This window comes from Ranitomeya variabilis, chromosome 1 (genome assembly GCF_051348905.1).
Source record: "Ranitomeya variabilis isolate aRanVar5 chromosome 1, aRanVar5.hap1, whole genome shotgun sequence".
NCBI lineage: Eukaryota > Metazoa > Chordata > Amphibia > Anura > Dendrobatidae > Ranitomeya > Ranitomeya variabilis.
The window spans coordinates 613912574-614200931 of NC_135232.1; the positions used below are offsets into that span (position 1 = coordinate 613912574).

At 45.2% G+C, this 288358-nt stretch overlaps 2 protein-coding genes across 4 annotated transcripts in view; both read left to right on the forward strand.

Annotated features, from left to right (window-relative positions):
- TEDC1 (tubulin epsilon and delta complex 1) overlaps positions 1-2444 on the forward strand; it is a 97470-nt gene extending 95026 nt beyond the window's left edge. The window contains exon 7 of one of the 2 annotated variants that reach the window (XM_077293149.1): positions 1725-2444. In XM_077293149.1, coding sequence (XP_077149264.1) covers positions 1725-2063 — 339 coding nt within the window. In that variant the 3' untranslated portion in view covers positions 2064-2444. The remainder of the gene's footprint in view (positions 1-1724) is intronic. The other variant, XM_077293140.1, reaches the window with a different exon arrangement.
- Positions 2445-7554: 5110 nt separating this feature from the next.
- Positions 7555-139416, forward strand: TMEM121 (transmembrane protein 121). 2 transcript variants are annotated; one of them, XM_077260633.1, is made up of 3 exons: positions 7555-7655; positions 9866-9975; positions 132135-134347. In XM_077260633.1, the coding sequence occupies exon 3, from the start codon at positions 132657-132659 to the stop codon at positions 133593-133595; it is 939 nt and encodes a 312-aa protein (XP_077116748.1). In that variant the 5' UTR covers positions 7555-7655; positions 9866-9975; positions 132135-132656; the 3' UTR covers positions 133596-134347. The 2 variants fall into 2 exon arrangements, 1 of the variants encoding a protein (XP_077116748.1); XR_013215102.1 differs by lacking the exons at positions 7555-7655; positions 9866-9975 and adding exons at positions 27749-28231; positions 138909-139416 and having other exon boundaries at positions 132135-134851.
- Positions 139417-288358: the final 148942 nt, after the last annotated feature.

Consider the following 288358-nt stretch of genomic DNA (forward strand, 5'->3'; position numbering starts at 1 on the left):
GTGCCTGCTAAAAATAACATCTATAAATCATTGGCGAAATTAATCTAATTTATATTAAAATTAACAAATTAATGTTCATGATCCACAAATAGATATTTCCGATACTGAGCATGAACTTGCATAATGAAAAGGTAGAATGAATTGAGAAAAAGACACAAAAAATGTAAAATTCACCTATCAGAATGTTTTGGAAACCTGCGCATCCAAAGAAAAAGCACAGAAACACATGGAGAACATGCAAACTACATGCATATGTTGTCTTTGGCCCGTGTTAGTCTTAGCCTTGGGCTTCTATTGTATCCAATACCCAGACATGTAGCAGAGCACATTTAGATATTTTGCAGTACCTGGTCACTAGTGTTCAATTGTGCAGATCCAAATGCTGAGACTCACACGAATCCCTAAAAGGAAGGGAACTTTTTATTGATCTCTTACACCATTCGTTCATTAAAGACCGGGTTCAGATCCTAGAATGGTGGCAGGTATAGGAGATGCATGAACAATTTATATGCTTCTTCTGCCATATCCACTACTATTATAAAACACATTTACACTGGATATTATTTTAAATAAATGTGATATACGCAATACCCAATCACAAAAATGTGGATGTCTGCTGTCTATTTGAGATTTCTATTTCTTAACCATTGTAGAAATTTGAAGAGTTATGTTTTATGTGTCTGCACTACTCACCACTTTTCTTGTGCCAGCCACCTAACTCACAAGCATCTTGACATGTTTCGCTGCTGGTCTGGCTTCATCAGTAGTATATTAACTTCACACTGTTATCCTTGTACCCCCTGATGAAGCCAGATCAGCTGAGATTCTTGAGCACTTCTACCCTTTGATTTGAGTGATCATTGTGCTCCTCGGGACCTTGAATCCACTGATTAACAGTAGCTACCTACGCTTTAAATTGACTCTGTCAGCACACAATGACCGTTTAATCCTTAGGCGTGGCTAAACACTTAAGTACACCTTCCCCACCTACTTGTTTTCTATCTCTGTCCACCTTTCTTGGCTCTAAGAAGCTAGAGCTTTTAATCTAAGAAGGTTAAGTTGGTGAACATTTTTTCATGACTTTGCCCTAAGCTTGCATGCTTGAGAATGAAAGTCAACATCCTGATCTCTCTACTTTGGAATTTCCCATTCGGGAAGAGGCAGCAGGACCCCATAGAATAAAATTGCTGGCCAACCTTGCCAAAATAGTGGACTTTATCTTGCTTATGGGCAGCTTTTCTGTCACGAAAACAAGGGATCAACCTTTGAGGAAAAGCAGTAGGCATTGGACCTGCCATCCCCCTATTAGCAGGTCACCTCTTAATTAACTAAACATTAGATGTAGATGAGAACATCTAAAAACAATGACTAGAAAAGAGCAGAGGCCATATTAAAGATGCCGTATTTCAATGCAGTCTATATAAAAAGACTTGACATTTCCTGATTTTTTTTCAGTGGGAAATGAACGGAAATGTTTATCGGTACCAGCGCACCTCCAGCCCGAAGTGTAGAGGATTTACATTCAGAAAGTGTAAATGACATTTTGTTTATCTAGCGGATGATCTCTGTTACTAATCATTTCCATTCCATTCGAGTACTTACAATGCTGCCGGCTTAGGCAGGTTTACAATGTTTTCATGGCATAAAGCCCATAGTTTTCATGTTTTATTTTATAATTACTTTTAATTTGCTCTTCTGTATTGTCTCCATGCTGCACTTGACAGATTAAAGAAAACGAAACAGAATTTGATGAAAAGGAACTGGTGAAAGTAAAGCAAGAGGTAAAAATGAAAATGGAAAATATTAAACCTCGGGGTGCCGAAGCCAAAGATATCCACGGCTCGTATCAACTCCTTCTTAAGGCAGCCAAGCTTAAGACATCTACAAATAAGGATTGTTCTACAAATGACGTCCATGTTACGGAGGTGACGAAACGTTTACAAGCCGAAATCTGTAAAATGGAAGCAGAGTATCACAGACTACAAGATCAGTGCAGGAAATGGCTGGATGACCTTACCGAAGAATTTGAGGGTATCATTTGTATTCCTCCAGGGAAAGGTTAATATAATAATATAATAAATTATGTCATATATTGCAAAGTTTGTGATTTCCTACCATGATTTTTTAAATATATATTTTTTTTGTTTTTGGGGAGTGATTTGAGCAGTCCATGAATTCCATTCACTATCGTCCCATCTGAATAGCTGCGTTGTAATCCCATCTGGAGTGAATATAAATAAACTAGCTATTGAACGCGTTCTATGTGAGCCTGGCGAGCAGTTTTATTGATACATTTCCGGCACCAAATTTTTTTAAAGACGTCTGTGCCTTCGCATGTACAGTGTCTTCAATAAAATGGCGCCAGATAGCACGGTATGCGCACACGCTGACTCCAGCACCATTTTAGTGAAGTATTGTACTGCAAAATTAAAGGTAACCTGTCACCAGAAATAATGCTGTTAACCTGCAGATATGAGGTTAATCTGTAGGTTAACAGGGTTATTATGCTGCCTGCATGCAACTGAATGCAGCGGGGAGAAATTGAAATGTATTTTCCCCACTACCATATGGCTTCAGTCATATGGTCAGGGGTAAACAGAGTGGCGGCTGTTACCACAACCCCAACCCTGACTGACAATCCCCGTCAGTCAGGGTCGGGGCGCAGTAACAGCCGCAGTTCTATATTCTCAGACCAATGACTAAACCCAAGGCACCCCCGACCTTAGGACTGAAGCCGAATGCTGGTGAGGAGAATAAAGTTAATTTTCTCCCCGCTGCATTCAGTTGCGTGTAGGTGCCATGAAGCAAAATAAGGCTGTTAACATGGAGATTAACCCTGTATCTGCAGATTAATAGCGTTATTTCTGGTGACAGGTTCCCTTTAAGCACAAAAATGTACCAATAAAATGCTTCCCCCCTTTCCCATCCCCTGGGTGTAGAACAGGCTCAATAGCTAGTCCCGGTGTATGCTTCCCCAGCCTGGTATATTCGCCACTCATCCTGGTATTCCATCCAATTATTTGCTCCCCCATCTTGCCTGCGCTGCTGTTTTTTAATACATACTAACAAGAAAAAAAACAGAACAATAAACAGCACAATGTCTGCATTAAACATTTAAATAAAATGGCGCCGAAGGCAGTGCATGCGCATATCGCGCTATCAGGCGCCATTTTGTTGAACACACTGCAAATTTGTCCAATAAAATGACGCTGGAGATCACACTCTGCACAGATGCTGACATCGGCGCCACACTCCTCCTGCCTCACCCGAGATCGCGGTATGTCCTCATGGCACTGGAGCAGCGTCTACGCATACCGCGATCTCTGGCACCACACACCTCCTCCATCCTCTTCCCTGTCACCTCTATTAATGCTGGATGCATCCTTCTGACTCCGTCCACACTGCGCAGGCACAATCTATACTGGCTTCGGACAGAAGGACGCATTCAGCGTTATAGATAGTACACTACTGATCAAAAGTTTACACACCTGTTCATGTCAGAAAGTGTCCATTGTAGATTCAGTCTGAAGGTAGCAAAGCCACAAAAGAACATATATGGAATCAAGAAGTAAAGAAACACATCTGAAGCAAACCATATGTGTTGTGCCTTAAATTTCTCAAAGTACCCCTCTTTTACTCTGACCTCTTTACACACCTTCTCTCAAGCAATTTAATCAGGTAGTCACCTAGAATGGCTTCCAATGTAGAGGTATCTCCCGATCAGAAAGTGTTTGTGACCATAAGGTGTGTTTTTCACAGGCATGATTGGTACACAGTTCCATACAGTACTGAACCCTATTCCACAAATGTTGTAAGCCAGAATATGACAAGAACCATTAAACTAAGTAAAGAGAATGACAGTCCATCATTACTTTACGATTTATTTATGTTAGTCACTTATACAGTGCAATTATATTTCACAGTGCTTTACAGACATCAGCATCGCTATCCTCATTGGGCCTCACAATCTAAATTCTCTATCAGTACATTTTTGGAGTTAGGGAGATTAAGCCTGAAAATGCTAGAAACTTTAAGGTATACTCAAGTAAAGTCACGAAAACCATCAGTCGATATGCTCAAAATGGCTCTCATGATTATCACCCCAGGAATGGAAGAAGAAGCATTACTTCTGCTGCAGAGGATAAGCTCATCAGAGTTGCCAGACTCAGAAAATGCAAATTGACAGCACCCCCTTGCTGGAGAGAGATTGTAACATTTTAAGTCTTTAGTGTTATTAGCATATCCTCCCACGTGCATATTACACCCATTTTGTTAAAATAGCAAGAGCGGCTAAAAATATCAAAAATTCGCAACTTTTAATCTTTTATTCTTTTTTACACAAGAGAAAAAAATATTTAATCTTCAACATGATTTTAATGTCTGGTTTGATCTAATTTTACTATAAGAATAAAGATATTTTTCTATGTAATTTTATAACGTTGAATTATTTTATCGGTAGGTGTTCGTATTTGTTTTTTGTCATTTGGGCACTGTTCATGGTCTAAAAAAAGATGGCTACTAGAGATGGGCGAACCTGTGGAAGTTCGGGTCTGACGGGTTTGGCCGAACATTTAAAAAAAGTTTGCTTTGGGTATCAGAACGGTACCCAAACTCCATTCAGATGGGGGGCCCGAACATCTTTTGTTTCCCGGATCGTCACAACCGGTCAGTGCGCTGCTGGGACCGGTGGTAAAAAAGTTACCGCTAGTCACAGGCATCGGCTGATGAGAGGTACTACACCTGCTCTCACTGATAGCAGGGAGAGCAGGTTAGGCTGATGAGAGCATTGATCAGCCAGCGCCTGTGCAATAAATAATAATTTTTTTTTTTTTTTAAATGGTGTTAGTTCCCCTCTATTTTTAATATCCAGCGCATGAAAGCTGACAGCTGTGGGCTGCAACCCCCAGCTGTCATTTTTATTTTGGCTGGTTATCAATAATAGAGGGGTCCTCAAGCTGCAAAAACAGCGTGGGGTCGACCCCATTTTTAACAAACAGCGAAGGTAAAGCAGAAAGTTGGGGGTTGGTATTCTCAGACTGGGAAGGGGCCATGGATATTGGTCTTCCCCCAGCCTAAAAATAGCAGCCACCCCAGAAAAGGTGCATCTATAAGGCTGGTTTCACATTTGCGTTTAAAAACGCAGCGTTTTAAAAAAAAAAAAAAACGCATGTGGTGAAAAAACGCATGTAAAGGCGTGCAAACGCTGCGTTTTTTTAGACGCATGCGTTTTTGCATGCAGAAAAAAAACGCGGCGTTTTGCCGCATTTACATGCGTTTTTTCCTGCGTTTGCGTTTTTTAAATGCATGCTGAGAAGTGTGTGACAGCTGCCAATCATCAAAATCAACTAGAAAACCCACTATAAACAGAAATAGGTTAGGATCCCTAGGGTTAGGATCCCTAGGGTTAGGGTTAGGATCCCTAGGGTTAGGGTTAGGATCCCTAGTAACCCTAGGGTTAGGGTTTTCTTGTTTTTTCTTGTGTTTTCTTGTGTTTTTCTATAGAAACGCATGCGTTTACATAGACAGCAATACATTTTTTTGCCGCGAAAAAACGCATGCGTTTTTTTTGCGGCAAAAAAACGCCGCTAGAAATTACAGGTTGCATTTCTGCAACAAAACGCAAGCATAAAAAAACGCATGCGTTGCCAAAAAGCATGCAAAAAAACGCATGCGTTTTTAATGTTAAGTATAGAAAAAAAACGCATGTGTTTTTTAGCGCTAAAACGCAGCGGCAAAAAACGCAAGTGTGAAACCAGCCTTAGATGCACCAATTCTGGCGCTTTGCCCGGTTCTTCCCACTTGTCCTGGTGCGGTGGCAAGTGGAGTTGTGGGGTTGATGTCATCTGTTTTATTGCCGCTGACATTAAAGGAAACCTGTCACCTCGTTTTTAGCTGTTAGTGTGGTGTTAGTGATACAATGTGCATCACTAACATGTTTTTCTCAAAGAAAAGCTCCAAGTATTAAGTTTAAAAAAGACTTTATATCATTAGAGGATTCCCTCACAGACCTTTTCTTTCAGTCATAGGGCTGATGACTTTATCTTTTCAGTCAAGGATCATTCAGTGTACTTCTGAAATTAGGTACGTCCTCAGCATTGCATTTGATTGCGGTGACTGGCCCAAAGTCACGGAAAGCACGTATCCCGCACGTGCGCACTGCCCATCCGTACTCCGGGCATGCGCACTGACTCTGGTTGTACAACCTCAGCTTTGTGTCAGATGCATAGTCAAAGGGGACACAGTGGTGCACATAGTGTGTGCGCTCACGTGTCATGTGGCCACTGACACAGAGCGGCTGCGGCGCATGTGCGCATCTATCATGAAACTGGGACTGTACAGCTTCTAACTTTAGAACCCATGGGTCTGTATTTTTTTGTTGTTGTTTTAGAACTATGGAAGCAACTTCCTCCTCTAGGTGGCATGTTCTAGGTTTACCTGTTATATGATGTCTTTTTACCCTAACAAGATGAGGCTCGTTAAAGGGTCGACATTGACTTGTAAGATTGCTACCTTCCAATAGGCGGCATTAGAGTTCTAGTTCTCTTCCTCCCTGAAGAGACAATTTGCATAATTAGCATATTTCCCAGAGGAGCAGTGCAGCTTTAAGTCTCCTCATCTTGGCATGCTTAGCATGTCAATCTCCGCAAGGAGAAACGATACTTCTTAGAAAATGAATATAATGCTACTACCCAGAAGTGGTAGCAAACTGCTTTTATTTCTCCTCATGCTTACACTAGAGAATCCATGCTGCACAGAGAAATGGAGCCTAATACCTATTGCAAATTTGTACAAATTCTGAGTTACATTTAGAATTTTCCAAACTTTGGAGTATAAAGAATTTTAGCAAAAAGAAAAAAGACTTGTTTTCAAAAACAGCGTCCGGTGGGAACAGCGTTTTCTGACTTTATAAATTGCTGCTGGTCTTCCATAATTTACGATGAATGGCTTTGATCTTACAAAAGAAGTAAAAAAAAAAATAACTGAAAAGACTACAGCAACCCCGCATTGCATAAATATTCAGCTTTGAAATTAGCATGTATGAATAATTAATAAGTATCTGCAACATATATGCAATGTATTTGTTTTTTGCAGAACGTGCCTTGTTTCATGGCGGATCGTGTATTCTTTCTGCCCTCTAGTAACTTGCTTAAGTGTTAATTTTGCAATGTAATTGTGATTTGGATGGAAAAAAAATCCTTTCAATTGGGTACTTACAACGCAGAGCTGTTTTTTTTTATGTATATTAAAATTCAGTGTATGATTACGATGGTCAAAGGCATCAAGATTTCCTTCTGAGAAATGAGCAGACAACAAATTATGAAGAAAGCGGCATGAACATAGCACAGTGCCCAGGGCTTTCTCCCCCCACCACCCCTTGGCAGAAAACGCAATCAAGTACAATCATCCTAATTTACTCTTCCAATTTTCCTTGGTGAGGCAACTTATTGTCATGCATAAAGGTCAGGATGTTAAGATAAAGTATGATTTTTCTCAAAGAAATGGGATTGCCAAGTTAGTGTTTTTGTGTTTTGTCTTTTTTCTTACTTTGGATTGCACCATGCACTTTAAGGGGTATTCTCATATTTGAATAACTTCCAAATGGCCGGGGGTACGAACGCCAGAATGGCCTGCTGGATCCAATGGAGTGAAACCAGGTGATTATGCATGTTTGTTTTGCTTGTTTGTTTGTTTTTTAGTTTATGTTGAGGCTGGAATAAACCTTTTAAGGATTAAATAATAATAACAATTATTATAAAATTATTATTAAATAACACTGTACTTCTGAAAGCTACTCCAATAATATTTGCCCACTGATGAATGAGGGCAAAAATATAATATACACCGAGGTCACATGAAGAACTTTTTTCACGAGAGGCAACAAGCTTGATGGTTACACAATGTTACATTAGCTAATTCTATTGGAAGTTCCAACAGTCTTACATGAAAATTCAGAAGGTCTTGAGTAGAGGGTGTACAATTGACTCTTGCAACAGTTTACAGCCACTTTTGACAATATGCTGACACTAAGGGCCACTTTCTTGCCCTTTCCTCATCAGACTCTCTTCACACTTTAGCATCAGTTGTCAGCCACCTCGCATGTTGCTCTCCTAACCCTATTTGGTGAGTTACTAGGATGCAACAACCAAGATGATGAGGATGCGGAGGTATTCAACCAAAGCTATTTATTTGGCTACCACAGAACGAAAGTCTAACTATAAGAACATGATTATGCAGATATATGGAAACAAGTAAACACAATAAAGTAATGATAATGAAAACTGTATAGTACTTTTTGACACTTAAACCCTTAGTGACTGAGCTAATTTTGACCTTAGTGACAAGGCCAAACTTTTTGAAATCTGACCAGCATCAATTTTTGTGATAACTCTGGAACACTACAACAGATCGCAGTGATTCTGAGAGTTTTTTTTCCTGACATATTGTACTTCATGTTAGTGATATCTTTTTTCCTCTGAGGAAAACATTTCTTGTATATTTAATAAACAAAACTTAGGACTTAGGCCATGTTCAGCCTGCACTTACATTTAAGCAGAGTGCTCATCATTTACCCTTTAGTTGGTGATAAATTTTAGTCAGTCAATATGCTTTACAAATATATTAGAAAATATAAAAAATTTGACAAGTTCAAAAATGTTGCTGTTTTTAAACTTCAAATTTGTATGCCCTTAAATCAGATAGTTATACCGCACAAAACAATTAATAAAAATAAATATTTCCCATATGTCTGCTTTACATCTGCATAATTTTTTAAGCAGATTTTTTTGGGTTAGGACGTTAAGAAGGGTTCAAAGATGACCAACAATTTCAAATTTTTCCTACAAAATTTACAAAGCCATTTTTTTAGGAATCACATCACATTTGAAGTGACTTTGGGGGCTTATATGACAGAAAATACCCAAAAGTGTTACCATTCTAAAAACTGCACCCCTCAAAAACCACATTCAAGCAGTTTACTAACCCTTCAGTTGCTTCAAGGAATTAATGGAATGTGGAAGGAAAAAAAGAACATTTTACTTTTTTTCACAAAAAGTTTACTTTAGCCCCAATTTTTTTACTTTCAGAAGGGTAGCAGGAGAAAATTAACACTAACATTTGTTGTGCAATTTCTTTCGAGTACGTCGATACCCCCCTTATGTGGGAGTAAACTACTATTTGGCCACACGGCTAGGCTCAGAATGGAAGCAACACCATTTGACTTTTTAGACTCAAAAATGGAATCGAGAGCAGACACCATGTCGCTTTTGGAGAGCCCCAGATGTGCCTAAACAGTGGAAACTCCACAAGTGACCCCATTTTGCAATCTAGATCCCTCAAGTAATGTATCTAGATGTGTGGTGAGCACCTTGAACCCACAGATGCTTCACAGAAGTTTATAACGTTGAACTGTAAAGATGAATAAATTCATTTTTTTCCTAAAATGTTGGTTTTGCCCCAAATTTTTTACATTTTTACAAGGGTAACAGAGCAAAATGGATCATACAATTCATTGTGCAATTTCTCCAGAGTACACCGATACTCCATATGTTGTCGAAAAGTACTTTTCATGCACAGTTCAAAGCTCAGAAGGGTAGAAGGGTCATATTGGAGTTCAGATTTTGCTGGAATGATTTGAGGGTGCCATGTCTCATTGGCAGAGCCCCTAAAGTGCCAGGATAGCACAAAGCCCCCGTAAGTGGTGTCATTTTACAAACTACACCTCTCAATGAATTCATCTAGGGGTGCAATGAGCATGTTGACACCATGTGTGCTTCACAGAAATTTATACCATTGGGCGGTAAAGAAAGAATAATTACATTTCTACAGCTAAAATGTTGTTTTAACCTCAAATCTTTTTTTTTGTAAGGCTAATAGGAAAAAATGGACCTCTCAATTTGTTGTGCAATTTCTCCTGAGTGTGCCAATACCATACATGTAATCTACTTTTGAGGCACAGTGCAAGACTCAGAATGGAAGGTATGCCAAAATTTAGTGCAGATTTTACTGTTATGGTTTGCGGACGCCATGATCCACTGAGAAAGTGGACTTTGAGAGGCCTATATACTGGAAATGCCCCAAAAGTGATACTATTTAAAAAAAACAAAAAAAAAACACCTCTCAAATACTTTAAAACTGTTTTCGGCTTATTTTTGTTAACCCTTCAGTTGCAACACAGTAATTAATGCAAAGTAGAATGAAAAAAAATAATTGTACCTCTAAAATCTTGCTTTAACCCCAAGTTTCTCACTTTTGTAAGCGGTAGCACCAAAAAGTGGACCCTGCAGTTTATTACCCAATTTCTTACAAGCGTGGCGATACTCTACAGTTCAAAAGTTCTGTTTGGACAAACAGCAGGGCTCAGAGCAGAAGGAGCAATATTTGAATTTTGGAGCACAAATTGGCTGAAATAGATTGCGGGCGACATGTCACATTTGCTGCAGGGCCCCTAAGGTGCCCAAACAGCAGAAAATTCCCCCCACAACTGGAACCCCTCCATTTGGAAACCACCCCCCTCATGGATTTTATCCAGGGGCATAGTAAGAATTTTGAACCCACGGGTACTATACAGAATTTGATAACATTATGTCATCGTTAGTGTTGAGTGCAAGTGCTCACTACTCGAGTTTGCACCTAGTATCGTGGGTGCTCGAGTCCCCACCACGCATGTTTTGCCGCTGTTGGACAGCCAAGAAACATTCTGGGATTGCCCGTGTATTGCAAACGATACTCGGTGCATATCCGTGCACCCGATGCAAACTCAAGTAGCGAGCACTTGTGCTCAACACTAGTTGTCATCCTTTTTTCTTTTTTACTTTTGGAGAATAAAAAACAACCTTAACCCAATCATAACCCTAAAGGCAAAGAAACTTTTGGAGAGAAAAAACAACTCGTAACATTTAACCCAAAGATAACCCTAAAGGCAAAGAGTGAAAAAAATAAAAATGATAAAATAATAAAAAAAATAATCTAAGAGGATGACACGGGGGGGATGATTTGCTAATTATTGGCTCTTGATCACTGTAATAGACCTTATCACAGTGGTCAAAGGGAACCAATAGGAAAATCCCTGCTGTTGCAGAGTGTCGGCTGGAAGGCGCCCGCAACTTTTTTTTTTTCAGAAAGGAGATGGAGAGTCAGGGGATGGCGGAGTTAACGGGGGACTTGGGGACATAATTTCTCTCTCATCTGACATATATATATCATATCAGAAGAGAGAGAAGTTATTTTTATAGCGGACACACATTTTTTTTCACTTGATCGCTGTTATTCACTGGTAGCCGAGACCCCGGTGATTTTCAGACTCTGGGGGGGTGCTTTACCCTTAGTCCTGATTGCTGTTATAAAATAGTGATGAGGGAATAAGGCCCCTTAGCAGCTGCCATTTTAGGCTACTTTCACACTAGCGTCGTACGACGCACGTCGCAATGCGACATACCGACGCATACTGTGCAAGCGCCGCACAACGGGGGCAGCAGATGCAGTTTTTCAACGCATCCGCTGCCCCATTGTGAGCCGTCGGAAAAGACGGTCACGACGCACCAAAAAACGTTAGGCTACTTTCACACTAGCGTCGTGCACTGCATGTCGCTATGCGTCGTTTTGGAGAAAAAACGCATCCTGCAAAAGTGCTTGCAGGATGCGTTTTTTCTCCATAGACTTTTATTAACGACGCAGTGCGACGCATTGTCACACGTCGCAACCGTCTTGCGTCGGACCGTCACCACCAAAAAACGTTGCTTGTAACGTTTTTTGGTGCGTCGTTCCCGTCTTTTCCGACCGCGCATGCGCGGCCGGAACTCCGCCCCCGCCTCCCCGCACCTCACAATGGGGCAGTGGATGCGTTGAAAAACAGCATCCACTGCCCCCATTGTGCGGCACTTCCACAGCTGGCGTCGGTGCGCCGCAACGTCGCCAACGTTTTTTGGTGGCGACGGACCGACTCAACCGTCGCACGACGGTTGCGACGTGTGTCAATGCGTCGCTAATGCAAGTCTATGGAGAAAAAACGCATCCTGCAAGCACTTTTGCAGGATGCGTTTTTTCTACAAAACGACGCATAGCGACGTGCAGTGCACGACACTAGTGTGAAAGTAGCCTTAATGCGGTCGTTAAGGAGTTGATGTAATATCTTATTCTAGGTTCTATTTGCATTCACTGTCTGGTCATTTAACAGTTTAACAAATATTGTTATTTTGTCTTAGCCCAATGTGCCTCTGGCTCAACAATAGGCCTGTCGCTGACGTATGCTCTTCAAGCACCTTTGATTGTTATACTGGCACTCACGGTAGTTACCGGTACTTTCCGCTAGGCCACAAGTCCCTCATATGTGGGTCACTTAGTACCCAGTGTGTTCATCGTACTGGCCGCCTTCGTTCCCTGAAGCATGGCCACGGCCCACACTTAGTGCTGTAAGTCTACACTGGAAGTAATCTCGTCTGCAGGGCATACGTCCTGTGTCATCCAAAGACCAGAGTCTGACCTTCGGGGCTTGACCTTCAGATTCTGGATGTCAGATCTTGGCTGGTGAAGTCTGGGATTCGGATCTTAACCAGTAAAGTCTGACCCTCAGTGCTTGTCCAGCTACGTCTAGTTTGCATCATTATCAAGCCGCTGTTCTTTTGCTCTGCTTCTGGGTTGGATACTCGTGCGTTACACTGCTCACGTGTACTATCTCTTTTACATGCTGTCACTTACTGAGTTCCCGCCTCACCACTCTGGCCTTTTATATTTGACAACTGCGCCACAGTTATCACCTGACCTGGTTTTCCCTTCAATTTCTACACTCCGGAAATACTTAGCCCATCTTTTAGTTCCTGCCTACTCAGTTCGCTCAGCAGATGGCAACATTCGGTACCGAGTGCCATGGAACGTTAATGAACCATGTCCTCTGTTCTCCACCCCCTTACAAGTGCACTCTGAAAACACAGCAGTAAGTCTTGTGGCTCACCACGGATTTGATTTGGTCTCTATCAACTGATACAAACATCACACCATAGCTTCTCATGCTGGGGCTGTCTTGCTCCTCTATGGCTCTTTCGAAGCCCTAGAGTTGTGCACCTTAATAGTAAGTGCTTATCCCCACTAATGGCTAAGTGCCTGACAGGATGTGTGCACCACTGGCAGGTATCATATGCATGTTATTCTAATGACTATCACGAGCTTTGGTGCCAGAGAATCCCTGTAACTTCTACAACACAGTGTAGTACCCATGAGTACCTCAAATTCTTGACCCTCTACCCAGCAAAACTCTGCATGGGCCATTTGATGACCTGATTCCATGCTAATTCTGGCTATAACAACTTCATCAAGTGCTCACATTTCTTCACGAGGCATGCAATCAACTTGTGCAAGTCTGTTCTATTAGAAAATTTTGATCAGAATATAATGGGTTCATCCATTAAGAACACGGATGTGAAATACTGACTTGTGATTGTAGCATTAGGATGTATTCGGAAACTTACTGGAATAGGATCCTACCCAATAAGACAAAGCCATATTTACTCAGGATACTAATGAGCATTGATGAAGAAATAAAAAAAAATCCACAGGCTTTAAGAACTTTATAACGTTCATTAGATCTTGTGTAGACCATTAAGAAGAATTATGGATAATGCATATTTTAAAAGCTGCCACTTGGACTTTTCTGAACGTGCCATTCTGCTTTGGTTTGATTTTCATTTGGCAAAACAGAGATTTTGATTTGTTGCAGAAGATTCACATTTAGTAATGAGGTCTATTTTAGTATGCAAAACACTTGCTTCAAAGCTTATTTTTTTGTCTCTTTTCTGACTTGTCCTGCACACAGTCACGAGGAGTATAGCCAAATAATACAAGCCTTATATAAATATGGACGGATGCCATCTTCCAAGGAAGCTGCTCTCATAAGAATACACACAAACTGATCCAGGCTCTGTTCACATTGGATTTCAGCCCTTTGGTTGCCGAATTATCCAAGGAAGGTCCCAGCATAAATATGTCAAACATATCCATATGGCTTAACTCGCAAAACGATGGCCAAGATGAACAGCATTTTAGATCTATCAGAAGAAAATGTTGCTGAAGCTAGGATGACGAGAAGCAAATAAAGACCAGGGCTTCATACAGACGACCATCATGGCTGGACTCAAGTGGAGAAGCCCCTACTACTGTGGAGTTCCCAAAAAGTCCTAAGAAAAACACTTCCACCAAATGTAAAAGGAACCTGTAATCAGATTTATGCTGCCCAAACCATGGATGTTGGGAGAAGCTCTCTGGGATCAAATCGGATCAGTTAACCTTGACATATACAGGTCCTTCTCAAAAAATTAGCATATAGTGTTAAATTTCATTATTTACCATAATGTAATGATTACAATTAAACTTTCATATATTATAGATTCATTATCCACCAACTGAAATTTGTCAGGTCTTTTATTGTTTTAATACTGATGATTTTGGCCTACAACTCCTGATAACCCAAAAAACCTGTCTCAATAAATTAGCATATTTCACCCGGCCAATCAAATAAAAGTGTTTTTTAATAACAAACAAAAAAACCATCAAATAATAATGTTCAGTTATGCACTCAATACTTGGTCGGGAATCCTTTGGCAGAAATGACTGCTTCAATGCGGCGTGGCATGGAGGCAATCAGCCTGTGACACTGCTGAGATGTTATGGAGGCCCAGGATGCTTCAATAGCGGCCTTAAGCTCATCCAGAGTGTTGGGTCTTGCGTCTCTCAACTTTCTCTTCACAATATCCCACAGATTCTCTATGGGGTTCAGGTCAGGAGAGTTGGCAGGCCAATTGAGCACAGTAATACCATGGTCAGTAAACCATTTACCAGTGGTTTTGGCACTGTGAGCAGGTGCCAGGTCGTGCTGAAAAATGAAATCTTCATCTCCATAAAGCATTTCAGCCGATGGAAGCATGAAGTGCTCCAAAATCTCCTGATAGCTAGCTGCATTGACCCTGCCCTTGATGAAACACAGTGGACCAACACCAGCAGCTGACATGGCACCCCACACCATCACTGACTGTGGGTACTTGACACTGGACTTCAGGCATTTTGGCATTTCCTTCTCCCCAGTCTTCCTCCAGACTCTGGCACCTTGATTTCCGAATGACATGCAAAATTTGCTTTCATCAGAAAAAAGTACTTGGGACCACTTAGCAACAGTCCAGTGCTGCTTCTCTGTAGCCCAGGTCAGGCGCTTCTGCCGCTGTTTATGGTTCAAAAGTGGCTTTACCTGGGGAATGCGGCACCTGTAGCCCATTTCCTGCACACGCCTGTGCACGGTGGCTCTGGATGTTTCCACACCAGACTCAGTCCACTGCTTCCTCAGGTTCCCCAAGGTCTGGAATCGGTCCTTCTCCACAATCTTCCTCAGGGTCCGGTCACCTCTTCTCGTTGTACAGCGTTTTCTGCCACATTGTTTCCTTCCAACAGACTTACCATTGAGGTGCCTTGATACAGCACTCTGGGAACAGCCTATTTGTTGAGAAATTTCTTTCTGGGTCTTACCCTCTTGCTTGAGGGTGTCAATGATGGCCTTCTTGACATCTGTCAGGTCGCTAGTCTTACCCATGATGGGGGTTTTGAGTAATGAACCAGGCAGGGAGTTTTTAAAAGCCTCAGGTATCTTTTGCATGTGTTTAGAGTTAATTAGTTGATTCAGAAGATTAGGGTAATAGGTCATTTAGAGAACCTTTTCTTGATATGCTAATTTATTGAGACAGGTTTTTTGGGTTATCAGGAGTTGTATGCCAAAATCATCAGTATTAAAACAATAAAAGACCTGACAAATTTCAGTTGGTGGATAATGAATCTATAATATATGAAAGTTTAATTGTAATCATTACATTATGGTAAATAATGAAATTTAACACTATATGCTAATTTTTTGAGAAGGACCTGTAGACCCCTGCCAACTTCTCAATGTGTCCTGGCTGACCAATCCAATGTGGTTCCCAGCCAGCTTCTTCCCACCTATCAGCTGAGGCACACAGTTCTCTTTTTGCAGTATGTTTTCCCTGAAAAGCCATAGCTTTAAACATAAAACAAACCTGTGATCTCACAGCTAGTGTCTGATTTATGGGCAGCATGAATATGATAACTGAACAGTGGTAGGCGCTTCTCCACTGAGAACTTGTACTCTTTAAAATTAAAGTAAAAACACTTTATTCACTCTGGCTCTTCCATGGTTCTCTTGCCCAATGGTGCATGTCAATTTTTGAAGCATTTCTGCTTCAGTCAGAAGCAGACGAAAAAGGCTCAAAAATAGTAAAGAAACAACTTGTGCTTTTAGACATGGATTTTACAACCAGAAAAATGTTTTTTGTTTTTTTTTAAAAAAAAAATTCAAACACTAAGTTTAAGTGAACAAGTTGTTTTTTTTTTCCGCCTGGAACCCGTCTGAAAAAGCTTTGAAAAAAATACAAAGAATAAACAAAATGCACAGCAATGTAAAAACGGCTTTGAAAGCCAGACAGCAGTTGAGATAACACAATTAACCTGTTTATTATTTAGGCAGCTTCTTTTGGAAAACCGCTTCAAAAGCGACTGAAGAGATGCCAGAGAAGATGGTTCAGGAAAAAGATCTGTGAACCAGACACTATGCAGTACCATTGTGTGAACAACGCCCTATGTGGGCCTTTTTTGTGCACTTGTATACTGGGCAGTCACCCCCTCCAGGAGTGGGTATGTGGTGAGTGGCTGTTGATCTGGTATTTTGCACCTGTGTTGCTAACATCTTGCTTTATGGGCTGGCTGCACCCTGCAGTGCATTTGTTCCAAGATCTGGGCAGGTAAGTGTTGCTGCCTTTTTTTCTGCTTTTGAAAATTGAATTTTTGTAGACCTTGAGTCTCTAGTGGCTTTGCTATTTAGTTCATGGGAAATGAACATCCTTTATTTCATAAATCTCCATAGATAACACGTTTGAGTCCCCTTTTTCCAGTAACAAATATATGAACAGAAAAGAAGGAGCTTAAATACTCCCTAAAGCGCGCCAAAGAGAAATACAAAACTGCCTAGAAAATATTGACACAGTATAAAATATATAATGTATACAAAAATCATACAAAACTGACATATACAGTACTGTGAACACGTTTTATGCAGATGTAAAAAAATGCTGCAAAGTAAGAATGCTTAAAAAAAGTCATTTTAATAGTTTATTTTTATCAGTTACCAAAATGCAAAGTGAATGAAAAAAAGAGAAATCTAAATTGCACCAATATTTGGTGTGATGGTCCTTTACCTTCAAAACAGAAACAATTATTTTATGTACAGGTGTACAAAGTCAGGGATTTTGAAGGATTATAGTATGAGTAACCAGTTATACCAAACAGGTGAAAGCGATCATTATTTTCATATGTAGGTTTGAAACTGTCATTACCAGAAACAGCTGTGTAGGAGGATTACAACTGTGAGGAACAGGCAAAATTTAGTACAAAGGAGAAGTTGTGGAGGACCGTTTCATGTCACAGGTCATTCACCATGTCAAGACTGAGCACAACCAGATACAAGGTAGTTATACTGCATCAGCAAGGTCTGTCTCAGGCAAAGATTTTAGGGCAGACAGAGGTTTCAAGATCTGATGTTCAAGCTCTTTCAAAAAAAACATTGAGGACTGTAGACGCAGTAGCCCTACAAGAAACTTAGTGCAGCAGAAGAATAACGAATCGTGTTTACTTCCCTTCAAAATCGGAAGATGTCCAGCAGTGCCATCAGCTCAGAACTGGAAGCACCCAGTGGGACATGGCTACTGTGCAAAGAAGTATGGCTAGAAGAGGTCTTTATGATGAAATTGCACCCAAAAAGCCATACCTTCTACATGGAAACAAAGGCAAGTGACTAAACTATGCACGAAAACATAGGAACTGTGAAAAATGGCAGCAGTCACTCTTTGTTTCATGGCAGCCATTTGGTAAATTCAAAAAAGTTAATTTTTTTTTCTCATTAATGTACATTCTGCACCCCATCTTGACTGAAAAAAAAACAGAAATGTAGAAATTTTTGCAAATGTATTAAACAAGAAAAACTGAAATATCACATGGTCAGAAGTATTCAGACACTTTGCTCAGTATTGATTAGAAGCACCCTTTTGAGCTAGTACAGCGTTAATCATAATTTTATTTATATAGCGCCAACATATTAGGCAGCGCTTTACAATTATAGAGGGGATTTGTACAGACAATAGACATTACAGCATAACAATAATCACAGTTCAAAACAGATACCAAGAGGAGTGAGGGCCCTGCTCGCAAGCTTACACACTATGAGGAACAGGGGAGACACGAGAGGTGGATGGTAGCAAATGCTTTCGTTGTTCGGACCAGTCATAGTGTAAGGATCGGGTGTTCATGTAAAGCTGCATGAACCAGTTAACAGCCTAAATATGTAACCGTACAGACATAGAGGGCTAATTAACTGCATAAAGTGTATGAGAACTTGATGCGAGGAACCTGATTATGGTTTAAGTTTTTTGAATGGGCCACCCAGGGTAGTTTGGTTAATGCGTTGAGGCGGTAGGCCAGTCTGAACAAATGCGTTTTTAGGGCACGCTTAAAACTGTGGGGATTAATCGTATTAACCTGGGTAGTGCATTCCAAAGAATTGGCGCAGCATGTGAGAAATCTTGGAGACGGGAGAAGGAGGTTTTGATTATTGAGGATGCTAACTTCTTCATTAGAAGAACAGAGAGCACGGGTAGGGTGGTAGACTGAGACCCGGGAGGAGATGTAGGGTGGTGCTGAGCCATGGAGTGCTTTGTGGATGAGGATAATGGAGTGGATGGGTAAACCATTTTAATGACTGGCACAAGGTAGAGGCATCGGTATAACGATTGGTGAGGAATATGATCCTGGCTGCAGCATTCAGGACAGATTGGAGAGGGGAGAGTTTGGTAAGAGGGAGGCCGATTAGTGGAGAGTTACAATAGTCCAGACGAGAATGAATAAGTGAAACAGAAAGAGTTTTTGCAGGGTCGAAAGTAAGAAAAGGGCGAATTCTACAAATGTTTTTGAGATGCAGATAAGAAGAGCGAGCCAGTGATTGGATGTGGGGGGTGAATGAAAGCTCGGAATCAAGTATGACCACAAGGCAGCGGGCATGTTGCTTGGGAGTAATGGTGGAACCACACACGGAGATGGCAATGTCAGGCAAAGGTAGGTTAGTAGAGGGAGAGAACACGAGGAGTTCAGTTTTTGATAGGTTCAGTATCAGATAGAGGGAGGACATGATGTTAGAGACAGCGGTAATACAATCACTGGTGTTTTCTAAAAAGGCAGGTGTGATATCAGAAGTGTATAATTGGGTGTCATCAGCATAGAGATGGTACTGAAAACCAAATCTACTGATTGTTTGTCCAATAGGGGCAGTATACAAAGAGAAGAGGAGGGGGCCTAGGACTGATCCTTGAGGAACCCCAACAGTAAGGGGAAGGTGAGAGGAAGAGGAACCAGCAAAAGATACAGTGAAAGGGCGGTCAGAGAGATAAGAGGAGAACCAGGAGAGAACTGTGTCCTTGAGGCCCATGGAGTGTAGCATAGTGAGGAGGAGCTGATGATCCACAGTATCGAATGCTGTGGAGAGATCCAAGAGAATCAGCATGGAGTAGTGACCATTAGATTTAGCTGTTAGTAGATCATTAGAGACTTTAGTGAGGGCAGTTTCAGTAGAGTGTAAAAGCCTTGAGTTTTGGGAATGATGCAACAAGTTTTTCACGAATGGTTACAGAGTTGTTCTGCAGCCACCACTTTGTTATTGTAGCTGTGTGCTTAGGGTCATTGTCTTGTTGGAAGGTGAACCTTCGGCCAAGTCTGAGGTCCAGAGCACTCTAGAAGAGGTTTTCATCCAGGATATCTCTGTATTTGGCCGCATTAATATTTCCTTCAATGGCAACCAGTCGTCCTGTCTCTGCAGCTGAAAAACACCTCCATAGCATGATGCTGCCACCACTATGTTTCACTGTTGGGATTGTACTGGGCAGGTGATGAGCAGTGCCTGGTTATCTCCACACATACCGCTTAGAATTATCACCAAAAAGGTCTATCTTCGTCTCATCAGACCAGAGATTCTTATTTCTCAAAGTCTGGGAGCCCTTCATGTGTTTTTTTGCAAACTTTATGCGGGCTTTCATATGTCTTGCACTGAGGAGGCTTCCATCGGGCCACTCTGCCTTAAAGGCCCAACTGGTGGAGGGCTGCAGAGATAGTTGACTTTGTGGAACTTTCTCCCATCTCCCTACTGCATCTCTGGATCTCAGCCACAGTGATCTCGGGGTTCTTCTTTACCTATCTCACCAAGGCTCTTCTCCCAAGATTGCTCAGTTTCGCTGGACTGCCAGGTCTAGGAAGACTTCTGGTGGTCCCAAACTTCTTCCATTTAAGGATTATGGAGGCCACTGTGCTCTTCGGAACCTTGAGTACTGCAGAAATTCTTTTTTAACCTTGACCAGATCTGGGCCTTGCCACAATTCTGTCTTTGAGCTCCTTGGCCAGTTCCTTTGACCTCTTGATTCTCATTTGGTCTGACATGCGCCGTGAGGGCTTATATAGACAGGTGTGTGCCTTTCCAAATCAAGTCCTGTCAGTTTAATTAAACACAGCTGGACTCCAATGAAGGAGTAGAACCATCTCAAGGAGGATCACAAGGAAATGGACAGCATGTGACTTAAATATGAGTGTCTGAGCAAAGGGTCTGAATACTTATGACCATGTGATATTTCAGTTTTTCTTTTTTAATAAATATGCAAAAAAAATCTACATCGGATTCGGAATCGAGCGCTTTATACACTGCTCAAAAAAATAAAGGGAACACTTAAACAGCAGAATATAACTCCAAGTAAATCAAACTTCTGTGAAATCAAACTGTCCACTTAGGAAGCTATACTGTTTGACAATCAATTTCACATGTTGTTGTGCAAATGGAATAGACAACAGATGGAAATTATTGGCAATTATCAAGACACACTCAATAAAGGAGTGGTTCTGCAGGTGGAGACCACAGACCACATCTCAGTACCAATGCTTTCTGGCTAAAGTTTTGATCACTTTTGAATGTTGGTTGTGTTTTTACACTCGTGGTAGCATGAGACGGACTCTACAACCCACACAAGTGGCTCAGGTAGTGCAGCTTATCCAGGATGGCCCATCAATGCGAGCTGTAGCAAGACGGTTTACTGTGTTTGTCAGCGTAGTGTCCAGAGGCTGGAGGCGCTACAGGAGACAGGCCAGTACACCAGGAGACTTGGAGGGGGCCGTAGGAGGGCAACAACCCAGCAGCAGGACAGCTATCTCAGCCTTTGTACAAGGAAGAACAGGAGGAGCACTGCCAGAGCCCTGCAAAATGACCTCCAGCAGGCCACAAATCTGCACAAACGGTTAGAAACAGACTCCATGAGGATGGTCTCAGTGCCCGACGTCCACAGATGGGGGTTGTGCTCTCAGCCCAACACCGTGCAGGATGCTTGGCATTTGCCACAGAACACCAGGATTGGCAAATTCGCCACTGGTGCCGTGATCTTCACAGATAAAAGCAGGTGCACACTGAGCACATGTGAAAGAGTCTGGGGACGTCGTGGAGAGCTATCTGCTGCCTGCAACATCCTTCAGCATGACCAGTTTGGCAGTGGGTCAGTAATGGTGTGGGGTGGTATTTCTTTGGAGGGCTGCACAGTCATCCATGTGCTCGCCAGAGGTAGCCTGATTGCCATTAGGTGCCGAGATGAGATCCTCAGACCCCTTATGAGACCATATGCTGGTGCGGTTGGCCCTGGGTTCCTCCTAATGCAGGACAATGCCAGACCTCATGTGGCTGGAGTGTGTCAGCAGTTCCTGCAAGATGAAGGTATTGAAGCTATGGACTGGCCCACCCGTTCCCCAGACCTGAATCTGATTGAACAAATCTGGGATATTATGTCTCGCACCATCCACCAACGTCACAGACTGTCCAGGTCTGGGAGGAGATCCCTCAGGAGACCATCTGCCGCCTCATCAGGAACATACCCAGGTGTTGTAGGGAGATCATACAGGCACGTGGAGGCCACACACACTACTGAGCATCATTTCCTTGTCTTGAGGCATTTCCACTGAAGTTGGATCAGCATGCAACTTCATTTTCCACTTTGATTTTGAGCATCATTCCAACTCCAGACCTCCTTGGGATATTAGTTGTGATTTACGTTGATCATTTTTAGGTTTTATTCTCAACACATTCCACTATTTAATGAATAAAGATTTACAACTGGAATATTTCATTCAGTGATATCTAGGATGTAGGATTATAGTGTTCCCTTTATTTTTTTGAGCAGTGTAGTATCAGAAATAGGTGCATAATTCCATAGGAGCAGAAATAGATGCATGTGTATGGAAAAGCTTGCGTATACGCACAGCTAGATAAAGACATTGGCATGAAACCAAGAAACTGCCTGGTAGATGCCGTGACTATTGGCACTAGCCCATTGGAAAATTGGCACATTCATACAAATTTGGCAATAGCCTTGCCTCAGAACCAGGACACTATTGTGCATTGATAGAGTACGCCTACTTCAAAAAGGTGCTCACTTGTAACAAAGATGCTGTACAAAGAACTATGGTTGGAAATGGATAACGCCTGCATGAAATAGCTACTGAGTGTTACCTGGAATGGAGGAGAAATAAGGGAGTGTTATCTAAGCGTAATATTAGATGTATTGGAAAAAATGTTTAGGTAAGAAAGAAATTGTGCTCACCTGACAGAGTTGTGCATTTAGGCTCAACTCTAGAATCATGAAAGCCTAATGGAAAACCTCAATGGTGGGACATCGATAATTCCTTCACAAGGTTCCAGCGTAGGGTAGATACATAGAGAAAAAACAAGATCTAGGCGATTTCTATGTATGATGAGGATTTCAATTATGTAAATATGAAAAAAATTCCAAGGAATCATAGATAAAATAGTGATCTGTTTAACTTCAGCAATACATATGGTTCATTCAGTTAACAATAGTTGATAAAAAATACGCGTTTTCTCTTTCCAGCCTTCAGCAGGTGTACAAGTGAAATACAGCATAGCACCCACTTATACTTTTTCCGGTCTAAAAAATTGACAGGATTTCTAACATGTCAAACTGACCCTTTGGCTCCTCTTTTTTTCTCTTTTTCATATACAAATATATTCATATATTAGCATAGACTAAGTTACATGAGTCTACTAGTTCCAGACTAGCTTAAAGACATAATAAAACGTTCTTAATTAAATGCAATTCCCCTGGACATAACCCACCGTCGCACTCTAGATGTTCCACTGCAACTCACCACCTGCATCCAATCTGATTACCTACCAAAATTCCTATAGCAGATTGTTTATTCGTGACATATTGTGATTCATGTATTTGGTAAAATTTCTTTGATATGACTTGCGTTTATTTATGAAAAATACGGAAAATTGGCAAAAAAAATTAAATTTTGAAATCTTCAAACTTTTTATTTTTTTGCCCTTAAAGTAGTAAGTCATGTCACACAAAATAGTTGATAAATAACATTTCCCACATGTCTATGTTACATCAGCACAATTTTGGAAACATCATTTTTTTTTTGTTAAGACGTTATAAGGGTTAAAAGTTGACCAGCGATTTCCTATTTTTCCAACAAAATTTACAAAACCATTCTTTTAGGGACCACCTCACAATTGAAGTGACTTTGTGGGGTCAATATGGCAGAAAATACCCATAAGTGACACCATTCTAAAAACTAAACCCCTCAAGGTGCACAAAACCACATTCAATAAGTTTACTAACCCATCAGGTGCTTCACAAGAACTAAAGGAAGGAAAAAATTAACATTTAACTTTTTTCACAAAAAATGTACTTTAGACCCAAACTTTTTTTATTTTCACAAGGGTATCAGCAGAAAGTGGACCACAGCATTTGTTGTGCAATTTCTTCTGAGTACGCCGATACCCCATGTGTGTGGGAAAGCCACTGGGCGCATAGCAGGGCTCAGAAGGGAGAGAGCACGATTGACTATTTGAACGCAAAATTGGCTAGAATCGATGGCGGGCACCATGTCGCGTTTGCAGACCTCCTAATGTGCCTAAACAGTGGAAACCACCCAATTCTAACCAACCCTAACACAGCCCTAACCCCAACCCTAACCATAACACAACCATAACCCCAACACCACAGCCCTAGCCCCAACACAATCCTAACCCCAACCCCTAACATAACCCTAACCCTACTACCAACCCTAACTGCAAAGAATGGAAAAAATATTTTCAAAAAATTATTATTTTTATCTAACTAAGGGGGTGACAAGGTGGTTTGATTTACTATTTTTTTTAATTTGGTCACTGTGATAGACCCTATCGCAGTGATCAAAATTAACCAATAGGAAAAATCTACTATTGTTGCCGGGTACCGGCCGGCAGATCTCGGCAGGCGCACTGCGCATGCACCTGCCATTTTCTTCCAGAACGAAGATGCGGAGGGCCAAGGGACGGAGCAGGAGGGTTCTGGGATGGCGGAGGTACAGGGGGGACTCGGGGGACCCCATTTCTCATCTGGTTTGCTAGAGCATATCAAAGGAGAGAGAAATGAATGTAAAATCTGACTTTTTTGTGATCGCTGTTATTCAGTGAATAACGGTGATCACGTGACTGGGGACGGTAACAACCAACCCGAATCATGTTCTCCGGGGTCTCGGCTACCCCCTGTAGACGAGACCCCGAAGATTTTTCAATGCTGGGGGTGCTTTACACACTTATTTCTCATAGCCATTAGAAAGAAATCTAGGATGTCCACTCCATCGTCAGATGATTCCTCAAAGTCAGAGGAGGAGGGCCTGTGTGAGTCTGATCTAAGTTCCACCTCATCAGACAGTGACTTAAAGGGTCATCATTGTTTCCCATTAGATAAGACAGATAGATTGGTGAAGTCCATAAGATCCAGGATGGGGCTGGTAGACCAGAAACCTAAGAAATTAGTCCAGTACATGATGATCGAGGTCCTCGAGCAAAGGAAATGCAGGACTTTCCAGGTGAATGAATGGGTGCAGGATCTCATTAAAAGGGAGTGGGAAAAAACAAAAACAGGCAGTTTCTGACCTCCTTCAAAAGGAAATACCCATTCGAATAGGAGGCTATTACTTCTTGGGATAAGGCTCCTAAGTTGAATGTAGCAATCTCTCGGAAGTTCTCCCTGCCTTTTGAAGATCTGGGTTCACTAAAGGACCCGTTGCACAGGAAGACAGATTGCTTCCTTAGAGCAACATGGGAAGTCTCCACAGGGGCCCTGAGACCAGCAATCACGGCAACCTGCACACCAGATCTCTAAGGGTATGTTTCCACGGTCAGGAAACGCTGCTTTTTTGACGCTGCGCAGAGCTGCAGCGTCAAAAAAGCAGCGTCCAGATGTTCCAGCATAGTGGAGGGGATTGTATGAAATCCCGTCTCCACTCTGCGTGGAAACCCGCACGCGGCGGCCCTGCGACTCCGGACATGCTGCGCGTCTTTTCAGATCGCAGCATGTCCGTACACCTTGCGGGGACGCAGCGTCCCCGCAAGGCATATCACAGGGCCCTGTGGGACAGAGCGATCATCCCGGATGTGAAGAGTTAACACATCCGGCATGATCGCGTCCCAGGAAGGGGGCGGGGCTTAGCGCCGAGCGGCTTCGCCGCTGCGGCGATACCGCCGCCCCTCCGGACCGTGAAGCCATACCCTAAGGGTCTGGTTAGATACGCTGGAGGATCAACTGGAGCAGAGGGTCCCTAGGGATACCATCCTGGCCTCAATCCAAACCATTAAAGGGGCAGCAGCATTTCTGTCAGACGCATCAGCAGACTCAAATTCAACTTAAATTAGCAGCCAGATCAGCCGCGCTATCTAATGTGGGTCATAGGATGTTTTGGCTAAAGACTTGGCAGGCGAGAAGCAAACTACGTTCCCTCCCCACATCAAAATATATACCGTAATTGCCTAGTAAAGTGGCAGCTTCTTGAAAACGATACATCCAAACCAGAAAAAAGGAAGCTATATGCCATAAAATGTACATTTTAATTGATATATAAAGTTTAAAATCATTTCTTAAAAGTCAAGAAAAAAGAGATATAAACATGGGAACAATATATGCAAAAAATATATGCCACATCTTGAAGGTAAGGTGCTGAAGATTAAAAGAGTGAAAAATGTCAACATTAGATGATATAATATATGTATGGAAGTTACTTCCACACAAAACAATATATATGAGGCCCAATAGAAAATTATATATATATATATATATATATATATATATATATATATATATAAGAGATTGTAACCACAATACGGGGCAAAAATAATAATGATAATAATAATAGTAATATATTATAATGCCCCAGTGATAACAATAAACGTGAGTGGAAACCACTCCTACCATGAAGAAAACCAACCACCTAGGGCAAGGATGACAGTCCCAGAAAAAAGGAAAACAGAGCAGGGTATATATATTAATATATATAAATCTTTATTAGTGGTAATGATCCATAAAAATAAAAAGTGCACATGTTGGATAAAATAATTAAAATAAAATTTCAGACAGATATATATAATAGCCAGATAGGTCTACGGTGTACCAAAAGAGATTAAGCAATTATATAGTAGTTATATGTATATGTCCACCAGATATATAAATAATTAAAAGCAATGAATGAAAACGTGAACCTTAAAAATGAAAAAAGTAACCCATAATAGGGTTAAAAAGGAAAGTGCCGATTGTGCAAAAGTGCAAACATGCAGTATAAGTTAGTGTAAATCACTCAAAAAATCTATCAGGTGCATCGCACACAAAAAACAATAAAGTGGGCAGTATGAAATAAGGAGGACATATACCTTATGGCGTCACCGTATCCAACAAAACGCACACCCGACGCGCGTTTCGGATACACGATCCTTCGTCAGGGGGTCCTATCTGGCTATTATATATATCTGTCTGAAATTTTATTTTAATTATTTTATCCAACATGTGCACTTTTTATTTTTATGGATCATTACCACTAATAAAGATTTATATATATTAATATATATACCCTGCTCTGTTTTCCTTTTTTCTGGGACTGTCATCCTTGCCCTAGGTGGTTGGTTTTCTTCATATATATATATATATATATATATATATATATATATATATATATATATATATATATATATATATATATATATATATATATATACACGCAATACAGACCAAAAGTTTGGACTGACCTCATTTAAAGAATGACTAGTAGAGCTGCAGCTTGACTGGCAGAATACATTGGGGCACATGCAGGAAATTTTGTCCATTTTTTCTATTTTCCTAGATTATAATGCGCCATTAAGTCCACAGCGCTTTACAGACATCATCACCTCTGTCCCCATTGGGGCTCACAATTTACATTCCCTATCACTATGTCTTTAGAGTTTGGTAGGGAACCCACGCAAACACGGAGAGAACATACAAACTAAAGATGTTGTCCTTGGTGGGAAATGAACCCAGGGCCCCAGCGCTGCACAACTACAGTGCTAACCACTGAGCCACCGTGCTCCTCCATTATATTTAGTGATAAAGGAGGAGTTTGGCTATTTCCATTATAATAAGGGATTGTTATTTATGCAATTCCCTTGTATACAGCTCTGAAATTGGTGCTTTCTTTCTTTTCTTTCTTTTTTTCTTAGAATTTCTTGATTTATCCAGATACATCCTGTACCAAGGACTAGTATCCCCCCCCCCTCCCAATACACCTCCCCAAAAATAGCATCCTGATCAGTGTGCATAGCACTGGATGCTGATGCTGTGCAGATGCAGCAGTTTGCAGGAGACATTGACATGTAATGGGTGGGAACCCTCCTCTGTATTTCTGCTTGGTACAAGTCTGTAGGAGAAGGAGAGAGGCATCAGTGCTCCTTGCCTTCATCCCCCTCCCCCTACACAACAGTATCTCCACTGTTACTGGCATTCATCCTACAAATGACTGCTTGAATGCAGTGCTGTGCTGCTGGCTCCATCCACTGAGTGCAGCCTACTGGAGGGGGGACACAGGAGCAAGCAGCAGCTTTTAAAGACAAGAGCAAAACGGTGGGCGATTTACAGGGCATTGCCAAAGACCATCAGGGCCATCAAGGATACTGCTGGATTGCACAGGCATAATGGTCTTGCTGGAGATCACTGCAAACCTGATTGGATTTAATATTGGTACCCAGCTGTTGCAAATGTCTTAGATGCAAGAAGGAGTGATTGGCTGTTTGCTAAAGGTAAGGCTACAAAATAACAGACGTGTATCTACATTTATAAATATTTAACATTGGGATATTCCATACATACAATTTATTATTGATATTTATAAATAAAATGCAGAATAGAGACTTCAATACATCTGCTCAATTTTCTAGACCATTTGTGTATATATTTCTTTTTTGGGGGAATAAAGAAAAATCTGCCCGACCCTGTGGCATTTATATATCTATAGGGTCGGACAGGTTTTTTTCTTTTATTTGGGAATCATGCAAGTTGAGTGGAGCCTGAATTGGCCTCAGTTTTTGTGAGCCTTTTAGTTTTTATGTGGCTTTTTTTCCTCCTATAAAGCCTGTAGAGGTGACCTGTTTAATAGCGGAGATCCAAGAATTACATAAGAGGCTTAGTGTATATACATATATATATATATATACTTATATGTAATCATCCAGATCCTATTGGATATAGATATGTAGACACGTCTGATTAGCACAGGCTGCCAATTATTTACAGATAACTGTAAGACCACCGAAGATGTGATGATTAATTACGGATAGGATAAAATTAAGGATTTCAACTCAGAATTTGAAGTGGGACTGAAAAAAAAATTCAGGTGAAGGTTGGCAAGTGTTTTATGTCTCCGATTTTGCCCTGGTCTTATAGAGGGGGGAAATGTACAGTCACATATAGCCAGAAGGCCTTATCAGTGATGAAATGCTTTGCCACAATCTCACATGACTAATACCAGATGTATCAAATTTTCTTTAAAAAAAAAAAAAAGTGTGCCACTCATCCGTTCCGAGAGGGCAGTGTTTGGTTTCTTTCTTTTTTTTTTTTTTTTCTTTTTAAACATCTGCACCCACGTGTCCCCCCCAAAAAAGGGAAAATGCTTCTGTTTTTCCAAAATATCAAATTGCATAGATGAAACTTTCATCTATCTGTGCAGATGTTACAAAGTGATTTCCAGGCCCTGCTGCTGCTTGTGAGGGGGCGCTCGGTAATGCATCCAAACCCATTGACTTCTTATCAGACATTTTCATAACTTTGACTCTCCATCGCATCCATCAGAATTATTTTGGGGGTGTATTGATGACGGCACGTTACCAAGCAACATGGCCTCCTTATATCCTAGATATCCAGCTTTTTACGTTCCCAAGACATCTTCGTAAAAGTCGAGATATATTTGCAAAAATTTGTATGGAGCCCCTTAACTTAAGTTCTGCTTTCTCTAGTGCAATTTTAGACAAGCAGATTGTGAATCGCTGCTCACAGTGGGGGGTCTTCTTGGTTGGTGCCCCCTTACTTACAGCAGCTGTTTGTAGTGTGTGGGTGGGTGGATGGATTGAGGCTGCTTTGAAGATAAAGAGGAAAGTAAGCTTGACATGATACCCACTTAAGTCAGTAAGTGTCAAAGCAGTCCATTACTTGCAAGATCCCTGGTTTCAGCCATTAAAAGAAGGCAATTTAGGAGTTTCTTAAAGGGATTGTCTGTAAGTAGGGTCACTAGTGATGAGATGAATGCTGACGGTTTAAAACAACTGTTCTGGGGCATACTGTTTTTCTTTATGGAGACCACCAGCTGGTATAGGGCAACCTAAAGCCCAGACAGTGCTCCCTGGGGAAGTAGTATGCCAGAAGAAGAAAGTAGGCTATCTAGCCTCACCTATTGGTGGAATATCCGACTCTGTAACAAGCCTTTCCACATTCGCCAAACATGGCCTAAAATCCAATTTCCGAAAGTTGACAACCAATGTAAAGTGAAGCAAGTTACCTCTCCCCACAATGAGGAGGAATAAATGAGGCATAATATTTATTTAGGGTTTCAGCAACTGAAAATCACTTCCATAAATCAGAACTGGGCCGCTTCTGGTGCATGTGCTTGGACTTACACAAACCCCGATATGTCAGAATGTTAGGAGTTCTAGAAAATGAGACAACCACACTGTCTAGAAAAATGGGACCTGCAAAGATTTTTTATTTTATTTTTTTTTGGGGGGGGGGTGTCACTCATTGTAGTTCGGCACAATTTTAGGAATGTGTAGAAGCTTTTGGTTACTGACAATGATTAGTTACTGGTCCAGTATAGGCCAGAATATGGGACAGTCTCATTTTTTGGAATTAATGGTGCCTGGCATCAAATTTATTTCCTTGATTTGTCTGTCTATCATGTTATTGGAGGGAAACTGCCAGCAGGTTTTAGTATACCCAACTGATATAATCTGCGTCAGGTCCCTCTAATGCAGGTTAAATTCATACCTTTTGTTTGTTTTCTGAATCCTTTTTTCCGTTCCAAAGTAATCGCATTCACAATTTTAATGTAAATGAGCCACAACTGCAGCTCTGGGGCCTCTCTCTTTATTTTTCCCCACCCACTGTCATCCTCTGGTCTGAATTACATATCACTTGTCTGAGTGATCCTTCTCCCCCCACCAGAGATCCCGTTCAATCGCAGTCATTCCCTGGGGCGGCGTATGCAAAGAACTATAGTCTGGCCCTCAAAACGTCATCACAACTTGACTATGCATGTTTCAGCAAATTGGTAATAATACGTATATATATATTTTTTTCTTTAATACCTTTCAAGGTATTCTTAAAGGTATTGTCCACTAATCAGACATCCCCTTTTGAATCCCTGTGTCCCCCCAATAAATTACTAACACTTATATTGGCGCTGTTCTAGCGGTGTCGGCACTGACTCTCCCAGGGACTGCGTGACATTATGTCATGCGATCCCTGCTGCCAATCAGCTCTGGCTTCACTCTCCCCTCTTTCAGACAAAGCAAGAAATCCAGAGGAAGTGAGAGAACAGCCGCAGCTGTAAGTTCCACCGGTTGTCAATTATGTCCTTGAAAAAGCAGAGTGAAGCCAGCTCTGATTGGCTGCAGTGATCACGTGACATATCAATGTGACGTGAGCCCCAGAAGAGCCAGTGCCAATGCCACTGGAACAGCGCCGACACCGCTGGAACAGCGCCAACACCGGAGGTGAATATAAAAGTGTTATTATTTTACTGGGGGGGGAGGGAGCTTAGGGATCCAAAAGATGTCCGATTAGTGGACAACCCCCTTTAAGTTACGATCGTTTTTTTCCCAAACTCCCAAAAAAAAGTCCAAATTTTTTTAGAAAAAACAAGAAAGAAACAAGCTAAAAAAGACCCATTTGTTGAAAACATTTTACATTTCTGATCATATTTGTCTCCATAATACCGCCAAATAGTGCCATGCTGCAGTATATTTATCAATAAAATACCACCACTTATTAGCCAAATATAATTCAGAATGCAAGTAATAATCTGTTACAGTCACCACATAGCAAGGCCATGTTGTTCATAATACTTAAGTCATAATGCCGCAACTCTGTTCTCAAATAATACAACCGTACACTCCTAAACATTACTGGATGGAATGCCCCGGGAACTGGCAGCCCTGTGCAGTTGTCCTGTTTTCCTTTCCATAAAACCTGCCCTGTTATAGATTGGGACTGCCTATGGTGTGTTGGTGTCCTGACTCTCACCGAGTAGCAGAAGTGAGAGGATAGAAGGATTAAGCATGTTGGATCTCAATATGGCTGATCCCTATGTCTGGCACTGCTTTACTTCACTCTTCCAGTTGACAACAGAAATGAGTGCATGGTGGTAGCATGGGAGGTATGGATATATATTCTGTAACATAAAATAATAAATCCAGAAAATACTCACCCTCCTCTTTGGGTCCAGCGCTGCTTCGGTTTCATCTTTTTGGCTACCATGATGACGTCAATCATTGAGCTCAGCAACTCTTGCTGTCTAGAAAGGCTGAGCAGCTGATCTCAGTGATTGGCTGCAGTGGTGATGTTACTGATGAGTCGGCGTGAAGAAAACTCTAAGGCCAAAAAAAGGTATCGGAGCAGTGGTGGAGAGCTAGCGCTGGACTTGACATAGGGTGAGTATTGTCTGATATTGTTATTTTACAATTACAGAAAATGTTTGAGGTCCACTTTTATTTTTTTTTTAAATGGAAAACTCCTTTAAGGCGACTACATCATCTGCATAGAGATTGTGTGTTCCTCCTGTGTTTTCCTCAGTTTTCTCTGGTTAATCCGGTTTCTCAAAAACACATACTGATAGATTGTGCGCCCTAAGTGATGACAATGTATGTAAAGCGCTGCAGAATAAGGTGGAGCTATATAAGCAAGATTGAAAACACTGAGATTATGTCACTGTTACTGATATAACCACCTGTAGTTTTTACCTCTTTTAATAACTGTCTCACCACATGGTCTTTCTCTCCATGTCTTCCCTTATTTCTCCTCTACATACATCTGTCTTTACATTACAATACCATATCAACTCTCAAACATTTATATCTTTGTTCAGAAGATGGTGTTTAAAGAAGACCCGAGGCTGTTCTCCTGAATCCGTCGTTGCTTTTCTTGTCATCCTGCGCCTTTCCATTCCTGAGATATCGCTTCCTCATCTCTGTATATAAATCTAATCTTGTTAGCCAACTAGGCGTGGTACCCATAGATTGACCACACCCACCTGGCTAAAGCAACTAGACTTACATACTGGGAAGATGGGGCCATATCTCAGGAACGGAGAGGTGCAGGAAAAAAAGAAAAACAACACTGGATTCAGGAGAAAAACGGCTTTTACGGCAGGTAAAAAAAAATATCACAGAGACAAGCACATTTTAAGTTAATATAATGACACCATCTGACACACCACGTCATATGCCCAATTTAATCAGTCTGGCAATTCATATTATTAGTTATTTTTGGGTTGGAGGATATTTGGCAGGTGCTACTGGCTGCATGGCAGGGTTGCTGGGTGTTTGTAAGGGCTAGTGTATACTGACAGTGACATTGCATACTGATTATCTATCAGGGATCTTGTTATTATGCACTTGCCGTGCTTCAGAAGCATCAGAACAGCACTGAGCCGCCGCCATGTGAGATATCTCCAACATTAACACCCTGTTAAATTGATGGAGACAAAACGGTAGCAGGTTCCTTTTTGGGGCGCTACTTTGCAGGAGACCATTTAAGCACTTCATTTTCAGGTGTCCTTCGCTTTCATAATATCCTTTATATATATTCATTCATTCATTTTCTTTCCACTTAAACATTACTGAATATTGCTTTAGGCAGTGCAAAAATATATTTACAGTAAAATTCAGTGACTTAGAAGATATCCTACACGAGGAAGCCACATACAGGATCAGTGAAATGCGTGGGCTTTACAATACACCTGATCCGAGAGGATACCCTGTTTGGTTGGTGACCTACAGTTTTTCATATGTTCTCTGCTCACAATCTTTTTCTGGGGCGTTAGATATTACATTATAGTTTGTATATACATATCTTTTTCATATTCACATCAGTTTCTCATAATCTTCTTCTGGGCGTCTACACATGTCGATATTTTATTTGTATATTTATTTATTTTTTGGGCATCGACCACACTGGTATTCAACTTCCGCACGAAACCATATATATTGTATTGCATATATTATTGTAATGGTAACGTCTGTAGGTCATGTAAATGGCACTAAGGGCCAGTTTCCAAAAGGCAAGGAGAGTTAACGTTCACCCACGATATTCACAAAACCATATATACTGCTTTTTGCTGCAACAGGACTAAGTTGTGGGATTCTGTGATTGGGTTATTCCCAATAATTCAATTTTCCGTTTTATATTTTTGCAGCAGAGCCTCTAGCTATCATGGATCTTTAAAAGTCTTTTCATACATGCCAAAGGAAACTTTTGGGCCCTTTAGGCTCCGGGTCCGTATGCGAATGCAACACCTGTACCCGCTATAGTTATGCCCTTGCATACAGCAGACAACACTATTGTAATGGCAAAAAGCACTTCTTACTGGAGTTGTTGTGAATGGGTTCACACGGCTTGGTCCATCGGCTATGACTATAATCTGTAGCTGAGAACCTCCTCCTGTCTGACGGCATCCACTGCTCTTTTTTTGATTAGCTGGTCTGGCGCGACATGACATGTGCAATACCCTGAAATGATGTCAATTCATACCATCTAAACAAAGAGGTGGTTCCTTGGGCTCTGTCCAGTGGCCAGATATTATTGAGGTGGGCCGAGTCTGGCAAATCAACTCTACTTCTTATTCTTGCCAGTTTACATGAAAGATAGGCGATGTTTTGGCTCCCCAAACACTCAGAATGGGCATTTTTTGTGGCTCTATGTATCTTTTTGGGATTTAATCTTCCCATTTGTAATGACCTTGTCTCAATCTGTATGGCGGATGCTGTTACTTATTGTGCTCTAAGTAGCTCTAAGGGCCAGCTTACAAAAGGCAAGGAGAGTTAACGTTCACCCACGATATTTAACGGAGAATGAATGACAGTGACTAGTATGTGACAAAAAGTTGCTCCATAAGTCTCAGAAAATGATGGCTTGAGGAAGAACACAATGAGTTGGATAATACATATTGGGGATGATGAAGCTGGAGGCCATAACGACAGATACTTTCAGGTAAAACAGAGTTTGTGCCTGGAACTGATAAGCCTTAAATACCATGAGTCACAAAATTTTAGAGCTAGTTGGATTTTTTGCAACTTGCATGTCATTGTTATGGTACCATAAAGGGTCAGAATGCAACCCCCATTCATCTGCATTATGCTAGGATGTAACAGCGGAACCTAGCAATCTTTAGACATGCGACCTGTATTTCAAACTTTGTCACAATCTAGCAACAGCCTAAAAAGAGATGATAATATTGCGGATGCTATCCTGTCAGGGGGCAACATGTAAAGCAGGAGGAGCTGAGAAGATTGATATATTGTTTTATGGTTAAATATTCATCATAACTTGCATTTTATACTTTAAATTCCTCCTATTCTGTTCTTTGAAGTCAAGTGGGCGGTCCCACTAACAGAAGTAATTTAATATGACCGCCCACTGGACTCGTTACGTATAGAAAGAACAAGGATTTAAATAAATGAAATAAAAGTTATGCTTTTAAATAGTTATCTTTTCCCATTCAACTATATATCAATCTGCCCAGAGTCTCCTGCTCTATATCATGCTGCCCAGTTATAACACCGCTCTTACAACGTGACGGTTTCATTTTGAGTTCCACGGCCTCCTGCGCCTTAGATGTGGGTCTGCAATTTCCAAAAACTTGCCCCTTGGTAGTTTAATAATTAAGTCCTATTTTTATTGTTTTTAGATCTTAATCTAATTTGTTTTTGTTTATTAAGACGATTTTTTAATTTTATTTTACCTAACGATATCTTGGCCTATTCAGTTTCTGTTTGCCATTCAAGCAAATAAAAAATTCTGTTAAAATGCCGTAGTTGGTGGCGTAAGAAAGAATAGTGACATTTTTAGAAGTGAAGTTTAATAATTCTTATTACTTTATTCTTAAGTTCTGGGCCACAGGCCAACCAGCGGCACTAAACGAGCGTCGATAAGTAAATATTTTGGACCATGGTGTATTTTATATGCCTCCAATTTCAATTTCATATCAAGACTTGCAGAGGGCCTTTTGCTCACAAATTTGGTAATACTCAAGGAAACAAAAATATGGCATACTCTAACCCAGGGGTGGGTAATTAACTTTACAGTTGAGCAACATAATAGACTGTGACTGTTGTGGAGGGCTGAACCAATAAACTGAAATTAATTCTGCTCAAAATTAACAAACATATTAATCACAATTAGTATTTTATGTTAATATTAATTATATCACTTAATATTGAGCAGAATTAAATACTCTGACATCCCCCCCTATATACCATATGAACCTACCATCTATATTATTATTATTATTATTTATTTATATAGCACCATTAATTCCATGGTGCTGTACATGAGACGGGGTTACATCAAAATACAAATATCACTTACAGTAAACAAAACTAACAACGACAAACTGGTACAGAGGGAAGAGGACCCTGCCCTTGTGGGCTTACATTCTACAAGATTATGGGGAAGGAGACAGTAGGTCGGGGGTTGCAGTAGCTCCGATGGTGTTGAGGTGGCCGTGTGGTCTTTACAGGCTGTAAGCTTCTTTGAAGAGATGGGTTTTCAGGTTTCTTTTGAAGGATTCAAATGTGGTGGATAACCGGATGTGTTGGGGCACTGAATTCCAGAGGATGGGTGATATTCGGGAGAAGTCTTGGATGCGATTGGGTGAGGAGCGAATAAGCGTGGAGGAGAGGAGGAGGTCTTGGGAGGACCGGAGATTACGTGATTACTATATACAGTATGAGCCCCCACCCAGTCTCCCTATAGACACCATGAAACACCACACAGCCCCCTATGTACAGTATGAGCTTACATACAGTTCTCCTATATAGAGACTGAGCCCCACATAGCCTGACTATATACAGTATGTGTCCCTGCATACAATATGAGCCACCATATAACTCCTACATGCGGTATGAGCCACAGAAAGCCTCTATATATAGTTTGAACCCCTACATAGCTCTATATACAGTATGAGCCATCAAATAGCCTCTATATACAATGAGCCCCCTTATAGCCTCCTATATACAGTGTGAGCCCCCACATAGCCTCACTGTATACAGTATGAGTCCTCACATAGCCTCTTATATACAGTTTGAGCCTACACATAGCCACTTATATTCAAGCACACATCCCATACACATACTGTATGGAAAAAACCTCGCTCCCATTCCCCCAGTGCACTGAGTCTCCTTACAGCAGATGTGATGTAGTAATGGGAATATGTCGGCTGTCTCAGTCGTCAACACTGGTGAAAGAAGGAGCCAGCGGTTCCGTCCTCCCCCAATGTGTTCACCGTTATCTGCACAGATAGCGGAGATATCAGGACGCTGAGGGCAGCAGGTGAGGGCATGATGCGGCCCGTGGGTCACCGTTTTCAGCCCTTTAGCTGTCTCAGTGCGTAGACCTAACCGGAACAGCCAGAGGGCCGGATGTGGCCCGCAGACCACACTTTGCCCTAGATTGCTCTAACCCAATACAGATATACCATTCCATACAATCATCGCTTTTAGGGGATAATTTGAATCCTCATGGAGGCACCATATGGATCTGTATTAACATGAAGTGTACAATTTCCATATTTGCAATTTTTAAACTAGCCATCAGACTTAGTAGTAAACTCCAGCTTCCTTGTGGGCACAAGAATTTAAGGTTTAATAGACTGAGCCCATCACTGTTTGTACAGAAGCTTTATCTGAGCATGCTGTCATCTGAGTATGCAGGAGGAGAAAGTGAGCTGTGACATCCCATATTGTGAATGGAGGATTCTGTGATATCAGCTGTATAGAGAAATTTAATCAGTCATTGTGCAGTAGGAGGTGAGATTTTACATCACCTATTGTGAATGGTGACTGCTGTGTTATCTACTGTATATAGAGGTGTTATCAGTCATTGTACAGGAGGAGGAGGTGAGCTGTGCCATCACCTATTGTGAATGGGGGATCCTATGTTATCTACTGTATATAGAGGTGTTATCAGTCATTGTACAGGAGGAGGAGGTGAGCTGTGCCTTCACCTATTGTGAATGGGGGATCCTATGTTATCTACTGTATATAGAGGTGTTATCAGTCATTGTACAGGAGGAGGAGGTGAGCTGTGACACCACCTATTGTGAATGGTGGATCCTGTGTTATCTACTGTATATAGAGGTGTTATCAGTCATTATGCAGGAGGGGGAGGTGAGCTGTGCCATCGCCTATTGTGAATGGGGGATCCTATGTTATCTACTGTATATAGAGGTGTTATCAGTCATTGTACAGGAGGGGGAGGTGAGCTGTGACATCATCTATTGTGAATGGTGGATCCTGTGTTATCTATTGTATATAGAGGTGTTATCAGTCATTGTACAGGAGGGGGAGGTGAGCTGTGACATCACCTATTGTGAGTGGTGAATCCTGTGTTATCTACTGTATATAGAGGTGTTATCAGTCATTGTACAGGAGGAGGAGGTGAGCTGTGACATCATCTATTGTGAATGGTGGATCCTGTGTTATCTATTGTATATAGAGGTGTTATCAGTCATTGTACAGGAGGGGGAGGTGAGCTGTGACATCACCTATTGTGAATGGTGAATCCTGTGTTATCTACTGTATATAGAGGTGTTATCAGTCATTGTACAGGAGGAGGAGGTGAGCTGTGACATCATCTATTGTGAATGGTGGATCCTGTGTTATCTATTGTATATAGAGGTGTTATCAGTCATTGTACAGGAGGGGGAGGTGAGCTGTGACATCACCTATTGTGAGTGGTGAATCCTGTGTTATCTACTGTATATAGAGGTGTTATCAGTCATTGTGCAGGAGGGGGAGGTGAGCTATGACATCACCTACAGTGGCATGTAAAAGTTTTGGAACCCATGGTCAAAATTACTGTTATTGTGAACAGTTAAGCAACTTGAAGATTAAATGATCTCTTGAAGGGCTGAAGTGAAAGATGACACATTTCCTTTGTATTTTAGGCAAAAAAAAATTATACGGTCATTTTTTACATTTTAAAAATTACAAAAAAGGAAAATGGGCCAATGCAAAAGTTTGTGTGCTCAGATAACTTTGACCAAGGTTTCAGACATTAATTAGTCTGTTAGAGTTACAGCTTGTGCACTATCATCATTAGTAAAGGCCAGGTGATGCAAATTTCCCAGCTTTATAAAAACCCAGTCTACTCTAACCTTGTGCCAAAAAACAGCAGCCATAGGTTCTTCTAAGCAGCTGCCTAGCACTGTGAACATGAAAATGGTGGAGCCCCACAAGGCAGGGGAAGGCTATAAAAAGATAGCAAAGCGTTTTCAAGTTGCCCTTTCGTCAGGTCAAAATGTAATTAAGGCAGTTAACAGGAACAGTGGAAGTCAAGATAAGGTCTGAAAGACCAAGCAAAATTTCAGTGAGTGCTGCTCGTGAGATTGCTAGAGAGACGAATCAGAAAAAGACTTTCAGAAAGATTTAGCAGACTCTGGAGTTGTGGTACAGTGTTCTACTGTTCAGACACCTGCACAAATATGGCCTTCATAGAAGAGTCAACAGTAGAAAACCTCTCCTGCCTCTTCACCATAAAATTCAGGGTCAGAAGTATGTAAAAGCACAAGTAACCAAGCCTGATGCATTTTGGAAGCAAGTCCTGTTGACCGATGAGGTTAAGATAGAACTCCTTGGCCACAGTGATCAAAGGAATGTGTGGAGGAAAAAGGGCACAGAATTTTAGGAAAAGAACATCTCACCAACTATTAAGCATGGGGGAGGATCAATCATCCTTTAGGATGGTATAGCAGCCAATGGCATGGGGAACATTTCACGGGCAGAGGATTCAAGAGAATGGATTCAATGAAATTTCAACAAATTCTTGATGCAAACATAGCATCATAAAAAAAGCTGAAGTTGAAATGAGGATGTCTTCTACAAATGGGTAATGATCCTAAACACAAGTCAGAATCCACAATAGATTACTTCAAAAGGCGCAAGCTGAAGGTTTTACAATGGCCCTCACAGTCCCCTGATGTGAACATCTGTGGCTAGACCTCAAAATAGCAGAGGATGCAAGACGACCCAAGAATCTCACAGAATTGGGTGAGTTTCCCAAGGAAGAATGGATGAAAATCCCTCAAACAAGAATTGAAAGACTCATGTCTGGCTACAAAAAGCACATTCAAGTTGTGATACTTTCAAAACGGGGTGCTACTAAGTACTAACCATGTAGGGTGCCCAAACTTTTACATCAGACCATTTTCCTTTTTGTCATTTTTTAAAATGTAAAAGATGACTTTTTTGCCTAAAATGCAAAGGAAATGTATCATCTTTAACTTTAGGCCTTTTGGTGATCATTTCATCTTCAACTTGCCCAACTGTTCACAATAAGGCTGCTTTCACACATCCGTTTTTTCGTTTCAGGCACAATCCGGCAGTTTTAGAAAAAAACGGATCCGTTTTTTTTTTTACGCCGGATCCGTTTTTTCCCCATAGAGTTGTATTAGCGCCGGATTGTGCCTGAAGGACATGCGTTTCATCCGTTTTGTGCCGGATCCGTCCCTTCAGGCTTTTTTGCCGGACACAAAAAACGTCTACTGCAACGTTTTTTCTGTCCGGCGAAAAAGCCTGAAAGGACGTTTGCGGCAATAAACGCATGGAATGGATGTGTGAACGAACGGTTCCGGCTGCCGAATCCTTTTTTGTACACTGAGCATGCCCAGAAGCTTTGTTATGCATGCTGGTCTCTCTCTCTCTCTCGCGCTCTCTCTCTCTCTCTCTCTCTCTCTCTCCTCGTCCCGGTATCAACATGTCTAAAATACATGCGCAGTAAAGAAAACCGGATGCGCCGGATCCAGCTAAAAAACTGATCCGGTGCATCAGTTTTTCACAATTTAAACTGGATCTGTTTTTTTGTAAAACTGCCGGATTGTGCCTGAAACAAAAAAACGGATGTGTGAAAGCAGCCTAAGGCCATGTGCACACGTTGCGGATTTCTTGCAGAAATTTCCTGAAGAAAACCGGAAATTTTCTGCAAGAAATCCGCATTTTTTTTTTTGCGTTTTTTTTCTGTTTTTTTCGCGTTTTTTTCGCATTCTGCAAGCGTAATTAGCTTGCAGAATGCTAAAGTTTTCCAAGCGATCTGTAGCATCGCTTGGAAAACTGACTGACAGGTTGGTCACACTTGTCAAACATAGCGTTTGACAAGTGTGACCAACTTTTTACTATAGATGCAGCTTATGCAGCATCTATAGTAAAAGATAGAATGTTTAAAAATAATAAAAAAAATAAAAAAATGCTTATACTCACCCAGACATCTCATCAGCGGCGTCCGTTCGTCTTCCTATAGCTGGTGTGTGCGCACAGGGCCTTCCGTGACGTCACGGTCACGTGAGCGGTCACATGACCGCTCACGACCAATCACAGGACAGTGACGTCATCGGCAAGGTCCTTCGCCGCACATCAGCTACAGGAACCGAACGGCAGCGTGCAGCGGTGAGGCGGGAACACTGCGCGGGACATCGAGGGTGAGTATAGGACTATTTTTTATTTTATTTCTTATTTTTTGACCACTTATATGGTGCCCAGTGCGTGGAGGAGAGTCTCCTCTCCTCCACCCTGGGTACCAACCGCACATAATCTGCTTACTTCCCGCATGGTGTGCACAGCCCCGTGCGGGAAGTAAGCAGATCAATGGACTCCTAGGTGTGCGGAATCCCTGCAATTCCGCATTTTTAATGAACATGTTGCTTTTTTTCCGCTATGCGATTTTTTCGCGGAAAAAATCGCAACATTTGCACAAAAAATGCGGAATACCTTGTAAATAATAGGAGGCATATGTTAGCGTTTTTTTCGCGTTTTTATAGCGAAAAAACGCGAAAAAAACGCTAAAAATCCTGAACGTGTGCACATGGCCTTACAGTAATTTTAACCAGGGCTGCCCAAACTTTTACATGCCACTGTATTGTGAATGGAGGATCCTGTGTTTTCAGCTGTGTATGGAGTTTAGTCATTGTTCAGGATAAGGAGGAGGTGAGCTGTGACATCATACATTGTAAATAGATAAGTATACACTATGTTCCAAATTATTATGCAAATTACATTTTTATCAGATTTTCCTAAATGGTCGGTGCAACTGACAGTCAGTCTAATAAAAGTCATCACCCGTTAGATTATACATCGAATTTTATTGAAGAAACCTCCCAATGATAACAGATAATCTCCAAAATGAATAAAAACTCAAAATGCACTGTTCCAAATTATTATGCACAGTAGAATTTTTATACATTTGATATGTTTTAAAGAACTGAAAATGCTCATTTGTGGAATTTGCAGCATTAGGAGGTCACATTCACTGAACAGAAAAGCTATTTAACTCCAAAACATCCCAACAGGCCAAGTTACATGTTAACATAGGACCCTTCTTTGATGTTACCTTCACAATTCTTGCATCCATTGAATTTGTGAGTTTTTGGAGAGTTTCTGCTTGTATTTCTTTGCATGAAGTTGGAATAGCCTCCCAGAGCTGCTGTTTGGATGTGAACTGCCTCCCACCCTCATAGATCTTTTGCTTGATGATACTCCAAAGGTTCTCTATAGGGTTGAGGTCAGGGGAAGGTGGTGTCCACACCATGAGTTTATCTCCTTTTATGCCCATAGCAGCCAATGACTCAGAGGTATTCTTTGCAGCATGAGATGGGGCATTGTCAGCATGAAGATGATTTTGCTCCTGAAGGCACGTTTCTGCTTTTTAGACCATAGAAGAAAGTTGTCAGTCAGAAACTCTATATACTTTGCAGAGGTCATTTTCACACCTTCAGGAACCTTAAAGGGCCTTACCAGCTGTTTCCCATGATTCTGGCCCAAAACATGACTCCTCCACCTTCTCGCTGACGTTGCAGCCTTGTTGGGACTTGGTGGCCATCCACCAACCATCCACTACTCCATCCATGTGGACCATCCAGGGTTGCTCAACACTTATCAGTAAACAAGACTGTTTGGAAATTAGTCTTCATGTATGTGTGGGCCCAATACAACCATTTCTGCTTGTGAACACTGTTTAAGGGTGGCCGAATAGTAGGTTTATGCACCACAGCAAGCCTTTGAAGGAGCCTACACCTTGAGGTTCGAGGGACTCCAGAGGCACCAGCAGCTTCAAATATCTGTTTGCTGCTTTGTAATGGCCTTTTAGCAGCTGCTGTCTTAATCCGATCAACTTGCCTGGCAAAAATCTTCCTCATTATGCCTTTTTCAGCACAAACACATTTGTGCTCAGATACAGCCACAAATCTCTTAACAGTACGATGATCACGCTTATGTTTTTGGAAAATTTCTAATGTTTTCATCCCTTCACCAAGGCATTGCACTATTTGATGCTTTTCAGCAGCAGAGAGATAATTTTTCTTTCCCATGTTACTTGAAAACTGTGACCTGCTTAATAATGTGGAACATCATTTTTAAGTAGTTTTCCTTTAATTAGAATCACCTGGAAAACCAATTATCACATGTGTTTAAGATTGATTTCAGTGATCCATTGAGCCCTGAGACACAGTACCATCCACGAGTTTATTTGAAAAACAAAACAATTAAATCTTTGACACTTAAATCCAATTTGCATAATAATTTGGAACACAGTGTATAATGGCCCCGTCTCACATAGCGAGATCGCTAGCGAGATCGCTGCTGAGTCACAAGTTTTGTGACGCAACAGCGACCTCAGTAGCGATCTCGCTATGTGTGACACGTACCAGCGATCAGGCCCCTGCTGTGAGATCGCTGGTCGTGTCGGAATGGCCTGGACCTTTTTTTGGTTGTTGAGGTCCCGCTGACATCGCTGAATCGGTGTGTGTGACACCGATCCAGCGATGTCTTCACTGGTAACCAGGGTAAACATCGGGTTACTAAGCGCAGGGCCGCGCTTAGTAACCCGATGTTTACCCTGGTTACCAAAAAAAACAAACAGTACATACTCGCCTTTCGGTGTCCCTTGCCGTCTGCTTCCTGCTCTGACTGCCGGCCGGAAAGTGAGAGCAGATCACAGCAGTGACGTCACCGCTGCGCTCTGCTCTCACTGTACGGCGGCTCAGTCAGAGCAGGAAGCAGACGGCAAGGGACACCGAAAGGCGAGTATGTACTGTTTGTTTTTTTTGGTAACCAGGGTAAACATCGGGTTACTAAGCGCGGCCCTGCGCTTAGTAACCCGATGTTTACCCTGGTTACCCGGGTGCTGCAGGGGGACTTCGGCATCGTTGAAGACAGTTTCAACGATGCCGAAGTCGTTCCCCTGATCGTTGGTCGCTGGAGAGAGCTGTCTGTGTGACAGCTCCCCAGCGACCACACAGCGACTTACCAACGATCACGGCCAGGTCGTATCGCTGGTCGTGATCGTTGGTAAATCGCTATGTGAGACGGGGCCTTAAGTGTTGCATTTCATTCTTATCATATGTGTGATGATAATGAGAATGCTGAAAAGTCTTCTGTGCAGAACATGAAGTGTAAGTCTAATATAAATTCAAGTGGCTAGTGTAAACATTGCAACATTTCTGATTTTATTTTTTTTTATTTAATCTAAAAATTAATATTGATATGGAAAACTGAAAAAATATGAAGATTAAAAGAATAATAACGTTAACACAAAAATCAGATTTAAACAATAGATAATTTTCTGATAAATTCTCTTTAAAACTTTCATACTCCTGAAATAACTGAACGCCTGCACTTTTTTGTCCATAAATCTCATGTATATAGGTTGACGTGGAGAACCAACCATGGAAAATCATTTATGATCAGATCAGTTTCAGTCATTTTGAATTTTATCAGAAAATATGTTACCATAGAAGTTGCCTAATGGGAGCCTTGATTCATTGGGGAGAATGTCCATAGGTTCCCAGGACATACGGTATGTATAAAAGTCGGTAGTCAGGCTGTACTACATAAATCACATACTGTAACTGGAGCAGATCTTTGATCAGGGCTGATGAAGTTCAAGAAATAAAAGGAAACTGTCAGAAGATGAGTATCTAGAACATTCAGTCATTTTCTAATATTCCGTCTTGAGCAAGGCATTAAGAGGTCGCCAACCGGTCAGTCGTGATCTACCAGTAGAGCATTGACTGATGCTGAATGAATCCCAGTCTGGTGTGTTTTCTTACATTAACCAGTTCACGACTGGCCCATTTTGCCCCTATTCCTGTCCTTGCACACATTTCAGTTTTCATACATGCACTTTTAACGGCTGTAAACAAAAAAAAAATTCTCCTTCGGATATTCACATAATTTTTCACTTTTTTATTTAAAACTTAATTTTGATGTCAATTTTATATTCTTTATTTTTTTGCTGATCTTGAGCGAAAATGTAAATAAAAATAGGAAATTTCACATTTTTTTTATTTTTTATTTAAAATCAAAAGATCTGATAAAACATTTTTTAAATTGTGCTCTCCTTTCCTTATACATTTTTTTTTTTATAATTTTTTTCAATAGAAGGGTAGTTAGAAAAAAATGATTCAGTATCTTTTTTCTTTTAGTTTTCTTTGTTTTTATCTGTTTTCTTTTTTTATTTGGGAACATTTTCACACATGAATACATTATTTTTTTATAGTGGATTCTCTTTGTAACTGGGACTGGTATAGTAACCTCAGTTATAGAATAATGCATAATAAAGCTGAGTAGGTGTCCAAGTGTCCAGCAGCTCACTTTCTCTTCTTACTCCTGGTGATCACATAATCACTGGGTCCTGGGGAGGAAGCACTGTTAGTGCTATCCAATCTGTATACTCAAGCGCTGGTTCAGCATTGTGTATACAGCAATCAAGAAAGTAAGTGCAGCGCCCCAGAGTCCTGGTCGTTGCAGTAACATCGCTCTGCCACTAAGGGGAGTGATGGTACGTCTGATTGCACTGAAGGAGTTCACCTGACCAGGTATCACAGGCACCAATACACTTCACAGTCTGGCCTCCAGGGGGAGCAAAGGGCACTATGTATTAGGCCACTCCTCACAATCTGGTAAAACTGGGGGTTGGATAGGAAGTTAGGGAGAAGCTGACTGGGTTGGAACCAGGCAACATCCTGTGGCAGAAGGTGTTGCGGGGGAAGATTCAGGGGGGTCCCTGTCAGGGGTGGGATCCTGACAGAGACCTAGCGAACAAGACAGAACGTTAAGGAACCGCGCCTGCACGACATTGTGGCGGTATCCCAAGAAAGGACAAGAAGCGAGGTTTATTGTGGAGAAGTGAGAAACGAGATCACAGCAAAAAGGAGATAATACCAGTAGGAGTCGTGCTGTAAGATCGAGGCAACATCCTACTGAGGCGCGTAGCCGGTGGCCGGAACGCCGAGGAAGTATTAGGCTCCAAGTATTACTTCAAACCAACGGCAGGACAGTTAATTATAGGTTGGCTGTCTCACCTAAATCACCTAAGCAGACATAGGAGGCAATTGTGGGAGAGGGGCGACACTAGGGTCCCGGAAGAACTCCAGGCCTACCCGTCATACGGGTGCGTCCTAGCCAAATCATCTGGGGGACGGAGAGAACGAACATCAGAATAGAAACGAGAGTTGTGGGAAAGAACATCAGAAACAGACACAACAGTTGTAAGGACTATCCCTTGGTGCTCAGCAGGGAAGGACTACAACACACAGGCGCTAGAAGGTAGGCACTGATTTCCACCTGCAAAGGGAACTCTGGATGTGCCTTTGGACCGGCCGGTCTCAGCCAGCCCTGTTAGCAGTGCTCCGGATTGCGGATCCTGAAGCCTACAGTAAAGAGGTAAAGAGACTGCAACCCTGTGTCTTCGTTATTTCCTCGCACCACCACCTTTTAATTGGACGCCCCTTAGCAGGGTCACGGACCGGGTCAGGCCACCGTGACAACCCCAAGACCGAGACAGAGAGGCCCGGTACTGAGTGCCCCGCGGCCCTGCGTCTGGGGGCGCTCCATAAACATGGTAACAAACCGTGTTTATCTTCTCCGTGGGAAGTCTGGCTGTGTCTAATAGCCACCTCCCATCCCCAACAGCTTCACGATCTTGTGCAAGCAGCTTACACTGCATTGACACTTTAGACTGTCAATGCAGAGTAAAGTGTGGATTGCCTAGATGTTTATAGGCTGTTCAATGGTAGTTAAGGAGATACCATCGTTTTTATTTAATAAATCAACAGTACATATAAAAATGATCAACTTTGTAATATATCTTATCAGAGAAATCTGCTTTTTTCACCTCTTGGATTGATCTTTCACTCTCATTTCATGAGTAAAATCTGTACTCGGTGAAGACAGATTTTCTCAATACTGAAATAGGATATGACAATTGGTGCTTTTAAAATTCTATGGAGAGGGAAGGAGCTAGAGGCCGACACAGACATTCTGCTGCAAGTTCTGAAACCACAGTTACTGTCCTCCATAGAACTTTATGAGCACCAACTGTCATCTATCTCAGTAATGTAATAATCTGTATTCACTGAAGACAGATTTTACCCTAGAATTGAGTATTTTGAGAGTGAAAGATCAGTAAAGGAGGAGAAAGAAGTAGATTTCTCGTATAAGCTATATTACAAAGTTTTTTATTTTCAAATGTACTATTGATTTATGGGGAACATTTACGATTACTATACGAGGCTGCATTCACACAACCGTATGTTTCCATCTGAGAGAGACAGTTTTTTGTTGTTTTTTTCAGGTGTCATCCTATTTACATCCATTTTTTCCCATTGAAGCAGGTGGACTGAACTTTTTTTTTTGTCCATGAACTCTTAGCAATGAGTCCGTTATAACAGATGGATCTCTAAAGTACAAAGTTTGTCTTCTCAGTTTCAACAGTTTTACTTGGATGCCTGTAGGGCAAAATCAGAGTAGGACTACTTTGATCGTCACGGAACTCACTCGAATCCAGGACTTTAACGAATGTATGAATACATCCATTCCACCCTGAGTCCGAGTGCTGTCTGATCAAGCCCCCTCTGCCCTCCATTCACCGCCCCCGCAAAGTCATCGCGAGGACTCGACCATGTCCACAGTGAACCAATGTCGTCATGACGACAACCAGGTCACCATGCTCTAGCAAACTTGTTAGATCATGCACAGTGCAACAAGTTTGTGTGAGATAAGGCTAACTGTCCTAATTCACTGCAATGCTGGTGCATTAGAACTGCGAACAGACTTCTGAAAGAGAAAGTCCCATATGGGGACTAAGTAAAAAAGTAAGACAAAAATTTTACAGCTATGGTATATATATTTTTTAAAATCACAAGATTATATATATATATAATATATTTATTTATTTTAGATATAAATACCGTAAATATTTTTATGGAAAAAAAAAGTAAATAATAAAAGTACACATTTTTGGTATCACCGCGTCCATAACAACCCGACCTGTAAAACTACCCTACTAGTTAACCCCTTCAGTGAACACCGTAAAAAAAGAGGCAAAAACCGTTGCTTTTTCATCATACTGCCGAACAAAAAGTGGAGTAAAACGAGATAAAGATGAATGTAAATAAAAATGGTATATCTGAAAACATCATCTTGTCCCGCAAAAAACAATCCGTCATACAGCTCTTTCAGCAGAAAAATAAAGTTATAGCTCTTAAATAAAGCAATGCAAAAATAATTATTTTTTCTATAAAATAGCTTTTATTGCAAAAAGCGCCAAAACACAAAAAAAAGATAAATGTGGTATTGCTGTAATCGTACTGACCCAAAGAATAAAGCTGCTTTATCAGTTTTACCACACGCGGAATGGTATTAAAAAAAAAAAAACAATTCCTGAATTGCTGGCTTTTGTTCATTCTGTGTCCCAAAAGTCAGAATAGAAAGTGATCAAAAAATGTCATGTGACTTAGAATGGAACCAATAAAAACGTCAACTCGTCATGTAAAAAAGAAGCCTTCGAATGATTCTGTCAGCAGAAGTATGGAGAAATTATACCTCTCAAAATATGGCGATGCTGCAATAAAAAGATTCCTCTAGTGTGTGACAGCAGCCAAACATAAAAACCTGATATATATCTGGTATAGCTGTAATCTCACCAATCTGAAAAATAAAGTCGTCTAATCACTTATACCGCACAAGGAACGGAGTAAAAAATAAATAAAACCAATTTTTCACATGCTGTTGATTTGTTCATTCTGCTTCCCAAAGATTGCAGTGAGGCTCTGCTCACATTTTTCTTGTGCTGTACGCCTAGTGCTTACACCGTGGTTTCCGTGTAAATCTCTGAAATACGTGATTCAGACGGAATCCCAACAGAAGATTCCCTATAATGAGGCAGATGGAGGCACTGTGGATGCCATCTAGCCTATCATCTGACAGTGTTTGTCTTTTTAGGCGTGCAAAAAAGGTATCCTCCACAGTTTTGTGCACTTCTGAAAAAAAGGACACTGCTGAACAGAGGCCAGACGGAGTCCAGAGTAACTCTGCTGCCTCATTATAGTGAATGGATTTTTCGGGGGTTTCATCTGAATCATGTCACTCAGATCTAGATGGAAACCCCCATATAAGTGCTAAATGCAGCACGCCGGATAAATTTGATTCCAAACGTTATGTAAAATGTTCCAAAAAAAAACTTTAAATCAATCCACAAAAGAAAGTAAATCCCCACTCAGGACTGTCATCTGTTAACAGAAATATAGGCGGCTTCAACACTACTAGTAGTACAAATGCTATGAAAAAGCGAAATGACCCTTGCCCCCCAAAAGAAATTCAGCAAATTCTGAACTCCAAAATCCAAATACCTCTCTACCTTCTGGGCCTCAGTGTGCCTAAACCACATTTAGTGTCCACTTGTTTGGCATATCTGTAGCTATGAGATCCCGCCTAGTTTACTGGTGCGTATCTGCAGAAGCATGAGCTGGGCATAATGTACTGGTCACTACAATGTCTGGTCACTACAGCATACTGGTCACTGCAGCATACTGGTTACTGCAGCATACTGGTCACTACAATGTACTGGGCACTACAACAGCAGTTGGCAATTTTCACTCACCGACATCCACTGCTGCTTGTTTCTGAAAAACACCCATGGAGTCAAAATCGTTCATACACCTGTAGATAAATTCCCAAAGGGGCACAATTCCCAAAATGGGGTCACTTGAAAGGGATTATTTTCTTCTAGCACTTAGGGGCTCTGTATATGGAAACCGCAAACTATTCTAGGAAAATTTGCGCTGCAGGATGCAAATAGCACACCGCCCCTCCCGGGTCTCGCTGTGTGGCTAAGCAGTACTGTAAGTCATATATGGGTTATTTCAACATTCAGCAAATATTGTGGGACAAGGTTTCGTGCCATATTTACTCATTTTCCAGTGTGAAAATGTCAAATCTGGGTCTAAAACAAAACTTTGGTGGTAAAAATGTAATTATTTTTTTCTTCACTGCCCAATAAAATGATGTGCCCCACCTGTGGTGTCAACATGATGACTACACCACTAGATTAATTCTTTGAGAGGTGTAGTTTGTAAGCTGGGGTCTCTTATGGGGGGGGGATCTGCTGTTCTGGCACTTCAGGACATGGCTCCCTCAAACCAGTCCAGCAAAATCTGAACTCCAATGTGCCTCTTCTTTTCTTCTGAGTTTTGCACTGTGCCTCAAAAGTATTTGTTGACCACATATGGGGTATCGGTGTACTCAGAGGAAATTGCACAAAAAATGTTGGGGTCCTTTTTCTCCTGATATCATTTTAAAAAAGAAAAAAATTGGGGCTATAACAAAATTTTTGTGGGAAAAATATATATTTTTTCCATTTTCACAGATCAATGTTGTAAAATTATGTGAAGCACTTGTGGGTTCAAGGTGCTCACCACAAATCTAGATAAATTTCTTGAGGGCTCTAGTTTCCAAAATGGAGTAACATGTAGGGGTTTTCCACTGTTTAGGAGCATCAGGTGTTCTCCAAACGCGTTATGACACCCGCAGACCATTCCATCAAAGTCTGCTTTCCAAAATGTTACTCCTTCCTTTCTAAACCCTGCCGTGCACCCAAAGAGTAGTTTACTCTCACATATGGGGTATCTGCATATTCATGAAAATTTGCACAATTTTTGGTTCCATTTTCTCCTGTTACCCTTCTGAAAATAAAAAAAAAATTGGGGCTAAAAGAACATTTTTGTGGGAAAAATTTGATTTATTTTTTTGTATTTTCAATGCTCTGTGTTATAAAATTCTGTGAATCACCTGCGGGATCAAGGTGCTTGCTACACATCTAGATACATTCCTTGAGGGGTCTAGTTTTCAAAATGGGGTAATTTGTGGGGAGTTTCCATTGTCTAGGCACATCAGAGGCTCTCCAATTGCAATGTGGCATCCGCTAATTTTGCATTCAAAAAGTCAAATGGAGCTCCGTTCCTTCCAAGCCCTGCAGTGCATCCAAACTGTGATTTTCCTTGGCGTACTCAGGAGAAATTGCATAACTAATTGTACAGTGCAATTTCTCTTGCTATCCTTATGAAAATTCGAAATTTGGGGCTAAAAAACATTTTAATGGGAAAAATTTGATTTTTTACATTTTCATGTCTCAACATTATAAACTTCAGTGAGGCACCTGGGGGTTCAAGGTGCTCAGCACGCATCTAGTTTCCAAAATGGAGTCACTTGTGGAGGTTTCCGCTGTTTAAAGCACATCAGGGGCCCTCCAAACACGACATGGCATCTACTAATTTTTCCATCAAATTTTACTTTCAAAAAGTCAAATGGCGCTCCTTCCCTTCCAAGCCCTGCCTTGTGCCCAAACAATAGTTTTCCCCAACATTTGGGGTTTCAGCATGCTGAGGTGAAATGGCACAACAAATTTTGGAGTACATTTTTTCCTGTTACCCTTGTGAAAATAAAAAACTGTAGGGTCTAAAGTAAAATTTTTCTGAAAAAGTTAAATGTTCATTTTTTCCTTCCACATTCTTTTAATTCCTGTGAAACACCTAAAGAGTTAACAAACTTCTTGAATGTGGTTTTGATCATCTTGAGGGGTGCAGTTTTTAAAATGGTGTCACTTTTGGGTATTGTTTGTGATATAGACTCCTCTCAGTCACTTTGAATGTGATGCGGTCCCTAACAAAAATGGTTTTGTAAATTTTGCTGGAAAAATGAGAAATCGCTGGTCAACTTTGAACCCTTCTTAATGTCCTAAAAAAAAAAAATCTTAAAAAAATGATGCAGATGTAAAGTAGACATATGGGAATTATATTATAACCATTATAGCTTCATAACTTTCTAATAAAAAAATATTTTTCAAAAATTATACTCATGTAAAGTAGACATGTGGTAAATGTTATTTATTAACTATTTTGTGTGACATAACTCTTTGGTTTAAGAGCATAAAAATTAAAAGTTTGATAATTGCAAAATTTTCAAACTTTTCTCAGAATTTCAGGTTTTTTCCACAAATAAATGCAAGTCATATCGAACAAATTTTACCACTATCATGAAGTACAGTATGTCACAAAAAAACACAGTCTAGGAATAGGTGGGTTCTGCTGAATCGTTCCAGAGTTATTACCACATAAAGTGACACTGGTCAGAATTGTAAAATTTGGCCTGGTTATGAAGGGGAAAACAAACTTGAGAGCTTAAGGGATTAATAATGCTAATTTCTCTTCTTTGCACCCGCGCAAGTTCAGCTATGTTTTTCTTACACACCGGAGATGAAAATTGTACACAATATTCTATTTGTGGCCACAATAGTGACATGTATATAGTGTAGTGCAGCGGGGTTGGTGCAGTGCGACAGATAGACAGGGACCACAGAAAGTTCAACATAAACAGTGTCTTTATTTCCAGACTGACATGCAGGAGTGATATCCTCCAGATTGCAGCCAGGTTTCCACAAATGCAGTCCGTATTCAAAACCCATTTCCTTGGACTTAGGCACCGCCGTGTCTCTTGGGTGCGTCAGACACTTGAAGTCCCTGACTTTGCGTTAGCTCCACACAGACCTGGGTTGCACAGAACCTCCTGCTCTGCAGCTTGCAAACTCCAAACTTACACACCCAAGGCAAAACTGACAGATTTAAATGGAATTGTGGCCGTAGAACCACTTCCAAAACCCGGAGTGTAAAGAGGGATTCGCCCCACTGCCAAACCTGCAAATCCCTCTAAAAATATAAGCCCTTGACGGGTTTTCCTAAAAAAAACCTTACTGGGTTAACTACTTGCACCCAATCCACTTTTTAATAAGACTCTGTCCGCATCCAGGGGAACACATATCAACTCTCACATATGATCCCCCTCACTGCCTCACAATAGGCATAAGTATGAGCATCTCAGCCTCTTTTAATGCATCCCATGATCAGGGCCGGCGTCAGTACCCGGGCAAGTGCCGGGGCCCTGGCGAGACGGGGGGGCCCATTTATGGTAGTAGCGTTGGTTCACAACAAGTACTGTACACTCACACAGACACACTTATGCCGCTATGCGCTCCTGGGGGGCCCCGCTGACGCTGTGCTGTTGCGTGACACAGCGTGACAGTCTCCCAGCCAGGACCGGAGCACATCTATCATCACCGCCCGCCCCACTGCGCAGCTGTAGGAATACTCACCTCCGGCTCCAGGACCGTCACCGTGGATACAGAGTCACTTCCGGGCCGTCTGCCTGTCACTTCCGGTTGGGTGAGAGCTCATCATCCTAAGCGCTCAGAGAAGAGATCCGGCTGCTGCTGTCATCCACATCCTCCACCGTCCAGGGCCAGGCGTCCAGGGGCAGCGCAGCGCCAAGCAGACAGATGAGCAGGAGGCAGGAGCAGTCAGGTGCACGGATGGTGCACCCGGTCCCTGTCCCCTGCCTGTGTCCACAACTGAAGCAACGGCGAAGTGCAGCACTGAGTGATGAAGAGTGAGTGAGTCTTCCTTCCAAGTTCCTGGTGGTCCCAACGCATTGCAGGGGCGGGGGGATGCAGCCTGCTGTGAGCCTGGGAGTGGATCATCATGCCTGATTGCCTGGTCTCTGCTCTGTGCAAGTTGCAAGACAGACAGTACTGTCTCACTCTCTGTCTGGGACTTGTGCAACAATATGGTATGTTAGCGATGCTGGGACTTGTAGTCCTAGACTGGCTGTATATACTAAATGGATGGCTGAGTTATATACTACGTACGTGGGCTGTGTTATATACTACGTCACGGCCCGGGTCTGTGCTATATACTACGTGGGTGGCTGTGTTATATACTACGTGGCCTGTGCTATATACTACGTGGCTGTGTTATATACTACGTGGCTGTGCTATATACTACGTGGCTGTGCTATATACTACGTGGCTGTGCTATATACTACGTGGGCTGTGCTATATACTACGTGGGCTGTGCTATATACTACGTGGGCTGTGCTATATACTACGTGACTGTTATATACTACGTGGGCTGTTATATACTACGTGGGCTGTGTTATATGCTGCTTGGCTGTGCTATATTTCTCTGCTGTATCTGTGCATCATGAATCGTGGTATGTGTTAAAGAGGGGGGCCCACTGAGACTTTTTCGCCCTGGGCCCTCAAAAACCTGGAGCCGGCCCTGCCCATGAATATTATTTGCCTTGGCAGCACCTGCCTGGCACTGGTCACTCATGGTTAGTTTGATGTCACCCATACTTAACAATCTTTTTCAGTGACCATTTTATCCAGTGTTTTACTATTTAGTAGATAACTGTGCAGTTTGTTCCTTGACTCAAGTTCATGACCTTGTATTTATCTGCATTAAATTTCACATGAAATTCATCAGTCTAAGCCTCCAGCTTACCTAAATCTCCCTGTAAAATTAAATTATCCTCTTTTGTGTTAATTATGTTTCAAAGCTTATAATCATCTGCAAATGTTGAAATTCTGCTCTGTATGCCCTCAACAAGGTCATTGATAAATATATTAAAATGAAGAGGGCCCAGTACTGACCCCTGTGGTACCCCACTGTTAATTGTAACCCAAATAGTGTGTGTTCCATAAATAACCACCTTCTATTTCCTATCACTGAGCCAGTTGTTAACCGAATTACACCTATTTTCCCCTAGTCCCATTTTTCTTATTTTATGTACCACCACCAATGTATGCCATCTGGGTCTGGTGATTTGTCTACATTAGTGTTTTTGAATTGGATTGCACATCTTGCTGAATTTACTGTTAAAGCAATGCAGGTCAGTTTACGCAGTGTATTTTCTCTACAGTTCGTGGATCATATTTAGGAAAATCTGATCAATATTGATTGTACTTTAATACAAAACAAATTTTTAATCTGAAAAATCTAGAGAGAAAATTTTCTGAATATCTCACCTTTAAATAGTACAAACAAATACGAGAAGCGTCATATATTTTATCAAAGAAATATGCTTTTTACTTAGCTTATTAGCCACTTCTCTGACCATTGCTTTCTCAAACTAATCATTCACTCTAAAAACAGCTTGCAGCTGTCTGTTGAAATCCATGGAAAGGGGAGGAAAAAGCAGAGTGAGAGAGGCATAGGCACATATGCATATAAATATACAGAGATGCTGCTTGTCACAATGTCATCACTGACTGTGTCATAGGGATTCAGTGAGTGATACCTCAGCTGTCCTATGGATTGCAGAGGCGTTCTCGGCTGTAAGCATTGTGAGTGACAGCTCTGTTTTCCTGTAGTATACAGAGGCTTGCTAGGCTGTCAGTTTTGTGTGTGAGATTTACTTACAACTCAATTAGGCTGGCCTGCTGTAAATCCTTCAGGTATTGCCCTTACAGGGTATTTGCTTGGTCATTTAGCTGGCTTGCTATACTGGGACTATTGCCAGTTGTAGGTTTCAGCTAAGTGGTGTTATTGTCTGTGCTCTGTACTGTGATATTCTATTCTTCATTGCCGGACCCTGGATTTGCCTTTTGAGTACCCGTTTGCATTACCCCTTTTGCCTTGGCGCACTCTGACCTTGGAATTCTGACCCCGGACTGGGACCTGACTCCGCCTTTCTTTCCCCTTTGTTTATGTCGTACCCTCCTGGCTCTTGACTCAGTGTCACACTGCTGCTTTTTAGTAAATGTTTATGGAGCTGGATTCACATCTACACTGTTCAATCTACTATATCTCTGCAATGCCATCCATACTGCTGTTTTTTTTTAACATGTGCTACATATATGCAAGAGAGCAAGATTATTTTGTGTCTCTGTGTACTGTGTATGTGTAATGCAGGTGCCTGCATGCAATACACAGAGAACATGAGGCAGGAACAGTCAGGGATTGATATAATTCTATTTATATACAGCAGTAACTTTACAGTGATTTAAAGTAATTCTAAACAATCAGTGTTAGTAACTATGCAAATGAACACTAAAACGAATAACAATAAGTTTGAAATAACAAAGAAAGCATTTCACTATATAATGTTAACTAGCTGTTTCCAGCCAGCTAACGCTCGGCATGCTCATTGCTATCTAATTAACGCTGCTAGTGATTAAACTAAAGTAAATAATGACAACATTCAATAGCGCTTACACAGGTGGTAAATTAACTTAAAATGAAGTTAATAACAATAATAATTAAAAATCAGAATAATACTAATACATTTAATTCACAGTGTAAAATCAAAAGCAAACTGGATTCGTGTGGTAATGGGGGGGACAGAGCCTCCTGTGGTAATGTGTGGGGACGCAGCCTCATGTGGTAATGTGTGTGGACGGAGCCTCGTGTGGCAATGAGTGGGTATGGAGCCTCGTGTGGTAATGTGGGGGGACGGAGCCTCGTGTGGTAATGTGTGGGGATGGAGCCTCGTGTGGTAATGTGGGGGGCGGGATAATTTGTGGTAATATGGTGGGGGGCGGGATTATGTGTGGTAATGTGGTGGGGGGTGGGATTATGTGTGGTAATGTGGGGGGGCGGGATTATGTGTGGTAATGTGGGGGGGCGGGATTGTGTGTGATAATGTGGGGGCGGGATTATGTGTGGTAATGTGGTGGGGGGCGGGATTGTGTGTGGTAGTGTGGTGAGGGTGGGATTGTGTGTGGTAATGTGGTGGGGGGGGCGGGATTGTGTTTGGTAATGTGAGGGTGGGATTGTGTGTGGTAATATGGTGAGGGTGGGATTGTGTGTGGTAATGTGGTGGGGGGGCGGGATTGTGTGTGGTAATGTGGTGGGGGGCGGGATTGTGTGTGGTAATGTGGTGGGGGGGCGGGATTGTGTGTGGTAATATGGTGAGGGTGGGATTGTGTGTGGTAATGTGGTGGGGGGGCGGGATTGTGTGTGGTAATGTGGTGGGGGGCGGGATTGTGTGTGGTAATGTGGTGGGGGGGCGGGATTGTGTGTGGTAATGTGGTGGGGGGCGGGATTGTGTGTGGTAATGTGGGGGCGGGATTGTGTGTGGTAATGTGGTGGGGGGGCGGGATTGTGTGTGGTAATGTGGTGGGGGTGAGATTGTGTGTGGTAATGTGGTGGGGGGCGGGATTGTGTGTGGTAATGTGGTGGGGGAGTGGGATTGCGTGTGGTAATGTGGGGGCGGGGATTGCGTGTGGTAATGTGGTGGGGGTGGGATTATGTGTGGTAATGTGGGGGGGCGGGATTGTGTGTGGTAATGTGGTGGGGGCGGGATTGTGTGTGGTAATGTGGTGGGGGCGGGATTGTGTGGTAATGTGGGGGGCGGGATTGCGTGTGGTAATGTGGTGGGGGTCGGGATTTGTGGGGGGCGTGATTGTGGTGATGTAGTGCGGATTGTGTGTGGTAATGTGGTGGGGGAGGGATTGTGTGTAATAATGGGGTGGGGGGCGGGATGATGTGTAGGGGGCCGGATTAGCGAGTAATCACGATGCCTCTTATATATATGGATGTTCTTTTCACAAAAGTGATGCGCGTCGTGGGAGTCACCACTTAAGTTCTCTCTGCAGCTCTGGCCCTAGCGGGGGTCACCAGGTTTTCCCGCTAGGCCTCAAGCCTCTCTTTTACGTAGTTTATTAATGCACATTAGGCCTCCAGCACACCAACTGGCCCCCTGCCAACCTGTTGTTCTTATCCCAGCCAACCTCGGTTCCCTAAATTATAGCTGGAAGTGACGGGCCTGCTCACTCGCATTGTTCCTCTGCAATCGCAGGTATGTCTTTCCTGTCACAGTCTCCTCGCGAATCTTCTTGGCTTGATCGTCGTCAGAAGTCTCTTAGGCTCGGGGCAAAGAGGACTAGGCCTTGGCTCTTGACAGGCGACGCAGGGTCTCGGAGTCTTGACCAGTGCAGGGTGCGGATCCTGGTCCTGACCAGCGTAGGCAGAACTTGGAGTTCCCCCTGAGGGAAATCCGGACCTTGCCAGGAGGTGACCGACACTTTGGTGGTCTTGACTTTCCCCTGAGGCCTGTCAAGCTGGTCTCAGAGGCGTCTATGGAGCACATCTGCTCCTCTCTCTTCTCTGGCGCCAAATCTGCCTGCGGTTCGAAGTGCAGGACTTTTATATCAAGGAAGTCCTTCCTGTGGGTCACCTGATCAGGTCCAGCACACAAAGTCGCTCCCCTGCAAATCTTCCAGCACAATTTGGTTCTGCTTGATTGTGCCTGGCCACAGATGGCAGTCTCTCCTCCTTAATGGCACATCCTACAAGAGTTCTTCTGGGGTATCACTGCTGCTTATTACATATGTGAGACATAACAGCTTTTCTCCTGACACTAGCTCAGAAACAACTGAAAATAGTGTTATTCCTGTTGTATAAGCACATGACATCTTGTTTTAAAAGCTATACACTGTGTTCCAAATTATTATGCAAATTAGATTTAAGTGTCATAAAGATTTAATTGTTTTGTTTTTCAAATAAACTCGTGGATGGTATTGTGTCTCAGGGCTCAATGAATCACTGAAATCAATCTTAAACACATGTGATAATTAGTTTTCCAGGTGATTCTAATTAAAGGAAAACTACTTAAAAATGATGTTCCACATTATTATGCAGGTCACAGGTTTCAAGCAATATGGGAAATAAAAAGGATCTCTCAGCTGGTGAAAAGCATTAAATAGTGCAATGCCTTGGACAAGGTATGAAAAAATTAGATATTTCACGAAAACTTAAGAGTGATCATCATACTCTGATGAGATTTGTGACTAAAACAGAGCACAGACAGAGTTCATGCAAATAAAGGCATAATGAGGAAGTTTTCTGGCAGACAAATTAATTGGATTAAGAGAGCAGCTGCCAAAATACCATTACAAAGCAGCAAACAGTTATTTGAAGCTGCTGGTGCGTCTGGAGTCCCTCGAACCTCAATGTGTAGGATCCTTCAAAGGCTTGCTGTGGTGCATAAACCTACTATTCGGCCACTCCTAAACAGTGTTCACAAGCAGAAACGGTTGCAGTGGGCCCAGACACACATGAAGACTAATCTTCAAACAGTCTTGTTTACTGATGAGTGTCGAGCAACTCTGGACGGTCCAGATGGATGGAGTAGTGGATGGTTGGTGGATGGCCACCATGTCCCAACAAGGCTGCGACATCAGCAAGGAGGTGGAGGAGTCATGTTTTGGGCTGGAATCATGGGGAACCAGCTGGTAGGGCCCTTTAAGGATCCTGAAGGTGTGAAAATGACCTCAGCAAAGTAAATAGAGTTTCTGACTGACAACTTTCTTCCATGGTCTAAAAAGCAGAAACGTGCCTTCAGGAACAAAATCATCTTCATGCATGACAATGAATACCTCTGAGTAATTGGCTGCTATGGGCATAAAAGGAGATAAACTCATGGTGTGGCCACCATCTTCCCCTGACCTCAACCCTATAGAGAACCTTTGGAGTATCATCAAGCAAAAGATCTATGAGGGTGGGAGGCCATTCACATCAAAACAGCAGCTCTGGGAGGCAATTCTGACTTCATGCAAAGAAATACAAGCAGAAACTCTCCATAAACTCACAAGTTCAATGGATGCAAGAATTGTGAAGGTGATATCAAAGAAGGGTTCCTATGTTAACATGTAACTTAGCCTGTTAGGATGTTTTGGAGTTAAATAGCTTTTTTGTTCAGTGAATGTGACCTCCTAATGCTGCAAATTCCACAAATGAGCATTTTCAGTTCTTTAAAACATATCAAATCTTTAGAAATACTACTGTGCCTAATAATTTGGAACACTGCATTTTGAGTTATTATTCATTTTGGAGATTATACTGTTATCATTGGGAGGTTTCTTCAATAAAATTCGATGTATACTCTAACGGGTGATGACTTTTATTAGACTGACTGTCATTTGCACTGACCATTTAGGAAAATCCAAGAAAAATGTCATTTGCATAATAATTTGGAACATAGTGTAAAGGTATTCTTTATACTGGGAATCCTGTGGCTGTCTCTGATTATAGAAGCTGCAGGCTATAAGAGCAACTCCTTCTACAGCAGACCCCAGCTGTCTGTGTAACACATGTACCACCTTTGATCTAAATGGCCACATTTTCCCTGAAGAGGCTGCTGAAATTTTTAGCTGGCTGTGACATCGACTGGCAAAATTAGACCAGATCCAGTGGTTAAAGGGAACCTGTCACCAGGTTTCGAGGATCTAAACTGCTGCCACCACCTTCTGAGTTATTTAATTTGGCTCTTTGATCTGTTCCTTACAGCTCTGCAGCCCGACATAACTGGTGAAATGAAATTTATGCATCACTCTTCCTTTATGATAATCATCGCCAAGCAGTGGATGGGTATGGATCAAGATTGACGTCTGCTGTAAGCCTTCTAACCCAGCCTCTGCCATAATTTACTCCACTCTTGTCACTAGAACAACGCCTCCTGCTATGCTCCAACTTTTTAAAAAGTTGTTGGGGCTGGTGTGAAAACTCCAAAAGTGGCAACATTTTCATACATCTACATATATATAAATACATGTGTGATGAATACAAAGGACTGGCATGAATTATTCCTTCCAAGAACCTTAAAAAGGACCAGTGGACTTTTATTACTTGTGGAGGAAAGGCAATTTCCGCAGCTAAATAGGAAAGGGATCTTTACAGTTTGATCAGTCAGTCTGTGTAATGTCCTACCACAACGAGTAGACATGGCACAAAGTATACAGGCAGTCCACGACTTACGTACAACCCATAGTTAAGAACAATGGATGTTAAAAAAAATAAAATTATAGTCGTCTCACCTCTGACAATCATCAGGGAGGTCGAAGGGATTAGAGGCAATGTGAATATAAGTGGGGGGTTTCACGGCCCTATTATAACTTACATTTTTGGATTATGAACAAACCTACAGTTTATATTGGATTCTGTAGCAGATGGGTAACCAGTGCAAAGACTGGCACAGAGTAGAGGCATTGGTGTAGCGGTTTGACTTAAATATGATCTTGGCTGTTGCATGCTTGTTATGGCATTTAAAAAAGGCCTAGATTCTTTACATACAAGAAATGGAATTGTGAGACATAAAAGAGCTAGTGATATAGAATGTGTAACTGGTCAAGGAAGGGTAAACTCGATGGGCCTAGATTTTTTTTCAGTCTATGTGACTATCTTGTGCAAAAATTATGTGAGATTTGCAACAATTTTACACCAGAAAACTGTCCCATAGCTTTTTAAAAATACATTCTTATTGCAGTATATGTTACATATTATTCCAATAGATTTCACAATCAATACAGTTGCCTAATTCCTTAATTACAGGGCATCTAAAAAAACTAGATTGCTTGGTATCACCCCCGATTCCCTCTGGTATTTCCTCATGTAGAACTCATTCTGTTTCTCTTTACTTTTGCATATTTCACATTTGGCTTAGCAGTATAGGATTGAAAATCCTTTTATAGCTTGGGACTTGCCAGCAATTGTGTGAAAGTGATTTAAAATGGCATGACAGTCAAAGACTCAGCACTAATGTGACAGGGAACGTACGGCAGTGCATTTATAGCTCAACAAACACCCTCGGAAAGGGCTCACTGACAGGGTTCTTCTTGGGAAAATTACCGTTTAAGACTTGCGAATCTCCTGAGATGTATTCTTCTTAAATGGTTACAATCAATTATGAACACTACAGGGTGTGTGTACAACAATGATGGCCGACTCAATTGTATCCGTGCATAATGACTACAAGTCTAATATGTTTCCTGTGTAACGATCTTAAATTATTTATAAAAAAAAGACTGCTGCTGCGTACAAACATCTTCAAGGTCAACAGAACTCAATAGACTCGTGAACATCTCAGTCTTAGGAAGATTGATAAATTATTCGTCACCCTTTACAAAAAAAAGACTCAAACACAAGAAGCTTAATCTAAGGACTCGTTCACACATCAGTTTTTCACTTCCAAGTGCTATGCGTTTTTTTTCACCATTAGCACTCATACCTATAACAGTCTATAGGACTGTTCACATGACATATTTTTTTCTCAGACCGAGTGATCCATGCAAAATCGCCGAAACATGTCTGATATTGATCCGATTGCTGGGTCAAACTTAGCAATTAAAGTCCATAAGTTTGTGAAAAAAATCGGACAGCATATGAATGACATGCATGTGCTGTCAGTTATTAACTGACTGTAAAAAAAAACTGATGAAACTGTGACCAAACTCTTCTGAAAATCATGATGAAACTCGGTCTGTTTTTCTCATACGCCAAAAAAAAGTGTTGTCTGAATGAGGCTGCTTTTTAAGTCCTGTGAACGTAGGTTGGATCCGATCTTCGGAACATCCCACAGATCCTCAATTAGATTTAGACGTTGGAATTTGGAGCCCAAGTCAGCTCCTTGAACTTTTTGTGATGTTCATCACTCCATTCCTAAACAATTATTGCTGTGTAGAAGAGGATGAAAGGCCACTACTCTTAAGGCAAACTGTTGCCATGAAAGGTTGTTCTTGGTCTTCAGCAATCTTTAGGTAGGTGGTTCATTTCAAATACCATCCACATGAATGCTAACCAAAATTTCCTAGTAGAACATCGTCCAATGTATGACACTGAGTCCACCTGTTTGTCTTCCAATAGTATCCTAGTGCCTGGTGATAAACAAGGCATCAACCCAGTCACACGATGTGATAGAAAACATTATTCGTCAATTATTATACTCTACATATCAGGAATTCCTTAAAAGATCTGCCATTTTGGAGATGCTCTGACCAAGTCGTCTGGTAATTACAATTTGGCCCTTGTTGTGCTTGCCAATTTTTCCTGCCTCCAAGACATTAACTTCAAGAACTGCTGCTTTGTCTATCACTTGAGAGAAGTCATTGTCATAAAATAATCCATGTTATACTATTCACTAGAGAGTTCAACTTTACCAGAGTGAATGTCTCGGTGAACTGCGGTGAACTCGCCTCACCAAGGTAATCGCAGGTAATTGGCCCGGCTGGGAATGCAGTCTCAGTGACCGGCAGTAAACTCGATGATGTCACCGCTAGTCACTGAGGCTGCACTCACAGCAGCTCATTCACCAGTGGTTCTCAGCCTGGACGGTCGCATCTTAGCACCGTCCAGATTGAAAACTGTTTATCCCCCACACATGGATTACGGCGGGATATTGTCGTTTTTTAATTTTGTTTTATTACACGACGAGGGATTCAGTGGAATTAGGCATTAGGTGAGTATAACTGTGTTTGTTATTTTTAAATAAAAATGGAAAAAAGTGTTTTGTTTTATTCTAAAGAAAGGATTTCATTCTGGCTGTGTATTTACAATACAACTATAGGATTAGTAATGGATAGGTGTCTTATAGAGGCCTCTCCATTACTAAGCCATAGGCTTGATGTCACCGGACAATACAAAGGTGACATCAACCACACAAATATTACCACACTTGCCACCTCTACAGGGCAAATGGGAAGAGACGGGCAAAGCACCAGAATTGGCGTATATTATAGATGTGCCTTTTCTGGGTGGCTGTGGGCAGCTGTTTTTAGGTTGGGGATGGCAATGTCCATGGCCCTTTACCAGCCTAAGAATACCAGCCCCCAACTGTCTGCTTTAGATTGGCTGGTTGTCAAAAATGGGGGGGACCCCATGCCATTTTTTTAATTTATTTAAATAATTAAAAAAAATATTGCATGGTGACTTCTCCATTCTTGATAACCAGCCTTGCTGAAGCTAACTGTTGAGGGTTGCAGTTCCCAGCTGTGTGCTTTGCCTGGCTGGTTATCAAAAATATGGGGGAACCAACACCGTTTTTTTTTTTTTTTTAATTATTTATTTACAGCGCCGGCTAATGAATGCTCCCATCAGTCACCGGTGCCACATGCTCTTGCTGTTATTAGCGGCAGCAGGCTTCAGCTGATGGGAGCAGTAGTCCCATCAACTTACACTAGTGACCGGAGGTGAACTTTATATCTTCAATCACAGCTACGCGCTCACTCTATCTTTTAACAGTGTGTTAACTGTGGCTGTCTGCATGGCGGTGACTATTTTACCGCTTATCATAGGCAGTATTTGTCACACTGTCATGTACATGACAGTGTGGCAAACACTGGATGTTTGGGCCCCCCATTTAAGTGAATGGGGTCTGGGTTCTGGTCCAAGTACTGTTATGGTACCCGAATTTTTCGTAACTTTTCAGCCGAACCTGCCGAAACCGTCCATCCAGGTGTCCGCCCATCTCTACTCTTCACTTTTCACTGATTTTAATGTTCTGGCAGGTTGGTGTATATATAATAGGATTCTTTGCTTCCACTATTCAGGACAGCTCAACGCCATCTGTCATATTCAAAAGAGTCTCGTACCCTTCAAAAGGTTAATCTCTTTGCCTAAATGCCAGCTATGGTTTACCCAGGGGGTTTATTTCCTATCGAAGGGCAGGAGACTCAAATAATTCTGAACAGACGGTACAAAAATGAAAGGTTACATGACATAATACATACTGTACGTGGGTTTTAGGTTTCTTTTTTTTGTTGTTTTTTTTTACCTCTGTCTTTACTTTTTGTAATGATATCATGGAGGAGCAGGTGCTGAGTTGCTTTCTGTTTTTTGCAACTTGTGCCTGTTGTTTCAATTATTTTTTTTTCTAAATTGAATGTCCACCTTTAATGGATTTTCCACATTTAGGAAATTGGACCCCAAACACTGTAAAATTCTTAAACTAACAAACAGAGTGAGTACTCATCCTCTCTGTGTCCCCATCGCCACTCGATTCTTGATGCTTTGGTATCTGAATTGGCGCCGTATTGACAGCCCCCATCACTTGTGCTCAGCCAACCATTTAGCTGATTGCCTGCAGCTATGATGTGACCTGTCGACATGACTTCACCACTGCAGCCAAGACCCAAGCAGCAACAGGGAGCCTGTGCTGGACCCAAGACATATTCACTAATGAGGGTGAATATTTGCTGTGTTTTAATTTAGGCATTTTTCAGTGTTTTGAGTCCGATTTCCTAAAAGTGGAGAACCCCTTTAACTAAATGAAAAAATATCTATTGATAGCACTTGATGGGTTTTATACCCGTTACTGCTTTTGTCTATTCTGTCCACTGAGCCATAGTCTACTCTAGAATCTAGCGCTCATGCATATGAATATATCGTCGGCTGAATGTATTTTTAACAAGCCAGAATCTGCTGATTACATATTAATGCAGTAGCGTACCTCACCTTCGTGTCTGTGCAATAGCAGATAAGGGAAAATGAGAAATAGAGGATCATAACGGAGATCATTTGCCTGGTCTATATCACATAGCAGCCAATTTTGCATTTCGTTATTATCGGGCATTAAATGTGAACGCTTTCTACCCTTCTGAGACATTAAATTCCAAAATTCAGAAAAATTTAAAGGGCTTTTTAGCTATGATTTATTAGTCTAATTTTTATCTACGATGAATGAGGGTCCAACATCTGGTGCCCTTATAGTTTTCTGCACCCCTTGTTGGTTTGAAGGTTGTGGGAGTCTTTGAGCCCACTGATCAGACTTTTTTTTTTAGTCTGGTGGACATCTCATTAAAGTGTAACATAATAAATTAAATTGGGCATTAAAGTGAACCTGACAGCAGATTCATGATTCCCAAACCGTGGGCAGCTTGAATCAAGCCCTGACTGTTCTAGTAACAGTGTATGTTTTCTGCAGCGTTTGGGGCCAAATATACTTTGAAAAGCCATCCGGATATCATGAATCTCAGATGACTGGTTGGAGGCAGGTTCCCTACCCCATTTCCTTAGACTCACAGGCCTCTCTCTATAAACATATATAGAAAAACATACAAGCAAAACATACATGAGTGCAGTAATGCAACCAGTGTTTGATTTCATGCTGACTGTCGTTCGGCCATCATTTATCTACTATTTGGTTCCCTTTGAAAGAGTATGCAAGAAGCAAGTATTTATCACCTATTCACTGAATAGGTGATCAATACTTAGGACTGTCCATTTTGGACCAAGTTGATAGTACCTTGTTCCCCCTAGCCACAAGATCGCAGCTGGGAGAAGTTGAATGGAGCAGCATTCGAGCCTGTGCCACTCTATTTGGAATCTTCGTGCCCACATATCCACAACTGCTGAAAGTGGGGTCAACACTGGTGGCCAATTAAAGCCGTAAAGGTTGGATTCCCCAAAAATCATGTTTGGCACCTATGCCCTTTTTATGACCTTTCTCTCTGTAAGCTTTTCTATAGATGCTACAGTTTATGGAATATGTCTGTCAAGCTCTTCCACACCAGACTATTTTTTTATGGGCCTTGTGTTGACTGCAAGAGCCAGTTCGCAACTTATTAGCAAAAATAAATGAATAATCTAATTCTCCAGATTGTTATTAAAATATCTACTGAAAGTAAAGAGTCCAAAAAACTGTGGATGGACTCAAACTACTATTCCACATTCAGGCATATTGGTCCCTCATACTTACCAGATTCGGATGCTTGACTTTTCACTACAAGGGGCATACCTCCAATGATGGTGAGCTTCATACCACTCTGGGCAACATATGACATCATGCATGATGTGGCTGATTGGGTATCGAATACTTTGTAGCATTGTATCTAGACACAACACAACTTGATTTTTACTGCTTCCTAAATTTAAATTAAAAGTGTTATAATACAAACAAATGAAACTTTTTGTAAACTACTTTTTTTTAGAATGGTGGCCAATATCGAATACATTTTACATAATAGCGCACGTTAACGAGTTCCAAAACCAACCCAAATTAGCCAAACCAGGTCCCCTTTATTTAGAGTCCAAAAAGCTTGAAAGGAATTGCATAGTAGTCTTTTACTTTGCATGCTAACCAGATTCTTTTCCGTTTACCGCCTTTTTCAGGGTTACCAACAGTCTGTACATTATGTGAGACTCCATTAAATTCCCTAGATTGTGCTGGCTTTAATCCATGCATTCAGAGGATGACATCTGTGGTCAATTTCATTTCCACAATTGTACTTTTATGAAAACCTCGACGTAGAACTAATTATTTTATAACTTTGATTTATTTTAAATTGTAGTCATCATGATTGTAATTGATGAAAACCGGCCTGCTCTCAGCATCAGTGAGGATTCCTGTTGTTTCTAACCCCCTTAAAGAGGTCCTGTCACTAGGTCAAAAGTGGCCATTTGCTGCTGTTATTTTATTTCCGCTGCTTTGTTTGTTTGTTTTTTAAATCTGCCATCTGGTTCCAGAGATATGGAGGGTTTTTTTATGTAATGCTAATTTTTATGGTTTATGATTCCTCAGGGGTGTGTCTTTTGGCTGGTCTGCATAATTACCCTGTCAGCAACACCCATAAGAAGTATCACTAATTAAAAAGGTCCATATATCTGGAGCCATGTGTCAGATTTAAAAAGAAAAACAAATCAAAAACTCAGGGGAGCAGCAGGGAAAAAGAGGAGCAAAAGCTACATACCACTGAGCTGATGAAAGGTCATCTTTAAGTATGCACGGAACAGTAAAAGTTAAATTAAATACTAGCATAGTATGCCCAAATGGTTAAGGTAACAAGATTCACGTCTCTCAAGGAGAACACCACGGGGGGGGGGGGGGGATGGGGGGGCACAGATCTCACAGCTGCCACCAGTTTGTCACGGATAATAGCAGGGGGAAATCACACAGATCCCATCGCTGTCACCAGTTTGTCAGGGGTCGCAACTCTGTTACCTCCAATCATCAGCACAATTACACAATTGACTGAAAATTGATGGACGCGGCTGCTTTCACTGCTGGGCCTCTTATTGGGGAACTCACAGTGAGCTTATGGTATATACCCCATCGATTCCATGAGCTTATGGTACAGACCTCTGTATGATTACTGCCAACTCCACAATAACAAAAGAACTACTACAGTAACTGCCACCACCCATCTTTATACTGGCCGATTGGACACCGTTACAGGTACCATATGGCTTCAGGGGTGCAATTTACAGAGCAGTGTTTATAAAAAATATACAAAGTGGGAACAAAACAACATGGTATATACAATTACATAACATATAAAGGAATAACGAAAAAAAATTACTAAACCTGATGTTGCAGGAATGGCTCTTATCTTCATGGAGTGAAGCATTCCGATTAGGAAAATGGTACACGCTCACAGCGAGCTATGCCTTCCAGAAACCAACCATGCCAGAAACCCACACTCTGACTTTTATTAGCTCATGGTTACACCCTCATACCTCCTCTTGATGAGCTTATATGGGGACTGGTTGTGGCATGTGCTAGGTCTGTTAGAAATTAGAATTTTTTGAGATCCCTAACTTTGAGTATATCTTCGGTCCCAGGTGGAAGATATTTTCCTCATGTTTCCATAATGACTTTAACTTTCTATAGAGATAAAACATGGCATGGATAACATCATCCATCAGACCAATATTAAGTTGGAGGGGTTAAAATAGCCTTACAGTAATATTAGTGAATGTGTTGTGTTATATATCTCCTTCAAATGTAGGATCGATGCAAGCGCCAATATTCTTCACTGACCACTGGCTCCAAAAAGTCTGCGATCAGTGATTTGAACAGAGGAAGCTCTTGCCTTGGAAGTGTACTTCTTCGCCTCTGAGTAAACAAATCCAGTTCTTGGTGGTTGGTTCTCAGTGAAAATCTCTGCTGTAATTACCTGATCACTACAGGAGGTCCCTCTAATTGAGGTTGAAGTGTCAGCTCTCTCTCACTTCCCCAGTTATAATTAGTTTCTCATATGTTCAGTGTCAGAGTGATATGTCCCCTGTTCGGAGATGTCTTTACAGATTTAAATTTTTACTCTTTGACAAAGTCTGTTTCACAGTTGTCTCTACCCATAATTTTGTCCCAATGTTTCAGCAACCCACCATAATAATAATAATTTTTATTTATATAGCACCAACATATTCCACAGCACTTTACATTATAGAAGGGACTTGTACAGACAATAGACATTACAGCATAACAAACACTGATCAAAACAGATACCAAGAGGAGTGAGAGCCCTGCTTGCAAGCTTTCAAACTATGAGGAAAAGAGGAGACACGAGAGGTGGATGTAACAATTGCTTTCGTTGTTCGGACCAACCATAGTGTAAGAATCGGATGTTCATGTAATGCTGCATGGAGCGGTTATCAGCCTAAGCATTTAACAGTACAGACACAGAGGGCTATTAAATGCATAAAGCATATGAGAACATGATGTGAGGAACCCGATTATGGTTTAAGTTTTTTGAGTGGGCAACACAGGGATAGTTAGGTTAATGCATTGAGACGGTAGGCCAGTCTAAACAAATGCGTTTTTAGGGCACGCTTAAAACTGTGGGGATTTAGGGATTAATCGTATTAACCTGGGTAGGGCGTTCCAAAGAATTGGCGCAGCACGTGAAAAGTCTTGGAGATGGGAGTGGGAGGTTCTGATTATTGAGGATGTTAACCTCAGGTTATTAGCACAATGGAGGGCACGGGTAGGGTGGTAGACTGAGACCAGGGAGGAGATGTAGTGTGGTGCTGAGCCATGGAGTGCTTTGTGGATGAGGGTAATAAGTTTGTACTGGATTCTGGAGTGGATGGGTAACCAGTGTAATGACTGGCACAAGGTAGAGGCATCGGTATAATGATTGGTGAGGAATATGATCCTGGCTGCAGCATTCAGGACAGATTGGAGAGAGGAGAGTTTGGTAAGAGGTAGGCTGATTAGTAGAGAGTTACAAAAGTCCAGACAAGAATGAATAAGAGAAACAGTAAGAAAGTAAGAAAAGGTCGAATTCTAGAAATGTTTTTGAGGTGCAGATAACAAGAGCGAGCCAATGATCTGATGTGGGGGGTGAATGAAATCTCGGAAATAAGTAGGACCCCAAGGCAGCGGGCATTTTGCGTGGGAGTAATGGTGGAACCACACACGGAGATGGCAATGTCGGGCAAAGGTAGGTTAGTAGAGGGAGTAAACACGAGGAGTTCAGTTTTTGACAGGTTCAGTTTCAGATAGAGGGAGGATATGATGTTAGAGACAGCGGTAAGACAATCACTGGTGTTTTCTAAAAAGGCAGGCGTGATATCAGGAGAAGTGTATAATTGGGTGTCATCAGCATAGAGATGGTACTAGAACCCAAATCTACTGATTGTTTGTCCAATAGGGGCGGTATACAAAGAGAAAAGGAGGAGGCCTAGGACTAATCCTTGAGGAACCCCAACAGTAAAGGCCCCGTCTCACATAGCGAGATCGCTAGCGAGATCGCTGCTGAGTCACAAGTTTTGTGACGCAACAGCGACTTCAGTAGCGATCTCGCTATGTGTGACACGTACCAGCGATCAGGCCCCTGCTGTGAGATCGCTGGTCGTGTCGGAATGGCCTGGACCTTTTTTTGGTCGTTGAGGCCCCGCTGACATCGCTGAATCGGTGTGTGTGACACCGATCCAGCGATGTCTTCACTGGTAACCAGGGTAAACATTGGGTTACTAAGCGCAGGGCCGCGCTTAGTAACCCGATGTTTACCCTGGTTACCAGCGTAAATGTAAAAAAAAAAAAACAGTACATACTCGCCTTTCGGTGTCCAGGTCCCTTGCCGTCTGCTTCCTGCTCTCACTGACTGCCGGCCATACAGTGAGAAGTGAGAGCACAGCAGTGACGTCACCGCTGCACTCTGCTCTCACTGTACGGCCGGATCTCAGTCAGAGCAGGAAGCAGACGGCAAGGGACCTGGACACCGAAAGGCGAGTATGTACTGTTTGTTTTTTTTGGTAACCAGGGTAAACATCGGGTTACTAAGCGCGGCCCTGCGCTTAGTAACCCGATGTTTACCCTGGTTACCCGGGTGCTGCAGGGGGACTTCGGCATCGTTGAAGACAGTTTCAACGATGCCGAAGTCGTTCCCCTGATCGTTGGTCGCTGGAGAGAGCGGTCTGTGTGACAGCTCCCCAGCGACCACACAGCGACTTACCAACGATCACGGCCAGGTCGTATCGCTGGTCGTGATCGTTGGTAAATCGCTTAGTGAGACGGGGCCTTAAGGGGAAGATGAGAGGAGGAGGAACCAGCAAAATATACAGTGAAAGAGCGATCAGAGAGATAGGAGGAGAACCAGGAGAGAACGGTGTCTTTAAGGCCAATGGAGCGGAGCATAGTGAGAAGGAGCTGATGATCCACAGTGTCGAATGCTGTGGAGAGATCCAAGAGAATTAACATGGAGCAGTGACCATTAGATTTAGCTGTTAGTAGATCATTAGGAACTTTAGTGAGGGCAGTTTCAGTAGAGTGTGAAGAGCGGAAGCCAGATTGAAGAGGGGCGAGAAGAGAGTTATCTGAGAGATAGCGGAGATAGAATAGAGTTCTTTGGAAAATGTTGGATTGTTCCCTTAAGTTAGGAATGAAGACTTTCATATTGGCAACCAGCTCAAGAAAATATAATGACGTCTAGACATGAAAGGGAACTGCATTTGGTATTTGAACACTAAACTGCTGTGCAACCAGGCATTCGATGATGTTATATCCATAGTTCATGCTTTTATCTTATAGAATTGTTATTATTTTTGAAAACCTTTTCTAGGTCTTTCATTCTTCTTCTGTCAAGTGTTAGTCTACATCATTTTTATTTCTTTCTTGACTGCTGGATTCTTTGTTGTTAATAATTGATCCAGGAAAGCAATCGCTGTCTACTACTTCTATGTCTTCACCCTCAGCTATACATTTAGCTGCATTTCCTGCTGTTACTCTCCTAAATGGCTAGAATGGAATCTTATGCATTAATATTTTTCACAGTAAATAGAAATACATTTATAGTTTTGTAACATTTATCTTTATTTATTGAATTTTATTTAAAAAAAGAAAAGATAATACAATCACAGGGAATAGAAAAATGTGTACATTAAGAAACAGGATGTAAAATTCCATAACCAAAACCCGCATACACTGAATGGAATAAAACAGTCATAGGAATAAACAAAGAAGAAAGAAAAGCAGAAAAAGCATGAAGAAAAGAGGAAGTGGGAGAAGAAGAGAGAAAAAGAGATGGGTTCAAAGGTGGGGCCCAAAGATTATAGGTTCAGTTTTCCCCAATAGGAATCAGATAGTCAGCAGAGGATCGAAATTCCAGCTAATAAAACCAGATTTTGCAAAAATGTTCACAGGAATTATTGATCGTAGAGATTCGTTCCTCCGTTAACATCACCTCATTCATTTTTGCAAACTATCATTTTTGCAAACCATAGGGAGATTGTCACAGCAGCTTTTTTTAAATGTCTAAATATCGAATGCCTGTATATTTTTAAGGATATGTGCAGTGATGGAAAAGAACAAGAGCTGGATTTAGGTCAGAAATTAGATCTGTGATTTTATGCATCACTAGTTGTACTTTTTTCCAAAAAGGAAAGCCTGCAAGGGCCGAAAAATATGTAGCAGGTGATCCTCCTCTACCCCACATCTCCAACACATGGGAGTGGCTTCTGGGAAATTAGAATGAAGGTGAGTTGGGATCCTCTGCCACTGGAAAGCAATTTATAGCCAACCCCATGAAAACGAGAGTAGATGGATGATTTATGCATTAAGGTGAAGATACTTCTCCACTGATCCTTCAACAAAGAGAGACTCAAAGACTATTCTATTGGTTTTGAAAATTGGTGTTTGGGTAGTCTTGAGGTTCGATCAGCAAGGGGTATGAGAAAGATAAAGTGTGCCTCAAAGGTGCTGTGCCCCCAGCACGCAACTTCGAAAGTCGTCTTGTCATTATTCTAAAAGTGGTAAAGTTGACCAACTCTCCAGATTCCCAGGGGAAAGGAACTTGAGAGGCCAAGAAGGTGTTCTTTGAGGGCCAAATATGTTCAACTCCAAAATGAGACATTCTAAAACTACCCCTATTTAGCCAGATCCAGAAAACTTCATCTTCTAATCTTGGGGTGAAAGTGGATTACCCAAAATGGGGTACATGAAAGAGGATTGCAGTAAAATTTGAGGATGAATCGTGCAATAGGCAAGGGTAGCCCCGATTATAGGATGTGTTTTAAGAGATTTCACCAGAGACAAATGCAACCAAGGAGTAAGAGTCAGAGGGATATTTGTGAAGCTTTGCTCAATCACGACCCAACCCTTCCTACACTGGTCCAAGAGCAATATATTTATATATAAAAAAATCTGTCATTGTATACAAAGTTCCCTTCTTGCTGGTAATGGCCAATAATAATAGGACTGCAGTACCAGTCCAATTACTATTGGAGACCATGTGACCACTGTACAGAAATGTCCTCCATATATTCAGTTTGGAAGATGGGGGCGTCAGTGTGGCTGCAACCAAAGGAGAACTTTATTATATCATAAAGAATGAAGAGTTAGATTGCAGCTGTGGCTGGTCACCTAGGCAAAGAGTGCAGCACTTCCAAGCTATATGTTAAAGAGCTTGTCATGCAGCGCTCGCCCCCGGCTTCTGCAGCTCGCCGGGTGCGCGCGCGCGGCGCATTCAGCTCTGCGCGTGCGCACATCTGATTCCTCTGTTGGCACTCCTTCCTGTCCTCTCCGTCATCCTGGAGGACTGTAACCCGGAAGTAGCTCTCACGCTGGTATATAAGCTGCTTCCTGCTGCTCCTCTGTGCCTGATGATCATTTGTGTTTACAAGTGCTTCTGGTCAACTGTGGTCTCTGTGCGTTCCTAGCTTTCTGACCTTGGGACTCCTCCTTCCTCTGCAGTACCTGCCTGATTTTCCTGTGTTCCTGCTTTGTTCCTTCAGTTCCTGTTTCTCTGCGGTACCTGCCCGGCTCCTTTACCACACCTTGCTCCCGTCAGCCTCTGTGTCTCCATATTGTCTCGTCAGCCTCCGTGTCTCTGTAGTATTCCCATCTTCTCCCTCGTCTCAGTAGTTCCTTGCCATTCCCTCTGTTTCCTCCGCTGTTTCCTTCGGTCCCTGTGTTCCTGTAGTGTACCCTTCTTATCTCAGTCGACCCTCCAGCTTCCGTGGCGATAGTCCCTCACGGGCCTGCCCCTAACGCTCCCTGTATAGGGGGCGGTCCACCTGGTCAGCTCGTCCGAGAGGGGTTCGTCGTCACGGTCCAGTGGGTCCACTCTCCGTTGTCCCTGTTAGAATCTACTCTCTCAAATGGGACTGCACTCGGATGACATCTGAGTGCAGCCTGATTCTTACAGCATCACAGAGCTTGCAAGCCCTGCTCTAAAGCTGGCCAGTTTCACTGTTTCCACGCTGCTCTGTTGCTTCAGAGACAAAGCTGCCTCTGCTTATAGTATTTGAGAATACACAGGCCAGCATCGTGACAATTATGGTGGTCCAAGTTGCCAATGAAAAAGAAGCACTACATCACCAAGCAAGCAGGATGCCAGGATGCAGGACAAGTCAGGTTGAGAAAAGGTCAATTCTTAAAAAATAATGTAATCCCAGACAACCCTTTAAGGAGGTCCCTCAGTTAATTTCAGCATTAGATGTGCCAAAAAGTTTTTAATATTGGGTCTTTAATGTTACATTTAGTAAGCAGCAGCTTTGTCCCAATAGGTTCTCTTGGAGTAGTTTACTGCAGTACTATGTCTTATATTATTTTAGTACATTATGAACTTTCAGTAACCTTTGTTCATACTACCGTAATGAGCGTGGACTGGGAAATAACAGCAGAGCTGAGATATGAGCAAGGGTCACCAAGATTGAGGGTAACCAGCCCAACATGGTCTCATAGGAGTAATAGCAATGTCAAGCGAAGGTATTGCACAAGATTTCGAACACAGTTCAACAATTGCAAGAAAGCAGGTCAAATGTGCACAATAATTGATAATTATTTTTTTTTACAAACTTTAAAACTTATGGTAGTAACTTTGTTTTTTTTCTCTCAACTGGAGAAACAAACATGGTTGGACTCCGTAAACTGTTTTCTCTTTCTCAGTTTAGTGTATACCAATTATTACTAGATCAGAACTTGTATTTTTGGCCACTCAGATTCACCAGACTTTCTTTCTTACTTTCTCACCCGGGGCATACTTCCCAACCATCCCAGATCCACTGGTTGGTCGGAGGTATGTCCCTTAGTGACAACATTCTCTGTGTGTGAGAGTGTACTGTGGGGACATCATTCTGTGTTTGGGGAAATATCCTATGGGGATATCATACTGTATGTAAGAGAATATCTTATTGGGATATCATATTGAGTTTGGGGGAATGTCCTATGAATATATCATACTCTGGGTGGGGGAACGTACTCTGTGGACATCATACTGTGTGTGGGAGTAATATACTGTGGGGTATTACACTGTGTGTGGCAAGGTATTCTGGGAACATCCTACTGTGTGGGGAAATGTACTGTTGGGACATCACACTGTGTTTGTTGAATGTACTGTGGGGGCATGATTCTGTATGTAGGGTAATGTACTGTGGAGACATCATACTGTGTGTGGGGGAATGTACTGTGGGGACATAATTCTGTATGTAGGGTAATGTACTGTGGAGACATCATACTGTGTGTGGGGGAATGTACTCTGGGGACATCATACTGTGTGTGAGGCAATGTACTGTGGGGACATGATTCTGTATGTGGGGTAATGTACTGTAGAGACATCGTACTGTTTGTGGGGAATGTACTGTGGGGACATCGCACTGTGGGGGAATGTAATGTGGTGATATACTGTGTGTGGGGGAATGTACTGTGGGGACAACATACTGTGTGTGAGGGAATGTACTGTGGGGACATGATTCTGTATGTGGGGTAATGTACTGTTGGGACATCATACTGTGTGGGGGGAATGTACTGTGGGGACATCATATTGTGTGTGGTGGACTGTGCTGTGGGGCCCTCATACTGTGTGTGGAGGAATGTACTGTGGGGACAACATACTGTGTGTGAGGGAATGTACTGTGGGGACATGATTCTGTATGTGGGGTAATGTACTGTTGGGACATCATACTGTGTGGGGGGAATGTACTGTGGGGACATTATATTGTGTGTGGTGGACTGTGCTGTTGGGCCATCATAATGTGCATGTGGCAATGTACTGCGGGGACATCATTCTGTGTGTGGGGGAATGTACTGTGGGGATATCATTCTTTGTGTGTGGGAATATAATGTGGAAACCCCATACTGTGTGTGGTAAATGTACTGTGGGGATGTCATATTGTATATGGGGGAATGTACTGTGGGGTCATCATACTGTAAGTGGGATAATGTACTGTGGGGTCATCATACTGTGTGTGGAGGAATGTACTGTGGAAACACCATACTGTGTGTGGTAAATGTACTGTGGGGATGTCATATTGTGTGTGAGAGAATGTACTGTGGGGATATTATATTGTATGTGGGAGAATGTACTGTGGAGACATCATACTGTGCGTGCAGAAATCTACTGCAAGGACATAATTCTGTGTATGGGAGAATGTATTGTGGGGGCTTCACACTGTGTGTGGAGGAATGTACTGTGGGGCATTATACTGTGTGAGGGAATGTAGTGTAAGGACATCATACTGTGTGGGGGGAATGTACTGTGGTGACATCATACTGTGTGGGGGAATGTACTGTGTAGACATCATACTGTGTGTGGGGGAATGTACTGTGGGGACATCATACTGTGTGGGGGAATGTACTGTGGTGACATACTGTGTGGGGGAATGTACTGTGTAGATATCATACTGTGTGGGAGGAATGTACTGTGTGAGGACATCATACTGTGTGGGGGAATGTACTGTGTACACATCACACTGTGTGGAGGGGAATGTACTGTGTACACATCATACTGTGTGTGGGAATGTACTGTGGGGAAATCATACTGTGTGTGGGGGAATGTACTGTGTAGACATCATACTGTGTGGGAGGAATGTTCTGTGAGGACATCATACTGTGTGTGGGGGAATGTACTGTGTAGACATCATACTGTGTAGAGGGGAATGTACTGTGTAGACATCATACTGTGTGTGGGGGAATGTACTGTGTAGACATCATACTGTGTGTGGGGGAATGTACTGTGGGGACATCATACTGTGTGGGGGAATGTACTGTGGTGACATACTGTGTGGGGGAATGTACTGTGTAGATATCATACTGTGTGGGAGGAATGTACTGTGTGAGGACATCATACTGTGTGGGGGAATGTACTGTGTAGACATCATACTGTGTAGAGGGGAATGTACTGTGTAGACATCATACTGTGTGTGGGGGAATGTACTGTGGGGACATGATTCTGTATGTGGGGTAATGTACTGTTGGGACATCATACTGTGTGGGGGGAATGTACTGTGGGGACATTATATTGTGTGTGGTGGACTGTGCTGTTGGGCCATCATAATGTGCATGTGGCAATGTACTGCGGGGACATCATTCTGTGTGTGGGGGAATGTACTGTGGGGATATCATTCTTTGTGTGTGGGAATATAATGTGGAAATACCATACTGTGTGTGGTAAATGTACTGTGGGGATGTCATATTGTATATGGGGGAATGTACTGTGGGGTCATCATACTGTATGTGGGGTAATGTACTGTGGGGTCATCATACTATGTGTGGAGGAATGTACTGTGGGGACATCATTCTGTGTGTGTAGGAATATACTGTAGAAACACCATACTGTGTGTGGTAAATGTACTGTGCGGATGTCATATTGTTTGTGAGAGAATGTACTGTGGGGATATTATATTGTATGTGGGAGAATGTACTGTGGAGACATCATACTGTGCGTGCAGCAATCTAGTGCAAGGACATAATTCTGTGTATGGGAGAATGTATTGTGGGGGCTTCACACTGTGTGTGGAGGAATGTACTGTGGGGCATTATACTGTGTGAGGGAATGTAGTGTAAGGACATCATGCTGTGTGGGGGGAATGTACTGTGGTGACATACTGTGTGGGGGAATGTACTGTGTAGACATCATACTGTGTGTGGGGGAATGTACTGTGGGGACATCATACTGTGTGGGGGAATGTACTGTGGTGACATACTGTGTGGGGGAATGTACTGTGTAGACATCATACTGTGTGGGAGGAATGTACTGTGTGAGGACATCATACTGTGTGGGGGAATGTACTGTGTACACATCACACTGTGTGGAGGGGAATGTACTGTGTAGACATCATACTGTGTGTGGGAATGTACTGTGGGGAAATCATACTATTTGGGCGAATGTACTGTGTAGACATCATACTGTGTGGGAGGAATGTACTGTGAGGACATCATACTGTGTGTGGGGGAGTGTACTGTGTAGGCATCATACTGTGTAGAGGGGAATGTACTGTGTAGACATCATACTGTGTGGGAGGAATGTACTGTGTAGACATCATACAGTGTGGGAGGAATGTACTGTGAGGACATCATACTGTGTGTGGGGGAGTGTACTGTGTAGGCATCATACTGTGTAGAGGGGAATGTACTGTGGGGAAATCATACTGTGTGGGGGAATGTACTGTGTAGACATCATACTGTGTGGGAGGAATGTACTGTGAGGACATCATACTGTGTGTGGGGGAGTGTACTGTGTAGGCATCATACTGTGTAGAGGGGAATGTACTGTGTAGACATCATACTGTGTTGGGAAATGTACTGTGGGGACATTATAGTGTGTGTGTGGGAATGTATTGTCGGGATATCATACTGTGTGGGTGGAATGCACTGTGGAGACATCATACTGTGTGTGGGGAATGTACTGTGGGGATATCATGCTGTGTGTGGGGGCACTGTGAGATGCCTTTAAAAGCAATACTGTACTGTGTGGGAATTTTAATGGACTTCACAAGGAGCAATATTTCTGTGTGGGCGTATATGAAGAACTGAACAAAGTTAGGGTATTGGGTTGGCAAAAATAAAAATTGCTGCAGAGTACTACACAGTACGTGTCCCCTTTTTTATCTCTCAAAGTTGGGAAGAATGCCCCTAGGCATCACTCATTCCATATGCCTTTGGGATGTGGGGAGACTTCCACTCTGCAGGAAGATTTTACCTCCCACGCCTTTGACACTGACAATTGCAATGCTTGGCAACCTTTCTGTTTGGCTTTGGAGGAATACACAGGAACCACTTCTACAGCTAAGTCTTGTCACCTTTACTCGTGCTTTACACTTCTAAAGCACCGTACGTGACCCTCTTAAAAAAAAGAAAGGCTAAAGGCCCCGTCTCACTAAACGATTTACCAACGATCACGACCAGCGATACGACCTGGCCGTGATCGTTGGTAAGTCGCTGTGTGGTCGCTGGGGAGCTGTCACACAGACCGCTCTCTCCAGCGACCAACGATCAGGGGAACGACTTCGGCATCGTTGAAACTGTCTTCAACGATGCCGAAGTCCCCCTGCAGCACCCGGGTAACCAGGGTAAACATCGGGTTACTAAGCGCAGGGCCGCGCTTAGTAACCCGATGTTTACCCTGGTTACCAAAAAAAACAAACAGTACATACTCGCCTTTCGGTGTCCAGGTCCCTTGCCGTCTGCTTCCTGCTCTCACTGACTCCCGGCCGTACACTGAGAGCAGAGCGCAGCGGTGACGTCACTGCTGTGCTCTCACTTCTCACTGTACGGCGGCAGTCAGTGAGAGCAGGAAGCAGACGGCAAGGGACCTGGACTCCGAAAGGCGAGTATGTACTGTTTGTTTTTTTTGGTAACCAGGGTAAACATCGGGTTACTAAGCGCGGCCCTGCGCTTAGTAACCCGATGTTTACCCTGGTTACCAGTGAAGACATCGCTGGATCGGTGTCACACACACCGATTCAGCGATGTCAGCGGGGCCTCAACGACCAAAAAAAGGTCCAGGCCATTCCGACACGACCAGCGATCTCGCAGCAGGGGCCTGATCGCTGGTACGTGTCACACATAGCGAGATCGCTATGGAGGTCGCTGTTGCGTCACAAAACTTGTGACTCAGCAGCGATCTCGCTAGCGATCTCGCTATGTGAGACGGGGCCTTAACACACCTGATGCAATGACATATGAGCCCTTAATGGACAAAGGACCCTGTGACCGTAGCTGTTACTAACATGGCCTCTGTGTTCATGTCCCTGGCACTATAGTACCTAACTAGTAGAAGACTATTGTAGCTCTAATATTAATAAGTAAGCACCACAGAGGTTGCATAAAACATATACAGTTATGTGCAAAATAATAGTAGTCTAACATTACCAATATGTTTAATTAGTGTTTTTTGCAGAAAAGATCATTCAACATGGTTAAAAGCTCATGATTATGTGTAGGTGAGTAATGGGCAACCAATCAACAGTCATGACATGCACGCTGCCAATTTGGTGTAATTTAATGAAAGTGGGGTGTTGTAATTAATAGCATTGTGGAGTTCAAATAGTGAGGTCATTCATTCTGTAAAGAAACAGCTGTCAATTATGGCTCTTATTTAAAGAAGGACGGCAGCAAATGTTGTACCTGCTGGTTTAAGCCATCAATCAGTGAGTAAAATGGGTCGTTCCAGACATTGTACTGAAGGAGAAAGAACCTTGACCAAGACGTTGATTGGGAAGGGGAAAACATATAAAGAAGTGCAGAAAATAATTGGCTGCTCAGCTAAAAAGATTTCCAATGGCAAACAAAACCCGAAATATGGGGTAGGAAAATAAATACTACAATCCGCATAGAATATAGAATCATAAGAATGGCAAAGAAGCATCCAATGATCAGCTCCAGGGAGATCAAAGAAGATCTTCAGTTACCTGTGTGTCCTGCAACCAGCCGAAGACACCTACGTGAAGCCAAACTATTTGCAAGAAACCCTCGTGAAGTACCATTGCTGTAAAAAAGATGTGTTGAAAGGTTACAGTTTGCCAAAGAACACATTCACCGGCCAAAAGAGAAATGGCGCAACATTCTATGGACGGATGACAGCAATATGGTTCTTATAGACTCTTAAGGTCACAGACAGTTTATGAGATGACCCATAAACACTGAATTCAGGCCACAATATACGGTACTGTGAAGACTGTAAAACATGGAGTTGCAACCTTAATGGTTTGGGGATGGTTCTCATACTATGGAGTTGGACCCATTTGTCGCATACCAGGCACCATGGACCAGTTTGAATATATCAAAATACTGGAAGAGATGATGTTGCCTTATGCTGATGAAGAAATGCCTCTGAAATTAGTGTTTCAGCAGGACAAGGACCCCAAACACATCAGCAAACGGGCAACATCTTTGTTTCAGACCAACAAGATTGATGTTATGAGGTGGCCAGACCAATGCCCAGACCTCAACCCGATTGAGAATTTGAGGAGCGACATAAAAAATGCTGTCTTTGATACAAAACCTAAGAATGAAAAATAACTGTGGGATGTAGTGTAGTCAACTCTGGCTGGAATATCTGTCCGCTGGTGTCAGATGTTAGTTGACTCCATGTCACACAGATGTAAAGCAGTAATTAAGGTTATACACATGTGGTCAAAATTGATGGCACCCCTCGTTTAATGACAGAAAAACCCTCAATACAGTAGTCACAGAAATAACTTGAATCTGACAAAAATAATAATAAATAAATAAATCTATGAAAATGAATTGAATGAAGAAGAAGAAATGAAGGTTGAAATTGCTTTTCAACCATGCTTCCACAGAATTAAAAAAAAATAAAACTCATGAAATAGGCCTGGACAGAAATTATGGTGCCCTTCACTTAATATTTTGTTGCACAACCTTTTGAGGCAATCACTGCAATCAAACAATTCCTGTAACTGTCAATGAGACTTCTGCACCTCTCGACAGGTATTTTGGCCCACTCCTCAAGAGCAAACTGCTCCAGTTGTCTCGTGTTTGAAGGTTGCCTTTTCCAGATGGCATGTTTCAGCTCTTTCCAAAGATACTCAATAGGATTTAGGTTCAGTGCTCATAGAAGGCCTCTTCAGAATAGTTCAATGTTTTCCTCTTAGCCATTCTTGGGTGTTTTTAGCTGTGTGTTTTGGGTCATTATCTTGTTGCAAGACCCATGACCTGCGCCTGAGACCAAGCTTTCTGACACTGGGCAGCCCTTTTCTTTCTAGAATCCCTTGATAGTCTTGAGATTTCATTGTACCCTGCACAGATTCTAGACACCTTGTGCCAGATGCAGCAAAGCAGCCCCAGAACATAACAGAGCATCCTCCATGTTTCACAGTAGGGACAGTGTTCTTTTCTTGATATGCTTCATTTTTCCATCTGTGAACATAGAGCTGATGTGCCTTGCCAAAAAGTACCATTTTTGTCTCATCTGTCCATAGGACATTCTCCCAGAAGCTTTGTGGCTTGTGAACATGTAGTTTGGCAAATTCCAGTCTGGCTTTTTTATTATTTTTTTTCAACAATGGTGTCCTCCTTGGTCGTCTCCCATGAAGTCCGCTTTGGCTCATACAATGACTGATGGTGCGATCTGACACTGATCTTCCTTGAGCTTAAAGTTCACCTTCAATCTGTTTAGAAGTTTTCCTGGGCTTTTTTATTACCATTTGTATTATCCGTCTCTTTGATTTGTCATCAATTTTCCTCCTTCGGCCACGTCCAGGGAGGTTGGCTACAGTCCCATTGATCTTAAATTTCTGAATAATGTATGCAACTGTAGTCACAGGAACATCAAGCTGCTTGGAGATGGTCTTATAACTTTTACCTTTAACATGTTTGTCTATAATTTTCTTTCTAATCTCCTGAGACAACTCTTTCCTTCGCTTCCTCTGGTCCATGTTGAGTGTGATGCACACCTTGTCATCAAACAGCACAGTGAGTATCTGTAGCCCTATATACAGACCCACTCACTGATTCCAAGATTGTAGACACCTGTGATACTAGTTAGTGGACACACTGTGATTTAACATGTCCCTTTTGTCACATTATTTTCAGGGGTACCATCATTTCTGTCCAGGCCTATTTCATGAGTTTTATTTTATTTTTTTAATTCTGTGGAAGCATTGATGAAAAGCAATGTCTGACTTTCATTTGTTCATTTTCATAGATCTTTTATTTATTATTATTTTTGTCAAATTCAAGTTATTTCTGTGACCATTGTGTTTTTTTTTGTCATTAAACGAGGGGTACCAACAGTTTTGACCACGTGTGTATAATTACATATTAGTTCAGTGATTAACAGAAAAGCGAAGTCTTAAAATAAATTTCAGTTAATACTGGAAATATTAGTGTTTTTACATGAAAATGGAGACACTGCCATTTTGTGAGCAGCCGATTATTCCTTTTTCTTCATTTTCAGTTTAGGAATTTATATTTTGTTCATGTTTTCAGTTGGAAATGAATGTGCAGCTCCCAGTGCCATTGTGATATGGAAATAAATGCTATTATGAGGATTGAGCTTTTTCTCAGTTGTTTTAAACAACTGCTATTAGTTTGCATATAACTGTACAGTACTAAAAATGTCTGATTAATGCTGGTCCCACCATTGAGACCCCCATCTTTTTTAAAAATGGGATCCAGCATGCTCTGTTGGAAATGGAAAAGTGGCCTAGGATGTGCGTCCTTGCCCATTAATTAATGTGAGCATCTCCATTCCTTTCTATGAATGCATCCATCAGACATTTATGCCCTGTATATATTCTGTACTCGCTCAGCAATTTTTGGATCTAACATAGAAGCAAATGGAGAGAGCTGCATATGCGCGACCACTTCCCCATTCTTGACACAGTGGGACAAGGACCCTTTCCCAATACAGGTACACCCATCATTGGGACCCACGCCTATCTGCGTTCCCTGTTGATATGTCAGAAATGTACAAGCTGGGACAACCCCTTTAAAAGATTTAGTTGACTTAAAAAGGAATTCATCAAAGCCCTTGGCAGAACATAGAGAAAACAGCACATGAGCAAACAGCCTTAGGCTTAATGCACACACTGGACTACAGAGACATATTGAGCTGTAGGCTTTGCATGTGTCACCGTATTGTACCCTCAAACAAAAAAGCATTGTAATACCAAAACATTCTCCCCTACTCTAGCATAATCGGATGGAACATTGGACAAGAAAATCCCTGTGTATGTGCTCTTTTTAACCACCATGCTCAGTATACATTTTTGAACGGCGCTATCCTCCAAATATGCAAAAGGATTCTTTACAGTATAAGTGATCAGACCTTGGAATTCCCTAACGTAAGCGATAGTATTGGCAGACACTATATCAGCATTTAAAATAGGGCTTTTCTCACAATTGGTTAAGGAAGGTTCTACTTGATGGATCTGTTTTTTTGTCAACCTAAGTAACTAGGTAATATTCAACTGTATGTACAGTGGTGTGTAAAAGTGTTTGCCCCCTTCCTGATTTCCTATTGTTTTGCATGTTTGGCACACATAAATGATACGACCACCAAGCAAATTGAAATATTATACAAAGATAACCGAAAATACAGTTTTTAAATCAAGGTCTATATTATTAAGGGAAAAAGAAATCATAACCTACAAGGACTCGTTTGAAAAAATGATTGCCTTCTCTCCCCTCCTAAAACATAAATTATCTGGTTTATCACATTTTTGGGAAACTGAGTTCAAGTTCCCTAGCCACACCCAGGCCTGATTACTGCCACACCTGTGCTAAATCAAGAAATCACTTAAATAGGACCTGCCTGACAAAGTATAGTAGACCAAAAGTTCTTCAAAAGCCAGACATCATGCCGCGATCCAAAGAAATTCTGGAAGAAATGAAAAATAAAGTAATTGAGATCTATCAGTCTGAAAAGGGTTATAAAGCCATTTCTGAAGCTTTAGGACTCCTGCGAACCACAGTGAGAGCCATTATCCACAAATGGAAAAAACATGGAACAGTGGTGAACCTTCGCAGGAGTGGCTAGCCAACCAAAATTACCCCAAGAGCACAGCGACAACTCATCCAATGGGTCACAAAGGACCCCACAGCAAATTCTATAGAATTGCAGGCCTCGCTTCCCTCGGTTAAGGTCAGTGTTTATGACTCCACCATAAGAAAGAGACTGGGCAAAAATGACCTGAATAGCAGAGTTCTAAGATGAAAATCACTGCTGAGCAATAAGAACATAAAGGCTCTTTTCAGTTTTGTCAGAAAATATCTTGATGATCCCCAAGACTTTTGGGAGAATACTCTGTGGACTGACAAGACAAAAGTTGAACTTTTTGGAAGGTGTATGTCCTATTACATCTGGCATAGAAGTGACACAGCATTTCAGAAAAGGAACATCATACCAACAGTAAAATATGGTGGTGGTAGTGTGATCGTCTGGGGATGTTTTGCTGCTTCAGGACCTGGAGGACTTGCTGTGGTAAAAGGTAACATGAATTCTGCTGACTACCAACAAATCCTGAAGGAGAATATCCGGCCATGTGTTCATCACCTCAAGCTGCCACGCACTCTGGGTATGCAGTAGAATAATGATCCAAAACACACCAGCAAGTCCACCTCTGAATGGTTTAAGAAAATCAAAACTAAGACTTTAGAGCATCCTAGTCAAAGTCCTGACCTTAATCCTATTGAGATGACGTGACCTGAACTTAAAAAAGGTGGTTCATGCTCTGAAACCCTCCATTGTGGCTGAATTACAAAAATTCTGCAAAGATGAGTGGGTAAAATTCCTCCAGAGTATTGTAAAAGACTCATTGCTAGTTATCGCAAACGCTTGATTGCAGTTGTTGCTGATAAGGGAGGCCCCACCAGTTATGAGGTTTAAGAGGCAATCACTTTTTCACACAGGACCCTGTAGGTTTGGATTTCTTTTTCCCTTAATAATATAGACCTTCATTTATAAACTGCATTTTGTGATCACTTGTGTTATCTTTGTCTAATATTGAAATTTGTTCTGTGATCTGCAACATTTAAGTGTGACAAACATGCAAAAGAGCAAGAAATCAGGAAGTGAGCAAACACTTTTTCACGTCACTGTATAAATCTGCCATATACTTCATTTGCTGTGGGATCTGTCTGGGTTTCGTTTTTTTTTTTTAGATCAGAAGAGAAATATGTGCGTGCAGGATTTTTTTTACGTTCTAAAAAATGTATGCCAAAATGAACCCATGGCAATTAATGGAGCCCCTCCGCTTTCATTTCCATAACTGTTGCAGATCACTTATTAACCCTAAAACAGAACACACAAACGCAATGACCGAAACAGATGTGTGAACAAAGCGTTGCACAGGGGTTAAGCTCTCCAAGCGCAGAGCACAAATGAAGTCACGTGTCACAGCTTTATGGCATTTGTCCTAAGTGGATCTAATAATGGACGATAAAATTAAACTGCTAGGAACAGCACGACCATTAGCTCGCTGGCCCTGCCACTCTGTGTGGATAAATCCATCAATGCAAACAAGCCGCTTTATGAACATGTCATGCATTTATGAAAGAGAAAAAAAATACCCATGAACTCACTATGCTTCTCATATAAGTGTATTAAAGCACTGGCACAAAAGCAATTACGTGCCCACATCTGCTTGCCAGATGACAAATGCTGAAATGAATTGAGTGGAAATAATGAAAAGACCAGAGAATAACTACCCTGTCATGATCTCTGCAGGCAGAGATCATAGCAAGCCTATAGAGGGACAAGCTCTCGGAAGATGGAACTATACTGACCATGAACTAAGCCTGCCGCGCAACTAGAAATAGCCAGGTAGCATTTCCTATTTATCGCTAGATGCCCAGCTCTGGCCTAAGACCTAAATAGCTAGCAGAGGGAAATATAAGACCTGGCTCACCTCTAGAGAAATATTCCAAAGAAGACAGTAGCCCCCCACAAATAATGACGGTGAGTTCAGATGAAACAACAAACGCAGCAGGAAAATAGTCTTAGCAAATTTGAGGTCCGCTTACTAGATAGCAGAAGACAGATAGTATACTTTCATGGTCAGCAGAAAAACACTAACAAAACACCATCCAGAGATTACCTTAAACTCTGGCATTAACTCATAACGCCAGAGTAGCAATCCCTGATCCACGAGAGCTTTCCAGACACAGTAACAAAACTTCAGCTGTGAACTGGAACAAATAGGCAAAACAAAACATGGACAAAAGTCCAACTTATCTAGTAGTTGTCAGAAGCAGGAACAAGCACTGAGAGGCATCAGATAACATTGTTGACCGGCAAGAAACCACCAGAGAAATGAGCTTAAATAGCGACACCCACTACTGATGGAATCAGGTGAAACAGGAAAGAGGATGACAAGTCCAATTCCACAAGCGGCCACCGGGGGAGCCCAGAATCCAAATTCACAACAGTACCCCCCCCTCAAGGAGGGGGCACCGAACCCTCACCAGATCCACCAGGGCGACCAGGATGAGCCCTATGGAAGGCACGAACAAGATCAGAAGCATGAACATCAGATGCATTGACCCAAGAATTATCCTCCTGGCCGTAACCCTTCCAGTTGACCAGATACTGGAGTCTCCGTCTGGAAACACGAGAGTCCAAAATTTTCTCCACAACGTACTCCAACTCACCCTCAACCAACACCGGAGCAGGAGGCTCAACTGAAGGTACAACAGGTACCTCATACCTGCGCAATAACGACCGATGAAAAACGTTATGAATGGAAAAGGACGCAGGGAGGTCCAAACGGAAAGAAACAGGATTAAGAATCTCCAATATTCTATAAGGGCCGATGAACCGAGGTTTAAACTTAGGAGAAGAGACCCTCATAGGGACAAAACGAGAAGACAACCACACTAAATCTCCAACACAAAGCCGAGAACCAACACGACGATGACGGTTGGCAAAACGCTGAGTCTTCTCCTGGGACAACTTCAAATTGTCCATAACCTGCCCCCAGATGTGATGCAATCTCTCCACCACCGCATCCACTCCAGGACAATCCGAGGATTCCACCTGACCGGAGGAAAATCGAGGGTGAAACCCCGAATTACAGAAAAACGGGGACACCAAGGTGGAAGAACTGGCCCGATTATTGAGGGCGAACTCTGCCAATGGCAAAAAAGCAACCCAATCATCCTGGTCAGCAGAGACAAAACACCTCAGATATGTCTCAAGGGTCTGATTAGTCCGCTCGGTCTGGCCATTAGTCTGAGGGTGAAAAGCAGATGAAAAAGACAAATCTATGCCCATCCTAGCACAGAATGCCCGCCAAAATCTAGACACAAATTGGGTACCTCTGTCAGAAACAATATTCTCAGGAATACCGTGCAATCGGACAACATTCTGAAAAAACAGAGGAACCAACTCAGAAGAAGAAGGCAACTTGGGCAGAGGAACCAAATGGACCATTTTAGAGAAACGGTCACAGACCACCCAGATGACAGACATCTTCTGGGAAACAGGCAGATCTGAAATAAAATCCATCGAGATGTGTGTCCAAGGCCTCTTAGGAATAGGCAAGGGCAACAGCAGTCCGCTAGCCCGAGAACTACAAGACTTGGCCCGAGCACAAACGTCACATGACTGCACAAAGACTCGCACATCTCGTGACAGAGAAGGCCACCAGAAGGATCTTGCCACCAAATCCCTGGTACCAAAAATTCCGGGATGACCTGCCAATGCAGAAGAATGTACCTCAGAGATGACTCTGCTGGTCCAATCATCCGGAACAAACAGTCTATCAGGCGGACAACGATCCGGTCTATCCGCCTGAAACTCTTGCAAGGACCGCCGCAGATCAGGAGAAACGGCCGACAAAATTACTCCCTCCCTAAGGATACCTGTGGGTTCAGAATTACCAGGAGAGTCCGGGTCAAAACTCCTAGAAAGGGCATCTGCCTTAACATTCTTAGAACCCGGTAGGTATGACACCACAAAATTAAAGCGAGAAAAAAATAAAGACCAGCGCGCCTGTCTAGGATTCAGGCGTCTGGCAGTCTCAAGATAAATCAAATTTTTGTGGTCAGTCAATACCACCACCTGATGCCTAGCCCCCTCGAGCCAATGGCGCCACTCCTCAAACGCCCACTTCATGGCCAAAAGCTCCCGATTCCCAACATCATAATTCCGCTCTGCGGGCGAAAATTTGCGAGAAAAGAAAGCACAAGGCCTAATGACGGAGCAGTCGGAACCTTTCTGCGACAACACTGCCCCAGCTCCGATCTCCGAAGCGTCAACCTCAACCTGAAAAGGCAGATTCACATCAGGCTGACGCAACACAGGGGCAGAGGCAAAACGGCGCTTAAGCTCCTGAAAGGCCTCTACAGCATGAGGGGACCAATTAGCAACATCAGCGCCTTGTCTGGTCAAATCAGTCAGTGGTTTAACGACATCCGAAAAACCAGCAATAAATCGGCGGTAAAAGTTGGCAAAGCCCAAAAATCTCTGAAGACCCTTAAGAGAGGAGGGCTGAGTCCAGTCACAAATAGCTTGCACCTTGACGGGATCCATCTCAATGGAAGAGGGAGAAAAAATATACCCCAAAAAGGAAATTTTCTGGACCCCAAAAACGCACTTAGACCCCTTCACACATAAAGAATTAGACCGCAGAACCTGAAAAACTCTCCTGACCTGCTGGACATGAGAGTCCCAGTCATCAGAAAAAATCAGAATATCATCCAGATATATTATCATAAATTTATCCAGAAAATCGCGGAAAATATCATGCATAAAAGACTGGAAAACTGAAGGGGCATTAGAAAGACCAAAAGGCATGACCAAATACTCAAAGTGGCCCTCGGGCGTATTAAATGCGGTCTTCCACTCATCCCCCTGCCTGATCCGCACCAAATTATACGCCCCACGAAGATCAATTTTAGAGAACCACTTAGCACCCTCTATACGAGCAAACAAATCAGTAAGCAATGGCAATGGGTATTGATACTTAACAGTGATCTTATTCAGAAGCCGATAATCAATACATGGTCTCAAAGAGCCGTCTTTTTTTGAGACAAAGAAAAACCCAGCTCCCAAGGGAGAAGAAGATGGACGAATATGTCCCTTTTCTGTCATGATCTCTGCAGGCAGAGATCATAGCAAGCCTATAGAGGGACAAGCTCTCGGAAGATGGAACTATACTGACCATGAACTAAGCCTGCCGCGCAACTAGAAATAGCCAGGTAGCATTTCCTATTTATCGCTAGATGCCCAGCTCTGGCCTAAGACCTAAATAGCTAGCAGAGGGAAATATAAGACCTGGCTCACCTCTAGAGAAATATTCCAAAGAAGACAGTAGCCCCCCACAAATAATGACGGTGAGTTCAGATGAAACAACAAACGCAGCAGGAAAATAGTCTTAGCAAATTTGAGGTCCGCTTACTAGATAGCAGAAGACAGATAGTATACTTTCATGGTCAGCAGAAAAACACTAACAAAACACCATCCAGAGATTACCTTAAACTCTGGCATTAACTCATAACGCCAGAGTAGCAATCCCTGATCCACGAGAGCTTTCCAGACACAGTAACAAAACTTCAGCTGTGAACTGGAACAAATAGGCAAAACAAAACATGGACAAAAGTCCAACTTATCTAGTAGTTGTCAGAAGCAGGAACAAGCACTGAGAGGCATCAGATAACATTGTTGACCGGCAAGAAACCACCAGAGAAATGAGCTTAAATAGCGACACCCACTACTGATGGAATCAGGTGAAACAGGAAAGAGGATGACAAGTCCAATTCCACAAGCGGCCACCGGGGGAGCCCAGAATCCAAATTCACAACACTACCCGCAAGGATGCACATTTTGTAGAGCAATGTGCTAACGAATCATCGGGAGGCGCTGTTCTATCAATGTATCAGGGGCTACCTTTTGCCTGCTGTTTCTCCTGTGGTGTCAATGGAACTAAGGCTACTTTCACACTAGCGTCAGTACGGGGCCGTCGCCATGCGTCGGCCCGGCGTACCGATGCATGCTGTACAATAAAAGCACAACGGGGGCAGCGGAAGCAGTTTTACAACGCATCCGCTGCCCCATTGTAATGTCCGGGGAGGAGGGGGCAGAGTTCCGGCCACCCATGCGCGGTTGGAAATGGCGGACACGACGCAGAAAAAAGTCACATGGAACTTTTTTTGTGCCGACGGTCCGCCAAAACACGACGCATCCGTCGCACGACGGATGCGACGTGTGGCCATACATCGCAATGCATTGCTAATGTAAGTATATGGGGAAAAACCGCATCCTGCGGGCAACTTTGACGGATGTGTTTTTTCTTCTAAACGACGCATTGCAACGTATTCAAAACGACGCTAGTGTGAAAGTAGCCTTAGTGTCCTATGTCGCTATCCCCATGATGGAGATATAGTTGTCTACTGCAGGGTGCATTGCTGTGTAAGCTGATGACAGCATGCTGCAGGGGTTAAAACACAGATTTCAGCAATGTGTCTCATCAAGCTCTGTGGTTTTCTTTGCTTGCTATGATTGTTTTAGCTCCAGGAGCTTATCATTGCTGGGACACAGCAGAGCGTGCATGCTAGTCCGACACCCCCCCCGCCTGTGATCAGCACCTCACTGTCTATGGACATTGTATATACAGGGCCTAGTGTGGGCGGAGTTAGCTTCCTCAGCTCTGCTTCATACAAAAAATATGTAAAAACACTGATTGTGTCAAAACGGCTGCACCCAGTGAACTAAGTGATACATCGTTGGATTCAGCTTCTCTTTGCCTACATCAGGCTGCTCTAAGAGGAGGACAAACTAAGTGCAACTAAGTCTCATGAAATATACATCTTTATTAATAAACCTTATGGTCCAACATAGCCATGTACATTTAAGACTCACATAATAATAATACCTAAAACTGTAATCTTTATTAATAATATAGAAAAAGACAATTACACACACAAAGGCCCTAAGCCTGCAAACAAAGTGATTGGATGCTGTGTAATATAAAATACCCCTATATGGCCCTAATGGACCTTATTAAACCCTTCCTACCAGTGGAGGTTGGCACCCTAGCTTGTACACAAAATGGTGCCCCCGCTCACCGACGGCTAACCCTAGATGCACCCTAATAATCCCTAAATAGGTATAGGGTGCAACTGGTACCAACCAAATGACCTAAAGCCAAAACATAATGCCATGGTGATAAGAAATGAAGGGGTAACGAGAGTGAACTCGATAAAACGATGTCCTCAAAACCATCACCCTGCTAATATTACAGAGCTCGGTAATCCAGCATCTACTTACTTTGTTTGCAGGCTTAGGGCCTTTGTGTGTGTTATTGTCTTTTTCTATATTATTAATAAAGATTACAGTTTTAGGTATTATTATTATTATGTGAGTCTGTCTAAGCTAATACCGGTATATCCTTTTTATAGTTTACAAAACCATGTACATTTAAGACTCTAATCCTGATTGGCTGTAACCATAAAACACATGATATAAGGTCTGTCATTATTTTTTTCTTTTATGAGGTTTAATTGGCCTACACTTATTTCCTCTTCCTATAAATACCCACACATAGTTCACATTCAGACAAGCCCCCAATGTAGCTGCGATTGAAACACGCGTAGGGGTTTCTGGACCAAGTCACACATACTCCCGTCTATTGTCCCAACGTCTGTTCTCTCTGTTACTGCCATGCTACTACTACTGATCCAATGTCTGTTCTGTGTCTTACTGCCATGCTACTACTACTGGCCTAACGCCTGTTCTGTGTTACTACCATGCTACTACTACTACTGACCCAATGCCTGTTCTGTGTTACTTCCATGCTACTACTACTACTGACCCGATGCCTGTTGTGTGTTATTACCATGCTACTACTACTGACCCAACACCTGTTCTGTGTTACTGCCATGCTACTACTGCTATTGACCAACGACTGTTCTGTGTGACTACCATGCTACTACTAATGATCCAACGCCTGCTTTATATGCTACTGCCATGCTCCTACTACTGACCCAATGCCTGTTCTGTTTGTTACTAACATGCTGGTACTAATGATCCAATACTTATGTGTGTTACTACCATACTACTACTAATGACCGAACGCTTGTTCTGTGTGTTACTACCATGCTACTACTAATGACCCAACACCTGTTCTTTGTGTTACTACTATACTGGTACTATTGACCCAATGCCTGTTCTGTGTGTTACTACCATGCTACTACTACTGACCCAATACCTGTTCTGTGTGCTACTACCATGCTCCTACTACTGACCCAATGCCTGTTTTGTGTGTTACTCCCATGCTGCTACCAATGACCCTTTGCCAGTTCTGTGTTTTAGTACCATGCTGCTACAACTGACCCAGTGCCTGTTCTGTGTGTCACTATCATGGTCCTACTACTGACCCAGTGCCTGTTCTGTGTGCTACTACTATGCTACTACTACTGACCCAGTGCCTGTTCTGTGTGTCACTATCATGGTCCTACTACTGACCCAGTGCCTGTTCTGTGTGCTACTACTATGCTACTACTACTGACCCAGTGCCTGTTCTGTGTGCTGCTACTACTATGCTACTACTACTGACCCAGTGCCTGTTCTGTGTTTCACTATCATGGTCCTACTACTGACCCAGTGCCTGTTCTGTGTGCTACTACTATGCTACTACTACTGACCCAGTGCCTGTTCTGTGTGCTACTACTATGCTACTACTACTGACCCAGTGCCTGTTCTGTGTGTTACTACCATGCTCCTACTACTGACCCAGTGCCTGTTCTGTGTGTTACTACCATGCTCCTACTACTGACCCAATGCCTGTTCTGTGTGCTACTACTATGCTACTACTACTGACCCAGTGCCTGTTCTGTGTGCTACTACTATGCTACTACTACTGACCCAGTGCCTGTTCTGTGTGCTACTACTATGCTACTACTACTGACCCAGTGCCTGTTCTGTGTGTTACTACCATGCTCCTACTACTGACCCAATGCCTGTTCTGTGTGTTACTACTATGCTCCTACTACTGACCCAATGTCTGTTCTGTGTATTACTAGCTTGCTGGTACTAATGACCCAACGCCTGTAATGTGTGTTACTACCATGCTACTACTAATGACCCAACACCTGTTCCAGGGTTGGACTGGGGTGTCTGGGGCCCACAAGGGGAATTGAATCTTGGGGCCCACCCTACAGCTTACAGCTATATGCAATTACCTGTAAGCCTTTATCCCTGTTATAGTGGAGCATTGACTGAAAAACACCGGCGTCTCCTGCACATCTACTGTACCCACCATAACTGGGATGTACAATTATGGTAGTTTACATTAAAGGGATTATTTTGTTAAAAAATGTGTCACCGATCCATGGACTCTACAGGACAGGTGATCGCTTAGACCAGACCTGTGCAAAGGGTGGTCCGTGGGCCACATCCGGCCCTCTGGCTGTCTGTCTGGCCCTTGAACCGAGACAGCCGTGGGGCTGGAAATCAGAGGTCCGTGGGCCGCACGGTGCCCGCCTGCTCGCTGTTTCCATCTGTGGCTCTGCGCTGAAGCTGATGACTCTTTTGGTGGAGGAGGAGCCTCTACCAATTCCTCCACCAATCAGCGTGTGAAACAGCTGAGCGCGATGATGTCATTTTATCACGTCAGCTGTGTACTCCAGAGAGTCCGCGCATCGGAGGCAGGGAAAGAAGCAGAGCACCAGGGAATGGGACAGAGGTATGTGGTGTTTTTTTATTTTTCTCATGTGTATGGGCTGTTTGGGTGGGCATCTGGAGGCTAAGGGGGTGACATGATGCTGCACATAGGGGGTGAATGGTGCTGCATATGGGGGCGACATGGTGCACATGGTGCTGCATATGGGGCGACATGGTGCTGCATATGGGGGTGACATGCTACACATGGTGCTGTGTAAGGGGGCGACATGCTGCACATGGGGGTGACATGCTGCACATGGGGAGGCTATGGGGCGACATGCTGCACATGGGAGAGGCTGTGTGGGGCTCATGCAGTGTATATAGGGAGGCTGTGTGGGGCTCATGCAGTGTATATAGGGAGGCTGTGGGGGGCTCATGCTGTGTATGGGGGAGGCTGTGTGGGGCTCATGCAGTATATGGGGAGGCTGTGTGGGGCTCATGCAGTGTATATAGGGAGGCTGTGTGGAGCTCATGCAGTATATGGGGGAGGCTGTGTGTGGCTCATGATGCATATGGGGAGGCTGTGTGGGGCTCATGACGCATATGGGGGAGGCTCATGCTGCATATAAGGGACTCATATGATATGATATAAGGGGCTCATATGATATACAGAAGGGGCTGTATTCGGATTCAAACAATATATAGGGGGCGTCAGCATATTTAATTCTGCTCAATATTAAGTGATACAATTAATATTAATAAAATTATCAATAGTATGATAATTATAATATATCGATATTAATATTGAGCAGAATTTATTTCGGCTTATTGGTTCGGCCCTCCACAACAGTCACGGTCTCTCATGTGGCCCCTTGGGAAAATTAATTGCCCACCCCTGCCTTAGACCATTAGAAACTGCACCGATCGGAAGAATGAGAAAGTTTTATCCCTGATAGGACATTTTAAAATGGAGCGGCAGATGGGATGTCTGACTGCAGCTCCATTCATTCTCTTTGGGGCTTCCAGAAAAAAACTAGTGCAGTGCTTGCAGCCGCAGAGTGAATGAATGGATCAGTGGTCAAGTCGAACATGGCGCTCCAGTCTAATGGGGATAAAAGTTTAACATTCTGCCTATTGGTTCCAAGCAGTCAGACCCCCACAAATCAATACGTTATCAGTTATCCCGTGGAGAGGAGATTACTTTTCTTCATAAGAGAATCCCTGTAAGTGCATGACCGCCGCTGGGTACCAAGTATTTAATCAATAATGAAAATAAAGTATCTTCCCCTAATTAATAACAGAGATAACAAATGACCGCCATACACAACACAATCCACTATGCCAAGACCAATAATTCCACATAAAGGGAAGAAATACCACCACACCATGACCAGACCACATAGTGACCAAATAATACCACATGCAAGGGACAAACATGCCATTCCATGACCAGACCACATAGTGACTGATTAATACCATATACAAGGGACAAATACACCACACCATGACCAGATCACATAGTGACCAAATAATACCACATACAAGGAGAAATACCGCCACACCGTAACTAGATTATATATTCCACAACATAGTGACCAAATAATACCACATACAGGGGATAAATTTCACCTCATTGTGACCAGACCACAAATTACCACCACGCAGTGATTAAATAATACCACATACAGGGGATAAATACCACCAGTCTGTTATCAGGCCGCATATTACCACTACATAGTTACCGAATACTATAATACTGATCATAAATACAAACCACAATACTAACAACACTGTTATTACCACCAGTGAGATTATGCACGGGAGCTCTGTGTATAGTGTTAGTGTACAGGTAATACAGTGATCATCAGTGACATTATACACAGGAGTTCTGTATATAGAGGCAGTGTACAGGTACTACAGTAATCACCGGTGACATACACAGGAGCTCTGTATATTGTGTCAGTGTACAGGTAATACAGTGATCACAAGTGACATTATATACAGGAGCTCTGTATATAGTATCCATGTACAGGTAATGCAGTGATCACCAGTGACATTATACACAGGAGCTCTGTATATAGTGTCAGTGTACAGATAATGCAGTGATCACCAGTGACATTATACACAGGAGCTCAGTGTATAGTGTACAGGTAATACAGAGATCACCAGTGACATTATACTGTACACAGGACCTTTGTATATAGTGTCAATGTACAGGTAATACAGTAATCACCAGTGACATTATACACAGGAGCTCTGTATATAGTGTCAGTGTACAGATAATGCAGTGATCACCAGTGACATTATACACAGGAGCTCAGTGTATAGTGTACAGGTAATACAGAGATCACCAGTGACATTATACTGTACACAGGACCTTTGTATATAGTGTCAATGTACAGGTAATACAGTGATCACCAGTGACATTATACACAGGAGCTCTGTATATAGTGTCAGTGTACAGATAATGCAGTGATCACCAGTGACATTATACACAGGAGTTCTGTATATAGCATATAGTGTATAGTATCAGTGTACAGGTAATACAGAGATCATTGGTGAGTTTATACACAGGAGCTCTGTATATAGTGTCAGTGTACAGATAATACAGTGATCACCAGTGACATTGTACACAGGATCTCTGTGTATAGTGTCAGTGTACAGGTAATACAGTGATCACCAATGACATTATACAGGAGCTCTGTATATAGTGTACAGGTAATACAGAGATCATCAACGACTTTATACACAGGAGCTCTGTATATAGTGTCAATGTTCAGGTAATACAGTGATCACCAGTGACATTATACACAGGAGCTCTGAATATAGTGCATATTGTACAGATAATACAGTGATCACCAGTGACATTATACACAGGAGCTCTGTGTATAGTTTCAGTGTACAGATAATACAGAGATCACCGGTGACATTATACAAAGGAGCTCTGTATAAAGTGTCAGTGTACAGGTAATACAGTGATCACCCGTGACATAATACACAGGAGCTCTGTATACAGTGTTCGTGTACAGGTAATATAGTGATCACCGGTGACTTTATGCACAGGAACTCTGTACACAGTATATAGTGTATAGTGTGCGTGTACATATAATACACTGACTCACCAGTGACATCTGCAGTTGAAGTCCTTTGTCTTTGCTTTTCTTCATCCAGCACAGAGCACCATCACTTCTTCCAGCCAGGACTCATCTCTGCCAAAAATAAGTCATCAATAGCTGATCGCTTCCAGAGCACGTTATCCACTTTTTTCCCCGACGTCTACACCACGTCAGATGAAGAAAAAAAGTGATGTAGTGCCGCACTGCACTGTAACAGGACCCCCCCTTTTGTTTCCTCCATGGTAAACAGTTTCCTATAAAATAAATTATATTACAGTAATAATAATATCCCTAATTGGACTCTACAGAAATTATGTTCCCCACTTGTCACCAGAAACTAATACAACATGTTCCTCATTCTGGATCCCAAACAGTATCCAAGTCCCTCATCCTTGACCCCCTTTAATAATCTCACCCAGCCTAGCACCCTTTATTTTAAAATATGCCACAGCCTGTCCCCCTATGTCCCATGTTTAGCCTGGCCCCAATATCTGCAGCCTGGGCTCCAGATATCCATCCTGTCCCCCTATCTATACTGGCCCCTAAATGTCCCTTGTCCTGCTCCCCATATATCTATCCTGGCCCCCTATATATCCATCCTGGATCCCCCATATATCCAACCTGGTCCCTTGTCCTGTCTTACATATACCCATTCTGCCCTCCATATATCCATCATGGTTCCCATATGTTCTTTGTCCTGCCCCTCATATGGCCATCCTGCCCCCTCCATATGTCCATCCTGGCCCCTTGCGCTGCTTCCCTTCATATATCCATCTTGGCACCTTGTACTGTGCCCCCCATCATATATCCATCCTTATCTCTTGTGCTGCTCCCCCCCATATATCCATTCTGGCCTCTTGTGCTGCTCCCTACCCCAATAAGAAGTATTAAAGTTTAAATTTTATCCTTCATTATTCATAATTTTGGGTTTTTTCTTAGCTTACTACTACTAATCCAACACCTTTCTGTGTGTTACTACTACTGAGCCAACCGCTGTTCTTTATGTTACTACTGCTGAGCCAAAAGCTGTTCTGTGTGTCACTACTACTACTGAGACAACGCCTGTTTTGTGTGTTACTACTACTGAGACAATGCCTGTTCTGTGTTACTACTACTGAGCCAACGTTGGCCTGTTCTGTGTTACTACTACTGAGCCAACGCCTGTTCTCTGTGTTACTACTACTGAGCAAACACCTGTTCTGTGTGTTACTACTACTGAGCCAACCCCTGATCTGTGTGTTACTACTACTGAGCCAACACCTGTTCTGTGTGTTACTACTACTGAGACAACTCTTGTTCTGTGGTACTACCACTGAGCCAACGCCTGTTCTGTGTGTTACTACTACTGAGTCATTGCATGTTCTGTGTGTTACTACAACTGAGCCAATGCCTGTTCTGTGTGTTATTACTACTGACACAACGCCTGTTCTATGTGTTACTACTACTAGTACTGAGTCATCGCCTTTTCTGTGTTACTACAACTGAGCCAACAGATGTTCAGAAAGGCCATACTGGGCCCCCCGGCTATAAGGGGAGGCCGACATGACAGGGTGACGTGGGAAGATAGGGAGCTGACAGGGCTATGGGGTTTTTAGATTTTTCCTCAATGGGGTTAATATTACATGCTGGAAGGGGTAATGGGAGGGGTTGGAGGCAGAGTTACAGGGGGGGACATTGTAAGAGGGGGCAGACATCTTAGTAGAGCAACCATTTTGAGTACCCACCTTTGTGACAAGAAGCTGTGAGGTACTTCTGGGATGGAGGTGGGGCCCTGCTGCAGCATTTGCGGGACGTAGCGGGTACACAAGGCGCAGGATGGCTGCAGGCTTCACTCAACAGCTTGCTACAGGGGCCGGAGCATCCCAGGCTCCTCTGGAGAGGCGCCGGCTGCGGAGGTCTAGGCCTCCGGCATGCTTAAGCCCTGATGTCCGGTGCCAAACTAGGAGCCCCTCTGGAGACCCTCCAGTTGGAAATGCAGGCACTGGTCCAGTGGCCTCACATCACACTGCCGGGAGGAATCCTGCTGAGCGGCGGGGCCTGCAGCAGGGAGAGGAGTCGGCTTCCCACTCATCTTCAGCGAGACAGCATAGGAGGCTGGGAACCGGAGCGGCGGGCTCCGGCACAGGAACTGGGCCCACTTAGCAAAGGAGATCACAGGAATCTAGGAGACGGGGGCTGTATGTAGCGGCTCCTCAGTGTCGGGAGTGTCGCGGGCGGCAGAGTGTCGCGGGTGGTGCCAGTTGCATCGCAAGGTGTCACCGCTCAGCGCGGTGAGATGCCGGGGATGAGAACAACGCAGGTCCCTTTGGAGGGACACGGGCAGCAGCCAGTTGCCTCGGTCGCCAGGACAGATGAGAGGCATCAGGAAATGGCTGGAGCTGCCTTACACGGGCGTCTACAGGATGGCTCAGCTCCCCGTGCATCAACAGCGTCGGCTGCATGGGTCCCTGCACAGATGGCTGCCTCGGCATTAAACGTGGGCTTGAGGTCTGTCGGACAGGGAGACCCAGGGGCTCTGGATTCATGGACTTCTAGGTCCAGGAGGGACACTGAACAACTTCAACAGGATGCCGGATCTTTGGCTGCTGGGTTCACAGCGCCCAGGCAGCTAGGTGAGATTGATCATAATTTTCTTTTTAACCCTTGCTTAGCTTCTCCAGAGTTTAGAACTCAGGATACGATATCTGGGGGGATTAGCGGGGTATGGGGTTAATTTTGAACGGCCTGCGGGATTTAGCTATGTTATGGGGGTCGGGGATGCAAAGGGGGGTGTCGCCGTCATCTGCCTGGTTAGGGAATTCTAACATGGCATTGGGGTCTGGGAGTGCATTCGTAATATCTGGGACTTATGGCAGTGCAGGGGTTGGGATCGGTGTTACAGCTTCTTCAGTGGATAGTGGCATGGCATCTAGGGCTACCACGCCAGCCGACGAACCAGGGAGTACAGGGCAAGGGGAGGTTGCAACTGGTGATAAAGAAAAAGAAGATATGGTTCATCTAGTGCTGAACCCAACACCTGTTTATGTCAGTAACATGTTACTACTTACTAAAATGTTGCTGCAATTACTACAAACCCTACAACTGTTGAACTGCAACACATTCTGTCGTATAAAGTGGTGGTCAAAATTGATTAATCAAATTTGAAGGGGAACTAACAATTGCACAAATGATTATTGATTTACCAATTAACTTTCTATATTGTGGATCGACACACACTGCTGTCTGCCCGTGTAAAACGACGAAGCTCATCTAAAAAGCTTTTCGCAGTCCTACACAATCTTTTTATCGCCTATCTGTGCTCTTCAATCAGCCAGTGAGCTATGGCTATACTCCTCCTTTATTACAAATTTCCAAGACTTCTTCTGTGGTGCAGACAAAACAGATTATTGAAAGTGGAAAGCATGCAAAGAAGAAATATGGACCTGACCCCCTAGGAGAAATGTAAACCGGACCCCTGCAACTTTACATCCACTATGTATTTTTCAGGGGGCATTGGTTGGAGAACCCCCCAGGGTAATTAGATGTGAAATTACTGTACCTTTTGATTTGATACTTGAAGGGTGCCTTTCATTTTTGAAGTGGTTTTGGGGTGATGCCATCCTATACCAATTAGTCTGCTCCTTTTATTAAATGTGTATATTGTACTGTACATGGAGCGGCCCCCAGACGCAGGACAGCGGGGTACTCGGTACCGGGTCTATCGGTTCTGAGGATGTCACGGTGGCCCGACCCGGTCCGTGGTCCTGCTAAGGGGCACCCAATAAAAGGTGTAGGTGGTGGTGTAGGTCGCAGCAAATAACAAGGACACAGGGTTGCAGTCTCTTTACCTCTTTACTGAAGGCTTCGGCACCCGCAATCCAGAGCACTGTTAACAGGGCTGGCTGAGACCGGCCGGTCCGAAGACACATCCAGAGTTCCCTTGGCAGGTGGAAATCAGTGCCTACCTACTAGCGCCTGGGTGTTGTAGTACTTCCCTGCTGAGCACCACAGGATAGTCCTCACAACTGTCGTGTATGTTTCTGTTCTTTCTCTCCGTCCCCCAGATGATATGGCTAGGACGCACCCGTATGACGGGGTAGGCCTGGAGTTATTTTATAGGGACCCTAGAGACGCCCCTCTCCCACAATTGCCTCCGTTGTCTTCGTTAGGTGTAAAGGTGAGGCAGCCAACCTAAAGTTAACTGCCCTGTCGTAGTTCAAAGTAATGCGTAGAGTCTATTACCTCCTCGGTGCTCCGGCCACCAGCCACGCGCCTCAGAAGGATGTTGCTGATCTTGAGGCACGACTCCTTCTGGTTCTATCTCCTTTGTGCTGTGATCCCGTTTCTCACTTCTCCACAATATGCTTCGCTTCGTGTCCTTTCTTAGGAGTCTGCTGCTATAAGGCACAAGCACGGCTCCGTAACGTTCTGTCTGTCCTAGGCCACTGTCAGGATCCCACCCCTGACAGGTCCTCTCTCGAGCTCTCCCCAGCTACTTTCTGCCTCACTTCCTATCCAACCCCCAGTTTTACCCAAGTGTGAGGCGTGGCCTAGTGGATAGGACCTTTTGCTTCCCCTGGTGGCCGGAGTGTGAAGTGTACTGTGTGTCTGTGATACCTGCAAGGTGAACTCTTTTAGTGCAATCAGACGTACCATCACTCCCCCTGGTGGAAGAGCGACGTTACTGCAACGACCAGACTCTGGGGCGCTGCATACATAATGGTACAATAAAACTGTATTGTATAATACATTTGGAACATTTGGGCTTTGGTTTTGTGTATGGCAGCAGTGTTTGGAGCCTGAGTCTGTGCAGGTTATACATAGTTTTGAAATCACAATGTGTTATTTAGGCACCTCCAGGGTCCACTGGTGGTGGCTTTACACCACTCCATCTGAGACTCAGCATTGTGCTTGGTGATGTAAGGCTTCATGCTGCTGCTCACCCATAAAGATCCTGGTGGGGGTGCAGTGTTTGTTCTGATGTGAATACTAGAGGAGGTCTGGACTCTGCAATTATGGTGTCAGCAGGTCGTTGGTGACTTTTCTGCCCTCATCACATGGTGACCACTCTCTGTAACGTTACGGGGTCTCCACTTTGAGTTGCTCTGGTTCCTTCCACTTCTCAATAATATCACTCACAGGTGATAGGGGAAGATTTAGGAGGCATTTTACTGAACTTAGGAAACTTCACTATATATATATATATATGTATATATATATATATATATATATATATATATATATATATATATATATAGGTAAAACATAGTGAGGCGGTGACATGTGGGTCTGACCGTAGGGCAGGTCGCTCTATCACTTGGTATTCATGCATATATTAGGGATTCCTCCATCAGAAGACTTATTGTCCTGTCAGCTTGCAGTACAAGCAAATTCACTGACCCCAGAAGCCATTAACCGAGGTGAATAATTGTCTTTAATTACATTAAAAGGCATTGGTCAGAATTAGCCTTCCGGCACAATCCAATATCTACTGATCCCCTTGGTGTCTAGAGCTGCTCTCCCAAAATGAGGAAAAATCATCCATGCAGACATCATTTTGATGGTTAGACAAATAACTAATTAGGACTTTTTTATAAGAACGCAATGACTTCTATCCTCGGGACCCAGTAAGGTAATGTCTTCTGGGTAAGAAGCAGGGACTCCATCTATTCAGAAGAAGCCTCCAAGGTCAATGATAAAAACAGAATTATTCTACTTTTCGTGTCAGCATAGCTGTTCTCTTCTGGAAGGGAACATAGCCCCTTTTCCGAGCTTAAAAAGCTTTACGTAAAATGCTTCCCCTAGCAACATCACTTAGCAACCAGCAAGACTACCGCGACTCCGCATCTGGAAGTGGAAATTATTGGGTATTTTTAGCCGTCGTTACATCCCAGGGTTGTTACTGAGGATTTTGTGGCAAATCAGGAGATTGCGGATTTGTTTCTCTCTGTAAAGTTTTGCCTGCATTTTTCTTCATTTTACTTTTGTTATTGAGGCCTGACCTATAATTTGTTCTTACATATATTTAAAAACTAATAATAAAAAAACAAATCAGTATTCTTCCAATTTTCACACTGGCCACTGGAGCTTTTTTAGACTTGTGCTTCATGGAAGAGTTTGCAGCAGGTTCATTATCATCAGAGGCAGGATTACAAGACACAAGCAGCACCTCTATAAACAGCTCACGACATATTCCCAATAGGTGATATCTCTGCTCCTCCTCCCTTTGCACGTGCCCATTAGATGCTTCAATGGAAAAGGTAGGGTAATCGCTGCTAATCTACATGTGTTGTTTCCTGATGCTGAGAAACTATCAGAAGATGACCTATTTTTTTTTTGTTTAATGTATTTAAAGAAATAACAATATTAAAAAAAAAATTATTAGTAATCTTCAATTTTCACACTGGCTACTTGATTTGTTACACTTGTGCTTCATATAATTTGCAGCAGGTTCATTATCATCAGAGGCAGGTGTTATGATCCTTAGGGGCTGAGGATCACAGAACTGACTAGCTAAGTTACTGAACATAGAACGAGCTCTAGGGAGGTGGTAACTGGACTGACCGCAATCCTGATCCTAACCGAACACACTAAAGGTAGCCGGTGAACGTGCCTGAATTCCTAGACGTCTCGACGCAGCCTGAGAAACTAGCTACCCCTAGAGAGAAAGAAAGTAAGACCTCACTTGCCTCAGAGAAATAACCCCAAAGATATAGAAAGCCCCTAACAAATAATAACGGTGAGGTAAGGGGAAAATACAAACGTAGAAATGAAACAGATTCAGCAAATGAGGCCCGCTAATACTAGATAGCAGAAGACAGATAGGAAACTGTGCGGTCAGTAGAAAACCCTATACAAAATATCCACGCTGAGAATTCAAGAACCCCCACACCAACTAACGGTGTGAGGGGAGAAACTCAGCCCCCTAGAGCTACCAGCAAGCGAGGAAATCACATATTAGCAAGCTGGACAAGGACAGATAATAAACCAAGAAACATATTGAACACTGATGATCAAAAAATGAACAAACAGAAACTTAGCTTCTCTTGGAGAGACTGATAACGAAGGTAGTCAGGAGAGATCAAAATAGCACTGAGTACATTGACAGCAGGCAACAACTGAAAGTCCAGGTGAGCTAAATAGGAAACCAACCAGCAGATAACGAGACAGCTGATCCTAGCCACAGACCTGCAGAATGACAAAAAGAGCCACCAGAGGGAGCCCAAAGATAGCACTCACACAGTACCACTTGTGACCACAAGAGGGAGCCCAAAAACAGAGTTCACAACAGGCAGGATTGCAAAGACAGGTAGCACCTCTATAAACAGCTCATAATACATTCACAATAAGTTATGTCACTACTGCTCCTCCGCCCTCATTAGATGCTTCAATGCAATAGATAAGGTCTGAGCCTGTTTATTGCTGCTAATGTACATGGGTAATTTCCTGAAACTACAGAAAGTTAAAGGGGTTGTCCAGTCCAAATTAATAAGTTTACAGGTACTCTGTGTGACTGCAGACTTATGATTCCCCCTGAGCACGCACTGTACACTGCTGGGATTCACTGGTTTCTGACCGCGGAAGCAGCATTGGGTGCAAAATGGCCGTCTTCATTCTCTTGCACCTACATTCTCTGGCTTCTATTTTTTAACGATTCTGCAATGAGACATTATTATGGGACAGAGAGTGCCGCCTTTCCTCTATTTGAAGTTTCACAAAAATCTTGCATTTGGTGAAGTACCCTGAGTTTTCGAATAATCGCAAGATGTGTGTCGTTATCCTTTCAAGTCGTGTGAGTTATGAATAGTCCCTTTTTTTTCTCTATTTTTGCACTATGTATACGTTATATATACTCCTAGCCAGTGGGCTGGGCCTCGCTTCCATACACTAGTCAGCCACGCCACTGGACAGCCGTGCCACTAGACGGGGAGGAGCCTAGCTCTTAACAAGTGTATGGAAGCGAAGCCGTGCCCACTACACAGCTTCTGTCCAGGAGTATGTATAATTCATATCACTCTACTGTCCCGGCTCAGAAACCGGTGAACAGTGCATGCACCACACATGGACCGGACAACCCCTTTAAAGACTAAAAAAAGACCAAGTGGCTGGTCAGAAACTGCAAGATGTCCCATTTTATTTATTAATACAAACTTTGGTATGAAAAAACCCCGTAGAAAAATAATAAAACTAATAATATAGTAATAATAAAAATATATTTGACATAGAAATTTGATTTTAAAAATAGGTAATATCTTGAATGATGACCCATTTCCTTTAAAATGGTTAGAAGCCTCGATTAACCCCTTTTCGACGTTGGGCGTAATAATACGCCCATGTCGGAATCCCTACCTTTGATGTGGGCTCCGGCGCTGAGCCCACATCCTTCCTGGCAGATGTCAGCTGTTTTGAACAGCTGACATGTGCCTCTAACAGCCGTGGGTGGAATCGTGATACACCCGTGGCTGTTAACCTGTTAAATGCACAGCGGGATCGCGGGTCACCAATGGGTTGGCATGACAACCAGAGGTCTCCAGCAGATCTCTATGGTTGTCATAGCCAGATTGCTAGCATGTGAGCATTTCTGCTCCATACAGGCGATGTGATCATCATCTGTATGTAGCAGAGCCGATTGGGTTATGGCAGCTTTGGGTAAGAAGCAGGAAATCCATCTATTCAGAAGAAGCCTCCAAGGTCAATGTTAAAAACAGAATTATTCTACTATGCGTGTGAGCATTGTGCGGCATCAATAGTTAAAAGATCTAATGTTAAAAATAATAAAAAAAATAAAAAATCGTTATATACTCACCGTCTGTCGGACCCTCGGATCCAGAACCGGCCTTTCCCGCTCCTCGCGACGCTCTGGTGACCGCTCCATGCATTGCGGTCTCGCGAGATGATGACGTAGCGGTCTCGCGAGACCGCAATGCACTCTTGGGACCAGAGCACACGAGGAGCGTCGGTAACCGCTTTGCTTGGATCCAGGGCCAACGGAAGGTGAGTATATAACTATTTTTTATTTTAATTCTTTTTTTTAACAGGGATATGATGCCCACATTGCTATATACTGCGTGGGCTGTGCAATATACTATGTGGGCTGTGCAATATACTACGTGGCTGTGCAATATACTACGTGGCTGTGCAATATACTACGTGGGCTGTGCTATATACTACGTGGGCTGTGCTATATACTACGTGGGCTGTGCAATATACTACGTGGGCTGTGCAATATACTACGTGGGCTGTGCAATATACTGCGTGGGCTGTGCTATATACTACGTGGGCTGTGCAATATACTACATGGGCTGTGCAATATACTACGTGGCGTTACAATATACTACGTGGCATTGCAATATACTACGTGGCTGTGCTATTTATTACGTGGGCTGTTATATACTACATGGCCGGCCACAAACAATCAGCGACAGGGCAGTCCGGCCTGTGTATTCAATGTATTATTCTAAATTCTTCATAAATATACTACATACATATTCTAGAATACCCGATGCTTTAGAATCGGACTACCATCTAGTACTGTAATAAACATGTAATCTATCTGTAAGTTATAAGAACATTATAAGCTGCTGAGTTCTTAGATCAAAAACCTAAAGAGATGAACTGGCATATAAGTTGGTATCCACGCAGCGTGTAGGCGCATGTTCACACTGGCCACTAAACCGACAAAGCCTAAGGCAAAAGCAAAGTGGGCAAATACCCTGCTGTAAATAAATAGCAATTGTGCATGAAAATAATATTAGTTGCTTAGTTAACATAATTTTCATCAATAAAACATAACAGCCATCCCATCACCCACGTAATAGTGACCATATTTGGGACGGTCCTAACCTCTAGTATAAAACCTTAACATTTGTCAAATGACATAAATGTGGGTAAAGGCTGAGAAGTACTGAGACCCTGACTAATCGACACCCAGCAATGGGGAGCTATATAAACGTAATATCCAGCTCAAAGAAAAAGGAGGTCATGCCCCTACCTGCACTAAGTGTAGAAACCTGAAACAAAAACCTAAATAGGTGAACTGGCATTGGCATAAAAGTTGGTATCCATGCAGCGTGTAGGCGCATGTTCACACTGGCCACTAAACAGACAAAACCCAAGATAAAACAAAATGAACAAATGCCCTGCAGTAAGTAATAGCAATAGTGTAAGTTCTTAGATCAGTGTAAAATCACAGACCAGATACCTCTTAATTTAATATATTGCACATTTACCTTTAAATTTTATTCCTTATAATATGCTCAGCTGCTGCAGAACCTCATGTTCATGACAAATCAGGAGTGTTATGTCAATGACTAAGCTTAATTAATGTCCATCCTTAATCACTAACACTAGAGTACTAGAGGTCAGAACATTGTTTTTTAAGTACAGACTCCAAGACTTTTCATAGACAAAGATTTCGAAGATAACTGTCATGGCACAGTAGCAAGATATCCTGTGCCAGGGGCTCCTTCCCCATCACGAATGCTAGGGGTGCCCCAGCTATCCCTGCTCCTCGGATTTCTCCTGATGGTAAAGACACCGGGGCCATGTCCCTTACTGAGCTCCTGAATAGGCCCTTATCTGTCCCCTCCCTCACTCAGGGAAGTGAGGAGTTATAGTGTATGTATACACAAACCAGACTAACAAGGGAAGCATTCCGGGATAAATTAAAATACATATCATACAAATATGAACTCACAAACAACAGAGTGGAACACCGGGAAGTAAAGGAAGGAAAAACCAAATAGGAGAGGATGAGGGTATCATCAAGCAACCGTCTTCTGAAAAACACTCCAAAACACCTTCTCAAATAACCAACACCTCCAACTCAACACCAAGCAGTATAGTACTAACTCTACAATGAGTGCTTGCCCAGAGGCTTATATAGCAGAGGGGAGTGGCCAACACTGAACAGCTCCAGCTCTGTTCTAAAGCTGAATGCGAAGCCAAAGCAATGGGACCCACTTCTATAAGAAATTTATGGCATATCCCATGGATATGCCATAAATTTCTCAGATGGGACAACCCCTTTAAGAAATCTTCTATGCTCTTTTTTGTTATAAAGATACATTAAAAAATTGATCAACACCTAAAAGCAATAAGGTGATAAACCAGAGACTTACTTTAAGTGCTGCAATGCCATCCAAGTGTTCCCCATGCGATGAAGATCACAGTGTGACCTGCAATACCCCACACTCTGCCCCTAGCTCCAACCAGTATGCCACTCGCAGTACCCAGCAATTACGTTTCCCCCGATGTTGTGATTTGCTGCTCTATCACAGCCCGACACATAGAACTTCCAGCCTTCCAGAAGCAGCTGCACCATATGACATCTGCCAGGAGAGAGACGAGGGGTGCCAATAAGGCTCTGTATAATTAGCATATTCTGCATATTATTTACAGTCATTTCCACCCACATGTTTTAGGTAATTATAACATTACTCACTGCTAGTATTATTGCTGGCTACATAATTTACACTCACAGATATATTGCAAACATACTCCAGTCTGGAGAACGCATTGTTATTGGAAATAGAGAGCCCCTATAGCTGAGCCTCCATATAAAGAGGACCTCCCACCAGGTGAAAAATGGTCAGTCTTTGCTCTTCTTTAATTCCTGCCTTTGGGGTTTTTAATCTGTCACATGATCTTAGAGATGTGGACATTTTTATTTAATGCTAATTTTTCTGGTCTTTACCAGAGGAGTGTGGATTACATAATAATTACACAGAGTAGTCTAAGTACACGCCCCAGAGGATCCTATGAGCAATGTAAAAAAGAAAATGCAACACTAAGTAAAATGGACCACATCTGGAACCGTTTGGCAGATTTAATATTTAAAAAATGCATACTCAGGAGCATTGGAAAAAAAAAAGCAAACACTCTACTTTTATACTGGTGACAAGTTCTCTTTAAAGAAGTTTTTAGTTTTTATATTTCTAAGTTATTTGAAGCCCACTGATTCTCGCTGATCTCACTTTGATGATCAATTTGATGTAAGTAGATCAGCGGAAACCTCTTTTCAACCAAAGGAAAAAAAGTGAAAATTGGAAATGAACTGTTATGTAAGTACAAAACCTTCTTTTCACAATCATTTACTGCTTTCCTTTATATTTTAAAAGCATAATTGAGAATTAATATTAGGATTATACTTCACAATAATATAATTTTATTTTAATATTTGTGTGCATTTTATTTTTAGATTTTTATGTATTTTAATTTTGTATTACCGTATGTATTTATTTAGATTTTTATGCATTTGAATAATTTATAGTATGTATATTTTAATGTGTACTTTTTATTTATTTTCAGGAATTTTAATATTTTCACATTTTAATGTATTTTAATTCCTTATATATAGTTTTTTCAGTATGTTAATTTTTTTTACATTTTTTAATATACATTTTTCATCATGTTACTTTTTGTTACGTGTTTTAACTCTTTGAAATATGATGCAATTTTTGTGTCATTCTTTATGTATTTATTTTTTTATTTTAATGCATTTTAATTATTTAGATTATATATTTTAATGTGTACCTTTTTATGCATTTTAATATTATGTATTTTAATTTCTTATATGTTTTATTATATTTGTATTTTCTATGTCTCTAAGTATTTTAAGTACCGTATTCTTCAAACTATAAGACACATGGGAACATAAGATGCACCTAGGTTTAGGGGAGGAAATTCGAAAAAATATTGAAGGAAAAAATGTGGTAAATTCTGTACTTAACCCCTTCATGACCGTGGGGTTTTCCGTTTTTCCGTATTCGTTTTTCACTCCCCTCCTTCCCAGAGCCATAACTTTTTTATTTTTCCGTCAATTTGGCCATGTGAGGGCTTATTTTTTGCGGGACGAGTTGTACTTTTGAACGACATCATTGGTTTTACCATGTCGTGTACTAGAAAACGGGAAAAAAATTCCAAGTGCGGTGAAATTGAAAAAAAAGTGCAATCCCACACTTGTTTTTTGCTTGGCTTTTTTGCTAGGTTCACTAAATGCTACAACTGACCTGCCATTATGATTCTCCAGGTCATTACAAGTTCATAGACACCTAACATGACTAGGTTATTTTTTACCTAAGTGGTGAAAAAAAATTCCAAACTTTGCTTAAAAAAAAAAAAAAAAAAATTGCGCCATTTTCCGATACTCGTAGCGTCTCCATTTTTCATGATCTGGGGTCGGTTGAGGGCTTATTTTTTGCGTGCCGAGCTGGCGTTTTTAATGATACCATTTTGGTGCAGATACGTTCTTTTGATCGCCCGTTATTGCATTTTAATGCAATGTCACGGCGACCAAAAAAACGTAATTCTGGCGTTTCGGATTTTTTTCTCATTACGCCGTTTAGCGATCAGGTTAATGCTTTTCTTTATTGATAGATCAGGCGATTCTGAACGCGGCGATACCAAATATGTGTAGGTTTGATTTTTTTTTATTGATTTATTTTGATTGGGGCGAAAGGGGGGTGATTTAAACTTTTATGTTTTTTTTTATTTTTTTCACATTTTTTTAAACTTTTTTTTTTACTTTTGCCATGGTTCAATAGCCTCCATGGGAGGCTAGAAGCAGGCACAACTCGATCGCCTCTGCTACATAACAGCGATCATCAGATCGCTGCTATGCAGCAGAAAATCAGGTGTGCTGTGAGCGCCGACCACAGGGTGGCGCTCACAGCTACCGGCGATCAGTAACCATAGAGGTCTCAAGGACCTCTATGGTTACAATACTGAAGCGTCGCCGACCCCCGATCATGCGGTAGTTAAATGCCGCTGTCTGCATTTGACAGCGGCATTTAACTAGTTAATAGCGGCGGGTGAATCGCGATTTCACCCGCCGCTATTGCGGACACATGTCAGCTGTTCAAAACAGCTGACATGTCCCGACTTTGATGCGGGCTCACCGCGGAGCCCTGCATCAAAGCAGGGGACCTGACGTCGGACGTACTATCCCGTCCGACGTCAGGAAGGGGTTAATATCCCCTATCCTGGTGTTTATGGCCCCCTCATCCCCATTCTGGTATGCATGGCCCCCTCATCCCTATCCTGGTATACATGGCCCCTTCATCCGTATCTCGATATGCATGGCCTCATCCTTATCCTGGAATGCATGGCCTCCTCATCCCTATCCTGGTATGATTGACCCCCTCATCCTTATCCTGGTATGCATGGCCCCTCTCATCCCTATCCTGGCATGCATGGCCCCCTCATCCCCATCCTGATGTGCATGGCTACCTCATCCATATCCTGGTATGCATGACCCCCTCATCCCTATCCTGGTATGCGTTGCCCCCTCATCCCCATCCTAGTATGCATGGCCCACTCATCCATATCCTGGCATGCATAGCCCCCTCATCCATATCCTAGTATGCATGGCCCCCTCATCCCCATCCTGGAATGCATGGCCCCTGTCACGCTCACGCCCTGACTGATGGGCGTGAGCCAAGGAGGTTTGTGGCCCCACTGTACCATGAACCAGACTACCCTGGAAGGGGTGTGGCTATGACAGCTGCCTTGGTCTTCTCTGGAGCCTCTGATGGTGAGGTCAGACTTATGCGGCAGGCAGCTGCCAGGTGCTACTCCAGGGTGGTATCTGGCTGTGGCTGCTGATCCTACTTGGAGAACAGGAACACTAGGACAGGTGCGGGCATCAGGCAGGACTAGCAGATGAGCATGGATGAAACTCAGACGAGTAGGCTAGCACGGCAGAGACACGGGGCTGGCAGGAACAGCAGAGACACGGGGCTGGCAGGAACGGCAGAGACACTGGGCTGGCAGGAACAGCCGAGACACGGGGCTGGCAGGAAGGGCAGGGACACGGGGCTGGCAGGAACAGCAGAGACACGGGGCTGGCAGGAACGGCAGAGACACGGGGCTGGCAGGAACGGCAGAGACACGGGGCTGGCAGGAACGGCAGAGACACGGGGCTGGCAGGAACGGCAGAGACACGGGGCTGGCAGGAACGGCAGAGACACGGGGCTGGCAGGAACGGCAGAGACACGGGGCTGGCAGGAACGGCAGAGACACGGGGCTGGCAGGAACGGCAGAGACACGGGGCTGGCAGGAACGGCAGAGACACGGGGCTGGCAGGAACGGCAGAGACACGGGGCTGGCAGGAACGGCAGAGACACGGGGCTGGCAGGAACGGCAGAGACACGGGGCTGGCAGGAACGGCAGAGACACGGGGCTGGCAGGAACGGCAGAGACACGGGGCTGGCAGGAACGGCAGAGACACGGGGCTGGCAGGAACGGCAGAGACACGGGGCTGGCAGGAACGGCAGAGACACTGGGCTGGCAGGAACGGCAGAGACGCAGGGCAGGCAGGCACGGCTGAGACACAGGGCAGGTTGGTGTGGTGTGTGAAGGAACAGGTAAGGACCTGTTCACACATGAGGTGCAGGTACGGATATGAAGTATGAAGAAACAGGTTGGGACCTGTTCACACAGGAGATGCAGGTACGGAAACAAGCCAGAAGGAAAGGAGTATGAAGGAACAGGTTGGGACCTGTTCACACAGGAAGAGAACCGCAAAGCTGCGGATAGGAGTGGTAGTGCAGCAAGAGATAGCGCAGCAGCAAAAGCTAAGCAGAGCGGAACCGCAAGGAATGCGGAGAGGAGCTGCAGCAAGAGATTACTGCAGCAACAGGAGTGGATCAGAGAAGAATGAAGCAGAACCGCAGGAGTGTTGAGCTTAGGTAAAGCTGCAAGAGAGCGGAGCACAGGCAAAGTCACAAAGGTACAGAACAGGCAGAGCCTCAAGAGTGCGGAGCATAAGCCAACAGAGAGGACACAAGGAAAGACACAGCAGGGAAAGAAGCCACAGACAAGGAGACAGAGGTAGGACAAAGTTCAGACAAGACAAGGTACAAGAACAAAGACACAGGGACCAGATACACTGCCTCCTGGAGGGCAGACAACAAGATCAAGGCAAGGCTAGAACAGAAACACTGAGACCAGGATATACAACCTCCTGGAGGGCAGACAGACAAGATCAAGGCAAAGCAAGGAGAACAGCCTTCAGAGAAGGAGAAACACAGAGCAAGGCCTGGCAGCTCAGAAGCAAACCACTAACTGAGTTAACACATTGCACAGGCCCAGTCCACAGAGTGGAGCTGCCCTAAATACTGGAGGCCTCTTGGTAATTAAAAAAAAACATCGGATGTTTAGCATCCCCTGATGAACCCCCGTCACTCCCACGGGGGGAAACACGTTGGGCATTGCTAGGGATGACATTCCCATACGAGGCTTCACTGATGGCTCTGCTGAACGGTGTCCCCTGCGCTAAAGATGGTGCATTTTGGCTCAGATGAGTGTAGCGCTATTTACATTGCTTATGTGGAATTAAATAATCATTTATAGGGTGGTGTGAAATCCTATTATAGAAATTTGATGTCTAAGGATCGTTAATGGGACACTCACATCTAAATAATTATATGCAGGAAGCCTGATTGGTGGCCTCTCTGGGTTTTTTTCTTTTTTCTCCGCTTTGATTATTACCCATTTTTGAGGGGTCATTGGGCCATGCTGGTTGTAAACTAAAGGACATGGTCATCATGAATATAGATATAGCTTTGTGATGGGTATCATTGACCTTTGATTTATCTGGAGCGGAGTTTTTGTATTTCAACATTTGGACAAATGAGACAGTTAAACATTTTCTCGTCCAGATTGTAGGTATTTATATATATATACTAGATGGCAGCCCGATTCTAAAGAATCGGGAGTCTAGAATCCATATATACTTTATTTATTCAAATGTAAGAATAATTTGGTGGGCGGGGACCCTCGGCCTCCGATTTGGTTGGCGGGGCCCCACGGCCTCCGATTTGGTGGGCGGGGTCCCTCTGCCTCCGCTTTGGTGGGCGGGGCCGCTCAGCCTTCGATTTGGTGGGCGGGGCTCCTCGGCCTCCGATTTGTTTGGTGGGGCCCCTCGGCCTCCGATTTGGTGGGCGGGGCCCCTTATCCTCCGATTTGGTGGGCGGGGACCCTCGGCCTCTGATTTGGTGGGCGGGGCCCCTCGGCCTCTGATTTGGTGGGCGGGGCCCCTCGGCCTCCGATTTGGTGGGCGGGGCCCCTCGGCCTCCGATTTGGTGGGCGGGGACCCTCGGCCTCCAATTTGGTGGGCGGGGACCCTCGGCCTCCGATTTGGTGGGCGGGGACCCTCGGCCTCCGATTTGGTGGGCGGGGACCCTCGGCCTCCGATTTGGTGGGCGGGGCCCCTCGGCCTCCGATGTGGTGGGCGGGGCCCCTCGGCCTCCGCTTTGGTGGACGGGGCCAGGCCCCTCGGCCTCCGCTTTGGTGGGCGGGGCCGCTCGGCCTTCGATTTGGTGGGCGGGGCTCCTCGGCCTCCGATTTGGTTGGCGAAGCCCCTCGGCCTCCGATTTGGTTGGCAGGGCCCCTCGGCCTCCGATTTGGTGGGCGGGGACTCTCGGCCTCTGATTTGGTGGGCGGGGACCCTCGGCCTCCGATTTGGTGGGCGGGGACCCTCGGCCTCCGATTTGGTGGGCGGGGACCCTCGGCCTCCGATTTGGTGGTCGGGGACCCTCGGCCTCCGCTTTGGTGGGCGGGGCCCCTCGGCCTCCGATTTGGTGTGCGGGGACCCTCGGCCTCCGCTTTCGTGGGCGGGGCCCCTCGACCTTCGATTTGGTGGGCGGGGCTCCTCGGCCTCCGATTTGGTGGGCGGGGACCCTCGGCCTCCGATTTGGTGGGTGGGGCCCCTCGGCCTCTGATGTAGTGGGCGGGGCCCCTCGGCCTCCGATTTGGAGGGCGGGGACCCCCGGCCTCCGATTTGGTGGGAGGGGACCCTCGGCCTCCGATTTGGTGGGCGGGGACCCTCGGCCTCCGATTTGGTGGGCGGGGCCCCTCGGCCTCCGATTTGGTGGGCGGGGCCCCTCGGCCTCCGATTTGGTGGGCGGGGACCCTCGGCCTCCGATTTGGTAGGCGGGGACCCTCGGCCTCCGATTTGGTGGGCGGGGACCCTCGGCCTCCGATTTGGTGGGCGGGGCCCCTCGGCCTCCGATGTGGTGGTCGGGGCCCCTCGGCCTCCGATGTGGTGGTCGGGGCCCCTCGGCCTCCGCTTTGGTGGGCGGGGCCGGGCCCCTCGGCCTCCGCTTTGGTGGGCGGGGCCGCTCGGCCTTTGATTTGGTGGGCGGGGCTCCTCGGCCTCCGATTTGGTTGGCGGGGCCCCTCGGCCTCCGATTTGGTGTGTGCTCTGCCTGGGGCCACTGTGCTCTGCCTGGGGCTCCATATGCTGCCTGGGGCCCCTGTGCTCTGCCTGGGGCCCCATATGCTGCCTGGGGCCCCTGTGCTCTGCCTGGGGCCCCTGTGCTCTGCCTGGGGCCCCATGTTCTGCCTGGGGCCCCTGTGCTCTGCCTGGGGCCCCTGTGCTCTGCCTGGGTGTAGGACACTGATGACGTCACTTATCTCCGGACATTAGCTCCGGACATTAGCTACGGACATTAGCTCCGGACAATAGCTCCGGACAATAGCTCCGGACAAAGCCACGGAAGTTGGCACAAATTGCAGGAAGTAGTATTCTAGGCAATTATATATTAGATATATATATATATATATATATATCTAATATATAATTGCCTAGAATACTACTTCCTGCAATTTGTGCCAACTTCCGTGGCTTTGTCCGGAGCTAATGTCCGGAGATAATGTCCGGAGCTAATGTCCGGAGCTAATGTCCGGAGATAAGTGACGTCACCAGTGTCCTACACCCAGGCAGAGCACAGGGGCCCCAGGCAGCATATGGGACCCCAGGCAGAGCACACTGGCCCCAGGCAGAGCACAGGGGCCCCAGGCAGCATATGGGGCCCCAGGCAGAGCACAGTGGTCCCAGGCAGAGCACAGGGGCCCCAGGCAGCCTATGGGGCCCCAGGCTGAGCACAGTGGCCCCAGGCAGAGCACAGGGGCCCCAGGCAGCATATGGGGCCCCAGGCAGAGCACAGGGGCCCCAGGCAGCATATGGGGCCCCAGGCAGAGCACAGTGGCCCCAGGCAGAGCACAGGGGCCCCAGGCAGAACATGGGGCCCCAGGCAGAGCACAGGGGCCCCAGGCAGCATATGGGGCCCCAGGCAGAGCACAGGGGCCCCAGGCAGAGCACAGGGGCCCCAGGCAGCATATGGGGCCCCAGGCAGAGCACAGGGGCCCCAGGCAGCATATGGGGCCCCAGGCAGAGCACAGTGGCCCCAGGCAGAGCACAGGGGCCCCAGGCAGAACATGGGGCCCCAGGCAGAGCACAGGGGCCCCAGGCAGAGCACAGGGGCCCCAGGCAGCATATGGGGCCCCAGGCAGAGCACAGGGGCCCCAGGCAGAGCACAGTGGCCCCAGGCAGCATATGGGGCCCCAGGCAGAGCACAGTGGCCCCAGGCAGAGCACAGGGGCCCCAGGCAGCATATGGGGCCCCAGGCAGAGCACAGTGGTCCCAGGCAGAGCACAGGGGCCCCAGGCAGAGCACAGTGGCCCCAGGCAGAACATGGGGCCCCAGGCAGAGCACAGTGGCCCCAGGCAGAGCACAGGGGCCCCAGGCAGAACATGGGGCCCCAGGCAGAGCACAGGGGCCCCAGGCAGAGCACAGGGGCCCCAGGCAGAGCACAGGGGCCCCAGGCAGCATATGGGGCCCCAGGCAGAGCACAGTGGCCCCAGGCAGAGCACAGGGGCCCCAGGCAGCATATGGGGCCCCAGGCAGAGCACAGTGGTCCCAGGCAGAGCACAGGGGCCCCAGGCAGCCTATGGGGCCCCAGGCAGAGCACAGTGGCCCCAGGCAGAACATGGGGCCCCAGGCAGAGCACAGGGGCCCCAGGCAGAGCACAGGGGCCCCAGGCAGCATATGGGGCCCCAGGCAGAGCACAGTGGTCCCAGGTAGAGCACAGGGGCCCCAGGCAGAGCACAGGGGCCCCAGGCAGCATATGGGGCCCCAGGCAGAGCACAGGGGCCCCAGGCAGCATATGGGGCCCCAGGCAGAGCACAGTGGCCCCAGGCAGAGCACAGGGGCCCCAGGCAGAACATGGGGCCCCAGGCAGAGCACAGGGGCCCCAGGCAGCATATGGGGCCCCAGGCAGAGCACAGGGGCCCCAGGCAGCATATGGGGCCCCAGGCAGAGCACAGCGATTTTTTGGACCACTGTGCGGTGTTTCAGACCCCCTGTGTGATGTCTGGGGCCCTGTTCTTAAGTATATTAAAGATTAAAGTAACGTATATTAAAGTATATTATAGATCAAATTTGACACGTTTATGAGCACCATTGAGTGATATACTCAAGAATGACATAATTTTTCAACATTTTATGGTTTCAAACTGTAAACACTCAGAGTTTTTTTTTACTTCAACCAGAAAACCTTAACGGTTCATAAAAAACTTGACTGTTCAGGATATGATAAAAGTCATAGTATTCTGAATCTTTAACTTATAAAGATACCTTTACATGGGGTGATTATTGGTTCCAGAGAGGCTTTCGGCCGATAATCATACACATGGCTGGTGACAGGACAATACAATATTATTATTATTATTATTTATTGTTATAGCGCCATTTATTACATGGCGCTTTACAAGTGAGGAGGGGTATACATAATAAAAACAAGTACAATAATCTTGAACAATACAAGTCATAACTGGTACAGGAGGAGAGAGGACCCTGCCCGCGAGGGCTCACAATCTACAAGGGATGGGTGAGAATACAGTAGGTGAGGATAGAGCTGATCGTGCAGCGGTTGGTTGATCGGTGGTTACTGCAGGTTGTAGGCTTGTCGGAAGAGGTGGGTCTTCAGATTCTTTTTGAAGGTTTCGACAGTGGGCGAGAGTCTGATGTGTTGTGGTAGAGGGTTCCAGAGTAGGGGTGATACGCGAGAGAAATCTTGTATACGATTGTGGGAAGAGGAGATAAGAGGGGAGTAGAGAAGGAGATCTTGTGAGGATCGGAGGTTGCGTGTAGGAAAGTACCGGGAGATGAGGTCACAGATGTAAGGAGGAGACAGGTTGTGGATGGCTTTGTACGTCATGGTTAGGGTTTTGTACTGGAGTCTCTGGGCAATGGGGAGCCAGTGAAGGGATTGACAGAGGGGAGAGGCCGGAGAATAGCGGGGGGACAGGTGGATTAGTCGGGCAGCAGAGTTTAGAATAGATTGGAGGGGTGCGAGAGTGTTTGAGGGGAGGCCACAGAGCAGGAGGTTGCAGTAGTCAAGACGAGAGATGATGAGGGCATGGACTAGGGTTTTTGCAGATTCTTGGTTGAGGAATGAACGGATTCGTGCAATATTTTTGAGTTGAAGTCGGCAGGAAGTGGAAAGGGCTTGGATATGTGGTTTGAAGGAGAGATCAGCGTCAAGGATAACCCCGAGGCAGCGAGCTTGTGGGACTGGGGAGAGTGGGCAGCCATTTACTGTAATGGATAGGTTCGTTGGGGGGGTCACGTGAGATGGGGGAAAGATGATGAATTCTGTTTTGTGCATGTTAAGTTTCAGAAATTTAGCGGAGAAGAAGGATGAAATAGTGGACAGACATTGAGGGATTCTGGTTAGTAGGGAGGTGATATCTGGTCCAGAGATGTAGATCTGTGTGTCATCAGCATAGAGGTGATACTGAAAGCCATGAGATTCTATGAGCTGTCCCAGGCCAAAGGTGTAAATGGAGAAGAGCAGGGGCCCAAGGACTGAACCTTGTGGGACTCCGACAGAGAGGGGGCGAGGTGAGGAGGTGGTGTGTGAGTGGGAGACGCTGAATGTCCGGTCTGTTAGGTATGATGAGATCCAGGATAGGGCCAAGTCTGTGATGCCAAGGGATGAGAGGGTCTGTAATAATAGGGAATGGTCCACTGTGTCAAAGGCAGCCGACAGGTCGAGGAGGAGGAGAACAGAGTAGTGTCGCTTGCTCTTGGCGGTTAAAAGGTCAGTGGTGACCTTAGTTAGGGCAGTTTCAGTGGAATGGTGTGACCGGAAGCCAGATTGTAAGCGGTCAAAGAGGGAGCAAGAAGAGAGATGGGAGGACAGTTCAAGGTAGACGTGTTGTTCCAGTAGTTTTGAGGCATAGGGGAGAAGTGATATAGGGCGATAGCTAGATATAGAGGATGGGTCAAGAGAGGGCTTTTTGAGGATAGGTGTGATGGAGGCATGTTTAAAGCTTGAGGGGAAAACACCATTTGTTAGTGATAGGTTGAAGAGATGGGTTAGGGTTGGGATGAAGATTGTGGTGAGGTTTGGGATGAGGTGGGTTGGGAGCGGGTCAAGTGCACAGGTGGTGAGATGCGATCTTGAGAGTAGAGTGGCGAGTTGATATAAACGTTCAAAGGTAAACACTGATAACATTAAAATCTAATATATAATTGCCTAGAATACTACTTCCGGCAATTTGTGCCAACTTCCGTGGCTTTGTCCGGAGATAATGTCCGGAGATAAGTGACGTCACCAGCGTCCTACACCCGCTCAGGGTGGACAAAGATATATGCCTTCGTGGTGCGCGGCACTTTTCTGATTGGTTGCCGCCTGCCGCGAGCGACCAATCAGAAATGTGCCGTACTGTCAAGAATTGTCAAGAGCTGGTGAGTGCAGCCATTTTTTGTTCTTTCTTACTATTATTTATTAATTGTATTATTCTTACATTTGAATAAATAAAGTATATATGGATTCTAGACTCCCGCTTCTTTAGAATCGGGCTGCCATCTAGTATATATATATATATATATATATATATATATATATATATATATATATATATATATATATATATATATACCCTATTAGGGGTTTTTAAGGGCAGAAAAACAAATTTTGTGTTTTTTTGTTTTGTTGGTTTTCCTAATTTTTTTCTTCAATTTTGCTTGTTTGTTTTTTTTACCTTTTTGGGCAATGGGTGTATTGGGACATGAGTTTTTATGACCATAGGGATTGACTAGGGCTAGTAGGGCGCCTACCGCTGAAACTTAGGGTGCCAACCTCCACAGCCAGGCAGGGACCAGTATTAGGGGACTGACAGGGCCTGATAGTCCACATCTAAGTGCTTTCCCTATGGTAACCCATGTGTAGTAATGTCTTCAAATCTGGAATAATTGTTTTTAACTTTATGGATTAAAAGTTATATTTTAGGGATCCTTGTTTCTTTGGTTCTTGTTGCCTCTTGGTAATTTGTCAGGAACACATTAGACAGGTGCGCCCTGATTCTATAAGAACCAGAGAGTTTTGGCGCCGCCCCCCTATGCACACAGCCAGGAAGCATGCAGAGAGCAGAGGCACAGAATATGGAGCCGGCAACAGACAGAACACAACATGACATGGAGCAGTGAGTAAGATGGTGTGTGAGGGATGGGAGGCCATGTAGTGATGCCAGCAGAGTTGTTACAGCCCCTTCATCCCCATCCTAGTATGCATGGCCTCCTCATCCTCATCCTGGTATGCATGGCCCCTTAATCCCCATCCTTGTATGCACGGCCCCTTCATTCCCCTTCTGGTATGCACGGCCATCTCATCCTTATCCTGATATGCATGGCCTCCTCATCCCCATCCTGGTATGCATTGCCCTTTCATTCCCATCCTGGTATGCATGGCCCCTCATTTCCCTCCTGGTATGCATGTCCTCCTCATCCCTCTCCTGGTATGCATGGCCTCCTCATCCCTATCCTGGTATGCATGACCCTCTCATCCCTAGCCTGGTAAGCATGTCCCCATCTTCATCCTGGTATGATTGGCCAGTATCCTGGTATGCATGGTGCCCTCATCCCTATCTTGGTATGCAGGGCCCCCATCTCTGTCCTGGTATGCATGGTCCACTCTTCTCTATCCTAGTATGCATGGCCCCCTCATCTCTATCCTGGTATGCATGGCTCCCTCATCTCTATCCTGGTATGCATGACCCCCTCATCGCCTTCCTGGTATGCATGATCCCCTCATCGCCTTCCTGGCATGCATGGGCCCCTTCATCCCTATCCTGTTATGCATGGCCCCCTCATCCCTATCCTGTTATGCATGGCCCCTCATCCCTATCCTGGTATTCATGACCCCCTCATCCCTAGCCTGGTAGGCATGTCCCTCTTATCCCCAGCCTGGTATGCATGGCCCCCTCATCCTTATCCTGGTAGGCATGGTCCCCATCATCCCTATCCTGGTATGCAGGGCCCCCATCTCCATCCTGGTATGCATGGTCCCATCTTTATCCTAGTATGCATGGAGCCCTCATCCCTATCCTGGTATGCAGTGCCCCCATCTCCATCCTGGTATGCATGGCCCCATCCTTATCCTAGCATGGAGGGACCCCATCTCCATCCTGGTATGCATGGCCCCATCCTTATCCTGGTATACAAGGGCCCCATTTCCGTCCAGGTATGCATGGCCACCTTTTTATGCTGGTATGATTGGCCCCCACCCCCCATCCCTACCTGTGCTCCCTCGCAGCGTCTTGTTACGATGCCAGCAGTTGCTTTATGCTTGTAAGCAGCGCATGGCAGTGACATCATGCGATGCTTACAAGCCGAGGACAGCTTCCGGAATACTCACGGCTCTCCACGCCGAGACCATGGACCATGTGCATGGAGAGCAGTGAATATTCATTGCCCTTTAATATTGCGCACAGTGTTAGCCGCAGCTGCAGGCTTTCTGCAGTGGCCGGGCTTTCACGTGTCCCCGCTACTAAAGAGAATGAATATTCACTACATTCCACGCCTATTGGAGTGGAGAGCAGTCAACATTTAATGCCTTAAGTAGCGGGCACACACGAACGCCCTGCAGCTGCAGGAGGCCGGCTGCTGCGGCTAACAACGTGTCTGCTATTAAAGAGAAATAGATATTCACTACTTTCCAAGCCCATAGTCCATCCCACCTCTCGGCGCCTGCTTAAGTGCATAGAGGTGGGCAGGACTATGAGCGTGGAATACAGTGAATATTCATTTCTCTATAGCAGCGGGCACAGGAGTAAGCCGCAGCCTCCTATGACCTGCTGCTCCGCCGCTGCCTCTCCCCCACCTCCCCACCACAGCGAGAGCAGGTACATGGGAATATAAGACACATCCCCCATTTGCCTCCACATTTTTGGAGGAAAAAAGGCGTCTTATAGTCCGGAAAATACAGTAGTTAGAATTTTTTGCAGTTATTAATACACTTCCATTTTTGTATTTAATTTTTTTTAGATGTCTATGTATTTTGGTTTTAAAATGTTTTTGTCTTTTTTATGCATTTGCAAGTATTTTAACTATTTAGAATTTTATGTATTTTTAATATGTGTACTTTTTTTATGTACCGTATTTTATGATTTTTTCTAGTTTTACCTATTTTGGCAATTTTTATCTTCCAGTGTTTTTAACACGTGTACTTTTTTACATATTTAATTTTTTTTATCCAGAAATATATTCAGGAATCCAACTTGCTAATATTTCCCTGGTGTTACTTGACCTATTTAAGCAAATGCAATTGATATGATGTAGCTGACGCTGCCCCATTACTGCTCCTCTGGGAATCCCAGGCAAGTATCGGATTATTGATCCCAATGCATGAATGCCTTTGCTGATCTGCCGGACAGCGGAGCCATTTCCATACTATCACAAATGTTTTAGGGGGCTTTCATGTGTGTAATTTTAAAGGGGCAAGCGCTGAAGCTCTCATGTGCAGCTACCTTTCCTCTGACAGTGGTATGGGCCACGTTTTAGCGAAAGGATCCACATATCTACATGCCATAAATCTAAAAGATGGGTGTTACTAATTAGTGCAGATTGGACTGCATTACATCCACTCCTGACGCTGATGTCAGAATCGGCATGTGTGAATGCGCCCCTACCTTATGCAAGCAGCACAAGCGCTGTCTTAATCAGCTACTAATTAGGAATGTATTCATAATGATTAAGATGCAGCTGCTTCAGGCACAAGGAGGATGAGTGGCGCGGCTCAGAACACAATGCAGAGGAAATAGAGGGGTTGGATGGACACCTGCGCGGTCTGCAAAACACCATACGTTAGATGTGTGCCAAATGTAGGGATTAGAGATAATGTGAACAAAGCCCAATATATTGCTGACTGCTATATTCATAGATGCCATAAAAAAAGGTAGTTATTAAAGGGGTCCTCCAATGATAGGTGATAACTTAGATTGGTGGGGGTTCGACCGATGGGCAGAATAGGGCACTTTTATCCGCTTTATAGAATGGAGCTGCAGTTTGCATGCGTAACCGCCATTCCGATCATGTCCTCTGCTGCTACTGCTTTTTCCAGCAGACTTATAGGGAATAAATGGAGGGACAGTGTGGCGTCCGACCTTCTGCACTATTTTGAAGCGGTGATAAGTGCCCTATTCTGCCAATCAGTGAACATCCCAGCAGTTGGACCCCCACTAATCAATAATATTGAAGCGCCGGAGTCTCTGCACTCCATTCCCCAGCAGAGACGCCAACTCACCGCCACGGACCTGTCCTCCCTCATCCTGTTGCTGATGCTGCCCGACTACTGCGCACGGGTCACAAATTCCCGGGAACTATGCTTAGGGTGTGCGTGTGCGATCCCACCCTCTTAAAGGAACTGCTCAAGCTGTCCTAAGGTGTCCCCAACCAATGACTGGGAGACACTTATTATTCAAGGCACGTCCACCAGGTGGGAAGTGCCTGTGCAATGTTGTATACTGTGCCTAACATGCTTGCTAGTTCTTTGGTCCCAGTGCTCGTATTCCTGTATACCTGCCTGTCTATCAGCCGTGACTGCCTGCCCCTTTCAGCTGTGCCCGCCTGCCTGTCTACCATTCTGCTACGTTCCTGCTTCCTGTCCCTTGTGAGTGCTGCCATCCACCTGAGGTCAGTCCGGTTGTAGCACCTGGTTTCGCCTCCCTCAGATTGCGGTATCATCAGCCACCATCAATCCTGAGTCGAATTTGGTAAGGTACCTAGTCACACCCCTCCAGGTACTCTTTGGATCACGACACAGTGGTTCCACCACCCAGTCCGTTACAGATATCATCACAGGACAAAGCCATTAATTCATTTTTAGGTCTAGCATTGAGTGGTTAGAGGTCTGTTTTTCTGATGCAGATCTCCTGTACAGATGTTAGTGACATGTGACAAAGTCACTGGTAAGGTAATAGAGGGGAGATATGTGTAACTGCGCTAAATGGCGTCAGTGATATGAAACCAGAGTATGTTCTTCCAGCACACTACTTGTTGTGAGGGTTAAGTTAAAGTTGCCTAATTGGCTGGTTTTAGTGGACCTTCATAGATCGGGTGGGAGAATGTCCACTTTATCTCCACCTGCAGAGCTGACAGGACCTGTGTGATGTCATAATCATGTGGTCAGTCACCTGGTCTGGGGTTTAAATAGCTGGGCTCTAGAGGCAGTCTGGGTTCACTTAGGCTATGTGCACACGTTGCGGATTAGCCTTAGGAATTTCTGGTGCGGATTCTGCCTCTCCTGGCAAAAAATGCACCTGCGGATTTGTCGCGTTTTTGTGCGGATCCGCAGCGGTTTTTGAGCGTTTTTTCTGCGGTTTTTTTGCAGATTTGCTGCATTTTTTACCCCTGCGGATTTCTATAATGGAATGGGTACAAAAACGCAAAAAAGAAGTGACATGCTACATCTTTTAAACCGCAGCGTTTCCGCAGCGGATTTTCCGCAACATGTGCACAGCATTTTTTTTCTCATTGATTTACATTGTACTGTAAATCAATTGCAGATCTGCAGCGTTTCTGCAGCACAAAAAACGCTGCGGATCCGCACAGAATCCACAACGTGTGCACATACCCTTAGACTGGAGAGAGGATTCTTTGTTTTCTGTTTTAGCCGGAAAGGTTGTGTTTATTTTCCCTTCTTGTTGGTTTATGCTGCATAATAATAAACCAATCGAAAATTTAAAAAGACGGTGTTCCTATTTTCTACCACTGTATCTCGGCACCTGACTTGAACTACCACATGTGATAAATATGTTTTGTAGCCACTAGGGGGAGCTCAAGAGTTAATTCTACACCGTGTTACAATTTAATGTGTTGCATAGGCTACTTTCACATTTCCGTCAGTACGGGCCCGTCGCAATGCATCGGGCCGATGTACCGACAGATGTTGTGAAATTACTGCACGACGTGGGCAGCGGATGCAGTTTTTCAACGCATCTGCTGCCCATTCTGCAGTCCGGGGAGGAGGAGGCGGAGTTTCGGCCGCGCATGCGCGGTCGAAAAAGGTGGACATGACGCACAAAAAAAGTTCCATGTAATCCGCCAAAACACGACGGATTAATCGCACGACGGACGTGACGTGTGGCGATCCGTCGCGATACGTCGCTAATACAAGTCTATGGGCAAAAAATGCATCCTGCAGGCACATTTGCAGGATCCGTTTTTTGCCCAAACCCACGGATTGCGACGGAGGACAAAAGACGGAAGTGTGAAAGTAGCCATACACTGTATGCAGTAAGCTCTTATACACCCCCTAGTGGTGGCCGCAGGCAGTATGTTACCATGTAATTATATGTCTATGATGTAAAAAATACAAAGCATCACCTCTAATATAAAGATGCATGAAGAAATTCATATTCATGGAATAATAAACTTCTATAGATTAAAAGAACTAAAATGGTTTTCAGTGGATGGGCATTCAACTAAAGCGTCGTCGTCGTTTTTCCACAAAATATACTGACCTGATGGGGCTGGTGTACTTACTTTAACTAGTTGTGAACTGGAACATTTAAGGGCTCTAAAAATGTTTCTCGTAAAGCCTTTCAAATAATTTTGTTTCTTTTTTTTGGAATACATGGGGCTTGATTTTTATATTCTTTTTCTAGCCTATTTGTGGGAATAATGTATTTTTCATCTTTTTCACTTTTCTTTTATTTTTATTTATAAACACAAAGGACTACTAAAATGCATGGAGATCATGTTAGTGTTTCTTAGGCCTCTTTCACACGTCTGTGTCTCCATTACGGGTGGTGACAGTTTTCACACATACCAGAGACACGTACACACGTAGACCCATTCAAGTGAATGGGTCTGTGCAGATGTCAGTTTCCACAGACATGTGTCCGTGGGCAAAACACGCTGACATGTCCGTTTTTTACCATCAGCACGGATGGCAAAATGTCCCGCACACGTGCACACGGAGAACACACATTGATGTACTACATGTGACACGCATCGGCATTGGGGAAGACGCGCTACAGTAAGCGGCAGGTGCTGAAGCCGGCTCTCATCATTCTCCCCTGCTCTGCCGGCAAGCAGAGGAGAATGATGAGCGTTATATTAAAGTCCGAACAACAGCAGGTGGGGGCTCTTGAGACTGTTACCCCCATCATCTGACACCTGCTGCCGCTAATAACAGTGAAAGTATGTGCGGATGATCAGGGTATTCCACAGCTGCCAACTGCGATCTAAGGAAATAAAGAATGAAAAACCCGACGTGGGTTCCCCTCTATTTTCTTGAACGAACCAGGCAAAACTCACAGCTGGGGGCTGCAACCCTCAGCTGTCAGCTTCTGCAAGGTTGGTTATCAAGAATAGAGGGGTGCCCACACTATTTTTTTATTATTTAAATAAATAATTTAAAAAAACGATGTGTGGTCCCCCCCATTTTTGACAACCAGCCTTGCTAAAGCTCACAGCAGGGGGCTGCTATTCTCAAACTGGTAAGGGGCCATTGATATAGGTCCCCCCAGCCTAAAAATAGCAGCCCGCAGCTGCCTAGAAAAGGTGCATCTATTAAATGCGCCTTTTCTGGCGCTTGCCCGACTCTTCCCACTTACCCTGTAGCGGTGGCAAGTCATGTAATATTTGTGGGGTTGATGTCAACTGAAAGGTTAATGTCACTTATTCATTATTAATCCTATAGTTGTATTGTTTGTAAATAAAGACACAGCAAGTATAAAATCCTTTATTTGAAAAAATTACACAGACACCTTTAATATTCTAAATTAAACCATACATACGGCAACACCTCGATCTCCTGTAATAAAAGTAAAATAATAAACCAACAATATACCATACCTGTCCTTTGTTGTGTCCCACTCTGTAATCCATGTCTGGGGGCAAAATGGTTTTCAACCAGGACGTTGCCAAGATGCAACTGTTCTGGCTGAAAACCACTGGTGAATGAGCTGCTGAGAGTGAAGCATCATTCACCAGTGGGGACATCATCGAGGTTGGGCTGAACTGCGGTGACCTCAGGATCGCGGGAAAAAGCCTAGTTTATATACTATGCCCACACTCCCCTTCCTTAGCTTACTATGCCTTCCTGGCTGAGACCTTGCACTGTTTCCCCATGCCACCTCCCCCCAACCCCACTACTCAGTCTTTATTCTGTGCCCACTCACACTTTTCTCCTCCCATACTGTCTCCTCGTACTATTCCCCTCAATACTCCCCTCACACATTTACCCCCTCACTCTCCATACTGCCTCCTCACACATCCCCCCGACTCCTCGTACTGTGTCCACACCCATCCCATCACCCTCACTCCCCATAATGTGTCTGAATTAATTTTCCCCTTGCTTCTCATACTGTGTTTTCACCCATCCCGCCATACCGTTTTCTCATGCATGGCTCCATCTCGCCCCTTGCTCCTCATATTGTGTCTTCAAATTTCTCTCGCTCCCTATATCGAGTCTGCACCTGTCTCTTCCTTGGTCCCCAAACTTGTGTCCTGAAATCATCCCCTGTTATAATAAATTTCACACACACACATTCACCCCCACACGCAGTTAATACCCCCACACAGTAAATACCCATATACACATTAAATCCCCCCCACACAGTAAATCTCCCCAGCCCTGTTACACTAAATCTTCCATACACAGTAGTCTCCCCAACAAAGTAAATATCCCCACACACAGTAAATACCCCCATGCTGAAAGACGAGAGTACAGTTGATCACTGTGAGTCGGCGAGAGGCGGTCCAGGGTGCGGCAAAACACAGTAGCCGGGGGAAACGCTTCAGACCGCCGCGTTAAGCAGGGCCCCCCTGCACATGGCCTGGCTGATTCCCCCTCCCCCCAGATAACCCTCTTGTCAAACCTAATGAACACAATTATAAAAGGTGGAACTACAGTATAAGTGCCCCAATGCATTTATGCTCAGTGTAGAACCTCTTTAGGTGATTGTAGAAATGTTTTCCCCATGCAAAGTCTTAACGCTCTTGTTACTTATTTTTAATTGAATTTTATGGAGTAAATCAAAGCTGGAGAAATCTCCTGCATGGAAATGATCCCTGTGTAAATAACTGTGACAAAATATCACCCAGTTGCTAATATCGTCCCTTGGATATTTTTATTGTCCATTGGTGTGAATGATCTGGGTCTCGAATATTCACTTGTTTGGATGCTGCCATATTGGTTGCACTTGTGACTTCTGATCCTGGAAAGTGTCTACAAAGTTATGTGCATATACATCAGGATTAACACTATTTCTGGCAATATGACCTGTATACTGCATTTTCACCAGTTTTCTTCCTGGCAGTATTTATCTGTATTTCCCAGGTGTCTATGAACTAGTGAGTGAACAGTAGCTGCTATGATATCTCTGTACATAGACATGAGGGGTTTCTGCTTCTCAGTCTGCATTTAAAAGGTATTCAGAAGCAGCAGCACCAGCATGGAAGCCATTGTACAGCAGTACTGAGCAGTGTAGCAGTGATTTCAAGCACTGTATGTTATAGGCTCAACTGGTTAGGTGGATTCACTAAATAGTCAGTCAGGGTGAGCAACACGATGCAGCGAAGCAGCACAACTGGACGGTATATGAAACAGCAAGGACCAGTAAAGCTGTATGGAAGGTGGGTCATCAGAGCTGGAAGTAATAAATACAGCAAAGCCAAATGTACAGACAGCACACAAAAACAGCAGAGTTGAGTAGGCAATCAGACACCTTTTTTTCTGGAATAAGTAGCACACAGGAATAGCAGAGACGAGAAAGCTGGTAGGTTACTTGTGACAGGAGAGTTGAGGTTGTGGATAGCATCAGGAATAGCAGAGACAAGTAGGCAGGAAGATACCATGAATCAGCAGTATTGAGAATGTGGACACCAGGAATAGCAGAGATGGGTAGATAGGCAGGTATTGAGAATGTGGACACCAGGAATAGCAGAGATGAGTAGATAGGCAGGTACCTGGCTTCTGCAGCATTGAGAATGTGGACAGCACTAGCAACAGCAGGGCTGAGTTAGTAGCAGAGACAGATGTCGTGGCTCGACTCCTGGAAAGCACGTGGTAGCAGTGTATACAACTACCTGAATACTCAGGTGGTACACAGTCACCTAAGCTGGTCTTACAAAGCCTTTGATGAAGATATCAGAGGTGCATACCATAACAAAGATATTAAAAATCCAACTACAGAGTTAAAAGGTCCTTGTTATATTGAAAATGCTGTGCATTCTTCTGGCTGCATGTTATAGAGCAGGAGGATCTGACTAGCTTGATATATAGGATTGTGGGAGAATATTTTGTATAACATATTTTACACAATTATCCGCTCATTCTGGTCTTAGGAGCCCAGTGGGCAGTCTTGATCAATGATTGACAGCCTTGCTCGTATATATATACATACTGGACCTATATCTCCATATATTCTGCTGTTTCTGTGGAATATACTACATTTTAATGTAACAGGATTTATTGTAAAATGGGATGGGATACTGGGAGCTTATGTAGCGGTTTGATGTAATGATGACTTTAGATGGTCTATCGTCACGCCAGTGTCCATGTGATGATGTCTAAACTATATTTGATCTACAGTATGCCAATCTTTTTCCATTATGCACTTTTCATGTTTTCTTGTTGCAAGTTCCCCACTTCCATTACCAAATATCTGTAAATAGATTTTTATTAGCTTGCCCTTTTTTATTCTTCAAGCAAAAGCCCCTGATGCTTAGGTTGGGAAGGCATTAATGAATACTGTACGCACATAATTCTTCAAAAACCCAGCAGTGCGGTGAGGCGGGAGCAAGTTCATTTGTCATTGTGGTATACTGTAGACTCTCCAGGAAATATTACCCAAAATTCTAAATATCCGTAGGAAAATTTCACCCATAATGATCATAATGTAGTGCCGGGAGACCTGATGGTGTCAGATATATTACCTTTGTAAAATCTACTCCAGTATTTCAAAATTACGAAGTATCAAGATCAGTGGAATGGGTGATATTAATATCAGATACTTGTGTCCATTTATTTTACGTCCACAACTTCTCAGTCATCCATCTACTAAATGTGACTGCCCATATTATGGGATATTGAGAGTGCCGGATGTTCCTAATTGCATGGATAGGTCAGAATAATTCTACCATTCTTTAGCTACGAACATAGTGTAGGGAATCAGCTCTTTGGCAGTCAGCAGCATTCACACAGGCACGCAGTTTCTTTTGCAAACAGAAAGGTTCATTGAGTCCATAAAAGTCCAACTGAAAGTAAAATAGTCTTTTCTTCAGCAAAAAGGTATAACAATGAAAAGTCACATAGAGGGTACAGGCTCACCCGTTTAAATCTCAGTCCTTCTCTTCCCGCCTCTGGCAGAGACTGAGTAACATATACCTGGTCTTGTCACCTTCACTCTCAGACACAGGTATCAGAGAAGTTTCCACCTCTTCTCCCAGGAACTTATGAGGAGCTTTGCTGCCTATACAAGCTGCCTCTGCTGGATTGAAAGGTGTGAACGACTAGACCCGCCCATCTCTTCTAGTCATTCCTAAAAACCTGAACACATACTGGTCCTATTAATCGTCTCAGCACCTATTAGTGCTGAATCCTGCTTAAGAGGTTTCATATCCCCAAGGCTTGTCACCTCGTTGATACACACCTCCTATCCAGGATTCTGCCAGCTGCTTGCCTACAATGGACAGATATACTTTGAGTTCCCCATGTACATGATGAAAGTAGCAGTCAATGTATTTTCCAATTTATATTCTATTTATGCCCCGCTGGCACCCTTTGCTGACCACCAAAATGGAGGCAGCGGTCTCAGTACTGCTCTTTTTAAAGTTTCAAGGTCTGTGAGCCTAATAGAGATAGCCTAGCCCCATAGACTTTAGAGGGAATATGTCAGCAGTTTTTGGTATGTAATACAAAAGCATCATGTTGTAGGGTCTGAGACCCTGATTCAAGGAAGGCATCATGTAACAGAACGCCTGGTCTAGTATTGATAAAATTCCTGTTTTCTCTGCTGTAGATGTAGCAGTGCTCAGAATGTTGAGCTGTACATAACCCCAGCCACACTACTGATTTGCAATGTCCTGTGTACACTGTGCATTATCAGAATATCCGCCCCTACATGACCCTGCTGTCAGATTAAATAGCAAAAACCTGCTGACAGATTCCCCTTAAATGAAATAGCAAAAATAAATAGAAATAGATATGCAGTAATTTGGGACACCTGATAAGAAGCAAAAAATACGTTTTTAATATCACTATATATATATATATATATATATATATATATATATATATATATATATATATATACACACACAGTATATACACAGTGTGTGTGTGTGTGTATATATATATATATATATATATATATATATATATACTAGCCTCTGATCACACACCTGCCTTACTTTATTCCATCAGGCTTGACAGGCAGAATAAAGTAGTATGCTCTCTATGAGGCAATGGACCCATTTTAGATCAATGGTGAAAAAACTGAAAGTTTCGTATTGACTCTTAACACGGCATGATGATCCATCAAACAGATCACAGTAGATGAGTATTGATCATAAGGGAGTCATGATAGCTGGTTGCTGGATAACATTCAGGTGCACTGAGTAGATAAATGGACATCTGGCTGGAGTGGAAAACACGTGGCAGGTGTGTACTACTACCTGAATACTCTGGCAGTGCGCTGCCACCTGAACCATATAAATTAAAACCATTGCCCCAATGTAAACAGAATCTTAACATAATTTTTTGCATTTCAGAGGAAAGTCATAAATTAATTATGTATATATATATATATATTTTTTGTATTTCAGAATTGGGATTTATCGAGAATATGAGCAGCGTGATTCAATCAAAGTTACAATTCCCAGCGAACAAGACCGAACTTTGATTCCACAATCTCTGTTCTCAACTTTTCGTCAAGAATTCCATTCCCTTTTTTTTTTTTTTAGCAATTTCTAACCTTAAAAGCAATGTTTTTTGTCACAAGCAGAGGACTTTAAAAAGATCTGCACCTTACTAGATGACTATGTGTAGACCTGGAACACCCACTCAGGAAAATAAAGCTATCTGAATATTAACATTCTATGTGGATTTGTTACCTTTTATACTGTAACCATTAAACCGAAGCCTCAAAAGAAGAGGACACGTTAGGGATTGCATCATGAAGCATCTGTAAACGGAAAGTTAAAGATGAAAGGCGCCAACATCTTGAAACAACCGGAGTTTTACTAAAAAAAAAAAGTTATTCTGACATGTCCTTTTTCTTGATGATGCATTACTAATGCATGAGATCTGTACTTTCTTCATGAAAACCCAGAATATATTGGCAAAAAATGGTTCTTCCACCTCCAGACAAGCGTCATGTGTGTCTTACAACAATCGTTATTATGACCAGCATGGCCTTCATGGATGCGTATCTCGTGGAACAAAACCAAGGCCCAAGGAAGATTGGAGTATGTATCATCGTGCTGGTTGGAGACATTTGCTTCTTAATTGTTCTGCGCTATGTGGCCGTCTGGGTCGGAGCAGAAGTAAAAACGGCCAAGCGAGGATATGCAATGATTTTGTGGTTTCTATACATATTCGTTTTGGAAATTAAATTATATTTTATATTTCAAAATTACAAAGCTGATAAGAAAAATGTAGATACTGTCACGCGAAAAGCATTGACGTTGCTCTTATCTATCTCAGTCCCGGGGCTGTACTTGGTTCTGGTGTCACTGGACAGCATGGAGTATGTAAGGACATTCAGGAAAAAGGAAGATCTGAGAGGTCGTCTCTTTTGGGTTGCTCTTGATTTACTTGACATTTTGGATATTCAAGCTAATTTGTGGGAACCCCATAAAACAGGACTCCCCATATGGGCGGAAGGACTGATGTTTTTTTACTGCTACATCTTACTTTTGATTTTACCATGTGTCTCTTTGAGCGAAATAAGCATGCAAGGGGAGCACATTGCTCCTCAGAAGATGATGCTGTACCCCGTCCTAAGTCTGGTGACCATCAACATCGTTACCATTTTTATCCGAGTGGTAAACATGATTTTATTTCAGGACAGCAGGGTTTCGACCATATTCATCGGCAAGAATATCATCGCAATATCCACCAAGGTCTGCACTTTCTTGGAATACAAAAAGCAAGTGAAGGAATTTCCGCAAAATACAATCGCATTAGAACTGCAGCAGAATTCAATTTCACACAATCAGACACTTCACAATACACAAGGAGTCAACCACGAGCAGTCTCCTTCCAGAGAAATTATGGATACATGACAGCTTTGCCATATAATGGGTTTTGGTTTTGTTTGTTTGTTTTTCAATTTTATTTTATGGACCTGCTTCAGAAATTGGAATATATGGAAATATTGGTGGCTAATAAAAGTGATGGGCAAATTACTACTTCACAATGTCATTTCTTTAAAAAGTCACCCTATAAGAACATTTCTGAAAGAGATGCTTATGTCGATTAAGGCCTGAAATGTGTCTTGTCCGAATGTGAAATCTTCAGATTGCACTAAACGCTCACAGATCCTCATTGTACTGTATAATAATAATTTGCCCATCTCTGTTTAACAGATTGTTCTATAATAAAATTGGTATTCAAGGCACAAAATTTATTTTAATAAAACTTTTGTCCCTTCATCTCATTTTCATCAGGTATGGTCCATGTTATATACATGTAGCATCCACATATTGATGGACTGCAAGGCCTACAATAACATAATAAAGGGAATCTGTCAGTGGGATCACGCTCCTAAGTCATCTATATGGGCATGCAGGTCAAAGGAAGCTGAATAAAATGATACCTTGATATCTGTGATCTGATGTCTTATCCCAGAGAAATTCACTTTTTTTCTTCATATGTAAATGAGCTGTTAAGATCTATGGGTGGGACATAGATCTCCCTGAGACTCCGCCTCCAGAGCATATTATAAATGAAAGACAGTGTTACCAGTGTGAGACATGAAATAACTGACAGTCTCCTCCTCCTCCTTTCATTTATAATAAGCTCTTTAGGGACAAATGTGTTCCACCCATAGATCTTAACAGCTCATTTGTATATTAAGAAAAATGTGGCACCAGATCACAGATAAGGCACTGGAACGCAGATATGAAGGTATCATTTTATTCAGCTTCCTACATGTTTATATGGACGGCTTGTGGTAAGATGATTCTACTGACAGATTCCATTAAAATTGCTGGAAAACCAATGCAGAAGCCAAAATAAATGTTACTAAAATAACATCAACTGTTTTACTCCGTCCTAAGGTTGATTGAAATGCAAAATAGAGAAGTCCATCTTAAATACTGTCAAATCCATAATTACACCACTATACCAAAAATTATTAAAGGGGTTTTCCGCTACTGCCACCACCTTAGGGAGGTGAAACATTTTAAAAAAAGCTCTCTCTTGGACCAGCGCTGCTCTTTCGTATTCAGTACTGCATTCTCCAACAGTGCCTTGGCATCAAGAGCCGATGGTGGTGTCACTGGCCGCTGTTTCAACCAACACAGATTAAAAGTGACCAGTGCACCACTAAATCAAGGGGCGTGGCCATTCTACTGGGGACTTCATTATCTTACACGCTGCTAGAGGAACACTCTGACGCAGAGGGAAGATTTCTATATCTCCTGCTCCAGATTGGAGACACTGTTTATACACTGCTCAATATCTATGCTCCAAACAGCCCTAACAGCACTTTTTTCTCTAATCTATATCAGTTTTTATTATCTAAACGTATAGACAACCTTATTCTGGGCGGAGATTTTAATGCTGCTCTTTCCCCACATCTAGACAGGTCTTCCAACTCACCCCATGATAATCAGACTGCTCAAATTATTGTAAAAATAATGCAGCACACTGGTTTGTGCGATCCTTGGCGCGTGCTCCACACCACGGAGAAAGACTATACGTTCTATTCGCGGGTGCATGATGTGCATTCAAGAATAGATTATTTTCTACTTACTGATACCTTGTTTGAAAAGGTGGAAAACACAACAATAGAAACCATTGAGGTGTCGGATCATGCGCCAATTACATTACGGCTCTTTCTGAACCCGCCAAGATATCCCTTGAGGCATTGGAGATTTCCATCATATTTGTTTAATTCAGAGGATTTTAGGAGATTTCTTCAGACACACTGGAACAACTTCCTAGACGATAACATGTCATCTTCCTCAGACACGTCCTTATTGTGGCGCACCTCTAAGGCAGTGATGAGAGGCCATATTACTTCCTACCTGATACATCAAAAGAGGGAAAAAAGGGCAAAATACCAACTTTTGCATACGGACTTATTGACTACCCACCAGACCTATCTGACTGATCCCACAGACATACTTAAAAAACAAAATTACCTAGAAGCCAAACGACTCATTGATACTTTCACTATTACCCAAGCTACAAGAAGTATAGATTTCACAAAGAACCATTATTATAGGTGGGGCGGAAAGACGGGCAGCTTACTGGCACGCCTGACTAAGCCGTTCCACTCTAGACGCACAGTTGTACAGGTGAGACACCCAGAGAACCATCAAGTGGTCACATCAGAAAAGGACAAACAACAGGCCTTCCTGAGGTACTACACTGAATTATACAGGGAACGACCATATAGCTCACAGGACACGTGGGATCTTATATCCTCGACTGCACTACCAAAAATAACGGGAGACCAAAGGGAACAGTTGTCAGCTCCAATAACTATTGAGGAGGTGCAGTCGACGATCAAGTCCCTACACAATAACAAGTCACCAGGACCTGATGGTCTAACTGCTGAGTATTACAAGATGCTGCAGCCAGATATCACCCCCATGATGGTGGATCTACTCAATACCATATACACACAGGGGGAACAAGTGGAAGGCTTTCATGAAGCCCATACAATTCTTCTACCCAAACCAAATAAAGACCCTCTTGAGGTAGGCTCATATCGCCCGATATCCCTACTAAATGTAGACTACAAAATACTCACTAAAATCCTGGCAGATCGCTTGCAAGAGTTTTTACCAGGTTTACTCATACCCTCACAACTGGGTTTTACAAGAGGCCGCCACTCTGCCCTGGGAGTTAGGACGGCTGTGGCCGCAACAATTCTTGCTAAACAACAAAACTGTCCTCCCTTACTGCTACTCAGCCTTGATGCTGAGAAGGCATTTGACTCAATATCATGGAGCTTTCTGAGCACGGTTTTAAGGCACAGAGGCTTTGGCGATATTTTTCTTAGATTTCTACATACCATACAACATAACGCAACCACTAAACTATCCATAAATAATTTACTATCTCCTCCAATCACTTTGGAAAGGGGAGCAAGACAGGGATGCCCAATCTCACCGATACTTTTTAATCTGGCACTGGACCCTCTATTAAGGTACTTGCAGAAGTGGCCAGGTCTTCAGGGATTACAATTTGGGAATACTGAAATTAAAACGATGGCTTTCGCAGATGACCTTTTAATCTTTATGTCAAGACCTCGGGTCAATCTGGGCCCTTTGCTTTCAATAGTAGAGCAAAAGGGAGCAATAATAGGTTTCTCAATAAATGTGACAAAATCTGAAGCTCTGATGCTCACGGGACCCGCAAAACCTATGTGGACTCAAAATTACCCTATCCAGTGGAAAACCCAATCTATTACATACTTGGGTGTTCAAATTACTAGATCTCCAACAGAACTGCAGCGGACTAACCTGCAGGCATTTATCAAATCATTACAGGACGACTTAAATGCGTGGAGTAAATTCACCCTCTCTTTTATAGGTCGGGCAAACCTAATAAAAATGATCTCCTTCCCGCGGCTGCTATACCTGTTTAATGTCTTGCCGTTCTATCTAAGACCTGTAGATGAACGCAACATCAATCGACTATTCCGCAATTTCATATGGCAGGGAAAGAGACCTAGAATTGGACTGTACATCCTCCAACAGCCTAAGACTAATGGGGGAATCAATTTCCCAGATGTTAAATTATATAATTTGGCAGCCAATATGCGGATCCTTAAGGACTGGCTGAACGGTACATCCACTTATTCTTCCAATGCCGTAGAATCACCTCTGATAGGTAGTGGGTCCCTGGTAAACTTGTTACATTCCCCTTATCCCTCACTAACATCAGACCATAAAAATAACCCCTTATTCATGTCAATGTGGAGGACGTGGGTGATGGTGCGTAGGAGGCTGCATTTATCCAGTGGTGTTTCACTTGCACAATCATTTTCCAATAATCCTAATTTCCATGATGGAAAGGCACACCCCATCTTCTCTAGATGGCAGAGGGAGGGTTTACGGTCCATTGGAGACATAGTTGACATACAGACAAGGACCGTAATTTCATTTGCTCAGGCATGCACTTTGTTTGATTATATACGCGCACACCCTTTCCACTACATGCAGCTGCAAAGCTACGCACATAGTGTCATACACACTTTCAATGACGATGACTGGCAGGACAAATTACTGAACAAGTTGAATACATGCACTCAGAATAGGGGCCTGGTCTCGGAGTACTATACATTCCTTCGTCCTTTGCTACAATATGATACCGTAGGGGTGGGAATTACAAAATGGCAGGTGGATGATGTCTCCTTTACGCCATCTCTTCTCTTGCGGGCATTACAGAAAGCACTTAAATATATACCTTCTGTCTCTTATTGGGAAATGGCATTACAGATCCTACACAAGACCTATGTTTCACCAAAACGTAGTTATCTGATGGGGAATCTGGCGAGCCCGGCCTGTTCTAGATGTGGGGAACCTGAAGCGGACCACTATCATTGCTTCTGGGCTTGTCCACAAATTCAATTGTTCTGGCAGCGTATACATACCTTTGTGTTGACGCACACTTTATATAACATCACACTTACTCCAGCCTGGGCTCTCTTTGGTCATATTACAGATAATGATGTCCATGTACCATACCATGGTAAAAAATTCCTTTTTATTATCTCAGCTGCAGCTCGTAAAACAATTCTACAAAACTGGTTGGCGCCTAAAGTGCCCACATTGCGACTTTTCCTAGAGAAACTTGCTTTTCTGTTTAGAATGGACTGGATAGACGCTTCCCTTCAGAAAGAGAGACGGACTCAGACATTCTTTGACACATGGGAACCATTTATAGCGATTCTTCCGGCTCACACTAAGCAAGGAATCAGAGATTGTTTTGAGATGACTACTTGGTTCTTGGAACAGACAATAGCAGGTCGTCCGCCTTTGTGAGGATGATTCGCGGATTGGGGCATGCAAACCTGAGGATGTAGAGGTGGAAGCCGTGTGCTCTCCCCCCTTCCCCCTCCACCCCTCCCCCCACTCCCTTTTTCCCCAGATGTTCTCCTCCCCCCCCTCCCCTCCCCCCCAAGAACAGACCTTTCAAAATTAGTCATTTTGCTTATTTGTTATGTTTATGCAAATTATTTTATTTACTCACACCGTATTGCTCGAGATGTGACGTAGCATTGACTGATATGAGAATGTGCAAGTTATATCTTGTTTCAGTTTTTCCTTGACCCCCCCCCCCCCTTTTTTGTCTACTTTTATATTTGTATTGTTAAAAAAGTTTAATAAAAACATTATTGAAAAAAAAAAAGTGACCAGTGCAGCCACCAATCAGCAGCCTCTGATTCGCTGCAGCACTCACGTGACACCCCGTGTCCCTCCACCAGATGTTGAGGCCGGGGGATCGATGGAGGACCCAGCGCTGAGTACAGGAGAGCGGATCCTTCATCACGGTGGCAAACAAACAATATCCTTACTTAACATCCCAAAGTAGGACCATTAGATAAAAACCTGAGCAAGGTTTCACCTGGAACTAAAAAATATGCTCAATATGCATCCCCTTGGAGAAGCTTCTTAACGTTACTAGGTGATCAATGCAAAAATTACAGGACATCCAAAGAAAAGAAGAAAAAAATTTGCAGGTGCACACTAACTAAACACAGAGTCATAAAAGATGCCAAATACTCTGTGGATGCAAAGAAATATGTAAATATTGGATCTATGGATGGCATTACTGCTACATTTCCTATAAGGTGTAAGGTGATTAGCACACATTTTGCTCAAATTGTGTGAGCCTATAAGCAGGTCAATTTTTTACCCAATACACAGTATCTCCCCTTTAGGAAATTGAACGTAACGTGCACAATCACGTCAGGTTCAACAGGAACAAGTCGAAAGCTTCCATAAACATCAGGATTATGTTGGCTGAACCCACCGAAAGCGATGAGTTCACTCTAATTTGTATGGGGGCTCCGGCCAACTGATTGTCAGGAGAGATGTTGATCGGGCATGGCTGATTTTAGACTATCGATCTGTTTGTTCTCCTGAAGATAAGTTTTCTCAGAGAACACAGGAGAGCTCGGCCGAATGAGCGCTCCTGTGTATGGGGTAGTCGGCTAAGATGGCTGTCAGCCAATATATTTGAAAGTAGGCAAACAGCAACTCCCTAGGCACTCGGAAAGGAATGAACACAAGGCCACTCACTGGTGCATGCCGCGGGAAAATTCAATGGTTCAGGTCCAAGTTGCAATAACTGTTGCAAGCTACGGTATGTGGTCGCAGCGCGACAGACTAGTGGAGTCTACACTTGCAGGTCACTTCAGAACTTATCTAGTTGTACTAGTCCAAAGGCATACAAATGTGTCTGGGTGTTCATCCTTGTACTACCCCAGAAGACAGTGACTCTCTTTCTTCACCAGAGCACTCACTAACTAGCTTACTCTGACCAAAATCACAGAAGCTACAGTAAAGATGACCTATCATTTGCTAAAAAAAATGTTAAATATCTTGTAAAAGTCCTGAGCTCCCTTGATTCTGTTGCTTTTTTCCATATTGCACTATTTTTCATTTCCGTTCACATTTGTTTCTTCTTTAGTGCAATACGTGAAATCTCCGCTTGAAGCCCAACTGAGGGTTTCTTCAAAGTCTTCTCTATGGGAGTGCGTTTTCAGCCCTCCGTCCCACCCTGATGCTACCAATCCAAGCTCGGCAGCTCATACAGCAGTCCATCATTCTCAGATCTTGCTGAGCTTTGATTGGCAGCTTCTGGGAGGGAGGGGAAAAAGCACACCACCCAGAGAAGAGTCTGAAGAAATGCCTAGTTGGACTGCAAGAAGAGATTTCACATACTGCGCTCCAAAATAAGAATAAACAAATGTGAATATCTTTGCAAGGTAGCGCAAAATGAAAAAGAGCAGCAGAATCAGGGGGGCTCAGGGCATTTTTCTTATCAGGTATTAAATTTCAATTTTTGAGCAAGTGACAGGTTGTCTTAAAATACTCCACCCCTACCTTGAAGAAAGGCTGTACAGATCAATACTGCCAGTCATTTGACCTCAGCCATCCCAAGTACCTACTGCTCACAAAGAGCTTCGAACTAAAGTCATAATACCTGCTTAGTATATGGTTACACATGAAATGCAATACCTGCAAGAAAATGGATGAAAAGGCTTATATGGTATATTGTTTGTCATACATGTAACATTTCATGGGAATCTGTCCACCCCATTATAAATTATAGCACACCTGGGCACAGTGCGGTCCATGAATGGAGACAGCCGTAGGGCTTAAAACAGTGGCTCATGGGCCGCACCCTACCCTTCTCCGCTCCATGTCCCTATATTACTGCTATCTGCATCCTCAGGATGCAGTTTACAGTGAATACATTGGTGGAGGCTCCTCCCATCAGCAATTTGCGTGTGCGCCTGAGACAGCAAAGGCAATGATGTCACTACGTCTCATCTGCTGTGCAGAGAGTCAGTGCACCGGAGGCCAAAGCTGAGCGTCAGAGAAAGAGGAGCGAGATGAGTATTTGTATTTCTTTATGTCTGTATAGGATGTGTTCCTGTATATAGTGGCCTATGTGAAGACTCATACTGTAAATAGGGGGTTATATGAAGGCTCCTGCTGTATTTAGACCTATGTGGGGTCACATACTGTATATAGGGGGCTATGTGGGGCTCATACTGTATATAGGGGTTATATGAGTGCTCACTGTATATAGGGGAGCTAAGTGGAATCTCACACTATAGAGGGCTATGTGGAGGTTCATACTGTATATAGGAGGATGTCAACATCCATAATTCTACTCAATATTAAGTGATACAATTAATATTCATATAAAATAATTATAATTAATATTTTAATATAAATATTGAGCAGAATTAATTTTGGCTTATTGGTTCAGCCTCCACAACAGTCACAGATGGCTCTCTTGTGGCCCCTTGGGAAAATGAATTGCCTTTCCCTGACCTATAGGGTAAACAGTAAATTAAATTATAGGCTGCACTACAAAATATTAGATTCTGTAGAATTGAAATAACATATATCGATCCACTGACACCTGTTATTCAGTCATAACCGCCAACTGTGAATTGGTTTTTAATAGTTTTCTTCAAATCATATTAATTGGAAACTGTTTCTGATGGTCGTCTTTGTGCAAGTAGGACATGATAGGGATTATGTTTTACAAGAAACATAGTTATGGATTATAGTGTCTATTTTTATTAATTTAGGAGCAAATTAATGATTTTTGGAAATAGATCAACTGCTTCATCTGGTAAGTACAATGATGGACATAACACAACTTTAGTAATTTTTATAGTTATTTATTTTGTTGTTCTTTTTTATTTTTTTAAGCCAAACCGGCATCTAAATCATATCTCTTTCATGTTGGCAGACAGACCCCTTTCTATAATGTAGACTCTTATCATATTCTATGGAGCTGATTGCATGGATACGAAGTATGAATTCTTTGGATTAATCTGTAGCTCTCTAGATAGACCTTTCCGAGGTTACTGAAGCCTCCACAGAACAAGAAACATTTCACAATACAATGGACTAAGTTAATGGGTTTGCATAGATTACGTTCATAGATAATGGAAGCCTGAAAGGCATTAACAGCATCTGGTAAGTGAATTTGCTCTTATCATCTATCCTATAGTTGTATTCTGCAACAACTGAGCACTTTTGAGATGAAAAACTGAGGAAAACAATGGATTCAGTAATGAGACTTTATACATAATAAGTAGACAAAAGTATGTGACCCCTCCACATTACACCTACAAGAGATTTTATGACCTCCTATTCTGCATTCATAGACATTAATACGGAGTCGGTCCCTTCACAGCTATAACAGTTTCCACTCCTCCGGTAAGGATTTCTACAAGATTTTGGAGGGTAAATAAGACAAAAGAAAAACACGAAAAGGACAGGTATATAAGAGCACAAACATTTACAGTGTATCACAATAGTAATGTGCACATCAACCCCGGACTGATTGCAGGAATGACTCTTGGTGAAATAGGTGAATTTAAGAGAAAGAAAAGAAACCGAGATAACAGTCAATAATAATAGTACAAATAGTTTATTATAACAGTTACAAATATGCAGTGGTTGGGCAATGAGGCTGAAAAGAGGCACGCGTCAAGGAATGAAATAGATCATCTATAAACAGAACGATAGTGAGGAAACAGTTAACATAAATTAATTCAAGTCTCCAGGTCCAGATGAGTTACACCTCACAGTAGCAGAATAAATTTTTTAACCACTCTCCATAATCTTTGAAAATTCTTAGAGAACAGGAGAAGTCCCAGAAGACTGGTGAAGAGCAAATGTTGTTCCTATCTTCAAAAAGGGGAAGAAGGTGGACCCAGGGAACTATAGGCCGGTGAGTCTGACTTCCATACCAGGAAAGATCTTTGAACAAATTATTAAACAACGTGTATGTGCAGCGCCCCAGAGTCCTGGTTGCTGCAGTAATATTATTCTTCCACCAGGGGGAGTGATATTACGTCTGAAGGTAATAAAGGAGTTCATCCTTCCAGGTATCACCAAACATACACCACACTTCACACTCCAATCCACCAGGGGGAGCTATGCTCCTATCTAGTAGGGCAGTCCTCACAGAAGGGTAAATCTGGTGGTTTGGATAGAAAGTTAGACGCTGGCTGGGCTTTGCCCAGGCAACACCTTTCAGGCAGACAGGGGGAAAGGAGGAACATCTGAGCTGCAGACCGAGGGTCCCTGTCAGGGGTGGGATCCTGGCAGAGGCCTAGCACGAGACAGAAAGACACGGAGCTGCGCCTGCCCCACGTGCGAGAGCATCCTAAGAAAGGACACGAAGAGAATTGTGTGTAGAGAGTGAGAAATGAAGTCACAGCACAAGGAGAAAACACCGGGAGGAGTTCTGCCCTGTAAAGGATGCCTCCTCCTGAGGCGCGTAGCCGGAACTCCGAGGGAGTAATTGACTCTACGTATTACTTCAGAGACCGGCAGGACAGTCAATTCCAAGTTGGCTGCCTAACCTAAATACCTATGAAGACACAGTGGCAAATTGTGGGGGTTGGGGCGTCACTAGGGTCCCTATAAACAAGCCTCAGGCCATCAGTCAAACGGGTTTGTCCTATCCATACCATCTGGGGGACAGAGAGGAAGAAATAACATCTAGAATATCTACAAAGGTTGTAAGGACTATCCCGTGGTGCTCAGCAGGGAAGTACTACAACACACAGGCGCTAGTAGGAAGGCTACTGATTTCCACCTGGATAAGAGAACTCTGGATTTGCCTTCAGCCCGGCCGGACTCTGCCTGCCTTGTGATCGGTACTCTGGGCTGTGGATGCTGAAGTCTTCAGTAAAAGGTAAAGAGACTAAGCTTGTGTCCTCGTTATTCACTGCGCCTTACGTCATCCACCATCACCACCTACACATCTGGGAAGCCCTGGGGACATACTTCACCTGTGGGAAGGTATACCATCTAGCTGCCACTCCATCACCCCAACGGACCCCTAGCAGCGTCGGTCACCCTGACCGAATACCACAGGTGGCGTCACGAACACTAGACAAACTTCACCTTTAATTGGACACCCCTCAAAAGGGCCACGGACTGGGTCAGGCCACCGTGACATCCCCCGAACTGAAGGACCCGGTACCGAGTACCCTATTGCCCTTAACGCGGGGGCGCTCCAACTTTGGCGTCACGAACAGGATCTACTTAAGCCTGAAGAATTGGGTCATGTGTGCCTAAGAACTGTGCCAGAACTGTATGTGAACTGTGATTTATTGCAAAGACTGTGTATTGTCATTTGCTGCCAAAATTCCCACCAAAACCGCCGCCATTACAGCGCCACGAGGAGCGCAGGAGAAGAAGAAGGGCGTGTCATGGGAGGAGACTACCAAAGTGGTGCCAGAAGTGACGACCGCCCCCTCCTACTACTGCTGCGAGATGACGACGTGCCCAGAAGTCAAGAAGGAGCTCCACCCCCAGAAAATGGAGGAGCAGTGTGCATGTGCGGCCGCCGACCTCAAGGCAGTGAGGGCGACTAACGAGTACCTGAATGACGACGGAGTGACCCAGGACTGTCTCAGCCGACCGGAGGCGGACCCGAACCTGCCGCAGTTGGAGGATCCGGACTCTTTGGATCCGCCGGTGGAGGAGCTGAGTCCCCCACTCCATGACGCGGAGCCGACAGCAGCGAGGAAATGGAAGTCGGAACTGCAGGAAGACCGAAAAGCCATGGTCCGAGCAGCAGCAGATTCCAGTGTCCTCATCAGCGGAGCAGATCGACATCGGTGGAACCACATCAGACGCAGGTACGGGAAACACCCCTGCCCCACTGACCGATCCTGCTCCGGTGACCGCTCCCCGCCCCGACTGTGACCAACCACCTGCTGCCAAACTAGTCGTGACAGCTCTCGGCACGATGGAAGGGTTACTGCCCCCGTTACCGACATCTATGGGCGAACCATTAGATGTGAGCTCTTAGGGGGTAATCTTCAAATGGGATGCCCCAAAGACCAAACCGGACGGGTCCAAACAGGAGGGGTCCTATATTGCCGTGCTCACCTGGGAGCAGTATAAACAATGCCTAGCATCAAAAGGAAACCGAACAAAATGACCAACCTAAAGTACAGAAGCCAAAGACCAAACGCGGTAATAAGAACTCGGCGAAGCAAGGAACAGTATTAGCCTTTCACCCGAAAAGGGGTTGGGGCTTTATACAAGAGCCGGGACTACCGACCGAAGTCTTTGTTACCAGCTACAACGTGGAAGCCCAGTTCCGCGACGGACACCATAACCGAAACCTGAACAGAGGAGATCATGTAGCTTACACCCGCCATTGGAGTGAGCAAGGTTGGTGCGCTGAAAGTGTTAAGCGATGTGAACTTACAGTAGCGTCACCTGCTGCCCTGACTGAGACTAACTCTGAACTGACAAATCCTAACGCCACCACTACGGTGTGCATCATTTCTACAACTGGATCTACAACTAAAACTGACATTCGAACCCAGACTCCTAGTGACTTGACTGCACCGGAGAGACAAACCAACGACATTGACACCGCATCAGCTGAGGATACGGAACCGAAGCTTCCCCGGTCAAGAAGTGTTCATTACCAACTGATGTCTTGCAACCTGCTATGAGAATAAACCTCGAAACCACGACAATGTAAATAGTTAACTGTTTGTTTCCTGCTGCTTTAAAACCCATCTAGGGTTAACTCTTAAAGGGATCCCTTTGTTTACCCGGGAACCCTATTGTTTCAAGTTTTGCACACATTTTCTACTTTTTCTAAAGAACTGGGGAATCATGAACAGTCGCATGATCACATGCTTGTACATAGTTTACACCTTCTTAAAGGTGCTCTCTACTGGTTTTACATAGGAGGCTTTTACAGAGACTGCCTCTTAACAGAAACTGCTGTTAATTATGCTGTAAAAATAACTGCTTTGCTTCACAGACCTGAAGAAAAACCCGTTGGTGTGGCAGAATTCTGGGTCAGGAACAACCGTGTTGCTTCCTAAGTGGACAATATGATTTCACAGAAGTTTGATTTACTTGGAGTTATATTCTGTTGTTGTTTTTGAGCTATATATATATATATATATATATATATATATATATATATATATATACAGTACAGGCCAAAAGTTTGGACACACCTTCTCATTTAAAGATTTTTCTTTATTTTCATGACTATGAAAATTGTACATTCACACTGAAGGCATCAAAACTATGAATTAACACATGTGGAATTATATACTTAACAAAAAAGTGTGAAACAACTGAAAATATGTCTTATATTCTAGGTTCTTCAAAGTAGCGACCTTTTGCTTTGATGACTGCTTTGCACACTCTTGGCATTCTCTTGATGAGCTTTAAGAGGTAGTCACTGGGAATGGTTTTCACTTCACAGGTGTGCCCTGTCAGGTTTAATAAGTTGGATTTCTTGCCTTATAAATGGGGTTGGGACCATCAGTTCTGTTGTGCAGAAGTCTGGTGGATACACAGCTAATAGTCCTACTGAATAGACTGTTAGCTGCTTTTTTTATTGTCATAATACAAATTCTAAGTAAAGAAAAACGAGTGGCCATCATTACTTTAAGAAATGAAGGTCAGTCAGTCCAAAAAATTGGGAAAACTTTGAAAGTGTCCCCAAGTGCAGTGGCAAAAACCATCAAGCGCTACAAAGAAACTGGCTTACATGAGGACCGCCCCAGGAAAGGAAGAGCAAGAGTCACCTCTGCTTCTGAGGATAAGTTTATTTGAGTCACCAGCCTCAAAAATCGCAGGTTAACAGCAGCTCAGATTAGAGACCAGGTCAATGCCACACAGAGTTCTAGCAGCAGACACATCTCTACAACTGTTAAGAGGAGACTTTGTGCAGCAGGCCTTCATGGTAAAATAGCTGCTAGGAAACCACTGCTAAGGACAGGCTGGGCTAAAGAACACAAGGAATGGACATTAGACCAGTGGAAATCTGTGCTTTGGTCTGATGAGTCCAAATTTGAGATCCTTGGTTCCAACCACCGTGTCTTTGTGCGACGCAGAAAAGGTGAACGGATGGACGCTTCATGCCTGGTTCCCACCTTGAAGCATGGAGGAGGAGGTGTGATGGTGCTTTGCTGGTGACACTGTTGGGGATTTATTCAAAATTGAAGCCATACTGAGCCAGCATGGCTAACACAGCATCTTGCAGCGGCATGCTATTCCATCTGGTTTGCGTTTAGTTGGACCATCATATATTTTTCAACAGGACAATGACCCCAAACACACCTCCAGGCTGTGTAAGGGCTATTTGACCAAGAAGGAGAGTGATTGGGTGCTTCGCCAGATGACTTGGCCTCCACAGTCACCAGACCTGAACCCAATCGAGATGGTTTGGGGTGAGCTGGACCGCAGAGATGCTAAGCATATCTGGGAATGCCTTCAAGATTGTTGGAAGACCATTCCCGGTAACTACCTCTTGAAGCTCATGAAGAGAATGCCAAGAGTGTGCAAAGCAGTCATCAAAGCAAAAGGCGGCCACTTTGAAGAACCTAGAATATAAGACATAATTTCAGTTGTTTCACACTTTTTGTTAAGTATATAATTCCACATGTATTAATTCATAGTTTTGATGCCTTCAGTGTGAATGTACAATTTTCATAGTCATGAAAATGCAGAAAAATCTTTAAATGAGAAGGTGTGTCCAAACTTTTGGTCTGTACTGTATGTATATACATGGTCCATCAAATTGTATTAATGTAAATATAAAAATTCAACCCCATACAAAGGTATAGCACATCATAAATGAAAAAAACATGACCAAAAAAGGGAAATAGTAACACTAATCAGTGCTCACAAGGTTTCCAAAACTAAGTAGTATATGCTAAATGGTTAATATTCCAATGTATCCTAGATCACATAAATGGGACACTTATGGGATTACAGTACTGTATTTTGCGGATTATAAAACGCACTGGACTACAAGTGGTAGCTTACTGGGGGGGCTGCTTCTGGAGGCCAGTGGTGACAGGAGTGGGACAATGCTGTGGGTACTGGGCTTTCATAAGATGTAATTTCTCATTATTACACATAATTTACGGACATCTATGGTTTGATTTCTTTGCCTGTGTGGATTGGATGGGTTATTGCCAACATCTGGTGAGAATTTCATGTGAATATCACCTCATATATACTTATTTCACAAATGTCTATAGTGCAGTGTCTCACACTCTCGTATTAGATAGCGTTCACACAGACACCAGATTCTTGGGTCAAAACAATGTGACGTTTATTTCTACTCGTTGCACACCACCGAAAACCAAAACCATAAATACAAAATCCCTTGCCTTGTCCAGGCACACATTAAACAAAATAGACCCTTGCTAACCATACATGGCTGATCTAGTCCCAGCTATTGTCCATAGTTACCACCACTGATATTTGCCTGTGCAGTCTCCTCCCAAAGAGATTATGGCTGATCTCTCTCCAGCTTCAACACAAATCTACTCTGCTCAGCCTCCCCCAGCTGACTGACTAAGGTGAACATATGGCCTGGTTCTAGTCATGGCTATTCAGGTAAACCTAATCAGGACCTGTAGTGCTAGTGGAGCGGCCCCCAAACGCAGGGCAGCGGGGTACTCGGTACCAGGTCTCTCTCTCGGTTCTGGGGATGTCACGGTGGCCTGACCCGGTCCGTGGTCCTGCTAAGGGGCGCCCAATTAAAGGTGTAGATGACGGTGTAGGTCGCAGTAAATAACGAGGACACAGGGTTGCAGTCTCTTTACCTCTTTACTGAAGGCTTCAGCATCCGCAATCCAGAGCACTGATAACTGGGCTGGCTGAGACCGGCCGGTCCAAAGGCACATCCAGAGTTCCCTTTGCAGGTGGAAATCAGTAGCCTACCTACTAGCACCTGGGTGTTGTAGTACTTCCCTGCTGAGCACCACGGGATAGTCCTCACAACTGTCGTGTATGTTTCTGTTCTTTCTCTTCGTCCCACAGATGATATGGATAGGACGCACCCGTATGACGGGGTAGGCCTGGAGTTATTTTATAGGGACCCTAGAGACGCCCCTCTCCCACAATTGCCTCCGTTGTCTTCATTAGGTGTAAAAGGTGAGACAGCCAACCTAAAGTTAACTGCCCTGCCGTTGGTTCAAAGTAATGCGTAGAGTCTATTACTTCCTCGGCATTCCGGCCGCCGGCTACGCGCCTCAGTAGGATGTTTCCGATCTCGGGGCACAACTCCTACTGGTTCTATCGCCTTTTTGCTGTGATCTCGTTTCTCACTTCTCCACAATATCCTTCGCTTCATGTCCTTTCTTAAGATGCCACCGCAATGAGGTGCAGGCACGGCTCCGTAACAATCTGTCCTTTCGCTAGGCCTCTGTCAGGATCCCACCCCTGACAGGGACCCCCCTGAATCTTCCCAAGTAACCTCTTCTCTCACTAGGTGTTACCTGGGCAAAACCCAGTCAGCTTCTCCCTAACTTCTTATCCAACCCCCAGTTTTACCAGAGTGTAAGGAGTGGCCTAATACATAGAACCCTTTGCTCCCGCTGGTGGCCGGAGTGTGAAGTGTAATGTGTGACTGTGATACCTGGTCAGGTGAACTCCTTTAGTGCAATCAGACGTAACATCGCTCCCCTTAGTGGCAGAGCGACATTACTGCAATGACCAGGACTCTGGGGCGCTGCACTCCCCCCCAGTTAAATCCAGTACTCCCGGACTGGGAAAGAAGAACAACAATACATGTTAGCAAAAGACATACAAAATTTTGAAATGCAATAAACAAGTAAATTTAACAGTGCTTCCCTTTATGGAAGGTGAGAACACTTGAACGTTACAACTGGAACATATTTACATAGTGCTTAAGATTTTAAATAACATTTATTAAATAACTGACTATAAATAACCATTATTACCCAGCCGGGCATTCTATCTACTAAGTGCAAATTCTGAACAATAATTTAACTTTCTCCTTTAAGGGCGTAAGGCATTTACCCACTAAAGGCATACTACAAGACTAAAAGTGCAAATCAACATTTTCCTGAGCTCTCTTTCTCCTATGCAGGACTCTCTCGTCTACCCCCACGGGCCTACTGCATCTTTCCTTGGCTCTCTATCATTAGTTCCGATAATCACTTTAAAGGGAACCTGTCACCATGTTTTTGGAAGATGGGATAAAAATAGCGTTAAATAGGGGCAGAGGTGGGCGTTACATTAGTGTGTTTGTTATGCGTTTATTACCCACCTAAGTTGCCGAAATACCTTTGCAAAGTCTCCGTTTTCGCCTGTCAATCAGGCTGGTCTGGTCAAAAGGGCGTGTTGTCTTCCCCCAGATTTTGCGTAGTTTTCCGTTGGTGGCGTAGTGGTGTGCGCATGCCCAAGGTCCCGAATCCTCTGCCAGGGGATTTAAAAGAGCGCGCTGTTCGTTATTTCATTGGTGATCGGTGGGCGCGGCCATCTTCCTTTGGCCGCGCGTGCGCAGAAGCGGCGCTCTGCTGGCCGCGGCTTCAGGAAAATGGCCGCGGGATGCCGCGCGTGCGCAGATGGATATCGCGGCGGCCATTTTCCTGAAGCCGCGGCCAGCAGAGCGCCGCTTCTGCGCACGCGCGGCCAAAGGAAGATGGCCGCGCCCACCGATCACCAATGAAATAACGAACAGCGCGCTCTTTTAAATCCCCTGGCAGAGGATTCGGGACCTTGGGCATGCGCACACCCACTACGCCACCAACGGAAAACTACGCAAAATCTGGGGGAAGACAACACGCCCTTTTGACCAGACCAGCCTGATTGACAGGCGAAAACGGAGATTTTGCAAAGGTATTTCGGCAACTTAGGTGGGTAATAAACGCATAACAAACACACTAATGTAATGCCCACCTCTGCCCCTATTTAACGCTATTTTTATCCCATCTTCCAAAAACGTGGTGACAGGTTCCCTTTAACTTCAATTTTATTCACATATCATTATCAACATTTCTATTCCTTATCACTATCTTTCTATCTACATACTACTGCTAGGTAAAACATTATTACTATTCAACTTTCTTAAAGCAACATTATATTTTGGCTTATTGCAACAATGAACATTCCTTTTAAGAGGGACATCTCAAGTCTCTTTGAGGTAGTGCAAACTATCAATTTGCAAGTCTGCGGTAAACAAGAACTTCAACGCTGTATCCAGGAACAGTCTTTTCAAAAAGCTCTTCTTTTTGTAAAACCAGTAGGGGGCACCTTTAAGAAGGTGCAACTATATACAGCAACAGTTTGTGAATCATTCACCGTCCATGATTCGGCAGTCTTTGATAAACGGAGACAACTTGTGCAAAAACAAACATAAAACAATAGGGATCCCAGGTAAACGAAGGGATCCCTTTAAGGACTAACCCTAGTCGGGTTTTAGCAGCAAAAACAGGAAAAACAGTTTTAAAGAACTATTTACAGTTTCGTTGCTCCATGGCTTACTCTGGTAAATCAGGAGGTGGCCTCCACCAGGGCCTTACATGACAGGTGGCCCTCAGCGGTTTAGGAAGGCTTGATTCCAAGTCCACTCCCGGCGCCAGGCACACTCCATGAGTTTGTCCTTTCTGCACGACCAGGTCGTGCGCTGCAATGTGGGTCTGAGTGGGCCGGTGGATAATGCCGGCGGCGGCGGCTGCTGCAGCCGCTTCAGCGGCGAGCTCTTCTCCTTCGGCTCTAGATACCGCCAGGACGGCCGTACATCTCTGCATATCTCGGGCCCACCAGCGACTCCCCTTGAGATATCGGCGATAAGTCACCACGTCTCCAGGCTTCAGGATAGATCCGGCACCGTCTCCGCACAGGCAAGGCTCTACTTCATCCCGGGTAATGCGAACCCTTATTGTCGTCCCAATCTCCTAAACAAAGCCTTTTCCTTCCTGGGGTTGGTAGATTATTACAACACCTTATTTTGGCAGGGAGCCGTCCCGCAGCTCGCCTCGTGCTTCCCGCTCCACTTCCCGCCGGAACTCCGCAATCAGGTGATTCCGGTACTCTCCCCAAGAAAAAGGGCCCAAGGTCAGGCCCCTCCGGTGGTCTGGGGTCGGGTGACGGGAACGCCGGGGCTCCAGCAGTCGCGGCGATAACTGGATCAGGTGCGGAGGAGGTATGGTCCTCCGAATAGCCGCGGCACCGGGTACTTGCGCTTAAGGCGGCTCCTTCTGTAGCGCCCCCACTGCCGCAGGGCCGAGGGGTACCCGGTACCGGGCCTCCAAGTCTCTGCTCTGGGGTTGTCACGGTGGCTAGACCCGGTCTGTGACCCTGCTGAGGGGCGTACAGTAATAGATGTGGGTAGATGATGGTGGTGGTGATACTGTAGTGGTGCAGTGCAGTAAATAACGAGGACACCAGGTTGCAGTCTCTTTACCTCTTTACTGAAGATCTCTGGGTCCTCAGTCCGGAATCCGGTTAACCAGGCTGCGCAAGTCCGGCCGGTCCAATGGCACCTCCAGAGTTCTCTTAACAGGTGGAAATCTGTGCCTTCCTGCTAGCGCTATGTGTTGTGGTCCTTCCCTGCTGTGCTTACGGAAAGTCCCCACAACTGTTGTGTCCATTTCTTAAGTTCCCTCACAACTCGATTAGATGATGTTCTGCTAATCCTCCGTCCCTCCCTGATGTTACGGTTAGGACGGCACCCGTATGACGGGTAGGCTCGGAGCTCTTCCGGGACCCTAGAGTCGCCCCTCTCCACAAGGTGCCCCCCAAGACTGCATAGGTGATTTAGGTGAGACAGCCCGCCTTAGACTGACTGTCCTGCCGTTGGTTTAGAGTATTGCTTGAAGCTGAATATTGTAATACTCCCTCGGCGTTCCGGCCACCGGTTGTGCGCCTCAGTAGGATGTTGCCTCGGTCTTACAGAGTGACTCCTACTGGTATTCTCCTTGTTGCTTTGATCTCGTTTCTCACTCAGCACAATCTATCTCGCTTCCAATCCCTCCCTGGGTACCGCCGCTATACTGAGCAGGCACGGTCCCGTTACGTTCGCTCAAGTTGCCAAGCCTCTGTCAGGATCCCACCCCTGACAGGGACCCTACCGAATCTTCTCCCGCAACACCCTCTGCCACAAGGTGTTGCCTGGTTCCAACCCAGTCAGCTTTCTGATCTAACTTCCTGCCTGACCCCCAGTTTACCCACAATGGTGGGCAGTGGCCTAGTGAATAGAACCCTTAGCTCCCCCTGGAGGCCCGGCTGTGAAATGTATTGGTGTCTGTGATACCTGTCCAGATGAACTCCTTCAGTGCCATCAGACGTACTATAGCTCCCCTTAGTGGCGGAACCACAGTACTGCAACGACCAGGACTCTGGGGCGCTGCACTCCCCCCCGGTTAAATCCAGTACTCCGGGACTGGGAAGAAAACAACAATACAGGTTAGCAAAAAGACATACAATTTTGTTGAGTGCAATAACAATAAGTATACTTGAACAGAGCTTCCCTTTATGGGAGGTGAGGACACTTGAACGTTACAAACATGGTTAGATATCATAGCAACATGCTATAAGTAACTTTTCTTACCCAACCGGGTATTCTACTTAGTACAAATGCTTGAACAATAATTTAACATTGCCTTTAAGGACGTACACTCTGAATCCACTAAAGACCTTCTTATAATCACATCATAAGGCAATTTAACTTTTTCATTCTCCTTCTTTAAATCTGCAGGACCGCCTGTCCTAACGGCACCAGACCTTCTGCCTCTCCTTTCTGTTACAGGACCGCCCCGTTCAGCCCGGGCCTACTGCCTTTTCAACTACTATACACAGTATAGAACATAACATTCCTTTCAGTTTTGGATCAATGAGCCATCTCTATACGGCTCCTAAGAGGACTCACTAACTAACCCCGTACGGGTTCACTGCCTGTCCCCATGTTTCTATCAACATTATTAAACATTTTCCACAATTAACTCGTTAAATACACATAACTTCTTCATATAAACATCATCATCATTTCCTTCTGTTAAGACATTATTACTATCTGTCTTAAAGCAATATCACCCTTTAAGTGCAACAGGTGAACGTCCCCTTTAAAAGGTGACCAAGTCTCCATGAGGTAGCATATCTTCTCAAGCTACCAGTCCGTACTCAGCAAAGGCTCCGGTGCGGTATCTTCGCAAAGAGTCTCTTGTTAAGTAAAACCAGTAGGGAGCACCTTTAAGAAGGTGCAAACTATTTACAAGCAGTTTGTATCATGCACTGTTCATGATTGCGGCAGTTCTGGAAACTTGTGCAAAACTTAGAAAAAGTAAACAAAACAATAGGGATCCCGGGTCAACAAAGGGATCCCCTTAAGAGTTAACCCTGGACGGGTCTAGCAGCAAAAATCAGGAAACAAACAAACAGTTAAGGAACTATTTACATGTTCAGGATACTGAGACATTTATTCGAACCAATCAGGAGGCAGCACCGGCGGAGGCAACCCCTTTGGGTATTGCGAACCGCCCGGTACTGCATAAGGGGGTCTGTCGTCCCATCTGGGGGTCTGTGTACCCACAGTCTTCAGCTCTGCAGCAGCACGGGCACCACCCACCGGGAGAGGTGCCTCCTTAGCCACGAGGGTGGTGGAGGTGACAATGCTGCATGTCGTGGTCTTGACCATAGTGCACGTGGGGGTGTCTTCGGTGGTCCTGGCAACGACCACGGGCTGACCGCAAGGGGACACCTTTGCTACAGGGGTCAGCTTCACTGGCACCCTAATCGGAGGTATCGCAGGGTTTGGCCCCTTGCGGACATTCAGGGCAAACCACCCCTTTTCCCCAAAGTGCCTGGTGTATGAGACTTCATCCCCCGGATAGAGATCCCGGCCTGGGTGGCCCTCCCTGAGGTGCGACTCAACATTCCTCCGGTTCACAAACACCTCCGCATACAGACCCGGCTCCTTTATGAAGCCCCAGCCTCCACGGAGCCTGAAGGTGGTGATGATGCCCTGCCTGCGCAGGGCCTGGTGAGCGGTGGGGTCTTTGCGGGCCCGGTCTTTGACCGCCAAGTCTTTCCGATGGTAGGCCTCCAGCCCGGCCTGGTACTCCTTTTCCTTCTCCTTCCACTGCTGCTCTAGCTGGACCTGATATTCTTCCCAGCTTAGGGCCTGCACCATCTCTCCCTCCTGGGTCTTCACCCCGGGGAACCCCATAAGATTGGATCCGGGGTTCTCCCAGCGGCACACTGTTCGCTCCGCGTGGACCTCACACAGCAGGGGAGTGGGGGCGATTGGGGCTCGCATACGGTGCTCCATGACCGTGGCTTCCTCCCATGGTAGTAGGCGTTGGAGTTTATGGGTTCCCGGGAGAGGGGGTGCTGCTACTGGACCCACTAGCAAACCCTCGGCCGGCGGGACGGGGTCGGCGGACTCACCAGCCGATGCAGGTCCCTCCTCCGTGGCGGGTTCCTCCGGTGGTGTCGGCGAGGATCTCAGCGGTTGCTCCGGTAACGGTGCAGGATCCGACGCCTGAGGACCTTCTTCCGGCGCTGCCTGGTGCGGAGCCTGGGCCTTCATGTTCAGCTGGAAGAGCTGGTCGAGCAAGCCCTCCATCTCGACCCGCAGGAGTTCGGTGCTGTCCACGGAGAACGGGCTGCTGTGCTCATCCGGGTAGTTGGGGGAGACTTCCACTTCAACCCCACTGTCGGGTTCGGAGCTGCTGGTCATGGCATCCTCCACGTGGGTCACTTCCTGGTCTTTTTCCCGCTCTCTCCTTCGTGGGCGGTGTCGTTTTCTCGATCTCCGCCCTCCATTGAGGATCAGGAGGCGGATCTCCGCTGCTGACGGACACGTCCTCACAGTGCAGAAATACTTAGACTGGGCGGCCATTGTCTTTCGCGCTCTTCAGCTTGTTTACGCCCACTTCCATGCCCTTCTTCTTCTCCTGCGCTCTTCTTAGCGCTATAATGGCGGCGGATTTTGGCGGCAAGTGGCACAGCACAGTCTTTGCAATAAAGTACAGTCCCAAGCACAATAAATCACAGTTCCAAGGCACACATGACCTGATTCTTCAGGCTTAAGTAGATCCTGTTCGTGACGCCAAGTTGTAGCGCCCCCACTGCCGCAGGGCCGAGGGGTACCCGGTACCGGGCCTCCTAGTCTCTGCTCTGGGGTTGTCACGGTGGCTAGACCCGGTCCGTGACCCTGCTGAGGGGCGTACAGTAATAGATGTGGGTAGATGATGGTGGTGGTGATACTGTAGTGGTGCGGTGCAGTAAATAACGAGGACACCAGGTTGCAGTCTCTTTACCTCTTTACTGAAGATCTCTGGGTCTTCAGTCCGGAATCCGGTTAACCAGGCTGCGCAAGTCCGGCCAGTCTAATGGCACCTCCAGAGTTCTCTTAACAGGTGGAAATCTGTGCCTTCCTGCTAGCGCTATGTGTTGTGGTCCTTCCCTGCTGTGCTTACGGAAAGTCCCCACAACTGTTGTGTCCGTTTCTTAAGTTCCCTCACAACTCGATTAGATGATGTTCTGCTAATCCTCCGTCCCTCCCTGATGTTACGGTTAGGACGGCACCCATATGACGGGTAGGCTCGGAGCTCTTCCGGGACCCTAGAGTCGCCCCTCTCCACAAGGTGCCCCCCAAGACTGCATAGGTGATTTAGGTGAGACAGCCCGCCTTAGACTGACTGTCCTGCCGTTGGTTTAGAGTATTGCTTGAAGCTGAATATTGTAATACTCCCTCGGCGTTCCGGCCGCTGGTTGTGCGCCTCAGTAGGATGTTGCCTCGGTCTTACAGCACGACTCCTACTGGTATTCTCCTTGTTGCTTTGATCTCGTTTCTCACTCAGCACAATCTATCTCGCTTCCAATCCCTCCTTGGGTACCGCCGCTATACTGAGCAGGCACGGTCCCGTTACGTTCGCTCAAGTTGCCAAGCCTCTGTCAGGATCCCACCCCTGACAGGGACCCTACCGAATCTTCTCCCGCAACACCCTCTGCCACAAGGTGTTGCCTGGTTCCAACCCAGTCAGCTTTCTGATCTAACTTCTTGCCTGACCCCCAGTTTACCCACAATGGTGGGGAGTGGCCTAGTGAATAGAACCCTTAGCTCCCCCTGGAGGCCTGGCTGTGAAATGTATTGGTGTCTGTGATACCTGTCCAGATGAACTCCTTCAGTGCCATCAGACGTACTATAGCTCCCCTTAGTGGCGGAACCACAGTACTGCAACGACCAGGACTCTGGGGCGCTGCACTTCCATGCCACTCCACTCCTCTGAGGAAGGAGCCAGGACTGGTGTCGACACAGGCAGCGGACCCTCCATCGGCAGCTCCCAGGGGCCCAGGCTCTCCAGCGGTGGCATGTCGGAGTAGTCCTCCGGTGACGGAGGTCTGTGCGGGGCCATTCTTTGTCACAGGTTCCCTCTGGTTGCTGGCTCCGTTCCTTTTGAGTCATAGTTTCGTTTCTTCGGACTCCACCCGCCATAGAATATTAGGAGGCCGACCTCGGCTGCTGACGGATACGTCCTCAGGATACAGAAATATTTAGACTGGGCGTCCATGGTTCTTCGCACTCTTCAGTCTGTCCATGCCCACAAATCCACACCCTTCTTCTCCTGCGCTCCTCGTGGCGCTGTAGTGGCGGCGGTTTTGGCGGGAATTTTTGGCGGCAAATAGCAATACACAGTCTTTGCAATAAATCACGATTGAAGCACAATTCAGTCACAGTTCTAAGGCACACATGACCTGATTCCTCAGGCTTAAGTAGATCCGGTTCGTGACGCCAAGTTGGAGCGGCCCCCAAACGCAGGGCAGCGGGGTACTCGGTACCAGGTCTCTCTCTCGGTTCTGGGGATGTCACGGTGGCCTGACCCGGTCCGTGGTCCTGCTAAGGGACGCCCAATTAAAGATGTAGATGACGGTGTAGGTCGCAGTAAATAACGAGGACACAGGGTTGCAGTCTCTTTACCTCTTTACTGAAGGCTTCAGCATCTGCAATCCAGAGCACTGTTAACTGGGCTGGCTGAGACCGGCCGGTCCGAAGGCACATCCAGAGTTCCCTTTGCAGGTGGAAATCAGTAGCCTACCTACTAGCACCTGGGTGTTGTAGTACTTCCCTGCTGAGCACCACGGGATAGTCCTCACAACTGTCGTGTATGTTTCTGTTCTTTCTCTTCGTCCCACAGATGATATGGATAGGACGCACCCGTATGACGGGGTAGGCCTGGAGTTATTTTATAGGGACCCTAGAGACGCCCCTCTCCCACAATTGCCTCCGTTGTCTTCATTAGGTGTAAAAGGTGAGACAGCCAACCTAAAGTTAACTGCCCTGCCGTTGGTTTAAAGTAATGCGTAGAGTCTATTACTTCCTCGGCATTCCGGCCGCCGGCTACGCGCCTCAGTAGGATGTTGCCGATATCGGGGCATGACTCCTACTGGTTCTATCGCCTTTTTGCTGTGATCTCATTTCTCAATTCTCCACAATATCCTTCGCTTCGTGTCCTTTCTTAAGATGCCGCCGCAATAAGGTGCAGGCACGGCTCCGTAACAATCTGTCTTTTCGCTAGGCCTCTGTCAGGATCCCACCCCTGACAGGGACCCCCCTGAATCTTCCCAAGTAACCTCTTCTCTCACTAGGTGTTACCTGGGCAAAACCCAGTCAGCTTCTCCCTAACTTCCTATCCAACCCCCAGTTTTACCAGAGTGTGAGGAGTGGCCTAATACATAGAACCCTTTGCTCCCCCTGGTGGCCGGAGTGTGAAGTGTAATGTGTGACTGTGATACCTGGTCAGGTGAACTCCTTTAGTGCAATCAGACATAACATCACTCCCCTTAGTGGCAGAGCGACATTACTGCAACGACCAGGACTCTGGGGCGCTGCACTAGCATTTAACCCTAGCCTACTTGTCTTTCCTACAACATGTATATGATGTAAATATACTTTAGGAATCTGGTTTGATAACTTGGAATTTGTAAGTAACATTTCTAGCCACAAACAATATTTTTCACATTCAGGGACATGAGTGTTAGAATAACCTATGTGCATCTGTAGTGCCCGCATCTCTGACTGCAGTCCCTCTCTCCCTGCAGAAACACCAACGTAGTCACCATTGAGTCTCCCGTTCTGCTCCTTCCTGATTTGCTGCTGCCCAGGGTGCATGCACACCTAGCAGGTCTACAGGCACTGTGCTTAGGGCGCGCTTGTGCACACTTCATCTTTCTTAAAGGGGCCACACACTTTCCTTTAAAGTGTCCTCAGCCAATAGCTGGAGGTCACTTACTATTTATACCTCCCCCTCCAACACGGAGGTGCCTGTGCAATGTTATGAGTTTGTTCCTAACACATTTGTCAGTTCTCAGGTACCAGTACTTGAATCCTAGCCTGCTGCACCCGCCTGTGCTTTCCTCAATGGCAGTCGAGCCAGTTGCACCCACCAGTGCTTTCCTCAAAGGCAGCTGAGCCAGCTGCACCACCAGTGCTGTCCTCAATGGCAGCTGAGCCCACTGCACCCGCCTCTGCTCACCTCAACGGCGGCCGAGTCACCTGCACCCGCCAGTGCTCACCTCAACGGCAGCTGAGCTAGCTGCACCCACCAGTGCTCACCTCAATGGCAGCTGTGCCAGCTGCATCCGCCAATGCTCACCTCAACAGCAGCAGAGCCTGCTGCCCGCGCCAGTGCTCACTTCAATGCAGAAAAATAGACCGTATGCACTACTCCGTGAAGGTGCCAGGGTAGGGTCCCACACCCTGGACACCGCGTCTCTGGAGTCACACGGACCCTGACAGTAGACTATCTTCCTTACAGGCTACCACTGACACATCTGGTCTCGTATGAGACGGACCCCTGGAGCCTGCACTAAATCTCCTATTGGTTACTGAAGAAGGCCAAGAAAGGCCGAAACGTTTTCTTTGTCTCTTTTGCAATTAAACAAAAGAGAACTGCCTTAAGTTGAGTGCCGGGTTTATTCTATATTATCACATAGTGCTCACTTCAATGGCAGCCAAGCCAGCTGTACCTGCCAGTGCTCATCTCTTTGTCAGAATGTCCTGTATGCACCTGCGGTTCCTGTCATGTTCTCTGCCTGCCTACATCTGTTGGACATTTCCCCGGTCCATCCCAGCTACCCATTTCTAGGGGTCAGCAGCTATCTACCCAAGGTCAGTCCTGGAGTAGCAACTGGATCACCTCCCTTGTCTCTCCATGGACCGTGGTGTTCATTAACCAGTGCACGCTGCACTTCGAACTCCTGGCTCATCAGCTCACCTCAGACCGAACAAAGTGGCCTTCATCATGTCACATCTATCTGGTGAGGCCCTAGAACGGCCCAATCCTCTGTGGAAAAGAGGGGATCCATTAATGTCGAATCTACAGTACTTCTTGGGGGCCTTTTTTAATGTCTTGGATGAGCCCAGTCGCGTTTCTTCTGCAGCCTTTTCTCTGCTCCGGTTACGCCAAGGTAATCTCTCCGTGGGCCAGTCCGTTTTCATACCTTATCTTCGGATCTTGTTTGGAACAATGAGGCTCTGGTGGCAACTTTCTGGCCGGGAGATACCCACCTCTCTGGATGACCTGGTGTCTCTCGCAACCTGAATTGACATTAGGTTCCAGGAACAGACCAAAGAGGTGAACCACAAGAGAAGATCGGTACGCCTGGCTCCCACCTTTCAACGACCGATCATTAAGCAAGTTCCTGCCACGACTTCTTCACTTGAACCTATGCAGATTGACCAGGTGAAGCTATCCAAGTGCCGCCAAGAGGATTGTCGGGCCGAAGGGACATGCTTCTACTGCGGCAGCTTCGAACACCTTATTCATTCCTGCCCCGAGAGATGGGGAAACACCAATGCCTAGGGTCGGTAGGATAGGTTACCCTGGGCAAGACTTCTACCTCTCCATCATTGACCCTGACTGTATCTGCGCCTGCGGCAAAGGGTATTTTGTTGAATTGGCCCATGTGGACTCCGGGTCCGCGGGTAACCTTGTTCAACAGGCTGTGATAGAGTGGTATAAGATTCCGGTCCAACGTCTTCCGGATCCGTGATTTCTTCAGTGGATGGAAAGCCTCTTCCCAAAAGCATCTGTCGCGCCTGTCGCTTCTCCTCCTGACCGCTGACATACTTACCCAGCCTTTCGTGCTCCTGCTGCTGCTGCCGCATATTCCGGGCCTTCCTCCGGCTCCTGGCGTTCCTCCCTACGCACGCCCGGCATGTGTGTGCGCCGCCCGTCCTCCTCTCTTCCGGTCTCTTTGCCGTCTCCTGACTGCCGTCATGTGCGCATGCGTACTTTGCCTACTGGCTTCTGTGGCGCATGCGCACCTCCAGTGGCTGGTTCTCGGACGCTCCGTTCCTCCTTTCCTTGACCCTGGTGGTTCCTGACCCGGAAGTCCTGTGGTACTCCTCCTATTTCAGGTAGCCTCTCCCCCTGTTCCTTGCCTGATTGTCAATTGTGTTTTTCGCTTGATTCAGGTCCCTCGCTTTCCTGCGTTTCTCTGTCTACCTGCTATCTAGCTTCTCCCCACGCTGATCCCTGCCTTTTTTGCCTCTCTCCCCCGGCTGCAGCACTTTTGATCTTGGCTGCGTTATATGTGGGCTCTGCACGATATCGCTTTCACAGGGCTGCGGTATAATATCCTGGTATAGTGCTCATTTAGGCCTCTTTGTACCATCTGTGTGGCCATGGTTTTTGGCTCAATGCTTATTTAAGCTTCCTTTTATGCCATTCTTTTTACACTACAGGCACATTAGTATTGCTTTGGCATACAGGTATATACCATACGTATCCCTTGTGTCTTCAGGTATCGCTGTCTGTGTATTTCATGAGTATTCAGACACCTGATTGGTTGTGTTTTTCACTCTCAGTACAAATAGTGATTGCCCACTTTTCCAGCCCCCCGGGGTGGGTTTGATTGGCAATTCATGCATTAATGTGTGAGGTCATTGTTATATTATTATTATGTATACTCTGTTGATTGTATAGATATTTATGATGGACATACATGGTGGCCTCTATCACTTTGGTGGGATCACTTTGGGAATCTTGGTTTATATATATATATTTTTTAAGTGTTTTTATATTGTTGGATCAATAAAGTTTGCCTTTTATACATATTTATACAGCGGTGTGCATTGTTCTGGAGTGGTTCTTTCTTTCCTTTTGTTTGCTGACTCCCGTCGGGTGCGCATGCGCACTTCGCCTTCTGGCTTCTGTGGCGCACGTGCAGCGACCCAGAGTCCTGGTCGTTGCAGTATAGTCGCTCTTCCACCAGGGGGAGTGATGGTACGTCTGATGGTACTAAAGGAGTTCACATGACCAGGTATCACAGTCACACACTACACTTCACACTACGGCCACGAGGGGGAGCAAAAGGTTCTATCTATTAGGCCACTCCTCACACTCGGGTAAAACTGGGGGTTGGATAGGAAGTTAGAAAGCTACCTGGGTTTGACCCAGAGAAGACCTGTGAGGCAGACAGCGAGAGAAAAGGAGGAACATCTGAGCTGCAGACAGAGGTCCCTGTCAGGGGTGGGATCCTGACAGAGACATAGCAAGAGATAGAACGTTACGGAGCTGCGCCTGCACCTCATTGTGACAGCATCCTAAGAAAGGACAAGAAGCGAAGTATATTGTGGAGAAGTGAGAAACGAGATCACAGCACAAGGAGATAATACCAGGAGGAGTCCTGCCTTAAGATCGGCAACATCCTTCTGAGGCGCGTAGCCGGAGGCCGGAGCACCGAGGGAGTAATTGGCTCCACGCATTACTTCGAAACACGGCAGGACAGTTAATTCCAAATTGGCTGCCCGACCTTTAACCTAATGAAGACAACGGAGGCAAATTGTGGGAGAAGGGCGTCTCTAGGGTCCCTATAAAATAGCTCCAGGCCTACCCCGTCATACGGGTCGTCCTAGCCATACCATTATTAGGGTTGAACAATTAATATAATGTTCAATTCTCTAGTTGCCTACTCCTGGCCTAATGGATATTGATCATGTGCACTAAAGAAATACACCAGACACAGTCAGCTGTAACTCTCCTTGATCAATGTGTGGCTCAGCTCCAAGAAGGAAAGTTTATTAGTCAAACACAATGTTATATATCTCCTGTAAGGGGGCTCGATTAGCTCTAAAATGGGAGTGATCGGATGTATTCCATTGGTTAATGGGTTGGGCATGAGCAAGTCCATGGGCGGATCCATGAGGTCATCAGGGTGGGTTGGTCCGTGAGGTCATCAGGGTGGGCGTCACTGTGGGTGGATCCATGAGGTCATCAGGGTGGGCGTCATCTTGGATACCAGACCACACGGCATGCAGATACAGGAAATGGCGGCCATCTTCAGTGTCTTCATTGTTCATCTTGGATACCAGAGCACACGGCTCTGGTAGAGGAGATGGCAGCCATCTTAAGTGTCTTACTTTGTCTGAGGAAAACTTATGTAAGGTTAAACAATACATGTTATGGGTTGCTTCCCTCAATTACCTTATGTGTTGAGGTTAATTAAGTATTTGATCTTATGGCTCTCCTCAACAGTCCCCCCTAAATACTTTATTAACCTTTTCTTTTATCTTGATCCCACCATGGTTCCCTAACCCACCAATGTTAAGTGTTATTGTGACATCAGAAGCTTCATGACAATATGGATGCTATAGACACCAGATAATGTGTGACCAATTATGGGTATACTGCGGAGGTATATTGGTGCGCGCTACCCATGTCCTCGGGACTTCCCTACCTGTTGGATCTATTACTCTCCAATCTCCCATCTCCATGGTTACTTACAGTAAAATACACATGTGACTAACCCTGATGTACACATCCTAGATCTGACCGTTTTGCCCGGGAGGGGGAATTGGAGTTTTCACCAGTTTGAGACAAGTTTTCCCTTGTGGAAAACCTCCCTTTGTAGCTGGATTTTAACAAGCAGGTCAGATCCTACTCTGTCCCTAACTGTCTAACAAGTTTATAATGTGAGAGATGGATCCAGGAGGCGCTCAGCAATCCTGACCGAAGTAGGAGTAGTCAGGAGCACTTGGTAGGGACCCTTAAATCTCGACTCCAGGAATGTCTTTTCTGATGAACTTCTTTACCAGCATGTAGTCACCAGGTTAGAAAGTATGGGTACCGTCACTGGAATCTGGACCTGGAATGGATGATAAAACTTGTACATGTGTTATTGACAGTTCTTTAGTAACAACAATTACATATTTTACCAAAGTATCACTTCCTAAGGCTAGCTGTTGTGGAAAATATTGACCCAACCTTGGAGGCCCCCCAAAAAGAATCTCGTATGGTGTGAGTTTAGTGGGACCCCTTGGAGTGTTTCTGACTGAGTATAAGGCAATGGGCAAAATGTCTGTCCAAGTCTGACCTCCTAACTGGCTTTCAGTATTTTATTTTTGAAGGTGCCATTCAGTCTTTCTACTTTCCCACTGCTCTGAGGGTGATATGGAGTATGTAAACCCAAATCCGCTCCCACCAATGTCCATAGTTCCTTAGTCAGAGCAGCAGTGAATGCGGGTACTTGGTCACTCTCAATTACCTCTGGGACCCCATATCTGCATACTACTTCAGTCATCAGTCTCTTAACAGTCACTCTGGCAGTCATGTTGGTTACTGGATAGGCTTCGGGCCATCCTGAGAACATGTCAGTCACTACCAGTACATACTCGTACTTCCCTACTTTTGGCATTCGAATGTGGTCAATCTGAATTCTCTGAAAGGGATAAAGTGGTTTAGCCAAATGTTTCTGAGTAACTTTCTGAGGTGGTGCTGGATTGCATGCTGCACACACAAGGCAGGACTTGAAATAATTTTGGGTGACAGTAGAGATCCCAGGTGCCATATAAATCTTCCAAATCAGGTCATTCATCCGATTCTTGCCTCTGTGGGTGATACCGTGTGCCCATCCTGTCACTGAGGGGTACAGATTACGGGGTAGACCTTTGTGTTCACCCTCCAGACTCCATCTTCATCCATTTTTAGCTCCTCCTTCTTGCCATGACTTCTTTTCATCATCTGATGTCTTGTCTTGATGTAGATGGATGATCCTCATAAGAGAGCCTTTAGTCACTTCTTCAGTGTCTTGTGACACGTACACCGCTGCTTTTTCTTTCCCAAATGGATCCACAGCATAGGTTTTTGCTGTTTTGTCAGCAAAGAAGTAGTTTCCCCTTGTTTCTGGAGAATCCAGTCTCCCGTGAGCTTTGATCTTGATCACTACAACCTTTGAAGGTAGATCCAGAGTGACCACATGTTCTTGTATGATAGCAGCATGTTTTACAGGAGTTCCACTGGACGTTAGGTATCCTCTGGCTGCCCAGATACTGCCGAAGTCATGAGCCACTCCAAAAGCGTATCTTGAATCCGTATAGATGTTGACCACCTTCTCCGTCGCTTCCTGACAAGCCAACGTCAAAGCTTTAAGTTCCGCTTCTTGTGCAGACATGTGCGGTGGTAGCGATCCAGCTGAGATGACCTGGTCATGTGTAACCACGGCATATCCCGTATGGAATCTTCCTGTTTCATCTGCAAATCTGGAACCATCAGTGAAGAACGTCAGGTCAGCATGTGGGAGTGGGTCTTCAGACACGTTTTTCTTGGAGGCTGCTTCTTCCTGCATTTGTTCGAGACAGTCATGATCCTCTGAGTGTGTAGAGGCATCTTCTCCGAGAGCATCAGTATCATCATCCACATCCCCCCTGGAAAGAGGAAGCAGCGTGGACAGTTTGAGGATGCTGCAGCGGACAAGAATGACATTGTCCGGAATCAAGAGGGAACATTGGAGTCTCATATGACGCTGTAGCGACAGGTGTTTAGGTTGAGTCTGGCCTAGAATAGCTTTTATGTCGTGTGGAGCCATTAAGAGAACTGGATGTCCTAAGATGATATCAGGATTTGGGATTCAAAGAGCTGGTGCAGACTGTATGGCCTGTTTCGGAGCGTAGAAAGCTTCCACAGATTCAGTACATAGTGGAAACGCTGACGTCTTGAGGTCATCGTACAATGGCTGCATCAGCTTTGAGGCATCTGGAAACCTTTGGCAACAATAATAATTGATAGGTCAGCCAACTCATCCGAGGCCCTTGTCTTAGGTTCTTGGCAGAACTCAACACCAGAGTCCCATGTCTCGTCATGCTCCTGTAGAAAGGCATCGGCTGTTTTTCTGGATCTAGAACTTAGTTCAACAGAGTAGCAGCTTGCTGGGGTGTAAACTTGACATAGATGGTGGGCTCCTCAGACATGAGCATTGGCACTGTTGGCGGTGGCACCTGAGGCGGGAGTAGAGATGGCACCAGGAGTGCAGATGTAGTCCCTTGTGTATGAGGAGCCAGAGGAGGTAACAGTCTTGGAATGAGGGGCTCTATTTGGGCAGCTCCAGTATCATGGTGTGGGCTCCAGGTGACGCAGGCGGTCTTAAAAGCTTTAACAGTCCTGTCCTCATTAATGCGAGTTATTGCTGCACGAAGTTGTTGAGCACTAACGTCTGGATGAATAGGGTCATAAGTAGGGGTCACAGTGTGTATGATCATTCTACACAGGAGATTGCCAGCTTTAGTCACCGCTATGTCCCCATCTGACCACGTGACTCAACAATGATTCGACTGTCAGCTTGAATAGTCGCCCCTCCCGCTTCCACTATAGCTCTAGCTACACCTCCATTGTGCTCTAACCGAGAATTGGCAGCATTAACAATAGCGTCTGTCTCCATTGTTGTTATGTCACCCTTTCCCACCACTAACAAGGGTCCCTCAGGAAGTTCTTTTTCAAAAATAGGTTGCCAACATTCCCTCCCCTTTGTGCTTCCTGTGCTATTGGTATCCCCCTCCCACATTGAGCCCCCCCTTGATACAGTCGCCACCGTCCCATACAGGTGTGCGCTTGGCTGCGAGACAGCCTGTGAGGTACTGGGCATAGGGTTATGTAGGCTGCGTGAGAGTGCTGTTGTGGAAGCATTGGGAGGAGAGGCCGTTGCTTGGAGCATCTCATGTGGGTGTGCGGCTAAATTGGCAGTGGAAGTGACAGTAGAAAGGGTAGGTGCTGGGGACGATCCAGGTGGGAGGACTGCTGGATTCACAACAGGAGTGATAGAGGAAAGGGTTGGTGCCCCATTGGAAACAACTGAGATAGGAAACATGGGTAAAGCCTGTTTACTTCCCGAAGGAATATAGTATTGGCCGTTAGTGGTCATTACTGGGTAACAAGGACTTGGTGACGTGGCGTGTAGCCTTAATCTGAGATGTTCACCACCAGGAGCAGCACATTCGCCATCCACAACATGGCTGCCGTCAGAATTACATTTGCCATCCACGAAATGGCCGCCGTCAGAATTATATTTACCACCAACAAAATGGCCGCCGTCAGAATTATATTTACCACCAACAAAATGGCCGCCGTCAGAATTATATTTACCACCAACAAAATGGCCGCCATTAGAATTATATTTACCACCAACAAAATGGCCGCCATTAGAATTATATTTAGCACCTGGCTCTGGGCCACTATTTTGGCTGCTATTACATTTAACACATTCACCATTAACAAAATGGCCACCATTACATTTAGCACATGGCTCTGGGCCACCATTTTGGCTGCTATTACATTTAACACATTCGCCATTAACAAAATGGCCACCATTACATTTAGCACATGGCTCTGGGCCACCATTTTGGCTGCTATTACATTTAACACATTCGCCATTAACAAAATGGCCACCATTACATTTAGCACCTGGCTCTGGGCCACCATTTTGGCTGCTATTACATTTAACACATTCGCCATTAACAAAATGGCCGCCATTACATTTAGCACCTGGCTCTGGGCCACCATTTTGGCTGCTATTACATTTAACACATTCGCCATTAACAAAATGGCCGCTATTACATTTACCACATGGCTCTGGGCCACCATTATACGGTGGTGGCCGCTCACAAGATATATTTTTGTAATACACAACTCAAAACTCTATTCTTTCTATTCCTTTTCTCTTCTACCCAATTTCCAATTTTACCTTTTTTTTTTTTTTTTTTTATATACAGACTTTCAGAGACTCTTTCTCCTGCCCTAGCAATAGACAACAATCCATTATCTTCTAGGATACCTTTTCTTTCTTTTAAGACAATCTTCTACTCCAGGGGCTGTAACCATCCCCCCTTCTGGCATTCCACACAATTTCCACTAATGTGCATGAGTCTAACTTGCCATCTGAATTTGGCTTAGTGCCCATACGGCAGACCTGCATTAATTTCTCCATCTTTCTATAGATATACAGTATATATATCTATCTATCAAGATAACAAACACCAAACAAACAATAAGACGGGGGAGATGACTCAAACCTGAGATTCTAAAGGGAACTGAGTCTGCAGTACTCAGTTCCTATTGCTTCTTGTCACGTGGTCCCTGTCTGACTTCCGTGCTCCGTACATTACAAACCAATTATTCCCTACTTTGTCAAATTGCTCCCTAACTTACCTGTCCCCGTGCAGAGTCACTCACTCGATGTCACGGGGCAAAAAAAAAGAAAAACTATAAATTTAATTGGCTCAAACTGAGTCAATCACTCCAAGCTTTGATGAGCCGCTACACAATTTATTATGCCCGAACTGAGCCAATTCGCTCCAAGATTTACCGGGCCCCCCTAGGCCGAGTCAATCACTCCAGGTCCTAGTCTCTCTTGTACAGAACTGAAAATCTTATCACAGGCGACAACCGTATACCACAGACAAAAATTATTATTATTTTTTTTCTACACTTGCTTGCTTATCCTTCTCTATAAAAACCTGCTTATCCCGTTCTCCACATGCTTTTCTTGCTCATCCTGTTCCAAACACAATGCTTCTCCTTCTGTAAACACTTGCTTATTCTTTCCTAGAAACCTGCTAATCCTGTTCCAAACACAATGCTTTTCCTAACTACCAGTCATCTCCTTCTGTAAAAACCTGTTTTTCATGTTTTATCACACATTGCTTATCCCTCTGTAGAGAAAAAAAACTTGCATCTTTTAACCTACTAGTCATCTCCCCTCTTCACAACATGTAACAGGCAGCAGGCAACTAAAATATGTGACGGTTCTTGCAATTAAATGACCAGCAGCGGAGAGACCCTTCTGCCGTCTTACAGATACCAAGGAAACCGGACACGGTCAGGCAATCTGCACAGGATACCCCGAAGGACACAGGTAAAGACTACAGATCATAAAAATCAGCAGACTTACCGTGTTCTGTTAAGGAGTTGATCAGTCTCCAGGTTCGGGGTACTCAATGCGTCCAGCCGTTCCACTCGCCGGTTTTCAGGGTTCAGGGCTCTCCTCTGCTGGCCCCAGGTTGGGCGGCCAAATATTAGGGTTGAACAATTAATAAAATGTTCAATTCTCTAGTTGCCTACTCCTGGCCTAATGGATATTGATCATGTGCACTAAAGAAATACACCAGACACAGTCAGCTGTAACTCTCCTTGATCAATGTGTGGGTCAGCTCCAAGAAGGAAAGTTTATTAGTCAAACACAATGTTATATATCTCCTGTAAGGGGGCTCGGTTAGCTCTAAAATGGGAGTGATCGGATGTATTCCATTGGTTAATGGGTTGGGCATGAGCAAGTCCATGGGCGGATCCATGAGGTCATCAGGGTGGGTTGGTCCGTGAGGTCATCAGGGTGGGCGTCACTGTGGGTGGATCCATGAGGTCATCAGGGTGGGCGTCATCTTGGATACCAGACCACACGGCATGCAGATACAGGAAATGGCGGCCATCTTCAGTGTCTTCATTGTTCATCTTGGATACCAGAGCACACGGCTCTGGTAGAGGAGATGGCAGCCATCTTAAGTGTCTTACTTTGTCTGAGGAAAACTTATGTAAGGTTAAACAATACATGTTATGGGTTGCTTCCCTCAATTACCTTATGTGTTGAGGTTAATTAAGTATTTGATCTTATGGCTCTCCTCAACACCATCTGGGGGACGGAGAGAGAGAACATCAGAAATATACACGAGAGTTGTGAGGACTATCCCGTGGTGCTCAGCAGGGAGGTACTACAACACACAGGCGCTAGTAGGAAGGCTACTGATTTCCACCTGCAAAGGGAACTCTGGATGTGCTTTCGGCCAGCCGGACTTCGCCTGCCCTGTGAATGGTACTCTGGACTGTGGACGCTGAAGTCTTCAGTAAAAGGTAAAGAGACTGCAACCTTTGTGTCCTCGTTATTCATCGCGCCTTACAACATCCACCATTACCACCTACTCTTCAAGGGAAGCCCTGGGGACATACTTCACCTGTGGGAAGGTATTCCATCTAGCTGCCATTCCATCACCCCAGCGGACCCCTAAGCAGCGTCGGTCACCCTGACCGAACACCACAGGTGGCGTCACAAACACTTGACAAACTACACCTTTAATTGGGCGCCCCTTAGCAGGGCCACGGACCGGGTCGGGCCACCGTGACATCCCCAGAACCGAGACAGAGGGACCCGGTACCGAGTACCCCACTGCCCTGTGCCTGGGGGCGATCCACACGCGCACCTCCACTAGCTGGTTATCGGACGCTCCGTTCCTCCTTTCTTTGACACTGGTGGTTCCTGACTCGGAAGTCCTGTGGTACTCCTCCTATATCAGGTAGCCTCTCCCCCTGTTCCTTGCCTGATTGTCAATTGTGTTTTTCGCTTGATTCAGGTCCCTTGCTTTCCTGCGTTTCTCTGTCTACCTGCTAGCTAGTCCTGTACCTTGTCCTGCTTTGTTTACTGTCACGTCTAGCCCTTTCCTCCCTGTTTGCCCTCTTAGCACCATTCGTTTGTTTCCATCAGCTCCTTGTCAGTTTCATGTTCCCTGCATGTCGTACTGCACTCTTCCCTTTTTGGACCATTAGTATCCTTTTCCTGTAGTCCCCAGTCTCCGCTTCTCATTTCCTTGTCTGCCTATTCCTGTGACCCCTACCCTCTGTCCCCAGGTATCAGCAGGAGCTTGCTCAGCAGCGTGATATCTAGGCCCACATCCTTAGCTATATGGCGTCTGTGGATGACCGTCTTCTTGCTCTTCAGTCTGCCGCCTCTGCCTCGACCCAGGCCACAATTCCTCACCCGCCGCCCCGCCTGGCGAAACCGCCACGGTACAGCAGAGATCCCAACTTATGCAGGGGGTTTCTTAATCAGTGCCAACTACATTTTGAGTTGCTGCCACAGCAATACCCCACAGATTGAGCCAAGGTGGCCTTTGTAGTGTCCCATCTGGAGGGAGAGGCTTTAGCCTGGGTCAATCCTTTTTGGGAAAGGGACGATCCTCTATTCTATCAATTCTCCACCTTTCTCATCACCTTCCGTAACGTATTCGATGAGCCTGGTCGCTAGGTCTCTGCTACGGAGTCGCTCTTTAACCTCCACCAGGGTACGCTCTCTGTGGGTCAATACGCCATTCGGTTTCGCACCCTGTCTTCTGAGTTAGGTTGGAACAATGAAGCCTTGGTGGGAGCTTTTTGGCATGGTCTTTCAGCTCAGATTAATGATGAGCTGGCAGGTCTGGATACTCTGACATCTTTGGAGGATCTGATCTCCTTGGCGACTCGCATAGACTTGCGCTTTCAGGAGCGTTCTCGTGAGGCCGCTAGGGAGAGATTTCCTCGAGTTCCTTCGGCTACCCGTAGTCATTCTCGCTCAAGTCCTGCGTCGACTTTGGCTGTCCCTGCTCCGGAACCCATGCAGGTGGACCGACTCAAACCTGTGGAGCAGCGGCGAAAAGAAAGACTCACACAAGGTCTCTGTTTCTACTGTGGTAGTGCATCTCATTTTCTGCGTTCCTGTCCCCTGAGACCGGGAAATGCCTCCGCCTAGGACAGGTAAGAGAGGTCTCCCTAGGTGATTCTGATTCCTCTCTACCTTTGACTCTTTCTGTTCATTTGCACTTGGGTTCCAAGCGTTCTTCTGAAGTAGCTTATGTTGATTCAGGTGCGGCCGGAAATTTCATCCAGCTAGAGGCAGTCAGAAGACTTCGGATTCCTGTCAGATCCCTGGAGACTCCTCGGCAGATAGCTACGGTCGATGGTCAACCCCTGCGGGAGTCCGTTACTCAGGTCACCGAAGAATTGGAACTACAGATCGGAGTCCAACACCGTGAGAGGATTGTCTTCTACGTGATACCCTCACTGTCTCATTCGATTCTTCCCGGTCTTCCTTGGTTGAGAATGCATAAGCCTACTCTCGACTGGCGGTCTGGGGACATTCTGCGTTATCTGCCAAGATAAATGCTTACTTCCGTCCAGATGAAGAACTCTTCGCAGCCAACTTCGGTGTCTTCTGAATTACCATCTGCTTATTGGGCCTTTGCTGACTTCTTCAATAAAAAGGAGGCGGAGATTCTGCCTCCTCATCGTCCATATGATTGCCCGATTAATCTCGTTCCTGGTTCCACTCCGCCTAGGGGCCAAATTTACCCCTTGTCCACTTCCGAGACCTAAGCTATGTCCGAATATGTGCAGAAGAACTTAGCCAGAGGTTTTATTCGTAAATCTTCATCTCCTGCTGGTGCAGGATTCTTTTTTGTCAAGAAGAAGGATGGTTCCCTTCGTCCTTGCATCGACTACCGAGGTCTCAACAATATCACGATAAAGAATAAGAATAATATTCTCATTCCAGAGTTGTTCGACCGCCTCTGGGGTGCAAAAATCTTCATTAAATTGGATCTATGTGGAGCCTACAATCTCATCCGTATCCGTCCTCGTGACGAGTGGAAGACTGTTTTCAACACTCGAGACGGCCACTATGAGTATTTGGTTATGGCATTCGGTTTGTGCAACGCTCCCGCAGTGTTCCAGGAGTTTGTAAACGATGTGTTTCGGGATCTACTATATTCCTGTGTGGAGGTGTACTTAGATGGTATTCTTATATTTTCTCCAGATCTCTCTACTCACAGAATAGACGTCCGTCAAGTTCTTCTATGTCTCAGAGCGAATCATCTTTATGCCATGCTCGAGAAGTGCACCTTTGAACAGTCTTCCCTACCATTCCTAGGGTATATCATATCTGACTCTGGTCTACATATGGACCCGGTAAAAGTGTCCGCCGTACTGAACTGGCTGCGTCCTTAGGGGATTATGGCGATCCAACGGTTCCTTTGTTTCGCTAATTACTACAGGCAATTCATCCCACACTTTTCTACTCTGTCAGGTGCTATCTCCACTCTGATCCGCAAGGGAGCAAATCCTCACTCCTGGCCTCCTGAGGCCGAGAATGCTTTCCAGTCCTAGAAACAAGCCTTTGCTACAGCTCCTGTTCTCCATCGGCCTGAGACTTACAAGCCCTTCATTCTGGAGGTGGATGCTTCTGCCATCGGAGCTGGAGCGGTTCTTTCTCAGAGATCTTCCTCCGGTTGGCTGGCCCCCTGCAGCATCTTTTGCAGACTTTATGCGCCTCCGATAGAAACTATACTATTGGTGACAGAGAGTTACTGGCTATCAAATTAGCATTGGAGGAATGGCGGTATGTGTTGGAGGGAGCAGTACATCCTTTCAAGATCTACACAGACCACAAGAATCTGGCATACATCCATTCAGCGCAAAGACTTAACTCTCAGCAGGCCAGGTGGTCGTTGTTCTTTGCCCGATTTGCTTTTGAGTTACATTTCCATTCTGGCGATAAGAACTTCAAAGCTGATGCTTTATCCAGATCCTTTCTTACTACCGATATCGAGGAGAGGCCTTTGCATGTTGTGGATCCAAACAAGATTCTCTTTGTTGCTCCCGTTAGTTTGACTTCGAGAGCAACAGGAGGCGAGTTCTACATTGGGGTCATGCTTCCAAGCTGGCAGGTCATGTCGGTTTCAAGAAGACTCTCACTCTGGTATTGCGGTACTACTGGTGGTCATCTCTTCCTCTTGACGTCCGATGTTTTGTTGCTTTCTGTCCATCGTGTGCCAAAAACAAGGTTCCTAGGCATCCTCCCTCAGGTCTATTGCATCCGCTTCCTGTACCCTCGGCTCCTTGGCACCATATTGCAATGGACTTTATTGCTGATCTGCCTCAGTCATCTGGTCATACAGTTATTTTTGTAGTCGTGGATCGATTTTCCAAGATGGCTCATTTCGTCCCAGTTCCTGGATTGCCTTCTGCCCCCGAATTGGCGAAAGTCTTCATCGCTCATATTTTTCGGATTCATGGCTTTCCTCAACATATAGTTTCGGATAGAGGAGTCCAGTTCGTCTCACGCTTCTGGCGTGCATTATGCAAACTAATGAACATGACACTAGATTAGATTTCTCCTCTGCCTACCATCCTCAAACTAATGGTCAGCTGGAGCACACAAATCAAATCCTGGTCACCTACCTCCGTCACTTCTCTAATGCCCACCAGGATGACTGGTCTAGTTTACTCCCTTGGGCCGAGTTTGCATACAATAACCACTTTAGTGAATCCTCCTCGCATTCGCCTTTCTTCATCGTTTACGGACAACATCCTGGTGTTCCTCTGCGGGTACCCCCTGCTTTGGGTGTGCTGACGGACGATAATCTGTCTGCGGAGTTCTCCAGGGTCTTGCAAAGACATGCCGACAAGAAGCATCTGGATGCTCCATCTTTCTAACTAGGTGATAAAGTGTGGTTGTCCTCCAAGTACATCCGTCTAAAGATTCCTTCGTATAAACTTGGTCCACGGTATATTGGCCTATTTGAGATTATTGCTCGTATTAACGACGTCACCTACAAGTTAGTTACCCGCCTCGCTTCACATTCCTAACTCGTTCCAAGTTTCCCTGCTTAAGGCTAGGTTCACATTGCGTTCTGCGCATCCGTTAAACGGACTACGTTACACCGCGGCATAACGCGGTGTAACGTAGTCCGTTAACGCCGCTATTGAATGCAATGTCGGATGCATCGCTAGCGCACGCCCACAATGGGCGTTCGCTAGCGATGTTCCGTCATTGAGTGACGGACCCTGAGACGCGGGCTGCAGCGTTTCCGGGTCCTTCACCGCTAGCGCAGATAGAGCTAGCAGATGCTCTATCTGCGCTAGCGGACAGCCATACTGGCACTTGCGTTAACAGCAGCCCGTTAACGTATGTGTTGAATGGGCTGCTGTTAACGCAATGTGAACCCAGCCTAAGCCAGTCATACTCAACCAGTTCCACGACACCACTGGCCGTTCTCCTCTACCTGTTTTTGCTCAGGATGTTTTTGAAGTTAAGGACATTCTAGCTATGAAGAAGTCTCGAGGTCGGACTCTCTTTTTAATAGATTGGAAAGGTTTTGGCCCCGAGGAGCGATCTTGGGAATCTCAGGAGAACATTAATGCTCCTCGAATTTTAGCCAGGTTTCTTAGTAGGAGGGGGCGCAAGGAGGGGGTACTGTCGCACCTGTCACTTCTCCTCCTGACCGCCGACATACTTACCCGGCCTTGCGTGCTCCTGCTGCCATGTCTTCCGGGTTTTCCTCCGGCTCCTGGCGTTCCTCCCTGCGCGCGTCCGGCATGTGCGCACCGCCCGTCCTCCTCTCTTCCGGTCTCTTTGCCGTCTCCTGACTCCCGTCGGGTGCGAATGCGCACTTGGCCTACTGGCTTCTGTGGCGCATGCGCACCTCCACTGGCTGGTTCTCGGATGCTCCGTTCCTCCTTTCCTTGACCCTGGTGGTTCCTGACCCGGAAGTCCTGTGGTACTCCTCCTATTTCAGGTAGCCTCTCCCCCTGTACCTTGCCTGATTGTCAATTGTGTTTTTCGCTTGATTCAGGTCCCTCGCTTTCCTGCGTTTCTCTGTCTACCTGCTATCTAGTCCTGTACCTTGTCCTGCTTTGTTTACTGTCCCGTCTACCCCTTTCCTCCCTGTTTGCCCTCTTAGCACTATTCTTTCATCTCCGTCAGCTCCTTGACAGTTTTGTGTTCCCTGCATGTCCTACTGCCTTCTTCCCTTGTTGGACCATTAGTATCCTTTTCCTGTAGTCCCCAGTCTCCACATCACATTTCCTTGTCTGCCTATAACTGTGACTCCTACCATCTTTCCCCAGGTATCAGCTTCTGCGGCAATAGTCTCCCTTGGGCCTGCCCCTGACGCTCCCTGTATAGGGGGTGGTCTACCAGGCCAGCTCACCCTTGGGAGGTTCGTTGTCGCGGTCCTGAGGGTTCACCTTAGGAGTTTCTCTCTCTCCTTAGTCTCAGACTTTACACCATCCAGTTCATCACCGAGCCCGTGGAGCTTCAGGTGTGGATGCTGCATTCGGAGAAGATTTCTCTTCATGTGCTGTCTGGTCTTTCTTATCCTTTACTTCTAGGTCTCCTGTAGCTGCAAAACACAAACCTGTTCTGGACTGCAGGTCTGGAGAAGTACTCCATTGGGACTCGGGATGTCACAAAATGTGCTTTGCTCCCATTCCTCCTGTTCGGTCTTCTACTTCTCCTGCTAATTTGCCTGGCTTGCCCGTGGCATATTGGACCTAGGCAGATGTCGATGACAAAAAGGAGGCTGAGACTTTGTCACCTCATAGGCTGTATGACTGCCGATTGACCTCCTGCTGGGCACCTCACCTCCACGAGGCCGAATCTACCCCCTGTCCCAGGCCATGACTCGTGTTATGTCCGAGTATATAGAAGAGAACCTTGCTAGGGGATTTATCTGGAAATCCTCATCTCTGACCGGAGCTGGGTTTTTCTTTGTCAAGAAGAAGGACGGCTCTCTGCAACCCTGCATTGACTACAGGGGCCTTAACCAAATCATGGTAAAAGATAAGTACCCCCTACCCCTGATCTCCGAGCTGTGTGATTGCCTGAAGGGTTCCAGAGTCTCCACAAAGGTTGACCGACGAGGGGCATACACCCTGGTTCAAATTCGCCAGGGAGATGAGCAGAAGACGGCTTTAAACACATGCGATGGCCAATACGATTATCGCGTTATGCTGTTTGGACTCTGTAATGCCCCAGCCATTTTCCAAGAACTGGTGAACAACATCTTCCATGACCTGCTCTATACGTGTGTGGTAGTATACTGGACGACATCTTGGTATTCCGTCCTGATCTGCCAACACATAGGAGGGACGTTTCCCATGTTCTACTAAGATTAAGAACTTACCGTTTCAAATATGAAAACTGCGTCTTCGAACAGTCCTCACTTCCGTTTCTGGGATATATCATTTCTGAGACTGGTCTGAAGATGGATCCTGTGAAGGTATCCGCCATTATGAATTGGCCCCGTCCAGACGGTCTTAAGGCTATCCAGCGGTTTCTCGGGTTTGCCAATTATTATCGCCAATTTGTTTCCCATTTTTCTTCCAGGACTGCTCTATTTCTGCCCTGACCCACAAAGGTGCCAATCCTAAGGAATAGACTCCTGAAGCAGGAGATGCCTTTGTATCCCTCAAGCAGGCATTTTCTTCGGCTCCAGTGCTGCATCGCCCAAACCATAACAAGCAGTTTGTAACGAATGAAACGGAGGCACAGATGGTGAAGTTCACATTCGTTTTTATTGTAATTAAACGTGGAACCTCTGGACCACGGTCCGGGGGCCTCCGAAGGGGACGTGACTACGTGAGCCCCAGACACCCGTGGTAAGACCCCTCACAGGGTCAGAATGGGATACCTGGGGGACACAGGTGCTACCTCCAGTGAGACCCCGGACTCGTGGTAGCTGACCCAGCGGGACAGACGGACAAGCAGGGTTAGCGGGTGATGCAGAGCTAACTGGTGGGTACCGAGGGTACGGTTAGAAGCTGGTTCCAGTGGTACTGACTTTGTCCTGAGGTTCAGGTGACTGAATGGCGGGACGAGATGGAACTGGAGTAAGCAGATTGGAGATCGTCCAGGAAAGCCAGGTAACAGGTAGCAGATAGTCTGTGGAGACAAACAGTGTAAGCGGAGCACCGACAGAGAACTTCAGAAACAGTAGCACATGCTAGCAGGAACCGGAAGTTAGCAACTGAGGATACTTGTTGCTCCCACGCCCTCACTATGGTGGAGGGGATAGAAATAGTTATCATTAACACGCCATTGGTCAGAAGCACTTTTTGGAAAATGCGCTCTGTCTCTTTAAGAGACCGGGAGCGAGCGCACGCGCGTGACCTAGGCACACAGCCCAAGGACCTGCTGGCTGCATGCCAGGAAGCAGAGGAGGGAGGGGAAGCAGAGACCCTGTCAGGACAGCGTGGAGCCGACACAGAGCGGAAGTCCCGATGGGGACCCCACGAAGGTACAGGGACTGGACCGGGTGTAACACAGTTCTTCCTGGAGGTGGATGCATCTTCCACAGGGTCCGGAGCCGTTCTCACTCAGAAGTCTTTATAATTGCATGGTGTCCTGCAGCTTTTTCTGTAAACTGGTCTCTGTTCTTCGCTCCTTTCAACTTCACACTCCACTTTCGGCCGGCTGATAAAAACGTTAAGGCAGATGCACTCTCCAGGTCCTTCCAGGCCTCCGACCAGGAGAAACTTAAACATATCATCAAGCCGTTCAAAATAATCCCAGTCGCACCGCTAGGCTTACCTCATCTACCTGCCATTAAGACTTACGTGGCTGAACCTGAAAGGAAGCGGGTTCTTCTCTGGGGACATTCTTCTCAGGTGGCAGGCCATGCCGGACAGAAGAAGACAACTCAACTTATCTCTCTACACTATTGGTGGCCGACACTACGCAAAGATGTTTGTCTCTGCTTGTCCCTCGTGTGCCCAAAATAAGACTCCCAAACAGTTTCCGACCGGTCGGTTGCTTCCCTTGCCTGTGCCGTCTGCTCCCCCTAGCAGCATATCTCCATGGATTTCATCACAAATCTGCCAGTGTCGGCTGGATGTACCATCATCTGGGTGGAAGTGGATTGTTTCCCCAAGATGGCTCATTTCATCGTGCTATCCATTCTTCCATATGTGCCAGTACTGGCTAAATAATTCATTCTTGAGATTTTTCATCGCCATGGTCTACCGCTTCACATAGTCTCCGATAGAGGTGTCCAGTTTACCTCTCGTTTCCAGAGGGCCACGTGTAAGCTACTGGATGCTACTTTGGTTTTCTCATTTTCTTTCCATCCTCAGTCCAATGGCCTAGTGGAATGAATCAATCAGATCCTGACTAATTTTCTCCAGCATTTTGTCAATGCTCACCACAGTGACTGGGCTGAGCTCCTGCCTTGGGCGAATTTGCAGCGCCCCAGAGTCCTGGTTACTGCAGTAATATTATTCCTCCACCAGGGGGAGTGATATTGTAGCGCCCCCACTGCCGCAGGGCCGAGGGGTACCCGGTACCGGGCCTCTGAGTCTCTGCTCTGGGGTTGTCACGGTGGCTAGACCCGGTCCGTGACCCTGCTGAGGGGCGCCCAATAATAGGTGTGGATGGTGGTGGTAGTGCGGTGCAGTAAATAACGAGGACACCAGGTTGCAGTCTCTTTACCTCTTTACTGAAGGCTTCAGGGTCCTCAATCCGGAATACGGTTAACCGGGCTGCGCAAGCCTGACCGGTCCGATGGCACCTCCAGAGTTCCCTTTGCAGGTGGAAATCTGTGCCTACCTTCTAGCGCTTGTGTGTTGTGGTCCTCCCCTGCTGTGCTGATGGGATAGTCCCCACAACTGTTGCTTCTGTTTCTCGTGTTCCCTCACAACTCGATTCTGATGTTCTTCCACGTCCCCCAGATCTTATGGTTAGGACGCATGACGGGGAGGCTCGGAGCTGTTCCGGGACTCTAGCGTCGCCCCACTCCTGTTGTTACCCCCCTGTGTCTTCCTAGGTCAATTGGGTGAGACAGCCCGCCTATAACTGACTGTCCTGCCGTAGGTTTGAAGTTTGGCCTGGAGCTCTATACTTCCTCGGCGTTCTGGCCACCGGTTATGCGCCTCAATAGGATGTTGCCTCGTCTTACAGCACGACTCCTACTGGTATTCTCCTTGTTGCGTTGATCTCGTTTCTCACTCAGCACAATATACCTCGCTTCTTGTCCTTTCTTGGGGTACCGCCGCTATATCGTGCAGGCGCGGTCCCGTAACGTTCTCTCTGGTTGCTAGGCCTCTGTCAAGATCCCACCCCTGACAGGGACCCCTCCGAATCTTCCCCTACAACACCCTCTGCCACAAGGTGTTGCCTGGTTCCAACCCAGTCAGCTTTCTGATCTCACTTCCTGCCTAACCCCCAGTTTTACCAGATTGTGAGGAGTGGCCTAATACATAGTACCCTTAGCTCCCCCTGGAGGCCAGACTGTGAAATGTATTGGTGTCTGTGATACCTGGTCAGATGAACTCCTTCAGTGCCATCAGACGTACCATAGCCCCCCTTAGCGGCGGAGCAACAGTACTGCAATGACCAGGACTCTGGGGCGCTGCACTCCCCCCCGGTTAAATCCAGTACTCCTGGACTGGGAAGAAAACAACAATACATGTCAGCAAAAAGACATACAATTTTGAAAATGCAAGTACAAGTAAACTTTTTAACAGGACTTCCCTTTATGGGAGGTGAGGACACTTGAACGTTACAAACATGGTTAAATATTTTAAATAACTTACTATAAATAACTTCTTGTACCCAACCAGGTATTCTACTAAGTGCAAATTTCTTGAACAATAATTTAACTTTGCCTTTAAGGACGTACTCGCTGAATCCACTAAAGACCTTCTTATAAAACATTATAAGGCTAATTAACTTTTCTGCATTCTCCTTCTTTACATCTGCAGGACCGCCTGTCCTAACTGCTCCAGGCCTACTGCCTCTCCTTTCTGTTACAGGACCGCCCCTTTCCGCCCGGGCCTACTGCCTTTCTACTACTATACACGGTATAGAACTTATCATCCATCTTTCAGTTCAGGATTACTGAGCCATCTCTGTATGGCTCCTAGGAGGACTCACTGACTAACCCCGTACGGGTTCACTTTCTGTCCTCATTCTTCTATCAACATCATTAAACATTTCTCACAATCAACTAATTAGCTACATTTAACTTCTTCTTTCAAGACATTATTGCCATTTAACCATCTTAAGGCAACACTGTTCATAAGTGCAATATGTGAACATTCCCTTTAAGAGGGGACCAAGTCTCTATGAGGTAATGCAACTTCTCAAGCTGCAAGTCTGTTCGCAGCAAGGACTCCGGTGCTGGTTCCAAGACCAGTGTCTTCGCAAAGAGTCCTTTCCTTGTGTAAAACCAGTAGAGAGCACCTTTAAGAAGGTGCAAACTATGTACAGAAAGTTTGTAATCATGCATTGTTCATGATTCAGCAGTTCTTTCAATGATGAATAGACAGGAAACAAAAACAAAAGCAAAAGGAAGGGATCCCGGGTAAACAAAGGGATCCCTTTAAGAGTTAACCCTAGTCGGGTTGTAGCAGCAAAAACATCAGAAGGACAAACAGTCAACTATTTACATAAGGAAGCATTCTTGCTTACTCAGTTTGCGGCTGTGTAGGAAGCGGTCTCCTTCCGGGCCTCACCCGGCCAACAGGTCGCGTTGATGTGACAAGGACCGGACCCGGCTCCAGCAACGACAGGACCCCTCGTCGGGATGCCCTCTTTACTTGTGGGCGAGCGCGACCCAGAGGCACGCGGTGGGCCCGGACCTCCTGAGGTTCCGCGGGGACGGGCTCCGGCACCTTCCCTGCAGAAGGCTCATCCTCCGACGTTCCGGCAGCAGCCTGGAGGGCGATGCACCGCTGGATGCCTCGAGCTATCCAGCCAGTTTCGCCAGCTTCCCTCCTCCACCGGGTATAGGTCACTGCGTCGCCAGGCTCCAGGTCGCAATTGTACCTTCCCCCGCAGGGCTCCACTTCGTCTCGGTCAACACGGACCTGTAGTGGCTCCCCGCTCTCCTGAATAACTCCCCTTCCTTTCCAGGAGTTGAAGGACACCACAACACCCCAGTGTGACGGCGGGGTCTCTTCGACGCTCGTCAGGTCGACCTGGGCTGCAGGTTGGGGTCTGTTCCGCCATGCTGTCATCAGGCACCGCAGGTGTTCTGCCTCCGGCAGGATCCTCAGGCCCTGTGCCTGCAGCTCACACTCCGCCGCGCCCGGGATGGAGGAAGCAGAGGACACCGGAGTTAGGCGGACCTCCGTAGGCTGACCCAGCGGAGCGATCACCCGAGCGTCGGCCTCAAGGCAGCGTGCTATCTGCCGGGCCTCGGCTGCGGCCACACACTCCTCAGACGGCGGCCAGTTGGGTCTGCCCGTCGGTGACTCCGTAAGGGCCAGTCCCTGCAACGATGGGGCATCTGGGGCTGTGTCGGGTGGTGCGGCCTCATACGGGGTCGGGTCGTCCCCACGCGGTGCTCCCGGCGTCGCCATCTTTGCTTCTTCTCCAGTGTCTTCTTCCCGCGGTCTCTTTCGTGGGCGGCCCCGTCTCCATGGTCTCCATCCTCCAAAGAGGATGAGAAGGCGGACCTCGGCTGTTGACGGACACGTCCTCAGGATGCAAAAATATTTAGACTGGGTGGCCATTGTCCTTCGCGCTCTCCAGCTTGTCTACGCCCACTCCACGCCCCTCTTCTTCTCCTGCGCTCTCCTCAGCGCTGTAATGGCGGATGGTTTTGGCGGCAATTGGCACAGTCTTTGCAATAAATCACAGTCCAAGTCTAATAAATCACAGTTCCAAGGCACACATGACCCGATTCTTCAGGCTTAAGTAGATCCTGTTTGTGACGCCAAAATTTAGCGCCCCCACTGCCGCAGGGCCGAGGGGTACCCTGTACCGGGCCTCTGAGTTTCTGCTCTGGGGTTGTCACGGTGGCTAGACCCGGTCCGTGACCCTGCTGAGGGGCGCCCAATAATAGGTGTGGATGGTGGTGGTAGTGCGGTGCAGTAAATAACGAGGACATCAGGTTGCAGTCTCTTTACCTCTTTACTGAAGGCTTCAGGGTCCTCAATCCGAAATACGGTTAACTGGGCTGCGCAAGCCTGACCGGTCCGATGGCAACTCCAGAGTTCCCTTTGCAGGTGGAAATCTGTGCCTACCTTCTAGCGCTTGTGTGTTGTGGTCCTCCCCTGCTGTGCTTACGGGATAGTCCCCACAACCGTTGTGTCTGTTTCTCGTGTTCCCTCACAACTCGATTCTGATGTTCTTCCACGTCCCCCAGATCTTATGGTTAGGAGGACGCACCCGTATGACGGGGAGGCTCGGAGCTCTTCCGGGACTCTAGCGTCGCCCCACTCCTGTTGTTACCCCCCTGTGTCTTCCTAGGTCAATTGGGTGAGACAGCCCGCCTATAACTGACTGTCCTGCCGTAGGTTTGAAGTTTGGCCTGGAGCTCTATACTTCCTCGGCGTTCCGGCCACCGGTTATGTGCCTCAATAGGATGTTGCCTCGTCTTACAGCACGACTCCTACTGGTATTCTCCTTGTTGCGTTGATCTCGTTTCTCACTCAGCACAATATACCTCGCTTCTTGTCCTTTCTTGGGGTACCACCGCTATATCGTGCAGGCGCGGTCCCGTAACGTTCTCTCTGGTTGCTAGGCCTCTGTCAAGATCCCACCCCTGACAGGGACCCCTCCGAATCTTCCCCTACAACACCCTCTGCCACAAGGTGTTGCCTGGTTCCAACCCAGTCAGCTTTCTGATCTCACTTCCTGCCTAACCCCCAGTTTTACCAGATTGTGAGGAGTGGCCTAATACATAGTACCCTTAGCTCCCCGTGGAGGCCAGACTGTGAAATGTATTGGTGTCTGTGATACCTGGTCAGATGAACTCCTTCAGTGCCATCAGATGTACCATAGCGCCCCTTAGCGGCGGAGCAACAGTACTGCAACGACCAGGACTCTGGGGCGCTACAATATTACATCTGGAGGCAATAAAGGAGATCTCCTGTCCAGGTATCACAGACACACCACACACTTCACACTCCAGCCACCAGGGGGAGCAAAGGTTCTATCTATTAGGCCACTCCTCACAGTTAGGTAAAGCTGGTAGTTGGAGGGAAAGTTAGTCAGAAAGTTCCTGGCTGGAGACCGAGAGAGAAAGGTCTCCAGGCCAAGCTGTCTGGAGTGATCTCCAGCAGATCGAGACTTCGGTCTGAGGAGGACGAGGGTACACGGAGCTGTGCCTGCACCCCATGCGGCAGCATCCTAAAAAATAGACATTGAAAGGAAGCGTGTTTTATTGAGTGAGAAACGAAGGCATAGCAACAAGTGGATACCAGAGAGGATAGTAGACGTGAGGAGCTGCATCCTTCTGGTGCGCGTTCCGGTAGCCAGGATACCGAGGGAGTAAAGTGCTCTACGCCATTACTTCAGAGACTGGCAGGACAGTCCATTCCAAGTTGGCTGCCCGACCTAAAATACCTAAGAACACACGGTGGCAACTTGTGGGGGTCGGGGTGTCTCTAGGGTCCCTATAAACAAGCCTCAGGCCATCAGTCATACGGGTTTTGTTCTATCCGACCATGGGGAACAGAGAAAAGAGTAATAACAGTGAGGACTTCATTAGAGCTTAAGCAAGTGAGGACCTACTGTGTTACTGTGTGCATAGGAAGGCTATTGCATTCCACCTGGATAAGGAGACTCTGGATTTGACTTCAGACCAGCCGGACTATGCCTACCCTGTGATCCGGCGCCCAGGACTGTGGACATTGAAGCCTTCAGTAAAAGGTAAAGAGACTGCAACCTTGTGTCCTCGTTATTCACCCCGCCTTACACCATCACCATCTACACTTCTGGGAAGCCCTGGGGATACACTTCACCTGTGGGAAGGTATACCATCTAGCTGCCATAACATCACCCCAGTGGACCCCTAAGCAGCGTCGGTCACCCTGACCGAATACCACAGGTGGCGTCACGAACATCATACAAACTTCACCTTTAATTGAACGCCCCTCAAAGGGCCACGGACCGGGTCGGGCCACCGTGACATCCCCAGAACCGAGAAGGACCCGGTACCGAGTACCCCATTGCCCTTACGTGGGGGCGCTCCAAAATCCTCTTACAATAACCACGTGAGCGAGTCTTTGTTCAAATATCAATTTTTTGTGGTCTACGGTCAACACCCCAAAGTGTCGTTCCCTGTGGCTGTCACCTCCGATATTCCTGCTGCCGATTCCCTCATCAGGAACTTTTCTGAGATCTGGGAGGACACCAAAGCGTGCTTGGTGAAATCCTCCAAACAAATGAAAAGACATGCGGATAAGAGATGTCTGGACTCACCTCTGTTTTATCCTGGAGATAAGGTCTGGCTATCATCTAAGTATATCTGCTGTTGTGAATTCTGCTTTTGGGCTCCCTCCGGTGGTTGTAGGTGGTAATGCAGTTGCCCCTGAGTTGCAGTCCTGGTCAGGTGTATCTGCTGATTGCAGTTCTGACTGGGGTATTTAGGCGTGCAGGATTCATTAGTCCTTGCCAGTTGTCATTTGTTGTTGGGAGGTGTTGGACCTCTGCTTGGTTCCTCCTGCCTTTCTGCCAAATCAGCAAAGATAAGTGTCTGGGTTTTTTTTCCTGTGGCACACATGCTATGTGCTTCACAATTCAGTGCTATTCTTTGTGTTTTCTTGTCCAGCTTAGATTGTGTCAGTATTTTCTCAGTCTTGTTGGATTCTCTGGAGTGGCAGATATACATTCCATGTCTTTAGTTAGATTGTGGAACTTTTTGTATTATCTGCTGTGGATATTTTTGGTAGGGTTTTAATACTGACCGCCTAGTAATCTGTCCTATCCTTTCCTATTTAGCTAGCGTGGCCTCTTTTGCTAAATCCTGTTTTCTACCTGCGTGTGTCTATTCTTCTCCTACTCACAGTCATTATTCGTGGGGGGCTGCCTATCCTTTGGGGGTCTGCTCTGATGCAAGGTAGCATTCCTATTTCCATCTATAGGGGTATTTAGTCCTCCGGCTGTGTCGAGGTGTCTAGGGTATGTTAGGCACACCCCACGGCTACTTCTAGTTGCGGTGTTAGTTCAGGATTTGTGGTCAGTACAGGTTCCACCGACTCCAGAGAAAGTTTCATGCGGCGCCAAGGTCACCAGATCATAACAATCTGCCATCCTAAAAATTGGGTCCTTGCTTCATTGATCCCTTCAAAGTGTTGAATCCAGTAGCCTACAAACTCAAACTCCTGGCCTCCTTGAGAATCCCCAATTCCTTCCATATGCCTCTTCTCAAACCTGTTGTCCTCAGTTCTTTCTTTAAGGTTCCTGGTAACACTCCGACACTGGCAGCGCCGAGGACGTTTTTGAGGTAGAGAACATTTTGGCCACCAAGAAGGTAAGAAGGAAGACCTTCTTTCTTGTGAATTGGAAGGGGTTTGGTCCTGAGGAGAGGTCCTGGGAGCCCAGGGAGAACATCCATGCCCCTCTCTTTCTGGAGAAATTTCTGACAGGCTTGAAAAAGAGGACGCGTAAGGGTGGGGTACTGTAACGCCTGCATCTCTGTCTGCAGTCCCTCTCTCCCTGCAGAGAAACCAGCGTACTCACAGCCAAGGCTCACGTCCTGCTCCTTCATGGTCTGCTGCTGCCTGGGGTGCGTGCACGCCTAGCAGGATTCCAGACTCTGTGCTTAGGGTGCATGCACACACTTCCTCTTTCTTAAAGGGACCACGCGCGGTCCTCTAAAGTGTCCCCAGCCAATAGCTGGAGGTCACTTACTATTTAAACTGCGTCCTCCAACATGGAGGTGCCTGTGCAATGTTGTGAGTTTGTTCCTTACACGCTTGTCAGTTCTCAGGTCCCAGTACTTGCATCCTAGCCTGCTGCACCCGCCTGTGTTTTCCTCAATGGCAGCTGAGCCAGCTGCACCCACCAGTGCTTTCCTCAACAACAGCCGAGCCATCTGCATCTGCCAGTGCTCATCTCTCCGTCAGACTGTCTTGTATGCACCTGCGGTTCCTGTCATCTTCTCTGCCTGCCTACATCTGTTGGACATACCCTCGGTCCATCGCAGCTATCCGTTCCTAGGGGTCAGCTGCCATCTACCCAAGGTCAGTCCTGGAGTAGCACCTGGATCACCTCCCTTGTCTCTCCACAGACTGTGGTGTCATTAGCTACTGCATGTCCATGGTCAGATTGGGTGAAGCTCCTAGTCACACCCCTCTAGGTCTTCCTTGGGCTTTAGCACAGTGGTTCTATCACCCAGCCCAATACAGCATCAAATACAGGCATTTATCATAAACTCTCTTTTTACCAGAGTAATATGGTCTGTGTATTATCTTAAACCATGTCCTTTTCTGGGAGTTATTGAGTAAAAGCTTTGAAACCAGAAATGTATAAATCCTTGACCAATTTTCCATAGTACAGCAATTTCTCCCAGATTTGCTATCCATTTAATTTGGGACTTAGTTGTCACACTCTCGAGCTCTTCTTTCAGAAGGGATTGATATATTCCAGAAGTGAAGCCCTTTTTAATAGGTTCAAAATGCCACTATATCAATTATATAATATCACTATATCAACTATATGATAAGAATCCAAGTGAAAATCTTCAATTATTTTTAGTACTGCTGAAGGTATGTTTCAAGTTTGATATAATACAATGTGTCAGCAGGTGTAAGTGTGCCAAACCAGAGTGCTAATGCCTTCAAAGATAAAAGGATGCTGCTGTGTATTATTCAGTTAACCAGAATATCACTTTTATTTTTTTACAGAATCATTAGAAAATTAACATCCTAAAAGAATTTTTCAAGTGCAAATTTTCAAAAGTGGAAAGAAGCACACAGAACCTTTGATATTACAGTTTTGTTTCTTGAAGAGTCTCGCACTTCAGTAAATTGTGGTTTATTCAATTCATTCCTTTCTAACCCTGAAAAATTCTCAATGGGTTGAAGTCACTCTGAAAATTCTCCAAAGTTTTGCTCATGTTTACCTCTTCCTGCACTTTTAAATGTGGAAGTTGAGACACAATGAGATCTCATTTATTGTTTGTTTCAGTGTAACTATAGCAATAGATTTAATGTTCCACCATACAAATTGTTGTCTTTTATCTATTAATTTTTGTATATATTTTTACTTGCTGTGACCTTTTTATATTTGTATTTTACACTGCATTAGTGAGTTTTTTTAAATAGTTGTGCTAACTTTTTATATGAATATGTGTGTGTTTTTGTCATGGATGTCTCATCCTTTCTTTGTTCTTTTCAGTGTGTGTATGTGTGTAATGTAAGATAGCAACTGGACAAGTCCTCAATGTGAGATATGTGTCACTGAAGTGGTTAGCCTTTGTGATGTAAAAGTCTGTAAAATAAGCTCCAGCACAGTTAGTGCTGAAAGGGTTTTCTAAGCATGGGTCCGGATTTTTAGGAACAGTCAGAAAGAGGTGGGTGGGTCTTGCTGCTCCCATATCTCCAACCTGGGAGTTGAATGGCCTATTTAAGGCAGCTCAGCTACTTGATTCCTGATCTGTGTGTGGAGGTGAATGTACATGTGTATATCCTTCATTTTCACTTGAAAATTCAGTGAATCGTTAAAGTTATCTGTTAAGGGGGCACTAGGAACATTATTTGTAAGGGGGCATTGATACCATCAAGGAGGCAAAAAAGGAGGCACTCTGTTATGTGAACACAGAAGGATTAGTATTTTCTTATGGCTATTACTGTCTAGATGGCAAAAAAGGATTAACATTACTTTTTCAGTGTCATTCTTACAATGTTGGTGACCAAAACAATCATTATTACTCTTTGAGGCATAAAATATGGCACTTTTACTGTGTCTTGCACAGTTTAGGGCACTATTTAATATTATTATTTATAGTGGCACTATTGTTTTTAGTGGTGCTGTCTGTTCGGCAGTATATTTAGTTGTATTGGTCATACTTAGCATCGGACTGGAGCACTTTGGGCCCACCAGAGAAAATCATTCTTGGGGCCCAGTATGTAGCTACATAGAAATAAATACAAGACTACCAATTGTGTGTTAAAACACGCTAATATCAGGGAATAATATAAGGTAGTACACGTCTTAATTATGTAGCAGGGGTTGGGGTAGCCCCCTCATAGAATATAAAGTAGCCCCTTCATAGAATAAAATGTTGCCCCCTCATAGAATATAAATTAGCCCCCTCATAGAATATAAAGTTGCCTCCCTCATGGAATATAATGCAGCCCACTCATAGAATATAATGTGCCCCCCTCATAGAATATAATGCAGCCCCCTCATATAACATAATGCAGTCCCATCATAGGGTATAATGCAGCCCCAAACAACATATAATGCAACCCCTCATAAGGTATAATGCAGCCCCCCATACAATATAATGTAGCCCCCTCGTAAGGGATAATACAGCCCCCTCATATAGTATAATGCAGCCCCTCCACAGAATATAATGTAGCTCCCTCAGAGTATAATGCAACCCCCTCATAAGGTATAGTGCAGCCCCCCATAGAATATACTGTAGCCCCCTCATAGGGCATAATGCAACCCCCTCATATAGTATAATGTAACCCCCTGAATCTAATGCAGCCCCCTTAGAGAATAATGCAGCCCCCACACAGAATATAACATAGCCCCCTCATAAAGTATAACACAGCCCCCTCATATAGTATAATGAAGCCCCCCTCATATGGTATAATGCAGCACCCCTCATAGGGTATAATGCAGTCCCCCCCTCATAGGGTATAATGCTGCCACTCTCATAGGGTATAATGCAGCCCCACTCATAGGGTATAATACAGCCCCCTTATATAGTATAGTGCAGCCCCACTCATAGGTTATAATGCGGCCCCCCTCCACCTCCATCATTGTTCTACCCATCTACCCCCATCATTGCCCTCATCACCACCTCCATCATTGCTTTCTCCCTCACCACCCCATCACTGCCCATTCCACCACCTCCATCATTGCCTTCTCTCCCACCACCACCATCATGTCCTTTCCACTACTACCATCATTGTCCTTTCCACGACAACCATCATTGCCTTCTCCCACACCACCCCATCATTGCCTTCTCCCCCACCAACCCCATCTTTGCTTTCTCCCCCACCACTCCCATCATTGTCCATTCCAACACCTCCATCATTACCCCCACCACCACCATCATTGTTCTTTCCACCACAACCATCATTGCCTTCTCCCCAACACCCCATCATTGCTCATTCCACCACCTCCATCATTGCCTCCTCCTCCACAACCCCATCATCCTTTCCACCACCACCATCGCCTTCTCCCTCACCACCCCATCACTGCTCTCTCCATCACCCACATCATTGCCCTCTCCAATACACACACACAGCACCACTCACACACACACACACACACCAGCAACACACCACTCACACGCACACATGCAGACAGACAGACACACAGCACCACTCACCTCTCCGCACATTTCCCACAGCAGCAGCACATATCGGCAGCATCTTCGTCGCCAGCAGCTTTCTCTCTGAAATAGCCACGCACTGAATGACGGCGTCATCCAGCCGCGCTGCTGTATCAGACAGGAAGCGCCGGGCACTGGCAGGAAGCAGGACGGCATCAGATCCCTGCAGCTCCGCTCCACTGCGATTTTCTCCTGTAGGCAGCGGAGCTGCAGGGATCGCTCCCTGCCCACCGATTGCCCCAAGTGTTAGCTGCCATGCAGGAGCCCATCTCCAGGGCCCCGATGCAGCCGCTCCAGTTTACATGCCTTGTAGGCAGTGTTAGGCTCAGCCTTCAGCTAACACTGCCCGCTATTAAAGTGTAATTAATATTCACTCTTCTCTTGTCCCATGGGGGTGTGGTGAAGGGTGAATATTCATTTCTCTTTAGCAGCGGGGACAGGTTCCGGTCTCCTGCTGCTGCTCCGCTGCCACTGGGTGGGCCCCCCTACTCATGGAACCCATAGCAACTGGGTGTGCCGCTATTAACGATAAACCATTTGCTGGGGGCCCCTGGAGCAGTAGGGGCCCTAGGCAGCTGCCGGCCCTGTGTGCCAGCAGGTGTAAGTGCCTGAGCCCACCGGAGTATCCTCCAGTTCCCCGGTGGGCTAGTCCGACTCTGATCATACTTATACTTAGAACATTTTTTAAGCTCTGTATTTAGGGTACTGTGCCACACTACCGGTGCAGTAATATTGTTAAGTAAGGCAGGAACACATACAGAACCATGGTAGTTAAGGAATGAGTGGTGATAGTGCTGTAAAAGTGATAATTAAAGGTGCACGTTATGTTTACTCTTCAGAGAAGTCCTTGCTGGAAGAAGTCATCATGTCGGTCTGGGTCATATCAAACAGAAGGTTAAATTGAGCAACTGCATTCAGAAAGTTGCATGTCACCTGTGAGTCACTATTCAGTATATAATTTTGCTTTAATCTCTTATAAAGTCTATATTATTACCTGTACACTGACACTTTATACAGAGCTTCTGTGTATAATGTCACTGGTGATCACTGTATTACCTGTACACTGACACTATATAAAGAGCTCCTGTGTATAATGTCACTGGTGATCACTGTATTACCTGTACACTATACACTATATACAGAGCTCCTGTGTTTAATGTCACCAGTGATTCCTGTATTACCTGTACACTGACACTATATACAGAGCTCCTGTCTATAATGTCACTGGTGACCACTGTTTTACATGTACACTGACACTATATATGCAGCGCCCCAGAGTCTTGGTCATTGCAGTAATGTTGTTCTTCCACCAGGGGGAGTGATATTACGTCTGATGGCAATAAAGGAGATCTTCCTACCAGGTATCACAAACCATACACCACACTTCACACTCCAGTCCACCAGGGGGAGCCTTGCTCCTATCTACTAGGGCACTCCTCACAAAAGGGTAAAACTGGTGGGCTGGATAGAAAGTTAGTCAGAAGCTGACTGGGCTTTGCCCAGGTAACACCTGTCAGGCAGACAGGGGAAAGGAGGAACATCTGAACTGCAGACAGAGGGTCCCTGACAGGGGTGGGATCCTGTCAAAGGCCTAGATAGAAAGCTACGGAGCTGCGCCTGCCCCACGTGTGGCAGCATCCTAAGAAAGGACACGAAGAGAATTGTATTGTAGCGGGTGAGAAACGAAGTCATAGCACAAGGAGATAAAACCAGAAGGAGTTGTGCCCTGTAATAGGCTGCCTCCTTCTGAGGCGCAGAAGCTGGTGGCCGGAACACCGAGGGAGCAACCGTCTCCAAGCCTTGCTCCAGAGACCGGCAGGACAGTCAATTCCACGTTGGCTGCCCAACCTTAATACCCAGGAGGCACGGTGGCAACTGTGGGGGCCGGGGCGTCTCTAGGGTCCCTGTAAAAAGCCTCAGGCCATCAGTCATACGGGTTTGTCCTATCCATACCATCTGGGGGACAGAGAGGAAGACATAGCATCTAGAACATCTAAAAGTTGTGAGGATCTTACCGAGAAGCTCAGCAGGGAGGTACTACAACACATAGGCGCTAGAGGAAGTCTACTGATTTCCACCTGGATAAGGGGACTCTGGATTTGCCTTCAGACCGGCTGGACTCTGCCTACCCTGTGTTCCGGTGCCCTGGACTGTGGATGCTGAAGCCTCCAGTAAAGGTAAAGAGACTACAACCTTGTGTCCTCGTTATTCACTGCGCCTTGCATTATCCACCATCACCACCTACACTTCTGGGAAGCCCTGGGGATACACTTCACCTGTGGGAAGGTATACCATCTAGCTGCCATTACATCACCCCAGTGGACCCCTAAGCAGCGTCGGTCACCCTGACCGAATACCACAGGTGGCGTCACGAACATTATCCCCTTTAAAGACCTTTCCCCTTTAATACGGACATCCCTAGGGCCACAGACCGGGTCAGCCACCGTGACATCCCTGAGAGAGAGAACCGAAGGGCCCGGCTCCGAGTACCCCATTGCCCTAACGTGGGGGCGATCCATATACAGAGCTCCTGTGTATAATGTCACTGGTGATCACTGCATTACCTGTAAACTGACACTATAAACAGAGCTCCTGTGTATAATGTCAACGGTGATCACTGTATTACCTGTACACTTACACTATATACAGAGCTCCTGTGAATATTGTCACTGGTGATCCTTGTATTACTTCTACACTATACAAAATATACAGAGCTCCTGTGTATATTGTCACTGGTGATCACTGTATTACTTGTAAACTGACACTATGACACTATATACATAGCTCCTACAGGATGGTAGTGGAGCAATCCATTTCCTTCCTGACTTGGTTTTCCATGTGGCTGAAAGCCACAGTCCAGTTAAAAACCCTGCAGTAAAGCGTTTGGGTGTGGCAGGTTCAGTGTCAGTCTGGTGTTTGCGGGAGTGCAGACAAAGAGCCTCTGCAGCGCTCCACCGGGGTGAAGCAACACAGGCAAGAGGCGCCAAACAGCCAAGGTAACTGGTCTCGGAGGTGGACTGGCGTGTTTACTGGCTGCAATCTGGAGAATATGGTTCCCGGCTGAGATCCGGAGGATATTGTGTACTGTGTATTGCTGTGAGTTGGACATTAAAGAGACGTTTGTTTTGAACTTTGCTGTGTCATTGCCTCATCAATGCATAGGGTGCTACCGCTGCACTATGTATGGTGGAAAGAATGGGGGCAGTGTAAACTGAGGCATACCACAAAGCGTGCTGCATGTTGGTGAGCAAGTCTGTTGGAATAATGGAGGAGCTTTTGAAACAGGTGGTCCTCATTGAGCAAGAGCTACTGGACCAGCAGCAGCAAGAGGCACTGCAGTTCCAGGAGCAGCAGCAAGAGGCGCTGCAGTTCCAGCGGCAGCAACAAGAGGTGCTGCAGCAGGAGCTACAGTTACAGCGGCAGCAGCTAGAGCCGCTGCAGTTGCAGTGGCAGCAAGCGGAGCATCAGCGGTGTAAAAAGGAGACACCTAAGGTAAGGTGTGATCAGGGAGTGTACCAGTGGTCCTTTGCAGACACTCTCCCCTTATAGGTGTATAGCTTACTACAGTAGGTGGAGAAATGGCTCCAGTCTGAGACTTTGACCCCGGCCCAGATAGTAGAGTGTTGTGAATTAGACTTTTTGGCTCCCTCTTGTGGTCACTAGTGGTATGACTCTGGGATTGTCTTTTTTCTGTTTGGCCCTCACCTGGGTCGTTAGTCCAGGGGTGTCGCTATATTAACTTCCTGGATCCTTAGTCCAGTGCCTGGCATCGTTGTAATCAGATCCTTCTGTTGCTCCTGTCTGCTGGTCCTGGCTCTTGCAAAATTAAGCTAAGTCTTGCTTCTTTGTTTTTTGAGTTACTTGCTTTGCTACTATTTTTGTCCAGCTTGTACTAAATGTGATTTCTGACCTTGCTGGAAGCTCTAGGGGGCTGGTGTTCTCCCCCCGGCCATTAGACGGTTCGGGGGTTCTTGAATATCCAGCATGGATATTTTAATAGGGTTTTTGCTGACCATATAAGTCATCTTACTATATTCTGCTATTAGCTAGTGGGCCTCTCTTTGCTAAATACCTAGCTCATTCTTATGTTTGTCTTTTCCTCTTACCTCACCGTTATTATTTGTTGGGGGCTTGTATCCAACTTTTGGGGTCTTTTCTCTGGAGGCAAGAAAGGTCTTTCTTTTCCCTTCTACGGTTAGTTAGTTCTCCGGCTGGCGCGAGACGTCTAGAACCAACGTAGGCACGTTCCCCGGCTACTTCTATTTGTGGTGCTAGGATTAGATATATGGTCAACCCAGTTACCACTGCCCTATGAGCTGTTTTTTTGTGTTTGCAGACTTGGTATTGATTCCTGAGACCCTCTGCCATTGGGGTCATAACAGTATGCCAGGCCAACATTGAATGTTTAATGCATTGCAGAAGTGGGATATAAGAAAGGAAATTCTGAATTTTTATTTTTTTTTCCTCTCTTCCTCCCCTTTACCTCTGAGTGGCTTGAGCTTGCTGCAGACATGAATGTCCAGACCTTGATTACAAGTGTGGACCAGCTTGCTGCTCGTGTGCAAAGCATACAAGATTTTGTTACCAGTAGTCCTATGTCTGAACCTAAAATACCTATTCTTGAACTGTTTTCTGGAGACCGATTTAAGTTTAGGAATTTCAGGGATAATTGTAAATTGTTTTTATCTCTGAGACCCCGTTCATCTGGAGACTCAGTTCAGCAAGTTAAAATGGTTATCTCTTTTTTACGGGGCGACCCTCAGGATTGGGCTTTCTCGCTAGCGCCAGGAGATCCGGCATTGGCAAATATTGATGCGTTTTTTCTGGCGCTCGGATTGCTTTACGAGGAACCCAATCTTGAGGTTCAGGCAGAAAAAGCCTTGCTGGCTATTTCTCAGGGCCAGGATGAAGCTGAAGTGTATTGCCAAAAATTTCGGAAATGGTCCGTGCTTACTCAGTGGAATGAGTGTGCTCTGGCCGCAAACTTCAGAAATGGCCTTTCTGAAGCCATTAAGAATGTGATGGTGGGTTTCTCCATTCCTACAAGTCTGAATGATTCCATGGCGCTGGCTATTCAAATTGACCGGTGTTTGCGGGAGCGCAAAACCGCTAATCCTCTGGTGGTGTTGTCTAAACAAACACCTGATTTGATGCAATGTGATAGAATTCAGACCAGAAATGAGCGGAAAAATCATAGACGTCAGAATGGGTTGTGTTTTTACTGTGGTGATTCTACACATGTTATATCAGCATGCTCTAAACGCCTAACAAGGGTTGTTAGTCCTGTCGCCATTGGTAATTTGCAACCTAAATTTCTTTTGTCTGTGACTTTAATTTGCTCATTGTCCTCTTACCCTGTTATGGCGTTTGTGGATTCAGGTGCTGCCCTGAGTCTTATGGATCTGTCATTTGCCAAGCGCTGTGGTTTTGTTCTTGAGCCGTTGGTTAATCCTATCCCTCTGAGGGGTATTGATGCTACGCCATTGGCGGAAAATAAACCGCAGTTTTGGACACAGGTAACCATGTGCATGACTCCTGAACATCGGGAGGTGATTCGTTTTCTTGTTCTGCATAAAATGCATGATTTGGTCGTTTTGGGTTTGCCATGGTTACAGACTCTCAATCCAGTCTTGGATTGGAAGGCAATGTCTGTGTCAAGTTGGGGCTGTCAGGGTATTCATGGTGATTCCCCGCCGGTGTCTATTGCTTCCTCTACTCCTTCGGAAGTTCCTGAGTATTTGTCTGATTATCAGGATGTGTTCAGCGAGTCCAGGTCCAGTGTTCTGCCTCCTCATAGGGACTGTGACTGTGCCATAGATTTGATTCCAGGTAGCAAATTTCCTAAGGGAAGACTATTTAATCTGTCTGTACCTGAGCATACCGCAATGCGTTCGTATATCAAGGAATCTCTGGAGAAGGGGCATATCCGTCCTTCCTCTTCCCCTCTTGGTGCGGGATTCTTTTTTGTGGCCAAGAAGGACGGATCTTTGAGACCTTGTATTGACTATCGGCTTTTGAATAAAATCACTGTTAAATTTCAGTATCCTTTGCCTCTGTTGTCAGACTTGTTTGCCCGAATTAAAGGTGCCAAGTGGTTCACCAAGATAGATCTTCGTGGTGCGTACAACCTTGTGCGCATTAAGCGAGGAGATGAATGGAAAACCGCGTTTAATACGCCCGAAGGTCATTTTGAGTACTTGGTGATGCCTTTTGGGCTCTCTAATGCTCCTTCAGTGTTTCAGTCCTTTATGCATGATATTTTCCGGAAGTATCTGGATAAATTTATGATCGTTTATCTGGATGATATTCTGGTTTTTTCTGATGACTGGGACTCGCATGTAGAGCAGGTCAGGATGGTGTTTCAGGTTTTGCGTGAGAATTCTTTATTTGTTAAGGGCTCAAAGTGTCTCTTTGGAGTACAGAAGGTTCCCTTTTTGGGGTTTATTTTTTCCCCTTCTGCGGTGGAGATGGACCCAGTCAAGGTCCGTGCTATTCATGATTGGACTCAACCCACGTCAGTTAAGAGTCTTCAGAAGTTCTTGGGTTTTGCTAACTTCTACCGTCGTTTTATTGATAATTTTTCTAGCATTGCTAAACCTTTGACGGATATGACCAAGAAAGGTTCTGATGTTGCTAACTGGGCTCCTGCAGCCGTGGAGGCTTTCCAGGAGTTGAAGCGCCGGTTTACTTCGGCGCCTGTTTTGTGCCAGCCTGATGTCTCACTTCCCTTTCAGGTGGAAGTGGATGCTTCTGAGATTGGGGCAGGGGCCGTTTTGTCGCAGAGAGGCCTTGGTTGCTCTGTGATGAGACCTTGTGCCTTTTTCTCGAGGAAGTTTTCGCCTGCTGAGCGGAATTATGATGTTGGCAATCGGGAGTTGTTGGCCATGAAGTGGGCATTTGAGGAGTGGCGTCATTGGCTCGAGGGTGCTAAGCATCATGTGGTGGTCTTGACTGATCACAAAAATTTGATGTATCTCGAGTCTGCTAAACGCCTGAATCCTAGACAGGCCCGCTGGTCATTGTTTTTCTCCCGTTTTGACTTTGTGGTCTCGTATTTACCAGGTTCAAAGAATGTGAAGGCTGATGCTCTTTCAAGGAGCTTTGTGCCTGACTCTCCGGGAGTCGCAGAACCAGTTGGTATTCTTAAAGAGGGAGTTATCTTGTCAGCCATTTGTCCGGATTTGCGACTTGTGTTGCAGAGATTTCAGGCTGGTAGACCTGACTCTTGTCCACCTGACAGACTGTTTGTTCCTGATAAGTGGACCAGCAGAGTCATTTCCGAGGTTCATTCCTCGGTGTTGGCAGGGCATCCGGGAATTTTTGGCACCAGAGATCTGGTGGCTAGGTCCTTTTGGTGGCCTTCCTTGTCACGGGATGTGCGGTCGTTTGTGCAGTCCTGTGGGACTTGTGCTCGAGCTAAGCCTTGCTGTTCGCGTGCCAGCGGGTTGCTCTTGCCCTTGCCTGTCCCGAAGAGGCCTTGGACACACATTTCCATGGATTTCATTTCAGATCTCCCGGTGTCTCAGGGCATGTCTGTCATCTGGGTGGTATGTGATCGCTTTTCTAAGATGGTCCATTTGGTACCTTTGCCTAAGCTGCCTTCCTCTTCCGATCTGGTTCCTGTGTTCTTTCAGAATGTGGTTCGTTTACACGGCATTCCTGAGAATATTGTGTCTGACAGAGGATCCCAGTTTGTTTCCAGGTTCTGGCGATCCTTTTGTGCTAGGATGGGCATTGAGTTGTCGTTTTCGTCTGCCTTTCATCCTCAGACTAATGGACAAACGGAGCAAACTAATCAGACTCTGGAGGCTTATTTGAGGTGTTTTGTTTCTGCGGATCAGGATGATTGGGTGACCTTCTTGCCGTTGGCTGAGTTTGCCCTTAATAATCGGGCTAGTTCCGCTACATTGGTTTTGCCATTTTTCTGCAACTCTGGTTTCCATCCTCGTTTTTCCTCGGGACATGTGGAGCCTTCTGACTGTCCTGGGGTAGATTCTGTGGTGGATAGGTTGCAGCAGATCTGGAATCATGTGGTGGACAACTTAAAGTTGTCACAAGAGAAGGCTCAGCGTTTTGCCAACCGCCGCCGCGGTGTGGGTCCCCGACTTCGTGTTGGGGATTTGGTATGGCTGTCTTCTCGATTTGTTCCTATGAAGGTCTCCTCTCCTAAATTTAAGCCTCGCTTCATCGGTCCTTACAAGATATTGGAAATCCTTAATCCTGTGTCCTTTCGCTTGGATCTTCCTGTGTCGTTTGCCATTCACAACGTGTTCCATAGGTCTTTGTTGCGGCGGTACGTTGTACCTGTGGTTCCTTCTGTTGAGCCTCGTGCTCCGGTGTTGGTTGAGGGCGAGTTGGAGTACATGGTGGAGAAGATCTTGGATTCTCGTCTCTCCAGGCGGAGGCTTCAGTATCTGGTCAAGTGGAAGGGCTATGGTCAGGAGGATAATTCCTGGGTGGTTGCCTCTGATGTGCATGCGGCCGATTTAGTTCGTGCCTTTCACGCTGCTCATCCTGATCGCCCTGGTGGTCTTGGTGAGGGTTCGGTGACCCCTCCTTAAGGGGGGGGTACTGTTGTGAATTAGACTTTTTGGCTCCCTCTTGTGGTCACTAGTGGTATGACTCTGGGATTGTCTTTTTTCTGTTTGGCCCTCACCTGGGTCGTTAGTCCAGGGGTGTCGCTATATTAACTTCCTGGATCCTTAGTCCAGTGCCTGGCATCGTTGTAATCAGATCCTTCTGTTGCTCCTGTCTGCTGGTCCTGGCTCTTGCAAAATTAAGCTAAGTCTTGCTTCTTTGTTTTTTGAGTTACTTGCTTTGCTACTATTTTTGTCCAGCTTGTACTAAATGTGATTTCTGACCTTGCTGGAAGCTCTAGGGGGCTGGTGTTCTCCCCCCGGCCGTTAGACGGTTCGGGGGTTCTTGAATATCCAGCGTGGATATTTTAATAGGGTTTTTGCTGACCATATAAGTCATCTTACTATATTCTGCTATAAGCTAGTGGGCCTCTCTTTGCTAAATACCTAGCTCATTCTTATGTTTGTCTTTTCCTCTTACCTCACCGTTATTATTTGTTGGGGGCTTGTATCCAACTTTTGGGGTCTTTTCTCTGGAGGCAAGAAAGGTCTTTCTTTTCCCTTCTAGGGTTAGTTAGTTCTCCGGCTGGCGCGAGACGTCTAGAACCAACGTAGGCACGTTCCCCGGCTACTTCTATTTGTGGTGCTAGGATTAGATATATGGTCAACCCAGTTACCCTGCCCTATGAGCTGGTTTTTTGTGTTTGCAGACTTGGTATTGATTCCTGAGACCCTCTGCCATTGGGGTCATAACAGTAGAGAGGGTGGTGGTCGACCGGCTGGTGAGGGCTCTGCCGGCCACTAGGCAGAATTGGGTCGGGCAAGGGGACCTGGGCACTCTGGAAGAGCAGATAAGTTGGATTGAGTGGTATACAGCCACTCAGGACTATGTACAGGAGCATGGGAAAAGTCCACAAACCACTGTTGGGGCTAACCAGGACCGAGCCCGTGATGGGGTAACCCAAAGTGAGGGTGACAAAAGTCCGGTTTCCCCTAAGGATGCTCCAAGGTATAATCATGCCACAGCAATTAAGTGTTGGCGGTGCCGAGGACCCAGAAATGTGGCTGTCAAGTGACCCCTGAAATCTGAGTCTATGGACGGTGGGTATACTCGCCGTGTGTCTATGTATGCCCAGCCAGTCTGTACCGCTGTCAGCGAGCCCCAGCTGTGCCAGGTACTGGTAAAAAGGTACTAAGCAGAGGCTCTCCTGGACATGGGGAGCAGAGTGACCTTGGTCCATGGGTCCCTTGTTGCCAGGGACAACCCCAAAGGACGGAAAGTGGAGGTTAATTTTTCCACACCATGTGGGGACATTAAACATGTGGTGGGAGTGGTGAAGACCCTTCCATATGGGACTGTGTTGGAAAGAGACTTGCCCCTGTTCTCGTGCCTGTGGGAGACCAGGGTCAACCCTCCCAAGGTAAAAAAAAATTCGGGAATAGAACCTGAAGATCCCAAGTCAGGGATAACTGCCATAGGGATCGCCAACCTAGGGACAGAGTGTAACCCCGATAGGTTCCCCCTAGGGGTATTGGCAGGAGAGGCTGAGGATGTTGTTCAGGGCACAGAACCCGATGATCCCGAGTCAGGGATACCTGCCATAGGGGTCGCCAACCTTGGGACAAAGTGTAACCCTTGATAGGTTCTCCCTAGAGGTCTTGGCAGGAAAGGTTGAAGAGACCTCACTGAACCCTGAGCTGGAAATGTCCTGTGGTAAGTTAGGGACAGTCCAGTTCTAGGGACCCACGCAGAAACATGCGAATAAAAAGAAAGCCGGAGGAATTGGTAGTGTGTGGTCGTGGAGGCAACTAGGGACGTACGCATGAGGAACCCTCTGGCACCAGCCAAGGATGTGGTTTCTCAGTACAGTGTCGGGCGGGGGTGTCACAGGGTCATGTGGATGCCCTGTCACACGACCATGTGGGGTGACAAGTGTTCAATCTCAAAGGTTTGAGAGGGGGTATGTGAGGCAGTGACGGGTGTCACATGTAAGGGTTGCTGTGTGTTCCCCAAAGGGTGCGCACAGAGGCGTATTGAGGTCATGGGAGTGCATTGCAGTTACAGGTAAAGCTTGATAAAGGCTATGTTTAGCCGAAACGTTGTATGATGTGATGGCAGAATAAAGATCTTCCTACGTTTTTCACCTGGAATGGATGCTGCTCTTTCTTCTATTTTTTTAAAAGTAAGTCTTAAGGTACCTTCACACTAAACGACTTTGCAACGACAACGATAGTGATCCGTGACGTTGCAGCGTCCTGGATAGCGATATCGTTGTGTTTGACCCGCAGCAGCGATCTGGATCCTGCTGTGATATCGCTGGTCGTTGCTGAAAGTCCAGAACTTTATTTGGTCGTCAGATCGGCATGTATCGTCGTGTTTGACAGCAAAAGCAACGATGCCAGCAATGTTTTACAATGGTAACCAGGGTAAATATCGGGTTACTAAGTGCAGGGCCGCGCTTAGTAACCCGATGTTTACCCTGGTTACCATTGTAAATGTAAAAAAAAAAACAGTACATACTCACCTTCTGATGTCCGTCAGGTCCCTGGCCGTCTGCTTCCCGCACTGACTGTGAGCGCCGGCCGGCCGTAAAGCACAGCACAGCGGTGATGTCACCGCTGTCCTCTGCTTTTACTTTACGGCCGGCCGGCGCTCACAGTCAGTGCGGGAAGCAGACGGCCAGGGACCTGACGGACATCAGAAGGTGAGTATGTACTGTTTTTTTTTTACATTTACACTGGTAACCAGGGTAAACATCGGGTTACTAAGCGTGGCCCTGCGCTTAGTAACCCGATGTTTACCCTGGTTACCCGGGGACCGGCATCGTTGGTCGCTGGAGAGCTGTCTGTGTGACAGCTCTCCAGCGACCACACAGCGACGCTGCAGCGATCGGCATCGTTGTCGATATCGCTGCAGCGTCGCTTAATGTGACGGTACCTTTAGTCTTGGGCAAACTATATGTTCAAGGCAGATTTAATACAACCTGCTGGGCTTTTACTTTTGAAACAGACTACAGGATGGGAGTGGGGCCATTTCCTTCCTCGCTGGGTTTTCCATGTGGCAGAAGGCCTCAGAGTCCAGTTAAAAACCCTGCAGTAAAAGGTTTGGGTGTGTCAGGTTCAGTGTCAGTGTCAGTCTGGTGTTTGCAGGAGTGCAGAACAAGAGGCTCTGCAGAGCTCCACCTGTGTGAGGCAACACCGGCAAGTGGAGCTAAACAGCTAAGGCAGCTGAATGGCCTGGCACCCACAGCACACAGCGGTGCAGTCACCCATGGCAACTGGTCTTGGAGGTGGACTGGCATGTTTATTGGCTGCAATCTGGAGGATATGGTTCCCGGCTGCGATCCGGAGGATATTGTGTACTGTGTATTGTTGTCAGTTGGACATTAAAGAGACGTTTGTTTTGAACTTTGCTGGGTCACTGCCTCATCACTGCACAGGGTGCTACCGTTGCACTTTAACTGACACTATATACAGAGCTACTGTGTATAATGCCATGGTGATCACTGTATTACCTGTACACTGACGTATATACAGAGCTCCTGTGTATAATGTCACTGGTGATCCCTGTATTACCTGTACACTGACACTATACACTGTATACTATGTACAGAGCTCCTGTGTATAATGGCACTTATAGTAATATTAGTATGGTGTTTTTTATTAATGATCAGTATTGCAGTATTCTATCACTACAGTACATGGTGCTAATATGTGATCTGGTCATGGTGTAGTGGTATTTCTCCCTTGTATGTGGTAGTATTCGGTCACTATGTGGTGGTAATATGTGGTCTGGTCATGGTGTAGTAGTATTTGTTCCTTGTATTATTCTGTCACTATGTGGTTGTAATATGTGGGTGATCATGCTGTGGTGGTATTTGTTTCTTGTATGTGGTATTATTCAGTCTATGTGGTGGTAATATGTGTCTGGTCATGGTGTGGTGGTATTTGTCCCTTGTATGTGGTATTATTGGTCATTTTAAAAATTGAAAAATAAATTAAAATACATAAAGAGTATTGGATAGTTTAACAAATGTTTAATAGGTTAAAGTAGAGTAGAGTCTGGCCAAAAGAGTCTACCTTGTTGTGGTGGCAGATTAAGAAATCTTTTGGCCAGAACAAAAGCTGCTGGCTATGTATGTGATCTGGTGATGGAAACTGTCAATGTATGAATGGTGAGGACGTGATGCAGATGTGAAGTTTTTCCAAGAGTGAGAGTGAGCGGTGGGAATGTGGAAGGTTCAAGGAGTGGAGGCGGGGCTAGGGTGGAGCCTGGGAGGAGTACCAAAGGGGTCCAAAAATGTTGTTAGCATGAGGCCCTGAAATTCCTGGTGGCAGCAGTGATTATTGATAAATCTTTGAAAAGTTATGTATGTTTGTAATTTACTCCATCACTTTATCTTTCTACTTTTTCTCTCAAACTCCATGCTGAAAGGACTGTTTCAGCATCCTTGTTCATGTACTTAAGAGTAACTATTTAGAACTGCAGGTCTATCAAATATCAATAATTTAAGAAAAGGTTGTTATTCTTCAACTGTATCTCCATAAAGTTCCAATTTCATGTGGGACCAAACAGAAAAAAATCTGTGACTTGATGCTCAGATGTACAAAGGTATTCTGTTTCTAGGTCACAATGCCTCTTACATGTGGTACCTGTTAGAGCACTATACTGTGGTACAAATTGTAGCGTGGCTAAAGGGTGTCTAATCGACGGGAGATATGTGTCACATAGATGGCTTGCCACTGTGATGTAACCATAGCTACCTATATGTGTGTCAGGACCTGTGGTGATGTCACAACCACATGTCTGATCATGTGATGGGTTCTGGGTGTGGTTAGACCTATAAAAGAAAGCCTAATGCTTAACACAGTAGATATGTGTGGAGGTGCTAGCCTCCAGAGTGTGTTAAGGCTCCAGGACTGAGCCTGAAGGAATGGACCCTTGTTTTTTCCTTTGCCTGAGCTAAAGGCTATTTGTTTTCTGTTTATGATAGTCGGTTTATGGAGCAATAAACTTTTGAACTTTTGTTGGAACCTGCCTCCTAAGTGTCAGCCATCGCACCTGAGTGAGTGAAACCCCTACAATTGGTGGTAGACGTGCGGGCAGCGTTCCCAGTGGAGACGTAAGTCTATTTTTGAATGTCCTCGGTCAAGTCTGCTGTAAGCCAGCAAGCATTGCCGGGGAAAATGGAGGAACTGCTGAAACACTTGGTCCAGTTGCAATCACAGCAAGAGCAACGGCAGCAGGTACAGCAAGAGACCAACAGGCAGTTGATGCAGCAGATACAACAGAGCCAGCAGGAGCAACGGCAGCAGATGCAGCTTCTGGCAACCGCCATCCAGGGCAAGACGAGCACCCCAACCCCAGGTCTGGCTGATGACACCCACGTCCGGAAGACAGTAAGACGCGCATTGCAGAAAATGACTCCCGGGGATGATGTTGAGGCCTTCCTGACGGTGTTTGAGAGGGTCGCTGAGAGGGAGAAACTTCCGCCAGAGCAGTGGGCAGAGGTATTGGCGCCTTACCTGACGGGGGGAACCTCAGAAGGCGTACTATGATTTAATCTTGCAGGATGCCAAGGAGTATCACAAATTGAAAGCCGAGATTCTCGCACGTTTGGGGGTGACACTGACTGTTAGGGCACAGCGAATTCACTGCTGGGCCTATCACCGGGATAAACCGCCTCGCTCCCAAATGTTTGACCTGTTGCACCTGGTCCAGAAATGGCTGCAGCCAGAGACCTCTACGCCTGCACAGATGGTAGAACGGGTGATGATGGATCGGTTTGTCCATTCCCTCCCGAGGTCCATACAGACTTGGGTTGCCCAGGGTGATCCCCAGAATGCCGACGAATTGGTCGGACTGGTCGAGAGATACCAAGGGATGGAAGGCTCCTTCGGGAGGCAGCCCATGCCGTACTGGGGGTCCCAGAAAGGTGCTGAGTCCCAAAAAGGGGTGGGGCGGGGGTCACAAAGGGCGGGGGAGGTGGTGCCCAAGGTCCCTACGGGTGATATTATTTGCTGGAGGTGCCACGGGCCCGGACATATAGCTGCCCGTTGTTCCCAGACCACTGAGCAGATGGACTGCAGCATGGGACGCCGTAGTTCATACTATGCATATCCAGCCTTATGGACGCACACAGCACCAAACCTCCCATGGGTAAGCGGATCATATGATGGTTTCTATTACTTAACTTTCGGGGCATAGTGCAATATGGGGGATGTATGGCAAGGCTACAAGGGGCTCCACTTTTGGAGTGCAAACTTGGATATGTGTTTCAGATTAAATACTCCTGTACCCTCTCCCATCCTTCTAAATGCATGATAATATATCCTGATACCCTGCCCAAATGTCTATATGTATATGCCTGTTTCTGGTCTACACCCGTACATCTGTAATGGGGGGTTTTGTTATGCTGGGTTTGTCCATTTGGTCATTCACCAATTTTTGACTCTTACAGTCTGTTTACTGATTCTTTTAAATTTTGTATGTTGTTATCAATAAAATTCTATTTGTATTATTTATGACGTTATGTCTTTTCATGGGGCAGTATGCTTTTGATTAATTTATAGGATTATTTATATCTGGGAGTTTTGCCCCTCCTGCTCCTGTGTAGAGTGCTATGGGCACTTTCGATAGTTGGGAGCAATACATTTGTTTATGTATCCGCAAGGTTGTTTTTTGTTCTGCGTATGCATATCCAGCCTGCAGTGTGAACTCTCCGCCCAATGAGGGGCCTCAAGCGTGTTCTGTAAAAGTGAACGGTCGAGCAGTAACGGCGCTGTTAGACTCGGGGAGCTTAGTGACCCTGGTGAGGGCCACTTTCCCTCTCCACCTACTCCCGGGAAAGAAGGTCGGCGTGCGGTGCATACATGGTGATGCAAAGGACTACCCTATGGCCAGGGTGGATATTGAAACGGCATGTGGTACTGAGTCCCATGAAGTCGGTGTTGTTCGGGACTTGTTGCACCCTATAATTATTGGTCGGGATTTCTGTTTGTTTTGGGATTTGTGGGGTAAGGGTTCCGAGGTCGCTAGCAAGAGTAGGGAACCAATGAACCCTAAAAAGGTATCGCCACACCCAGAGACAGACAGGTTTCCTTTTGGTGTCCTGGTTGGGGATGAGGAGGAAGTGTCCCCTGCATCTGACATTCTGGAGTTAGAAGTAACCGGTGAAAATTTTGGGACTGCTCAACATAGGGACCCAACTCTGAGGCAAGCCTTTAATAATGTCACAGTTATTAATGGGGTTGTACAGGAGCCGGGGCAGACACAAGGTTTCCCCGTTTTCTGATGAATGGGGAGTTGTTGTACCGAGTCACGAAAGTAAGGGAGGAGTTGATAGAGCAGTTGGTAGTGCCGGGTCCTTATAGACGGAAGGTATTAGATATGGCCCATTCACACATCTTGGGTGGACACCTAGGGGTGGAAAAAACACAGGAACGGGTTGTGCAGAGGTTCTATTGGCCTGGGTGTCACCGGGAAATAGTGAACTATTGCAGGTCTTGCCCTACATGTCAGCTAACTGCCCCCACTCCTCATTTCAGGAACCCCCTTGTGCCATTGCCCATTATTGAGGTGCCATTCTAGAGAATTGCCATGGACTTGGTCGGTCCCTTAGTTAAATCAGCCCGGGGCCATCAGTATATATTAGTCATCCTGGACTATGCCACACGCTATCCTGAGGCAATTCCTCTGAGAAATTCTTCCTCAAAGAGTATAGCCCGCGAGTTGGTTCATGTGTTTTCCCGGACAGGTCTGCCGAAGGAGATTCTGACTGACCAGGGGACACCTTTCATACACCTTTCATGAGCAAGGTGATGAGGGAGTTATGCAAAGTCCTAAAAATCTCCCAGTTGAGGACCTCGGTGTACCATCCCCAGTCAGATGGTCTTGTTGAGAGATTTAACAAGACACTGAAGAGCATGCTGAGAAAAGCTATAGAGAAAGATGGTAGAGACTGGGACTGTCTCTTACCATATCTGATGTTTTCCATTCGTGAAGTTCCACAGGCCTCCACAGGGTTCTCACCGTTTGAGCTTCTATATGGCCAACATCCGAGAGGTCTCCTGGATATAGCCCAGGAAACTTGGGAAGCAGAAGTTATGCCCCACAGAAGCGTCATTGAGCATGTGGCCCTGATGCAGCAGAGGATTGCAAAGGTGATGCCTATCGTGAGAGAACACCTCCTCCAGGCACAAGAAGCTCAGGCTAGGGTCTACAACCGATCTGCGAGAGTTAGGCAGTTCAATCCGGGAGACCGAGTTCTTGTGTTAGTTCCGACAGTGGAGAGCAAGTTCTTGGCCAAATGGCAAGGGCCATATGAGGTCGTAGAGAAGCTTGGTGAGGTAAACTATAAAATTCACCAACCAGGTAGACGGAAACCAATCCAAGTCTACCATGTCAACCTCATCAAGCCATGGCAAGATAGAGAGCCGGCAGTAACTCCGTCTTTCCTAAGCAACCCAGAAGGTGAGGTTGGAGGGGTTACTATAGCGGAGACGCTATCGAAGGCCCAGAAACAGCAGTGCCGGGAGTTACTTCAGAAGAACAGGGACCTGTTTTCAGAGTTGCCCGGGTACACCAAGGTCATAGAGCACGAGGTCCTGACAGAGCCACATGTGCGGGTGAACATGAAGCCCTATCGAATTCCTGAGGAACGTCGAGAAGTAATCTCCAAGGAAGTGGAGCGTATGTTGAAGCTTGGAGTCATTGAGGAATCCAAGAGCGGTTGGTCGAGCCCAATTGTCCTGGTCCCAAAACCTGATGGGGAGTGGAGATTTTGCAACGACTATAGGAAGTTGAATGAAGTCTCCAAGTTCGACGCATATCCCATGCCCCGCGTTGATGAGCTCATCGAAAGGCTTGGGCCCGCCAGGTACATAACCACCTTGGATTTGACGAAGGGGTATTGGCAGATCCCCATGGCACAGGAAGCCAAGGAGAAGACGGCGTTTTCTACACCAGATGGATGTTTCCAGTATGTCCGGATGCTGTTTGGCCTACAGGGAGCTCCGGCGACCTTTCAGAGGGCTATGGATAGAATCCTTGCACCCCATAAGGCATACGCTGCTGCGTACCTGGATGATATCGTCATCTTTTGCCCGGACTGGGAGAGTCATCTGGAAAAGGTCCAAGCGGTGTTTGATGCTATGAGAGGCGGGGTTTACAATAAACCCGAAGAAGTGTGCCTTGGGTAAAGAAGAAGCTAAGTACCTTGGATATATAGTGGGTCATGGAGAAATAAAACCCCAAATCAGTAAAGTGGAGGCAATTCAAACATGGCCAAAACCAGTTTCCAAAAAGCAAGTTAAAGCCTTCCTGGGAATCGTGGGATATTACAGGAGGTTCATCCCAAACTTCGCCACGATGGCTGCGCCTCTGACTGATCTGCTAAAAGGGACAAAGTCAGTGATGGTTAAATGGTCCGAAGAAACAGTCAGCCTTCCAAGAAATGAAAGAGGCTCTGTGTAAGCAACCCGTTCTGATGGCCCCAAACTTCAAGAAAGAGTTTATTCTTCAGACAGATGCCTCAGATGTTGGGGTAGGAGTAGTCCTTTCCCAAGAACTACATGGGGAGGAGCATCCTGTTCTCTATCTGAGTAGGAAGCTGTCCCCGTCTGAAAAGAACTACTCAGTCGTAGAGAAGGAGTGCTTGGCCATAAAGTGGGCGGTGGACACATTACGGTACTATCTGCTGGGACGTAAATTTAGACTGATATCCGACCATGCCCCACTTAGATGGATGAGGGAAACGAAGGGTAGAAATGCTAGGATCACCCGTAGGTTCTTAGCCCTGCAGGACTTCTGTTTCCATGTGGAACATAGGGCCGGGAAGCTGCACGGTAATGCTGATGCCCTGTCAAGAATCCCTTGTCTAGTGGGGGAAAGTGCCAAGCCCCACGGCTTTAGGCAGAGGGGGGAGGTATGTAGCGTGGCTAAAGGGTGTCTAATCGACGGGAGATATGTGTCACATAGATGGCTTGCCGCTGTGATGTAACCATAGCTACCTATATGTGTGTCATGACCTGTGGTGATGTCACAACCACATGTCTGATCATGTGATGGGTTCTGGGTGTGGTTAGACCTATAAAAGAAAGCCTAATGCTTAACACAGTAGATATGTGTGGAGGTGCTAGCCTCCAGAGTGTGTTAAGGCTCCAGGACTGAGCCTGAAGGAATGGACCCTTGTTTTTTCCTTTGCCTGAGCTAAAGGCTATTTATTTTCTGTTTATGATAGTTGGTTTATGGAGCAATAAACCTTTGAACTTTTGATGGAACCTGCCTCCTAAGTGTCAGCCGTCGCATCTGAGTGAGTGAAACCCCTACAAAATATAATTGCAAATTCTAAATGAGCTTTTACAAGCAGCCTGATGGGGTGACAGAGGGAGAGCTCTCCTCTCTAACCACTTAAAAGATAACTGTCATTTATATTTTTCCACCCATCAATCAATAGTACCAATGTGAAAATAAGAAACTGTAGCATATTTTATTAGCGAACTCTGCTTCTTTCTTCTCCTGGACCGATCTTTTTTCTCAAATTTCTAAATTCATAAGAAAAATCTCTTACAGTGACTACAGATTTTCCCATTACTTAGATTGTAGATGGCAGTTGGTGCTTGTCACGATTCACACCGTGCTGCCAACACTATTTTACGGATCACAGCAATGTGTCAGGGATCCCGGGGAGGATACCGTTATCGTCCCCACTACTCACACCAATTTGTCACGAACCGGGGTTGTTTGGGTTGCCCCTGGTTCCTTCTAAAGGGGATTTATCTATATCCCCCTTCCCAGTTCCGGTGTGGAACTTGCAGCTCTATGGCGCCCCCTTACCCTCAGGTCCAATTAGGTACTGCACCTGGGGTAATTAGTCGCCAGAAAGGCTGCCTGCTATGTACTGGCTATTGGGCACACTGCAGCGAGGGCGATATAATTATCAACGCCGTCCGTCGCTACAACGATTCCCAATTGCACAGAACAAGTATGCTGCCACCAGCTCTGATTAAACGGGTCCGAAGCCAACCCAAATCAGTACCGCAATTCTCTTCAGAGGACATAGTTCGTTTATAGAGCAGAAGAGTCAAGCTAGTAGAATTATATATTTTACTCCGAAAAAGTAGGCAGTATTTACAAAAATATTAAAGAAGAGGAGTCATGTGCATTTTACAATTACAAATAAACAGGGATTAACAGTGAAAATTGACTTACAATTCTTTTATATCATTCCATGGTATGCAGTGTGCTGGCTGGGGGAGGGGACCTTCCCCACTTTTCCTCAGGTCAGATTGCACAGCCTGTCTTCAGCCGAATCCCCCGGCAAAAGACACTCCAAGCATCCTGTCTTACTAAGTTATTCTAGCCCCAATCCCAGGCACTCCCCTTGTACTGACATCACTTAGAAGCTGAGACCTCCTTTTTACTTACACTTAAGAAAACTATTGTTACGGATATCTCGCTGTATGAACTTCGTATCCGAAATACACACGGATCTCTAGGTGCACCACGTCGGGGCGATTATTTTAAGTATAAATACGGAGCAATTACAGGAACTGCTTAAGGAGAAATCCACACTTTGCACGCACTGTGTCTAGCGGCTAGCGCTTTCAGTGGAAGATAGGTCTACCGATTGACATCTAAAATTTGAAACTGGTGTATTTCTAGCCCAACTTGGTGCCGCGATATATCGATTTAAAAGAACAATAGAAATCCATGCCTTTGAGAGTGACTTAGACCAGTTTTAGCTGATACTAGATGGGAGGATTGTCTACCGCAGCTACAGGAGCAATAAACATTCTTTTGGTGGGGGCAATGAGAGGTTTGGGATTCACACACACACACACACATATCAGCAGGCAGAAGCAGAGAGAAGGGGGGTCAGAGCCCACAGCATGTGTGCTAACAAGGAAAACTAAAAATCATATTATACATTAACGTGACATAACGTGACAGTGCTCATAAAGTTCTACAGAGAAATTGCATTAGAATGTATCCAGCTCCTTCCTCCTTCGTAGAAGTTTAAAAGTACCAACTGTCCTCTCCTATCTCACTAATGGATCTGACTACAGATTTTTACCCATGAATTAAGAGTGAAAGATCACTCCAGGAGGAGAAAGAAGCAGAATTCGCTGCTAAGATATACTTCAAAGTTGATTAATTTCAAATGTACTATTGATTAGTGATGTAAAAATGATGATTATCACGACCTTGGACATATCCATATGTCTTGGTTGAGAAGGGGTTCCTGACCTAGGACGTATTGATACATTGTAGCAATCGTGAGGGCACAGGAGTTGTGCATGTACGATTGCTGCCAGGACTTCGAGTTACATGGCAGCCAGAATCGGTGCCCACATGGCCCCTGGCTGTTTAACCCCCTTGATGCCACAAACTATAATGATCACAACATTTAGGAGGCTAGGAGAGGGAGCTGGCTCCCTCTCCCATCCGATCGGTACCCTCTTGACGCATCACGGGGGCCCAATCATTGCCATGGTGACCCAAGGTCGTCATGACAGCATCCAGGTCACCCTGCTATGGAAAGCCTGTTAGACCATGCTCAGAGCAGAACTGACAGGTATAAAGTATTGCAATGCTGGTGCATTGCCATGTATTATACCAGCGATCAGAGTGATAAAAGTTAAAATGCCATAGAGGGACTAGGTAAAAAATGTAAAAAGAAGTAAAAAAATGGTAAAGATATTTTTTTCAAAAAATCACTTAATCCCTACATGACCTTGGGATTTTCCATTTTTCAGTGTTCGTTTTTCGCTCCCCTTCTTCCCAGAGCCATAACTTTTTTATTTTTCCATCAATATGGCCATGTTAAGGCTTATTTTTTGCGAAACGAGTTGTACTTTTGAACGACATCATTGGTTTTACCATGTCATGTACTAGAAAACGGGAAAAAAATTCCAAGTGCGGTGAAATTGCAAAAAAAGTGCAATCCCACACTTGTTTTTTGCTTGGCTTTTTTACTAGGTTCACTAAATGCTAAAACTGACCTATCATTATGATTCTCTAGGTCATTACGAGTTCATAGACACCAAACATGTCTAGGTTCTCTTTTATCTAAGTGGTGAAAAAAAAATCCAAACTTTGCTAAAAAAATAAATAAATAAAATTGCGCCATTTTCCAATACCCGTAGCGTCTCCATTTTTCGTGATCTGGGGTCGGTTGAGGGCTTATTTTTTGCGTTCCAAGCTGATGTTTTTATTGATACCACTTTTGTGCACATATGTTCTTTTGATTGCCCGTTATTGCATTTTAATGCAATGTCGCGGCAACCAAAAAAACTTAATTCTGGCGTTTTGATTTTTTTTTTCGCTATGCCATTTAGCGATCAGGTTAATCCTTTTTTTTTATTGATAGATCGGGCGATTCTGAACGCAGCGATACCAAATATGTGTAGGTTTGATTTTTTTTATTGTTTTATTTTGAATGGGGTGTAACAAAACACTCCGGGATCGCCTTTGCTGGGGTCAAAGGTCACGTGGTTTGTGCATTGAACTCTGAGGCGACAGCAGGTTTCCAAGATGACTGACCTCAGGTCAGATTTATTAACGTGTAAGCAACATAGGAAAAAACAAAACATAAAAATAAATCCTAGCCTGTCCGGCACTAACTAAACAAATAAGCTGCTATCTAACAACTGGGAGGGCTTCTCCCACCCAGCTAACAACATACAGTCCTTGAGCACCGCTCTCACTCACGTTTGTCTCACACAGACAGGCAATCTGTGTGCCCCAGGCTGACACCTGAAACCTCCAGCTGGTCAGCCTTTATTCCTGCACTTATTAACCCCTCGGTATCCTGAAGATACTGAGCAGCCTAATTCACATAGGACAAATACCTGGGCGAGATATACCTGCCCCCGACTACCAGACCGACATGACTCTTACAGGGGCAAAAGGGGGGTGATTTAAACTGTTATTTTTTTTTATTTTTTTCACTTTTTTTTTACTTTTTTTTTTTACTTTTGCCATGCTTCAATAGCCTCCATGGGAGGCTAGAAGCTGGCACAACTCGATCGGCTCAGCTATATGGGAGCGATCATCAGATCAGGTAAATTGGGTATCGCTGATCAGAGTAAGGCCCAGCTCACACTTATTCTGTGCTCTATGCTGAGCGAATACACGTATTTCTGAAATACGTGATTCAGGCTGAACCCCCAGCAAAAGATTCCCTATAATGAGGCACATGGAGACACCTAATGGAGGCTTCTAAAAAGAAGAACAACGCTGAACAGAGGCCAAATGGTACCCAGAGTAACTCTGCTGCCTCATTATAGTGAATGGATCCCTCAGTGGTCTCATCTGAATCATGTCACTCAGATTTAGATGAAAACTCTGATGTAAGTGCTCAGCATAGAGCACAATAACTGTGACCCAAAATGTGTGAAATGTTCCCAATAAAAGCTTCAACACAATCCACAAAAAATGCAAGTCCCCACTCATGTCTATCACCTGTCAATGGAAATATAGGGGGCTTCCATGTTACTGGTAGTACAAAGGCTCTGCAAAAGCTAAATGGCTCCTTGTCCCCCAAAAGAAATCCAGCTAATTCTGTGCTCCCAAATCCAAATTCTCCCTTCTGTTCTGTGCTCCAGTGTGCCTAAACCGCAGTTAGTATCCATATGTTTGGCATTTCTGTAGCGATGAGAGCCCACTTCATTTACGGGTGCGTGTCTCCCAAATCACAAGCTGGGTATAATGTACTGGGCAATAGAATGTATGGGCACTGCAATATATGAGCACTACAACATACTAGGCACTACAATGTATGGGCACTACAATATACTGGGCACTACAATGTACTGGACATTACAATAGCATTACAATAGCATATTTTCAATTTTCACGCAGAAACAACCACTGCTGCTCATCACTACAGAAAATTCCCAAAGGGATATCATTTCCAAAATGGGGTCACATGGGAGGGGATTCTGCTCTTCTAACACTTCTGTGCTCCAGGAAGCAAATAGTGCCTCGTCCCTCCCGAGTCTTGCCATGTGGCCAAATATGGGGTATTTCCACATTCAGCAGAAATTGTGTGAAAAATTTTGGTGCCATTTTTACCCATTTCTCTGTGTGAAAATGTAAAATCTGAGGCTAAAACAAAAATTTTGGTGGTGAAAATGTAATTATTTTTTTCTTCATTGCTCAATGGTATAAAATTCTGTGACACACCCGTGGTGTCAAAATGATCACTGCACCCCTAGATGAATTCATTCAGAGTCGTAGTTTGTAAAATGGGGTTCATGTTCACATTGTAGGATATTGGTGCACTAAGGAGAAACTGCACAACAAACTGTAAGGTCTATTGTTTCCTATTAGCCCTTATAAAAATTTAAAATTTAGGGCTAAAATAACATTTTACTGGTAAAAATGTAATTATTCTTTCTTCACCGCCCATTGGTATAAAATTCTGTGAGGCACATGTGGTGTCAATATGATCACTGCACCCCTAGATAATTGAATTCAGAGATGTAATATGTAAAATGCGGTCAGTTATGGAGGGTTTCTACATTGCACACTCAAACCAGTCCAGCAAAATCTTAACTCCAGTATGGCGCTTCTTCCCTTTTGAGCTTTGCACAGTACCTCAAAAGTAGTTTTTGACAAAATATGGGGTACAGCAGTATAGGTGCTCACTACACCTATAGATGAATTCCTCGAGAGGTGAGGTTTCCAAAATGGCATCACTTGTGGGGGTCTCTGCTGATTAGTCATGTCAAAGGCTCGTCAAATGTGACATGGCGTCCGCTTTCTATTCCAGCCAAAATTGAGCTCCAAAAGTTAGTTGAGGCTCCAAACCTTACGAGCCCTGCCATGCGCCCAAACAGTAGTTTTCCTACACATATTTAGTATCTGTGTACTCAAGAGAAATTGCACCACAAATTGTATGATACAATTTATCCTGTTATCCTTGTGAAAATAAAAAATTTGGGGCTAAAACAAGATTTTTGTGGGAAAAATTTGATTTTTTTTATTTTCATGTATCAACGTTATATAGATTTCTGTGAAGCACCTGGGGGTTCAAAATGCCTATCACACATCTAGATTAATACCTTGAGGGATTCTAGATTTCAAAATGGCATCACTTGTGGGGAGATTTCACTGTTTAGGCACATCAGGTTCTCTCCAAGCGCGACATGACGGCCGTTAATTATTCCAACAAATTTTGCGCTCTAAAATTCAAATGGTGCTCCTTCTCTTCCAAGCCCTGCCGTGCACCCAAACATTAGTTTTCACCCATTTACTGGTATCATTGTGCTCAGGAGAAATTGCACAACAAATTAGATTTGAGGTTACCGGGACTGAAGTGATAATAACAATATCTGTAGAATGCTGTGGATTATTTTTGCTCTATGTTAAGAATTTGCTAATTAGCTAGTAACTGGCAACAATGAAATCATTATAATTAGCTAAACTAGATAAAGAGCACATAATAGATGTAGAAATGCATGTGTACCACTTAAAAGAGTACAAGTATGACTTTCATACGTTGGCTTTAACCCCTTTCTGACATTAGACGTACTATCCCGTCGAGGTGGTATGGGCCCGTATGACCACCGACTGGATAGTACGTCTAACGAGATCAGCCGCGCTCACGGGGGGAGCGTGGCCGATCGCAGCTGGGTGTCAGCTGACTATCGCAGCTGACATCCGGCACTATGTGCCGGGGCAGTCACGGACCGCTCCTGGCACATTAACCCCCGGCAAACTGCGATCAAAGATGATCGCAGCGTTCCGGCGGCATAGGGAAGCATCGTGCAGGGAGGGGGCTCCCATGCGTGCTTCCCTGAGACCCTCGGAGCAACGCGATGGTCTCCTACCTCCTCCTCCCTGCAGGCCCGTATCCAAAATGGCCGTGGGGGGCCTTCCGGGTCTTCCGAGAGGTGGCTTCTCAGAGCAGGTGCCGGGAAGCCTCCCTGCAGTGCCTGTGTGATCGCTGATCTGACACAGTGCATTGCAAAGTGTCAAATAAGCGATCTGTCACTTTACTGTGATGTCCCCCCCTGGGGCAATATAAAAAAGTAAAGAAAAATAATATTTACATGTGTAAAAAAAAAAAAAAAAAAAATCCTAAATAAAGAAAAATATATATATATTGTTCCAATAAATACATTTCTTTATCTAAATAAAAAAAAAATAAAAGTACACATATTTAGTATTGCTGCGTCCGTAACGACCCAACCTATAAAACCGTCCCACTAGTTAACCCCTTTAGTGAACACCGTAGAAAAACGAGGCAAAAAACAATGCTTTATTATCATGCAACCAAACAAAAAGTGGAATAACACGCGATCAAAAAGACGGATATAAATAACCATGGTACCGCTGAAAACTTCATCTTGTCCCGCAAAAAAAGAGCCATCATACAGCATCATCAACGAAAAAATAAAAAAGTTATAGTCCTCAGAATAAAGCGATGCAAAAATTATTATTTTTATATAAATTATTTTTTATCGTATAAAAGCGCCAAAATATAAAAAAGAGATATAAATGAGGTTACGCTGTAATCGTTCTGACCCGAAGAATAAAACTGCTTTATCAATTTTACCAAACGTGGAACTATATAAGCGCCCCTCCCCAAAAGAAATTCATGAATAGCTGGTTTTTGTTCATTCTACCTCACAAAAATCGGAATAAAAAGCAATCAAAAAACGTCACGTGCCCAAAAATGGAACCAATAAAAACGTCAACTCGTCCCGCAAAAAACAAGACCTCACATGACTCTGTGGACCAAAATATGGAAAAATTATAGCTCTCAAAATGTTGAGACGCAAAAACTATTTTTTGCAATGAAAAACGTCTTTTAGTGTGTGACGGCTGCCAATCATAAAAAAACAGCTATAAAAGTAAATCAAACCCCCCTTCATCACCCCCTTAGTTTGGGGAAAAATAATAACATTTTAAAAAATGTATTTATTTCCATTTTCCCGTTAGGGTTAGGGTTGGGGCTAAAGTTAGGGTTAGGGTTGGGGCTAAAGTTAGGGTTGGGACTAAAGTTAGGGTTAGGGTTGGGGCTAAAGTTAGGGTTAGGGATACAGTTAGGGTTGGGGTTGAGGTTAGGGTTTGGATTACATTTAGGGGTGTGTTTAGGGTTATGGTTGGGATTAGGGTTAGGGGTGTGTTTAGGGTTATGGTTGAGATTAGGGTTAGGGGTGTGTTTGGGTTAGGGTTTCAGTTAGAATTGGGGGGTTTCCACTGTTTAGGCACATCAGGGGCTCTCCAAATGTGACATGGCGTCTGATATCAATTCCAGCCAATTCTGTGTTGAAAAAGTAAAACAGTGCTCCTTCCCTTCCGAGCTCTCCCATGCGCCCAAACAGGGGTTTACCCCAACATATGGAGTATCAGCGTACTCAGGACAAATTGCACAACAACTTTTAGGGTCCAATTCCTTTTGTTACTCTTGGGAAAATAAAAAATTGGGGGCGAAATATCATTTTTGTGAAAAAATATAATTTTTTATTTTTACAGCTCTGCATTATAAACTTCTGTGAAGCACTTGGTGGGTCAAAGTGCTCACCACACATCTAGATAAGTTCCTTAGGGGGTCTAGTTTCCAAAATGGTGTCACTTGTGGGGGTTTTCAATGTTTAGGCACATCAGGGGCTCTCCAAACGTGACATGGCGTCCTATCTCAATTCCAGTCAATTTTGCATTGAAAAGTCAAACTGCGCACCTTCCCTTCTGAGCTCTGCCATGCGCCCAAACAGTGGTTTACCCCCACATATGGTGCATCAGCGTACTCAGGACAAATTTTACAACTTTTGGGGTCCAATTTCTCCCTTGGTAAAATAAAACAAATTGGAGCCGAAGTAAATTTTTTGTGAAAAAAAGTTAAATGTTCATTTTTATTTAAACATTCCAAAAATTCCTGTGAAACACCTGAAGGGTTAATAAACTTCTTGAATGTGGTTTTGAGCACCTTGAAATGTGCAGTTTTTAGAATGGTGTCACACTTGGGTATTTTCTATCATATAGACAGGTGTTATGATCCTAGTGGTAAAGGATCTCAGAAGTTCCAGCTAAGTCCGCAAACACAAAAACCAGCTCATAGGGAGGTGGTAACTTGGCTGACCGTATATCTAATCCTAGCACAACAACTAGAAGTAGCCGGGGAACGTACCTACGTTGATTCTAGATGTCTCGCACCAGCCGGAGAACTAACTAACCCTTTCAGAGAAAATAAGACCTCACTTGCCTCAAGAGAAAGGACCCCAAAGTTAAATACAAGCCCCCAACAAATAATAACGGTGAGGTAAGAAGAAAAGACAAACGTAAGAATTAACTAGATTTAGCAAAGAGAGGCCCACTAATTAATAGCAGAAAATAGGAAGGAGACTTATACGGTCAGCAAAAACCCTACAAAAATATCCACGCTGAAAATCCAAGAACCCCCGCACCGACTAACGGTGTGGGGGGAGAACATCAGCCCCCTAGAGCTTCCAGCAAAAATCAGGAATCACATTATGAACAAGCTGGAACAAAATAGAAGCAAAGCGAATAAACAAAAATAAGAAAGCAGGACTTAGCTTATCTTGCAAAGAACAGGAGACCAGGAGTCAGGAGCAAACAGACATAGACTGACAACATCGATTCCAGGCACTAGACTGAGTTTCCAGGAAGTCTAAATAGGAACACCCAAGGCCTAACGAACCAGGTGGGTACCAACCTGGAGAAAGATGATCCAAGTGTAATACCGCTAGTGACCACAAGAGGGAGCCGAGAAATATAGTTCACAACAGTACCCCCCCTTTAAGGAGGGGTCACCGAACCCTCACCAAGACCACCAGGGCGATCAGGATGAGCAGCGTGAAAGGCACGCACCAAATCGGCCGCATGAACATCAGAGGCGACCACCCAGGAATTATCCTCCTGACCATAGCCCTTCCATTTGACCAGATACTGAAGCCTCCGTCTAGAGAGACGAGAATCCAAGATCTTCTCCACCACGTACTCCAACTCGCCCTCAACCAAGACCGGAGCCGGAGGGTCAACAGCAGGAACCACAGCCACAACGTACTGCCGTAACAGAGACCTATGGAACACATTGTGAATGGCAAATGACACCGGAAGATCCAAACGAAAAGACACCGGATTAAGGACTTCCAAAATTTCATAAGGACCAATAAAGCGAGGCTTAAACTTAGGAGAGGAAACCTTCAGAGGGACATACCGAGAAGATAACCAAACCAAATCCCCAACACGAAGTCGGGGACCCACACCGCGGCGGCGGTTGGCAAAACGCTGAGCCTTCTCCTGTGACAACTTCAAGTTGTCCACCACATGATTACAAATCCGCTGCAACCTATCCACCACGGAATCCACCCCAGGACAGTCAGAAGGTTCAACATGACCCGAGGAAAAACGAGGATGAAAACCAGAGTTGCAGAAAAATGGCAAAACCAAAGTAGCGGAACTAGCCCGATTATTGAGGGCAAACTCAGCCAATGGCAAGAAGGTCACCCAATCATCCTGATCCGCAGAAACAAAACATCTCAAATAAGCCTCCAGCGTCTGATTGGTTCGCTCCGTTTGGCCATTAGTCTGAGGATGAAAGGCAGACGAAAACGACAAATCAATGCCCATCTTAGCACAAAAAGATCGCCAGAATCTGGACACAAACTGGGATCCTCTGTCAGACACGATATTCTCAGGAATGCCATGCAAGCGAACCACATTCTGAAAGAACAAAGGAACCAGATCAGAAGAGGAAGGCAACTTAGGCAAGGGCACCAAATGGACCATCTTGGAAAAGCGATCACACACCACCCAGATGACAGACATACCTTGAGACACCGGAAGATCTGAAATGAAATCCATGGAAATGTGTGTCCAGGGCCTCTTCGGGACGGGCAACGGCAAAAGCAACCCGCTGGCACGAGAACAGCAAGGCTTAGCCCGAGCACAAATCCCACAGGACTGCACAAAAGAACGCACATCCCTCGACAAGGAAGGCCACCAAAAGGACCTAGCCACCAAATCTCTGGTACCAAAAATCCCAGGATACCCCGCCAACACTGAGGAATGAACCTCGGAGATAACTCTGCTGGTCTATTTATCAGGAACAAACAGTCTATCAGGTGGGCAAGGGTCAGGTCTACCAGCCTGAAATCTCTGCAACACACGACGCAAATCAGGAGAAATGGCCGACAAGATTACTCCCTCTTTAAGAATACCAGCTGGCTCTGAGACTCCCGGAGAGTCAGGCACAAAACTCCTAGAAAGAGCATCGGCCTTCACATTCTTCGAACCAGGCAGGTACGAGACCACAAAGTCAAAAAGGGAGAAAAACAATGACCAACAAGCCTGTCTAGGATTCAGGCGCTTAGCAGACTCGAGATACATCAAATTTTTGTGATCCGTCAAGACCACCACACGATGCTTAGCTCCCTCGAGCCAATGACGCCACTCCTCAAATGCCCACTTCATGGCCAACAACTCCCGATTACCAACATCATAGTTCCGCTCCGCAGGCGAAAATTTCCTAGAAAAAAAAGCACAAGGTCTCATCACAGAGCAACCAGAGCCTTTCTGCGACAAAACAGCCCATGCACTGATCTCAGAAGCGTCCACCTCAACCTGAAAGGGAAGTGAGACATCAGGCTGGCACAAAACAGACACCGAAGTAAACCGGCGCTTCAGCTCCCGGAAAGCCTCCACGGCTGCCGGAGCCCAATTAGCCACATCAGAACCTTTCTTGGTCATATCCGTCAAAGGTTTAACAACGCTAGAGAAATTAGCAATAAAACGACGGTAGAAATTAGCAAAACCCAAGAACTTCTGAAGACTCTTAACAGACGTGGGTTGAGTCCAATCATGAATAGCTCGGACCTTGACTGGGTCCATCTCTACTGTAGAAGGGGAGAAAATGAAACCCAGAAAGGAAACCTTCTGCACTCCAAAGAGACACTTTGAGCCCTTCACAAACAAAGCATTATCACGCAAAACCTGAAACACCATCCTGACCTGCTTTACATGAGAATCCCAATCATCAGAAAAAAACAGAATATCATCCAGATAAACAATCATAAATTTATCTAGATACTTCCGGAAGATGTCATGCATAAAAGACTGAAACACTGAAGGAGCATTAGAAAGCCCAAAAGGCATCACCAAGTACTCAAAATGACCTTCGGGCGTATTAAACGCAGTTTTCCATTCATCTCCCTGCTTAATGCGCACAAGGTTGTACGCACCACGAAGATCTATCTTGGTGAACCACTTGGCACCCTTAATCCGAGCAAACAAGTCCGACAATAGTGGCAAAGGATACTGAAATTTGACCGTGATTTTATTCAGAAGCCGATAGTCTATACAAGGTCTCAAAGACCCGTCTTTCTTGGCTACAAAAAAGAATCCCGCACCAAGAGGGGAAGAGGATGGACGAATATGTCCCTTCTCCAAAGACTCCTTTATATAAGAACGCATTGCGGCATGCTCAGGTACAGATAAATTAAATAATCGTCCCTTAGGAAATTTACTACCAGGAATCAAATCTATAGCGCAGTCACAGTCCCTATGAGGAGGAAGGGCACTGGACCTGGACTCACTGAATACATCCTGATAGTCCAACAAATACTCCGGAACTTCAGAAGGAGTAGAAGAAGCAATAGACACCGACGGGGAATCGCAATGAATTCCCTGACAACCCCAACTTGACACAGACATTGCCTTCCAATCCAAAACTGGATTATGGGTCTGTAACCATGGCAGACCTAAAACGACCAAATCATGCATTTTATGCAGAACAAGAAAACGAATCACCTCCCGATGTTCAGGAGTCATACACATGGTCACTTGTGTCCAATACTGCGGTTTATTCTCCGCCAATGGCGTAGCATCAATTCCTCTAAGAGGAATAGGATTTTTCAAAGGCTCCAGGACAAAACCACAGCGCTTGGCGAACGACAAGTCCATAAGACTCAGGGCAGCACCTGAATCCACAAATGCCATTACAGGGTAGGAAGACAATGAGCAAATTACAGTTACAGACAAAATAAACTTAGGATGCAAATTACCAATGGCGACAGGACTAACCATCTTTGTTAGGCGTTTAGAGCATGCTGAGATAACATGTGTAGAATCACCACAGTAAAAACACAACCCATTCTGACGTCTATGATTTTGTCGTTCAGTTCTAGTCTGAATTCTATCACATAGCATTGAGTCAGGTGTCCGTTCAGACAACACTGCCAGAGGATTAGCAGATTTACGCTCCCGCAAACGCCGATCTATCTGAATGGCCAGAGCCATAGAATCACCTAGATTTGTAGGAATGGGAAAACCCACCATCACATTCTTAATGGCTTCAGAAAGGCCATATCTGAAATTTGCGGCCAGAGCACACTCATTCCATTGAGTAAGCACGGACCATTTCCGAAATTTTTGGCAATACACTTCAGCCTCATCTTGGCCCTGAGAGATAGCCAGCAACGCTTTTTCTGCCTGAATTTCAAGATTGGGCTCCTCATAAAGCAATCCGAGCGCCAGAAAAAACGCATCAATATTTGCCAATGCCGGATCCCCTGGCGCCAATGAAAAAGCCCAATCCTGAGGGTCGCCACGCAAGAAAGAGATAACAATTTTAACTTGCTGAGCTGAGTCTCCAGACGAACGCGGTCTCAAAGATAGAAACAATTTACAATTATTCCTAAAATTCCCAAATTTAAATCGATCACCAGAGAAAAGCTCAGGAATAGGTATCTTAGGCTCTGACATAGGACTACTAATAACAAAATCCTGAATGCCCTGCACTCGTACAGCAAGCTGATCCACACTAGTAATCAGAGTCTGAACATTCATGTCTGCAGCAGAGCTTCAAGCCACTCAGAGAAAAAAGGGGAAGAAGAAAAAAAAACAAAAAACTCAGAACTTCTTTTCTTTTAATCCCGCTTCTGCAATGCAATAAATATTCACTTTCGGCCTGGAATACTGTTATGATCCTAGTGGTAGAGGATCTCAGAAGTTCCAGCTAAGTCCGCAAACACAAAAACCAGCTCATAGGGAGGTGGTAACTTGGCTGACCGTATATCTAATCCTAGCACAACAACTAGAAGTAGCCGGGGAACGTACCTACGTTGATTCTAGATGTCTCGCACCAGCCGGAGAACTAACTAACCCTTTCAGAGAAAATAAGACCTCACTTGCCTCAAGAGAAAGGACCCCAAAGTTAAATACAATCCCCCAACAAATAATAACGGTGAGGTAAGAAGAAAAGACAAACGTAAGAATGAACTAGATTTAGCAAAGAGAGGCCCACTAATTAATAGCAGAAAATAGGAAGGAGACTTATACGGTCAGCAAAAACCCTACAAAAATATCCACGCTGAAAATCCAAGAACCCCCGCACCGACTAACGGTGTGGGGGGAGAACATCAGCCCCCTAGAGCTTCCAGCAAAAATCAGGAATCACATTATGAACAAGCTGGAACAAAATAGAAGCAAAGCGAATAAACAAAAATAAGAAAGCAGGACTTAGCTTATCTTGCAAAGAACAGGAGACCAGGAGTCAGGAGCAAACAGACATAGACTGACTACATCGATTCCAGGCACTAGACTGAGTTTCCAGGAAGTCTAAATAGGAACACCCAAGGCCTAGCGAACCAGGTGGGTACCAACCTGGAGAAAGATGATCCAAGTGTAATACCGCTAGTGACCACAAGAGGGAGCAGAGAAATATAGTTCACAACAGACAGGGCCGTATTTGCCACTAGGCACTTGAGGGCACGTGCCTAGGGCAGGGACAATGCAGGGGGCGGCACCTGAGCAAGGTTTGTTGTTTTTTTTTTGTAAGTCGTGGGCCTCCTCCCAACCGACCGTCCCCCATTCCCCCGACCCCCCCACCACCACCCCCCGCCGCCTCCCACTCACCCTCCTTGAAGACGTCATACTCACCCTGCTCCAGCAATGCCTGGTCTCGGTGACTGGAGCTCGTCCTGAATGAGCGGTCATGTGGTACCGCTCATTAGGTCATGAATATGCGCATATTCATGACCTTAATGAGCGGTATCACATGACCGCTCACGCAGGAAGAAGGTGCTGCGCCGGGAGTCGGGACAGAGCCAGAGGGATGTCGGTGCCGCTGTGCAATGTGGAACAGGTGAGTATGAGGGACGGGGAGACGGGGGGATGAAGGAGGACATAAGCCGGCGCGCCATGCAAGATGGGAGCAGGGGCGGGAGTGGGGGGCGGGGTGGAGAGATAAGCCAAACATTCAGGGGGGATATGAGCCATGCATAGGGGGGGGAAAATGAGCCATGCATACAGTGGGGGAATATGAGCCATGCATACAGGGGGGGAAACATGAGCCATGCATGGGGGGGTGGAATATGAGCCAAGCATACAGGGGGGGATGTGAGCCATGCATACAGGAAGGGAATATGAGCCATGCATACAGGGGGGGAATATGAGCCATGGATACAGGAGGGGGAATATGAGCCATGGATACAGGAGGGGGAATATGAGCCATGCATTCAGGGGGGAATATGAGCCATGCATTCAGGGGGGGAATATGGGCCATGCATACAGTGGGGGAATATGAGCCATGCATACAGGGGGGATATAAGCCATGGATACAGGAGGGGGAATATGAGCCATACATGCAGGGGGGGAATATGAGCCATACTATCTGCTGGGACGTAAATTTAGACTGATATCCGACCATGCCCCTCTTAGATGGATGAGGGAAGCGAAGGGTAGAAATGCTAGGATCACCCGTTGGTTCTTAGCCCTGCAGGACTTCTGTTTCCATGTGGAACATAGGGCCGGGAAGCTGCACGGTAATGCTGATGCCCTGTCAAGAATCCCTTGTCTAGTGGGGGAAAGTGCCAAGCCCCACGGCTTTAGGCAGAGGGGGGAGGTATGTAGCGTGGCTAAAGGGTGTCTAATCGACGGGAGATATGTGTCACATAGATGACTTGCCACTGTGATGTAACCATAGCTACCTATATGTGTGTCAGGACCTGTGGTGATGTCACAACCACATGTCTGATCATGTGATGGGTTCTGGGTGTGGTTAGACCTATAAAAGAAAGCCTAATGCTTAACACAGTAGATATGTGTGGAGGTGCTAGCCTCCAGAGTGTGTTAAGGCTTCAGGACTGAGCCTGAAGGAATGGACCCTTGTTTTTTCCTTTGCCTGAGCTAAAGGCTATTTATTTTCTGTTTATGATAGTTGGTTTATGGAGCAATAAACCTTTGAACTTTTGATGGAACCTGCCTCCTAAGTGTCAGCCGTCGCATCTGAGTGAGTGAAACCCCTACAAAATATAATTGCAAATTCTAAATGAGCTTTTACAAGCAGCCTGATGGGGTGACAGAGGGAGAGCTCTCCTCTCTAACCACTTAAAAGATAACTGTCATTTATATTTTTCCACCCATCAATCAATAGTACCAATGTGAAAATAAGAAACTGTAGCATATTTTATTAGCGAACTCTGCTTCTTTCTTCTCCTGGACCGATCTTTTTTCTCAAATTTCTAAATTCATAAGAAAAATCTCTTACAGTGACTACAGATTTTCCCATTACTTAGATTGTAGATGGCAGTTGGTGCTTGTCACGATTCACACCGTGCTGCCAACACTATTTTACGGATCACAGCAATGTGTCAGGGATCCCAGGGAGGATACCGTTATCGTCTCCACTACTCACACCAATTTGTCACGAACCGGGGTTGTTTGGTTGCCCCTGGTTCCTTCTGTTAAGTCCTTCTCAGTCCCTGGCTTACTGGAGGTAAGCTTCCAGGTAAATGACACGCAAACAAAGTATTGTGTGATCATATACAGGGGAAGCTCAGGAGCGCGTCTGACTCTCTGGGCTTTACCCCTCCTTTATAAAGAAAAAGAGTTATGCATTTGCAGACATGCGCACAAGCGCTCATTATTTCACATTCTCTTACAAAGCTTATCTATACTGTGAAATTTACAACCTCTAGTATGTAGGTAAAAGGCTATAATAACAGAAGGAATGCGTGCATAAAAAGGAAATGTCAACTTGCTCAAGTTTCTTGATATGAGCCAGATGTTTCAGGAGAAAGATACAATGGATTCTTTCAGTCTAATCTCTACAATTCCCCCCTTTGACATATTCCTTTTATTTATTACCATAGGGCCAAAGACAAAGCCTTTATTTTTGGTATTACACATACACACACTTATATTATTAATAAGAGAATCAAATCTAGTATTAATTCTTCTATCGCAAATTATTTTCTTCTTTAGCAGTATACTAAAATATAAAAACAAAAATTAGTACAGTAATATTAATCAGAATCACTAGAGGATAACATAAGAATAAAGGAGAAAGAAAAAAAACTTTATACTCTTGCATCTATTACACAAAGTTTATCTGTGCATACTGAGATACCCTTGAGCACAATCTGGAATAGTACGTATATGACTACAATAATCATAACTATATGTATTATGCTCTGCATAATCCCAGCAACCCACCCACCAATCCCTCTGAACCAGTTGGCTGGGTTAAGAAAAGAAAAGGTATCTGACCACCAGTTATCCTTATTCTGGTCATTATCTTTGTCATACTGATCTCTGAGTCGTTGTACGTCCTTTAATTTAAATGTCATACTCATAGTACTATTCGGGTCTATATAATGACAGCAGGTGGGTCCGATGATTTGACACATACCTCCTTGTGAGGCAGTTAGGTAATCCAATACCAGAGTATGTTGGTTGATGACTATTATAAGCTGATTCTGTACTGCTATACTAGTGTTTAGTATATCCAATATATCCCAAATCTGATCATCTAGATAGTCTGTGGCCCTAACCAGTTTATCCCACATTTGTGTAATCATAGGGTAAATAAAAATAGAACTGACAATTTTATTGGCTATACCCATTTGCACTATGTGTGGTCTCCCCGAGGGACGTGGTGAGTTATCTGCAGCTCTTTTATACAGTGTGTGCTTGGGCACGGCTTGCATATTCACTTGTTTGTTCGAAATTATGAAAGTAGCCGGGGTTAGGCGTCCTAATGTACAAGTACCCTTTATACCTACGGGAAGCCATTTATATGCTCCTTCTCCGCATATCCAAAATGTACCTTCAGGCAGATCCCATAGAGCTGAGTGCTGCAATACCAATCTGTGAGCCAAATCCACAAATCTAGATACATTCTGAAGCATACACCAAGAGGGTTTTTGTCCCAAGGGGCTACAGTACCCGGCTGCGGGATTCCCACATACAGGCATTCCTTTGACATACTCATCAGATTCATTACAAACCAGGTTCCCAGGTTTACTTATACAACTGTTTGCATCACCTTGGGGGAACAACGCGGAATGTTCCCAATTTCTATTGTGTATGTATCTTTCCAATACTACAGGTTTGAAAGCATCAGAGGAAGGGACGGTTGTACTGAAACTGAGCTGTAGATTTTCAGTGGGGACCTGTCCTAAATCAGTTAATCCAGTCTTATTTCTAGGTACCCATTTTCCTCCCCTGAATGCCAAATATTGTAGATGTGTATTACTCCCTGAGAGATTACCCTGCCACCAAGGAAATTCTACCCATCCCACAATTGGTATGGCGATTGTAGTATTCCACAGCCTAGCATTACCAGTTTGGTTGTTGGCCAGGTTGTCTGAACAATTAGGCCAAGCGAATATTTCTTCTGCTGATACGGGAACTGCTAGAAAAGGTATACTTGTGGCTGATACCGGTGAATGGGTACAGATCCAACAATCTGCCAGGGGTTGTGTATTGTTTAACAAGTCATGCACTAATTTTCTATGATGTTGTACGAATCTATTGTTCAAAGGGGCTAGAGAATTCAGTCTATCCCATGCCTCCGTTGAGGTTAACACTATTAACATCAATATTCTGAGTTTTATACTGCTCTTTTGCAATGGCTTGCATGTATCCATGATGCCTTTCCTTCAAGCTTGACTGATGTAGGTGTTGTCAACAGGACTTGGAAGGGTCCGTCAAATCTTGGTTCAAGAGCCTTTCTGGTGTGTCTTTTTACATAGACTTGATCACCTGGTTCCAACTTGTGACTTCCTTCAATGTTGTCAGGATCTGGAAGGGAAGCAAAAACTTGTGCATGCACCTTAGTTAATTGTTTCTGAAGATTTTGCACATAAGAAGTCAATGACTCAATATTTAACACAAGTTGTTGTGGAAAATAACATCCTAAATTGGCAGTCCTGCCAAACAAAATTTCATATGGAGACAGTTTAGTCTTACCCCTTGGGGTATTGCGTATTGAGTAAAGGGCCAGTGGAAGGCATTCTGTCCAAGGCTTTCCTGTTTCAGCCATGGCTTTCTGTATTTTTAATTTTAAAGTTCCATTCATGCGTTCCACCTTACCGGAACTTTGAGGATGGTATGGAGTGTGTAACTGACTTTCAACACCCAACATTTTCAGTACATTTTGAAATATTTCTCCAGTGAAATGAGTACCCCTATCTGACTCGATCACTTCAGGGAGACCGTAACGGGGTATCAGTTCGGCAACTAGCTTTACAGCAGTGTTTTTAGCTGAAGCCTTCCGAACTGGATAGGCCTCTGGCCACCCTGAGAACATGTCCACACACACCAACACATACTCATACCCATTACTTTTTGGCAGCTGGATAAAGTCTATTTGTAATCGCTGAAACGGATAGAGAGGTCGGACGTGGTGCTTCATAGGGGTCTTTGTCGTCTGTCCGGGATTATGTGCCAGGCATATAACGCATGCAGCACAATAGTCTCTTGCGTAGTTGCCAAAACCTGGAGCCAACCAGACTTGCTTTGCCAGTAGTGTCATTGCATTTGCAGACACATGAGTAGGGTGGTGCAGTCCACCAACTACAATCGGGTACCAGGCTCTAGGTAGACATATTAGTCCATCTTTCTTCCAAATTCCTGCTTGTTCTTCTGCCCCTTCCTTTTTCCACCTGTCCCTCTCCTCTTCTCCTGCATCTTCCTGTGCTTGTCTCAGTCTATCTTCAGTATTTTCTGTGGGGTTTACAGTATGAACCTGCTGTAAGGGTTTGACTGCCGCTGCTTTGGCTGCTTTATCAGCCCTATCATTTCCCCTAGATTCCCTAGTGTCGAGTCTCACATGTGCAGCTACCTTAATTACTGCTACTTCTTTTGTTTCTTGTGCAGCCTCTAAGATCTGTTTGATCAAAGAAGCATGTTTTACAGGTTGGCCTGACGCTGTCATATAACCTCTAGCTCTCCAGATTACTCCAAAATCAAACACAATACCATGTGCATACCTAGAATCAGTGTATATATTAGCTGTCTGATTCTCAGCTATTTTTAGCGCTTCAATCAATGCTGTTAGTTCTGCTTCTTGTGCAGACTGTTTCGGTGGAAGTGGTTCTGCTTTGAGAGTTTCAGATTCTGACACAACTGCATACCCTGTATGGAAGTTACCTGTGTCATCTGCAAACCTACTACCGTCTATAAACAGCTCTAAATCTGGGTTTTGAAGTGGTGTTTCGGATACATTGGGTAAGCCTGCTGTTTCTTGTAAAATGAGCTCTGTACAATCATGTGTGTCTGTAGGGAAAAAATTTGCGTGTGGATCAGTGTCCTTATTCCCCCCTTCAGACTCGAGAGGTAGCAGTGTAGCTAAATTGAGAGTCTGAAGCCTTACAAATGTGATAGTAGAGGGGAGCAGCAAAGAACACTGTAGCCGCAAATGTCTGGCCATGGAAATGTGTTTTGGTTGGACCTGGTTTAATATCCCATAAACATCATGTGTAGTTTGAACTGTGAGTGGATGCTCTAGGACAATTTCTGATGCTTTGTCCAACAATAGTGAGACAGCAACAACTACACGTACACAGGTTGGCGCTGCTCTAGCTACGGGATCTAACCTTGCTGAAAGATATGCAATTGGTCTTTGTTTCCCTGCATGCTTCTGGGTAAGAACTCCTGTAGCATGGGAATCAACTTCTGCAGCCATAAGCTGAAATGGTTTGGTGTAGTCTGGTAGCCCTAACGCTGGAGCTGAAACAAGGGCATCTTTTAATTGTTGGAACGAACTCTGACCTTCTTTTGTCAACAAATAAGGTTCACTTTTTACACAGTCATACAGTGATTGCATTAGTTGACTGGCATGTATAATCCATTGTCTACAATGAGACACTATTCCTAAAAATGCTCGTAGCTGTTTATGATTTCTAGGCTCATTCATCTGTCTTATTGCTTCAGTTCTTTGAGGTGTAAGATGCTTTTTACCTTGAGAAATGCAATGACCTAGAAAGACCACTTTGATCTGACAAACTTGTAGCTTTTGTCTATTCACTTTACACCCTTCTTTTTCTAGAAAACATAGTAAACTCACAGTGGACCTTTCTGCAGTTTCTAGATCTGGGCAGCAAAGTAGTAGGTCATCCACATACTGCAAAATTACTACCTGTGATTCTGGTTCAAACCTTTGAAGAACTGTTTGTAGGGCATTTGAATAAAGAGTAGGGGAGTGTATCATTCCCTGTGGAAGGCGTGTCCACGCCAACTGTTTGCCCTTAAATGTAAATGCAAACAAATGCCAACTATCTTGGTGTAAAGGAACCGAGAAAAATGCATTTGAAAGATCTATTACAGTAAACACTTGAGAACTGGCTGGTATCTGTGATAGTAACGTATGAGGATTGGGTACAACTGGGGTGATTGGATCTAGAACTTTGTTTATTTCTCTTAGATCATGTACCATACGATATTTGGGCATAGAACTCTTATCAAGAGTTCTCTTCTTGACTGGATACAGAGGAGTGTTAGCAGGTGATTGTATCTCTACCAGAACTCCTTTCTCTCTATATCCCTCTATCTGTTTTGTAATTGCTAATTCCTGCTGGGCACTCACAGGGTATTGTCTGAGCTGTGGGAGAACAGTTCCTGGTTGCACAGATAATTTTACAGGAGAGATATGCAATAATCCCACATCAGTGTCACCCTGTGCCCACAGTGTTTCTGGGACCGTTGAGAGATCTAGATCTGTGGTGTACTCTTTTTCTTCAGTATAATCCTCAAAAGCCTGAATTCTAACATATTGTTCTAATGTTTCTGCATCATCAGGGATAGTCAGCATAACTGCCATCTTCCCTAAAATTGATGTTAGCTTCTAATTTCTTTAGTACATCAGTTCCTAACAGACATGTTGGGGCACCTCTGGCATACAAAAATCTGGATGCAAAACATTTAGGTCCTAATGAGACCTCTATCATACAATGTATGATTTCTTCCCACCCATTGTCTTTGATAATTCCACCTCGTTCTTTACTCAGTCTTTCCCATTCTGTACTAAACATAAGTGCTTCTGAAATTCCCAATTTTTCTCTTACTCTTCTAATCTGTCTTCTGACTATCTTTCCACATCTTTCCTGTATGATATCTGCTGTTTCCACTTGTCCTAAGACAGTTTTGGTCTGTTTATTTCCCATTTTTCTTTTCAATAATAGCTATTCCTACCCCAGGTGACGTTTGGACAATCACTTACTCTGTGGTGATGTCTCGTTGCCTTCTCTCCTAGGGAGCTATTATTTCCCATTTTTCTTTTCAATATTAGCTATGACTACCCTAGGTGACGTTTGGACAACCACTTCCTCTGTTGGTGGCGTCTCGTTGCCTTCTCTCCTAGGGAGCTAAAATATTGAAGGGCTCGTCTGCTCCGTTTCTTCTAATATGCAGGACGTACTTAAGTGCTATTATGCACGCAAACAGACCCATCAACACCATACAGATCACAAAACTTTCTGTGTCAGTTAGCATACTTGTCCCAGGCTCATGAAAACCCGCGTCCTGGGCTCATTCTATCAAACCTTATCCAGAAATGAAGGAGGTTAAGCACTTAATGAATAGTCAAGCATGGGCGGAGGTCTCCCAGAAGGACGCAACCACATGACCCAGTTAGGCTGACTTCCGTGTATAAGGCTTATACCCCAACTATTTCGGCTTATTTTTCTACGCACTTTTGCTCTTCTTTCACAACATACCACAACCTTCACACTGTTCACACACTGCCAGGGACAGGACTCATAAGTCTATACAATATGGTAACCCGAGTTTTATAGGTATCTACTCACTACTAGACTAACCAGCGTGACACGGCTCATAGAGATCTTTCGGATAATACAGGGCAGATAAAAGAGAACTAATAATGTCTCTTACCTGGCCAGGTTTTTCAGTTCATTTGCCGTCCATTATCCCAGATCTCCGTTGTCCGTATCCGCAGGTAAATCTCGAGCAAATACTCTTATCTCAGGTCCCTGTTCGGTGCGCCAAAGAAATGTTAAGTCCTTCTCAGTCCCTGGCTTACTGGAGGTAAGCTTCCAGGTAAATGACACGCAAACAAAGTATTGTGTGATCATATACAGGGGAAGCTCAGGAGCGCGTCTGACTCTCTGGGCTTTACCCCTCCTTTATAAAGAAAAAGAGTTATGCATTTGCAGACATGCGCACAAGCGCTCATTATTTCACATTCTCTTACAAAGCTTATCTATACTGTGAAATTTACAACCTCTAGTATGTAGGTAAAAGGCTATAATAACAGAAGGAATGCGTGCATAAAAAGGAAATGTCAACTTGCTCAAGTTTCTTGATATGAGCCAGATGTTTCAGGAGAAAGATACAATGGATTCTTTCAGTCTAATCTCTACACTTCTAAAGGGGATTTATCTATATTCCCCTTCCCAGTTCCGGTGTGGAACTTGCAGCTCTCTGGCGCCCCCTTACCCTCAGGTCCAATTAGGTACTGCACCTGGGGTAATTAGTCGCCAGAAAGGCTGCCTGCTATGTACTGGCTATTGGGCACACTGCAGCGAGGGCGATATAATTATCAACGCTGTCTGTCGCTACAATGATTCCCAATTGCACAGAACAAGTATGCTGCCACCAGCTCTGATTAAACGGGTCCGAAGCCAACCCAAATCAGTAGCGCAATTCTCTTCAGAGGACACAGTTCATTTATAGAGCAGAAGAGTCAAGCTAGTAGAATTATATATTTTACTCCGAAAAAGTAGGCAGTATTTACAAAAATATTAAAAAGGTATTATAAAGAAGAGGAGTCATGTGTATTTTACAATTACAAATAAACAGGGATTAACAGTGAAAATTGACTTACGATTCTTTTATATCATTCCATGGTATGCAGTGTGCTGGCTGGGGGAGGGGACCTTCCCCACTTTTCCTCAGGTCAGATTGCACAGCCTGTCTTCAGCCGAATCCCCCGGCAAAAGACACTCCAAGCATCCTGTCTTATTAAGTTATTCTAGCCCCAATCCCAGGCACTCCCCTTGCACTGACATCACTTAGAAGCTGAGACCTCCTTTTTACTTACACTTAAGAAAACTATTGTTACGGATATCTCGCTGTATGAACTTCGTATCCGGAATACACCTGGATCTCTAGGTGCACCACGTCGGGGTGATTATTTTAAGTGTAAATACGGAGCAATTACAGGAACTGCTTAAGGAGAAATCCACACTATGCACGCGCTGTGTCTTGCGGCTAGCGCTTTCAGTGGAAGATAGGTCTACCGATGGACATCTAAAATTTGAAACTGGTGTATTTCTAGCCCAACTCGGTGCCGCGATATATCGATTTAAAAGAACAATAGAAATCCATGCCTTTGAGAGTGACTTAGACCAGTTTTAGCTGATACTAGATGGGAGGATTGTCTACCGCAGCTACAGGAGCAATAAACATTCTTTTGGTGGGGGCAATGAGAGGTTTGGGATTCACACACACACACATATCAGCAGGCAGAAGCAGAGAGAAGGGGGGTCAGAGCCCACAGCATGTGTGCTAACAAGGAAAACTAAAAATCATATTATACATTAACGTGACATAACGTGACAGTGCTCATAAAGTTCTACAGAGAAATTGCATTAGAATGTATCCAGCTCCTTCCTCCTTCGTAGAAGTTTAAAAGTACCACCTGTCCTCTCCTATCTCACTAATGGATCTGACTACAGATTTTTACCCATGAATTAAGAGTGAAAGATCACTCCAGGAGGAGAAAGAAGCAGAATTCGCTGCTAAGATATACTTCAAAGTTGATTAATTTAAAATGTACTATTGATTTGTGATGTAAAAATGATGATTATCACGACCTTGGACATATCCATATGTCTTGGTTGAGAAGGGGTTCCTGACCTAGGACGTATTGATACATTGTAGCAATCGTGAGGGCACAGGAGTTGTGCATGTACGATTGCTGCCAGGACTTCGAGTTACATGGCAGCCAGAATCGGTGCCCACATGGCCCCTGGCTGTTTAACCCCCTTGATGCCACAAACTATAGTGATCACAACATTTAGGAGGCTAGGAGAGGGAGCTGGCTCCCTCTCCCATCCGATCGGTACCCTCTTGACGCATCACGGGGGCCCGATCATTGCCATGGTGACCCAAGGTCGTCATGACAGCATCCAGGTCACCCTGCTATGGAAAGCCTGTTAGACCATGCTCAGAGCAGAACTGACAGGTATAAAGTATTGCAATGCTGGTGCATTGCCATGTATTATACCAGCGATCAGAGTGATAAAAGTTAAAATGCCATAGAGGGACTAGGTAAAAAATGTAAAAAGAAGTAAAAAAATGGTAAAGATATTTTTTTCAAAAAATCACTTAATCCCTACATGACATTGGGATTTTCCATTTTTCAGTGTTCGTTTTTCGCTCCCCTTCTTCCCAGAGCCATAACTTTTTTATTTTTCCATCAATATGGCCATGTTAAGGCTTATTTTTTGCGAAACGAGTTGTACTTTTGAACGACATCATTGGTTTTACCATGTCATGTACTAGAAAACGGGAAAAAAATTCCAAGTGCGGTGAAATTGCAAAAAAAGTGCAATCCCACACTTGTTTTTTGCTTGGCTTTTTTACTAGGTTCACTAAATGCTAAAACTGACCTGTCATTATGATTCTCAAGGTCATTACGAGTTCATAGACACCAAACATGTCTAGGTTCTCTTTTATCTAAATGGTGAAAAAAAATTCCAAACTTTGCTAAAAAAAATAAATAAATAAAATTGCGCCATTTTCCAATACCCGTAGCGTCTCCATTTTTCGTGATCTGGGGTCGGTTGAGGGCTTATTTTTTGCGTTCCAAGCTGATGTTTTTATTGATACCACTTTTGTGCACATATGTTCTTTTGATTGCCCGTTATTGCATTTTAATGCAATGTCGCGGCAACCCAAAAAACTTAATTCTGGCGTTTTGATTTTTTTTTTCGCTATGCCATTTAGCGATCAGGTTAATCCTTTTTTTTTATTGATAGATCGGGCGATTCTGAACGTAGCGATACCAAATATGTGTAGGTTTGATTTTTTTTATTGTTTTATTTTGAATGGGGCAAAAGGGGGGTGATTTAAACTTTTTTTTTTTTTTTCACATTTTTTTTACTTTTTTTTTTTTACTTTTGCCATGCTTCAACAGCCTCCATGGGAGGCTAGAAGCTGGCACAACTCGATCGGCTCAGCTACATGGGAGCGATCATCAGATCAGGTAAATTGGGTATCGCTGATCAGAGTAAGGCCCAGCTCACACTTATTCTGTGCTCTATGCTGAGCGAATACACGTATTTCTGAAATACGTGATTCAGGCTGAACCCCCAGCAAAAGATTCCCTATAATGAGGCACATGGAGACACCTAATGGAGGCTTCTGAAAAGAAGAACAACGCTGAACAGAGGCCAAATGGTACCCAGAATAACTCTGCTGCCTCATTATAGTGAATGGATCCCTCAGTGGTCTCATCTGAATCATGTCACTCAGATTTAGATGAAAACTCTGATGTAAGTGCTCAGCATAGAGCACAATAACTGTGACCCAAAATGTGTGAAATGTTCCCAATAAAAGCTTCAACACAATCCACAAAAAATGCAAGTCCCCACTCATGTCTATCACCTGTCAATGGAAATATAGGGGGCTTCCATGTTACTGGTAGTACAAAGGCTCTGCAAAAGCTAAATGGCTCCTTGTCCCCCAAAAGAAATCCAGCTAATTCTGTGCTCCCAAATCCAAATTCTCCCTTCTGTTCTGCGCTCCAGTGTGCCTAAACCGCAGTTAGTATCCATATGTTTGGCATTTCTGTAGCGATGAGAGCCCACTTCATTTACGGGTGCGTGTCTCCCAAATCACAAGCTGGGTATAATGTACTGGGCAATAGAATGTATGGGCACTGCAATATATGGGCACTACAACATACTAGGCACTACAATGTATGGGCACTACAACATACTGGGCACTACAATGTACTGGACATTACAATAGCATTACAATAGCATATTTTCAATTTTCACGCAGAAACATCCACTGCTGCTCATCACTACAGAAAATTCCCAAAGGGATATAATTTCCAAACTGGGGTCACATGGGAGGGGATTCTGCTCTTCTAACACTTCTGTGCTCCAGGAAGCAAATAGTGCCTCGTCCCTCCCGAGTCTTGCCATGTGGCCAAATATGGGGTATTTCCACATTCAGCAGAAATTGTGTGAAAAATTTTGGTGCCATTTTTACCCATTTCTCTGTGTGAAAATGTAAAATCTGAGGCTAAAACAAAAATTTGGTGGTGGAAATGTAATTATTTTTTTCTTCATTGCTCAATGGTATAAAATTCTGTGACACACCCGTGGTGTCAAAATGATCACTGCACCCCTAGATGAATTCATTGAGAGTCGTAGTTTGTAAAATGGGGTTCATGTTCACATTGTAGGATATTGGTGCACTCAGGAGAAACTGCACAACAAACTGTAAGGTCTATTGTTTCCTATTAGCCCTTATAAAAATTTAAAATTTAGGGCTAAAATAACATTTTACTGGTAAAAATGTAATTATTCTTTCTTCACCGCCCATTGGTATAAAATTCTGTGAGGCACATGTGGTGTCAATATGATCACTGCACCCCTAGATAATTGAATTCAGAGATGTAATATGTAAAATGCGGTCAGTTATGGAGGGTTTCTACATTGCACACTCAAACCAGTCCAGCAAAATCTTAACTCCAGTATGGCGCTTCTTCCCTTTTGAGCTTTGCACAGTACCTCAAAAGTAGTTTTTGACAAAATATGGGGTACAGCAGTATAGGTGCTCACTACGCCTATAGATGAATTCCTCGAGAGGTGAGGTTTCCAAAATGGCATCACTTGTGGGGGTCTCTGCTGATTAGCCATGTCAAAGGCTCGTCAAATGTGACATGGCGTCCGCTTTCTATTCCAGCCAAAATTAAGCTCCAAAAGTTAGTTGAGGCTCCATCCCTTACGAGCCCTGCCATGCGCCCAAACAGTAGTTTTCCTACACATATTTAGTATCTGTGTACTCAAGAGAAATTGCACAACAAATTGTATGATACAATTTATCCTGTTATCCTTGTGAAAATAAAAAATTTGGGGCTAAAACAAGATTTTTGTGGGAAAAATGTGATTTTTTTTTTATTTTCATGTATCAACGTTATATAGATTTCTGTGAAGCACCTGGGGGTTCAAAATGCTCATCACACATCTAGATTAATACCTTGAGGAATTCTAGATTTCAAAATGGCATCACTTGTGGGGAGATTTCACTGTTTAGGCACATCAGGTTCTCTCCAAGCGCGACATGACGGCCGTTAATTATTCCAACAAATTTTGCGCTCTAAAATTCAAATGGTGCTCCTTCTCTTCCAAGCCCTGCCGTGCACCCAAACATTAGCTTTCACCCATTTACTGGTATCATTGTACTCAGGAGAAATTGCACAACAAATTAGATTTGAGGTTACTGGGACTGAAGTGATAAGAACAATATCTGTAGAATGCTGTGGATTATTTTTGCTCTATGTTCAGAATTTGCTAATTAGCTAGTAACTGGCAACAATGAAATCATTATAATTAGCTAAACTAGATAAAGAGCACATAATAGATGTAGAAATGCATGTGTACCACTTAAAAGAGTACAAGTATGACTTTCATACGTTGGCTTTAACCCCTTTCTGACATTAGACGTACTATCCCGTCGAGGTGGTATGGGCCCGTATGACCACCGACCGGATAGTACGTCTAACGAGATCAGCCGTGCTCACGGGGGGAGCGTGGCCGATCGCGGCCGGGTGTCAGCTATCGCAGCTAACATCCGGCACTATGTGCCAGGGGCGGTCACGGACCGCTCCTGGCACATTAACCCCCGGCAAACTGCGATCAAAGATGATCGCAGCGTTCCGGCGGCATAGGGAAGCATCGTGCAGGGAGGGGGCTCCCATGCGTGCTTCCCTGAGACCCTCGGAGCAACGCGATGGTCTCCTACCTCCTCCTCCCAACAGGCCTGTATCCAAAATGGCCGTGGGGGGCCTTCCGGGTCTTCCGAGAGGTGGCTTTCAAGCGCCTGCTCAGAGCAGGCGCCGGGAAGCCTCCCTGCAGTGCCTGTGTGATCGCTGATCTGACACAGTGCATTGCAAAGTGTCAAATAAGCGATCTGTCACTTTACTGTGATGTCCCCCCCTGGGGCAATATAAAAAAGTAAAGAAAAATAATATTTACATGTGTAAAAAAAAAAAAAATTCCTAAATAAAGAAAAATATATATATATTGTTCCAATAAATAAATTTCTTTATCTAAATAAAAAAAAATGAAAGTACACATATTTAGTATTGCTGCGTCCGTAACGACCCAACCTATCAAACCGTCCCACTAGTTAACCCCTTCAGTGAACACCGTAGAAAAACGAGGCAAAAAACAATGCTTTATTATCATGCAACCAAACAAAAAGTGGAATAACACGCGATCAAAAAGACGGATATAAATAACCATGGTACAGCTGAAAACTTCATCTTGTCCCGCAAAAAAAGAGCCATCATACAGCATCATCAACGAAAAAATAAAAAAGTTATAGTCCTCAGAATAAAGCGATGCAAAAATTATTATTTTTATATAAATTATTTTTTATCGTATAAAAGCGCCAAAATATAAAAGAGATATAAATGAGGTTACGCTGTAATCGTTCTGACCCGAAGAATAAAACTGCTTTATCAATTTTACCAAACGTGGAACGATATAAGCGCCCCTCCCCAAAAGAAATTCATGAATAGCTGGGTTTTGTTCATTCTACCTCACAAAAATCGGAATAAAAAGCAATCAAAAAACGTCACGTGCCCAAAATGGAACCAATGAAAACGTCAACTCCTCCCACGAAAATCAAGACCTCACATGACTCTGTGGACCAAAATATGGAAAAATTATAGCTCTCAAAATGTTGAGACGCAAAAACTATTTTTTGCAATAAAAAACGTCTTTTAGTGTGTGACGGCTGCCAATCATAAAAAAACAGCTATAAAAGTAAATCAAACCCCCCTTCATCACCCCCTTAGTTAGGGGAAAAATAATAAAATTTTAAAAAATGTATTTATTTCCATTTTCCTGTTAGGGTTGGGGCTAAAGTTAGGGTTAGGGTTGGGGCTAAAGTTAGGGTTGGGACTAAAGTTAGGGTTAGGGTTGGGGCTAAAGTTAGGGTTAGGGATACAGTTAGGGTTGGGGTTGAGGTTAGGGTTGTGGCTAAAGTTAGGGTTAGGGTTGGGGCTAAAGTTAGGGTTGGGGCTAAAGTTAAGGTTAGGGTTGGGGCTAAAGTTAGGGTTGGGGCTAAAGTTAGGGTTTGGATTACATTTATGGTTGGGATTAGGGTTGGGATTAGGGTTAGGGGTGTGTTTAGGGTTATGGTTGGGATTAGGGTTAGGGGTGTGTTTGGGTTAGGGTTTCAGTTAGAATTGGGGGGTTTCCACTGTTTAGGCACATCAGGGGCTCTCCAAATGTGACATGGCGTCTGATCTCAATTCCAGCCAATTCTGTGTTAAAAAAGTAAAACAGTGCTCCTTCCCTTCCGAGCTCTCCCATGCGCACAAACAGGGGTTTACCCCAACATATGGAGTATCAGCGTACTCAGGACAAATTGGACAACAGCTTTTGGGGTCCAATTTCTTCTGTTACCCTTGGGAAAATACAAAACCAGGGGCTAAATAATAATTTTTCTGGAAAAAGAAAAGATTTTTTATTTTCACGGCTCTGTGTTATAAACTGTAGTGAAGCACTTGGGGGTTCAAAGTTCTCACAACACATCTAGATAAGTTCCTTGGGGGGTCTAATTTCCAATATGGGGTCACTTGTGGGGGGTTTCTACTGTTTAGGTACATCAGGGGCTCTGCAAATGCAACGTGACAACGTGACGCCTGCAGACCAATCCATCTAAGTCTGCATTCCAAACGGCGCTCCTTCCCTTGCGAGCTTTGCCATGCGCCCAAACAGTGGTTTACCCCCACATATGGTGTATCAGCGTACTCAGGACAAATTTTACAACAACTTTTGGGGTCCAATTTCTTCTGTTACACTTGGGAAAATAAAAAATTGGGGGCGAAAATATAATTTTTGTGAAAAAATATGATTTTTTATTTTTATGGCTCTACATTATAAACTTCTATGAAGCACTTGGTGGGTCAAAGTGCTCACCACACATATAGATAAGTTCCTTAGGGGCTCTACTTTCCAAAATGGTGTCACTTGTGGGGGGTTTCAATGTTTAGGCACATCAGGGGCTCTCCAAACGCGACATGGCGTCCTATCTCAATTCCAATCAATTTTGCATTGAGAAGTCAAACTGTGCTCCTTCCCTTCCGAGCTCTGCCATGCGCCCAAACGGTGGCTTACCCCCACATATGGGGTATTAGCGTACTCAAGACAAATTGCACAACAACTTTTAGGGTCCAATTTCTTTTGTTACTCTTGGGAAAATAAAAAATTGGGGGCGAAATATCATTTTTGTGAAAAAATATAATTTTTTATTTTTACAGCTCTGCATTATAAACTTCTGTGAAGCACTTGGTGGGTCAAAGTGCTCACCACACATCTAGATAAGTTTCTTAGGGGGTCTAGTTTCCAAAATGGTGTCACTTGTGGGGTTTTTCAATGTTTAGGCACATCAGGGGCTCTCTAAACGCGACATGGCGTCCTATCTCAATTCCAGTCAATTTTGCATTGAAAAGTCAAACTGCGCTCCTTCCCTTCTGAGCTCTGCCATGCGCCCAAACAGTGGTTTACCCCTACATATGGGGCATCAGCGTACTCAGGACAAATTTTACAACTTTTGGGGTCCAATTTCTCCCTTGGTAAAATAAAACAAATTGGAGCCGAAGTAAATTTTTTGTGAAAAAAAGTTAAATGTTCATTTTTATTTAAACATTCCAAAAATTCCTGTGAAACACCTGAAGGGTTAATAAACTTCTTGAATGTGGTTTTGAGCACCTTGAAATGTGCAGTTTTTAGAATGGTGTCACACTTGGGTATTTTCTATCATATAGACAGGGCCGTATTTGCCACTAGGCACTTGAGGGCACGTGCCTAGGGCGGGGACAATGCAGGGGGCGGCACCTGAGCAAGGTTTGTTGTTTTTTTTTTGTAAGTCGTGGGCCTCCTCTGTTATGACCCCAATGGCGAGGGTCTCAGAGGAACGTGGAAGTCTGCAGAATACAAAAATCCAGCTCATAGGGTAGTGGTAACTGGGTTGACCATATATCTACTCCTAACGCCAACACTAGAAGTAGCCGGGGATCATTCCTACGTTGATTCTAGATGACACGCGCCAGCCGGAGAATCTAGCTACCCCTAGTAGAGGAAAACAAAGACCTTTCTTGCCTCCAGAGAAGGGGACCCCAAAGCTGGATAGAAGCCCCCCACAAATAATGACGGTGAGATAAGAGGAAATGACAAACACAGAAATGAACCAGGTTTAGCACAGAGAGGCCCGCTTACTGATAGCAGAATAAAGAAAGGTAACTTATATGGTCAACAAAAACCCTATCAAAATCCACACTGGAAATTCAAGAACCCCCGAACCGTCTAACGGTCCGGGGGGAGAACACCAGCCCCCCTAGAGCTTCCAGCAAAGGTCAGGATAAAGATTAGGAACAAGCTGGACAAAAATACAAAACCAAAACAAATAGCAAAAAGCAAAAGGCAGACTTAGCTGATATAACTGGAACCAAGATCAGTAGACAAGAGCACAGCAGACTAGCTCTGATAACTACGTTGCCAGGCATTGAACTGAAGGTCCAGGGAGCTTATATAGCAACACCCCTAACTAACGACCCAGGTGCGGATAAAAGGAATGACAGAAAAACCAGAGTCAAAAAACTAGTAACCACTAGAGGGAGCAAAAAGCAAATTCACAACAGTACCCCCCCCTTAGTGAGGGGTCACCGAACCCTCACCACGACCACCAGGGCGATCAGGATGAGCGGCATGAAAGGCACGAACTAAATCGGCCGCATGAACATCAGAGGCGACCACCCAGGAATTATCCTCCTGACCATAGCCCTTCCACTTGACCAGGTACTGAAGCCTCCGCCTGGAGAGGCGAGAATCCAAGATCTTCTCCACCACGTACTCCAACTCGCCCTCAACCAACACCGGAGCAGGAGGCTCAGCAGAAGGAACTACAGGCACAATGTACCGCCGCAACAAGGACCTATGAAATACATTGTGAATAGCAAACGACACAGGAAGATCCAGACGAAAAGATACAGGATTAAGGATTTCCAATATCTTTTAAGGCCCAATAAAATGAGGTTTAAATTTGGGAGAGGAGACCTTCATAGGAACAAAGCGGGAAGAAAGCCATACCAAATCCCCAACGCGTAGTCGGGGACCCACACCGCGGCGGCGGTTGGCAAAGCGCTGAGCCTTCTCCTGTGACAACTTCAAGTTGTCCACCACATGATTCCAGATCTGCTGCAACCTATCCACCACAGAATCCACCCCAGGACAGTCAGAAGGCTCCACATGACCCGAAGAAAAGCGAGGATGGAAACCAGAGTTGCAGAAAAAAGGCGAAACCAAGGTGGCGGAACTAGCCCGATTATTAAGGGCAAACTCAGCCAACGGCAAGAATGTCACCCAATCGTCCTGATCAGCAGAGACAAAACACCTCAAATAAGCCTCCAAAGTCTGATTGGTTCGCTCCGTCTGTCCATTAGTCTGAGGATGGAAAGCAGACGAAAACGACAAATCAATGCCCATCCTACTACAAAAGGATCGCCAGAACCTGGAAACGAACTGGGATCCTCTGTCTGACACAATATTCTCAGGGATGCCGTGCAAACGAACCACGTTCTGGAAAAACACAGGAACCAGATCGGAAGAGGAAGGCAGCTTAGGCAAAGGAACCAAATGGACCATCTTGGAGAAGCGATCACATATCACCCAGATAACGGACATGCCCTGAGATAGCGGAAGATCAGAAATGAAATCCATGGAGATATGTGTCCAAGGTCTCTTCGGGACAGGCAAGGGCAAGAGCAAACCGCTGGCACGAGAACAGCAAGGCTTAGCTCGAGCACAAGTCCCACAGGACTGCACAAATGACCGCACATCCCTTGACAAGGAAGGCCACCAAAAGGACCTGGCCACCAGATCTCTGGTGCCAAAAATTCCCGGGTGACCTGCCAACACCGAGGAATGAACCTCGGAAATGACTCTGCTGGTCCACTTATCCGGGACAAACAGTCTGTCAGGTGGACAAGACTCAGGCCTATCAGCCTGAAATCTCTGCAACACACGTCGCAGATCCGGAGAAATAGCTGACAAGATAACTCCATCTTTAAGAATACCAACAGGATCAGCGACTCCAGGAGCATCAGGCACAAAGCTCCTAGAAAGAGCATCGGCCTTCACATTCTTTGAACCTGGTAAATACGAGACAACAAAATCAAAGCGGGAGAAAAACAATGACCAGCGGGCCTGTCTCGGATTAAGGCGTTTAGCAGACTCGAGATACATCAGATTTTTGTGATCAGTCAAGACCACCACACGATGCTTAGCACCCTCGAGCCAATGACGCCACTCCTCAAATGCCCATTTCATGGCCAACAACTCCCGATTGCCCACATCCTAATTTCGCTCGGCAGGCGAAAACTTCCTAGAGAAAAAGGCACAAGGTTTCATAACAGAGCAACCAGGGCCTCTCTGCGACAAAACGGCCCCTGCCCCAATCTCCGAAGCATCCACCTCAACCTGAAAGGGAAGTGAGACGTCAGGCTGGCACAAAACAGGCGCCGAAGTAAACCGGCGTTTCAACTCCTGGAAAGCCTCCACGGCAGCAGGAGCCCAGTTAGCTACATCGGAGCCCTTCTTGGTCATATCCGTCAAAGGTTTCACAATGCTAGAAAAATTAGCGATAAAACGACGGTAGAAGTTAGCGAAGCCCAAGAACTTCTGAAGACTCTTAACTGACGAGGGCTGAGTCCAATCAAGAATAGCTCGGACCTTGACTGGGTCCATCTCCACAGCAGAAGGGGAAAAAATGAATCCCAAAAAGGGAACCTTCTGTACACCAAAGAGACACTTTGAGCCCTTGACAAACAAAGAATTTTCACGCAAAATTTTAAAGACCAACCTGACCTGCTCCACATGCGAATCCCAATTATCAGAAAAAACCAAAATATCATCCAGATAAACAATCAGAAATTTATCCAGATACTTCCGGAAAATGTCATGCATAAAGGACTGAAAAACTGAAGGCGCATTGGAGAGCCCAAAAGGCATCACCAAGTACTCAAAATGACCTTCGGGCGTATTGAATGCGGTTTTCCATTCATCACCTTGCTTAATGCGCACAAGGTTGTACGCACCACGAAGGTCTATCTTGGTGAACCACTTGGCACCCTTAATCCGGGCAAACAAGTCAGACAACAGCGGTAAAGGATACTGAAATTTGACAGTGATCTTATTTAAAAGCCGATAATCAATACAAGGTCTCAAAGATCCGTCCTTTTTTGCCACAAAAAAGAATCCCGCACCAAGAGGGGAAGAAGACGGACGAATATGTCCTTTCTCCAGAGACTCCTTGATATATGAACGCATAGCGGTATGTTCAGGTACCGACAGATTAAACAGTCTTCCCTTAGGAAATTTACTGCCTGGGATCAAATCTATAGCACAGTCACAGTCCCTATGAGGAGGCAGTGCACTGGACTCAGACTCACTGAAGACATCCTGATAATCAGACAAATACTCCGGAACTTCCGAAGGCGTAGAAGAAGCAATAGACACAGGCAGGGAATCCCCATGAATACCACGACAGCCCCAACTTGAGACTGACATAGCCTTCCAGTCCAGGACTGGATTATGGGTCTGTAACCATGGCAGCCCTAAAACAACCAAATCATGCATTTTATGTAAAACCAGGAAACGTATCACCTCGCGGTGTTCAGGAGTCATGCACATGGTAACCTGTGTCCAATACTGCGGTTTATTTGCTGCCAATGGTGTAGCATCAATACCCCTAAGAGGTATAGGATTTTCTAATGGTTCAAGAGTAAAACCACAGCGCTTAGCAAATGAGAGATCCATGAGACTCAGGGCAGCACCTGAATCTACAAACGCCATGACAGGATAAGATGACAGTGAGCAAATCAAAGTTACAGACAGAATAAATTTAGGTTGCAAATTACCAACGGTGACAGGACTAACAACCTTAGCTATACGTTTAGAGCATGCTGAGATAACATGTGTAGAATCACCACAGTAGTAGCACAAGCCATTCCGGCGTCTATGAATTTTCCGCTCATTTCTAGTCAGGATTCTATCACATTGCATTAAATCAGGTGTCTGTTCAGACAACACCATGAGGGAATTTGCGGTTTTTCTATCACATTGTACCGAATTAGGTGTCTGTTCAGACAACACCATGAGGGAATTTGCGGTTTTGCGCTCCCGCAACCGCCGGTCAATTTGAATAGCCAGTGCCATAGTATCATTCAGACCTGTGGGAATGGGAAAACCCACCATAACATTCTTAATGGCTTCAGAAAGGCCATTTCTAAAATTAGCGGTCAGTGCACACTCGTTCCAATGTGTCAGCACGGACCATTTCCGAAATTTTTGGCAATACACTTCAGCCTCGTCCTGCCCCTGAGACATAGCCAGCAAGGCCTTTTCTGCCTGAATCTCAAGATTGGGTTCCTCATAAAGTAAACCGAGCGCCAGAAAAAACGCATCAAGATCAGCCAATGCCGGATCTCCTGGCGCCAGCGAAAAAGCCCAATCCTGAGGGTCGCCCCGTAAGAACGAAATAACAATTTTTACTTGCTGAGCAGAATCTCCAGATGAACAGGGTCTCAGGGACAAAAACAATTTACAATTATTCACGAAATTCCTAAACTTAAACCTGTCTCCGGAAAACAGTTCAGGAATCGGTATTTTAGGTTCTGACCTAGGATTTCTGATAACATAGTCTTGTATGCCCTGCACACGAGTAGCCAGCTGGTCCACACTTGTAATCAAGGTCTGGACATTCATGTCTGCAGCAAGCATAGCCACTCTGAGGTAAAGGGGAAGAAGAAAAAAAAAAACAAAACTCAGAATCTTCTTTCTTATAATCCCTCTTCTGCAATGCATTAAACATTTAATATTGGCCTGGCAAACTGTTATGACCCCAATGGCGAGGGTCTCAGAGGAACGTGGAAGTCTGCAGAATACAAAAATCCAGCTCATAGGGTAGTGGTAACTGGGTTGACCATATATCTACTCCTAACGCCAACACTAGAAGTAGCCGGGGATCATTCCTACGTTGATTCTAGATGACACGCGCCAGCCGGAGAATCTAGCTACCCCTAGTAGAGGAAAACAAAGACCTTTCTTGCCTCCAGAGAAGGGGACCCCAAAGCTGGATAGAAGCCCCCCACAAATAATGACGGTGAGATAAGAGGAAATGACAAACACAGAAATGAACCAGGTTTAGCACAGAGAGGCCCGCTTACTGATAGCAGAATAAAGAAAGGTAACTTATATGGTCAACAAAAACCCTGTCAAAATCCACACTGGAAATTCAAGAACCCCCGAACCGTCTAACGGTCCGGGGGGAGAACACCAGCCCCCCTAGAGCTTCCAGCAAAGGTCAGGATAAAGATTAGGAACAAGCTGGACAAAAATACAAAACCAAAACAAATAGCAAAAAGCAAAAGGCAGACTTAGCTGATATAACTGGAACCAGGATCAGTAGACAAGAGCACAGCAGACTAGCTCTGATAACTACGTTGCCAGGCATTGAACTGAAGGTCCAGGGAGCTTATATAGCAACACCCCTAACTAACGACCCAGGTGCGGATAAAAGGAATGACAGAAAAACCAGAGTCAAAAAACTAGTAACCACTAGAGGGAGCAAAAAGCAAATTCACAACACTCCTCCCGACCGGCCGCCTCCCACTCACCCTCCTTGAAGACGTCATACTCACCCTGCTCCAGCAATGCCTGGTCTCGGTGACTGGAGCTCATCCTGAATGAGCGGTCATGTGGTACCGCTCATTAGGTCATGAATATGCGCATATTCATGACCTTAATGAGCGGTATCACATGACCGCTCACGCAGGAAGAAGGTGCTGCGCCGGGAGTCGGGACAGAGCCAGAGGGATGTCGGTGCCGCTGTGCAATGTGGGACAGGTGAGTATGAGGGACGGGGGGATGAAGGAGGACATAAGCCGGCGCGCCATGCAAGATGGGAGCAGGGGCGGGAGTGGGGGGCGGGGTGGAGAGATAAGCCAAACATTCAGGGGGGATATGAGCCATGCATAGGGGGGGAAATATGAGCCATGCATACAGTGGGGGAATATGAGCCATGCATACAGGGGGGGGGGAACATGAGCCATGCATGGGGGGGGGAATATGAGCCATGCATACAGGGGGGGAATATGAGCCATGCATACAGGAGGGGGAATATGAGCCATGGATACAGGAGGGGGAATATGAGCCATGCATTCAAGGGGGGGGGGGAATATGAGCCATGCATTCAGGGGGGCAATATGGGCCATGCATACAGTGGGGGAATATGAGCCATGCATACAGGGGGGGGATATGAGCCATGGATACAGGAGGGGGAATATGAGCCATACATACAGGGGGGGAATATGAGCCATGCATATGGGGGGGGGGGAATATGAGCCATGCATTCAGGGGGGAATATGAGCCATGCATACAGGAGGGGGGATATGAGCCATGCATATGGGATGGGAGGGAGATGAGCCATGCATACAGGAGGGGGGGTCATTATACAGTATTGAGCATCATGTGGGATCATTATACAGTATGGAGAACTGTGTGTTGCCATTATACATTATTGAGCATCATGTGTGGCCGTTATACAGTATGGAGCATCATGTGTGGCCAATGGCCATTATACAGTATGGAGCATCATGTGTGGCCATTATACAGTATTGAGCATCATGTGGGATCATTATACAGTATGGAGAACTGTGTGGCCATTATACAGTATGGAGCACTATGTGTGGCCATTATACAGTATGGAGCCCTGTGTGTCCATTATACAGTATGGAGCACTGTGTGGCCATTATACAGTATGGAGCACTGTGTGGCCATTATACAGTATGGAGCACTGTGTGGCCATTATACATTATGGAGCATCACGTGTGGCCATTATACACTATGGAGCATCATGTGTGGCCAATATACAGTATTGAGCATCATGTGTGGCCATCATACAGTATGGAGAACTGTAATATTAGAAATCCCCAAGTCATATTATTAGTCTGGAACAACACATGTGTGTTATGTATAACCAGACCCATCAATTAGCTCCAAAAAGCATGAAAAAATAGGAGAAACCGGAGCATATTTGTATAGAAAAAGATATACTTTATTGTAACAAAAGATGATAAAAACAGCAATAGCACTAAAAAGTGTGTGGTGAGTACCATGATTCACAAATACAAGAAGGCATCCACCCCTCTAAAGTCCCCATATACATACTGGTCCAGGAGGGAAATCCCTTCCATATAATGCAGCCCGGTAGAGTGACTAACAGATGGTCAATTGTCAGAATAAAGAAATGGAACAAAAGATATGTACTCAATAGATAAGATCAAGTCAGCTTACCAGGGTGCAGAGAGGGGGATAGAGGAGCGGAGTCCCGCCAGAGTAACAGCCCCCAGTATGGAGAACTGTGTATGGCCATTATACAGTATGGAGCATCATGTGTGGTGGCCGTTATACAGTATGGAGCATCATGTGTGGTGGCCGTTATACAGTATTGAGCATCATGTGTGGCCATTATACAGTATGGAGCATCATGTGTGGTGGCCGTTATACAGTATTGAGCATCATGTGTGGCCATTATACAGTATGGAGCACTGTGTGGCCATTTTTTTTTGTTTATAATTATTGTATATGAAACAGTGTGATCAGCAGTGCTAAATGGCTGTGGTTGGGACGTGGATATGGGTGGGACTAGTTGTGAAATGGGTGTGGTCAGAGGCGTGGCCTAAAATTTGCCGCTGCGCAATACGCGCGCCGCAAACTTTATACCTCCTTCCCTTCTTCAAAAGTTGGGAGGTATGGTACCGCATTTGCCAGATCAAGGCAAAGTGCCGCAAATCCCATAGGGAATGAATGAGCCCGAACGCAGTGTTGCCGTAAGTGATCAGTTACGCGGCACATCCAGAAAAACTGCCCGATCTGCTGCAAAAGGCGACTTTCACATCAGCGATTCTTGCCAAAGTCACTGCCGATAGTGTCATACTCACCAAAGGGGGAGGCAGCACTAAAAGTGCCTAGAGCAGAAGAAACTCTAAATACGGCCCTGCATATACAGGTCCTTCTCAAAAAATTAGCATATAGTGTTAAATTTCATTATTTACCATAATGTAATGATTACAATTAAACTTTCATATATTATAGATTCATTATCCACCAACTGAAATTTGTCAGGTCTTTTATTGTTTTAATACTGATGATTTTGGCCCAGGTCAGGCGCCCAGGTCAGGCGCTTCTGCCGCTGTTTATGGTTCAAAAGTGGCTTTACCTGGGGAATGCGGCACCTGTAGCCCATTTCCTGCACACGCCTGTGCACGGTGGCTCTGGATGTTTCCACACCAGACTCAGTCCACTGCTTCCTCAGGTTCCCCAAGGTCTGGAATCGGTCCTTCTCCACAATCTTCCTCAGGGTCCGGTCACCTCTTCTCGTTGTACAGCGTTTTCTGCCACATTTTTGCCTTCCAACAGATTTACCATTGAGGTGCCTTGATACAGCACTCTGGGAACAGCCTATTTGTTGAGAAATTTCTTTCTGGGTCTTACCCTCTTGCTTGAGGGTGTCAATGATGGCCTTCTTGACATCTGTCAGGTCGCTAGTCTTACCCATGATGGGGGTTTTGAGTAATGAACCAGGCAGGGAGTTTTTAAAAGCCTCAGGTATCTTTTGCATGTGTTTAGAGTTAATTAGTTGATTCAGAAGATTAGGGTAATAGGTCGTTTAGAGAACCTTTTCTTGATATGCTAATTTATTGAGACAGGTTTTTTGGGTTATCAGGAGTTGTATGCCAAAATCATCAGTATTAAAACAATAAAAGACCTGACAAATTTCAGTTGGTGGATAATGAATCTATAATATATGAAAGTTTAATTGTAATCATTACATTATGGTAAATAATGAAATTTAACACTATATGCTAATTTTTTGAGAAGGACCTGTAGACCCCTCAAAGTGACTTCAAATGTGATGTGGTCCCTTAAAAAAATGGTGTTGTAAAAATGAGAAATTGCTGGTCAACTTTTAGCCCTTACAACTCCCTAACAAAAAAAAATGCTGGTTCCAAAATTGTGCTGATGTAAAGTAGACATGTGGGAAATGTTACTTATTAAGTATTTTGTGTGACATATCACTATGATTTATGGGCATAAAAATTCAGAGTTGGAAAATTGAGAAATTTTCAAAATTTTCGCCAAATTTCCATTTTTTTCACAAACAAACGCAAGTAATATCAAATACATTTTTCCACTATCATGAAGTACAATATGTCACGAGAAAACAATGTCAGAATAATCAGGATCCGTTGAAGCGTTCCAGAGTTATAACTTCATAAAGGGACAGTGACCAGAATTGTAAAAATCGGCCCGGTCATTAACGTGCAAACCACCCTTGGGGGTAAAAGGTTTAATAGCGAACATGAAAATAGTGATATCGAGAAAAGCGTTTCTTGTAGTTTTATACATTAAAATGTTTTCCTTTGACTAAGTCCAGCATTACCCTAAAATCTTGTCTTTATACCCTTTTATCCCAGTTTCCATGGACACGGGAACAGTCACTGCAAGTCAGGGAACATTTTGAAAGGTAGCTAAACCTCCCAAACTGAAGCCATGTGATTATTGGGAATATGCATTGTCCTGTTCTGCACACATTTCATTTTATAAAAAAGACTGAAAAGTTGAACATGTTAAAGGGGATGTGTTGTCATGAAACGACTTTTTGTTTGTTTTTTCACTTTGGTGTTAGGGTTAAGCATAGAGATTCTAAAGGTTAGGATTATGCATAGCATATTAAAAGGTTAGATTAAGGATGTAAAGACTCTAAAAGCCATTTACATCGGGCGATTATCTCCCTGGCAAAGTCTTGTACGAATGCCTGCCAGTGATCACACAAAAACTGACAAAATACTTGTTTATTGATTGATCATACCATTCATCAGACTTTTAGAATTGTCATTGGTCGGTAGTACATCCATTCATGTAAAGGGAACACAGAAGAAGGATTACACAAATTATCCCCTACTCGATAATTGCTACATCTAAGTGAAAGTTCCAATTAACTTCCTATACCGTCGACCATTGTGCCCAGGGTTGTAGAAACTCAGGCTGTTGGCTGACGTATACTTTGTATCAATGCACTCACATTGGTGACTTCATGGAGAAGGCCCAACTCTTACAATTGCATATTAGATACTACCGCAATAGTTCATTGCTGTCAGTCTTGACTTGTAAATCACAATGGAACTGGCAATCGACATATGACATTAAAAGCACAGTTATAATAAAAATTATATAAAAAAAGATAAATAAGCAAAAGAGAAATCACCAGGTTTGGGCACCAGGACGATGAATAGGATTGGGGTCACATCAAAGTCCTTAGAAGGTCTTTGGATGTGAAATACCCAATTAAACCCAGAGTAGTTGACTGTTGGTTGAGGTATGTGATGCAACCTAAGGGTATTGTCCTGCTTTGATGGTCTTCGGTAAGGAAGAGGGGCCTCAAACTGTGTCTGGAACTGGGGCCCTAACTATCCCTGTCCCGGGGGTACTCTTGAAGGTAGAGAGGCCTGAGTCTCCGACCTTACTATGCTCCTGTAAACCCCTGATCTGTCTACTCCCCCACCTAAAGAATCCTGGGACAGAAATATAAGGGAAACAAGACACAAAGACAAAACAGGCATAACAGAAAACAACTAACATACAAACATCCACCAAGGATAAAGAGGTATATAGGGAAGGCTAGGAGTGTACCAACCAAATGAGAATAGGACAGTGAGGAAAGCATGCACCCAAAAAAAGCAAACAACAATCTCCCGTAGCAACAACAGCCTCCTATTCAGCACAGCGTCTCCAAGGAGCTAGAAAGCAAAGTTTTCACTGGCAAGGCAGAGATGGTCTGCCAAGGTTTTACAGGGAGAGGTAATAATCAGATCAGAAGCAGCTGAAAATGGAGCTACAAGTTTATGAGCAGCATAGAAAGGGTCATTAACCTCTTCAGCACCAAAGGAAACCAAATCCATTTAATATGGAACATAAACTCACAGGCTAAATGGAAGATCTGCGATTCACAATATGTACTGATCTTCTACCCTCAGATCTCCCAGGAGCACGTGACACACTTGTTTTTTATTTTTTTTTGCTAAGTCTAAGTTTTTGAAACAAAATATTCAATTTGTTTAGGAGTTTTGAGGAGGTTTTGTAGAGTTTCAGCTCCAAAGACACCTTAAAAATTCTGTGTGCTTATATCCTATGGCTAAGAGCAGGCCGGAGCGAGCCATCCCCTCCCCCACAGATGGCGTACGTGCAGGCCGTCATGACGGGTTTGGGAGCAGAAGATGAGAGGGTGGGGTTAATTATGGGAGGGGGGTCGTATGCATAGAGGGGGTTTATAGGGAAGGGAGGGGGTGGGGCTTACCAGTTCCCACTCTAGAGGCCACACGAAGATACCTCCAGGATGTCGGACATTGAAGGCATGCTGCAGCGGCTGCGGGCGGCGGCGGAGAATCAGCCCCCCGGCTGGCTGGAAGCTCTGGGCAGCGGCAGCGGGGACTTGCAGGCGGCGACAGGCGGTGAGCGGCGCTCTCGGCACGTACGGCCTCCTGAGCGGCTGTCCCCAGATGCCCTTCGACCCCAACGCAGGCGCAGGAGCCTCTCCAGGGACCCTCCGGACCGAGTGCCCACCCGCAAGCACCCAATCAGGGCCGGATCCGGGAGGAATCCGCCCGCCGCGCTGGGGCCTGCGGCGGTGGAGAGGCCTGCTTTGCCCTCACTTCGGGGGGCGGGGCCTCCACGCGCCGGATCATCAACTGCCTGTGACGTCACAGCGGGTCGCCGCAGTGCTGCTCCCGCCGGGCAACCTGCTTCTGCTGCAGCACAGAGACAGCGGGGGAGAGCCTCTACCGCAGCGGCCGGCAGCGCTGCCGGTTCTCTGGTGTTGCCGGGCCCGTCCAGCGAGCTGGGATCGTCGCCAGGGTCGTCAGCCGGATTTGGTAGGAGCCGTGGTCGGGGGTCTGAGGAGCCTGTATCCTATAGTGGGCATGTGCCGGGGGTCCTTTCCCATCGGGTTGCATTGGGATCGCCAGCAGCGGGCCTGGACGGGGCCGGATCTTCTCGTCCTTCATCACGCGGTGAGCCACAGCCTCGCGGGGTTCCACGGAGCGGATCGGGAGCAGGTGACGGCTGGACGAGCGGGATGTCTGCGGCTGGGGGGACCCCGGCTCCCCTGCAACCTGGTGAGCAAGACTCTATGTCTGTTTTGTTACCGCCGCTATCTTTTTCCCCGGCGGTGGGGGTTAGTCAGGCGAGTGGGGTGGCGATTACGGGGGAACAGGGGAGGGTTCGGTCGGATTTGGGGAACGAAGGCGTGGGCGAGTTGTTGTCTAGCATTCGTGAGTTGCTCGCACGTTTGGGAGGCGTCAGGTCAGTGTCGTCCCTGTTGGCCATGTGGGTTGGTCCTACAGATTTGGGTTTGGGGTTGTCGGGAGGGGGTGCCTTGGGGCCGAGTAGCTTATCTGAGTGTAATAATTATAGGGGATAACTCAGGAGACTCTTTGCGTGGAACAAGACAACTACAGGACACAGTTTTATAAGTGGTAAAGTCTATATTATCACACGGTGATTCAAACCGGTGCAGAGAGAACTCAAGTCCACAACACTTGGTGTAAATATTAAACGCAGCTTAGCAGTCTATAGAATCTTCAGAGGAAAATGCAATCAAGCAGAAAGTCTATGAAGCACAGTTATTCTTGAGGATACTTGACACGAATAAATCCTTGTCTTAGTCCAAACACAGATAGATAAGTTTATAAGGCAGTTCAAATCATATCTTAGCTCAACCAGGGAGGCCTGGTTAATAGTCTCAGGTTTTTGCAGAGCAGAAACAGCTTACATGTCCAGCAAATGAGATGGAAGTAAACACGAGCAGCAGATGAAGGAGGATTACTGGAAACTGGTGTATGCAGCAGGAACTCAGAGCAGAGTAGCAGGATCACCACACAGGTTCACAGGAGCAGGTATATAGCCAGGGAGTAATCAGAGGTCAGGAGCTGGATGCAAGGCAGAATACTCTAGCACAGACTGAAGGCTGGGGTGGAGTTTTATAGCAGGGAGACACAGTGCACATGAGACCAAAGACACCATCTTGGAAAAGGGCAGTAATGCACAAAAGGTAAAAAATGTTCAGAGTCCTGACACTGAGCCCGTGTCGGTGTCCGTGCAAACCGAAAAGGAGAAGGAAGGCGGGATTCGTTGGGACGATAAAGCACGGGGCGAGGTTTATGTCTGTTTTGAGGGGCCGCTTGGGGCTCATTTGAAAAAGGAAGTGAGGGAGAAGATCTGGAAAGATGAGTACGTAGAAATTTTTTCGCTTCTTCCTTTAGAAAAATTTAATTTGGATAAGAGCAAGAAGGAGGACAGTAAGAAGGAGGATGAGGAGAAACGGAGATGGCGTCTTATCCCGCAGACTTTTGTGAACTAGTTGCAAGCATTCGCGATTCTGGCAAGCATAGTTGGTGAAAAGGCGCCTGAAAATTGTTCGGCTCTATTCTGTTACATGGATTCGATAGGCGAGGCACACAGGGCGTATGGGGGTCAGGCTTGGCTCCGGTACGACGAGCAGTTTAGGCAGCGGAAGGTGGTTCGTCCGGCGATCAGGTGGGATCAGAAGTACTTTGGTTTTTGGTTGCGGGTAATGGCGCCGACGAAATTCGGTCATTCTTGTCAAGGCGGGGCCGGAAATGCCGGCCAAACCGCTTCACAAGGAAGTTCTTCAGGATCAGGAAGTCAGTCCGGACAATCGGGGGGCCAGAAGCACGGTTTGTGTTGGCAGTTTAACGACGGCCAGTGCAAATTCGGGGCTACTTGTAAGTTTAAGCACGCGTGCTCACATTGCAGTGGATCCTCCCATGGCGCCGCTAAGTGCTTCAAGAAAAAGGGAAACCCCGATGGCAATTCAAAAGGCGGTGACGCCAGTGAGGCTGGACGCGATGGTCCCCTATCTAAATAGGTTCCCGGATAGGCGGAAAGCAGAGTTGTTGTTATTGGGTTTTCGTGATGGTTTTCGGATACCCACCCCTCCTTTTGGTATCCCTCAAGTTTTGAGGAATTTGAGATCAGCCGTGTTGCAAGGGGCAGTGGTGTCTGAAAAGTTGAATAAGGAAGTGGCGTTGGGGAGGATGTCCGGTCCTTTTCCCGTTCCACCCTTTGAAGATTTGGTTGTTTCTCCATTGGGTGTGGTTCCAAAGAAGGAGCCTCACAAGTTTAGGTTAATTCAGAATTTGTCATTCCCTCGGGGGCGGTCCGTGAATGACGAGATAGATCCGGAACTTTGCTCTGTTGTTTATACGTCTTTTGACGAGGCAACACGCTTGGTGCGTAAGAGCAGCAGGGGCGCGTTGTTGGCCAAAACCTATATCGAGTCGGCTTTTCTGTTACTTCCCGTTCATCCGGATAGCGTGAGGCTGTTGGGTTGTTATTGGAACCGGGGGTTCTATGTTGATAGATGTTTGCCGATGAGTTGTTCGTTGTCTTGCGCATACTTTGAAGCCTTTAGTTCCTTTCTTGAGTGGGTCGTTCGGGATGTATCTGGTTTGGATTCAGTGATACATTATTTGGACGACTTTTTGTGCATCGGGCCGGCTCAGTCCGGCTGTTGTGACTTGGCATGGCAGACGGTGATTTGGGTGGCAAAACGTTTCGGAGTTCCGTTGGCGCCTGAGAAAACCGAGGGGCCCAGCACGTGTATTTCATTTTTGGGCATTGTCATTGATTCCGTTGCATGGGAGTTTCGGCTACCAGAGGAGAAAGTGGTTGGTTTACGAAGCGAGGTGGCTCAAGCGCATCGCTTAAAAAAGTTGCCTTTGCGGGAGGTTCAGTCCCTTCTCGGCAAATTGAACATTGCGTGCAGAACTATCCCGATGGGGAGGGTGTTTTCTTGCAGGTTGGTGGGTGCTACGGAGGGGGTTAAGGCTCCCCATCATTTTGTCCGCTTGTCTAGAGAGCACAAAGCCGATTTGGAGGTGTGGGACAGTTTTTTGGCACAGTACAATGGCCGTTTACTGCTGATGGAGGAAGTGGTGGGCAATTCCGACTTGGACTTGTTCACGGATGCCTCGGGTGGCGTTGGTTTTGACGCCTTTTTTGGTGGCCGGTGGTGCGTCTCCAGGTGGCCCGACGTCTGGTTCGGTTCCGGGTTGGTGAAAAACGTGGCATTATTGGAAATCTTTCCTATCTTGGTTGCCGTTTATTTGTGGAAGGAGGATTTGCGTAATCGCAGGGTTCGTTTTAATTGTGATAACATGGCAGTCGTTTGCGTTATCAACAGTCTGACGGCATCTTCTCCCCCGGTCATTAGGGTCTTGCGTCAATTGGTGTTGTTTTGCATGCCTATTAATGTGTATGTTACGGCGTCTCATATGCCTGGAGTCAAGAACGCCATTGCTGACTCTTCGTCTCGATTTCAGTGGGAGCGTTTTTGTGCTTTGGCCCCAGATGCAGAGGAGGCGGGGCGGGACTGCCCACCGGAACTGTGGAGCGTGGTATCCGGGCTGCAGGACCTTTGATTCATGCGTCTTTGGCACCCAGCACGTGGGCAGCGTACCGGTCGGTATGGTGTGATTGGGAGTCCTGGTTGGTGTCATGCGGGGCTGCTAACGTGGGCGACGATCAAGTGGGTGCCTTGTTGTTGTGGTTGAGACGTGGTGCCGACGAAGGGTGGTCGTCGACGAAGGTGGATAGAATTAGGTCAGCTTTGGCTTTTGGTTTTCAGCTTAGAGGATTACGGGACCTGACTAAATTGTTTCTGGTAAGGCAGGCAGTGACAGGTTTTAGAAGGAGGGCGGGACGGGGGGATCGCAGGCGCCCGATCTCCTTTAGCATGTTGGAAAAAGTTGGCGCGCGTTTGGACAAGATTTGTATATCCGACTTTGAGGTGGCTCTTTTCCGTTTCGCTTTTTCCCTGGCATTTTTTGGAGCTTTACGGGTTGGGGAAATCGTGTCTCCTAACACGTACAGGCAAGGGGGACTTTTGGCTAGGGATGTGGTGCTTACCGAAGGGGGTCTACAATTTTGGTTGCGTAGGTCAAAGACGGACCAGGACGGTAGGGGTAAACGGGTAGTTTTGGGCGCGGTTGCGGGTTCGCTCATGTGTCCCGTCAGTTGTTGGCAAGTTTTTAATAGTTTTCGGCCGCCTAAAGCTGGACCTTTGTTGTGTCATGAGAATGGGTCTTTTCTGTCCAAATTTCAGTTTGTGGCGGTTCTTAGGCGGGCATTGTCGGGGATGGGGCTGGATGCCTCGCATTTTGCGTCTCACTCTTTCCGTATTGGGGCCGCAATGGAGGCGGCTTTGGGAGGTTTGGCACCTGCGGTTGTTCAGAGGATCGGGAGATGGGAGTCGAGGCGTTACAGGAGCTGTGTTAGACCCTGAAGGCTTGGGGGGGGGGTTCCACGTTGTTTTTGTATTTGTGGTAAATTTTGTGGAATCTAAGTTGTCTGTATTTTCCAGGTCCCCATCCTCTGTCGGCCACTCCTATGTGTACTGGGGCGCGAGGCGTGCGGACGTTCGGCGGGACGGACATCAGCTTGGTCTTTCCAAAGATGTGGCAGTGGTCAGGTGGTTGGGTTTTCGGGGGTTGTGTTGGAACGGGGTTATGCAGGAAGTGCATAATGGTGATCGTTTGGATAGACCTCCTGACATCTTGGTTACACGTTGGAGGAAATGATTGGGGGATCCGTCCATGTCGTGAGTTGATTCGGGATATTAAGCACGACCTTCTCAGGTTATGGGTGTCCTTTCGGGATTTACTTGTGGTATGGTCGGATATCATCCCAAGGAGATGGTGGCGGCACGCCAGATCCGTGGATAGGTTTAATAAGGCCAGAATTAAAGTTAATCGGGCGGTATCGAATTTTGTTGTCAGGAACGGAGGTTTGTTCGTCCGTCATTTTGAACTTGAAAAGGGTGGGAATGATTTTCTCCTGGGTGATGGTGCCCACCTGAATGCGGTGGGCATCGATTTGTGGGCCCTGGGTTTGCAAAACGGTATTGAAAGGGCCATAGCGGTCAAGTGTGGAGGGGGTCTCGGGTATTTGAGGTGTGCAAATACCCTCGTTGTGGTGGTGGGAGGGGTCCTTGGAGTTGGTGCTAAATTGGCCTGGAGGATCCGTCGGGGTACGGATTCTTCAGTTGGTGTAAACTTTGGTTTCGGGTCTGGTGGTTCGGGGGGGGGGGGATCTTGGCAACGGTGGGCCGGATTCCCAAGTTTTAATTGGACATGGTTAACCATTCGGGGTATTTTGGTGCTCCCGAGCCTGGGTGGTAACGGCTGGGAGTAAATTTATGGTCTGTTTTCTGTCCACTATTTATTATGGTTGACCACCAGTTTGGAGCTTCAAGGACTCCTCCCCACGTTATTTTACTGTTATTGTATGTTTATAATGAAGGCCACTGTGGCCAATTATTATCCAAGTTCAGAGTCTGTCGTTATTTGGATTGGGTTATTCGGCAACAAATATGGGGATGTTAAGGATAAAGAGGGGAAAGTTCCTTCTGGGTATCGACCAATAGCAATGTCATGAACAAACAGAGTCTTTTTGCAGAGCTTTCAGAGTAGAAACTGACAATTTTCAGGCAATAAATAATAAATAGTGATGAGCTAGAATGCTTGCTACTTGAGTTTCTCCAAGCATGCTCGGGTGGTCTCCGAGTATTTCGGCGTGCTCGGAGATTTAGTTTGTGTCGACACAGCTGCATGATTTGCGGCTGCTGGACAGCTTGAATACATATGGGTGTAGGAAGATGGATGGTCCCCTCAGTTGCGCCCTCTCCTCCTTTCATGTGACCCCCTGTGCACCTTATATAAACGTGTTCTGATTGTATGTGCTAAATCTGTTATGCAGTATATAACGTTATGTGTTTGCAATGTGTGTACCGCCATATGTTGCACCGGTCTACTGTGTCCCTTGTATTTGCTGTTGCCTGTCTAGTTAGGGACAGCAATAATTAAGAATGTGGGCTGGGCTAGCAGTCACCAGGTGGAAGGAAGCTGTAGCTTCCTTAGTTCTGCCTGGATCATTGGCCAGGGCAGAGGCACTTTGCAAGAGGGGCACTGCCAGACCACCCAGATGGGAGAGGCTTGTTGCCCCTGATAAAGGACTGAGCAGAGGAAGGGACACGGATCCAGAGTGGCCTGAGAGGACTCAAGAAGGGGACTGATTTAGACTGATTTGTGATTCTGAAATGGCTGCCATAGAAGAAATGGAGATGGCGACGGACCGTGATCACGAGTCTGGGATTTTGGATGTGATGCCCAGATTGGAAGACATGGAGCTGTCGGCTGACAGCGATTCTGAATTTTATGACTGTGAATTTGGGACTTGTCCTTTGTTGCCCACCGTTACAGTGTTGTAGGCAGATGATAGAGAGTTTGAGCAGTGGACTGCTGCAAAGGAAGTAAATATGGCGGATGTCACTGATTTGTAAATGATGCCGACCGCTATGGAGAAGATGGCAGCCGTTGGCGCGAAAACTGGAGAGGGTGCCGCCTTTCGTAGGCATCATATGGGAAATTTGACATGAGAAAAGAGAAGGCTGCACCCTGTTGTAACAGATGCCCAGAATGGGTGCAGGAAAAGAAGGAGCTGCGGCCCTTGCAGTCTGAACCAGAGAAACGGGTGGAGCCGCAGGAAGTGACCCCACCCATGAATAGGTGCAACCTGAAAGAGATGGACTGTCTACCAAAGGATGAGCTGCCATTATCAGCTGACATGGAAAGAAGCAGCATGTCTTACTGCGGCGCCATCGGCTGCCAGGATTGGAGACGCTCCAAGACCCTTGTGGAGGCAGGACTACGGTACGAGGCCTGGTGGTCTTAAGATTGGGAGGACTGGTGTCATGAATCCCAATGGCTAGGGATAGCAAGGGACAAGCAAAGTAATACAAAATATCGGACGAGCTCTAGGGTGATGGAACCTGGGCTGACCGCTGCCCTACGCCTGACAAACGCAACTAGAGATAGCCAGGGAGCGTGCCTACGTTAATTCTAGACGCCACGCACCAGCCTAAGAGCTAACTAGTACTGCAGAGAAAATAAAGACCTCACTTGCCTCCAGAGGAATGAACCCCAAAAGGTATAGTTGCCCCCCACATGTATTGACGGTGAAATGAGAGGAAGGCACACACATAGAGATGATATATATAGGTTCAGCAAATTGAGGCCCGCTGTAAACTAGAAAGCAGAACGATACAAAGGGGTCTGAGCGGTCAGCAAAAAACCCTAATCAAAAAAACCATCCTGAGATTACAAGAACCCATGTGCCAACTCATGGCACATGGGGAGAACCTCAGTCCACTAGAGCTACCAGCTAGCATAGAGACATAATAAGCAAGCTGGACAAAAAAAACAACAACTGAAAATCAGCACTTAGCTTATCCTGAAAGATCTGGGAGCAGGTAGGCAGGAACCAAACAGAGCACATCTGAATACATTGATAGCCGGCAAGGGAATGACAGAAAGGCCAGGTAAAATAGGAAACACCCAGCCTCTGATGGACAGGTGGAAACCAAAGGCCGCAACCCACCAAAGTCACCCAGTACCAGCAGTAACCACCAGAGGGAGCCCACAAACAGAATCCACAACAGTACCCCCACCTTGAGGAGGGGTCACCGAACCCTCACGAGAACCCCCAGGGCGATCAGGGTGAGCTCTATGGAAGGCGCAGACCAAATCAGTCGCATGAACATCGGAGGCGACCACCCAGGAATTATCCTCCTGACCATAACCCTTCCACTTAACCAAATACTGGAGTTTGCGTCTGGAAACACGAGAATCCAAAATCTTCTCAACAACATACTCCAATTCTCCCTCCACCAGCACCGGAGCAGGAGGCTCAACCGAAGGAACAACGGGCACCTCATACCTCCGCAACAACGACCGATGGAACACATTATGAATAGCAAACGATGCTGGGAGATCCAAACGAAAAGATACAGGGTTAAGAATCTCCGAGATCCTATAAGGACCGATGAACCGAGGCTTGAACTTAGGAGAAGAGACCTTCATAGGGACAAAACGAGAAGACAACCACACCAAATCCCCAACAAGAAGTCGGGGACCCACGCAGCGACGGCGATTAGCAAACTGCTGAGTCTTCTCCTAAGATAACTTCAAATTGTCCACCACCTGGTTCCAAATCTGATGCAGCCTGTCCACCACCACGTCCACTCCAGGACAATCCGAAGACTCCACCTGACCAGAGGAAAAACGAGGATGAAACCCCGAATTACAAAAAAAAGGAGAGACCAACGTGGCAGAACTAGCCCGATTATTAAGAGCAAATTCGGCCAGTGGCAAAAAAGCAACCCAGTCATCTTGATCAGCAGAAACAAAACACCTCAAATAAGTTTCCAAGGTCTGATTAGTTCGCTCCGTCTGGCCATTCGTCTGAGGATGGAATGCAGACGAGAAAGACAAATCAATGCCCATCTTGGCACAAAACGTCCGCCAAAATCTAGACACAAACTGGGATCCCCTGTCAGAAACGATATTCTCCGGAATCCCATGCAAACGAACCACGTTCTGAAAAAATAAAGGGACCAACTCAGAGGAGGAAGGCAACTTAGGCAAGGGCACCAAATGAACCATCTTAGAAAAGCGGTCACACACAACCCAGATAACGGACATTTTCTGTGAAACCGGGAGATCAGAAATAAAATCCATGGAAATGTGCGTCCAAGGCCTCTTCGGGATGGGCAAGGATAACAACAACCCACTGGCCCGAGAACAGCAAGGCTTAGCTCGAGCACACACTTCACAAGACTGCACAAAGGTACGCACATCCCTAGACAAGGAAGGCCACCAAAAAGACCTGGCCACCAAGTCTCTAGTACCAAATATTCCAGGATGACCAGCCAACACAGAAGAATGGACCTCGGAGATGACTCTACTGGTCCAATCATCCGGAACAAACAGTCTTTCTGGTGGACAACGATCCGGTTTATCCACCTGAAACTCCTGCAATGCACGTCGCAAGTCTGGGGATACGGCGGACAATATTACCCCATCCCTAAGGATACCAGTAGGCCCAGAGTCTCCAGGAGAGTCAGGCACAAAACTCCTGGAAAGAGCATCTGCCTTCACATTCTTTGAACCTGGCAGGTATGAAACCACGAAATTGAAACGAGAAAAAAACAATGACCAACGAGCCTGTCTAGGATTCAAACGCCTGGCAGACTCAAGGTAAATGAGATTCTTGTGATCAGTCAAGACCACCACACGATGTTTAGCACCCTCAAGCCAATGACGCCACTCCTTAAATGCCCACTTCATGGCCAAAAGCTCCCGATTACCCACATCATAATTGCGCTCGGCGGGCGAGAATTTTCTAGAGAAGAATGCACATGGCCTCATCACCGAGCCATTAGAACTTCTCTGTGACAAAACCGCCCCCGCTCCAATCTCGGAAGCATCAACCTCAACCTGAAAAGGAAGTGAAACATCTGGTTGACACAACACAGGAGCAGAAGAAAACCGGCGCTTAAGTTCCTGAAAGGCCTCCACGGCCGCAGGAGACCAATCAGCAACATCAGCACCCTTTTTAGTCAAATCAGTCAAAGGTTTAACAATACTGGAAAAATTAGCAATGAACCGACGATAAAAATTAGCAAACCCCAAGAACTTCTGAAGGCTCTTAACAGATGTAGGTTGTGTCCAGTCACAAATCGCCTGAACCTTGACGGGATCCATCTCAATAGTAGAAGGAGAAAAAATGTACCCCAAAAAAGAAATCTTCTGGACTCCGAAGAGACACTTTGAGCCCTTCACAAACAGAGAATTGGCCCGCAGAACCTGAAACACCCTCCTGACCTGTAGAACATGAGACTCCCAGTCATCAGAAAACACCAAAATATCATCCAAATACACAATCATAAACCTATCCAGATATTCACGGAAAATATTGTGCATAAAGGACTGAAAGACTGACGGAGCATTGGAGAGTCCAAAAGGTATTACCAAATACTCAAAATGGCCCTCAGGCGTATTAAATGCGGTTTTCCACTCATCACCCTGTTTTATCCGCACCAGATTATACGCACCGCGAAGATCTATCTTAGTGAACCACCTAGCCCCCTTAATGCGAGCAAACAAATCAGTCAATAATGGCAATGGATACTGATACTTGACTGTAATCTTATTCAGAAGGCGATAATCTATACAAGGCCTCAGGGAACCATCTTTTTTTGCCACGAAAAAAAAAACCTGCTCCCAGAGGGGACGAAGATGGACGAATATGTCCCTTTTCCAAGGACTCCTTAATATAATTCCGCATAGCAGTATGCTCTGGCAGTGACAGATTAAATAAACGACCCTTAGGGAACTTACTGCCAGGAATCAATTCTATAGCACAGTCACAATCTCTATGCGGAGGGAGCGAATTGAGCTTAGGCTCCTCAAAAACATCCCTATAGTCAGACAAAAACGCAGGGATCTCAGAAGGAGTAGATGAAGCGATTGAAATCGGAGGTGCATAATCATGAACCCCCTGACATCCCCAGCTTAACACAGACATTGTTTTACAGTCCAGGACAGGATTATGAGTTTGTAACCATGGCAGACTAAGCACTAGTACATCATGTAAATTATACAGTACAAGGAAGCGAATCACCTCCTGATGAACGGGAGTCATGCGCATGGTCACTTGTGTCCAATACTGCGGTTTATTCATAGCCAATGGTGTAGAGTCAATTCCCTTCAGAGGAATAGGAACTTCCAGAGGTTCCAGACTAAAACCGCAGCGTTTAGCAAATGACCAATCCATAAGACTCAGGGCAGCGCCCGAATCCACATAGGCATCGACGGAAATGGAAGACAGTGAAAAAATCAGAGTCACAGACAAAATGAACTTAGGCTGCAGAGTACCAATGGCAAAAGATTTATCAACCCTTTTTGTGCGTTTAGAGCATGCTGATATAACATGAGCTGAATCACCACAATAAAAACACAATCCATTTTTCCGCCTATAATTTTGCCGTTCACTTCTGGACTGAATTCTATCACATTGCATAGTCTCAGGTGCCTGTTCAAAAGACACCGCCAACTGGTGCACGGGTTTGCGCTCCCGTAAACGCCGATCAATCTGAATGGCCATAGCCATCGACTCATTCAGACCTGTAGGCGTAGGGAACCCCACCATAATATCCTTAATGGCCTCGGAAAGACCATTTCTGAAGTTTGCAGCCAGGGCGCACTCATTCCACTGAGTAAGCACCGACCATTTCCGAAATTTTTGACAATATATTTCCGCTTCATCATACCCCTGAGAGAGGGCTAATAAAGCCTTTTCAGCCTGAATCTCCAGGTTGGGTTCCTCATAGAGCAATCCCAATGCCAGAAAAAACGCATCCACATTGAGCAATGCAGGATCCCCTGGTGCCAATGCAAATGCCCAATTCTGAGGGTCGCCTCGCAGGAAAGATATTACAATCTTGACCTGTTGAGCAGGGTCTCCAGAGGAGCGAGATTTTAAAGAAAGAAACAATTTACAATTGTTCCTGAAATTCAGGAAGGTAGATCTATCTCCAGAAAAGAACTCTGGAATAGGAATTCTAGGTTCAGACATGGGAGTGTGAACAACAAAATCCTGTATGTTTTGAACTTTTGCCGCGAGATTACTCAGGCTGGAAGCCAAACTCTGGACATCCATGTTAAACAGCTAATATCAGAGCCATTCAAGGGTTAAGAGGAGGTAAGAAGCAGCTAGACAGCAATTAAGGGCTAGGCAGCAAAACTCTGAAGGAAAAAAAAAATAAAAAATTTCCCTTAAACACTTCTTTTTCTCCTGCTTCAGCCCAAACAATTAACACTTTGTGGGCCGGCTATACTGTCATGAATCCCAATGGCTAGGGATAGCAAGGGACAAGCAAAGTAATACAAAATATCGGACGAGCTCTAGGGTGATGGAACCTGGGCTGACCGCTGCCCTACGCCTGACAAACGCAACTAGAGATAGCCAGGGAGCGTGCCTACGTTGGTTCTAGACACCACGCACCAGCCTAAGAGCTAACTAGTACTGCAGAGAAAATAAAGACCTCACTTGCCTCCAGAGGAATGAACCCCAAAAGGTATAGTTGCCCCCCACATGTATTGACGGTGAAATGAGAGGAAGGCACACACATAGAGATGATATATATAGGTTCAGCAAATTGAGGCCCGCTGTAAACTAGAAAGCAGAACGATACAAAGGGGTCTGAGCGGTCAGCAAAAAACCCTAATCAAAAAAACCATCCTGAGATTACAAGAACCCATGTGCCAACTCATGGCACATGGGGAGAACCTCAGTCCACTAGAGCTACCAGCTAGCATAGAGACATAATAAGCAAGCTGGACAAAAAAACCAACAACTGAAAATCAGCACTTAGCTTATCCTGAAAGATCTGGGAGCAGGTAGGCAGGAACCAAACAGAGCACATCTGAATACATTGATAGCCGGCAAGGGAATGACAGAAAGGCCAGGTAAAATAGGAAACACCCAGCCTCTGATGGACAGGTGGAAACCAAAGGCCGCAACCCACCAAAGTCACCCAGTACCAGCAGTAACCACCAGAGGGAGCCCACAAACAGAATCCACAACAGACTGGCCCCCATTGTGGCAGCCGCAATGGCCACCTGTGGAGGATGACGAGGAGTATATGGGCCTGGTGATGCCTCGACGGGAGCCTGCAGGAGTATGGAAGACTCTGGAAGAGGCTCTGCAGGGCATGATCCGCAATCAGCAATGTGGGCGGCCGCGCCAGAGGACTACCGGTGGCTGCGGGGTGAGAAATCCCTGCCCCTCCATCCCGCTGCCCTGCCCGTGGCTCTCTTACCTTCCGTGGCTCCACTGTTGTCTCTGGAGACGTCCTGGTCGTCTGCCCCTTCACCGTCATCGTAGGCGCCCCGACCACAGACTCCGACCGTTGCCTGCAGCAGTGATTGCCCCTGTGCTTCCTCAGGCCACCCCGTTCCGGCTGCCGCCCGTGATAGAGAAGTTGAGAGGCCCCTGCAACTGCGGCCATGGAGGACCTGTGGATTCAGGAGGTCATCCAGGAAAAGCGAGCAGCAACAGGCAGCGAGAGCAACAGATCGTCCAGGGACTACAGCGCCTTGATGGAGGGATCGCAGCAGGCCAGATGACCTGCGGCCTATTTGAACAGGAAGCAAGGTTAAGGATTTGTGCAGGAGTTAGCGACCAGAGCCAAGGTTTATATTAACTCTGGCTCCCTCAAGTTTCGTGGTCCCCTCCAAGAGGGGGATTATATCTCCTTCATCAAGGAAGAAGGACCTTGGGGGCCTTTTGTGGTGGCCATAAACCTGGCCTCAGGTTGGGAGGTTAGCCCACCGCATGGGGATCCACATGGTGAGTCAATCCAGCATCGTATATACAAGGGGGGCAGGGGGTGCTCGCTGACAGTGTGCACAGTGTACACTATTTCGGCATGCTCGGAGATTTAGTTTGTGTCGACGCAGCTGCATGATTTGCGGCTGCTAGACAGCTTGAATACATATGGGTGTAAGAAGGTGGCCGGTCCTCTCAGTTGCACCCTCTCCTCCTTTCATGTGACTCCCTGTGCACCTTTTATAAACGTGTTCTGATTGTATGTGCTAAATCTGTTATGCAGTGTATAATGTTATGTGTTTGCAATGTGTGTACCGCCATATGTTGCTCCCGTCTACTGTGTCCTTTCTATTTGCTGCTGCCTGTCTAGTTAGGGAAAGCAATAATTAAGAATGTGGGCTGGGCTAGCAGCCACAAGGTGGCATGTTGCCCCTGATGTGGTTTGTTGCCCCTGAAAAGGACTGAGCAGAGGAAGGGACAAGGATCCAGAGTGGCCTGAGAGGTCTCAAGAAGGGGTCCCAATAACCAAGGACTAAGGACAAAGGATTGAAGAATCGCAACACGGGCCCCCAGGACTCCAGAGGGGCCCCTGCTTCTGTAGGTTTAATCACGGTGTGTGGACTACTCCAGAACTTCAGGCCTCTACAACTGCTGTGGGTGCAGCTGTGGAAAGGGCAGGGAAAGATCAGAGATCCAGTGTTGTACTTTTCTACTTCTCTTCTACCTTTGTTCACTACTTTCATTCCATCCTTGTTCATCCCTTCTATTCCATCCCTGTATATAAAAGTTATTCCCTGTTGGATAACAGTTGCTTCCTGACTCTGCTTCGCCTGGACTACAAAGGTTTCAGAAGGAAACAAGGTAATTCTGATTGGGGAAAACAAACCAGCATTGTATGTACAAGGGGGGCCGGGGGTGCTCGCTGATAGTGTGCTCAGCGGACTCTGATTAAGGACTGTGCCTCTGAATTTCTCGGCCACAACTACCCCCCCTCCCCGTGCCCTTGTTACACTGGGATTGCCTAACAAACAGGCAACCTTCACATGTATTAGGCTGTCTAGCAGCCGCAAATCATACACCGGCGTCGACATAAACTAAATCTCTGAGCACGCCGAAAAACTCGGAGATGACCCGATCATGCTCAGGGAAACTCGAGTAAGGCCTCTTTCACATTTCCGTCGGTACGGGCCCGTCGCAATGCATCGGGCTGACGTACCGACGGACGTTGTGAATTCTCTGCACGACGTGGCAGCGGATGGACGCATCCGCTGCCCATTCTGCAGTCTGGATAGGAGGGGGCGGAGTTTCGGCTGTGCATGCACGGTCGAAAATGGCAGACCCGTTGCACAAAAAAAGTTACATTGAACGTTTTTGTGATGACGGTCCGCCAATTACCCACGCATCCAGTGCCATGACGTATTGAACGTGTGTCCATACGTCGCGATGCGTTGGTAATACAAGTCTATGTGAAAAAAACGCATCCTGCGGGCAACTTTGCAGGATGCGTTTTTTTCACAGAACGACGCATTGCGATGTTCACATCCCGACGGAAGTGTGAAAGAGGCCTAACAAGCATACTCGCTCCTCACTAATAATAAATAAATAATAAATGCGCACCCAAAGTCTTTTTCAGGGGAATTCCACCAGAAGCCACCTGAAAAAGTACCACAAAGCTACCATGAAAAAAAATAGACATAATGCACTACAGTTTTGTTATTTCCTTTAAACGCTTCAGGGTTCGGAAAAGAAGTAACATGTTCATTCTTCGGGCTCTCTATAATAAGAGCTATACTGTTGGTAAAAGATGGATCCACCACGAAAACAAGCGCACAAACACAAGCAGAGACGCTTCAGGAAAAAATCCACTAGCTTTTTCTGGAAGTGGTTTTATGAAACAAAACTCTGATGACTCCGCCGTCAGATTAAAGATGTAGCTATAAATCATAGAGCCACTAAATGAAAACTCCAAGTTTTTGCTGAGTTTTGAATTTTTGATTTCTGCTCAGTAGTTTTTGCTCCAGAAACTTCTCGAAAAACTCTGTGTGCATAACGCCTACAAGATTCTGGAATGAAATGGTAAGTTATTGTGTTATTTTGATGGGAGGGATGGAGGATGTGGAAAGTTTCAGCTAAGTTTCAATCAACAAAAAAAACAACAAAATCTCTCTGTGTGCACATAGCCTTTAGTTACACCACTTATAACTGAGAGGGTAAATATGTTTTACGTGATGGTTTGGATACTTGCGATCTGCTCATGTCCTTTGTATATCTTTATATATCATTGTCTCATTTGGCGTTTTTGTGGCAACAGAGAAAAATATTTTATTGGGGCTTTGCAGTTGTGGTAGACCACTCTGTGACATAACTCATCATCATCACAATCAATCTATGCAGAGGACGTGAAATCAACTGTGTACATGCTGCACCGTATGGCCGTGATTTCGAGAGCCCTTGTTCTACCCCAAGTCATCGGTGAGTGTAAAATCACTGTGGAGTCTGTGCCTAAAAATCAACAAGAGAGAAAAAATACCACTAAATTGGCCATCGGTCAATTATTGTTGGATTGCTGCCTATGCCGCTGCTGGCAGTGTCTGTTATTTCCTGCAGCGTTGACATCACAGGCAAAGCCACTGGGCTGACTGACTGGTTGCAGTGTTGTCGATGTGACATTAGCGTTGCAGTCTATAACACACAGCTGGATCAGCAGTGGAAACTCAGAGCTGACCCAAAGAGGGCAAGTAAGGCGCACTTTGTTTTTCCTGACTCTGTGACGTTTCAGGTCAGAGGGCGCGATGATGTCACTAGTGTGTGCCCTCTGCCTGAACAGTCACAGTGCAGAAAGCCGAAAGACGGCAATGCTGAGGAGAGCAGTAGCCAGCAAGGAAAGGTGAGTATTTATTTCATTTTTTTGTTTGGAGCATTATATGGGGCCCGGCAAATACTGGATCATTATATGGAGCCCATCATATACTGGAGAATTATATGGGGTCTAGCATATACTGGAGCATTATATGGAGCCCATCATATTCTGGAGCATTATATGGGGCCAATTATATATAGAGCAATATATGGGGCCCAGCATATACTGTATGGAGCATTAAATGGGCAATCATATACTGTACGGAGCATTATATGGGGCTCCTTATGTATGGAGCAATATATGGGGCTCATTACTCTGTATGGAGCAATATATGGGTCTCATTATTCTGTGTGGAGCAATACATTGGTCTCGTTATTCTGTGTGGAGCAATACATGGGGCCCATCATATATTGTATGGAGCATGAAATGGGGCCCATTATACTGTATGGAGCAATATGTGGGGCTCATTATTCTGAAAACATGAAGAAAAAAACCCGAAACAGAGTCCAAGATAGAGTATAAATAACAATGTTTATTAAAATATAAGATATAGTGGAACGGTGGAAAAAAATACCATAAAAAGCACAATACCAGGGACATATAAATAGCACTGAGAATAAATTAAATATATAACCACAGTGGAAGTTCAACATATATATGCGTGCCTATGTATGTAAGCCATATAGGTATATAGGTATAACTAGCAGATATACCAAATCAATATTATAAAGTGCATGTGCAAAATAGATTGATTGGTGGCGAAAAAAGACCAAATAGAATTTGCTGACGCTGGATACTGGAGCTAAATGTTGGCGTTAAATACAGCTAATATATAACATAGGGAGCATGGTAACCAGTGAAGTATAAAACACCAAGCGGGCAAAAAACAAAATAGAATGGGGTCCAAGGCCACCTGGTATTTACCTGCTATGTAGCGTGAACGTCCCTGGGATGTGCCAAGCCCCGACGCGCGTTTCGGCGTCTGCCTTCGTCAGGCAGATACAGGCAATACATTGGTCTCGTTATTCTGTGTGGAGCAATACATGGGGCCCATCATATATTGTATGGAGCATGAAATGGGGCCCATTATACTGTATGGAGCAATATGTGGGGCTCATTATTCTGTATGGAGCACTATGTGGTGCCCATAATACTGTATGGAGCAATACATGGGGCTCATTATTCTGTATGGAGGACTATGTAGTACGCATAATACTGTATGGAGGACTATACTGTCCGGTTTCTGAGCTATTGTAGAATTTTACAATAGATATCACTCATGTAATGTAAGAAGTGAAATATTTGGCATCGTACTATACCTATATTTCTCTGCCGTATCTGTGCATCAGGAATCGTGGTATGTGTTAAAGGGGCCCACTGAGACTCTTTCGCCCGGGGCCCACGAGAACCTAGAGCCAGCCCTGAACAGAAGAACCTTTCATTTTCATGATACTGCAGCAATACCATTTTTTTGTCACTAGGTGGCACCCATATGCCCCAGATGACTGTAAAGACAAAGAAAATCATAAAAAGCAGATGTCAGTGATCTGTAACATGTGAGCAGTCTGTGCACATAACAATACATGGAAGAATGGACTCAGTCACATTCTCTAGACCATATTTTCAGCATTCAACTATCATATATACTGTGTGTGTGTGTGTGTGTGTGTGTGTGTTATTTATATATACAGTATACACGTCCCCAACATGCTCCCAACCACATAGAGTATATACAAGTGGCTGGAAGCACATTGAGGACATCATGATTTTAATGTGTTGTGGTGTCTGTGCTGAGCCATTACCACCAGAGAGAAGTATCGATCCTCCTGCTCCTTTTGGGAAAAGTTGTGGATAAGATTTTTTTTGTAAATTTTTTAGTGGGGAAATGAACAGAGAATAGAACTACATTATACAGGCAGAAAAGAATACTATCACAACGTGGGGAGAAAATGGCACGTATTATTATCGTATGGAACCATAAAAGGGAATATTATTATGTGGAGGGGGGCAAAAATATGGACATAAAAGGTGAACATTACTACTGTGTGGGGTCCACAAAAGAAGGACATTACTACTGTATGAGGGGCAACAAAAGGTGGACATTATGACTATATGGGATCACAAAAAATGGACATTGCTACTTTATGGGGTGTAGGCGGCCGACAATGAAGTTAATGGACATATTGTATATTTCTCCCAGAACATTAAGCTGGACGAAGTATTAAAAGCCGGGTATTGCTGGTTGATGCAGCAGCTTAGGTCCTGAGCCTTTTATTCATGGTAGTTTGTGACTGATTTTTTTTATTGCTTTGATGAGGATTTTGAGGATGGACGCATCACTCCCACTCCTGCTCCAGTCCAGGTAGTACTGGAAGCTTAGGCAGCTCAGCTGAGGGAGGTCGCCTCATTACAGACACATAAAGGGCTGAAGAAAACCTCAGTAGAGGAGACACAGCCTCCGGAATGATATTTGTGAGAAGCATCTGCATGGTGCTTTAAAAACTAAATATGAGGTATTGGAGAGCCAAGTCCCATGCAGGTCCCCTGGCAGCATGGGTTAGGGATATGATGTACTAGCTAGCCCTAGACAGACAAGTCTTTGTTGTTTTTCAGTTGCTTTCTTTCTACATTTTGGCTGAAAATAAAAGTCCCACATTTACCTTATATAGACTGTTTCTGCCTGCGTCACAGCCATGCCATCATGCAACACCCCTAGTGCGTTAATATAGTGGAAAATTCAGGCAAATGGGTTAAGGGCAACGGTTTGCCACATAAAGGCTTCACAGCACAGTGATGGTTGCAGTGTGCTGTTGCTGTGAATCGGCAGGTTCACCAAGACTCGTGGAGGCGGGAGAAGCATTTGTGGGGAGTAAAGGGGCTCCCGAAGATTTGTCTGTCCTGTGGGTTTGGGGAGTGTCCGGTTGATGTCCAGGAGTGTGCAGTTGTTGAATATTATGCAGTCACAATCCCGCACTATGGAGGAAGTTGTTAAAACTCTGGTCCAGGCACAGGAATGCGCCTTGGAACTGCAGCGCCAAGCCCAGGAGCAGACCACCCACTTAATGTTGGAGCAGATGGCGTTTGTTGAAAAAGACGGTTGTGGCAAGCCGTGAGACAAGCCCATCTGGGAGCCCTGTGTCATGGGTTGCCAGTGAGGTGGTACAACGCTGCAAATAATGACTCTAGATGATAACATGAAGACATTCCTCACGATGTTTAAACGGGTGGCCGAAAGGGAGCAGCTCGTCCCCACGGAAGAATGGATGAATGTACTTGCTCCCTACTTGATAGGAGAACCTCAAAAAGCCTACCATGACCTTAGTGAGCAAGAGCTCTTTAGTTTCTTGTTGTGTGAGCACGTGCACGCAGTGTTCACTACTGAATGATGAGGCGCATGCAGTGAAAGATTACGCCCTGACACGAGTGCCAGTATCAGGACATACTTTGCAGGTTGTGAGGCAGTGACCGGTGTTATATGCGAGGGTCACTAGGTGTCCCCCAGAATGTGCAAAGAAGCATATGGAGGCCGTGGGAGTGCATTGCAGTCACAGGCTTAGCTGTGATTGCAATGCAGAATAAAAGTAAGTGTTGATCTTGGGCAAGCTATTTGTCCAAGGCAGATTTAAGAAAACCTGCTCTGGGCTTTTATTTTTTAAATGGACTACAGGATGGTAGTGGGGCAGTCCATTTCCTCCCCTGGCCCGGGTTTTCCATGTGGCCTACGACAACAGGTTCTTTGGTAAAAAAAAACCTGCGGCAGAGGGTTGGGTGTGTCAGTTTTGATCTTGCAAGCAGGCAGAGCAGAAGGCTCTGAAGAGCTCAACATGTGTGAGTCAACACAGGACCAAGCAGAGCCAAAAGGCCTGGCACCCTCAGCGCCCACAGTGGTGCAGTCACCCACGGCAACCGGTCACGGACTGTCTTTGTTTTATCGGCTGCGATCCGGAGGATCCGATTTACTTTCTGTTTGTGGGTACGCTGATCATTAAAAGAGACTTTGCTTTGAACTTTTTCTGGGTCACTGCCTCATCATTGCACAATGTGGACATCGCTGCACCACATATGGTTGGAGAATGCGGGCAGTGTGAACTGAAGCATACCCCAAAGCATGCTGCATGTCAGTAATTAAGCCTGCAAGGCTACAGCTCAAGCCTGCTGACAAGATGAAGGAGCTTTTGAAGCAGTTGGTCCTCGCTCAGCAGCGGCAAGAAGAGCAGCACCAGCAGCATATGCAGTTTCAGCGGCAGGAGCTACATCAACGGCAGCAGGAGCAGCATCAATTGCAGTAGACAAATAACTTGTTGATGCCGCAGATCGCAGCTATGCGAGAGGCGGCTCCACCAGCAACCTCAATCCATTCGGAGGCTCGGTATAAAGTTCGGTCAACCTTAAGGAACTTTAGTCTTGAGGACAATATGGAGGCCTGCCTTTCTCACCATGTTTGAATGCACTGCAGAGCGGGAGAGCTTGCCGATGACCCAGTGGGCTGAAGTGGTGGCCCCCTTCCTGACAGGAGATGCCCAGAAGGCCTACCTGGACCTCAGTCAGGACGATGCCCTGGACTATGAGAAGCTGAGAATTGAGATCCTTGCCCGACTGGGGGATAATACATATGTGCGGGTATTCCAGTGGTCTTTTGAAGAGTCTCATCCCGCCAGGTCTTAGGTATATGACTTGTTGCAGCTGGTTAAAAAATGGCTCCAGCCTGAGATCTTAAATCGTTGCCAGATGGTAGAGTGGGTGGTGGTCGACCAGCTGGTGAGGGCTCTGTGTTGTGAATTTGGATTCTGGGCTCCCCCGGTGGCCGCTTGTGGAATTGGACTTGTCATCCTCTTTCCTGTTTCACCTGATTCCATCAGTAGTGGGTGTCGCTATTTAAGCTCATTTCTCTGGTGGTTTCTTGCCGGTCAACAATGTTATCTGATGCCTCTCAGTGCTTGTTCCTGCTTCTAGACAACTACTGATAAGTTGGACTTTTGTCCATGTTTTGTTTTGCCTATTTGTTCCAGTTCGCAGCTGAAGTTTTGTTACTGTGTCTGGAAAGCTCTCGTCGATCAGGGATTGCTACTCTGGCGTTATGAGTTAATGCCAGAGTTTAAGGTAATCTCTGGATGGTGTTTTGTTAGTATTTTTCTGCTGACCATGAAAGTATACTATCTGTCTTCTGCTATCTAGTAAGCGGACCTCAAATTTGCTAAGACTATTTTCCTGCTGCGTTTGTTGTTTCATCTGAACTCACCGTCATTATATGTGGGGGGCTACTGTCTTCTTTGGAATATTTCTCTAGAGGTGAGCCAGGTCTTATATTTCCCTCTGCTAGCTATTTAGGTCTTAGGCCAGAGCTGGGCATCTAGCGATAAATAGGAAATGCTACCTGGCTATTTCTAGTTGCGCGGCAGGCTTAGTTCATGGTCAGTATAGTTCCATCTTCCGAGAGCTTGTCCCTCTATAGGCTTGCTATGATCTCTGCCTGCAGAGATCACGACAGTTTGACCGGCCCATAAAGTGTTAAAGACCCAGGTTGAGAAAGGAGAGTTATAAGAAGTCTGCTGGAATTTTTTTTTTTTTTTTTTCCTCCAGTCTGCCTTGCTGCAGTCTTTTTTCTCTCTCTCCTCCTAATCTCTGTATGCTCTGTGTGCACCTGACAATAATGGATCTCCAGAGTGTAAATGCGGGTTTGAATAATCTCATCACGAAAGTACAAAATTTACAAGATTTTGTGGTACATGCTCCGGTATCTGAGCCGAGAATTCCTTTGCCGGAGTTCTTCACAGGGAATAGAGCTAGCTTCCAGAATTTCCGAAATAATTGTAAGCTTTATTTGTCCCTGAAGTCTCGTTCAGCTGGAGACCCTGCTCAGCAGGTTAGGATTGTGATTTCCTTGCTCAGGGGTGACCCTCAAGATTGGGCCTTCTCATTGCCAGCAGGGGATCCTGCGTTACGCGATGTGGATGCGTTTTTTCTGGCCTTGGGCTTGCTTTATGAGGAACCTCATTTGGAACTTCAGGCAGAAAAAACTTTGATGGCACTATCTCAGGGGCAAGACGAAGCTGAAGTTTTCTGCCAAAAATTCCGTAAATGGTCTGTGCTTACTCAGTGGAATGAGTGCGCCTTGGCGGCAACTTTCAGAGAAGGTCTCTCTGATGCCGTTAAGGATGTTATGGTGGGGTTCCCTTTGCCTGCAGGTCTGAATGAGTCCATGACAATGGCTATTCAGATTGATAGGCGTCTGCGGGAGCGCAAACCGATGCACCATCTGGCGGTGTCTATGGAAAAGACGCCAGAAAGTATGCAGTGTGATAGAATTCTGTCCAGGAGCGAGCGACAGAATTTTAGACGGAAGAATGGATTGTGTTTCTATTGTGGGGATTCTACTCATGTTATATCGGCATGCTCTAGGCGTACAAAGAAGCTTGATAAGTCTGTTTCCATTGGCACCATTCAGTCTAAGTTTATTTTGTCTGTAACCCTGATTTGCTCTTTGTCATCCATTGCCACGGACGCCTATGTTGACTCTGGCGCCGCTCTGAGTCTTATGGATTGGTCCTTTGCCAATCGTTGTGGTTTTGATTTAGAGCCTTTGGAGACTCTTATTCCTCTGAAGGGGATTGACTCCACCCCATTGGCTAATAATAAACCACAATACTGGACACAAGTAACCATGCGTATCAATCCGGATCACCAGGAGATTATTCGTTTCCTGGTGCTGTATAATTTACATGACGATTTGGTACTGGGATTGCCATGGTTGCAGTCTCACAACCCAGTCTTGGACTGGAGAGCTATGTCTGTGTTGAGCTGGGGATGTAAGGGTATTCATGGGGACGTACCTTTGGTTTCTATTTCGTCGTCCATTCCCTCTGAAGTCCCTGAGTTCCTCTCTGATTATCAAGACGTCTTTGACGAACCCAAGCTTGGGTCGTTACCTCCGCACCGTGAGTGCGATTGTGCCATAGATTTGATACCGGGTTGTAAATATCCAAAGGGTCGTTTGTTTAATTTGTCTGTGCCGGAACATGCTGCTATGCGGGAATATATAAAGGAGTCTTTGGAAAAGGGACATATTCGTCCATCTTCTTCTCCCTTGGGAGCTGGGTTTTTCTTTGTCTCAAAAAAAGACGGCTCTTTGAGACCATGTATTGATTATCGGCTTCTGAATAAGATCACTGTTAAGTATCAATACCCATTGCCATTGCTTACTGATTTGTTTGCTCGTATAGAGGGTGCTAAGTGGTTCTCTAAAATTGATCTTCGTGGGGCGTATAATTTGGTGCGGATCAGGCAGGGGGATGAGTGGAAGACCGCATTTAATACGCCCGAGGGCCACTTTGAGTATTTGGTCATGCCTTTTGGTCTTTCTAATGCCCCTTCAGTTTTCCAGTCTTTTATGCATGATATTTTCCGCGATTTTCTGGATAAATTTATGATAATATATCTGGATGATATTCTGATTTTTTCTGATGACTGGGACTCTCATGTCCAGCAGGTCAGGAGAGTTTTTCAGGTTCTGCGGTCTAATTCTTTATGTGTGAAGGGGTCTAAGTGCGTTTTTGGGGTCCAGAAAATTTCCTTTTTGGGGTATATTTTTTCTCCCTCTTCCATTGAGATGGATCCCGTCAAGGTGCAAGCTATTTGTGACTGGACTCAGCCCTCCTCTCTTAAGGGTCTTCAGAGATTTTTGGGCTTTGCCAACTTTTACCGCCGATTTATTGCTGGTTTTTCGGATGTCGTTAAACCACTGACTGATTTGACCAGACAAGGCGCTGATGTTGCTAATTGGTCCCCTCATGCTGTAGAGGCCTTTCAGGAGCTTAAGCGCCGTTTTGCCTCTGCCCCTGTGTTGCGTCAGCCTGATGTGAATCTGCCTTTTCAGGTTGAGGTTGACGCTTCGGAGATCGGAGCTGGGGCAGTGTTGTCGCAGAAAGGTTCCGACTGCTCCGTCATTAGGCCTTGTGCCTTCTTTTCTCGCAAATTTTCGCCCGCAGAGCGGAATTATGATGTTGGGAATCGGGAGCTTTTGGCCATGAAGTGGGCGTTTGAGGAGTGGCGCCATTGGCTCGAGGGGGCTAGGCATCAGGTGGTGGTATTGACTGACCACAAAAATTTGATTTATCTTGAGACTGCCAGACGCCTGAATCCTAGACAGGCGCGCTGGTCTTTATTTTTTTCTCGCTTTAATTTTGTGGTGTCATACCTACCGGGTTCTAAGAATGTTAAGGCAGATGCCCTTTCTAGGAGTTTTGACCCGGACTCTCCTGGTAATTCTGAACCCACAGGTATCCTTAGGGAGGGAGTAATTTTGTCGGCCGTTTCTCCTGATCTGCGGCGGTCCTTGCAAGAGTTTCAGGCGGATAGACCGGATCGTTGTCCGCCTGATAGACTGTTTGTTCCGGATGATTGGACCAGCAGAGTCATCTCTGAGGTACATTCTTCTGCATTGGCAGGTCATCCCGGAATTTTTGGTACCAGGGATTTGGTGGCAAGATCCTTCTGGTGGCCTTCTCTGTCACGAGATGTGCGAGTCTTTGTGCAGTCATGTGACGTTTGTGCTCGGGCCAAGTCTTGTAGTTCTCGGGCTAGCGGACTGCTGTTGCCCTTGCCTATTCCTAAGAGGCCTTGGACACACATCTCGATGGATTTTATTTCAGATCTGCCTGTTTCCCAGAAGATGTCTGTCATCTGGGTGGTCTGTGACCGTTTCTCTAAAATGGTCCATTTGGTTCCTCTGCCCAAGTTGCCTTCTTCTTCTGAGTTGGTTCCTCTGTTTTTTCAGAATGTTGTCCGATTGCACGGTATTCCTGAGAATATTGTTTCTGACAGAGGTACCCAATTTGTGTCTAGATTTTGGCGGGCATTCTGTGCTAGGATGGGCATAGATTTGTCTTTTTCATCTGCTTTTCACCCTCAGACTAATGGCCAGACCGAGCGGACTAATCAGACCCTTGAGACATATCTGAGGTGTTTTGTCTCTGCTGACCAGGATGATTGGGTTGCTTTTTTGCCATTGGCAGAGTTCGCCCTCAATAATCGGGCCAGTTCTTCCACCTTGGTGTCCCCGTTTTTCTGTAATTCGGGGTTTCACCCTCGATTTTCCTCCGGTCAGGTGGAATCCTCGGATTGTCCTGGAGTGGATGCGGTGGTGGAGAGATTGCATCACATCTGGGGGCAGGTTATGGACAATTTGAAGTTGTCCCAGGAGAAGACTCAGCGTTTTGCCAACCGTCATCGTCGTGTTGGTTCTCGGCTTTGTGTTGGAGATTTAGTGTGGTTGTCTTCTCGTTTTGTCCCTATGAGGGTCTCTTCTCCTAAGTTTAAACCTCGGTTCATCGGCCCTTATAGAATATTGGAGATTCTTAATCCTGTTTCTTTCCGTTTGGACCTCCCTGCGTCCTTTTCCATTCATAACGTTTTTCATCGGTCGTTATTGCGCAGGTATGAGGTACCTGTTGTACCTTCTGTTGAGCCTCCTGCTCCGGTGTTGGTTGAGGGTGAGTTGGAGTACGTTGTGGAGAAAATTTTGGACTCTCGTGTTTCCAGACGGAAACTCCAGTATCTGGTCAACTGGAAGGGTTACGGCCAGGAGGATAATTCTTGGGTCAATGCATCTGATGTTCATGCTTCTGATCTTGTTCGTGCCTTCCATAGGGCTCATCCTGGTCGCCCTGGTGGATCTGGTGAGGGTTCGGTGCCCCCTCCTTGAGGGGGGGGTACTGTTGTGAATTTGGATTCTGGGCTCCCCCGGTGGCCGCTTGTGGAATTGGACTTGTCATCCTCTTTCCTGTTTCACCTGATTCCATCAGTAGTGGGTGTCGCTATTTAAGCTCATTTCTCTGGTGGTTTCTTGCCGGTCAACAATGTTATCTGATGCCTCTCAGTGCTTGTTCCTGCTTCTAGACAACTACTGATAAGTTGGACTTTTGTCCATGTTTTGTTTTGCCTATTTGTTCCAGTTCGCAGCTGAAGTTTTGTTACTGTGTCTGGAAAGCTCTCGTCGATCAGGGATTGCTACTCTGGCGTTATGAGTTAATGCCAGAGTTTAAGGTAATCTCTGGATGGTGTTTTGTTAGTATTTTTCTGCTGACCATGAAAGTATACTATCTGTCTTCTGCTATCTAGTAAGCGGACCTCAAATTTGCTAAGACTATTTTCCTGCTGCGTTTGTTGTTTCATCTGAACTCACCGTCATTATATGTGGGGGGCTACTGTCTTCTTTGGAATATTTCTCTAGAGGTGAGCCAGGTCTTATATTTCCCTCTGCTAGCTATTTAGGTCTTAGGCCAGAGCTGGGCATCTAGCGATAAATAGGAAATGCTACCTGGCTATTTCTAGTTGCGCGGCAGGCTTAGTTCATGGTCAGTATAGTTCCATCTTCCGAGAGCTTGTCCCTCTATAGGCTTGCTATGATCTCTGCCTGCAGAGATCACGACAGCTCTGCCAGCAGCCATACAGCTTTGGGTGCAACAAGGGGTTCCGGGCACTCTGTACCAGGTGGTTGGACTGACTGAGCGGTATACAGCCACTCGGGACTTTATACGGGACACAGCTCCATTTTGGCTGTCACGTAAGGCCCCGCCAGCTCAGGAGCCTGTGAAAAGTCCATGACCCTCCACTGGGGCCAATCCGGACCCAGCTCCTACTGAAGGGGTATCCCGAAAGGAGCGTGACAACAGACCCGTGTCCCTTAAATCGGCCCCAAGGTCCCCTAGTGTCGCAGCTATTAAGTGTTGGCGGTGCCAGGGGCCCGGACATGTGGCTGCCAATTGCCCCCTAGCAACTGAACCCATGGACTGCAGGTATACTCGCCGAGTGTCTATGTACACCCAGCCAGTCTGCACCGCAACTACAGGCACTGCCAGAAGCAAGCCCCAATTGTGCCAGGTACTCGTTAACGGGTACCAGACGGAGGCTCTCTTGGACTCAGAGAGCTTAGTGACTCTGCTTCATGGGTCCCTTGTTGCAGGGGACAACCCAAATGGACGTAAAGTGGGGGTGGTATGTGTCCATGGGGAACTTCGAGAGTACCTGACCGCAGAGGATACTTTTTCCACACTGTGGAGAAATCAAACATGTGGTGGTAGTGGTGAAGACTAGGGTTGAGCGACTTTTGCTTTTTTAGGATCGAGTCGGGTCTCGTGAAACCCGACTGTCTCGAAAGTCGGATCGTGTGAAATCGGCCGATTATTGTGAAAAGTCGGGGGCCAACCGAAACACGAAACCCAATGCAGGTCAATGGGTATTTATTTAATATTCTCTCTCTCTCTCTCTCTCTCTCTCTCTCTCTCTCTCTCTCTCTCTCTCTCCTCCGTCCCTGCAAAGTTTGTGTTTCACTGTGCAAATCGCTATATCCCAAACGTTAAGATGGCGGTTTTACCCCCTGTGACGCCGCACAAAGCAAGCCAGAACCTATGTCATCACGCTGCCCACACTCCTTCATTGGCTGAAAAAATGGCGGGGAAAGCGTCATATGAAACGCGACTTTGGCGCGAAGATCGCCGACCGCATGGCCGATCCCACAGTGGGATCGGGTCGGGTTTCATGAAACCCGACTTTGCTGAAAGTCGGCGACTTTTGAAAATGTCCGATCCGTTTCGCTCAACCCTAGTGAAGACCCTTCCATATGGGACTGTGTTGGGAAGAGACTTTCCCCTATTCTGGTCCCTGTGGGAGACCAGGGTTAACCCTCCCAAGTTATATGTTATTCCGGGTGCAGAACCCGAAGATCCCGAGTCAAGGATACCTGCCTTATGTGTCGCCAACATAGGGACAGAGTGTAACCCCTATAGGCTTCCCCTAGAGGTATTGGTAGGAGAGGTCAAGGAGACCCCCACCGATCCCCGAGCTTGAGGTGTCCCCTGATAAGTTCGGGACAGGTCAGCTCCAGGATCCTACCCTGGCCCAGGCACGAGAAAGGGTGATTGAAATTAATGGAATAGCTTAGCAACCAGGTGCTGAGACAGTTTTTCCTCGCATGGCTATCCACCAGGAGTTGTTGTTCCAGGTGGATAAAGTCCGTGATGAGGTGGTGGAATAGCTGGTGGTGACCCAATCCTACCGTCAGGTGGTGCTCGACATGGCTCAAACCCACATGCTAGCAGGGCACTTGGGGGCCAAAAAGATGCAGGAGCGCATTCTGCAGCATTTTTTTGGGCCTGGGGTCTATGCAGAGGTCCAAAAGGTACTGTGACACATGTCCAGAGTGCCAACTATCCTCACCTATTGCAAACTACCGGAGTCCATTGGTACCTCTGCCCATCATAGAGGTACCATTTGAGTGGATTGCCATGGATCTGGTATACCCCATAGTCAAATCTGCATGTGGCCATCTACATATTTTGGTCATAGTGGACTACGCCACCCGGTACCCAGAGGCGATACCTCTCTACCACACATCGGCCAAGCTAATAGCCCGCAAACTATTTGCCATGTTTCGTTGCCTTGGGCTACCAAAAAAGATCCTTAAGGATCAGGGGACTCCTTTTATGTCCAAGGTGACCAGGGAGCTATGTAAGCTGCTCCGGATTAAACAGCTACGTACGTCGGTGTACCACCCACAAACCGACAGGTTGGTGGAAATATTTAACAAGACCCTCAAATCCATTGTAATGAACTGCAAGGCAGTTGCACACAAACTCCACCAGGGAGCGCAGGTAAGGGGAAAAAAGTAGCACTCACCATGTAGCACCACAGTACAAAGCGAGGGGCGCCACCAGGAGGCGGCAGAGTAGCTAGACAGGCCGGTCAGCAACAAACAGGAAGACGAAGTACCAGAGGTCACAGCAATGCACGTGGTCAGAGACAAGCCAGAAATCAGAACCAGACGGGAGCGCAGAATCCAAAACGTGAGACAAAAGATGTAGTCGGGGTACGAGCCAAAGAGTCAAAGCCAGATGGAAAGCATAGTAACAGAGACGGAAAGCAGGAGGCAGGGTTCAGAATTCAAGCCGAGTCATACACTGTAGGAAACCACTAAACACACTAAGTCAGGGATAGGGAATGGGTCAGGCACAAATACGGGTAATCAGAGGCAGAAGGATCACTAGGGTATATGGGTGAGCGGCTCAAGCCAGGGACTGGAACCATGACTGACAAATGCTACCAGGAGTGGCACCAATAAATAGCCACCCACGAACCAAAGAGAGGCAGGAAAGGTTAACCCCACCATAACCAGGCCGGGGAAGGAAAAGCAAGAAGCAAACCCCGACCGGGATCATGACATCCATGCTTAAAAAGGTGGTTGCCAAGTACGGAAGGGATTGGGACATGTTGTTGCCCTATCTAATGTTCGCTACCCACGTCCACGAGGTTCTCCCCATTCCAGCTATTGTATGGCAGGCATCCAAGAGGGATGCTGGACGTAGCCAAGAGACATGGGAACAGGAGCACACTCTGCATAAGAGTGTAATCGAGGATGTGGCAAGCATGCAGGACCAGATTGTGGCAGTACGGCCCATCGTAAAGGAGCATCTGATGGATGCCCAGGCCGCACAGAGCCGTGTCTATAATAAAAGAGCCATGAACCGGACCTTTAAAGAAGGGGACCAGGTGTTGGTACTAGTGTCTACCACAGAAAGTAAGCTCATGGCCAAGTGGCAAGGACAGTATGAAATATGGGGGAAGGTGGGAGAAGTAAATTATAGGATGTACCAACCCGGAAAGAGGAAACCGGAACAACTATACCATGTCAACCAACTAAAAGCCTGGAAGAACCGGGAATGTTTGGTCACGGAGGCAACTCCGGTCGTACCAACGGGGAATCCTCTGTTGCCTGGCAAGGACACGACCGGGGGTAAGGTTAAAGTAAATGATGCTCTCACGAAACATCAGCGTCGTGAGGCTCGGGCTCTGGTGCAGTGGAATGCAGAAGTATGCGCAGAGCTGCCGGGGCAGACCTCTGTTATACAGCATGACATTGTCACTGAGCCCTGGGTAAGGGTACAGATGAAACCGTATTGAATACCAGAAGCCTGAAGGCAAGCCTTCGCGGCCGAAGAGAAGCAAATGCTTCAGTTGGGAGTCATTGAGGAGTCCCGGAGTCAGTAGGCCAGCCCCATTGTGTTAATTTCAAAACCAGACGGGTCATTACTTTTTTGTAATGACTTAAGAAAAATAAATGAAGTGTCAAAATTTGATCTCTATCCCATGCCACGGGTGGATGAGCTAATTGAGAGGCTGGGGGAGGCCCAGTACTTCACCATGTTCGATCTCACAAAAGGTTACTGGCAGGTCCCATTAACAGAGTCGGCATACTATCTCTGCAACGCATGAAGACAGAAATTCCCTCGACTTGGTCTTCTCCCGGATTTGCTCAGTGGACGATTTCACAAACTCCCCTCTCCCTCTCTCTGACCACAACCTTCTTTCATTCTCTATCAAGAGCTGCCATCCTGCTCAGGTCACCCCCACTTTCCACACATATAAAAACATACAGGCCATTAACACCCAGAAACTTATGAAGAACTTGCAGTCCTCATTGACCTCTATCTCATGTCCTAATTCAGCACTGAAGCATTACAATGAAACACGGCAATGTGCCCTGGATGAAATTGCCTCTCCTTCACATAAAACAACTCATCACAGACGGCGACAACCGTGGCACACGCTGCAAACACGTTTACTGCAGCGGTGCTCCAGGTGCGCCGAACGCCTGTGGAGAAAATCTAATCTACCCGAAGAGTTCATCCATTATAAGTTCATGCTTAAAACATACAACTCTGCCCTTCACCTCTCCAAACAAACCTATTTTAACACCCTCATCACCTCACGGTCCAATAACCCTAAACCCTACTCCAGAATCCAGTACAAAACTATTACCCTCATCCACAAAGCACTCCATGGCTCAGCACCACCCTACATCTCCTCCCTGTTCTCAGTATACTACCCTACCCGTGCTCTCCGTTCTGCTAATGACCTGAGGTTAGCATCCTCAATAATCAGAACCTCCCACTCCCGTCTCTAAGACTTTTCACGTGCTTCGCCAATTCTGTGGAATGCACTACCCAGGTTAATACTATTAATCACCACAGTTTTAAGCATGCCCTAAAAACGCATTTGTTCAGACTGGCTTAGCGCCTCAACGCATTAACCTAACTATCCCTGTGTGGCCCATTCAAAAAACTTAAACCATAATCAGGTTCCTCGCATCATGTTCTCATACACTTTATGCAGTTAATAGCCTCTCTGTCTGTACTGCTACATACTTAAGCTGTTAACTGGTTCTTGCAGCTTTACATGAACACCCGATCCTTACACTATGGCTGGTCCGAACAATGAAAGCAATTGTTACCATCCACCTCTCGTGTCTCCCCTTTTCCTCATAGTTTGTAAGCTTGCAAGCAGGGCCCTCATTCCTCTTGGTATCTATTTTGAACTGATTTTTGTTTTGCTGTAATGTCTATTGTCTGTACAAATCCCCTTTATAATTTGTAAGCGCTGCGGAATATGTTGGCGCTATATAAATAAAATTATTATTAATTATTATTATTAACATGCAAAACACAAGAAAAAGAATGCCCACATACATAGGGAACACCCAAACAAATTAACACTCAATTTATTATGGAAAAAACATGACACTACAAACACAACAATTTAAAATGAAGCATAACTGAAGATTTTTGCATGACCAAATAGAGCAGATAAAGAACATACATAGCTGGCAGTCATATACCCAAAGGCTCAGATATAAATTGTTGTTATAAGGCGCAAAAGGAGGAAAAAAAAAAAAATTGGATTTTCAGCAAATTTTATTTTATTCCCCAGACCTTTAATGCGCAGCTGCATACATTTTTGTTCCAACGCATGCGCAGTTTGGAGCTAAAATCAACTTTATTGTCACTGACAATCCGCGGTGAAAAACAAGATGGTAGATTCCTGTACTGTTTTTGCAAAATGGACCATGCTCTCCAGGTAGTTCTCCTCCAGGTGATTCATTTTTGTAATTAGCGATAGTTGGTATATATAGTACATCTATTTGACACGGTGCACATGAACTTCCTCCCCTGAAGAAGCCACATTGTTAGTGGCGATACGCTACTACCTCTTGCTCACATGGCTCTTTGCTGGACTTCCAGGTGTCCCATTCATGGGATCTGAGCACTGGCCTCCTTCTCTGTCTCTTCATTTGTTAGGTGGATAACAGGTTTTGTATAGCAACCGGACTGGGGTATTGGACCAGATACACACAGTTGGGTCATTAGATAGTGTCATTTAAGTTTTCTTTCAAGACTATGTTTCACATCTTGAATACTATTATTCCCTTTTTGTCCGAGTATGGTCTTTATTGTGTGCTAAAAAAGCCTGCTTATATTTATTTGTGTCCTTTTTTTTTTTTTTTTTTGTACAGGACATATATGCATATATATACCCTTTCCCACCACATATTTTATATGGTACTGTGAATAGATGGGGGCTGCTCTTATTGATAATTTTTTTCCTGTATTTAACATTTATTGTTGAGTCCATGTACACAGCATCAAGCATAATTTTGGTAGTTACAGGATGTCCATGATCCATATTATTGGACATGGCCTTTGTGGATTTTCAGAACTGTTTTAAATGTTTTTAAATTGTTGTGTTTGTAGTGTCATGTTTTTTCCATAATAAATTGATTGTTTAATTTGTTTGGGTGTTCCCTATGTATGTGGGCATTCTTTTTCTTGTGTTTTGCATGTGATATACTTATACTGCCCATGGGTGAACCCCATTCTTTAAAAATCTTCTTCATTATCATAGAATTGGTGCCCTCCACATCTTCTTTAATCAATTATTATTATTAAAAGACCGCTTTTATAACTCCAGAGGGTCTCTATGAATATGTCACCTTGCCTTTCGGATTACATGGGGCTCCGGCCACGTTCCTAAGGCTGATGGACATAGTGTTTGAGCCACATTGTAAATACACGTCTGCATATTTAGATGACATAGTCATCTTTAGTGCAGATTGGAGCACCCACCTGTCCCAGGTGCAAGCAGTACCGGAGTCTCTCAGACTCGCGGGGTTAACAGCGAATCCAAAGAAATGCATGATAGGACTCACGGAAGCCTAGTGTTAGAATCTGTTTAGATTGTGACTATCCGCCATTTTCTTGTGGAGTTCTGACTGCTGGTCTTTTTCCTCTGGTGCTGGGTTTGTCTTGGGTCAGGTGTCTGTATCACTCTTTATTAACCAGCACCTGCCTCCCAGTCCTTGCTGGACAACAGTGTTAATCTGCTTGAGCTCTAGCTTGGTGCTTTGCTTTGTTCTCTGTGTGTGTTATTTGTGCAGTGCTGGTACCTCTGGTTCTGCTAGCCTTAGTTTCTGTTTTCTGTTGGTTTCTGCAGCCTTCTCTGTGTTTTCTATTAGGAGGTGACCACTTTTTATACTCAGTCCTTAGTTCTTTCAGGGAACTGAGTCGCCCGCAGGGCCGTGGGGTACCCGGTACCGGGTCCGATGTTCACAGGGGGATGTCCGTGGCCCTGTGTGCCCATGTAAAGAGATAATTGAATAAAGTTTATGTTCGTGATGCCACCTGTGGTATTCGGTCAGTAGTTGACCGACACTGCTTTAAGGGGTCCTCTGGGGTGATATTATGGCAGCTAGATGGTATAACTTCCCACAGGTGAAGTATATCCCCAGGGCTCAGGTGTGTAGATGGAAGATGGTGAATGGCGCAGTAAAGAATGAGGACACAGGTTTGCAGTCTCTTTACCTGGTTTACTGAAGATTTCAGGCAGCCACAGTCCAGGGTACCAGATCACAGGGCAGGCAGGGTCCGGCTGGCTTGGAAGCTAATCCAGAGTTCCCCTTCACCAGGTGGAGTTAAAAGCCTTCCTCTAGCGCGGTAGTGTTGTAGTCCCTTACTGCCTATGGCTTCAGATAAGGTCCTCACAGTTCTTCCCTCTGCCCCCCATATAGGATAGGACAATATCGGTATGACAGGTAACTCAAGCCTTTTTACAATGACTCTATCACGCCCTGGGCTCTATGTGTTACTGTGTCTTCAGGTGTGTGTGGCGGACAGGTAATTTGCAATTCAGCTGTCCAGCCGTTTTCTGATGTAAGCCTTAGAGTCCCTTACAATCTTGGTGTGCCAGCTACCGGTTATCTGCGCTTTGCCAGGGAGACAGTCTGCTCGCTGCTGTCCTCTTCCTGGTGTCCTCGCCTGTGCCTCGCTCTCCTTCACTCTCACTGAACGATGTCCTTTCCTACTGTATATCTCTTTCTCCAGGGGCTGTAGTACTTCAGAATACACGGCCCCTTCTGACACTCCATATCGGTCTGCTCCCTTCTATCTCTCTGACAATCTGACCTCTCTTTCCCTCCAAACCACAATATATATAGGGGAGTCACCTAGGAATAGGACCAAAAGCTCCCCCTTGTGGCCTGGAGTGTGAACATGTTGTGTGTATGGTGAATACCTGATGAGAGTTATCCTTCATCGCTTCCAAGCGTAACATCAATATCCCCGTGAGGAAAGCAATGCTACTGTGATGACCAGGACCTTGGGGCGCCACACTCCCCTCATTAAATCCAGTACTCCCAGACTGGGAAAAGAAGAACAACAATACATATTAGCAAAAAGACACAAATTTTTAAATGCTGTAAACAGGTAGAACTGGTTAATAGTGTAAACTGGAGCTTCCCTTTATGGGAGGAATTGATGCTTGAACGTTGCAAGAACATATATACATAGTATGCATACTTTCAACAATAGAACCTATCCTATCATTGGCAAATACCCTTACAGGTATACAACTTTAAGGCTTCAAAGTGCAAAACAAACGTTATCTTTATTTTCAATTTCTAAACCTTTACTGTATCTCAATACTGTCTGCATATAATACTATACTAACTCACTTCTTGTAACGACATCAATCACTTTCCTACAAGTGC

Bases quoted from the DNA above. Each gene is read 5' to 3' on its own strand.
- TMEM121 (XM_077260633.1), top strand. From the start codon at position 132,657: ATGGTTCTTCCACCTCCAGACAAGCGTCATGTGTGTCTTACAACAATC.